Source organism: Indicator indicator, chromosome 25 (assembly GCF_027791375.1).
Source record: "Indicator indicator isolate 239-I01 chromosome 25, UM_Iind_1.1, whole genome shotgun sequence".
NCBI lineage: Eukaryota > Metazoa > Chordata > Aves > Piciformes > Indicatoridae > Indicator > Indicator indicator.
The window spans coordinates 1,043,093-1,302,541 of NC_072034.1; the positions used below are offsets into that span (position 1 = coordinate 1,043,093).

At 45.3% G+C, this 259,449-nt stretch overlaps 2 protein-coding genes across 2 annotated transcripts; one reads left to right on the forward strand and one right to left on the reverse strand.

Moving 5' to 3' along the window:
* Window positions 1–473: 473 nt before the first annotated feature.
* Window positions 474–126,606, reverse strand: ARHGAP10 (Rho GTPase activating protein 10). Its single transcript, XM_054392430.1, has 23 exons — window positions 126,453–126,606; window positions 96,036–96,131; window positions 95,888–95,949; window positions 83,531–83,602; window positions 82,065–82,166; window positions 79,366–79,476; window positions 77,516–77,620; window positions 74,583–74,712; window positions 74,301–74,407; window positions 72,255–72,349; window positions 70,521–70,602; window positions 69,415–69,457; window positions 68,060–68,125; window positions 62,015–62,089; window positions 56,528–56,615; window positions 55,631–55,689; window positions 52,921–53,026; window positions 52,141–52,300; window positions 33,339–33,489; window positions 19,625–19,787; window positions 9,940–10,059; window positions 9,197–9,288; window positions 474–709 (listed from the first exon to the last, which is right to left on the reverse strand). Exons 1-23 carry the CDS (start codon window positions 126,604–126,606, stop codon window positions 621–623), a joined length of 2,328 nt encoding a protein of 775 aa, XP_054248405.1. The 3' UTR covers window positions 474–620.
* A 44,925-nt stretch (window positions 126,607–171,531) lies between these two features.
* On the forward strand, window positions 171,532–251,070 carry WDFY3 (WD repeat and FYVE domain containing 3). The gene is made up of 65 exons (XM_054392162.1): window positions 171,532–171,726; window positions 178,139–178,262; window positions 182,147–182,256; window positions 183,225–183,386; window positions 184,000–184,192; window positions 186,410–186,596; window positions 187,193–187,359; window positions 188,043–188,510; window positions 189,795–189,893; window positions 190,741–190,934; window positions 192,305–192,762; window positions 194,976–195,059; window positions 198,774–198,951; window positions 199,401–199,615; window positions 200,133–200,245; window positions 201,158–201,389; window positions 202,854–202,954; window positions 203,677–203,895; window positions 206,126–206,307; window positions 207,465–207,700; window positions 208,413–208,569; window positions 208,943–209,054; window positions 210,088–210,278; window positions 211,291–211,443; window positions 212,091–212,164; window positions 212,268–212,429; window positions 213,726–213,820; window positions 214,541–214,661; window positions 215,369–215,586; window positions 216,389–216,624; window positions 217,931–218,065; window positions 219,715–219,894; window positions 220,337–220,570; window positions 220,959–221,058; window positions 221,885–222,045; window positions 222,528–222,757; window positions 223,793–223,902; window positions 224,741–224,923; window positions 225,390–225,547; window positions 226,510–226,587; window positions 227,088–227,315; window positions 228,837–228,890; window positions 230,491–230,659; window positions 231,189–231,352; window positions 232,365–232,513; window positions 233,351–233,471; window positions 233,843–233,928; window positions 234,549–234,629; window positions 235,175–235,229; window positions 235,563–235,682; window positions 236,273–236,390; window positions 237,228–237,334; window positions 238,453–238,606; window positions 239,575–239,666; window positions 240,562–240,774; window positions 242,896–243,043; window positions 243,760–243,914; window positions 244,340–244,498; window positions 245,190–245,369; window positions 246,532–246,714; window positions 247,530–247,626; window positions 248,293–248,622; window positions 249,535–249,646; window positions 250,221–250,418; window positions 250,950–251,070. The coding sequence occupies exons 1-65, from the start codon at window positions 171,547–171,549 to the stop codon at window positions 251,068–251,070; spliced, it is 10,584 nt and encodes a 3,527-aa protein (XP_054248137.1). The 5' UTR covers window positions 171,532–171,546.
* The last annotated feature ends 8,379 nt before the right edge of the window (window positions 251,071–259,449 follow it).

Consider the following 259,449-nt stretch of genomic DNA (forward strand, 5'->3'; position numbering starts at 1 on the left):
CTCTGGAGACATTTGAAAAATGTCATGGCTTGGTATCTATCATTTTACTTACTGCTATCCCTTCTGGCCTGTCCATTCCATGTTGAAATATAACTGAATTGTCAGCAGGATAGCTTAGGATAGCTTTTGTTAGCCAACAGCATTCTCCAGACCCCAATCAGACTCTGTTCAAAAGAGCTGGTTACTGATGCTGGTTATTGGTGCTGGTTAGTGGTACATAACCTCCACAGCACCAAGCTTATAAAAATCATCTTCAACTGATAGCTGAGTCACAGATCAGCCAAATATTTTTACCTTCAAATGCTAGTTAGCTTGCAGACAAACATAACCACTACTGTTCTTTACAACTGCAAAAAGCACCCCATTAAAAAATTAACCTATCCCTCCATTCCCCTTTCTTGTCCCATCCCCTCTGCCCCCCACCCCATCCATTCCAACCTTTAAAAACTATTTTTGATAGTTCATATTTGGCAATGCTTGAAAGTCTTTACACAGATGTGGATCTTCAAACCATAGTCGAGCTCTTCAGTGATTAAAAGCAGTCACAAAGGGAGGGAGAAGTGACTATACAGAAATCCATGGATACCATGTACACCTTTCCTGGCGATCAGTGCAGAGAGCTACAAGAACTGAACATAGTTCTGTGGAATAAGTCCTCTCTTGCCATTTAGTGTGCCTTCTAGCCAGCCTGGCTCTCTGGAAAATTGCACTGCAAGAGAAAAGGGGAACAAAAATTACTGCATCTTTTCATGCCTCAGTTAGTACTTCTAGCTTTAGCTCTGTGACATCAGGCAAAGCATCCAGGAAAACATCCAGTTCTCTGCAGGGAACAGGTGAAGAATCTGTCTGGGAATGATGGAGAGGATGAGGAACTTCAGTACCTGCATAATAAAGGTGTTTGGGCTATCTTCACAAACTATCTCACCACACACACTTCATTAAAGAAACAGCTAATGGAACTTCAGACAGACTTATAAAGCAGCAAATACAGAAAGTCCATGGAGAAAAGTTACAAGTCATATCAAACAGTGGGAAACTATCTCAGCAGGTAGGGGCAGAGCAAAACCAAAACCTGTCTTGAGCAGAGCTGAGGAGTCTGGAAGCTCAGAGCCACAGAAAAAATGGTACAGGATCTTACTCCACATGAAAAGTAAGTATGTAAAGATGCTGAGGGATACAGAACCATGCCAGAGCTCACTCCACAGAGTAGAGCTGCTATTGGAAGTGACCAGGGGACAAAACCTGAATCACTCTTCCTGGTGAACTCCTCCCTCTGAAATTCAAGTGCAAGGTGTCCCTCACGAAGCAGGAAGGCAAGGCTTCAACAATACCCTGACTGCCATCCTCAGTGTACTGCTGCTGGCCCCAGAGGTGGTGCTAGAGTAGCCCTGAGTCTAAATTCAGAAACATTTCAGCTCAGACTCAGCTGCCCCACAAGTTATTGTGAGCAACAGAACTAATGAAATGTGGCCTCCTGTATCTATTTTTATCACATTTCACAGTTTAAAAGGCAGCAGAAGCCTCACTTCTCTGGGAAGCAGACTACAGATGTCCCATTTCTTAGAAGGCTGTGCTGCAGGTACCTCCCTACCTATGTAGCTGCACAATCCCACCCCTCTAGCGACCTACCATATCCTCCACTACACTCACATATCCTCACAGAGCTCCTGACACAGACATCATTTGGGGAAGCGATCAGACAAATGCTGAAACCTGCTGCCAGTCATGGCAGGGCTTCACTTCAAGCACATCAGCAGTCTGGAACGTGGTGTTTGGAGGGGTCCTCAAACCAGGGAAATAGAGCTAAGAGACAGCAACACGTTAACTCTCACTTGCAAAAGCAACAAAAGGCTCTCAATTAGAGCACTTAAAACAATTTTACTTAAACCATACTTTTTTTTTTATCCTGTGTCCATATTGTGTCCAGAGAAGGGCAACAAAGCTGGTGAAGGGTCTAGAGAACAGGGCTGGTGAGGAGCAGTTGAGGGACCTGGGGGTGTTTGGAAAAACAGGGAGACCATCTTACCATCTACAAATCCCTGAAAGGAGGTTGGAGCCAGGTGGGTGTTGGCCTCTTGTCCCAAGTAACTAGGACAAGAGGAAATGGCCTCAAGCTGTGCCAGGAGAAGCTTAGATTGGATATTAGGAAAAGTTTCCTTACTGAAAGAATGGTCAAGTGCTGCCCAGGGAGGTGGTGGAGTCATCCCCATAGGTGTTCAAAACACATGAGACATAGTACTTTGGGTTTAGTGGCCATGCTGGTGGTAGGCTGATAGTTGGATTTGATGATCTTCAGAGGCCTTTTCCAACCTTAATGATTTTATGACTTTCTGTGATTACTGTCAGGCAGCACAAAAGCTGTGCTTAGAAACCCCCATTTAAACAACAGTTATACCTCCAGTGAATCCAGAAAACAAAACTGCCTTCCAGTGACACTGATAGCTTAGATTCAGATGAAAAGCCTGGGCTTACACTTAGAATGAATGTGTCTGACAAAGATTCCAAAGGAAAAAAAAACCACCTAGAAAATTACCTTTTAGGATCTCTGCACACAGTAACTTACATTACCATTAGTTATTAGCAGCCCCTCCTCTCCCTTTGTCATTTTTATTCCACAATTACAGAGTACACAGGCATTTGAAGATGCATCACTGACACCACCACAAACCTCCTGCCAGGAGCTCCAGCACAACAGCTCTAATTCCAACCCTTCCCAGCAAACAGACCACAGGCAGCCAACCCCCTCCTGAAGGCTCCAGCACCTATGGAGCACATCTGTATCACAGGGAAAAAGCTCCAGAACATGACAGACTGGGAAGAAAAACAACCAGAAAACCTGGAAGTGGGAAATTCCTGCTTGTCCTCTGGAGCTCAACCTCAATTCACGTTAGAGGGAAGACAAATGTGAGCATCTATCAATCAAAGGTCTGTTCCAAAGGAAGGCAGCCCTCATCTGAGGGGCTCACAGTGAAATTTAAACTTACCTAAAGCAGCCCCCATCAAAGCACCTTAGACAAGAAGGGCTGAGATACCTACACACACTGGCAACTCCTGTAAGCAAATGCTGTTAAGGGGAAAGCTGTCCAAACACAAAGCTGCTTTAAGCTCCAAGGATCCTGTTTCCTTTGCTAATCCATTTCCAAAGTTTAGTGCACAGCAGCATTCATTTCAAGCAAAGCCCACTTTACTGCCCAGAGACATTTTGCTCTTACATCTGAAAAAACACCCTGAGATGTTTCCTGGTGTCCCCTTTCTGTCATGTCTTCTTCATCAACAACCATCACAGTCCTTAGCACTTCCTCAGACCTGGCTCATTTAAAAATGCCTTGCTGCAGCAAACCACACATTTGGCCTCAAAACAGCCACACATTATCAGGCCAAGGATCCCACAGGACTAAGTCTTACACTGGCTAGGAACAGGAGGGGAGAAGACTTGTAGTGTAAGAGAGAGGGAGCAAAAAACTAAAAGTGAAGTGATTCCAGCAAGGTTGCACAAGTGTGCAGCAAGCTTACATGTGTACAACACCGATGAACCACCACCAAAAGCCATCACTGCTGAGCACAGTGGCAACAGAGCAAAGGGGAGAGCCCAGCTGGGATAGCAGTTTCCTCAGTAGCTGCTGCAAGGCCTCATTCTAGTGAAGGCAAACTGCAGAGAAAGAGAATGTCTGACCATGAGTGATGAAGGCAATCACCATGGAGCAATCACACCAACCCAAATGGACAAACAAAGCCAACGATTTTGCAGTGAGATCTCCCAGTAAAACTTTCCTGATTTCTTCCAGTCAAGAAACACAGAAGGTCAGCTTGGCACATGCAGCATTCAATGCTGCCAACATCAGAGCTCTCTCACTGCAAATCCATGGAGAACCAATGCTATCAGCAGAACTTGTTCTGCTTTGGTAGCTCAAAAGTTTCATGCCTCTTGACTACAAATGAGAGCAAGACTTATTTCCACATTGGTTCGGTGCCTTGGTGCCACTGACTTTAGCAGGACTGAATCTGACACTGATTTCCACACCTCCCTATCTGCCCTGGGAGAGAACAGAAACAAAGGAGGCAATTTACCATCCATAGTGCCTGGCAGAAGAAGGCCTCCCTTCCTGATGGCTGCTTGACCAAAGTAATGGCCTTAGTGAGGTGGATAAATCGAGGATTGCGTTTTGCGGGCAACAGAAAGCCCACAGCTAAACCCACTGCAGCACCAGAATCCATTTCCACAGAGCTCAAGCATGCTGGCCAATTTTCCACCCAAGAAATTAAATTAAAGCAAGAAATGTGCTTGCAACACATTTTCTGTGTTTAGAAATCCCTGTGGGATTCTGAACTGATCCCTAAGGGTACAGCTGACCACAGAAACACAACAAACATTTAGCATGCTTAGGGTTAGCCTGGAATTTGGAACTTAAAGAACTTGCTGTTTCTCTTCAGTGTGTTGTGAGGAGCAGAATTATCTTGTGGGCAGGACACAGGGTGAGGAGTCAAAGGGTCTTCTTCCTGACTCTGCTGAAGATTTACTGCATGACCACAAAGCAAAGTCTGCCTGAAGGGCTGAGGCTTGTGAACCAAACACACTGACACCATGACTAATTAGTGAAGGTGGAACTCAGCTTGCAGACCAGAACTTCTCCAAGAAGAATCATCTAAGCTCCTGGTACAGCTGGTAGAGGTCTGGTCACACAATGAATAGAGCACACAAGGAATAATTTGTCTCACCCTAAAACAGAAGCAAGTCCTTGGTCAGCTCAGTTGCTGCTGAGTTCCCTGCTCTATAATTTCATGCCTTGTGTGTAGACACTGAGACTTGAGGTCTTTGTGTCCTGAGTTGACTCCCACCCCACCTGACAGCTGGACATCCCTGACAGGCCCCCTTACACACACCAGCTACCAGGTCCCTTCCAACTCAAGCCATTCTATGCTGCTATGAACATGGCTTGGTGTGTTCCTCCTGTGCTGGGAAAGGATGATCAGTGTCACACATTTCCCAGGGAAAATTACTATAACAAAACAATTTCTCATTTTCTCCCTCCTCTTCTTTTCTCTCCCTTAAACCCTGACTTTAAAAATTGTAGAAAGCTTTGATGAGAGCTATCTTGACAAGTTTTCAGGAGGCCCTCATGCTAGCAATCCTGCCAAGGAACTTTGTTGTGTAAACACCATTTACTCAAACACTTCTCCCTGGTGAAATTCCCATTTGCTGACTTCTAAGCAGTCTTTTTCAAGAACCAGGAATTTAGTCACACTTGGCTTCAAGGTTGGCAAGGTTTCAATGCCAGGCAGTCTGATCCTTCTTTCCATGATTATTGGGAATATTTGCTTCAACAGCACCAACAGACACATACATCCATCATATGTCTCTCTCAATCTCATATCATACTTTGCCCCTGCCCATATGTGCCCTTGTCCAGCTGCAAACCCTCCAAGCCTTGCCTCTAACCACTTGAATTACATTGTTATGTGCTGCCAATAATACAGCCTGGAGCAACTGGGAAATAACAATACAGCCTGAGGTAAATTAAATTGGAGATTAAAAAAAACCAAACCAAACCCAACCCCACCAAACCATCCAGTGGCTGTTGCTCAGTTGACATGATTCATTTTCTTTCAAGTCAATTAGATTAAAAAACTTGCCCTTTTCTTTTTAACTTACCAGATGGCACCTCAGTGTTTGTATTCTGAGGGACTTTAATGGAAAGGCTGTGGGATTTGGGACAGCACAATGCAGATGCAATGCTGAGAACACCTGAAGGTGCAAATGTCCAGATTCTATGCTGATTCTACCTCTATCAGGTAATGCAAAGCTTACTTTGAAATATTAATAAATCTAACCTTGTCAGCCCAAGACACAAACAGGTATTTTTTTCCCCCATTTAGAAGCAAGAAATGGAGACAGGAGTAAAGGTTAAACTCTTACCTTCCTGCACCAACATTATATTTAGCAGCTATGACAGGTGCAAGACTGTACTTCACTAAATGCCATTATCCTGTCTCAGGTTAGAGCAGCCAGAAAGATTCATCCAGGATAATAACAGGTAAGAGAGAAGTGCTGCAATCAACATCTGTGGACCAAAGAGATGAAAGAGAAGGAGAACTGGGAAGGGAAACAAAAAAGAGAAGGAAACAAAGCAGAAAAGAGAGGGAAGAGAGAGGAAAAGAGGTGACAGAGACAGGATTAGGAAAGGACACAGGCAGGGTGGAGAAAGAAGAGAGGGATAAGATCTGCACTAATGGAAGCAGCACTTCTTAGCAGACATTAATTTAACAGTTCCTTTAATGGTTGATACTAGCTGTATGTCAACTTGATTGATGCCTTGTCACTTTGATAGTTAAGGTTATTGGTAGAGCTGCAGAACTGATGTATTATTACTTTAATTCTTCATTTGGGGGCTTTATTAGGGCATATGGGAATTTAAATTGAGTAAGTGGAGAAGCTGAATTGATTCACTAGAATCTGATCCCAGTACAGACACAAGGGTGTCTACTACAAAAAGAAAAGGTCTGTGGTAAGGCATTTCAGAGGGTTCTGTGCTGACAGAGCCAGACCTGTTGAGAATCATTATGGAATGAGCATTAAGTTATTACATATGGCATGTTACTTGCATGCTCCCCTCCTTTTTCCTGCCAGTCTACAGCCTACCTTAAGCTGAAAGCTCTGCAGGGCCAGGACAATCCCTATAAAATAACCAGGATATAGTGGAATAAATGAAAGACAAAAGAAAGGATTTAAGGATATGTGATCTTTGCCATTGGAAACCTGCAATGAGGTTTTCACAATGCAATCCATGCATCCTTTTCCCAAGCTTCCAACCTCATTTCTATCAGCACACACAAACAGAGCTGAAACATTTCTCCACAGCTGCCAGAGTGTCAAATTCCAGACTTGTTCTTGGACAATCCAGCTCTCTCCAACTGAAAAATTCAGCTGAGGCTGTGAAGTACCAAAGCCACAGCAGCTTCGTCACAACTTCTGGTGACCTCTTTGCACAAGAAGCAAATCTTCAGATTGCTCTCAAGGAGAACTGAATCTGCCCAAAGAGCAAAGTCAAAGCAGCAAATGCTTCTTCTGAAGGCTTTCTTACCCCTACCAACACAACTGGTGGGCAGCCCTTGCTGATCTGCCTTCGAGACTCCTCTCTTCCCCTGCATCAGATCTTTCCCCCCCATGCATTAGTTTTTTTCTAGTACACAATTTTCTGTCTGCTGAAGATCTCTATCAGCCATGTTTTAAAAATCTTGAATTAAAATAACTGGTGTTAAAGACTTGAAACAGAGCAATCATTTAGCTCATTCATCTTTAAAAGGTTTCCTATCTAACTGGATTCAGACATGATTTGCCTGCAGGGCAGCTCTAATAGGAAACATCAAGTAATGGTTTTGTAAAGTGGGTGCTAGCAGAGAAGTGGAGACCCCCAGAACACCTTACTCTGGGAAAAGGGGGGGAAAAAGCAGAACTGAAGTCTGGAGAGGCTTCCTATTTACCTGGAGGAGGCAGAGACTGGAATCACCTATGCTCTTTCTGCTTTAAAGGAAGCATCCCAAAGAAAGGGAAGGAGGTGTCTAGGCCTGTAGAATTTTGTTACTGATACACATGCTGGAAAAAAAATTAAATAACTAAGATTCTGCTGAGCTGCCCATTTGTTTCAGCTAAACAAATGAGGAATGTTCTGCTGGGGTTGGGGAGGACAGGGTGGGAAGATTCTCCTGTATGAGAGAAGCTTTGTGACATGTACATTTGAGCCAGTGCTGACAGAGTTCAGGTGCTGCATTTGGGGAAAGAGAAGACAACTTGAGGTAGATTTTTTCAGTGCCTGCAGGTTGATGTTTTCCAGCTGTTTTCTCTTTTCCTGATGTATGTAAATTGGGAATTTGGAGTACTTCTCCTTTATTGGACATCCAGCCCAAGATTCTCACACTGGGCAGTGTATCCCCTAAGTGTGCTTGCTCATGCAGAATTCATAGCAGTTCCCCTCTGGAAAGCATGTACCAGACTCCTGACCTGATAGCAGGCTAAAAACTGACAATGAGGAGGAGAAAACAGGCACCACTGCAGAACTACCAGATTCCTCAGAGGCCAGGGTGACTCTGACTACCTCCCTGTCTCTAGACAGGCTGAAAGACTGAAATATTGGTCTCAACACTCACAAGGCTCTTAGGAATGCAATTCTCAGATCACTTTGAATCCCCCAGTCTGCACAAAACTTGGATAAAGATTTGGCCAAACTTAAGAATCTTCTGGGTTTTATTGTGAACATAATTTGCTATCAAGATCTTGTAACAAGCAACAGTCCTACTGTGCTGCTGCTGCTATGAATTAATTTCTCTTTACAATTATTATTGAACTGCGTTCAAGTAAAAAGAATTGCTGAATCTGTCCAAGCCCTGCTGAGCCATTCCACACCATCTCTCTTTCTTACAGCAGGAATTTCCTTGTGAAAGGAAGAAACTATGCTCTGCTCTCATCTTCAGAGCCTGTATTACAGCAGCCACTGGCATAATGTTTAAAAGCTAAAACTACTGCTATCAGTCTGAAGTCCCTGTGCTAGCTGCTAAAGAGTAGAGCTAGGGAATCTTGCTGAGCAGCAACAGTTTTGAACACCAAATCACTCTTTCTGGACATTGACAGGCATACACTATCCACAGACATCTTTAAAGCACAGGCCTGCCTTCTGCACCTCAGTGAATATTCCTTTTCCTATATATACATGCACAAAGGCAGCCCTTGATCCAAAAATAAAGACTTCCTTTTCTCTCTAGTCATCACCTGATTTACCCAGAGCTCTGCCTGCTTGAAAATCCTTGAAAAGGTTTTTTTTCCCCCTTTAAATTAAAACCCTGTGTGATATTTTACAACAGTTTATATTTAAAAACAAACCAGTTCCATGGGCCAAGCTGCTGGATAACCATATTTCTATTGGCTAATAACTTTTTTTTTTTTTGTATTAAAACACATTTCAATGCAGCTGAAAAAATAGATCAACTGAGAATGTCTACTCACCAGAAATCTCAGACACGGCCTCACAGTGCTAGGTGTGTGCTAGGTGGCTTCTGCATGGCAGAAATCTTCCACATCACCAACTAGGTGCCATGGGCAGGGCTGGCAGACAAGCAGCTAGGCTTCTGCTCTTAGCCATAGCCATCCCAGCAGCTCTGCCAAGCTGGTTTGCTGTTGCTCTGTCCCGACTCAGGCACCACTTACCGTCCTCAAAAACGGCTCCCGTCTGGAAGGACAGCTCAGAGCTGTGCTCTGCCTCGCAGGGGTACACTGCGCGCGCCTTGCGGGGGGCAGCGCTGGAAAGCAAGCACCAAACACACTCAGTGGCAGCACCAGGAAGGCACTGCCTCAACCATCCCCATCTGGAGCTGACCCTGCCTGAAACCATTCTCCTGGCTACTCAGTCTCCTTTGAAGAGAAACATTCCAGGTCAGGTGGGACAGAGCACTGAGCAACCTGGTCTGCAGGGAGGTGTCCCTGCCCATGACACGGGTTGGGATGAGATGATCCTTACGGTCCCTTAAGCAGAAACAGGACAGAACAAAAGCAGGCCAAAAGAATGAAGTACAAGAATGAAACTACAAAGACAGGTAAAACATGGCAAAGAAGGCCACTTGGGGAACCTTGATGTGACATGGGTGGCTATGGAAGAGAAAGAATCTGTATTTTAACAGACAGTGTGAGAGAAGCACTGCATTAGAGACACTAGGAACTGACCACCCAGATCAGAGTCTGCTTGTATTATTCAAGAAGCCACTGGCTCAATGTCTCTGCCTTCTCCAGCAGAGGTGCTCAGAGGAGCAATAAGACAAAATGGCTCAGGCTGCATTTCTTCATTTGAGACAACCCCTCAAGTACTGCAGAAGCCATGGATTAGCTATTGTTAAACAGTTACAGATAAAAGCAGGCAAATAAAGCACCAGCAGAAGCTGAAGTGTGCACAGTACCTCTCCAGTGCTCTGTCACTCCCAGCAGCAGGGTTGGGGAAGAAGAAAGCAGATGGTGCAGCATCTGTGGCAGAGAGAGGATTCATCCAGGAGACCATCGATGGGCGGCTTTGACCAGGACTAAGAGGGGAAAAAATGCAAGGCAGAATTATCAAGGTGACTAAGATTTCTTCTCAGACCAAAATATTTGAGTCTTCATAACTAGGTAACTAGATAGATCCTCTCATTCAAACCAAGGGTAGTGTGGAGCTGGTTTTGCAGGCACAGCCACCACATGATTCTGCCTTTCACAGAGTCACAGCACAGTTGGAAGGGGCCTCTGCAGACCACCAAGTGCAACCCCCCTGCCAGAGCAGGGTCACCTAGGGATGGTTGCACAGGACAGTATCCAGGTGGGTTTTGAATGACTCCAGAGACAGTGACTCCACCACCTCTCTGGACAGCATGATCCAGTGCTCCACCACCCTCCAAGTAAAGAAGTTCCTCCTCGTGTTTAGATGGAACTTCCCCTGTTGAAGTTTGTGCCTGTTAGCTCCTGTCCTGTCACTAGGCACCACTGCAAAAAGACTTCCCTCCTTGGAAGCACTTCTCCTGCATGCCCTACATCCTAAGCCAAGATGAATTACCTGAGCTGTACGACATAAGCAATAAAAAGACAAAATTCCACATTCCTTATCTAATCAGAACAGCCACAATGCAACTGCATATAGCAGGCTATTATTTGAGCTGCCACTTTGCCTTTACAAGTTTTGATGAATCTATTTTAAAACCTCCCTGGTGCAGCAGGAAGGCATGTGCTACAAGGCTGCAAGAGACTGCAGCTATTCTAACACTGGGATCATGATGCTGGCTCTGGATGGAGATCTCCCTCCCATAACTGTGGAGAGATTTGGTGCCTGCCCTCACACACACACACTGTTCAAATACCTATCAAAACACTTATTAAAAGAAGGTCTTTGCTGTGAAGGTGGTGGAACACCGGGACAGGTTGCCCAGGGAGATGGTGGAGGTCCCACCCCTGGAGACAGTCAAGGTTTGATGGGGCTTTGAGCAGCCTGATCTAGTTGGGGATGACTCTGCTCTCTGGAGCAGACTTGGGCTAGGTGACCTTGGAAGGTCCCTTCCAACCGAGTGCATTCTGTGCTGCTAAATTAACACATCATTGCTACTAGAGGAGAAGAAAGAACAGCCAGAATTAAAACTTTTCTTAGTCACTTAAAACATGCAAAAGTCCTCCCCAACACAAAGAAAGGTCCTAATTATGGATCTTAAAGAACTAGAGCATTCCATCCCTGCAAGGCTTCCTTTCACTGCATGGACACAACAAACAGGCCAAACATTTAATGTCTGCATGTCTTTGGAACAAAGACCTGGACTTCAAACAGCTTCTAAGCAGAAACAAAATTAAGACCACTCTCACACAGCTTTCACCCAGGAGTCACCACATCAGGAACACAGGCTTCACAACACAGAATTTACCAGTTTGACTTATTCCACCAGCAAGCTCTCAGCACAAATCTGCAAAGTACCAAAACCTAAGAACCCAGTCAGGAAGGCTTTTGTGGGGGTGGAAATGCACACCTCATCCAGGCAGCCTGATCCAAAGCAATACAGAGATCATCACCCCAGTTATAATTGCAGATGAAGAAAAGCCAGCAGGAAAGCTACCTTCCATAGCTGATTTTGATCTCCTTGTGCACTAGATACTTAATTTGTAGAAGCAAGGATCACTACTGCTGGTCTGCAGGGCATGGCTTACAAATGAATTCAGCCTCTACAAACTGCTTTTCCCAGCCAATACAGCCATTCCAGCAATTACCTAGTTAAGCAGCCATTAATTTTGATTACTAGTTATTACATCTGGTACATTAGAAGATGGTGAACAGCACATTCCTTATTCAGCAACAGTTTTTCTTTTGGATCTGTTTCAGGCAGCATTTGGATGAGAACTGGAAGGCAGAGTGAAGGAAAACAGCATTCTACAGTTAATCTCACTAATAAAAATGAAACTTCAATGTGCTGGCATCATAACTAGGAGGGTTTATCAAAACATGCTCTGCTTTCAAGGCCACCAGATTTACCACAAAGGAATCACATGCAGTAAACTGAATTAAAAGCTGGATTACAGTGACCGGAAACGTATTCCATGCTTCACTTTGGGAAGAGGACCTGCAGTCTGCTTCACCACTTCTGAGTCTGCCACTACACTGTTATTCCATCTTCCAATGCCTTTGAGGAGTAGCACCTGTATAGTTTTGGGGTTCATTTTTCCCTAACTTCTCCTCTTCCTCCAATTTTTATCGAATCATCGAAAAAGTTTCCTTGGTTAAAACAAAAACCTGCAGCTAAAAGTGACTTTATTCAGAGAAGACAACCCAAAAAGTGAACACTGGCATTTGTGTTATTTTCTTTAAATACTGAGGATTAAAAAAAAAAAAAAAGAAATATTTCTCAACAGTACTGTAAAGTTGACAACCTTTGCTAAAAAGCAGATTATATTTCCCTCATTCTGCACATGTCTACATGCAGAATTAATTTTAACTCAGTAACACAGAAGATGAGCCTAAGACAAACGTTCAAAAGTGAATTTAAAAATCCGCAAATCTTGTTTGCATGGACTAAACTCTTGGAGTTAAAACAATTCTGAGATTTAAAGGAAATCAAAGACAAAAAAAAACCTAAAACTAAAATTTTAAAAACCCACAACATTTTCCTTGTGCCCTTATTTATCCAATTTAAATCAACCCCAACATGCTGATCGGTGCCAGGCTCATTTCTGAAACCTGGAAAAGCACAGAAATAAAAAGGTAATGTTCCAAGTATATTGCCAGGAGAATATTAAAATGTCTCTAATGCAAACTGATCACCACTGAAGTGTGTTCTACCAAGTGGTCTTCTCTAGAGCATGCCTCAGATACGTGCTGCTTGGTGTTGAAGAAGTGAATAATCAAATCTTGCATTTATTAAACATTTCATTGAAGCTTGCATCATACTCATCTATGCAACTTGCCTGATCAGCTCTAGAACACCACCCACCACCTGTGTGCAAGACACAGGACTGATGATTGCAAAACAGTACTCAGAAGAGAGAAGACACAAAAACCATCCCCTCACCCAGGAAAGAAATGGTCATTGATAAGAGCATTTGGAATAAATATCAGATGGAAAGAAACAAAACAAAAAGGAAAAGTGTGCAAGCAAAGGAGCAGAAGATGAAATACAAAGTTCAGACCATGCCAGAGCAGGTTTGTGTCTCAAGTTACCAAGACTTAACAAGAAGCTAACCAGAACTGAACAGAAGTTAAATAACTTGAACATCAACTAGTAAGACTACAAGGTGCTTTACCAAGCAGCAGCACACAGAAGCCTGTGAAAACTGGCAGGTTTTCTACCAAGTCTGAGCCACTCCAGCAGTTCTGGTGGAAAAACACTCCAGAAGAACAGGTACATAGAGTGCTGGGCTGCTCCCTCCTCTACTTTGTCTTGAATTCCCTTAATACATTCCAGCCAAAGCACTGCAGCACAGCTCCTGAATTTGCCTGTCCCCTTCAGCTCCTGGTTACCAAGCAAGAGCTCAGGCTCCAGCAGCGAGAAAGGACAAAAAAAAAAAAAAAAAAAAAAAAAGGCATTTTTGAATAGCAATGGTTTCAGATGTTAGGAAGAAAAAAAAAATAAATGAATGGCTTTAAGCACTAAGCACTTTCTAGAATTTCAGGGGGGGTTGGGTTTGGGGTTTGGGTTTTTTTTTTTTTTTAACTGCATTTACTGCCAATTACTTTTATTATTAAAATAGAAGGGGAAATCACCAGTTCCAATGTTGTGGTGTGTAAGCAAGAAACTGCTGGAGTAGTTTGGTTTTGTTTCTCTTGAAAAGATTCTTGGAACAGCAAAGTTACCTTGCTCTGAAGCTCTGCATGCCTTGTTTATCACCAGGAGGACCTATTGGCAGGCATGGTGTGCGTTATCATACAGCATCTCAACTTTGAGAAGCTATGAGAAGAAATCCTAAGGGCTAAAACAAAGGCAGTGAGTGCAGTGGGGAGGGGGGGGGAATGCAACATAACCATCTCCCTTCTAGGAAAAATGCTGGTGCCTGGCATAGTGAACACTGGGAGAGGGGAGCAGGGGCAAATGGCCTTGCTGAGAATAAGCTAGAAATTTTGTACTGGTATTCAGAAACAAACTCCTGAAAACAACATTTTATTGGATGTTTATCAGGCTGGTTCCTAAGGTAACAGCTAAAGAGCAGCCTCTTATCTTGAGAGCAAGGAAGAGACTGTGAAAAGAATCTACACTGCATCTCTTGAGGGGGGACAAAAAAAAAGGGGCTGTTTGACAGAGGAGTTTGGCAGCCCCATGGCTGTTGTATCATAGTCCCTGGCTGACAAACTCAGTGCAAGTGTTCTTAAGAGGGTTTGCTAGCAGATGACTCAGAGCATCAAAAGGTATTGGCCATTTCCCATTCCACCTGCAATCCAACACTCTCTTCCCCCAGACAACCATCTTCCTGCACATGGAAACCCCTCTGCCTTGGTGAGGCTGGGGAGCAGAAAAACACATGGACAAAGTTCCTCAGATTGGCAGAGATGCAGCAAAGCTGCAGACAAAAGAAGGCAGAATTTCCTCTCTGAAAAGAAACTCCACCCCCAAAGTGGGAAACATGCAACATGCACACAACCTTGACAGACTCAGAGAATGGTCTGGGTTGGAAGGGACCTTAAAGACCACCTAGCTCCAACCCCCCTGTCAAGGGCAGGGACACTGCCTACCACACCAGGTTGCTCAAGGCCACATCCAACCTGCCTTTGAACACCTGAAGTAGTCATGAGGACAGGGCTGGGCTCTTTTTAGGGGTGCCCAGAGATAAGACAAGGGGCAGTAAGTGCAAGCTAGAACACAGGAGGTTTCACTTGAATTTAAAGAAAAACTCCTTTGCTGTGAGGGTGCTGGAGCCCTACAGCAGGGTGCCCAGAGAGGTTGTGGAGTCTCTTTCTCTGGAGACTGTCAAGACCCACCTGAATGTGTTCCTGTGCATCCTGCCCTATTGCTTTAGCAGCAGGGTTGGATTAGATGATCACCAGAGGTCCCTCCTGACCCCTACTATTCTATGATTCTATGACTCCAGGCTTGCAGCCTCCACAGCTTCTCTGGGCAACCTATTCCAGTGCCTCACCATCCTCATGGGGAAGAATTTCCTCCTAATGTCTAATCTAAATCCAGTTTCTTCCAGTTTGAAGCCATTACACCTCATGCCTTTGTAAAAAGTCCCTCACCAGCTCTCCTGTAGCCTCCTTCAAATCCTGGAAGGCTGCTCTAAGGTCTCCCTGAAGCCTCATTCCTGAGCCCTCATTTGTACAGAGCACATCAGCCAGCAGTGCAACAGAGACTTCGTTAAACCTGGATTGTGAAGCCTGAGGGAAGCAGCTAACACTTTAGTGAAGTGATCTTTCACACCAGTCTGGTACATCTGAAGCTCACATCTGCAGCAGCTGGCCTAAGTTAAAGTGGTTTTAGATGATAATTCAGACAAACCAAAATAATGAAAATACATCTATCAGCTCAAAGCACAGTGCTGTTCCTTCAAGACAAAAAAAATAAGAGGAGGTTGTGCTCCCTGGAATTATACAATGAAATGAAAAGGGGGAAAAAAGAAAACAGAAGATAAAAATAAAAAGAAACTGTCTCTCTTTACAGTGGTTGCATCCACATCTCTCCATCTCAGAGCACACATATCACTTACCCTTTTCCTGCTGGAAGGCAAGGAGATGGCAAAGCCTATTTTGTGTGAGCCACATGACTGAGTTATATTATGCCTGTTTCAAAGGAGCTGAAAAATGAGGGCTACTGCTCTGCTTGCATAACAAAATGGTACAAAAAAGAAGTGCCTGCTCCACCAAACCTGCCCCTAAAGTGCTGAGTCACTGAAGAGGTGACAGCTGAAACAAAAACCCAAGGTGCAAAACAAGCACAAGGAGGGAAGAGCACTGTTAGGTACCTGGACTGTGCCTCCTGCAGCTGTTACAGCAGCTTCTTTTAGCAGCATAAGGTGGTGACATTAGATGGGATACACGGTTTTCAAGTCACTGAAACTGAAATCACTCATTTAGGTAAAACTGAAAATGCACATCACTGCCAGAAAGTACAAAAAGAAACTATTCCGATTTGCAGAAGACTCTGGATGCAGTCTCCTGATGAGGATAGAACAACTCATCCAGCAGCTGAGCAAAACTCATAGGCAGAGAACAGCTCAAGTTGGAAGAGACCCCAAAGACAATCTGGTTCCAACTCTCCTGTCATGGGCAGGGACACCTCCCACTAATCCAGGCTGCTCAAAGCCCCATCCAGCCTGGTCTTAAACACTTCCAGGGATCAGATTAAGTTGTGGATGCCACCTCCCTGGAAATATTCAAGGCCAGGTTGGACAGCAACTTGAGAAACCAAATCTGAGGGAAGGTGTCCTTGCCCATGGCAGGTGGGTTGGAACTAGATGATCTTTAGAGCCCCTTTCAGCCCAAACCATTCTGTGACTGTCACTGCTACCTCACCTTAGGAGAAAGCTGCCCCATTCCAGCAGAGAGCACTACTGGGAGGAATACTCTACCCAGCTCACTGCCATAATTACCAGGTTATGTCTGAGATTAGCTTGTGCAGAGCATGCTTGGGGAGAAGAGATTTTCAATCACTACATGGTTGTGTGCTTGTCAGCTAGAAAAGGTAATTTGCCCATCCTGGGCTATTTGGAGTTTGAATTGTGTCTACATAAACTGCTCTGTACCTTTGTGATTGACAGGGGGGGAAAAAAGCTCTCTATGTTCTACCTTGGAGTGTATGCAAAACCAAAATGTATTTATTTTCAGTATTTGACTCTAGATGGAAGTGTGAAGTTAAAAATACCTTCAGCAAAGAGGGTAAACAAAAAAAAACTAGGGTGCAAGATATTCTTAGAACAGCAAACTTGGGTCTGCACTGAGAGCCACCCCTGCCGTGGGCAGTAAGAGCCAGCCACCACCCAACTTTCTGTCACCCCTCCAGCAGCACATGACAACACAGGGCATATGTCTAATCCACAGAGAGCTTGCAAAGGAAAGCTAGCACCAGGCAGACACACACTTACAGACATGCAAACCAACAGCCTAGCAGGGCCTCAAAATGGCACATATGTGAAACATCACCTTCCAGTTCCACCGTATGCACGGCACATCTTGGAACCCTGACATGACAATTGAGCAGTCAGGGCTTTGGGAGACAGCTCAGAGGGGTGGCACAGCCCTTGCTCTCCCAGCATCTTGCACCACTCTGGCCATGCAGTCTCCTCCTCAGGCCATGCTGGGAGCTGCAGCTCCTTTTGTTTTTAAAGGCAGGACAAGGAAAGGGCAGGCATCACAAAAAGCTCTGCCAGAAGACATCATGGTGACAACACCTATCACTCAGGAAGAAACAAGCTTTTCCTTCCTTGAAAACAAATGACACAAAGTATTCTTGCTATCCATCACATGTTCCTGCTTAAACCAAACTACAGAGATAAACAAACCTTGGGAATATCTGACATGTCTTGACCCACAAAGCAACATCCCACCCCAGGAAACAATGAAAGCAATTCTACCACAACCAAGTCCCCATCACCTTGTTGGCTGCATAACTCCATAGTGATTGATCTCTCAGAAGTGTTACACACATCAACAGACACCTGAGAAACAGGATCCTCTTGTATTTCCATCTCCCCTAGACTCAGGATGGTATTTACAGCAGCTCAGTACCATTTCAGAGAGCACAATAAGACTTCAGGAATTGTTGTCATTCTAGTTTGGCACAAAACAAAACCATTTAGAAACCCTGCACAGACAGACAGGATTGTTCTGCACCTAATTCTGGGGTAGGCCAATGCATGAGAACAGTCTACAACCAAACTCCCAGAGCCAGTGCTGCATCTCACACAGCTACCTCAGCTACACAACAGCAGTCACCACCACCTTTTTCCTTGCCCACAGGAAACTGGGATGCAGAATGACTGCTGAAGCCCTCCCAGTACGTTCTCCATTGCTGACATTACCTCTGTGTGAGTGGTGCTGGTTTGGGTTTGTCTGAGGAGGTTTTTATTTAATTGTTAAGGCAAAGCCCTCTGAGTCACCAGAGCTAGAAGAAGAAGAGAAGCCAATCTGGGGTGAAAAAGGAGAAGAAAGCATGAATGTACCACTCACAAACTGCTCTCTGCTACTGTCCAGGCTTGTTACAGAGGTAGCTCTCGAGCAGGTCTCACCAACAGGTGAGTGAAGAAAGAAACCACTTCTGATAAATAATCTACATTCACATACCAGACACATTTTTTTCCTTCCAAACGGAACTAAATACTGCTCCCAACTAAGCACAAACCCTCAAGCCATCAAAGCTTCCAAAACAGCAGTACAGCACAAATTTTCCATCAAAACTAACAAGTGCAAAATGAGCAGTGTTCCTTTAAACACCTGAAGTTGCTGGAGCCTCTGGATAAACCCAACACTTCCTCTTTTTCATTCTCTGGAGTGACTTTATCAGTGTGTTCCTCATTAGCTATGTTTGCTTCCACAGGCAACCCAATTTCCACACCTGCTCCTCTCCTCATCAGCACAACTTGTCAGTCCTACCCACTCCAAATGGGCAATACTAGAGAAGAAGAAAAGAGTAACTTCAGTCCTCTGCTGAGGAAACATTGATAGAACTAACTCTAAACCTGCAATTCTTTCCCTATGGATGAGAGAACACTCTTCTGGCCAGTAAGTCCCCTAATCAGCAGTGAATTATTTGTGTGTGCACACACAGAAACACAAACCCATCCTAAGGCTCTCTGTACTCTCATGTGCTGCACACCCAACACATGTATTTTGCACACTTCCTTACTTCACCAACAGTCCAGCCTACTCAGAATGCCACTATGGAAAATACTTGTAACAGATCTTTTCTCCAGACCTGCTCCTTCAATCTTCTTGGCACTGAAAGCTGGAAATTTTTGTCTTGATATGTTACAGTTTGTATGAATAGCAAACCAGAGAATTCAATTCAACCTCTGATGCAAGAACCAAGTTCAGCTTTTTGTGTCCCAAACCTGAATACGCATTACAGAGGGAAGACTCACACTGTAATTGCCAGGTCTTGCTAAACAGAAGGGATGCTCAAAATCTGGGCACCTACAGAACCTCCTGAAGGATAGAAGGCACTTGAATTGGAAACCAGACATTTAGTTTGTTCAACACCAATATTTACAGACAACAGCATTTGAGCACACACTCATTACAGTGTATTTATCCTAATCCAAGATTTGGCCCTAAATCTTAAGAGCCCTGCATCTAAGTGCTGCTTGACACTGTCTTGAAATAAAACTGGGGCAATACATCATGCAGAGAATAACTTAGATATTCACTACCTAAATAAATAATTACCAAAAAAAAAAATTAAAGTTTTCTAACAGATTGCAATGAAATGCACTAAGTTTCTGTAGGAAAAGAACATTTCTTTCCTTCAAACATTCAAGTAGGCTCTAAGCTCCACCACACCATACCATCACATCCTTCTTTTGTGGGAGAAGGAAACAGACACAGTCATATGCAACTTTTAAAAACCATTCACCCACCATCAACTGAAAAGGGGAATGTGCTTCCTCTGCACAACCATACTACTGGAAAAATTGTAACTTAATACTCAGTTTACTTACAGATTTGTTGTCCAGCCTGCAAGATCTCCACAGTCCATAATAAGGTGATTTCCATCCAGGAGCCCAGGGGGGCTGCTGGAAAAGGCAGGTGTTGGAGATTGGGAAGAAAGAGAATCCGTACTCCCAGTTGGGGTGTCTTCTCTGGGAGAACTGTGACTTTCAGCTACAAAAGAAAGCACAAATCAGAAGGATATTAAAAGAATCGTATCTGCTCATGAGCCAAAGAAGTTGCTTTGGTAACAATGTACTGAAATATCTACAAGAAGAAACCTCACTGTCCCATCTTCACAGGGCATTTTGGAAGACAAGCAGTCCCCCAGCATTTCCTCAAAAGATACCAATGCTCAATTTCCCCACCACTGTCACCAGACTAGCTTGTCAACACCAGGACTGCCCAGTCCCCTTTTCAGCATCTGCTTCATGTGGATGAAATGCTAGATTTTGGGAGGTTATTTTTAGCCAAATGCATGACTGCAGATCACAAAGCAGCTCAAGCCACACACATCTGTGTGTCTCTCTACAAACACAGGCTCTAAAAATAAGTTAATACACACTTGAGGAAAGGATGGCTCTCAGGTACCACAAGCACAATCCTATCAAACAATGACATTTAGAAAGGTCAGAAGCAGATCTCCACCAAACACATAATACCCAAGATGTTGCTTTTATTACTCCTTTTCAATGGTTACTTTCGAGAGGAGTCACTGCATTCTGCTCTACTCTCTGTTTCCACAGGCTACTCTTAGAATATCACTCAGGAGGCAACATATCCAGATAGGATTGCTTAGGAAAACATTAAAGACACACTGTTCCCATCCCAGACAGAAAAAACTGAGCAGTGTGTCCCAGCCCTCCCAGCAAGCCATGCTGACACACCTAGCCAAGGAGCAGGCTCTCTGCTGAAGAGCCAACCTCCACCAGCACAAAACATTCCCTGTCAAAACATTATTTAAATATTGGCTTTGCATTTCAGAAGTTCTAAAGGAGGTGTATGAAATGAGGATGATTGCCTTGAGTATTGGGTTCACTTGTGGGGCCCTCACTACAGGAAGGACATCGAGGTGCTGCAGGGGGTCCAGAGAAGGGCAGCGAAGCTGGGGAAGGGTCTGGAGCACAGGGCTGGTGAGGAGCAGCTGAGGGAGCTGGGGGTGTTTAGTCTGGAGAAGAGAAGGCTGAGGGGAAAGCTCACCTTTCTGCAACTACACAAAAGGGGGTTGGAATGAGATGGGTGTTGGTCTCCTCTCCCCAGTAACAAATGATAGGAGTAGAGGAAATTGCCTCAAATTCCCCCAGGGGAGGTTTAGGTTGGACATGAGAAGAAACTTCTCTGAAAGGGTTCTCCAAGCCTGGCACAGGCTGCCCAGGGAGGTGGTTGAATGCGTATCCCTCCCTTTAAAGAGGCAGAGACATGGTGCTGAGGGCCATGGCTTAGCAGCAGATTTGGTAGAGTCAGGGAACAGCTGGACTTGATCTTAAAAGTCTTTTCCAACCAAAACAATTCTGTGATTCAATGACTGAGGTGTTCAGCACAGCTAAGCTCAGTCTGTGAGCTGTTTTCAGATAATTGATATTTAAGAGTAATTTCCAGCCACCCTTTACAAAACTCCCTGCATTCTTTCCTCTTCTCTCCTACTCCCACTAACCCTTGTGAACATGGCTCACAGCCTCCCCCCACCCCCCACCCCCCGCATCACAGAAGCCCCTCTAGAGTGGATTAGATCCCACAGTCTTGGTAGAAAGGGTTCTGCTCCTTCCAGACCAAAACCTTGGGGGAAAGGGGCAGGGTGTGGGAAATGAACCACCAAGTCCTACCACAGCATCACAATAATGTGATCAAAAGCTGTTACAATATGGTGCTTGCTAGACAAGTTGTGCCTCCTACATGCAGCACAAGATGAAGTCCTGTACTTTAGAATTCTAAGTCAATTAGCATCTGCACAGTGAACACAACTGAGCTTAATTCTTCTCCACCAAGCTAAGCAGTACTATTGCAATAATTTATTATTTTTTCTTAATTAATGAGAAATGCAACAATAGTGAAGCATGGACAATGAAAATCACACCTACAAATATGAAAAGAAAAATCCTTCTCACAATTTTTTATTACTGCTTCAACCAGTTCAGCTCCTTCTGCTTCAAAAGCACACAGCCTGCTTCCGCAGCCACCTCATCCTCACCCCCTCCCAGCAGCATTCAGGGAATGACTTCCCTAGAGAGTGAAAAGACATACAACTGAAAACACTGAAATGATAAAAGTCGTCATCTGGAAATTTCTCCCTAAAGCAGCTGCTAATTTAAAGATCTAAGTTAGCTTGTAGTAACAAAGTGTGATTAGCTGTGAGAGGTCAGGTGAGTCACCCAGGCTCCAGGTCCTGCTCACCTCACACCTCCTCACTGCTACTCACCTTTACGTGACACAACACTAGGAGAGCCGTGAGAGTGCCAGGTGAAAACTAATTAATTGCATCTCATTTGCAGACATATATGTCACAGTGATAAAGATCTCAGAGCTTAGACAGTAATACAGCAATTTGACTTGACAAAGAAACCCAATTCCTTCAAACTGAGCAGACTTGAGTCCTCTTAATTCATCACAACTTCTTTTCCAACTAGGAGTATGAATACAACCCGGAGGATCAAACCGCATACAGTATATCAAATGGCCCCCCTTTACCTCAGCCAGTCACTGCAGGAAACCAGCAGTATCAGGGTATATTAATTCCCTAAACCAGCAGTATTAGGGAATACTAATCTGTTCTTTAACATAGAATCATAGAATCAGTCAGGGTTGGAAGGGACCACAAGGATCATCTAGTTCCAACCCCCCTGCCATGGGCAGGGACACCTCACACTACATCAGGCTAGCCAGAGCCTCATGCAGCCTGGCCTGAGTATGACCAACTCACCACACCTCCTCCCAGCAGAAAGCAGAGGGGTTGCTGTTGAATTGTTTCTCAGAGCACACAACAAAAAGTTGAAGAGAAAACCTCCACATTTCAGTCAGCACAGCAGGGTCAGGAAAGGAGGCTGCAGCACACAGGCAATTGTATTTGACATTATCATAAATGCAACTGTGTGGAAAAGCTTTCCTCAAGTTTTACTTCTTCCTTCCCTTCCTTTCCAAGCCAGTGTTTTCTCACGGTCAGTTCCCACTGCACTCTCAAGAGCGGGACTGGGTTTGGAACACTGAAGAGGAGTCAGGTATTTGAACAGGAAAACGTCTGCTCAATCCTATGGGATTAAGAGAACAACCTCTCCAAACACATTCAAAGGCAGCTACCTGGGCTTGTAAACAAACAAACAAACAAAAAGCTCTTTGTAAACCAGACCTTCAATCAAGGAAAGGCACTGCCCTGTAACTGAAAAACCAGGTGACTAATGATTATCCAGCACATTTTCATGACTAAAAATAATATACCCTCAAAACCTAAGCCTTTGAAATATAGGTGTCATTAATTTCAAAAGTACAGAGATTTCATCCTTTCTGTTGGTGACAAAAAGCTCTGTTAAATTCAGAAATCACAGAAACTTCTGTGCATGGCAGAGGCTACAACATCGTGCCTGGTTACCTCTTTATTATGTTTCCTCTCCCTAGTAACAAGTGATAGGAGGAGAGGAAATGCCCACAAATTGCACCAGGGGAGGTTTCGGTTGGACATTAGGAGAAACTTCTTCACAGAAAGGGTCCTCGAAGACTGGCACAGGCTGCCCAGGCAGGAGGTTGAATCCCTGTCCCTGGAGGTATTTCAAGGAAGCAGAGATGTGGCGCTGAGGGACATGGCTCAGCAAAGGTAATAATGGTTGGACTTTGTGGTCTTAAAGGTCTTTTCCAACCAGAATACTTCTATGATTAATCTTAGTAACCTGCTTTGATTAATGCCCATCCTCTGTCAGGTCAAACTGTATCTTCCAACAAGTCTTTGTCTGAAGCCATCAGCAGATACACTCCCTGATTAATGCAGGTATCTTCACTTTGTTAGGCTTCCTTTCCAGGCATGACCCACGCAATATGCACTGCTATCAATTATAGCAGCTCCCATACCTGGGGTTTGTTGTGTTTTGTGAAGGCATTTGAAGGATTTCCTTTACAAATGTAACACCAAATCTCTTACTGTAAAGGATTTTGTAGTTTTGGGATTGTGGTGGTTTAGGAGGGCCAGCCCACACACAGCCACTCACTGCCCCCACATACCTGCTCCTTGGTGGGATGGGAAAGAAAATCAGGAGGAAAATCACAGAATTCTTTTGGTTGGAAAAGACCTTTGAGGTCATTGAGCCCAACCACTCTCTAACTCTGCCAAGGCTGGGGCTAAACCATGGCCCTCAGCACCACATCTCTGCCTATATGAAACACCTCCAGGGACGGGCATTCAACCACCTCCCTGGGCAGCCTATGCCAGTGTCTGACAAGCCTTTCAGTGAAGAATTTTCTTCTAATATCCAACCTAAACCTCCCCTGGTGCAACTTGAGGCAATTTCCACTCCTCCTATCGTTTGTTACTAGGGAGAAGAGACCAACACCCATCTGACTCCAACCACCTTTCAGGGAGTTGTAGACAGGTAAGTTTTGTTCTCAGTCTCCTCCAGAATAAACCACCCCAGGTGCATCAACTGCTCCTCACCAGCCCTGTTTCTCCAGACCCTTCTCTGGACCCACTCCAGCACCTCACTGTCATTCCCCTAGTGAGGGCACACACACACACAGAGATTTTCATATTTAAGTTCTTTTTAACAGTCCTTCAAAACTTTTAACATATATTGACTGCTAATCATTTCCTCTTTCCCCCCCCTCTCCAGTATGTTGTTGTGTGGAGCCAGCAGACATCCTAAGCTGCTGGAGATGAAAAAGCCTCTAAAGATTTGGCATGGGTTGTTAAAGAGTGTGTTGAGGACATCACTGGAATTAAATCAGCTTTATGGTTTTCCTCTTACCTCTGAATTTAGGGGCTTCCTAGCACTGACAGTTTCATACTTCTACCATTTCTCTCCTCTGACTCCTCTTTCCCTCCAGCACTGTCAGGTTTCCCCTTCCTCTGAAAAGGCTGACGGCCACATTGGACTGACAGGTCCTGTCCAAGAGGAGCTCCAGAAACTTCCTGTTCTTCTTTCCTACCACTTGGATTCTAATGGGCTCTTACACCAGAAAACAGGGAAGATGTGATTTCTTTGAAAGCTCATTTCTATCGTTCTTCAGCATGCAGTTTGGTGTTCTTGGTGCCTTCACTTTCTCTCCTTGAAAATGTCAATCCCTTTTCTCTCCTCCCATTACACTCTCATCTTTGGGTGCTAAAGAGTGCCACAACAGATGAAGGACATGAGGGTTCTCAGTACAAAAGCAGCAAGTCTGTAAGACATGTCATAAATTTTTTGTCAACACTACAGTCATCAACTCTTCACCTTTTCTTCTTTAGATCTGTGGGAAGCCTCTGAGTGCCTCCAGCTTGGCCATCTTTCCAGAGCTGCCACCAAGCTGCTTCTACAATTCATCTCCTCATCCCACACAAATAGGTGCAAGATCCAATTTTACTCTCAACAGTTAAAACTTGTTTCACATTCTCACCACCTTTTGCATACCATTTGAATTTTTGACTGCTTGGATCCTTTTAAACTGTCATCTAAATTACCTTCTTGTGTCACAGCTCTAACCACAGCACTCATCCAAGCCTTAGAGCTCTCACTGCGCCTCTGCGACAGACACTTGTGCTTTGCCTTCATGGCTGTTCCTAGTTCAGACCAGCCTTATCTTCCACTTGATACCAATCATTTACTGGTTGTAAAGGTTCTAACTGCTACTCCTTATCATTTGGTTACTAACCAAAACATCCTTCCTCTTTCCCCTCTCTCTCCCTGCCTCCTGTCACCTTTTGTCACAATGAAAAATCCCCCCAAGGTCAGGAAGTACCTCTATAAACTAAGACTTAGCTCATCCAGTTTGTCTCCAGCAAATACATAATTCCCAATTCCTTTTCCATTTTGTTTGGATGAGCCTCAGACAGCAAAGGCTCTCAGATTCCCCATACCAGAAATCTGAACTTAGCTGATACCTAACTGAGCATGACATGCCTCCCAGTTGCCTTTTTTTCTCCCCTTCTTTCCATCTGGCTAGTCTAAGAATATTTTTTGTTGGAATTCAAAGCTGAAAAAAAACCCTGAAATACTTTGGCAGTGTCAATAATCAGATCTTTACTCCAAGAATTCTAAAAACTAAAAAGAAAGAAACCCCATTTGTAATAAAAACTATGAACACCAGAGAGCCAACACTATGAGGTACTTGCTTGAGTGATAGTTTTCTTCCATCTTCAGCTTAAGTAAATTAAAGAATCAAACACTTCACTGCTAAAAGGAAGGTTAATCCTTAACATCAACATGACAACCAACACCTATAGTTTAATGGTAGCAAGGGGACAAAAGCAGTTTATGGAAGGGAGAATTTCTGGAGTAAATGAGGACTGTATGACAGTTTCTAGTGAGATGTAGCAAAATAAGAGGATAAAAGACATCTTACTCCACCTCACCACAGTCACACAGGTCTAGTCCTAGAAAAGGGATGATGAGGAGAACTACTGAGGAGAGCAAACTTGAGATGATGCAAAACCCCTATCACCCCCCCAAGTCTGACATTTTCTGCATCATGAAATGAGGAAGCAGCAGCTGCATTGCTGTGCAGACACCCATCCTCCCCCATCAGCATCAGAGCTGCAGCCAGCTCTGAGATAAAACACTCACTCACCAGAAATAGCCAGCTTCCACAATAATACAGAGCTTTATCCAAGCAGAAAGCAGCTTTGCTCTGATGTTAATTTGTGAGTATGTTCTGTGTTTTCATTTTAAACAGGAACCTCATATATGGTGTCATAGGTATCATCTGCCAACTGAGAACTTAGTTCCATGTGCTACAGCTTCAGCATCCACAGAAAACAGGCATGGAAAACATCACTGAAGAGAGGTTGTCTCACACAGTTAATGAAACTTCAAGTGATCCCATGATAGGGAATAACAAATAGTAGGGGCTGGAAGGGATCTCTGGAGGTCACCTAGTCCAACCCTTCTACTAAAGCAGGTTCCAACCATTCTGGAAAGGATATAGCCATTCCCAGAAAGCTGGAAGTAACTCTAATGTAGAAAGTGACAGTCACAGAGACCAGAGGACTCTGCAGTCAAGAATATATTTTTCTAGATGCAGGGCTACAGCCTCTGTCCACTATTTACAGAAGATCTCATCCCACTGTAATCACTCCAATAGCCAAGCAAACTCAGACAGGATTCTGGTTCTTCACATTTTTAGAGTTTTCTCAGTTCATGAAGTCAACTTATCTGGTTCTGAGTAAATTCAGAACATGTACTTTTATCACATCACAAAACCAGTTAACAGAATTGTTTGTTACTCACCTCCAGACTACAGAAACTCTGCTATTTGAACACAGAAGCTTCCAACCTAAGGTGAAGTCACATAGAAGCAAGCTAGTAAGGATCTATTTACGTGCTTAAAAATAATCACAGAAAACAGGAAAACTAAACAAGAAAGTTATTTCACTCTTTCCAAACAATGACATTCCTGCAGACACTTTGCAGTATCAAAAAGGATCTTTGTGCAGCAAATCCTGTGAACTGCAGTACTGCCTCAGCATGTAGTTAGTTCTTACATAAATGTAGATATGTCACACACCCTGCAACCAAGAGAGCTTCCATGAAGCAAATGGACAGCAGACAGCCCACATGCCCATCAGCCTCATGCCATCTTTCAAAACACAGACATGAAGAATTAGATCTCTGCCAGATACTTTTTTCCCTCTCAGACAAAATAATTAACACAACTATTAAGAGTTGAGTGCAGGTTTTTTTCCTGAGATAAAAGCCAGCTTTGATGTGTTTTTCAAAAGTGTGCATGTACAAGCATGTGTATCAGAGGCACAAAGCAGCCTTCCTGGAGATGGATTATTTTTCCCAACTCCACAATGATTCAGATTGCCAGAAAAAAAAAAAAAAAAGAGGAAGCTGCACCAGACAGAATTTGCCTCAAGACTGGCTGATGTAACTCAAGAATTGCAGCCAGAAAGGTGGGTGTCTGAGTCTGGGCTAGGAAAAGGAGAGAAATGTGCTCATCTGCAGGTTACTTTGGGGCAAGTGGAGTTTTGGGATCTCCTCCCTTTAAATACTTGTTCTAAAATGCAAAGTTCAGTTTTAAACAACCATCATAGACTCATAGAATTATTTAGGTTGGAAAAGACCTCCAGGATCATTGTTCCAGACATACACTTAATGGCAAGAAATTATTTCAATAAATGTCTCCCTCTCTGCAGGTCCTCTCAAAATTCCTGGGAAACGTTGCTCGGATTGCTTCTTGATACCAATAAAACCCCAAAGACACAGAGAATTGTAGGGAAGCCTTGTGCTGAGCAAGCTAAAACTAAAATGGGTACAGGATTCCGATTTATTCCTCAAGCTATGGAAAACCAGTGATGGATACAAGGTTGGGCTGTCAATCTGTGTGACATAACTACCCTTTTAAATACAGCAGAAATCAGGCAGAAGCAAGCAGAAGTGCTCCTCCTTTTGATTTCTCTACACTACAACAAGGGCAGTATCCAAACTCAAAGATCACTCATTTTCCACCAGAGCTCCCTTGGCAGGAAATCAACACACGACCTCCAGCCTTACCAGGCTGGCCAGATGCCACACATTCATTTCATGGCTAAAAAAAATATTTAAAAAAGGCAGTGATGAACTGAAGCTACTTTCTGAAAGCTCTGACAAATGAGATGATAAATTAACTGTCCCACAGCTTTCAGAGTCCTCACAAAAAGTCCCTCCCCAGCTTTCCTGTAGCCCCCTTCAGGTAGTGGAAGGCTGCTCTAAAGTCTCCCTGGAGCCTTCTCTTCTCCAGGCTGAACCACCCCAGCTCCCTCAGCCTGTTCTTGTACGAAAGGTGCTCCAGTCCCTGTGGCCCTCCTCTGGAACTTCTCCAACAGATCCATGTCTGTCTTGTGTTTGGGCTGCAGAGCTGGAGCGCTCATCCTACTCAAAGCCATCAGATGGAAAAAGCTGTGACAGATCAGAGAGCTGCAGGAACCATTCCTGCAGCAAGATGCAGCACAGACTGTCTTGCTCTCTACATGGCAAGCAGCAGCCCTGCTGACCTTCCCCTCCCAGCTCCTAGTGGTGCACCTATTTTGTAAGAGCCCAGCCCTATGTGCTGTTCAGCTGTTAACAATAGCTTTGTAAGCAAGTGCTGGGAGCCCTGATGGCTTTTTGATGTGCCTATGTAGCTGATTTTCTTTCCATTTCCCCTCCTGTGTGCCAGGTTCCAGAAGCACTTCCAAGCAGCAGATTCAGAAATAGAAAGAGTTCAAGGCCAGGTTTCACACCTGCAACCTTGCAGCTCTGGGACCAGTCACCTTATTATAACTCCAAGGCTTCCCCTAATACTCAGGGTTTTTGTTCAGTAATTTCAAATGAAGTTTATGGGTTTTACTTATTTGTTTGGGGGCAGGAAGGGATGGGAGGAGGGGAAAGAGGGAACATATGTAACCATTACACTTACCACCTCTAAAGGGCTTTTCCAACCAAACAATTCTATGATTTTACTTTGATGCAGTCACTTAACTGAATGCCACAGAAGTTGATGCCAGTTAATTTATTATCCAATTTAAGACACTGTCTCACTCCAATTCTCACCAGAAACAAATAAATCAAAAAGAGTTACTTCTGTTCAACACTAACACACCATTCCTGCTTTGCAGGGCTGCTAAAGCAACATGGCAAAACAGTTCAATAATCTCCAAGTCTCTGGCAATGAAAAAAAGGTTAAACAAAACAAAAATCTGATTTATTTTGCTACAAAGCAACATATTACAATGAAATTGCGAGGGAACAAAACTTACTGTGTATTGTCTTCTCCAAGAACTATAAACAGGGTTCTCTTCTGTTATAGACTGACCAAATGGAAAATGAAGATGCAATGGCATCTTTAGAAGAGGATAAGCAACTCCCTGTTCTAGCTAACCCCCTTTCTCCCTCTGCATGGAGAGACAGAGAGAGAATGCAACGCTGTTTGTACTTAGCTGTGAGATTGCAAACCCCAGGAGCTTCGGCACTGCTATTCAACTCTAAAATTCATTCAAATAGTAGAAAGATATAAAAAGAAGAGGGGAAAAACAAACAAACAAAACTAAAACACTATTTCCAGGATGGAAAAAAAAAAAGAGAGAGAAAAAAACCACAAATAATCTCATGTTTTCATTTTAGAAGGCAAAAAACACCCCACCCCCAAACAAACTCTGGAAATGATCCTAATGCAAATCTTAGCCAAATCTTGCTGAAACAAGAGCTTTGGGGTTAGGCCACATAGGAAAGTAGCTCAGAGTTCCCCATTACATCCAATTCTACCTGAGACACTGAAAGGTCAAAAAACTTCAGAGTGAAAATTTAGTTCCTGGCTTACCACAGAGGGAAAAAAACCAGATCAAAACAAAACAAAAAACTCCCAGGCAGTTATCATCTCTGAGTTAAGTCTGCCTTTCAGGAAATCAAGATCCTTCTGGTAGTAGCTATACTGCTTGAATGGTTTGCAAATGGCTTTAATCACCCCTGTGCCACGCACCAGGAACATCTAGGTGCTAGCAGAAAGCAGGGTGGCTAATTACTAGAAGGCAGAATAAAGATTTTTATCAAGCCTAGTGTGTGTTCTTCTATCAGTGTTTATGCCACAGCCCTTTCTGGGTGGTTGCTGCGTAGATTTTTTGTGTGCAGTCAAGAAGCCTCCCGATTGCAAACGTGCTTTTGAAAAGCAAAGCTGGCCAGGGCCCTGCGTTTCCAGCTCAAGCAGGGGAGTCTGCAGCCTGTGAACTCCCTGCAGCAGCTGATCCTTAAAGACTTGTTTCCGCTTTTCCAACAATTTCCTGGTTTGCATAACAATCCTAAAAGCAACACACACAAGGAGCTTTCCAGCACCGAGACTTTTTTTTTTTCTCCTGTCTCCAACATACTTCTAGTTCCAAGGCATGGAAAATATTTATCTATAATTGCAATAACTGCAGAGATATATTTGTCTACAAATATATTTACATATAAATATGTATCAGCTACTTGGTTTTAAAACAAGATTATGATAATTTTGCCATATCCAGGAAACACAAAACACTGGCTTACGCCTGGTGCTTAACTCATGCCATTGTGAATAAAGAGGGGGGAGGGGAGGGAAGGGGTTTAATGTTTAATTTCCTGTTAAAAACACACACAGGATAAAATCTTCCAAAGAGCAGTTATAAAACATGCATTTGCTAGCCAAGAAACTAGGTAAATATGGAACCAAGCCCAGGCTCACTTTTATTCCTTCCCCCCTTCTCCAAAGAACAAAGTAGCTGAAGGCCATGGTGCCTCTTGGAAGCACTGAGCTCTCCTAGGTGACTAGATAATTAATTAGTCTGGCTGATTAGGCACCCTGCACCCAGTGGGGCAGCTCCTCAGACAATGCACTGATGCACTTGGGCTCAAGGTACTGCATTGCCATGACACTGCACACCTGCCAGCCAGCCAGCTGCTGACCACCTCACTGACACAAATCACAGCAGGGGGAGCTGGGAGAGACCCCTGGAGGTCATCGAGTCCAACCCCACTGCCAAAGCAGGATCAGCCAGTGTGAATCACACAGGAGCACATCCAGGAAGGTTTGGAATGCCTCCAGAGAAGGACACTCCACAGCCTCTCTGGGGACCCTGCTCCAGGGCTCTGCCACCCTCAAAGGGAAGAATTTTTCCTTATGTTTAGGTGGAAGCTCCAGGAACTCGGGTTGTGTCCTCTGCCCCTTGTCCTGTCACTGGATACCACTGAGAAGAATCCAGCTCCATCCTCTTAACAGTCACCCTACTTAGAAACATTAATGAGATCCCCATTGTTAAAATAAGCATTAGCACATCCTTGGGACCTGCCACTTTGTAGTGACAACAGACAGAACACCTCTGCCACTACAGACTGGAGATACTACAGAAGGTATTGCTTTAGAAGGTACAAAGGAAAATACTGTTTCCAGACCCCCCTGAAACTCAGTGCCATCCACTGTGGAACTGTACTTCACCCGCAGCAGTTCAGCCTTCATCACAGTTCTACCATGCCTAAAGATGGATTCTGCAGTTTACCACACCAGAACTGCCAGCCAAGCACCACACTCCCGTATGCTACAGAACAGTCACAGCCTCTAGCAGTCCCAGCTCTTCTCTTGGTTGGGATGCCTGAATTCAACGAGAACAGGGACTGTATTTAGGAGAAACTGAACAAGTTTTCAATAGTAACACTGAATTCTTGGATCTATGATGAAAATAACCCAGCAAAAACTTTCTGTCTACTGTGTTAGGGTCAAAGTCACTGTGCACTGAGGACCCAAGTGAAATTCCTTGCACCATGGAATTTGAGAAGTCATGGTACTACTTGCAGCCTGCTGGTATTCACATTCAAACTTTGACCTAAACAACTTTGTGAGCGGCTTCAGTTTAGTTTTGTTTTTCAGATGAGAACCAATTTATTGTTGCAGATACAGCCCCAGAGCTTTCTTAGCTTTTGGTAGGATGTTATTCAAATTAACAGTTTAAGCTTTTTAAGTTGATGCTCCTCAAACCCCTCCAAGGGGATCAAGGCATTTAGCTTCATACTTGATGAAGGTGAAGAAAGGCACAGAGATTCTATACCTCTCCAGTGAGCTACAGCTAATGGCAGGCACAGTGAATTTCTTGCAGCCTCTTGGTAAAACTAGCTTTGAGACAACAAAGAGTCCTGAGTTTCCAAAACCTGCACTTAACAGCTGCTGTAGGTATTTGTGCTCCTGCCTTTCAAAGCCAACCGCTGCTGGTTGCTGATTTAATTGCAGTTCATCAGTGGATCTGCACTGCTGCACAAGTGCCAAACCTTCCTGTTTATTTTGACTTGCTGATAACTGGACTTTGTGCCCTGATCCCATGATTCTTCATGTGAAAAGACAATTGGCTAACAACATTAGGAAGAAGAAAGGGAATAGGGTGGAGAAAAACAGTAACACTGTTATGAGCCCTGACTTGCCTTTTGAGTAGTGTAAGTACCCCCAAGCAATGAAATCTCAGGAAAACGATTATGCTGCTGGCCCACAGTCAGAATGTGTAAGATGTTAGACACCCTTTGCCTCACTCTATGTTGCACAGTGGACTCTATGCAAAAGCAAGATGGTTTGTGGGTTGGGTTTTTTACCTTCTCAGCTGTGAGGCAAGTTTACCACTATTTACTGCTAGTTACATCAAGGTATTAAAGACTCGAGTGAAGCAGTAGCATTCTCTAGTGCAGTGGTGACCTGAACCTTTAATCCAGATGAATTTAACTGTAGAGTGCATTAGCTCTTCTCATAAAAGATCTGCTTTAATTTTAGTTCTCTCTCCATTTATCTTGTGGCTGTGTAATCTTCGGTAGAGGTCAAAGAGATTTCCCCAAAGAAACAGGAGCTGCTGCTTTTTCAGAGGGGAAGGGAAAAAAAAGAGGCACATCTAAGACAGCCTGTCCTACTTTCAAACATATGTCAGAGGACAGTGCTGTCTGTCCTACCCTTTCCCTGTACCCTCCTTGCCTCTGTGTGTTCCAAAGCAATTAAACACGCATGCATGTGCATGCAAACACATACAAATGAAACATGAAACATCTACTGCAGATAGGTGCAGTCCATCTGCCGCAAAGACTGAAATTACTGCTAACATCTTACCATCATCCAGCTCAAGACAGAGATTGTAAACAGCCAGAGGCCTCTTAATACGTTGTCCTTGTCTTCTTGACTGCCTTGGTGGGGCATTTGGAGGAGACACTGACATAGAGATTGGCTCGGGGAAAGTGGCATCAGGCAGGGTTTTGAAAATCTGCAATCAAGAACACAAAGGGTGTTAATTATTTATCACCAAGAGCAACCTGTGTAATGCAACTGTAAACCATTATCAAACAACATTTGTTTTGGATTCCATTCAAAGCCAAGCAGGAGCCAAAAAAATCCGTTCCTTCAAGTTTGGGAGTATGCCGTGGGTTTTTAATGAGTGCTTTGTAAATAAATAAATAAATGCAATATCCTATGAAAATAAAGCAAGAGCACTGTCTGCACATTAACCAAGCTGCAAAACAGTTAATCCAAAGACAAAATATTTGCATCCATACTTGCCAGTTAGGATGGAGGAGAAGGGGGAAAAGAGGGATACAAACTTTATAAGCCAGCGAACAGAAAGCTTTATAGCTTTAGCTAGAACCTACAGCTTGGCTGAAATTGTTCATCTTACTTTTCAGCACTTGTGCTGTCAGTACAAGGCTGGGCATGTTAATTAAAAAACAAAACAAAACCCCAGCAACAAATACTAAAGCACAATCTTGGAGAGACCAAAGGGGAAACGTGGAAGGCAAAGTGCCTGTAGTGAGAAATCCCACAGTAACACAGCATGTGAGAACTTTTTCAACTTGCAGTTTCGTATTGACACACATCAGAAAGATTGCATTCTTTGTCACCACTTTATCTTTTGAGCCACCACCATGGGCACAGCACCACTCCATGCAAAGCACCATGTCATTTCTCCCTGGGGTCACCAGCAATGCAGCTCTGCTCAGCCTGATAACATCTCTGCTGTAACTGGCACACGCAAGGCACAGTCTGACCATGCTGATGTACTTCTTCAGAGTGACCACTACCCTGATGCACAACTCAGCAGCAGCCTTTTACTAGTGGTCATGGCAGATTCACATGAACAAATCAGCTTAATATGTATTTCATCAACAACAAACCAGCAGAGAAAGATAAACACAAACAGCAACTGTGCAAGACAAGCCCTGTGTCTATACAGCACCTTACAGCAACACAACATGGTAATAGAAATGTAATATAGATAGAATGTTATACAACTCTCTGTAACAGAGATATGATCAAACAGTACATAGTTGCCTTTTCCTCTGCACCTTTACTTGCCATCTATCTGTATAGGAAAGATTATAAAGACAAGACTCACACTCAATCTTTGAAGGAGAAGCTGTTCCTGGAATGGAAATTCATGTAGCAAGCATAAAGAGATGCCATAGAAAACACATTTTGGGGTTATTACAGCACATGTCAGGTGTAGCATGAAGCTAAAAGCCAGCCAAGCTAGTCTTAGAGGTGAGAAAAGCTGCTCTAAGTAGGCATTAGAGACATCATGTGAAAAGTGTAAGAAACTCTACATGCCATTATAGCCTGGCCTGCTAACCCTGCATGTTAACACATGGAGGAGTAAGATGAGCCAGGATCCCCACAGACTAGTGTGCAGCACTTAAATCACTCCAGCACTGGCAGGTTGAAGACTGTACTGGTACAAAAGACTCAGAAACACCATTTTCCATGAAAACTGAAGAATGATCTTAGTGCCAAAGCTGGGCAGCAGTGGGCTGGAGGCCTAGAGAAGGTGTGCAAGGGAAAAGTGCAGTGGAAATAGTCCTTCCATCCCCAGAAGGGAATGTTGCTGTAGGGAAGGTAAAGCCATGCAATTTGTACTTCCCCATACTAGTGTTTCCTACTCCTCCACATGCCCATGAATGAGGGATTATGAGAGTGAGCCAAATAGTGCAAGGAACTCTCCAAACCCAAAATATTTACAAAGAATAAAGGAAAGAGTCCAACCTGGTTCTCCCCAGGACAGCCCCAGCAGTGCTCTCAAACAGTAACAGAGCTCTAATTGTGCTCCGAGTGCTAAGCCATTCCTTGAGCCATGATGCAACACACCACAATAAAATCCAGCATGCACCTAGATGGGCACTTGGCTAACAGTACCACACTGCCCCCTTATGTGGAAATAAAAGGGACAAATATTTGCTGCTGAAAAATTCAGGAGTGCCACAACTTTAAATGCCAACTTTTCCACGAACCAAGCGTGGCATGTGGGCTCGCTGGCAAATAACTCTGCCAAGAGGTTTCAGCATCTTGTCTCCTATGTCACATTCCACAGCTGTGTTTATTTGTACTGCCTTATCCACACCATCTCCACTGAAATTGAAGATGGTGAGAAGAACAAGTATTCTCCAGGAGTACTTCATAAGAGATGAGTTCTTGTGTGCAGTTAGAGGACTTGCAAAGGTTGCAGTAAAGTTCTTAAGTGCTTTTTCCTCATCTCCCACAAATATTTCAAGATGCTCTTCTGAAACTATTAGCATAAGAAACCAGCAGAGTCACCAAAGCAAAACACAGAGAAACCCATAAAGGTGATCCCTTCCCAATGACAGTGCCAGACAGGATGATGAACTGGAGAGAAGTAGGAGTCCAAGTAGATTTCTGATTGCAAGTAGCTATATGATGTGAAAAAAAACATAGTCAGTAGTTCGTTCTGGTTTAGAGGGAAGAAACTCCCATACAACAAAGAGGAGATAATACTGAAGCAGTGAAGCTACCACTTCAGCAGCAGCACTCCAGCATATGCTGCCTAATGTCAGAGTGACACCAGTGGCAGATGAGCTGCCCATGAGCTCTCTCCCAGTCAATCACAAGTTAGGGGTACTGTGTACTCCCTCTCACTCTCATGGCAAGTATATAATTTCTATTTTATTTTTTTTAATGGCAGAGCTGTGCACAAATGTTTCCCAACAGCACTGCCCAGTGCAACCCAGTCAGAGCACTGGGCTGATGGCAGGCAGTCTTCTGCAGTCCCCTTCTGCAGACAAGGCGCTCAGGAGAGCATCAGGCCCATCCTTAACTTACCTCACTCTGCTCTCAACAACTTGTTCTACCAGGTTGGTAGGGAAGTTTCATTTCTGGGATGAGGTCAGTAAGTAGTATATTGCTTTGTAGGGAGCAGAGGGCACCTCCCAAGAGCTCCTGGGTAGCACAAAGCCACTTCCCTCTGCACACTCTTTGAGACCAGAGCAAAGGACCACACAAACTCCATTCCCTCACTCCTGTGTTTCTCTGATTCAGTGTTACAAGCTGGAGCACTTTCTTCCTTGTGCTCACTCACTCCCTCCACAGAGCAGAAAGGGATTCCTGAAAGAAGTACTTTGATATGAACTAGAGAAAGCAACCCCCTGACTATCTGCTGAGCAAAGCTACCCATGCAGAGCAAACAGACTAATTGTCACACTCAGCAATGAACCCACCAAGCATCACAAGTTGCTCTGCAGGGTTCTGAAACACAATAACAACATCCCCCCAAAGCCTACCACCGCTAGAAAGATCATTAGGTTTTGGGGGGGGTTATATAAAGGAAACAGGAAACATCCTGCCATTATGTGTTACATGAGAAAGTGTATTTGGGATCACTTCTGCTGAAGCAACTCATATTTTGTCCATCCCTACTGGGGTATTTTCTTGTCTTTTTATTAGGAAAACAAAGCCCAGTACAGCCCATCCATAACCAGACCTGCTTTCGCTTTCTCTTGCAAGCCAAGTTGCAGCTCATACTACAGTTCCACAAAGGTAAAGCAAGCAGGAGGTCAGCCTCTGCCCTAAGAAGTGCACCCAGAGCATTCAGCTTCTTTCTTGACTTTCACTTACAGGGACAAGTCCTTTTCGTCATGCCTTAATGGATGTTCTGCTGCTGCACTGAGAAAGCACTGAAACGTTTGCCTGGGAACAGAGGCATCCTTTATCTGGGCCGTGGGGAGAAAAGTTTTTCTTGTTTTGGCTTTATTCAAATTTGCTTCTAGCCTTATTAATCATTTAAGCACCATGGAAGTATAAATGTTGCACAGCTAATGAAAGATGCCTGCTGTGAGTGAAGAGGTGTGTCAGAAGCACACTGTGCTGCATGCACAGGAGATGGAAGTCAGAAATCACACACATGACATGAGCACCTGAAATGGCAATGACATTGTTGTGCTTTGACTGACTTGCACAACAGTATGGGACCACACCTGACCAAGTTTTGTAACTTCTTCTTGCACTGCAAGCCTTTGCTGTCAGATGCATGACAAGGCAATGACACAAATCCAGTCATATCCACTCAGGTAGAAACCATCCTATGGAAGAACAGGACTGGAACTTGCTATGTAAGAGAAGATCTCCTTGCTACTCCAAACAAAGAAAAAAAGCCAAAACCCAAAAAGCCTCCTGTCAAGTAAAAGTCTCATCTCGCAGCACCATAGAAGGCAGGGGTTGGAAGGGACCTCTGGAGATCATCCACTCCAACCCCCTTGCCAGCGTGGGATCACTGACAGTGAGTCACCCAGGAACAGGTCCAGGTGGGATTTGAATGCCTCTAGGGACCCACAACCTCTCTGGGCAGCCTGTTCCAGTGCTCTGCCACCCTCAAAGGGAAGAATTTTTGCCTTATGTTTAGGTGGAACCTCCTCTGCTCCAGTTTGTGTCCATTGCCCCTTGTCCTGCCACTGGACACCACTGGGTTACTTACACTAATGCCTGTGCGAAGACAAGAATGAAGTCCACTCCTTGAATTACCTCATTCAGGAAGCAATAAAAATGTACTAAACCAGCCTCAAAGTTTACAGGTTGCACTGTCACATCCAGTGTTACACAGCTGCTAAGACTGTGGCCAAACTGCTTTAGATTTATAAATATCACTTCTCCACAACTAAGTTCTCAGAAGCACTGGCATCCTGCTGTTGACCTACCTGGGGGCAAACTCAGAAGCTGAGTGGAATAATTCCCATAGAGGAGAAGACTACCACACATGTGGCACCCAACACTTGATCAGCTAACAAATCCCACTGCTAGTCAGTCCAATCCCAGCCAGCCCAGTATTGTCAATGGTTGGTTAGGTCTGATCTTACATGAAAGCAGAGTTTCAGAGTGCACGCTAATTTAAGCAGTGGATCAGTCTTCAAGTCCACACTGTCAAAGTTACAACAACACAAGAGATGAGAATCCTGCAGAGCAATTTCAAACGCTGCTATATTTGACCTCTTCCTGTCTATGCAGCTGTACAAAACAAACACTCTACAAGGCTCTACAAACCACAAAAACCATCTTGGATATACACAGCTAATAACAGCTCTGTCCAGAGCAGTGAGCCCAAGCCCATCCCTACATACAACAATCTCAGTTCCTAAACCTGTGTCCCACAAAGCCCGTGGAAGCATTTCTGGAGAGCAATGAGCCAAATTCAACACATTATCATACTGCATTCTACAAGCAGATCCACGTGGCAGCAGCCCAAGGAATTTTGCTAGATTCCCCTTAAACTGCAACAACAGTGTTGGACTCTAGACCCCCAGCTCTTCCTAGAGCTGATTTTAGAAATTCCAAAAACCTCATGGCTGGGAGGTTTTAACTTGACCTGTTCCACGAGTTTATGGCTGGATGTACAGTTGTACATGGAAATGTAGATTAGACTCTGCTGCTACAAGAGAATACTGATCTGTTCTTTCTGGTCTGAAGCAGAACTAATTAATGAATTTCAGTATGTTTGCCAGGAATCACTTTAGAAAAAGACCCAGACATCAGGTCATCCCTGTCTGCTTTGTATCACTGGGGTAATTAAAATTTCCTCTAAAAAAAAAAAAAAAAATCAGTGGGAGGCAAACAGCAAAGGACAGAGCAGGATGAAAAAAAGAAAAAGAGGGGAGAAAAAAAAAATGGAGGCTTAGTAATAAAGCTAATGAGGATAAACTTGTAAAAAACATTAACAGCTTAATGCAGTGCCATGATTTTGTCACAAGACAAAACCCCCTTTCACTCTCACAAGCCCCACATGCTTCTATTTCCTTTGGCTACACAAACAAGAATCAGAGCACCAGAAGGTGCTGCTTAAGGCAAAGGAGGCTAGAACCTGCAAACTTTCCAAATCCTAGTGGCATAGCTTCCACTACTACATACTTCTTCTGAGATTTATTGTGGGGTTTTTGGTGTTGTATCCCCTCCCCAATATAATGATTGTGAATATTGTATAAAGACCTTTTCTGATTTGTAGTGGAATTTGAGTCTTAAAATCACTTTGAGCCTTAAAAGCACTTCCCAAGCCAAGGACATAAGTGGTATATTCCCTTCACTACATACTTCATTTGCAGTTAGTGAATAAAACAAACACACCCAGGCCCCTCAGCTAATGTTTACTGAACAACACAAACCCCCATGCACCTAGACCACATATCCCACTCTGCCCTAACACACTTTCTGGCTCTGGCAGCCCCTGCATTTCCATGACAACTGGCAATTGTATGTGCTGAGCAAAGAATGTTTTCTAAATCAGCAGCTAATAGTGAAAGAAAAACTTATCATCATCATGGGCTTGCCTTGACTTAGCTTCTTTTTAATGGAATGCAAACCCAGGTCAGGTTGGATCCAGCAAACTCTACAGAAACAAGAACAATGTATTTGTATCAGAGAAATGCTCAAAGAAAAAAAAAAAAAAAAAAGGGCTTAAACGTCTTAATGTGCTCCTGCCCTGATCAGACTTTCTAAGTTTCTTTTCCTCATAAGATAATGAAGACAGTGGTTGTGCAATCTGTATTTTTTGCCACTTTGAGCAAACATAAAGCAACAATTACCTTTGATGTCAAGCTATAATTGTCCTGTAGATACAAGCATTTCAGGAAGTGCAAGGTGAAGATAAGCACCTAATCAGCCACTAATGGTAACCAGCAGCCACTAACTGTACACTAATTGCAATCCATTTTTTAAACAGTAAAAACCACGTTCAATAAGATGAACAGTTCATGGTTTTATTTTCCTTCCCTGTTTGAAGGGACTGCAGAATCCAATTCGAGCTATTAAAATTTTAATCATAATAGAAATCCACTTCTGGAGAGCTAGGACAAAAGTTTTAGTTGAAAACTGACTTCTGCACCAATTCTAACAATTATAGAACACTTTTGGTGTACTGAAACATTTAAAAAATGATCCTTTCCTACTGTAGCTCCTCCAGGTTTTGCCTATTGTTTTACCACAGGCAATGTTAGATCAATCTGTTCAATTTCAGTCAACGTGGGCCATTTCTTCTTCTGTTTCTTAGACACTAGTCAATAAATGCACAAGACATGCACTAGAAATTCTTGACATCCCCATAGAACCTCTGTTCAGTGTCCAAAATGTGATGAACTTGATGATTTATAAAAATTATATTAAATCTTTGTTTGGAAAGGGTTACAAAATCTTCAATAAAAATTATCAACAGCTTAATTAGGATCCTTAAGCAACTTACCTCCCAAGGAGCACCAGCATGTCCTCTCCAATGCAGGTGGGCCTCTCTTGGTGTAGTTATGCTGACTTCTGTGTACCAGCATCTACACACTGCAAAACTGATTTGCTGTGCAATGGCTTCTATGAGATTGTGCAGGGTAAAGATTTTCTGAGGTTTGGGATTTTAAGGCTTGAATTCCACTACAAACCATTAAAGGTCTTTATGCAATATTCACAATCATTATATTGGGGGGGATACAACACCAAAAACCCCACAATAAAACAAGAAAAAAAACCTGAAATAGAAATCAGATCAAGAGTTAAAAGATTCTTGAAGCTAAGCCTCTAGGGGGGCACCAACCAGAAAGCATCAATAATGCTCTTGATGTTGCCTGGCACATTCTAGTTAGTCACGGTGCAAGAGAGAGGATGCAGCCTGAAAAGTAACTGGGAACAAGTCAAGACTAGAAACATCCTTGGCTAGAAGCCAACCCACAAAGCTCTGGAAATAAAATAAATAATACATTCATCCACCTAAGACAGTCTTTTCTTCATTGCAGAGGCACCATGTGCTGAGATCATCTTCCTAGCAGCCTGACTACCCATCCCCAGATGAAATGCTGCTTTCAGGACGCTGTGGAAGCTCAGGGTCTTGATCTCACACTGAAATCGGAACTTCTGCTATCTGCCCCTCTTAATGCAAAAGGCACTAAAACCAGAGCTCTGAACACACTGCAAGCTACGAGAGCAATACAAGAACTGAGGGAATTTTCAGACCAATTTGCTGTACCTGTAGACCCTAATAGCCACTCATTTGGCCTGACTACCTCGCATCATGTAGTTCACATTTCAGCTTTAATGAAGAAAGCAAACACAGCCTGTAAAGCATGACATTGCAGTCTGGAGGGCAGCTGTGACAGGATGAAAGGAGAGGAGGGAAAAAGCTTGCCAAGGTTAAAAACGTGTGTCCTCTGATGGGTTGCGAATTATGAGTTTGTTGACTCAGCCTTTCTAAAAGTAGCACTCATGATACAGAGGCTGCAGCAGCTTCTCCTGTATCACATCTCGCTCCACCTTTTAACAATTCATGAGAAGAATGCTCCTGATAGCAGCCCAGGCACTGCTATCAGCCAAGCCTTTATTCATGGATGGAAATGACAGAGTTAACCAGAGACCATGCTTGAAATCCCTACGCATTTGTCCACTGCACCAGCAGAAACAGCAGATTCACCTCCTCTTCCTATCTCCTGCAACTGGCAGCAAGGAGAGGCTTTTAAAAAGGTTGTCCTTCCTTCCCTGATACAGCTCCACATGAAGGCTTAGACAGCTGCAGGAAATACTTGGAACAACAACACAAAACCCATCAAATTAAGAGATTAAATAATCCAGCTTTGTAAACCACAACAGACTTTTGGTTACTTTTGTAATTTAGTATGGTTCCTCACAGTCCATGTTTTGTTTCTCTTGGAGCAGCCTACCAGCATACCAACCCAGGTAATTGATCCAGGCTCAGTCATCAGCTGCAGTCACAAACGTGAGTGGAGATTCGATACACCTTCTGAATATGCACAGGCTACAGGAAGGTGCAGAAAACTGTAGGCTTTTAAACAAAGATCTGCAGGCAGGTGGCCACACCACAAGCATGTGTCTCACTTGGAAAGGCTTTTGGCTATACACAGGGCAGAGAAAGGGTTTAAAGAGTTTGGAATGAAAGAGCTGCTGTGACTTCTACCAGGCACCAGGATGAATTTCTGTCCTTTCTGCTTCAGACTCAGTCAGTCATTCAGGTATCTAATTTGAATGAAGTTCAGGAATAGTTTCAATGACAATTCTGATCAGCTACATGCTTAAAGTTAAGCACATGTTGAATACCTTCCTCAACTTGCACTTCACAAACTCTGCCCTAATGGATGTATTTTAATGTGCCTTCCTCTTTCTCCAAGTCAAACACCTGTCAGCTTGAGAAACATACAGCCTGGGGAGACTTCAAATGGCCACACCACAACAAACCATCACAATGCACTGCCCATTTGTCCTCCCCTGTAGCCAAAGCACCATGAAAGCTGAAACAAGCCCTGGTTACTATTGCTAAGTGGTGACATGTGCCACACCAGACTGGGCCACCTCATACTCTCCAAGTGACTTCACTTGCTCCCATTTCTTCTGATACTTTAGAGCACTTTTATGATTGATGGTTGGTTGGTTGGTTTAAACTGAAAGGAAGACAAGAAATTAATGCTACTGAGCTCTTAATCCAACATCAACTTCATGGAGTTGTACTTTGAAAATCTGTAGCCTGAAAACAGATTACAGTACAGTATGGGATGGGATGGGGGAATCTGTCCTGCAACCCTCAGGCTGTGTGGTTTCATAACCATTAAAGCACAACCAGGGGCTGTGGGACATCTACAGTGTCCCTCCTGCTCTGGTCAGAAGCTACCCAACCCTCCTCGGGGTTTGCAAAGTCCCCAAAAGAAGGAAATTCTCCCCCAAAAAGAGAAAAATTCTCCCCCAAAAAGAGAAAAATTCTCCCCCAAAAAGAGAAAAATTGTCCCCCAAAAAGAGAAAAATTCTCCCCCAAAAAGAGAAAAATTCTCCCCCAAAAAGAGAAAAATTCTCCCCCAAAAAGAGAAAAATTCTCCCCCAAAAAGAGAAAAATTCTCCCCCAAAAAGAGAAAAATTCTCCCCCAAAAAGAGAAAAATTCTCCCCCAAAAAGAGAAAAATTCTCCCCCAAAAAGAGAAAAATTCTCCCCCAAAAAGAGAAAAATTCTCCCCCAAAAAGAGAAAAATTCTCCCCCAAAAAGAGAAAAATTCTCCCCCAAAAAGAGAAAAATTCTCCCCCAAAAAGAGAAAAATTCTCCCCCAAAAAGAGAAAAATTCTCCCCCAAAAAGAGAAAAATTCTCCCCCAAAAAGAGAAAAATTCTCCCCCAAAAAGAGAAAAATTCTCCCCCAAAAAGAGAAAAATTCTCCCCCAAAAAGAGAAAAATTCTCCCCCAAAAAGAGAAAAATTCTCCCCCAAAAAGAGAAAAATTCTCCCCCAAAAAGAGAAAAATTCTCCCCCAAAAAGAGAAAAATTCTCCCCCAAAAAGAGAAAAATTCTCCCCCAAAAAGAGAAAAATTCTCCCCCAAAAAGAGAAAAATTCTCCCCCAAAAAGAGAAAAATTCTCCCCCAAAAAGAGAAAAATTCTCCCCCAAAAAGAGAAAAATTCTCCCCCAAAAAGAGAAAAATTCTCCCCCAAAAAGAGAAAAATTCTCCCCCAAAAAGAGAAAAAATTCTCCCCCAAAAAGAGAAAAATTCTCCCCCAAAAAGAGAAAAATTCTCCCCCAAAAAGAGAAAAAATTCTCCCCCAAAAAGAGAAAAATTCTCCCCCAAAAAGAGAAAAATTCTCCCCCAAAAAGAGAAAAATTCTCCCCCAAAAAGAGAAAAATTCTCCCCCAAAAAGAGAAAAATTCTCCCCCAAAAAGAGAAAAATTCTCCCCCAAAAAGAGAAAAATTCTCCCCCAAAAAGAGAAAAATTCTCCCCCAAAAAGAGAAAAATTCTCCCCCAAAAAGAGAAAAATTCTCCCCCAAAAAGAGAAAAATTCTCCCCCAAAAAGAGAAAAATTCTCCCCCAAAAAAGAGAAAAATTCTCCCCCAAAAAGAGAAAAATTCTCCCCCAAAAAGAGAAAAATTCTCCCCCAAAAAGAGAAAAATTCTCCCCCAAAAAGAGAAAAATTCTCCCCCAAAAAGAGAAAAATTCTCCCCCAAAAAGAGAAAAATTCTCCCCCAAAAAGAGAAAAATTCTCCCCCAAAAAGAGAAAAATTCTCCCCCAAAAAGAGAAAAATTCTCCCCCAAAAAGAGAAAAATTCTCCCCCAAAAAGAGAAAAATTCTCCCCCAAAAAGAGAAAAATTCTCCCCCAAAAAGAGAAAAATTCTCCCCCAAAAAGAGAAAAATTCTCCCCCAAAAAGAGAAAAATTCTCCCCCAAAAAGAGAAAAATTCTCCCCCAAAAAGAGAAAAATTCTCCCCCAAAAAGAGAAAAATTCTCCCCCAAAAAGAGAAAAATTCTCCCCCAAAAAGAGAAAAATTCTCCCCCAAAAAGAGAAAAATTCTCCCCCAAAAAGAGAAAAATTCACCCCAAAAAGAGAAAAATTCACCCCAAAAAGAGAAAAATTCACCCCAAAAAGAGAAAAATTCACCCCAAAAGTGGTCTCCTGAGCTGCACCACCCATGACTTTGCCCCTGCCACGGGTCCTGCCCGTGTGTTGGGTCTGGCTGGGATGGAGGTGGAGCGAGCCCCAGGCACGGGCAGTGCCCTGAGCTCCGTGTCCCCGGCAGAGGGTGAGAGCGGGGCCGTGGTGGTGCAAACGGCGCCGGGGAAGGTGGTGACACACCGCGGCGGCACCATCATCCTCCCCTGCCGCTACCACTACGACGTCTCTGCCCACGACCCGGCCGAGATCCGCCTCAAGTGGACCAAAGTGACGGAGCCGATGGCCTTCGTGGACGTCTTCGTGGCGCTGGGGAAGGCTCGGAGGGCGTTCGGCAGCTACCGGGGGCGCACGGCGCTGCAGGAGGACGGCCTAGGGGACGCCTCCCTCATCATCCGCAACGTCACCCTGCAGGACTACGGCCGCTACGAGTGCGAGGTCACCAACGAGCTGGAGGATGACGCCAGCATGGTCAAGCTGGACCTGGAATCATCATCATCTGAAACCACCCCATCCCATCCCATACTGTACTGTAAACTGTTTTCAGGCTACAGATTTTCAAAGTACAACTCCATGAAGTTGATGTTGGATTAAGAGCTCAGTAGCATTAACTTCTTGTCTTCCTTTCAGTTTAAACCAACCAACCAACCATCAATCATAAAAGTTCTCTAAAGTATCAACGATTGAAACATTTATGTTCATAAAGAGAAGATTTCTCTGTAAAACTGTTTGGAATGAAACAAAGCTAAAACGAAGACATATTTTAGCTAAGGTATGCAAAATCTTTGCCCTCTACAAAAAGATGAATGCAGAAGCTCAGTGAAAACAAGCATCTGCCTCATACACAGGAACTGCTGAGGCTTAAGGACGAACAGCTTCGAGATCACTTTGTCCAGAGGCTGGCTGACTTCTGGAGAATGGTAACTTTCACCACGCCTATTCCCTTTCAGCAGACTTTGGCATCCCAGACTCCATAAGGGAGTTCTGTCTAGCCCCTCTCTTTTTCACTTCTAATTTTCTTTCACTGTAATTTTCATGTCCATTCAGTTTTGCAGTCTTGCTGTTTGTACTCACTATTCTTTCCTCCCCCGTACACTGGTTTAAATATTCCAGTCCCACTGAGATGTTTTATTCCAACCTCCTCCCTTAATCTTCTTTCATTTCTTAGATGTCTTTTTTTATCCTGTTTTGGTTTTTTTGGGGTTATTTTCCCTCTTAAAACAACGTTCAGGGAATTGAGAAACCAAAACGGCTCACATTACCACTGAGGCACCTCCAAATGGCAAATAAATAAGCACTTGGAATAGTGACAGTCATTCCCACGAGATGCCAGAACATGACAACAGCAAGATGAACATGTCCATGCTCTTCATGGAGGGACTGCCTTCCTTCCTAGCCAGTCAGAAAGGAAGACCAGAGACATCTGAGCTCTCCAATTTGTGACTCCCTTGGAAAGAAATACCCTTGAAACTCACCTGAGGGAGAAGGAGAAGAGAAATCAAAACCACTTTTCACCAGAGGATTATTGAAAGGCCAAGTAAACATTGTCCCAGAGATTGCACAAGCACAGCTGCAGTCAGCCCATGAGTTTGTTGCCTCAAGAAAACGAACAGCAAGGAAAGGTAAAGCTTCAGTGCAAAATGAACACAAGGGTGAGACACAAGGTACGAACTTCCTGATGCCTTCTTAGTGAACGGAAGGACATGGGATGTGGAAATCAAGGGAAACCAGACAGATATGGCAAGGTAAAAGGGGAGAAGACAGCCAAATACAAAATGACACCAACCTTAAAGATCTGCAAAGGGAAGGGAAACAAGAGCTGGTGCTCACAGCCCAGGCAGCACAAAACACGGGAGTCCCAGGCACAACCACACAAAGGTCATTTAATACCAAAGCTGAACATGCTATTCCTTTGCCCAGCACATTGGAGTGGCCTTCCCCTACAGCTGTGTGCCAGAATCAAGACAATCCACAGGTCTCATTTGCCTCTGCACTGGCCTCCCTTCCACAGCAGGTGGTTCTCAGGACCTTGGATAAACAGTATCTTGGCTTGGGTCTAGTTACTACTACTTATTTCAAACTAGAGATCCACTTCCACAGCTCATCTTCCCTGGACACAGAAATATTCTGCCTGGAAGAGACTTCTCCATAACTGACCAGGAGGAAAGCTAGACAAGTATTTCCTTATGCCTCAGCATTGTTCTGATCTTGCAGAACATCCACTGAATGTTGGTGAATTCTGTTGTGGTCTTATTGGGCTAAGAAGATATGGTAACTCAACTATGGATGTGCTAGCAGACACATTTGAGTTTGTTACTCCTCTTACAGCTACAGAGGTTCTTCGGTACCTTAGACATCTTGTGCTAATCTTAATTTTGTTGCTTCTTGGAATAATCATATGGTTACTGATAGCACTGTGTCAAGAAAGATATAAGGCTACTTGCTCTTCCAACTCTGCTGTGAATGTGAAAACCAATCCAGTAAATGTGGTGGCCATTGTAAGCAGAAAGCGTAAAGGAGCTGCAGGAGGAGATGCAGATGCTGCAGGAGATGGTGCAGATGGAGATGAGGGTCCTTCTACTCAGGGTCCCTCTGTTAAGAAAGATCCTTCTGGTGAGGAAGAGAGGATTAGCCTTAAAACTCTGGCAGACCTCTTGAGACCCCACATGGATGATGGAGATGTAGGTCAGGATGTAGACCCTGGTAGATTAGCAAATGCTGGCAGAGCCTCTGAACTCAAGGAAATTCAACGGAGGATTACAACAGGATTATGGGGACAGCGACCTCAGGATGATGATGATAAGGATGATGAGGATGACATACAGTCAGCTAATGCACCCAGACAGGAAATTAGACATGTGAGGAAGGATTACATCAGAGGAGATAATGAGCCAGTCCTGTCTTGGCTAGCCAGGTGTTTTGATATGGGAGCCCCAGCATTGGTGGTAGGTGACAAGTCGGCCTCTCAGTTGGGGATGCTCTCAAAGGATACAGGCATAGACAGGCATCTAGGCAAGTGCATTGGTAAAGTTTCTCTGTGGGCACGCCTCCTACTGGCAGTCTCGCTGAGGTACCCCAGCAGAGATGATTTACCATGGAACCCTAAGCCTTGGACCACAATAGCTGAGGGAATCAAGCGTCTGAGAGAGTTTGCTGTGAGAGAAATAATGTATGGAGATCATAAGACTCTGAATCCTGATGAAATTCCTGTTGGAACAGGCCTTGCCAAAAAACTCATTAAGCTTTCTCCTCCTAATTATGCTACTATTCTGGCAAGCAGGATTGTGGCAAGAAATTATGGTGGAGTGCCTCCCACTGTTGGCCATTTCACTGACCAAATGAGGCAGTTGGAGGATAGTCTCGCATGTACTTCTTTGGTTTCAACCACTGAAACTCTGTCTGGAGAAATAAAGAATTGTATGAAAGAGCTGAAGGAGGAACTTAAAACCTCCATATCCAACTTGATGAAGGGGGATGATTCTGATTCCTCTTCCACCAGATGGATACAAGTTTCAGCTGTTAGGAACAGACATGCTCCAAGGAGGCCATTCCAGAATAGGTCAAACCAAAGCAGACAGCAGAGGCAATCACGTGGCAGTATCTGGATAACTCTGCGTGATCAGTTTGGTGAGAACATGAACAGATGGGATGGTCAACCAACTTCTGATCTTTTCAAGAGGTTACGGGAGCTGCAGAGAGGCAGATCCCGAGGTAGCAATACCAGGAGGGTAGCTGTCGCTTTCCCAGAACAACTCTGATAGCTCCAACAGTGATCCTAGTTCTGGTGCTGGACATTGTGCCAGCTGTACATGTGGAGGTAATCCCCACCATTAGGGGTGCCCTGCCTTCTGCCAGGGGGAGGTAAGGGATAATGGAGAGTGATGGAAAGTTTAAATGGAAAAGCAATTGGTGAAGCTACAGAGAAACTACAAACTACAAAGCATAGTGGAAAAGAACATCCTAAAGCATACAGAACCCCTCACAGAATTCCCAAAAGCTTCCCAATCCTCCCTTCCTCCCACCTGAGTGTCTACCCAATCCCTCAGGGCTCTTCCTTCCCCCTCTCCCACTGCTAGGCAAGTCTCAGGCTGGCCAGGTCTGAGACTGCCCCCTCCCCCCTCCATTCTCCTCCTGGCATTAGGCCTAGACAGGCCTAAGAGGCCTGAGATACCCCCCCGGCATTACCCGATAAGAGAGGACATCTCCCATGGGAGCAGAGAGGGAAGAAAGAGGAAGAGAATGACTCTGCAGATGGCCTCATAGGGCGCAGGATTTATGGGTAGAAATACATCGTTTCCTGTGTCCACCCCTATTGGGAGGGCACCCAGGACACCAGAGGTGTATCTCATGTAGCAGTGGCAGGGGGCACCCAGCCTAAACTGCCACAACACAAGACAAAAGCAGAACTTTCAGGTTTCCAGCCAGCAGGAAATAAATGTACATACCAACAAAGCTTTAAAGCGAACAGCTTGATGACCTGATCTCAGGGCAAGTCCCCATACCCAGGTTTCCACACATAAACTGCACAGAAATTCTCTAATTAGGACTCAGCAGAGCGATGACAGTGGAATGACTGCACCAGGATTTCAAAGCTAGCAACCCAATTAATTACATTTCCTCCTAGAAATGAATTGTGAATCTCCCTCAGTAAAGCTGTCCTCACAAGGCATAATGAACGTGGATGGAATTTAAACACCTCTGAGGAATCAGAACCATTTTTCACCATTCTGCCTACCAAGTGACTGTATTTAAAGCAGAAGCATTGATGGCTATTGCTTGTACAGTATGGAAGTTTGTTAGTCATTCCATTTGCTGGAGTGGAAAGGCAATGCCTCTCTGCAGGCTGCCAGAGCCATAAATTACATATGCATGGACTGTGAAGTGTTGCTTCAAGTCTGCCTGTGTCAGGGTACCTCCATCTTGACTCCATCAATCTTCTGCAGTTCCAAACTTCACTTCTATTAGCAGAAGCTACTAAAGAGGCAGAGTAGTGGCTGAAGGAAACATTTGAAAGTATTTTAACCCACAGCTGGTGACTTCTGCTAGGACTTCACCAGGGCTATAAATAAATGCAAGACTCTTGGAAAGTCTGAAGTGCATAGAAATCCAAAACAACAATGTAAAATGAACACTAGACTGACAAGAACTCTGCTGGCCGTTAGGAGTAGGTCCTTGGCCTGCTCTAAATGAAGAAGACTCACTTGCAAAAGCTACAGATTTAATTCAGCTATTACATTTTTATAATGCCTTAACACACCCCTCTGCATTGCCTTTGCCCTAAATACACAGGGGTCACACTCTTGGGGCTTCTTTCCATCTTGGAAGCAGCTCTGGTGTGGGAGAAATCACTGCAGGCAGCCCACCGATGGCAAGTTCCCTGTTAGAAATGACAGGGAAACAACAGCCACTCTGAAAAGAAATTATAGCCTTCTAGTTCTAAAGAAGGCATAAAACCAAAGAATATGGAGAATTACGCAGCATCAGTTGGATGTACTGCCATTCCCTGCTTCTCTGCATTGTCAGAGGAGCAAGGAAGACCACTACAAGGAATATTTCAAACATGAAACTGATGTCCAGTTTTCAAAGACGTGACTGGGCTCACACAAGGACAAGATGCTGCCCATCTGTAGTGATCTAATGATTTGAATAAGCATGATTCAACTTCAAGGTGTTCTTATAAAACACCCTGGCTCTGCTCTCACTCTACACTTACTAGAATTTGAGTGGTCACTGAAATATCTTCAAAACCATGAGCTCACTGCACGGTTTAGCTTGAGTTACAAGGTCCAAAAGGAGTATAGCATGGCTTACCCCTCCTGGGACAGTCATGGCTTCAGAACCTGAGCCATAGCTGCAGCACGGTGGTTTACCACCAGAACAACACCATATCTGCTCACCAAGTGTATGGGAGGGCACCTTTACACCCTAAGTCACCTAAGCCAACAAACCCCACCACGTGGGTGCAGCTCTGCCAACAGAATCCATGCCTAGCTTGTATCATTCAGGCAGGCAGTTGAATTACATCGTCAAAAACTTGAGACAGATGTTAGTCAGAGTAGGTAAGACCTGACTTTGAGAGCCAATTTCAACACTGTTAACCTTGACAAGAAATAACTATTGCAATCTCAGAGTGCTGAAGACAGAAGAGAGGAAAAAGCACATCCTGGAATTTTTCCAAAGCACTTTTTTTGGACAACAAGAGCAAGGGAGATGTTGCCTGTCCTCCCTAACCAAGCAAAGTCCCTCAAACATCCACGTCCAGGAGTCAGCTTGGACACAAGGGACTCACAAAGGAATACCCAAAGAAAGAGATCAGTAAACAACTTCCCTCCCACCCCCTCATATTACTTTTTCCCTTATTTTAATTTCAGATCCCAAATTGCAGGCAGTGATATTCTGGACAGCACCTTCTACGTGTAAGGCACCTTAGTAAATGGCAGCTGCCACAGCAGCAGCAACTTCTATTTTCAGTATTACCTCAAATGCAAAGGCTTATAATAATACAAATTCATCTGAACACAAAGGAAACGTTAATACCTGGCTCCCTCAAAATTCAGAGTATAATCAAGTAGTTATTGTTTACTTTTTCCTCTGTGAACTTTGAGAAAGATGAGGATATAGAACAATTAATCCACACTGGTCAAAGTAAATCATAGAATGGTCCAGGGCAGAAGGGACCTCCAATGGTCATCCAGTCCAACCTCCCCACAGCCAGCAGGGACATCCCCAACTAGATCAGGCTACCCAGAGCCTTGTTAAGCATCACCTTGAATATCTCCAGGCAAGGGGCCTCAACCACCTCCCTGGGAAACCTGTTCCAGTGTTCCACCACCCTCATAGTAAAGAGCTTCTTCCTGATGGCCAATCTAATCTCCCTGCTCTAGTTTAAAGCCATTGCCCCTCACATCCTGTCACTGCAGTCCTTTGGGAACAGTATAGAATGGAAGAGCTAAAAGCTGAGCCTGGGATTTCTCATTTTCAGTCTTGTATCACTTTTGCTCAAGAGAAAAAAAAAAATCAAATAAATTCATAATGAAAAGGTATTTGTGAACAACAGACACAGAAGCACCACTACTGACAGGAAATACGCACTCTGGAATGTCAGCTTTCCTATGAAGAGGAATACTCACTGAGTGTAGTCAGAAGCACAGAGTATTTAGATGATGTTTAGCATGAAGCTCACTCCACCCTCCCCACAGAGCCTGGCAGAGTGGCTCAGGCAGTGCTCACCACACACAACTTACCTTCTCATGGTTTTCTATCAGGATCTCGACGACGATATTCTGAAACTTGAGGTCCATGATGGCTGCTACAGTTTCTTCCTGGGGCCTCATTAAGGTTGGTCCAAATATGACCCCCAGGTTCGCCACAGTCATGAGGTTCCTTTTGGCGTGCTTCGAGATGCTTGTTGAGAAGAATTGAAGGAAAAAACAGGAAATGGGTTATGAAAAATTTCCCTGGCGGCTGGGAAGGCAGCCTACAAATGAAAACATTACGTTTCCTTCATCTATGTTTTAGAGGTTTGTTTTGTGCATAGTTTCTTCACATACAGTCTTGCTAAGCTCTGGAAAGCAGAAAAGCCATTTTCCCACTGGCAATTCAAAAACAACAGCACTCTCTTGCTGAACTTCAATGTATAAAATGCACTTAGCCTTGGACCAGGGCAAGTGTGAAACCAACTTAAATTCACTAACAGATCTCCACTATTCACCCTGCCAGTGTTTGGGAGAAGAAAGTATAATGTTCCCTTTCTCACTTCAATCAACCCCTCAGCTGCTGGCAGAGCTGCTAAAGTAAATACTTATAGGGCTTCATTAAGGGCTTAGATTTCTGCCCTTCCCACCAAAGCACACAGAGCCTGAGCCCCAGGTTCTGTCTGCTTCTGCAGGTTTGGTGCTTGGGATTGTGCATGACAGCATCAGCAGGCCTCCAGCTCCAGTCACATGCAACCAAGGCCCTTTGTAGCTAAAGGGAGGTAAGGACCAGAGCTCTGCCAAGGAAGGGAAGCAGGTCACAACACTTACTTGGCTAAATGCTTCACCAGCATCTCCAGCATCTCCTTGTTCTTCTCTGGGAGTTTGTGGACCAAGAAGTGAATGGCATTAACTCGAGATTCAGGACTCCCACTTTCTATGGGACACAGAAATAAGCAACTATCTCAGAATGAAGTAAAAATTAAATAAATCCCACAGAAACACAAAGCTTCTCCCACCTCTGCACAGAAACATACTGCACACACTGCCTCACTTAGGCATCTCCAAACTTAGCAATGCTGAACATATGTGCTTTGTTTTTACAAGAAAGCTTGCTCTAGAATTATCAACTCATTTGCTTATTTTGTGAACTCATCTTCCACTCCACCTGCAAAAGGATGCCTTTGTTCATCTATTTTTAAAAGCTGACAGATGTAGTTATTGTTTTGCTGGGTTGGACTCATCTGCTCATGAATATACTGCAAGGTAAGGAGCTATGTTGCAGGGTGCCACAGAGTGGAACTGGACTACTTCACATTTTAGCATCATTAACTGATTGTCCGCATCATTAACATTCAGGTTTGTTGGTACCATGCAGCTAATGAGACTGCATTTATGCCATCTTGTATTGGAAACTGTGGAAGAGAAAGCCTGCAGAGGATTCATATGCTCAGAAAGAGAAAATTTAATGACCTCTGAAGACACAGAAGAATAATCATGCAAAAAACCTTCTGAGTGAGACAACTATGATGAAGGACCCTGATGAACAATGGTCTGCATCTAGTACAAAACAGACAGCATGGAGCTTTTGTTTTTGTTTGCTTGTTGCACGTTGAGATGGATAATTCTGTCCCCTTCAGGTTTCACAAGTACACAGATCAACTTAAGGATCTATACAGATTAAAATAATCCCTCTTCCTATTTCTCAAGGTTGGATTCATTACAAAATATTTCACAGCTTAGCAAAAGCTGTAATGAGAGGAGTGGAAGCATTTCTTTTGTACATAATAACACTTAGCGCAAGGCAGATAAAGAGAAAAATTCAGAACCCACTCTCAATGCATGGAGTTTTGACACCAGGACCACTCATCAGGTCCCATTTTACTCCAAAGCAACTTTGATTATTGAGTGCATTTGTTATAAAATATCACCATATTTCTTCAGTGCATGTTGTTACAGATTTTTCTTCTCTCTTTCTTTGCATATTGCTACAGATTTTAGGGTTGGGGTTTTTTTATTCCCTGCACAGATCGCAAGAAAAAAGGCTACCAAAATGTAAAGTGTTTAGCTTCTAGTCAGCTAATCAAAATTCAGACAGCTAGAAACACAAAAGCCTTCTTTAAAGCAAGACTGTTTTACATAGATGTGAAATCACAAACTCCAATTAAAGAATGGCTAAGCAACTCGATCACAAGATGCAATGGAAGTTGAGATTGTTTCAATCTATAGTGATATGTACAAAGAAAAGAAAACTGAAAGGAAAACCTTTCCCATTTTGGCTCCCCTCCTCAATAGCTTCAGAGAAAAGGATATTCCTTGCTATTCCCAGCCTTTCTGGCTTTTTATAGCCAACAGAGGAAACAACACTGACTACCTATTTTTAAGCTTACCGGAATACAGATCTGCAATGTTGATTAAATTTCCCTCCCTACTCAACAGAATCAAGTACTCAAAAAACATTTGCTACTTATGGACACTGTGCATTTTAAAACTTGTAATTTTAACTGAATTCCCTTAGTGATGGAGACTAAAAATACAAAGAAAGGAAATTAAAGTGAGAAACTGCTGGCAAAACTTCATAGGTCAAGAAATTATTTGAACACTGAATTTGCAACACAAATGGGCAAGACACCATCTAGGTAAGTACTCTGAATTTTGTCTAAGCACTTGACCTCCAAGGTATGATTTGGCAATGGATTTCATGGGCTAAATCTCATTTGGAATTAAGGACCAGAAGTGAAGGCATTCTGCAACCCTGGAAAGTCATTACAGCAATGAGAAGAAGATAAAGCAATTGTCTTGAAGTTTGTTTTAATTTTGCTTCCCACACTTTGCCAGAAGTGCTACAGACTGGAAAGAAAAAAAAAATCATCTAAATATCTGTTTGATAGTTTGCCAAAAATTCTCTTACAATTTCCCTCCATCCTCTTCCAAAAAAATTCCATGTACATTAGACATCATACAGCTGAACTACAAATGCTGTTGTGCCTTCTCCAAGTCTGTATTTGAACTGCCACTGCATCATCTGGCCTGCTCCTTCCTTCCTTCTGCTAATATATGAGGAATGCTCACACCAGCCTGCAGACAGAGCTAACAAGGGACTGAAAACAAGGGTCAGGTGGCTGTGCCTTAAGGATTCAAATGAGTTCCAATTAGTTTATTTTCTCTTACTAAGCTTCATGCTCTTCATAAATGGAATTTATGAAAAATAAACATCAAAAGCTCACAGCTTAAGTATATCATTATAGAATTAAGACAGTAAGCACAAATGCTCACAGCGTCTACCCAAAAGTATTTTCCATGAGAGAAAAACCTGCACTCAGCTGAGCCTGTCATGAGTTTGTCCATAGACAGACCACACAGGGCACATATTGGAACTCAAAACTGCTTTAAACCCATGGATTTTTAAGGCACTTATTATTGCTTATTCCCATTTTTTCCACTAGGTTGAAGAATTCTCCTGAAATTGCACTTGCAGCACTACTACAGCCACAACAGAACTCCACAGAAAGCTTTCTGCTCGAGCTGCACTCATACTTACTGGCAGGAACGATGAACTCTCCGTGCAACTCGTATGTCATCAGCGGCTCCGGAAGGCTTCTGGAAAACAAGGATGACAAAATCAATGTAGCTATCTTTGTTTCTCTCTCTATTTACTCTAAGCAGGAAACCTTTTAAACATTCAGTAGTATAATCCTTGTGCTAGAGGCAACCATTGTTACAGTGGCCCTTGAATCACAGAACCATTTCAGCTGGAAAAGCCCTTTAAGCTCATCCAGTCCAACCATTCTCTAACTCTACCAGGGCTGGTGCTAAGCCATGGTCCTCAGCACCACATCTCTGCCTCTTGGAAACACCTCCAGGGAAGGGGATTCAGATGCCTCCCTCAGGACTCTGTTCCAGTTTTGAGAATGCTTTCAGTGGACTAGTTTTTAATAATGCCCAACCTAAACCTCCCCTGGTGCAACCTGAGGCCATTTCCCCTCATCCTATCACTTTAGGGAGAAGAGACCAACATCCACCTGGCCCCAGCCTCCTTTCAGGGAACTGTAGAGAGTAATGAGGTCTCCCTCAGCCTCCTCTTCTCCAGGCTAAACACCCCCAAACTCCTTCAGCAGCTCCTCCCCAGCCCTGTTCTCCAGACCCTTCAACAGCTTCATTGCCCTTCTCTGGACCTGCTCCAGCCTCTCAGTGTCCTTCTAGCAAGGGCCCCAAAAACTGAACCCAGGACTCAAGGTGTGGTCTCAGCAGTGCTGAGTACAGAGGGAGAATCCCTGCCCTAGTCCTGCTGGTCACTCTCTTGCTGATTCAGGACAGGATGCTGCTGGCCTCCTTGGCTACCTGGGCACACTGCTGTAGGTAACACAGCCTAAGACACTGCACAGGACAGCCAGAACACAGAATGCAAACCTAAGGAATAAATCAATGAGAGGCTTACCGCAGATACTGCTTCATAGCACTTGTAATTGTCTTCACTTCCCAATCTACAGAGTTTTCCAGGTCAACTTCATTGCAGGTTTTTGCATCTAGAAAATAATCAGAAAGTGAAGAGGGACATGAACAAAGGGAATTCCAAATAAGTATGCACTACATGAACTGCAACACACTGAGTCTGGACATCATATATTTGCTCACATGAACATAGAAGACGTCCTTCTTCCTATTAGTTAAAACCAAGAAGACTTAATAGCATAGAATCACTGAGTGATTTGGGTTGGAAACAAGGACCATCTAATTCCAGGCCCCCTGCCAAGGGCAGGGACACCTCCTACCAGAGCAGGTTGTTCAAGAACCCATCCCACCTGGCTTTGAACACTTCCAGGCTTGAAGCCTCCACAACTTCTCTGGGCAACATCTTCCAGTGCCTCACCACTCTTATGGAGAAGAATTCCTTCTTAATATCTAATCTAACTTGATCTTCCTCCAGTTTGAAGCCATTACTCAAAGCTCTTTACAAATTCTATTTCCACATTTTGTTCTAAAAAGTATTTACTGTTGATTTTTTTCTTTAATGAAGGATTTTTAAAAAATCACTTTCATGTAAAAAGTTCTCCGTAGCAATTGATATTTTCACACCTTTAATTAAACAGAACAATGTACACAACAACAAAACACAGAGATATACAGAAACAGCTCAGAAAAAAGCCCTAACTAAGCATAACATCTTCTCTTCTCTTCTTTCATCAGTCAAAATGCAAAGACACTGACAAATCCCTTCACATTTTGTCCATAGTTTTGCTTGTGGAAAGTTATTTTGGACTGGTGATGGAAGTAGCCAAAGTGCACTATGAACCCTCTTACTGTGTGAAAACCTTTGAGAGGTGCTTCAAAGGTAGAAAAGGATTCTTTCCTCTATGAGATGGCCTGGAAAGGAAATGGCCAAAAGGAAAAGATACTTGTTTGGTTGACCATTTACCAGCTTCACTCCTGACAAACTCCTATCTTTTTACCAGGTTGGTAGAGTCTTACAACCAGACAGATCAAACTGCACAGCTCTAGGTCTGAATGACCCATCAGGTGAAAGACTTTTTGACAGAAGACAGAAAACAACACAGCACACTGGAATGTTCTGCAATCCAAAAAAAAAAAAAAAAACACCCAACAAAAAAACCCAACACAAAACCAAACCACCAAAGTAGTTGATAAATTCAGGTGCTTAAAGCTTCTGCTGTTGTTACTGCTCCATGTTTCCATCAGTCACCAGAGTAAGCTGCAGCTGACAGAGATTACGTGTTGACTAGTTCATACAACTCAGAAGTCATTTGTTCCTTTGCTTGTCAGACAAGTGACAGCCACATTTAAAAAATCAAATTAGAATCCCTGATTAAAGGTGCAGTCCTTTTACAGGGACTAAATAATTCTGTTCTAAAGGCTGTGCCAAGCAATTATTCCTGTAACTGAATATTCTCCCTCATTATATCAATTATTTAAATCTCATTTTAAAATACAAGTCAGATAACATTTTCTACCAAGTTGTTCCTAGCCAACCACCACCCAAAATACTCCAGATTGTCTCAGGAATACTTGATATTGTCTCTTTTTTTCCCCGTCTTTAGCATGCGAGCTGTTTCTCTCTTCAAATCCTCTTTTTTTGACAAGAAAATCTTTCTCCTCGATTAATTAAATAAAAACTGCCATCACATCAGAACCTAGTGAAATCTAGGGAGGGTTTCTTACTAAATCACTGTGTAATATATTTAGTTTTCCACTATCTGCTTCATAATCACCAGCTTCCTTTACAGTCAAAGGACACATTCAGATACGTGAGATCTGTTGATGAAGATGGGGAGGAAAGTAACAAACATCTGAATTCCAAAGCAAGTCTCTGCAAACAGAAAGTACTGCTGCAACATTTTCATTATCTCTTGGGATGGGGGAAGGGGTTGCAAAAAATTAAAACAAACAAAAAACCCCAGAAAAAAAAACCCAAATGAGCAACCAGACAAAACCAACCAACAAACAGACCAAAAAAACCACCATAAAACCAACAAAGAACAACATTTGGACCTGCTGCCAAACCCAAACAATCCCTGGCTTGGCTGTAGAAGCCATCAAGACATAAAGACAATTTTTGCACTTTGGGTTTGCCAGTTGCCCTGCACAGCTCTGTGACCTATCATTACTTATATTTGACTCTTCTTGCTCCAGTTTTTCCTCTGCTTCTTACATTTCAGGCTGTTATGAGCTGGATCTTCAACCAGGATTCCAGAAGTTATTTCTTGTTCACATAGCAGCCCCTGTGCACTGAATGGCAACTTTCTGCATACAACAATAACCATGCAGATTTCAAGAACAGCTTCTGACAGATCAGCTCTAAATGTTATGCAAATCCTCCTGACAATAAGGGAGCTAGAGTTGACACAAACAGTCCAGCTGACTCAACTAGGTTAGGTTTCCTGTGCAATATGCCCACTGCAGGAGTGTATGCATAATGCCATTCACTGTATATGAAACAATAAAGAATTCACTCTAGCTGCTTTGCAAGCTGCTAGCTGCTTTGGAAAAGGCAGAGCTAACTAAAACTCTTCTTTTACAACATATAATGTCTGGCATTTTTCACACCAGGCAGGATCAGAAATCCAAAGCAAACTCATCACTAGAAACTCCAAGTCCTTAACAGTTACTTCACCAGGAGTAAGAGTCTGTATGAAGCTGACCTATGCAGGACGTTGCATGGAGGCAGCTTGTCTGAAAGGAGCCTCTGCAGGTCTGTAATGCGGATCACAGATGGAACAGGAACTGGGTCCTGTGCCTTTCAAGAACTGAGCCTCCCAATGGCTGACTGCACTCTGACTTGCTTCTAACAGAACCGTAGAACCTTGGAAGTCCCAGCTCTTTATCCCTGGTTAGAATGAGCTCTCAGATTCATGTTTTCTCTTGTTTTCCCCACCAAATGCTTCACTTCAACTCAGACAAGATGGTTGCTCCAATAGATATCGCCATAGGACAATGCTAGTCACGAGTAACTTTGAGGACTCAGTTAACTGCAAAGTTAAAATAAGTTAACTCCCAAGCAGAATTGTGTATTTATTTGTGGAGCCTCATTCTACAGAAGACCTCATTTCACTCTTATGTTTACATTAGATACTTTCAGAGCCTTCGAAAAGCATACATTGGTCTTTCCAATTGGGTCAACCCACCACACCATAGTCACTTGGCTTACTTTCTCAAATTCTACAGAAAATATTCTGAAAGAGAGAGAGAACTGCAAGCTCTTATATCCCTGATTACCATCTAGAAAATTTTCTTTTCCCACTTTTGGCCTTTCACACTGTGAGCCTCATGGTCAATGACAGATAGCTTAAAATACTTTGAAATCTTATCAAACATTTTAAAATACAGAAAGTTAATAAGAGGGTTTGATGATTCTGAAAGGATCTTTCATATAAAAGGGTATCTAAGAGTATACCCAGAGACAAAGGATTAAAGATTAATCAGTCATTCTGAATTCTCTGTACCACCATATATCAAAAAGAAACACTCTTTATTCTCCTCTGAGGACGGACAGATAAAGAGCACAGGTAGGATCACTTTCAACAAATCATCAGAAAAAAGAGCGCCTGCTTGCACCCTAACTTTTCTCTGCTCAGTGTTTTGCCTCTTCTTGCTATCACTGTACTCTTCCTACTTCAAATAAATATATGAATCTTGGGAATGACAGAAAACGTTTGGGAAAAAAAATAAACTAACTGAAAGCAGATGCTGGAATTCCCAGTAAACTCTTCCAGCTGCTACTGAACCACTGGCAACCTGAGGCTATTTAATTTGGATACCACTAATGGCAAAAAGGAAAATTTGCCTGCCAGACCTGCACACCCAAGCTGAGCCAGCAAGCACAAAACTGAAAAACAGCTGAAGATACCAAATGCATTGAAGCAAGACTCTGAGTGGTAGCACATCATGCTTCCTATGGTCAACAGCTCAAGATGGTTATTGTTTATTGAGGCTGGCTCCAATGTAGATAAACAGCCATGGGAATCTGTTCTAGATCAGTCATTTTTATTAATCCCAGTTTGCAGTTCCAAAAGAGCCTTTTGCTGCAATATTTTCAAGACACAGGCAGGTTTATGTGCACTAATGGAGAACTCTGGGGTGCTGTTAATATTGATTAAAAGTAAGCTATCATAAATTAATATTTAGCAAGGTCACAGTGACAGATTGATATGACACACAGGTCCTCAGGCCTGATGTCTTATCATTCCTGAGGAGCCAGCCTGCTTGGAAAACTGAAGAAAGGAAAAGTCTTACAGGTGGCACTGCACTGCCAGCAGCATATAATATAAAAGCGCTTTGTCATTCACATAATGTCTGGGGTAATGAAATGAATTCACTTTCTGGCTTCCTCCAGTTTGCAGTGCCAAAGAACACTGTGTTATCAGCACAGATGGAGCATGCATGGTTCTGGAGAAGAGCCTGGTGCAAACTGCAAACAAGCTTCTTTGCATACCAATGAATCCCTGAGAATCAGACCTTTGCTGTCAAGTGACAGGTTTGGAAGCTCCATAAAAATGAACTAATCCCAATGGTCTTATCTGACTGCATGTACTGTCAGTGCTCAGGACAAGGAACTGGGAGGCATGGCACATCTTGCAGTCATGGCTACTACTTTGGTGAGAGGTATCAGGCAGATGAAGGACTTCATCCAGGTGCCAATACCTCTTTTTTTTTTTTTTTCTTCCCCCTCTGGGGAGAGCAGAGTGGCAAGAGAACTACAGTCACTGGGATTAAAGAAAGATGCATCAAAATTTCCAGAAAGAAAGGGAGGGGAAGTTTCTGAGAATAAACTTAGGAATTAAAAAAAAAAAAAAAATCTTCCAAGCTACACATGGCTAACCAGGTATAAGACAGTCTGAGATGTTTCCCACATGTAAGAGCTATACTACTAAGTTTATAAAAACAAATCCTCTCTCCATCTGTCTCCTGCCTTGGCACATAGTTATTATTAATATGTATCTCATATTCCTCCCCTGAAACCAAAGAGCTCTCTGCTATAGTAGGCTTAAACTGTCTTATTTTGCACAGTGATAACTAAAGGCAGGCACAGGCATGTTAGCAGCTGTAGATCTTAGCCAAGGGTGAAGACAGGTGGAGACTTCAAATAATGAAGCAATAAACCTCAAGCTTTCTTGAATTTGGTACTTAGAATTTTCTGATCAGGCCCCATTAACACCAACCTTGCACAAAGCCCATGGTTTGCTTCTACATCTGCCACTGTGGTACTCTTAGTTTACTCCTACCAACTGGTCTGGGTCTTGCTAAAGCAGGAGAACTTAGCAATGCTATGTGGATTATTGGCATGGACTAAAGCAAACTAGATTCAGCTGCTTTCAAAACTAAATATTGACAATTAACCAACATGAAATAAATCATTGGGAAGGAAAAACAAAAAAACAATGACAAAAAAGATTGTAAAATAGAGGCATACCCATCAACAAACTCAGAAGTCTCTGGACCTTTGAACTCACCCCCACAACTCTGTACAGTCCTTGGTCATTAATACCTGTTAGGCAAAAGGAGATAAAAAAAAAAAATAAAGGCAGGAGATCAATCACAGTCAAATTTAGCAGTCAAACTTTTCCCTGGGCAACAAATTCTGCTGCAAAGCAGGCAGGCTACATGGTATTGACATAGTCATGAGAACAACACTATGAAGTACTGCAAGAATCCTTTGGTTCCCCTGTATGTTTAAGGTAAGTTTAAGCTGTTTTGATAAAGGTTTTGTATACCTCAATTTCACTTCAGAAACTGGGAACAGAAGCAAGCAGGGGCAAACCTTTGCTTGAAAAAAAAAAAACCAAAAAACAACAAACCAGACAAAAGATATCACTTGCTGTTTATAAATGACTCTTTGGCTACTCCAGCATCCACATTCTAATAAGGCAAGAACTGAACCAACAAGTGCTAAATTAAGATTTCTTTAAAAAACATAAATTTGCCTTTTTTCCAACTATGTGGCTGACAAAAAAAAGAGTTTAGCTAAAATAAAGAAAAGCTTGAGCCTATTCCCAGCCCTCCAAACCAAAGCTTTTCATTTAACATCTGAGGCCTCATTCCAACCCACTGTGGGGTCCACATCTTAGTTCTGTCCAGAGGCAGTACCAAAGGTTACAGAGTCTGGGTCTGGTTGTGCTTGGGATGAGCAGAGCAGCCATAACCAGCATAGGGTTTTCAGTCCTCTATTCCCATTTCCTATGGACACTGGACCACTTTGCTGTCATTCCTCTGTGTCCTTCTCTAACACACATTCATCTGCCCACCCCTGCTTTTGCCTTCCTTCACCATACCAAGTTTTGTCCTCAGGGAAGTACAAATAGGAATAGGAATTGAAGGAAAATGGGAGGGAGAGAAGGGGCAGGGAAGAAAAAGGGCAAAATGAGCTATGTCTGTGTCTGCTGCTTTGCTTCAGGGTGGCAGGTAAAATACTGCAGTCCTGAAGCTGACACAGATGTTTGAGGGGCCACATAAGGAGCCATCTACAAACATCACCACACTCTACCTCTACATTCACATTGGCCTGGAAGAGTGGAAAGGCCACAAAATACCTCCTCCAAAGAAAGCTTTTTAAATAACAGATTATGTGGTATTCTTATTCAAAATATCCTTCAACAAAGGAAGACTTGTGGAGAATTCCCAGTTTCAACAGCAAACCCTTCCAACCCAGAGAAGGAAAATTAAAACCAGTCATATGAGAAAAAGTTTCTTCCTAAATAAATATTAGATGAAGGATGTAAAAATCATTAGCCTTTTAATGAATTACTGTCAGACACAACCCTAATACACAGCAATAATTCTCAATACTTTGGAGAGAACTTCAGGTTTTCTGCCTCCTCCTGCCTAGACACTTCTTTCCATTATTCTCAGACCCCCTCCTCTTCCTCACACAGTCTGCAGCCTCCTCAGCCGCCCCAGATCTTTGAGAGCCTGCTGAACTCCCTGTTAGTGCTGCTCCATCCTCTCTCCCAGCAGGGAGCTGATGGACTATGGCACCAGGGGCTACTCTCAGTTGCTCCACCTAGGCAGAACTGGCTCTCTTCCTTCCCTGGGGATGCAGGTATCACTGTAATGATGCTAGGTCTTAAGGTAGATGTTATCCTCAGAGCTGGCTCAACAGAACAAGCCACATCTCCAGTATGAGAATCAAACCCCACGGCTCTTGAGTATGCCCCCAGTTTAGCTGTGCACATAACCACAGAACTCACCTATGTGGCTACAATACTATTCTCAAAATATGAAGTTAACAACCCAGTCATGTAAGTTTCCCACTGATCCCCAGAACAACACCTTTGATACTGTGTCACACCTTGAGCACTGGGGTCAGTTTTGGGACCCTCACTCCAAGAGGGCAAGAAAGCTGAGGAAGGCTCTGGAGAACAGGGCTGGTGAGGAGCAACTGAGGGACCTGGGGGTGTTGACTCTGGAGAAAAGGAGCTGAGGCAAGACCCCATTGCTCTCTACAGCTCCCTGAAAGGAGGTTGGAGCCAGGTGGGGAAGCATCCTACCACAACCTCGAGCAGGAGGTGATAATAGAAAAACACCTTGAGCTGTACTAGGGGAGGTTCAGGTTGGACATAAAGAAAAATTTCTTCCTCAAAAGGGTTGTCAAACCCTGGAACAGGTTCCCCAGAGAGGTGGTTGAATCTCCATCCCTGGAGGTATTTAAACTATGTCTAGATGTGGTGCTGAGGGACATGGCTCAGCTGCAGACTTGGTAGAGTTAGGCTTACAGTTGGACTCAATGACCTCAGAGGCCTTTTCCAGCCTTGATGATGCTATGATTCTAACAGTGTGAGAGCATTCCATACACCACTTAAAGTCTGTCAGCAATGGAAACCAAGCAAACCAAACAGAGAGAACTAAAAAAAAAAAAAAAAAAAAAACCCTAGACCTTGATTCCCTCCAAACAAGGATGCCCTAGGAATCTCTCTTGAGGGCAGCAATTATTTTTCACTCCAAATTCTCAGAGGTGTCCAGGAAAATTCTGGTACAAAAGTAACACCAACCTTCTTAACGCTCTGCCAAAATGCTTCACACTTTTTTTTTTCATACAATGTCCTCCACTACTTTTAGTACAACAGCAGAGCCTTCTGCATCATGTGAGAGAAGCCAAAACGCTGAAGAAATCCTGTCACAGTTAGCTCAGCTTTTGCTCAGCTCAGAACTTTTGTGACTTCCTGTGCTTCTAACATCGAGGCTTAGGGGGAACCAAAGTGTGCTGACCCCAAACACACATTTATGGGCTTAAAAATAATTAAGGTCAAGCCACAGAACCTACAGCATGATATTAAACCAGATATGATGTGCAAAAAGCCTGTGAAATAACAGCAGCATTGAAACTCCTACAATCCTCCAGCAATAATCATGAGTCTGTGATAGTAATTATCAGATAATTGATCAGTTTCAACTTCATCAACCTGAAAAAAAACACAGCTAATTGCTAGCAGACATCCAGAAGTGCAAAGAGGAATATAATATTTCAATGTAGCTTTAAATGATACCTTTAAACATATTCTTAAGTGATGTTTCATTTAAAACAGACAAACCTGGTTTGAGACAGAACTGTTTCTGATTTAATATGCACATTTCAGATCTTCAGCACATCCAGGACTGATAAGGCTTAGCTTTTAGAGCACACAATTGACAAGATGACTCACTGCAAGGAATAGCTTACCACTGACTAAAGCCTAGAAGGGTTCAGAGGCTGTCTGCCACGCTGGGTCTGCTGGCTCAGCCACTCACGCAGCCCTGCAGCACAATTGCCTCCGTGTTTACATTACCTCAAGGTGTTTGGCTGCCTGATACCAGCACTTGGCACAGGCACACGGGCTGTGAAACATGCTTAGAACGACTCAGGTACTGGAAGCAAACCCACTCATTGCTGCTCCTGTAAGCAAGGTCTGGAGGCAAGCTCACTCTGTGGCTGCACTGCACATGTGGCTGAGGCAGACCAGTGACGGAGCTGCAGAAGGAACTTTGGACATCAAACTGCAGGGCACAGCAGCAGCCATACAAGCCACACTCTCAGCTCAAGGTAATGCCAGGGTTTTGTTGGTACGTGAAAAGGTTTCCCAGTTCCTCCTCACCATCTTGCTTCCTCCCGAGCAGACAGACAGCTCGATGCTGCCATCTCTCTCTGCAGCTCTGATTAGCAGCTCCACTATGCCCGAAACCAAGACAAACCCTGCCCTGGCAAACACCTACCACATCCTCACAGAAGGTACGACCAACCACTTGCACACAAAAACCTGCTCAGAGTCTTTACAGTTCTTTGATGTTTCTATCAGCTTTTGCTCTGCTCTATTATTCTTAGCCCAGAACTACAAATTAAATATTCCAAGGAGAATCCCAAAACATTCTCTCAGAAACAAAACAGGAGAGTGCAACCAGCCAGCCTGGGGCTCAGACATGAGAGACAGGCAGCAGCCCTTGATGCCTCAGTGTCTGCTGCCAGGTAAAGCACAAAGCCTTGCAAGGCAGTGCTGAATCAGACATCTACATGCATTCGACCAAGGCACTGCTGTTGATGCTGCTCTTCATTCAGAGCAAGTGAATCCCCTCCTCAGCTGCAGAGAGGGGAACATAACTGAGAAAGAAAGGATCCAGCCATTGACAAGTTTATGTTCAGTATCTCTGCCACACTCTTCTCTCTCTCAATACCAGACTTCTGCTATGACATGACAAGACTATTCTCAGTTTCCACCCACAGTAGACTGTCCTCTCTTCCCACCCACACCGACCTCACAGCCATTATGATTAACAGAGATGAAAACGTGGCACACAAGCACAGTCTCTGAAGAGGCATCTGTCCTCTTTTCTTCTGATGAGCATAGCTTGCCTTTAATGTGTTATTAAAGTAAAATAATCAAGCAAAAACTGCTTTAAGAACAAGCATAGGTATCTCCAGTCTGCAGCCTGAAAGATGGATTTTCTTCATCACATCTTTCTGAGGAGAACAACTGAATGTTCTCCTGGCCTTCCATTTGTATAGCTCAAAAGACAGCAGCAGGAGGTCCTGCAGGTTCTGCAGAGAACAGAAAGTGATCCTTTAGGAATGCTGCAGGTAGTCTCATGGATGCAGTCAGAACTCTGCTTTTTTGCTTTAAATGCAACTGATGTTAAGCTCAGGATTGGTAAACAGAAAACCATCAACGACTGCCTAAAAAGCAATGCTCAAAGCAAGTTCATTGAAACAGAGTTTAGTGGATTGCCAAGTTCCTGGCAGGTTTGGAAACCCTGGCAAGAGAAATATTTATTGAATATGGATTTTTTTTGTTTGTTTTTTAAGTATTCCCCAAAACTAAACTAACAGATAAAAATCCTTTTCCTTGGTAGCAATTAACACAAAGCACTCCACTGACTACAAGCCTTACAAGGGATGTGAGCAAGGGGTAGTGAAGCTGTAAGGTCTCCAAACACAGGAAACGTTGCAGCCAACTTTAGTAACTTCAATTCTCTCCCAGGAATGCTTCAGGGCAGATCCCACTTTGGGGACACATGCTCCTTGATCTCTGCAAGCTTATTATCGACAACATTAGATGAGGCTGGTCATATATTTTGTACCTTCTTACATACATAAATCAAGGCATAAAGAACAGAGTGGACTTGAACGAGCACTCAGTTTAATCTATCCACCCACAGCCATGAGAGGAAGTCCTGCATCTAACCCAAGCAGACTACTTGACCACACATCCAACCCAAGAAGATGACTTGCAGAAAACTATTTGAAGACACCTATAGATCATAAACCAACATTTACACTGAGCCTCACTGTAAGCATGACTTACTGTAAGGTAACCAGGCACTGTGCTGTAGACCACGAGCAGCCTTTCATTCCATGGCCACATGCTGCCCTTTTCCATAAAATCTGCCTCATTCAGTGCAAAGAGAAGATCCATTCTATACCAAAAGCAAACTTCTGCAGTGAAGGCAACTTATCTGTAGGATGCCAGCTTTATCTGCAGTGTTTCCCAGCTGAAATACCCAGATTGTAATTGCCAGCAACTGAAACGTTTAAAGTGATGAGGCAGGCAAACCTTATTTGAAAAATATTCAAAAGAACAAAATGAACAAAAATACCAGTAGATAGAATATGGTCTGGAATAACATCTTCAATGCAACCAACAGGACTGATACAAAAAAAAAAAGTCCATGAAAAAAGGGATTTCAGACACTGCTTACTCTGGAAATGCCCAATCTCAATATCACAGGGGCTGCTTGGTCTTACTAATTATCATAGAATGATAGAATTAATCAGGGCTGGAAGGGACCTCAGGAATCATCTAGTTCCAACCCCCATGCCATGGGCAGGGACATCTCCCCTCTATTAAGTCTACCACAGGGACACCTCCCCAGTGTTAGGTCTGCCATGCTGAGTCTTTCCCAGAGCCTGCAGGAGATAACAGCACACAGGGATCCATCTTAGAGCAGTGCAGCTGTTCCAACCCCTCCACACAGAGGTAGGGCTGATCATTACCTCGTGTCTCAACAGCACTGATGCACTTTCTGATGATGGTGAACCCTATCTTATCCAGCTGTGCACCTACAAGGGAGAAAAAAAACACAACAATAACAGTTTTAAAAGTTTTAAAGCACTATCAGAATGATGTCTTTCAGTGAAAGATAAAGGCTGGCCTTAATCTCATAGCTAGCACTTCTCAGGCAAAACCATAGCTACGCTGGGACAGGAACATGGCACTGCTGTTTCTAGAAGAATCTCCCTTTCCTCCTCCGTAGCTCTGCTTAGGCCAAGTAAAGGCTCGTTCTAGTGGCAGTGTCTTGACTGACTGTGTTCACAGCAGCAGCCTGTGAAGAATGGGATCTCTGATTAGGTACATATGTTGGCAGATGCCAAATGGAATTTAGCAGCACTTACTGCAACATCGACAACATCTGAGAGAGTTAACCAAATGGGACAAGGAAGTGCTTATGATGAAAAAACAATCAGCAGCAGCAGGGCTTTTACTGAGTCCTGCCCTAAGCCAAAGAAATTCCCACACTGGAGCCATGGGGCACATGCACATCCTCTCACAGCAGTTAATGGTCTGACTGCATAAAAGCAGCTGCATTAACAGGACAACAGCTGAGAACCAGCATTCCTTTGTTGTTCCTATCTCATTCTTCTTCACATCAAGACTTCACTTGAAAGCTTACACTGCAAAACTGCCCTTCCCCCAGACATCTGGCCTTCTTGCTCCTGAGGACCTGGTCTGCCACCACAGAAATAAAAACCTGTGGCCAAGCTTCCTTTAATAACACCACCAAGATCCAGTTTAAGCCATAATTTAACAACAGAGGAGAAAAAAGCAAGCCCAATTTGCCTGGTAATGCAAGAAGGATCACTGGCTTTACTCACAGAGAGTAAAGTTAACATTTCAAGCAAGCCATCTCTTCTGCTTCCAGATTATGATTTACATTTTAAAGACATGCATTCAGTTTTTTTGCTGACCTTCATGTTCAGCTGTAATTGCTTTTAAAGCCATCCTTGTGCATTCTAACAGATGTGTGCGCACAAGCTGGATTAAGAAATTGTGATGCATTTACATACAAATTAAGCCTCCTTTTTTTTTTTTTTTTTTTTTTTTTTTTTTTTTACTTTCAAGCATGAAGTAAACTGGCAAAAGCAATCAGAGTGTTTCCCTAGCTGGTGTCCAGATCTACAATTCTTACATAGGTACTAAACTGTTAATCATAAAATCCACCAAACACATTCAGATCTCAAGAGTAAAAAGTAATTCATTGTGTTGTATCAATAGAAAATTCACCTGGGCCTTTCTCAGTTGTAAAATGCTAACAAAAATCATCAGCTTTAACAGCAATTCAGATACTTACTTCCCTCTGGCTTGGCACTTGCTCTGCTCACATTGATGAACAGCTAATGCAGAAAGAGTAAAACCAACAGAAATCATTTTAAGGAACGTCATGAAAACAGACCCAAGCCACCCCCAGTCTCAACGCCCAGCAAGCACAAATACAGCTGTCTGCAGCTAGAACATGTGCCCTGCAACTGCTGCAGAGTCTCACAGTGGGGTGAGAGGTCTGTGCCCCCTCAGAAAGCAGATAATTGCACTCTAAATTTCACATTTAAGAAGTTCTCAAGAACTACAGTTCCTTGGGGAGCAGCACAGTGTCACAGCCACTGAAATTAACTGTGATTCACATGCTCCATGGTCCTCTTTCTCTGCAGGTTCATTTCCCACAGCTCAAGTTTACCCAAATGCTTTGAAGAATGCTGGGAGTTACATCCCAGCTCAGCATTCCTGGGAGCTCACTGGGGAGTCCAGTTTATTACCATGTGATGGTAATAAACACCTCTGCAGATGAAGTAATGTTTCCACAACAATGCTGTCAATAAAACCTGCTGCTAACAGAGAGACCCCTGATTGTGTCATTGCCTAGAAACCCCCATTAGTTTTGGCCCACAAGTCCAATGTAATATTTATAAGAGCAATCTGCAGTATGTTTCAGGGCTGCAGTTCAAACCCATGTCCTGATGTGAACCAGAAATTCAGTGAATTCAAGCATAACCTCATTCCACTAATGGAAATTTTTTTTATCCAGTTTAAAATATATATATAATATCATATAACTAACTCAAATCTTGCCAGTGGAATGCAGAATGTGGGCAGAAGGCTCAGTGGACATGCTAGACATTCTTTAGAACACCAACCTCATCCTTCTGATGGGAAACCATTTCTAACAATTAATGCTGTCATTACAATAACAAATCTCTCAGCATTAGCACTTCACTGAGCTTGACTCAGTTCCTCATCTCAGTTCCATTTCACTTTTATGCTTTCTTCATTAAATCCATCATTTTGCAAACTACATAATCCAACTTTGTTAAAGTACAAATGGAATCAGGAAGCAGAGAGTGAGAGAATGTCTCCATTATGCTATAAATGAATATAAAAAAAATAAAATAAAGTTAGGCTTACAGCTTCTTTTCCATCCAAGGCTTCCATCCACAGCTTTCTGTCTTCCTCAGAAAATGCCTGCATGGTCACAGGAACTCCAGGCCTGCAAATGTGCCAACCATACTGAGTGAATACATCCATCAGCAACTAAAAATGTCTTGCCAAATCCTACTTCCAAGTGCAAAAAAAAAGCCCATTGTCCTAAAAGTCAGGGTTGGGGTTTTTGATTAATTACAGAACACTGCTCATCTCTAAAATAAAAGGTATAGGACTGATACTCACAGCAGGAAAGATTTAAAAAGAAAGTGAATGTAAGCTGCAGAGTGTTGATTTGAAATAGCTCATTGATAGCTTAGGGATTCTTAAAAGTCTAAGTAGCAATTCAGAAGGACGATGCTCTTGATCAGTAGAAAGTCTTTTTTCAATCCCAAAAGACCTCTGCTCTCTCCTTAAGACTTAAATTGCTCTCCATTTACCACTAGTAACCTCCAACTAAACATGATGGAGTAGCAGAAACAGAAAATCTATCATCCCTTTCCAGTGATTCAGGCAGGTTGCTAGCACCCTCAGAGCTTATACTCAAATACAGAATTGAAAGAGAAAGAGGAATTGCCTCAGCTTTCCTTTTAAGAGAAAAATCTGAAAATATTCAGCAAGTTCCAAACAATGCTCAAGTCACATGCAAGGCTGAACATCTGCTGCTGAGAAAGCCTTCCTAAAATATTAGTCTCACCTCCTTCCACAGCAGAGCAAGAAAGAAAAACCCCTGGCCAGCTGTCAATCTCTGTATTTTTTAACCTGGACAAGCCAAGGGTAAACGTGCCCTCAGCTGATACCTAGGAGATGAGCTAATGGCCTGCAGCACAGAACTCATCTCCATGGGAACATCTCAGAACCACACACATATATTATTAAAGGGAAAATGTCTGAGGCCAAGGTCACAGTGGACCAGTTGTGTCTATTATATCTGGGAAGAAAGATGAATTAGGTTTTTCCCACTTTGACCAGAGAAGAGAATGAAAAACTGTTTTTCAGGATCAAGGAAGCACTGCTTTCCATCCATCTCTGTTCAAAGCCCAGACACCCTCTTGAGCAGAGCTGAGACAGAGGGGACAGACTGACATTTCTCATGGTAGTTTTTTAGCAGCTTCACCAGACTCAGCTTGAAATCTGTTATTCACACTGACCAACACACTAACCCAAGAGAACAGTTAAGCTACATCCTCAGATGAAAAATGCAAGTTGAAAGCACGCTGTAGATTTGTGACTAATGCCACCTGAGCTGCAAATGAGTGTTCTGTCATCTGCCACGGGAGATGCACTGCTAGCTTCACAGTCCTCCACCCACTGCTCACTGCAGAGATGGGCATGCCTCAGGCAGGAGGTGGGCACAGCCTCTGAGCTAAGGCTGCACATGCATATGGTCCTCATCACAGACATCTGCAGACCACAAGCAGCCACTGGGCAGAGGGGCCTGGCAGCAACAGCCACACTGCATTGGAAGTGAAGGGCACTATGGATCTGATGGGAAAAAACCAAAAACCTATGTTCCCAGGATTTGAAGGGGGCCACAGAAGAGAGGGACTTCTGACAAAGTCATGGAGTGACAGGAGGTGGGGTAATGGACATTAGAAGGAAATTCTTCCCCATGAGGGTGGTGAGGCACTGGGATAGGTGAAAATGCAACAGCAATATTCCAGTACTGTAAACCAGTACTTAGCAAAGACTGCTTCCTGGTGTGTTCCAGCAGCTTACCTGTCTGAAGCCTCTAAGTCAAAGCAGAATCTCCTGTCTGTGGTATCGACATTTCTCTTAGTGCAATATGTAAGGACAAAGAGCTCCTCATCCCCCTGGAAAAGAAAGGGTTTCCTGTGCTTGACTCAGGAGTGGCAAGCTTTAGTAAGCCAGCAACACAACCCCAGTGAGGGAAATTTACATTCAAACCATGGCAAAGGCTACACTGACAACTCTGCACAGCCCCTGAAAGGACTGCAAAGAGGTGGCTGTCAGTCTCCTCTATCAAGTCACAATTGATAGGAGGAGAGGAAATGGCATCAAGTTACACCAGGGAAGCCTTAGGTCTGACATTAGCAAAAGTTTCTATACTGAAAGGGTTCTCAAAGACTGGCACAGGCTGCTCAGCTAAGTGGCTGATTGCCCATCCCTGGGTGTGTTCAAAGGTGTCCAGATATGGTGTTGAAGGATGTGGTGTAGCAGTGACCCTGGCAGAGTTAGACAATGGTTGCACTTGATGATCTTAGAGTTCTTTTCCAGCCATGGTGATTCTGTGACCCTTGCCAAAGAGCTCACTGGTGGTTGCTGTCCAGATCTCTGCGCAAGAGCACTGAAGTTCCATGGTTGAGGTTGGGATATAACTGCAAAAACCTTGAGTCCATTTTAGCTGGTGCCTCACAGCATGACACAGCACCACAGGAGTTTAAACTAACACAAGTATTTGCCTTGAAGGAGTTTGCATCCTCTACAAAGTAAGCACCAAATGAGCCTAAGACTTCTCCCACTCCAGGTCAGTCACTGGTTTTGGTAGGAAAGGTTATTGCTATAGTGAATCAAGTCAGTGTTCTTTACTATCTGTTACATGTCTTACTGAACCAGGCCATGCTCCAAGGCCAACCAACACTCAGCTCCTTTTTTTTACCCTTCAGAATGCAGAAATCAAACTCATCTGTGAATGCTGCAGGAGTTGTAGCAGAAGTAATCAAGATTAACTGTGCATTATTGCTTGGCTTATGCAGCACCTCCAGACACAGGAGGTTGTCACTGAAGGAGGAACTCATCATGGGTTTCAAAATGGGAGACTTCTCTAATACAGCACAGATGGCTTAATAAGCATGGGGACTCAAAACTGCCTATGCACATACTGCAGTAACTAAGAAGGCTTATTGCAATTAGAGCAAAACAGGATAAAAAGAATGCATAGAAGTCCTGGAACAATGAAAGAAGCCAAATGGCACTAATTGTCCAAAGCTTTTCCAGAGCTTTGGAAACATTTTTCCAGACTCAATATATTTGTAAACATAGCCAGCCCTCAAAATGAAGAAAGCCATCTCCCCTCTGCTCAAGCTAATGGGATATAATGCCCTGATAGAACCCCAACAGCATCATTTTCTACCCAAATCTGAAGATAAGGCAGGGTGCTGCATTTGCAGCAATCCTGCCTCCAGCATTATTTCCTACCTTAGGATATCCTTTTTCCCTTGTAACAAAATGCATTTCATCCATATTAATGCACTCATTTAATGTGTTGTCTCTGAGTGCCCTCAATTCCCAACTATTTCAACAGGAATTAAAGCCATTTAAAGATAACAGTGTCTTGGGTCTTGAATATTTCAGATGCTATCAAAGATAGCTGAAGTTACATTCAGTTGTCAGTACAAATTACATTCCAGCTAAAATCCTTTTCTCTAGTCTTTCTATCTCTGAAAGAAAAAGCTGACTGGAGAATATAAGAAAGAAATTTCCAAGTCTGTTATATTTTCCTGAGTTAAAATATAACTTGTTCAATGTCTTTTCGATAAAGCAGATTCTAAAAGGTCAAAGACTGTATGTGATCTGTCCTTGGCTGGTCCTTCAAAAAGGAAGCAACTGAAAAGTCTGCAGGATTCTTATCTCTTAACCCATCTGTTACTTTAGGTTAATGTCCTTAAAGGGCAGAATGAATTGCATGAAGAAGGAAGGAAAAAAACCAAGGGGGCAAGGAGGTAGGAAAAGTGCTTGATAAATCTCATCTGACACATCAGCTCATCCTGACACAGGGTAAGGAGAAAATAAAAATGTACTTACAACTTTCCCTCCTGATCTGTGTTCAAATGGGATCATAGTGAACTTCTTGGTCTCTTTCATGTAGGTGCAGTAGTGCTTCACCCAGCTGGAGCCAAAGGGAGCAGGCCCTACATAAAGCAAAAGCATGAGTGGTGCGTCCTTTCTCCAGCATGGTTGCTTTCTTCTCTTGCTTTCCAAAATGACACTCAAGAGCCCTACTTAGCTCCTATTAATGCACTATTTCAGGTATAAATTAAGAACACCATACAAACTAATACAAACATATATAAAAACAGAACTCACTTTTCTCCTGCACATAGAGATAGCCTTCCATGGTGAAGTGATTGGCTCTTTTATGTTCCTGAGGATTTCTTCTGATTTTGTTCATGAGCTCCTCTACCTCTGACCTTGTGCCTTCAAAACGATTTCGTGCCTAAAATCAAATGGCAAGAGCCATTAGTAGAGCAAGTGGAAGAAAGACTCACTCCTCCTGGCAGATAGGAGTTACAAGAGGGACCATAACCACCCTTCTCCATCCCCTGTAACACTGGCAGGGAGGGGGCAGAGGATTTAGGGAAGTTAAACTTGGGAAGAAGTGAGGGCTGGAGAAAAGGTGTTTTTAAGATTTAGTTTTATTTCTCATTATCCTACTCTGACTTGGTTGCTAACAAATTAACTTAACTTCCCTACCCCCCCAAGCCACAGAGTTTTGCCCAAGCCAGTAACTGCTGAGTGATCTCTCCCTGTCCTCTTGACCCACGAGCCTTTCATTCTATTCTCTCTCCCCTGTCCAGCTGAGAGGGAGTGTGACAGGACATCTTTGGTGGCACCTGGGCATCCAGCCAGGAGCAGCTCACTACAAATAATGACTTATAAATTGAGAAAATGATTCAGGCCATTTTAGGATGGTGAGTGCCCAATTTCCATATACATTTACTCCTTGAGTTTTCTGATACTCTTGAAAACCCAGGTGTGGTTTAAACATTGGCTGCTGGAACTGTGGAAAGCACACAAAAGATTGCCAGAGTAATTTCTAAAGCAATTCTGCTGACCTGTTCAGAAAGAAGTGAAATACTGAGTGCAAAATTACTTTGGACTTGAATATTCCAGTTTCCTTACTAAAACAGTACTACAGGTAGTGGCCTAACTCATGAGACTCCTACTAGTTGTCAGGAAGTGACAGGAAGGTCACCCACTCTGTATACACATTGACACTATACACATGCCAAATGTTTTGATCACACACAAGCAGAAGCATGCAGAAAAACTCCACCAAGCCAAACAAAGTCCTGTTTGTTATTCCTGAGTGTCACTCATCCCAAAGTTTGCAAGCAGCCACAAGAGAAATATTTACCAGACCTTTAGTAAAAACAACCAGAAAGTAACCAGCTCATCCACAAATTATACAACAGGACTACAGAAAACAACAGAGCAGCACGCACCTGGCACGAGGAATGCTTCAGTTCAGGCTGAAAAGCACTGGCAGGCGGCCAATGAGTAAATACCAAACCAAAGCAGCCCTGGTGATACCTGGTTTGCCACACATGCTCATGACTCAGGTTACAAAAACTGAAAATACATATTTACATCCTGACCTGGTCTCTTCCCCAGCTGGTGGAAATGTTCTGAGGAAATCACACACTTCCAGATACAGCCTTATGTGTCTGCTTGCTTTTGACAGCACCTTTAGTCTTCTGGAAACAGATGTGCTTCTGCAAATGCTGCCTGAGACAAGCATACAGTGACAAATCCACAGCTTTCTGAAATCCAGGTTGTTCTTTCTACCTGTTCAGAAAACCTGAAACCATAATGCTCACTGTCTTGAGGCTTTCCTGGGGCACACTGCAGTCCCACTCAGTCAATTGAGAATGCAGCTGTTGAGCTTAGCTTCCTTTCTTATGGCTCATCACTCCTTCAGACCACTTCACTGCCTCTTTGTCATCTACAATCTGAACTCCAGCTCTTCAAAACTTCTTCCCTCTCATGTCTCCTTTCTTGCTCACCTTGCATTCACTCCTCTCTATCCACTGCAGCTCTGTGTTGCTCTGTTCAGCTAAGCACACAGGAGAAAGCCTGTCCTGAGATCTCCTCCAGAAGCACTGACTTGGGCCATGGAAGTCTGGTTATGAAGTCACTGCTGCTCAGTTCCCCTGCCCAACCCAAACAATAGCTCAAGAGGAAATTTGAGACTTAAACAGAAAGAAAATCCAAGGACTGCTGTCATGACACAGGAATCATGTCACAATGTATTACAGCTACTGTAATCCTCTCTTCTGCCTTGGCATCTCCCTGCCATTGCCTGCTGGTTAAGCCATTTCTAAAAACAGACTGCAACCTCTGAGAAGTAGTTTGTGTCTTAACTCCACATGCCCTTAGAGGTCAAGAAAGCAGATGCACCATCATTAACTGCTTCTCTGCAGTAAGGTACATGGTTTGTTCCCTACCAACAAGCCTCTGGCACATTCAGGTTCCTTTGCTCTTCAGCAAACCTGAAAGAAGCCATTAGACCATCTGACTTGTGACTCTCTTGTCAACCACATTGCTCCCTGCTCTAGCAGCCCTGAGTAGATCCCACTGAGCAGTTTGGTGTGAGGGTACACTCAGGAGAGCTGGGCCTGCCTAAGCCTGCCCTTGAAGGGACACATGGTTATATCAGGTACACCAGGGGTGCTAACACCAAATCTCCTCAGTTCTGCACCCTGAGCCAAAAGGGATGCTCTTGCCTGAAAGGGCTGCTTCAAACCAAAGAGAAGGTCAAGACACACTGCTGCCAGAGATAAGCTCAGCTCTTCTTTTCTTCTCTGGGTTATGGATAATGGAGCCTTATCAAATCATAACCTTCAGGCATGACCACCACATACTCGATTTCCAACCCACCTAAACCACTCAGGGCCTTGGCAGTTCATCACTCTGAGCTCTACAGGACTGTACATATTTTAAACAGACCACTAATTTTTAAGCTCTTTCATGACAATTCCTCTGTGCTGCCTCCATGAACAACTGGAGGAAGGAGTAGGAGCCTTTTACTCGGGGTTTGCTTTTTAGAGCATGAGAAACGACCCCTGACTGGAATCAGCAGCGCTTTGCTCGGTGACGTGGTCAGTTCGCCAGCAGAGGGCAATATATCCCCAAGGTTGACATGCATGGCACTCGCACACACGGAAGACGCAGGATTCAGCGTGGCAATGAATTCACTCCGGGCAGTAGAGAAGGCAGAGATAGCCACCTTAACTTACATTTTGTATATTTATCTGCAGGGCCATTTTGTAATGATTGAAGTCTTTAGCAAGCTCATATCCCTGATGATAGAAAGTGAACAAACCCTGGAAAAAAGATAACACCTGAAAGAGAAACAAAACCAGACTCAGTAGGATGAAACACTCAGCTGGCCAGGAGGGGATTGCTGCGAGAGCCTTTTCTTGGAAAGATCAGAGACGACAAAATCATTATCTTCAAACACATTTCCACTAATACCTATGATTTATTACTAACAATTTAGATCCAAACTATTACAGAACTGTTTCAGTTGAAGAGATCTCCAAGACCATCGAGCCCAACCACCTACCTAACACAACTACATACAGAGACATTTTTGGGTGGTCCTGCCTCTAGAATTCACAACTGATCTCTGCATTGCCTGTGGCCAGATGTAATTTCCTATCCCCAAACTACCCTATGTTATGTTTTCCTGCTGCTGCTCTGATACCACCAATGTCTGGCATAAGTATTAGTGCACAAGGAGGTAATGATCATGTTATCTTTTAGTCAGCCTTTCCCTGCTCACAGCCCTCGCACAGCCATGCTGAAATGGGTTTCATAACAGAGTTAAGTTGGTTTGTTTGAAAAAGGAAGCTTCCCCTCCAGTGACTTCACCCTTTGGTCTGCAGATCTGACCCTCTGCCAGATCTGTGTTGCACTTTCTGCCTTCAGTGTTTCGGTTGAAAAGAAAGAAGTAGTTGCACTGCTTATAATGTTTCAAAAACACCATCTGAAGATTTATTATTCTCCTCTGACTCTGAGGAAACTTCAGACGGTTTGAAACACAAGAACTGAATCCAAAACTATTTAGGATTTTAAAAAATAAATTAAAAAAAGAAAGAAAAAACCACCTAAAGCCCCCAACACAAGGACGAATTCCCATGCAACCATTTCCCACAACATTTAGCCCTTCTTTGAACAATGCTGACATATTTAAAGCACTTCATTCCCCCTTCAGGATTTTAGCCATTTCTTCATACAGAAATAAGCTCTATTAAAACATACAGCTCTCATTAACTCCATCCTGACCAGCTACTTCTGTAAGGGTCGTTTTGGTCTTCTTTATTATCATCACTACATTTAAATAATGGTGCCCAATTAAAAGGGGAGACTAGGCTCAAACACAGACCTCAGAGTAAGAATGGATTCAAGTCAGTTCTACAATCCATCCTCCCTTTATCTGTGTTGTACTTACAGTTCTCTCATTCTGTCATGAGGTTGTATTTGTACTACAAAGCTTAAAGCATGTTTCAGAATTTTTTTAGAATAAGCTCTTTCCAGAGACTTCAGTCAGTACATCCCTCACTTCCACTGAAATGCAGTGGAACCCCTTGACTTCTGTGCAGATTCAAGTGCAATTAAAATCAAACATTATCAGACTGCCTGGTAATGAGCTTTTTAGCCAGCAGCACCTTCTGAATTAATTTATATTGCCACTTCTTCACTAACAATCCTCTAAGTACAACCTTCCCATTGAAAATTAAATTCTTACACTAGTCAGGAATAACAATTCAGTGGTTAAAATAAACACACAGACAAAGCCAAAGCAAGAAGTCTGACCCCAACATCAAACAGAGGCTTTGGCAGTACAGTACAAGCTATCACACACCTGAGAATCAGCATCAAGGGATGCAGATCAATTGTCCCTACTGAGGTAAGCTTTGAGATGCCTGGCCAGCTGCACCTGTACTAGGGATGTAACAAGAGTGCTTTAAACTCTCTCAGGTCACACATCTGCATACATTTTCCAAGGAAATAGACCTCCTTGGCTTTTGTCCTATTGCAACTACTTCCCCAGTCCTTATGAATGACTGAATTTGGTACTTACAGGTTCCACACACTCAAACTTCTTCCTCTCCTGTATCTCCTGCAGCTTGCACACGTACTCGAGGGACAGCTCGTAGAAGTGTTTCCTATTCTGCTCCACTTGGTTATCTGCCTGCACACAGAACACAGCTACTGAAGGTTCACAGACACTTTGCAGACAGCTCCAAAAAAACACATGTACAGCATACAAGTGGCAAGCAACAAGATCTTTCCCTTCAGTGTGGGATTTGTTCCCTTACACATAGCTTGTTCATTTCCTTTCAAATGCCAGCAGCAGTTGCCTGTATTCTGCTTTGAATCATGAGGCTCAGTTTCCAGAAACATTCCAGTAACACCTCTTAGGCTTTTTTTTTATGGAATTCAAGCCAAATACTTCAAGAGCATTAAAAAGGTGCCTGCCCAAGCAGAGAGATGGGGCTAGCAGCATCTTCCATTAGAAAAGGGGGAAATATCTCTCCAAACAAACCAAGGAAGAAAATGCAATTGATGAAATATCATAAAATTTATAACTCAAACAGCTGCTGTAAATAACCAGGATGCTATTGTACCCATCCCACATCTCTGCTCACTCTGGCTGGCAAAAAAAACCAAAACAAACCAAACCACCAAACAATTAAAAGAAGTTCACTTATTAGTAAGACTCTTCAACTATTTTCCACACAGCATCAAGCATATTAAAATCCAGCCCCTACTGGCTGCAGCTGACTCTGAGCTCAGCTTTGCTGAAATGCCAACAACATATTGAAGGTGAACAGTTGTGTTTCAGCTGTCATTCACCTGCACATTCATATTTAGCTTTCTAGCACAGAAGTATTATTCCATTATTATTTTAAGTGCATGTGCCTTCATTAAACTATAAAACATCCAGAACTGGGTAAAGAAACCCTTTATTAAAACACATTAAAGATAGAGTATCTCTTTATAGCCTAACTGATTAACACTTAGTCCTTGTTCATGTGGGAACACCAAATGCTTCTACATTAAACTACAAAAGAGAATGCGGAAAGGGTTAAGAGAACGGACCAGACTTGCTATCACACACTCTCAAATACTAAGACTATATCCTTCAGGCAGAACAGTGAGTGCTGTACTTTAAGAGGATAAGTCAAATTAAGCTTTAAGACAGTTTTGCCTTAAGATGTGCTTTGCTTTGCTGCCCTGTGCTAGGAATCTGCCAGCAGTTAAAGGGACACAACAATAAATGTCATTAAAAAATAAAGCACTGATAGGCACATGAGTGAGAAAACAGATTTCAGAAGGCCAAGGCACTGCAAAGCATCCTGTTAACCATGCAGCACAAGGACTGAGGTGTCAGCAAAGCTTCTGAGGAGGAATACAAGTACTGAAGGGTAGCCATAGAAAAGAGTGAAGTGGGTCTGCCAGGCCAGCTGATAGCAAGAGTACCCTAAACACACCAAAGCCCCACTTAAGCCTGGTCCTATTTCTCTTCTTTGTTTTCTTCATTGTTTCTTGTTTGGGTTGCCTCACCCTGGCCTAAGAACACAGTTCTTAAATTCCTAGCTAACTTGCCACTTATATTAACTATTTTTAATTAAAAATGTTAGATATTATTTGAGGTGGGGTAGAGGGTAGGGGAAAGAGTTACCTCTGAGGAAAACAAAGAGTTTCAAGGTATTAACAGATTAAGCATAAATGCCACTATGTCAGAATTTTTTGTCTGAAAAAAAGAAATAATCCATCTGCCTACAGCAAGTTTCTGCAAGATTTCTCTGTTGTTGTGTCACATCCTAGTTGCTCCAGAAATAAAAGCTATTACAAATAAGAATGATGATAATAGACCCACAGGGACAGAAGGAATGTTAGGCAAAACAGATCTGGTTTTCAGTTAGAAACCATCAACAAACTTCTTTGTAGCATCAGTTGAAAAAATGGACCTTCAAGGTCCATTTTCTTCAAGGAAGTTCTCTCAGGAACTGAAAACCTTGCTGCAAATTGCAGGAAGCATTAGGTCAGGACACTTGTCAATACATACAATGCAATGCAAAATATATACACTGTAAAGCTTCATACTCAGAGAACCAGGGAGAGGTTTGGGTTGGAAAGAACCTGGGCAGGAAAGATCATGGGCAGGGACACCTCTTAGTAGCCCAGCTTGCTCAAGGCCACATCCAGCCTGGCTTTCAACACTTCCAGGCTTGGAGATTCTACAACTTCTCTGGACAACCTGTTCCAGTGTCTCACCACCCTCATGAGGAAGAATTTCTTCCTCATGTCTCATCTAAGTCCAGCTTCTTGCAGTTTGAAGCCATTACCCCTCGTCCTGTTACTCCATGCCTTTGTCAAAAGCCCCTCTCCAGCTCTCCTGTAGCCCCCTTCAAATCCTGGAAGGCTGCTCTAAGTCTCCCCAGAGCCTTCTCTTTTCTAGACTGAACATGCAAGGAAAGCATGCAACGACATGTAGGAAATGCAGAGTTTCTCACAGTCTTTGCAACTTCCTATTAATTGAACTACACTTCAAAAAATTAACATGAGGTTCAGTGCTTCATACATATGCCAAGAGAAGCCCTCAATGCCAGGGGTGCACTACCAAGTTCAGCAAATACTGATTCTTTTTTTTCCCACCAACCTTTCCAGAACACAAATGTTCCTTTCATCACTAGGAAATGTTTAGCTTCATTTGAATAAAATACGTTTATCTGTTCAAAAGCCTTTGGCTTGCATAGAGAAAGGCAATAATACCTCTTGTAATTGCAGCTCTTTCTTCTTAGCTGATAAATTCAAATGCTTTTCTAACAAACTGTAGTTCTTCTCTGTCTCTTTATCAAACTTCTTCTTTTCCTCCTAGAAACAGAAACAAAAAAAAAAAAACATTTTTATATATAACTGTTAAGAAAAGCCTCCTCCTTCCTTCTTTCAAAATGCTACTTAATCAGAAGCACAGAGAACCAAAATATCATAGCTCCAAACAACTAAAGTATGTTTCCAACCCATTTTTTAAATTAAAGGCTAACTTGAAATGCAATCCCCTTGCATCACTGGGGTGAAGCTTATCACACAAGTGCTTACATCATCTAAGTTAAAAAATAAATGAAAAAAGAAATCATTAAAAAATAAATCTCTTCTTGATGGATTTTTTTCCTTCGTCACAGTTCAAAACCAAAAGTGAATACGCTTCTATATTTCATAGGATGTCTTGATTTTAAAGCCACACAAAGACTTCTCTGCTGAATTCCTGCTCCTACCAGACTGCTGCTGTACCCATGATTTAAAAAAAAAAAAACAAAAGAAAAAAAAAAAAGACTTTTGAAAGGAAAAAAACATCTCCATAAACATCGAGAGAGTTTGTAGTTCAGATGGAATTTCAGTGGAGATGAAGTGGGGTGCACTTGGGGTTTGGTGCACGCAAAGACTAACAATGTTACGAAATGTTTCAGTAAAGGTTGGGATTTCTTGTAGCACAGAAAAGATGGCAAGAGCCTAGGAGGTGTGCAGGAGCAGGTGGGATCCTTTTGGTCTCAGTCCTAAAGCAGTCCAACAGAGAAAGATGCAGGCATATCATTTGCACATGCAAATCCATTTCTCTGACCAGCAAAAGCAATGCAATGGAGGAGAAGCAGCCTTCATTGCCTCTAGGAACTCTGAGTTCTTGGATCTGATTTAGCAGAAGACATCATAAAACAATCCTGTGCTTTCCTCAGTTATAATCACTGAATGCTTTTGTCTTTAACCTCTCCATCTCTATATTTTTTCCCACTCATACAGAGGCAATGAGTTATTTACACAAAGCAAAAAAAATGAAGTCAATTTTCTCTTTGCAGGTTGCAAAACCGTGGTTCAAGGCACATGGACAAGTGAGCTCCTTTGGGAAGTTAATATTTTTCAGCCTTTGATTGTGCAACTACAAGCAAAGACAAAGCAGAAGAGGGTTACCTGTCAGGAAAGGGAGCAGGCTGTTAGCAGGGTTGCTCCTAATCCAGACACAAGAAATAAGAGAGGGGGAGGAGAGAAGGAAAGGGAAGGACACATTCTTCTCTTCTTGAAGCATATTTTCCATTTGTTTCTGAAGCAAGTTCTCAAAGTGGGGGGGAGGAAGAGTGTGAATACATGAAATATAAACAACATCATCTCTGCCAAATACATGTCAATACTGCAAGGCAAGCCAAGGAGAGAAATTAAACTTATCAGAAAGGCAATGAGGGACAAACCTTTACAGCTCCTAGCTGCTCTTTCCTAAATCTTTCCAAAGGTTTGATCAGAGTTTCAGTAACACTGAGCGCCTAAAGAAAAAAAAAGCATGGGTTAGGTTTCTGTAGCCATTGACAAGTCACCAGCAACAAAAAGACAAAGCAAGCAAGGTGTGGGGTAAGGGAGAAGCAAGCACGTTAGGAGTCTTCAATCCTAACCCAAAAAAATACCCAATCACATCTCTGAGTCCAGTCAAGCTTCTGAAATTCTCATCCCTTATATTTCAACCCATTGTCAGGAAAATCAAATGTGAAGCAAATGCAGAAAGGTCAGAAATGTACAGGCTGAAGCCAGACTGCAGCTGTTTCACTCGTGCCAGTCTTGCAGATCAGCCTGATGGTCTCAAAGACTGAACAACAGAGTGAGACACAGGACAAATTATTTCCATCTGAGGACACCCAAATGCCTGCAACAGCAAACACTATAAACAATTCAAAATAGACTACCAGTGGCAAATAATCCTTTAACCCACAGCTAAAGCCATGAAGCATTGAATACATGTATTACCAAATACTCAAAGTACATTAAGAAACATTTTAAGTTGACCTAAATTATAAAACTAAGAGGTGTCAAAGTCAAGAAACAAGAGGTTTAGTTGACTGGGTGAGCATCTAGCAGTGCACCTCTAAGAAGCAGCCTCAGCCATACTAAAGAAGAGGGGGGAAAAAAAAAAAAAAAAAAAAAAAAGGACACAATATGCCATTATGAGACAGAAAACTTCATTTTACTAGCCCTGGCCACCAAATACAGTTTGCAGTTCAGATGGAATTTCAGTGGAGATGAAGTGGGGGGCACTTGGGATTTGGTGCACACGAAGACTTAAAATGTTAAGAAACATTTTGACATTTCAGTAAAGGTTGGGATTTCTTGAACACAGCAACAGAAGCACAGAAAAGTTGGCAAGAGCCTGGGAGGTGTGGAGGAGCAGGTGGGATCCTTTTGGTCTCAGTCCTAAGGCAGTCCAACAGAAAAACGTGCCCAGGACTGGGGCTGTGCTGCAAGGAGTGAGGCAGAGCTCCTTGGAAGTCAGCCCTAGATACAACCGAAGGCTTTCTCCTCTCTTTCTTTTGTCCTCCCTTCAAATATGAGAAGTTTCAGATAAAACACTGTGGGCTTAAACCAGCCTCCTGGAACACTTCTGAAAAGCTCCTACCAAAAATCACGAGAGGGATGTATTAGAGATGTGGGACAACACAGATCCCAACAGTGCTGTCTGCTCCCACCCACCCCAGAGCCATGCAGGGCTTACTGTGGGAGTCATCCTGCCAACTCACCCTAAACTGCAGCAGCTCAGGCTTTTCAACAGCCACAGCAGCATGCTAACCCCTGTAGCTAACCAGAACCCCAAATACCTAGCAAGTCTGGGACAAACTGCATTGTTGTCAAGTCTTCCATGCAACAGATGCTTCCTAACTTCAAAGCACTTGTTCCCATGACCCAAACTTTTTCTGCCTACATCCATTTCCTGATTTTGGAGGGGAAAAAAACAAACAAACAAACAAAAAACAACCACCACCACCCTAAAGCATCCTTCCAAGTACCCTTGGTTGAAGAAAAAGAAGACTGCAACCTGCCAATTTTGTCTTTCAAAAGAGTACAGCAGCACCAGGTTAACCATGATGCAGGACACCCTTGCATTGGGCTGGAGGGTGGGGGAAGGACAACAGAGCAGCCTCTGCCACATCTCCAGCCCAAGAAAGAGATATCCTGAAGAGTTCATCCCAGGGTTTTGGGAGTGCTCTTGGTGGCCGGAGAACCATTTGTTCCCTGAGCTGCCTCTGCTTCCACCAAAAGAGAGCCAGGGCAGTCAAATGCCCCAACCAGGAGGAGAGCTGTGGTTCTGGGAAGGATCTTGCCCTGCTGACAGCTGTGCACATACATCCTAACTACTCAGGCAGTTACCAGGGGTCTCCAGGGCAGCTTTCAGGATACTCAGGTTTTCCAAACTTTGTCAGGTTCCCTAAACTTCCTGGAAACTCTTAGCAGCTGAAAAGAAACAGTCATTTGGAATTATAATTGGATCAAGCACCAGAAACAGTTTCCTGGGACACAGCAAAAGCTCCCGAGGACAGAAGAACCTCTCCTTGCTGACCACAAGGATTCTCCCAAGTCAGAGAAGAGAACTGCTTGTGGAACTCACAGAAAAGTCCTCATACATCACAGAGATTTAGAAGTTTAAACAATTTCTGCCAGTTTTATCTATATTGACAAAGTGAGGAAGAAATCTATGAGGCTTCCTCAGGGCAAAACTCAGGAAGGATCACACTAGCTAGCAGGCAGGAGTGAGCACACCACAGTTAGTGGATCATTTATAGGTAGCAACTGAGCTGACAAGTTCAGCTGGTGAAGGGCTTTGAACACAAATCTCATGAAGAATGACTGAAGGAACTCAAGTTGTTTAGTCTTCAGAAAAAGAGGCTGAGGGGAGACCTCATTGCCCTCCACAACTACCCCAAATGAGATTGGAGCAAGGTGGGTATTGGTCTCTTCTCACCTGAAATAAGTGACAGGACAAGACGGAAAGAGCCTCAAGCTGTGCCAGGGGAGGTTCTGGTTGGATACTATGAAAAATGTCTTTACAGAAATGATTATGAAGCATTGGTTGCCCAGGGAGGTGGTGGAATCACCATCCCTGGAGATATTTAAGAGGCTTGTGGATGTGGTGCTGAGGGACACAGATTAGCAGTAGTGGCTTAGCAGCAGTGGTGGGATTGCAAGCTCTAAGTGAGAGGCTGGACTTGATGATCTCAAAGATCTTGTCCAGCCTCAACAGCTCTGTGGTTTTGTGGTTTTACACAAGAAAGAGAAGCACAAAGGTTAGCATGCAGTGAATGTATACTGAACATGAAGCCTGTGGGCTCAGAAAGAAAACCAAAGCACCTGGATGGAACAGAAAGCAAGAAAATGAAGAAAAAGAAAAAAACAGCAACCAAGCCACAAGCAGAAGAGGCTGTGGTTTGTAAACCAGCAGGGCTGGCTGCAAATCACTTGGTCTGCTCCACTCCTGTGCAGCATTAACCATGGGAACCACCAGAGGAATTTGTTTGAAGCAGAAAATAAATCAAAAAGGGATGTTCCCTCAGCAACTGCCAACAAACAGATTCCACTGCTGCCAGCGGTATGATAAGGCAGTAACTCTTCATTAGAAGAAAAATAAGCCTCTCCTCCTTCCAAAAAAGGGAATTTTTCGTTTCAAACAACTTCAACTCTTCCTTCTCCAGCAGAATTCTGCCTGCCATACAGTATTTATGTTCCCCCCTTGGCTTTCTGTGTCAGGGTTAAACAGCAGGGCTCTTGAGTATTTCTTGGTGAAGTGAGATTTTGTAGCTCTTCGGTCATTCTCCTGCAGCTTCATACCAAGTATATATATAAAAATAAAAGAAGGCTATTTCCTCCTCACTGAACTGAGCATGCAAGGGAGTTTCTATGCATATAAACAGAAAGTGTCAAAGATATGACTGGTGAATTAAACAGTGAGTTATCAAGCTGCTCTTCTGGCCAGCAGGAATAAAACCAGAAGTTTTTTATTAAAATATTATTAAACAGGGAGGAATTCACATTGCTTACCAATACTTAGAATCCAGTGCTTGGCATGGAAAGCAACAAAAATATGTGTACTTTTCTATAGAACAGAAGTATTATTTACTACCCTGCTGCTCATTGTTAATTCAGTTTACTTACAGCTTGGGAATCCAAAACACCACTTTTTTTTTCTTTTCCTTTTAAAACCATGGATAACATCAGTAGACAAAATTAAAAAAAAAAAAAAGTAACATTATCTTAGTACAAGAACAATTTTCATTTATAATTTTAATTAATAATTTTTAAGCTAAGGATTGCTCAGATCTGTCATTATCACTAGCATCTTCCTTATGAACTAGAATCATGTTAAAATGTAAAATACCCATGAAGGGCCCTATTAGGCATTCAAATTAAATATTAATCAATGTAAAATTACACGTTCTTCCCTCTTTCAACTTCTGTCTTGACTCCTAAATTAAATTCCATCCCTCTAACTCCTGGCAGATTATGATGATAGGAACGTACTATTTACAAGGCAGCTCAAAATTCCTTTCTTTTCTTTGTAGCTCTCATCTATCCAAACCTACCTGAAAGGACACCATACTCAGTTCCAAAACCTGGCAGGCAAACTCTGCCAAGTGTAAGTGCTAAGTGAATCAATATAAAGAGGCCACTTCTCAGGCAGCATGATCTCAAGCAGCGTTACCCATGGCAAAATCTCCCAAATGCTTTAAGAGAAATTTAACCCAACATGCTTTGAGTAGACAGTCTGGACCTGCTTATGCTATTCCTGTTCTATTGGCTGCACCTATGGAAAAGTCAAAGAATTAACTTGATTACAAGCCTGCCAATAAAATCATCATTGACCTCATCACCTCAGAAGATCACTGTATCCAACAGCATCTGGAAGCAGGCTTTCAGCTTTGTGTGACCTAATTCCAGATGCCTTTACAAAACTCCATCTGCTCAGACAGAAAAGTTGTCAAGAAGGGTGATAGGTTTGACTCTTCCAGCTCCTCACATTAGGTCAGTTTGCAGGCACAATGCCACTGTCCAGGATTGGAGACTCTCAAACCCCTTCTGGCTGTGTTCTTCAAAAGAAACAAGCAGCAGGCCATAGATTAAGGGGACTAGCCCACAAAGGCACAGACTAAATCCATTGGCAAGTGCCTTTACAGCTGTTTGCTTCTTCATCTCTCAAATCAACAAGATCCAACAGGTACCTTAAGTGCCAGTCCATAGGATGACTCCATTTAGTATGTCACTTCCTCCCTTCTCAGAGAGGGTAGGAGTAGAGCTGTGTAGGGAGAAACTGCTTCCCCAAACACCTCCTGCTGTGCACGGTAACCTGACAGCACCATGCACCAGCATTCGATGGCCCTCATGCTTTCCCACCCTCCTGCAGGAGGCAGGAGCAGCCTCTCCAAGTTCTGGCTTTCCTTGCCGACACATCCAGGCTTGTCTTGCAGAGAAGGAAAGCTGCTTGTGCACATTGTCAACCCACCAGAGCTGCCCCAGAAGCTCAGTCCAGCCCCTGTGGCTAAAAAGGCCAGACCAAAATAAGTTAATCAAAATGTGTTTTGCCTACTAGACAAATGCAGCAGTGGCCTCCCAGCTTTCATCCTGAAGACCCTGGTCTTTACTGAAAGAACTGGAAATGACACATTGCTCATCAACAGCTCTGGTGGTGAAGTAAAGGTGTGCTGACTGCTCCATTCTGAATTTAAACATTCTGCCACAGTCAGCAAGAAAAGAAGGACGACACAGACATACACCTTGCTACAGACTGCACGGTGCAGAGTTCCCAATTCTCATCCCTGGAACTGGAATGCAGATTAGATGCCAAACAGAACAGAGGGGCTTAAAGTTCTCAGGAAAGACTTGTTTGTAGACAGGGGCAGGATTGTTTCTCCCCTCAACAAGGCAGGGGGAATTTGCCAGTCAGTAGAGCAGAGCTCATGAAACTGAGCAAGTGTCAATGAAATTAGATCCGGGAAGGAAGTTCTGCCCTGGTGAGTGCAACAGAGAATGCAGAAAGGAAGACATACCTAGCAGGGATTCAGTAACAAAGCTGTTCACACTGTTGCTAAATAAAGCCATTTACTTTATTAGAAAGATACTTGCTACCTACAGCTGTGCTTCTGCTTACAGAGGATAGAGAGCTTCTGTTTTTCCTAAGAAATTGCAACATTCAGCCTAACAAAGCAGCAGATCCTGGTACCTCCAATGTTGGGGGAGAGAGAAATACAGAAAAATTGGGGTTTCCTCCAAAAACCTTTGCTGCTTCACAGAGTGTTCTGCTACTGAAAAGCCTGAAACCTTGCATTAGGTCATTTTGCAGACACAATGCCACTGTCGAGGACTGGAGACTTTCAAACCCCTTCTTGGCTGTGTTCCTCAGCAGCCTGCCCTAGGTGATCCTGCCTTGGCAGGGGTGTTGGACTAGGTGATCTACAGGGGTCCCTTCCAACTCCTAACCTTCTGTGACTCCGTGACACTAGCTGTGACTTGCCAAGCCTTCCTCTGTTTTCCTCCCACGAGAGCACGCCGTACTCCCAGCGAGCTGCACAGCCAGCTCTCCTGCCGGATGTCCCGCAGAGAGTGGCATACCTCTAAGCGCTTCTGTTGTGTTTAACTGGATGGCCGATGAGTGCAGGCAGTGCAATCCACACCCAAAACTGCTTTGTTTTCAAATGCAAGTTTTCTCCTTACAAAAGGCTCTGGATTTTCTCACTGCTCCAGAGCTTTCCCTGTAGCTTTCGATCTTAATCAAAGGCTCTTAGCCATACATTAGGACTACAAACAGGAGTGCCTGAGGTAGGTTTTGGGATTAAAGGGACTAGAGTCTGTAGACTAAAGGATTTTTAAGGGGGTGTCACAGCACATTAATACTTCAGTGTGCACAAGCCCTAAAGTGGTGATATCCATTCCCCTGGATTCACTTACTAGGGAAGAAGCCATCTGGTAACAAGAGTCTGGCAGATAACCTGTCTTGGAGACAATCTCTCTTGTGCATTTCTGAGATGCCAGGAGGCACCTGTAACAAAAGAGATCACCTTCCTCTTAGCTACTCTGGAAAGTTACCCCCTGTTTGGAAAGATGACAACTTTCTCAGAGTGTTCCAGGGCTAATTTCCTAAGCCCACCGATCCACTGCCCCACAAACTGCGACACAAGCAGAGCTATGCTGCTTTAAAACCAGCAGCCTGGGCTTACAGAGAGTATTACAGCAAGACTCCTTGGTCTCTCCTTCTAGTCAAAGGTTAATTCCTGGTTATTGGAAGTTCATGACTGATCTAAAGGACAGCTTAAAATGCCTCCTATGACACAGCTGCTATGCTGTGCTCTGCTCAGACTGTTTGCATTGATTCACTTGCCATGAATTTGCTGGCCACAAAAAATAAGTTGGTATCGTAAGCAAGCAGCACAAACAACAAAACAGTTCATATTTTTTAAAAAGGGAGTTAGATGAAGACAGGGGGTTTTAGTAAAGAGGACTTACTAAGAGCTACTTAATAGTCCCAGCCTTTGAGTAAGTTTAGAGTGGAATACACTTCATGAGAATAAACAGAGAAGTACTACACAAAGCCATAAACATAACGGAAAGCTTCACCAACAGCACCCAATCAGCTTTTCCTCATCTGAAGTAGAGGAAGGCAGTGGATAACTCCTCCCAAGACAGACATTCCCCCTGTGCAAATCCAGTCTGCAAGAGCTGAACAGGGTGACTCCAGAACACCTATTTGGTTCTCCTGAGAATTACTTAGAATCAAAGAAGATAATTTATTCTATCCTCACAGTGTATAATCTCTTCTGTACTTCCACTGCACGCTTTGAAATCGGTGCTCAACAAAAACCTTAACAAAGAGAAAAGGCTGCTCAGGAAAGGAAATGTCCATTGTTTAATGGACTTTTAATGGATTGTTGTCTTTGTTTAATGCCATTTTCTCCATGCATGGCAAAGCTCACTGCTGTGCAGAAAGATGCCACTGAAAGGCGAGGAATTTGAGAGCTAACAACAGCTTCAGTGTTCAGCCAAGAATGAACTGCTCAGTTATTGTCAGCACTTCCTCTGCCACAAACACTGGTGTCATTAACAACCAGCACAACCCAAACTGGGGACAGCTTCACAATGCAAATTCCAAACATTTCCCATTGATGAAATAACAGAACGAAAGCTCTCTGGTGAGTTATGTTGATGCAGGCGAGAACACAACGTCATCTGGAATGGGGGGAGAGGGAATGCTAGTGGTGAGAGAACTTCTCAGCCACGTTCACTCAAAGCTGAGGGATGCACCCACCACTGGCCTCCTACTGTTTGGGATTTTTTCTATTGTATAGGCAACAGTGATCTTTTATAGTACAAATTCTCCCCCTCTGCTCTGCTCTTTGTGACACCCCACTTGGAGTACTGCATTCAATTGTGCAGACGCCAAGGCAAAAAGGACACAGATCTGTTGGAGCAGGTAGCCACAAGGACAATCAGAGGGCTGGAGCATCTCTCCTGTGAAGACAGGCTGAAGGAATTGGGGCTGTTCAGCCTAGAGGAGAGAAGGCTCCAGGGAGACCTTAGGGCAGCCTTCCAGTAAATGAAGGGAACTACAGGAAAGCTGGAGAGGGACTTTTTATAAATAAAAAGGGGCCTATGGTGATAGGACAAGGGGCAATGGTTTTAAACTAGAGCAGGGTAGATTTAGATTGGATATTAGCAAGAAGTTCTTTATTCTTAGGGTGGTAGAACACCAGAACAGGTTGCCCAGGGAAGTGGTGGACCCCTTATCCCTGGAAGTATTTAAGACCAGGCTGGGTAAGGCTATCAGCAATACATACCAGTGGGAGGTGTCCCTGCCCATAGCAGGGGGTTGGAACTGGATGACCTTTAAAGCCTTTTCCAAGTCAAGCCATTCTATGATCCATATGCATACATACTGCACATAACATTAAAAACCAAATAAATAAATCAGACATTCCATGTCAGGAACCACTGAGACATAGAGATGTGCCTCAAGTAGTCAGAGGTCCACATTTGTGTTCCCTATTCTGATTGTCATACAACTGCCATCTCACATCACACAGAGGAAAAGGGAAGGCTGTGCTTAGAGACACAGCAGCAATTGTTCTGCTTGCTTCCAAAAATTGTCAAATGTTGTTCCTGAGAAGTTCTATTTCAATTGTGCTTCTCTCTCTGCATCTGAGAGGTTCAATATGCTATTGACAGCCTGGCTTTTAAGAAGCAGCCACCAGTTATTGTCTTCTCCACTGACTGGGCAAATATACTTAATAGTCTGCACAGTGAGTGGACTTAAAGATCTGAACACAGAGAGTACTATATAATGCACTGAACTCTTGAGCAGATCTTGAATGCATCTTATATATTTTTTTTTTTTTTTTACCCTGAATCAGTGACTAAATCAATAGATCCATCACACAGACTTCTTTGGATTACTGTGAAAACAGAAGATTTATGCACAAAGGACCAAAAAAAGCTCAAATTAGTACCACCATCTTCACAGCAAACTAAACAGTCACTGCACACAAGGTAACAGCAAGCTATTCATGAACACTGGGTTAAGAGAGCACTTAACCTGTGAAAAAAATACTCAGGCACTGAAATACCTCACTGTAAGAGGTAAGCATAAGTATAAACAAGTACATGTACATATTTGCATAGATTATTTAAATTCTACCTTTAACCTTTGGAGTGTATGCCTCTGAACCTTAGCAACTGCTTTTAACTTCAGAAACCACAACTGGGAAACATCTACCTTTCCTTTTTTTTTTTTTCCTTTTTAAAGAGGAAGAAGAGGAGGAAAGAAGAAAATAATGATTTAACTGAGATATTTCTTCCAAAAAAAAATCCACAGAGAAACAGTTTCTCATGTTCCTGACATGTGTTGGGAATAAGCCATGAGAAGTGTAGGTGATTCATAGATTGGTTTAGGTTGGAAGGGACCTTAAAGATCATCCAGTACCAACCCCCTGCCATGGGCAGGGACACCTCCCACCAGCCCAGGTTGATCAAGGTCCCATCCAGCTTGGCCTTGAAGACCTCTAGGGAGGAGGCATCCACAGCCTCCCTGGGCAACCTGTTCTAGTGTCTCACCACCCTCACTATAAAGGATTTCTTCCTATTATCCAGTCTAAATCTGCCCTCCTCAAGCTTAAATCCATTCCCTCTCATCCAATCACTACAAGCCCTCATGAAAAGTCCCTTCCCCTTTCAGGTACTGGAGTGCCACTACAAGGTGTCCCCAGAGCCTTCTGTTCCACAGGCTGAACAACCCCCAGCTCTCACAGTCTGTCCCCATAGGGGAGGAGGAGGAGTTATATTTTAGGATGTATTTTAAGTGCAAATTTAATTAATTTACAATATGGTTGTGAAAAAAAAAAATAACCCTTCTCTCAATGATCTTAAAATATACAGCAATATCTGCAATGGCCTTAGCTCTACAACTAGTCATTGATTTCTTTAATTTTACTTGATGTGACTGAAATCTATCTGGAATTCTGCACAGACACTGAAGAGACCAGTCAGAAACCTTCTGGTCATCTTCAAAAAATAGTAAGGGGAAATAAAGAACATCCTTAACAAAGACAACTGAATGCTTTTGGGGGAAAAAAAAAAAATCCTGATGACTATTTTACATCTTAATGGAAAATCTCTGGATCCCTGACATGATTCCAGACATCTGTGAGTGCAACATGCCCTAACATGCTGCATGGGAGTATCCCTAGAGCTCATGCCACAGTTATCCATGGAGAAGTCTAAAAAATAACATCATACTAGCAGCTGCTGGCAATGATCTTTACCAGTCACCACAAAAAGACTGAGAAAATGGTGAGAGACTCGCAGCCAGTGTGAGAGCAACTCACTCTCGAAGCGATATAGAACATGTGCTAGAGCAGAGATGCAAAAGGCCATGCATCTGGTCACTCAGAAAACAGATTCTCCTTCTATTTGGAAGTAAATATTTGCCCCACAACATTTTATCCTCCCCTGTTCTTCATCAAACTGTCACTGTTCTAACAAATACTGCATTTCAGCCTTCACTTTTCAAGGCACCAATTGGTTGGCTTTTAGGGTGGTGACAGCTCCTGTGCAAGCACATGATACCAAAACCACAAGTAATACTGGTTTGTGGTCTCCACGCTAAAACCAGAGGTGTTTGACTGCACAGCCAGCCAGCACTGCATTCTGCACTGCCTGCTCTGGTGGTCATCTATCACTGCTGAAGACTGGGTCATACATCGTTCTGAAATCCTGGAACTGGCATCCCTGGTATCAAAATAGCACAGAAAAGCATGGGATAGGCTAGAAGGGATTTTTCACTGTAACACTTCTCAAAGAGGTGCATGCAAATTCATGATAATAAAATACAGCTAGGGATGGCAGGGAAAAGCTGAGCAAAGCAAACAGAAATATAGAGACAACAGAAGCAGCATTCAAATATACTTGAGCAAACCCTTACAACTTGGCAAAACAACTCAACACGCTGGAAAATTGTCTCTACTATGTACAGACAGCATTCTTCAGGACCATGTAAGCAACCACACAGGTACTAATTCTGACCTAAGCATGGTTCCAGATCAGACTAAGATATCAGGGCATTTACAGTGAGGGTGGTAAGACCCTGGAATAGGTTGCCCAGGGAGGTCGTGGATGCCTCTTCCCTGAAGGTGTTCAAGCCCAGGCTGGATGAGGCCTTGAGCAACCTGGGCTGGTGGGAGGTGTCCCTGCCCATGGCAGGGGGTTGGAACTGGATGATCGTTAAGGTCCCTTCCAACCCAAATTCTATGAATCTATGACATAACACAGCACACTCAAGGAATCATGACAATTATTTGACTCAGGACAGGCAGAGTTAAAAAAAAAAAAAAGTTAACCCCCCCCCAATGTTCACAAGGGCTTCTCTCCATTATCTGAGTACTCCTGCACTGCAGGCACAGAACACAGATTACTCTGTTTCCTTTCAGCAGTGCCAGGTGGTCACTGACTTAAGGAAGATAAAGATATAACCACATGGCACATACTGAGGAACACAATTGCTATCTAGGCAGATGGAAGAGCAGTTCCTGTCTGCAGAGCCTGACCACGCTCAGAAGAAAATGGGGTACACATCAGCAGTTCTAGGAATCACTGCTGGGCATGCAATGCAGAGGAGAACCACAGTACCACCCAGAGAGAAACTCCCCAAATTATGGACAGCTCAGGCAAGTGAGCCAGCAAGGTGTATTGCAGAGCCCACAGTGCAACCAGCCTGACCCATGTTACACTGAAACCCTAAGCAGTCCCATGAAAGAGGAGCACTCCCTTCTGTACAACAGATCAGCTAAATGTTTGCAGATGCAACTCTCCATCGGAAAGGTTTTTAAGTCTGCTGTGGCATCCAGCCAACAGATTGCATCCTAAATGCAAGTGTTGGACCTGGAAGCACAGAGATCCTGGCACCCCGTGTGGCCAGCTTCCCATCCTTGGGTGCTCTGCTGTGGTAGAAGGCTTTCATCTTGCTTTTTACTGCAAATGGTAAAGAGCTTTGTGACGGTTCTCCCATTCACCTCAGCCATAATTTATCTGGACAGTTCCATTTAAAACCAACTCAGTTATCTGTGCTTACCAGAAGAGCTTTCTTCTTTCATGAGAACTAGCTGCTGTCTGACACCTTGGACTACACAGAGACCTTTCACTGTTATTGATACAAAAAGCTTGGTGGTTAACAAAGCAGCAAAGCCATTTTAACTGACTCCTCTCTTACTCTTTCCCATATACACAATGCTACAATTTTTATTGCAACTCACCAAAATTTCTCTTTGTTCTTCCAAATTTTTTAAGAAGTTTGAAAATTCATGAAGTGATGCATCTGGAAGGCAAAAGCAGAAGAAAAGCTTAATCGTGTCGCAGGATGGCAGAGTCCAACAGAGCCACTTACACTCACTTCTTACCTACCTATGCATCTTTCATCATCTGTCTCTGCATCACCAATGAATTCAAATTTGAAGTCTCTTAGAGAATGGGCAAATTTTCTCTGGGCTGCTGAGAGGTCTGCAAGGAGGAAAAAAAAGTACAGATTGAAGGCTAGGGAATCATATAAGAAGGCTGGAAGATGCCACTTACTCCTAGAACAATCAATTTGGGAAGAAATTCTTAAAACACAGGTCTGCCTAAGGACTTCAGAAGACATCCAGTATTGTCCAGCCCTCTTCTGGTAATGTGTTGTGGAGGTTTCTTTACACAAGGCTATAGAGAAGCAAGGAAGTGTGAGCGTGTGTACAATATTGACCTAATCTTATGCTTCACTACATCACAATTCGGGCCACAGGCCATACAAACAGATCTGTGACTGCAAAAGCTCAAAGCACAACCCTCAGAGTAAGCTGTGCCTCTTGTCTTACTCTGCTAACCTAGATTCACTGCTGGCTTTGTCAGCACACACCTACAGCTTCGGATTTTCTACATGCTGTACACAGGCAGCTCTGCTAGTGAAACACTTATATATACATAGCAAATTTTAAATTGTTTAAATAGTTGGAACTAGAGATTCAGTTAAGCTATGCCAAAAGTTAGCTAAGGCAACACTCAAGTCAATCTCATACAATAACCATTTTCTTCAACCCAATCTTTACCTATAAAGTGGTTGAAAGTTCGGGGTTGGAGGGCTGCACTGTGCTTCCAGAAGGATGCAAATCAGCCTCATTAGTCAGCCACAATATCAGCATTATAAACCTTTATTAAGATTTACAAAGCTATAATAAGCAGCATACACACAACTTTCTGGTGTGCTGACATGTGCAGGTTGGGAACATCACAAGCTCTGGAAGGATGAACTCACTGATAAAAAAGGATGCAGGTCCTGCTGCATCTCTGCTCAGTAGTAAAGCTTTTACTTGTATTTCTGTTGCCAGCCAAGGTTAAGGACTGCTGGAAATATTCAGTTAATCTATAATCTTTTTCTCATCACATGCAGTTCTGAAGGGATATGAACAACTCTTAACAGACCAGCTAAGCATTCTGTCCTTTAATATTAACTCAAGCTAAAGGGCTACAAACTTGGGCTTTCTTTGTTGATCTTTGGCTGGTGGCTGTTGGTTTGTTTTTTTTTTTCCTTTATTATGGTTTGGTTTTATTACTATTTATTTATCGTTTTGTTTAGGGCTGGGGTTTTGTTGTTGTTTTGTCTGGTTTGGGTGTTTCTTAAACAAAAGCAAAACAAAACCCAGCACAAAGCAACTTGATGATAGGTCCTGCATCCAACACATGATCTATTTTTTCCTGTATCATAGTCAGCCAGAACTTTGACATCATACAGCACTGCATTGAAAGTTCAGCTCAACCACTTAAAAGGATATGCCACAAACACTCCACAAACAGCAAGAGAAAAAACAAACTAACAAAACCACAAACAAACAGCAAGAAAAAAGCTCCAAGCAGTTTCTTTCCATTCCATACTCTTTTTATCCATTCTCAGTCCTTTCACACACAGGATGTTAGGGACTGGAAGGGACCTCCAGAGATCATCCTCGTTATCCTGTAACACAGCCAAACTGCCAGGTACTTGTCTTGCCTCCCTTTTGCAACTGCTTCTACAGCATGCACCCTTCAGCACATGAAGCAGCAGGATGCTGCAGGAACGACAAGGCTGAAGGGAAAAGCAACAACTGCCATGCAAAAGCAAACATGGGTATTTTAAGTCAAAGGTCTCCAGAAAGCAGACAGCGAAAGAAGCTAAGTTCTGCTGGCTGTGAGAGGTTTAAATATGGAAAATAACTTTCTTAAACATCTAATGTTACATTTCCTTGTGTGCCAGGTCACAGCACAAGGCTGAAAGGAGTTTATTTATGGAAGAATGGGTCCAACAGCACACACCCTCCCAATCATCTTTAATGTTCTTGAATCCGATAATCCCCCACCAAAGCTCTGGCACATGAGAGCTAGCCCCATGCTAGGGCTAGGAACTGTTTGTGTTGTTTTCTCCCACTTGTAAAGGTGACGTATTCAAGCAACCACGAGCAAGGTACAGGTGAAGAGAAGCTGTGCAGCACCACAGGCAGGCACCAGCCCCCTTTCCCCTGCCAGACTGACAGGGCAGCAAAACACCGAGGTGGGCTTTGGTGAGCTTCCTAGAGCACGGTGAAACCACCTCCTGCACAGCTGCACAGCCCACCCCTGGGGTCACACTCACAGCACACACAGCATGTGCCCCTGCCCCACCTCTTCTGGTGCAGAGTCCAACGTCTTCGGTCAAGGTGAGAAGAGGCTCAATCAGAGAGCTTTTCACAAGATCTGAAAGCCACATTCCTGCTTTGCTCAGTCTGCTAAGGGGTTGGAAATTACTGAGCAAGGGGCTGAGTAGGGTGCTTAGAAGCAGTCACGTTTTAGAACATCAAAGCTAGATTTGCAGAGCTCCTGAATTAAAACCATGAAGACACATTATGTGTTTGCAAATCCTTTCCACAAATCATCACTGAAACGTTGAAAAACTGGAACTCATCAGAAGGTGGGAGGAAGGTTAGGGGTTTGGGACACAGAAGAATGTCCTGATGGGCCAGGGAAAGCTGTAGATAAGCTGCAGATACAAACACCTGGAAGGCCATGGAATAGGCAGAGGTTTTCTGATGGATTTTAAGAACTTGGCATTTTCAACAAAGGTGAGAAGTCACTGGAGCAAAATAAAACCTAATCACATGTTGCAAGACAGAACTGGGAAGGAACGAACTTCCTGACTGGGAGACTAAAGGTCCTTTTGGTTCGAGAGGCTGCTTCGATGTCAGAGTGCCAACTGTTGCCAAAATAAAGAGGCTTTTAAACCTGCTTAATCAGCAGATGTTAGCTGCAAGATTCATCCTCCAATGTTTATGTATCAACCAACAGTCTTGGGTTAGTTTAGCTAAATTTACATTTCAGGTCAGATTCTGTTTTCATTCCCTATGCCAGAACAGCACCAGGCCAGGCCTTTGCTGGGCAGAACCTCTGCTGCTCAGCTACTCACAGCAATGGCGGAGTCTCTGCTCTGCCTTTTGCTAAACTAGGAGAAATAAAACTGACCATCAGGTAGAGATGGAGGAAAACTTCCTCAAAAGTTCAGAGCAAGAACACTGAAGTAGTTTTGCTGCAGCACAGAAAAAATTAGGAGGATGGTGGCTCAAAAAGATGACATAGAGCTGTCTTGGATTTTCTTGTCCCCTGACAAATGGCCAGAGGAAGGCACCAAAGATGAAAATCAAACCTTCCAATGGGGGGCAAGCAGCATGAAGCTGCTCCAAGCTTTTACCCTGCTAAATTCCACACACCTTACAGTACATGCAAAGACATTAATATAATTATAAGCAATTATAAAACTCTATGAGATCAGACTAGATGTTGATATCATCACACATACCACAGTCTCATCTGCTAGCATTCAAATGCTGGGCATGGTTGCTTAAGTCAGAAACTTCATAAATGCAACTTGGCTTTCTTCCAACCTGTGTCAGAAGACCTTTAATACAGCAAAATTATTTGGCTGGCACTGACATACATCCCAGTATTGTTCCACAGCAGCATTGGAGATTTCAGGACCAGTATGTGCTATAAAACAGATAGAGATTCCAGCTACATACATTAGAAGAAGAGAGCACACCACTAGGGTATGTACCCAGCAGCACAACCACTTACACTGATTATCCAAGTAACACTGTAGCCTACTGAAAAAACACAGTGAAAATTTAGGGGGCCAGAAGGTAATTATTCCTTTTAATCTCCACATTGTACACAGTACCATCAAATAGAAAGATACAGGAAGCAGTGACAGGGCTGCTCCTTGTGGCTATTCTCATTTACTGGAACAGGGCACTCCAGATCCAAAAGTGTTTAAATATCAACCAAACACTAGCACTTTCCTGAATAAAATGTAATCTTGGTGAACCCATGAGGCAGAGTTATTTCAAAAACTCACCCTTCTTAAAACACTAAAAGAAACCAAGCATCTGCTAAATGTTTTAGCCAGAAGAGTGATGAGAAAGACATCCCAAAAGAGAGATGGGAGGGACACGAGGGGGTTTATTTTCTCTCTCTGTTAATGTTCAGATCAGTAAACTGCACATTTTTCATGTTTTAATGTAACTAATTAAAACCACACCGGCAGAAACACTCACTTGCTCTGAAACACTTTGCTAACAAGCACTGCCTCCAGCTCGTCCTGCAGCAGACGCACTGCTGGTGCCCCACACTAAGAGCTCCACATTTTTCCAGTTGGTTTTGGAGGAAAATATTTTTGTTTCTTATCAGAGTCGAGCCCAGCCAACCCACCACTGTTAGTTGCTAGGTGGTAGCCTGGTCTCACAGCATCAGACTCTGATCACTCCTTTTGAGATCAGAACTAACTTCAGTGTTAGCCACCTAAACTAAAACTCTTGCACAAAGCAGGACAAGATTGCTTCCTAGAGCCACCCCAGATCTCTTTTGCATGGCAGAACTGTCTTCTTGGGGCAGCCTTTTGTATTAATATTTTTCTACAGCAAAACATAGACATCTACATTCAAGCTTCACCTGTACTGTATCATGATGGTTCTTTCAACAAGTACTGGAACTGCATCAGCATTCCTCATCTCTAACTACAAATCTCATTGACACTGGCAGATACGCTCCAGGAGTGACAGATTTCTGGTGGCTTTTTTTGACATGGGTTAAAAGTCACTGAATTATAGAAAGGTTTGGGTTGGAAGGAACCTTAAAGTTCATCTACTTTCCAACTCCCCTGCCAGGGGCAGAGACACCTTCCACTAGATCAGGTTGCTCCAAGTCCTGTTCAACCCAGCCTTGAACGCTTCCAGGGAGGGGGCACCCACAGCTTCTCTGGGCAACCTGTTCTAGTGCTTTACCATCCTCCTGGGGAAGAGAAATTACTCTGACTCTTATTCAACAATAACGTCATTAAATATCTAAAAGGTTAAACAAATGCTTAGATTTAACTGTCGAGCTTATCTCAAGCTACATTACTACATTATGGACTAATGTTAGACTTCATCTATTTTCCTTGCAGAAGGCCAAGATCAGGCAAGCTACACCCCATAGTAAAACAGGCAAGGATGAGCTGAGTGAGAGCTGGTCTCTCCCCTCCTCTTCCCAGGCATCAATCTCACTTGCAAGAGCTAACCAAGCAACTTCAGAGGAGCAAAGTACTTCAAATAGCCTGTCCAAGAGCTGCAATATGGCCTGGTGTGACATTTTGTACAAGAGAGGCAGCATCTCAGTGCTTACAAAAGCAACTCTCTGTTTCTCCTCTCTGCTCCCTTTAGGAAAGTGAACAATGAATCTGATACAACCCACAGCACTGACAGCATGCACAGGATTTAGTTACTACCTTACTAAAGTAGATAAACAGGATTTACTCATCCACTTAGCAGATGCAAGCCATGAGGCAGAATCTTAAGAGCAGTAACATGTTCCAACTCCCTAAAACTCATTTTTATCTGATAAGTACATCAAAGGAAGCATCCAAATAGGAGAAAATGACAATAACGCTAAACCACAAAATTATTCATTCCCCTCCAGAACGGGAATCAAGATCAAAGGCTAAAAGGTTTCTGGAGGCCCATTTTGACCACAGCAGGTTACCTACTGCAGCTCACCAGTCTCTGAAAGCTTAGAAATTCAGGTACAGGAATTAAGAATCAACTCACTACTGACTTAACAAGCAGCTCAACTTCCCTCCTCAGCATAATAAAGTGTAAGCACAGTGGGACCACCCCACACCTTTACAACAGATGAGAAAACCACAACCTATCACCATTTCAGTTTAATCCAGCTAGTGACAGCATTTAACTCTTGCTGGCCCAGAGGCATCTTTCCACCTACACCACACCTCCGATGCAGCCCAGACTGCCATTGGCCTTCTGGGCTGCAAGTGCCCATTGGTGGCTCACGTCCAGCTTCTCACCCTCCAGCACCCTAAGGCCTTCTCTGCAGGGCTGTTCTCTATCACATCATCGCCCAGCCTGGGTTGATATCAAGGACTGGCTCAGCCTAGATGCAGGACCCTACACTTTGCCTCATTGAGCCTCATGAGATTCTCCTCAGCTCCCCTCTGCAGCCTCTCCAGTTCCCTCTGTAGGGCAATCCCATCCTCCAGTCTTACCAACTCAGCTTGGTGTCACCTGCAAATTTGCTAAGGGTGCACTATCAAAGCTTTCCCTGGGAAAACTTTCTACAATACCTTCAGCTCTATGTAGCACAGACCTGGGGACTGTCTTCCAAAATAAAGCATCATTCACCATGTTTTCTCTCTTGAAAATGGCAGATCTCTCAAAACATGGTCACTTGCATGGAATTACTGTCTGAACTGTCTCCACACCCCACAAGGGGATCAAACACAAGATACTGTGATTTCCCCACAAACATGTCCCAACAGGCACTCAGCACAACTGCACAGGGATAATTAGAGTGTCATATGAAATGGCTACCAAAGACTTTGTCAGCACTAAGACCAGAAAAGAACCAGAAAAGAGTTACTCTTCCCATCAGTTTCTCTGCTCATGAGTCATACAAATTAAGCAAACCTCCTTCCAGCAGGCTGAGAAAGACCTTAGAGAGTACAGCTTTATTTTCCTGTAGTGCAACAGGATTCAAGTGGGAGAGAACTGGAAAATACAATGAGGAATAAGACCAGTGAGCAGGTGAGATTTGTACTTCAGCAAGCAGTGGCCAAGTGCCCACCCTCCAGGCTATTTATTTACTTATCAGATGTTGGGAGTGTGAGTGCATTCTGGAAAAAACTTAACAATGTAGTGCATTTCTACACAAAAATAACCCTTTCAGATCCAAATTCAAAATGCAGAGGTTAGGAATTCTGGCAAGATTTGCATTGAACTGTTTCTACTGAGCTAGAGAGTTTTTAATTCACTCTAGGCAAGTCTACAGGGGTTAATCTTCAGCATCAAAAACAGGATGACCACAACAGGCCCCCAAAGGGGGAAGAGCTCAAGAATAACTTTGCCATAGCTAAACACAGAAGTGAAATGGATCCAAGTTTTGATGGAGAAAACAGCTGGCAGCAACTGTGGTGCAGAAGACAGCCTGTACTTACATCATCTATAGCTTGCAGAGAATGCAGTGGCCAGCAGAGCAGGGAGCAGCTAAACTAGATGTCCAGTTAAGAAAAACAAAAGTTTTTTGCTCCAAGCTTGTCTAAAACTGTGAAATGGGGGTTTTACATGTACAGCAACACAACAGCTCTGTGCCAAAAGGAAACTTTTCTGACTGCTCTCACGTGAGCTTTATTCAGCTAAAACTTATCAAAATTGAGGCTTCTAATGAGGTCAGACCAAACCCATCTGCACACACCACAGAACACTTCCACCTCTGTATACTGAATACAGGACTCTTCCAAACAAATAAAACCAGCAGAAGGCACTGAAATACACAAAAATAATGAATAAGCCTCCCACTCCCCTCACTGCTGCCCTTTGGAAGTTGTTGCTAGAGGAAGCCCTGATCACAGATTCATAGAATCATTTAGACTGAAAAAGACCTCTAAGTCCATCCAGCCCAGCCATTAACCTAACACCACCAAGCTGCTAACCCATGGCCCTCAGCACCATACCCACATGTCTTACAAATCCCTCCAGGGATGGTGATTCCACCACTTCCTTGGGCAGCCTGTTCCAGGGCTTGAAAACTATTCCAGTGAGGAAATTTCTCCTAATGTCCAATCTAAACCTCTCCTGAACTGATGCTTCAGCATCTTTTCACCTGCCAGCTTCTCTGATTATTGCGATTTATTTCCCTGGGCAGAAGAATAAAGTTCTTGCTCCTGCCATCAATAACCAGTAGCAGATCCTACCAAGAAGTATTTCTTTAACTACACAGCTAGACAGTAAGGTATATGCCAAAAGAGACATTTCACTTGTATCTCCAAACTCAGGGGCCAGGCTGGGTGTCAGTGGCCAGGCTGGATCCCAAACCAGAGATCACTACATGATAAAAACCCAAAACAACTGAGCAAAAGCCATCAAGGCTGGTCAAGGGCAACCACCATATGGAAGAGACATCTTGTAATCCTACCCAGCAATACCAACAAAACTTGTAAGTGGGGGAAAAAGCTTTTTGTTTAGCCTTTTAATGCAACCTTCATATTTATTCTGGTTTTAGGAAGAGAAAAGGAAAAGATTTACAGTATGTAACAGGGTAGGAATTCACTTTATGGTTACTTGCATCCTTTATGCTTTGACACCATCCCTGGAGGTGTTCAAGAGGGGATTGGACGTGGCACTTGGTGCCATGGTTTACATAGTCATGAGGTTTAGGGTGACAGGTTGGACTCGATCTTTGAGGTCTCTTCCAGCCTTCTTGATTCTATGACACCAGAATTAGCTTAAATGCACTCTCTTGGTTTTAGAGAAAGTCAAGCTGGCTGTGCTCCTAAACCAGCAAAACATGAAAGATTTGAGAGAAAAGTCTTAGCCCACAGAACTTTTTTTGTCTTTCCATAACTGTTGCAGCTGCATTACCATGTACTCTGCATTTCTGACATGAGGTGTTCTCACCAGAGACAAGATGCTGCAGCTTCTTGCTGAAGTCAAGCAATACTGTGAGAAGCATTCACAGCCTGCCTTAGAAACTACTCTATTTCCTGCACTGCAGTGACTGTTCTCACTACTTTGATGACAGAAGGAACACTTTACATAACAGAGAAGGAGGAGTACAGAACTTCAGTACTTGGTTCAGTAAAGTTTGAGTTTCACTGACAGAAGCGGAGGATAAAAGAGTGAAGTAGCACTTCCAAGGAGAAAGTTGTGCTAGAAAGTGTTTGCATTTGTGAGGCTTCCATCATCATTTCTGGAGCTGAGGCATTACTGAGCTTTGGGGAATTTGTTTATAAAACAGGAATTACTGATTTTTGCTTTGCCTCTTTCCCCTGGACCCACCACCACCAGTTTATATTCAAGTAGTGACCCTGTTTATCATCAGCCAAAGGATCCACAATCCTGCCTTGCTGATCCAAACATCCTCAGCATACTCAGAGCTTTCATGCCATGTGCCAGAGCAAGTGAGAGCTGGACAACAGGGGAGCAGAAGACTAAAGCTGACCTACAACTGGCCACAAATGTTTTATTACAAATCTACAAATCTGAAACAAGACAAAAGAATACATTAAAAAAAACAAAACCCAAATCCAGATTCTACTAACCTGAGAGCTCAGATGAGAACTTATTTGGACAGTGACAATCTATGCTACAGAATCACAGAATCACTTAGGTTGGAAAATACCAACCATGAATCCAACACTACCAAGTCCACCACTAAACCCTTAGCACATCTCTGTGTCTTTTAAACACCTCCAGGGATAAGGATCCAACCATCTCCCTGGGGAACCTGTTCCAGTGTTTGACAACCCTTCCAGTCAAGAAGTTTCTTCCAACCTAATCTTCCCCTGGTGCAGCTGGAGGCCATTTCCTCTCTTCCTATCATTTGTTATTAGGAAGAAGAGGCCAACATTCACCTCACTCCAACCTCCTTTCAGGGAGCTGTAGAGAGTGCAAATGTCTCCCCTTAGCCTCCTTCCCTCCAGGCTGAACAACCCCTGGTCCCTCAGGTGCTCCACACCAGCCCTGTTCTCCAGACCCTTCATGAGCTTTGTCAGCCTCTTCTTGACCTGCTCCAGCACCTCAATGTCCTTCATGTAGTAAGGAGCCCAGAACAAAACCCAGTGCTCAGGGTGCTCACTGTTTCTGATACTAACCAGGATGCTGTTGGCTTCTTGGCTCCCTGGGCAGATTGTTCCATGTGCAATGCCCACAGAAGAAATCCACATTTCAAGGACGTTGCCTTCAGTTACCACAGGTGAAATAAGGGATGATAAAGCAGCCAGCCTGAAAGCAATGCTCCAGCTCTCAGCAGTGAACAGACTGTATCTGCATAACCCAGGAAAGGAGATGCACACAGCATGTACACCTACATACACAGAACTGTTTTCCAGAGGAAAAAACCACTCTGTTCTGCACTCCAGCTGGACTGGCTTCATAGATCCAGCTTTAGCACTCACTGGTACAAACTGTCCTGGCTGCTCACAAACTTTACATGTGCATGCCTTTCAGATCAGATTACTTATTCATACAGCAAGCTTGGAAGTAAGCAGACAAAAAAACCCCAAAAAACACAAAACACAAGATGATGGAAGGAAGGAAAACAATTAAATAACAATCCCCACCACCAAACACTAAAGAAAATAATTAAAAGGCATCAAATGTGAAATATTACAGCTGTGGGGTGTAAGTGCCTGAGTAGGGCTAAATTTTATCAAGCTGCAGTACTGATACAACTCAGCTATAATTGAGAGGATGGAAAATTTCACCAGGCATCAGGCTACCTGCTTCCCTCTCCATCCTGCTCACTCCCTTCACAGTGCACAAGTTAGCTGGATGTCAACTGGTAAAGCCAGAGGCATTACAGCACTTTCCAGGACATCCAGGCATCTTTAGGGGATGTGGTTATAAAGAACATTGTAGTGTTTTTACAGCACTACTTCTCTCATGCACCATTGCTTCATTTCTGTTCACACTATTTACATTGGAGCAAGAAAAAAAAAAAAAAAGACTGAAAGGGTTCTCAGGCATTGGAACAGGCTGCCTAGGGAGGTGGCTGAGTCACCATCCCTGGATGTGTTTAAAAGCTATGTAGATGTGGTGCTTGGGGACATGGATAGTGGTGGACTTGGCAAAGTAGGGTTAATGGCTGGACTCAGTCTTTGAGGTCTTTTCCAGCCTAAATGATTCAGTGACTCTAAGAAACTCCCTTTCCCTGACAAGTCTGATTTACAGCTGGGTTACAAAAAGTCTAACAACATTAGAGAAAGCCAGATGCAAAGTCCTCCACCCAGGTCAGGGCAACCCCAAGCACACAGAGTCTGGGCAGAGAACGGCTAGAGAGCAGTCCTGAGGAGAAAGCCTTGGGGGAGCTGGGCAATGAGAAGCTCACCATGAGCCAGCCATGCAATTACTTCCTGGGATGCAATTTAAGCAAGGTACTGTGACACAGCCAGCCAGGCCAAACCAGAGCAAGAAAACATTTGTCCCTGCTCATCTCCTATTTCTTTGAAACAGCACCAGGGCTGGTTACTCAATAAACCAGAATTAACACTTCTGCAGTCAAGTTTGCCTAACCTCCCACCGGCTGGAGCAAATGAACCCCAGGCTGCTCACAGCACTGCAGTAAAGCAACCTAGCAGTCGGGTTTGAATAATGAAGAAGAGGGTGTGAGAAAGCCAGGTTATCAGGTGGAGGCTGCTTCAGGCAGCTGCAAATCCAGCTTGGCTTTGGCAGCCTTTGTGCTTTCAAAGAGGTTTCAGTTACCGACATTCAAGTTCTCTCTGCTTCCAAAGCCTGAAAGAGTTTGGGAAAACTGGAAATACCAAAGGAAAAAAAAGAAACACAAGGAAACCGCACATAACACAAGTCACAAGCTCACCACATATCTTTTTTTCTTATTTGTGTTGTCTATATTTGAAGTTTTATTCAACTCCAAGTATTTCAGAATCTGTTCCATGGATCCAAGCAAAACATTAACAGGCAGAGTTGTTTTGCTCAACTTGTGGGACTCCTGCTACCTGCAGGAATCTGTAATCCAGAACACCACCAGAGACTGTTTCAGTCCCTTCTTTCCCTCAGCTGTAAATCTTTCTTGTTTGAACTAGAAGACACTGGCAACCAAATTAAAAAAGCATAGGAAAGAAGCAGGAAGACAGGCAAACAGTCACACTTGGCTGAAAGCAACAACTGCTTCTGCCTGTATCCATTTAGTCCTTTTTACCACAGTAATTCACAAAGACTTTCTCTCTGATTAAGGCTAGAAAGCAACAAAGCACACCCATGCAAAGGTCTTTTAAAGGAATGGAGAAAAGCTTCTTAGCTCCAGACTGCATCATGTACTATATTCCCGGCACCTCTCTTAGGAATTTGCTTACAATATGAATAATTTCCATCTGAATTGCCTTAAAGCTGCTCTCTTTCATTTATTAGCAAGCTAAGTATATCTCCATTTCTTAATATAAGAAAATTTTAAAGAACACAGGAAGGGAACAGAAAATAATTCTTTGTGCTTTTAACTTGAAAGCCAGCATTTGCACATTGTGTATTGCTCCTGCAGAAATGATGCCAGCAGAACTCTCAGGTTGCTAGAGGATTCTTTTATCTAATGCAACAGCTCAGTGATCTTGGGCATGGTATCTGCAGTTTCAGCTATCAGACACGGAGATATTTCTACACACATGCTGAAAAGAGGTTGTAGCGAGATAGGGGTTGGTCTCTTCTCTCTAGTATCAGGTGATAGGAGAGGAAAGGGCCTGAAATTGTGCCAAGAGAGGTTTAGATGGATGTTAGGAAAAATTTCTTCACTGAAAGAGCAGACAGGCATTGGACCAGGACTCCAGTGGTGGAGTCACCATCCCTGAAAGTATTCAAGACAAAGCACATTTAATGACTATGGTGTTCTTAGGTTGATGGTTGGACCTGATGACCTTGAAGGTCTTTTCCAACCAAAACAACTCTGACTGTATGATTTGGTTACTATCACTTTCTAAATTGCTTCCCTTGCTATTAAAGAAAGCAACAGCAGCACCTAATACACTGCATAAATGGGCTCCAACAGTATCTGCCACTACAAAACAAAAAGAAAGGAGACATTGGAGGTCAATAGTAAAGAAAATGATACATGGCTAGATGCTGCTGGGCCTGACTCCCCTCAGCACTAGGAGGGACAGACAATGTCGACATTTCAGATGCTCAGAATTAACACATCCATAGTACTTGACAGTGTCTGCACCTCTACCAATCTCTTACCAAACAAGACACTCTTACACTCCAATCCAATAGATAAATCACCACTTGGCACAGAAGAACTACAATCTCATTTCAGCACAGAATGGTCAAACTCTCTACAAAGCTTTTCTAGCTGCTGTGTGTGCAGTGCTCCCTTCCCAAGCACAGCACAGGCAGCTCAATCCAAACACATTCAGCCCTGAGGAGCCAAGCTTCGCCCACCACTGCCCTGCCTCTCTCTCAGGTATTAGCTGTGTCAGACCTCCTTACCACAGACAGCTTGACAAGGTCTTTCACATGATTCAGAAAAGGTGGCACTTGCCAAAGCCCTGGTGGAGGCCAGAGTGCACTGCGGAGGACCTGTGGGCCTGCTGACAGCTCTCCATGAGTGACTCTACAGAAATAACCACGGCCAGCAAGGCTCTCCGGTGCTGCCAGGAATGCAGTGACTCACTGTGTGTGAGAAGCACTGACCACTGTCTTTACACTCAAAAGGATGAAGTTTTCTTCCTGCTGCAGAAATGATATTGTTTCCAACTGCACCAGTTGCGCAGGTTTCTCTGTTAGTTTGACAGAGGGCTTCAGGCTATTCCATGGAGGAAGACCTTGGAGTCGTAGCAGACAGCAGTTCTGCATGGGACTGCAGTGGTATCCTGGGGTGCATCAAGCAAAGTGTGTCCAGCAGGTCTAGGGAGGCTCTTCTCCCCCTCTACTCTGCCCTGCTGAGACCACACCCAGAATACTGTGTCCAGTTTTGGGCTTCCCCACTTCAAGAGAGACAGAGACCTGCTGGAAAGAGTCCAACAGAGAGCTATGAGGATGACTAGGGGACTGGAACACCTCTCCTGTGAAGGGAGACAGAGAGCTGGGGCTGTTTAGCCTGGAGAAGGCTGATAGGGGATCTTATTAATGTCTATTTAATGTCTCCCAGGCAACCAGCACCAGAACAAGAGGGCACAGTCTCAAGCTGTGCCAGGGGAGGTTTAGGCTGGAGGTGAGGAGAAAGTTCTTCACAGAGAGAGTGGTTGGCCATTGGAATGTGCTGCCCAGGGAGGTGGTGGAGTCACCATCCCTGGAGGTGTTCAAGAGGGGATTGGACGTGGCACTTGGTGCCATGGTTTAGATAGGCATGAGGTGTAGGGTGACAGGTTGGACTCGATGATCCTTGAGGTCTCTTCCAACCTTCTTGATTCTTGATATATAAATACCTGAGGGGTGGGTGTCAAGAAGGTGCCAGGCTCTTTTCAGTAGTGCCCAGTAAGAGAATAAGGAACAACTGGTACAAGCTGGAACACAGGAGGTTCTACCTCAGCATGAGGAAAAACTTCTTTACTAGGATGGTGGCAGAGCCCTGCAGCAGGCTGCCCAGAGAGATTGTAGAGTCTCCATATCTTCAAAACCTGCCTGGATGTGTTCCTGTGTGACTTGCCCCAGGTGATCGTGCTTTGACAGGCAGGTTGGACTGGATGCTATCTAGAGGTCCCTTCCAACCCCTAACATTCTGATTCTATAATTCTGTCATTCTATGATTCTATTCTTTCCTCAGCTTTAAATCCTGCTGTTCAAAGAGAACCCTGGCTAGGAAAGGGCAGCACATCAAGGAAGGCATAGGGACTGAATTTCAAGTTTTTCTGGTTAGTAAGTTTTTCTTCCCTTTGTGTCCTGTCATGGGTGAGATCTACACAGGTATCAGGACACACCACAAGCACACATACAAATGCCAGCAGGAGCTCACAGGATTACAGTATCATCAGGAAAGACTTCTTTACTCTGAACATGACACAGCACTGGAACAGGCTGCCCAGAGAGGCTGTAGAGTCTTCTCTAGGGACTTCCAAAACCTGCCTGGATGTGTTCCTGTGTGGTCCGCCCTAGGTGATCCTGCTCTGGCAGGGGGGTTGCACTCAATCTCCAGAAGTCCCCCCCAAACCCTATGATTCTGTGGTAATAATATGAACATGACTCCTACTACCATGGTTCTCGGACAGAAACACCCCTCCAAAGTGATTAAATGTTCAGGCAATATATCAAGCATAAGCACCTAACTTAAGAGCACAAGTGAAATCGTTCATGGGAAGCATATTGGCACATCTGATTAAGGAAGAGTCAAGCAGAGGGGTTACATGCAAGACAGGAAAACACAATATCCTCTTTCCCCAGAGACTTTACAACACAGCTCTGCTACAATTTATACACCAGGTCCTGTGCTTCACTGCAGAGAAGGCAGGGATTATACAAACAATTGGTTAAGCAGAAATGACAGCTACATCTTCCAGGAGAAGAGGCAGCACAGGCCAGGTAAAGCAAACATTCTGCAGGGACACACAAGAGCAAACACTGGGAATCACAACTCTGCAATCATTGGTCACAGGCTGAGTGAGGCACCCCTACAGCAGGGGTCTAATAGCAAACCAGCCTGCACTGGTGACAGGTGGCACACCAACAGCATGGCAGCACTAAAATCCAAGGGTACACACAGCCTGAAAGCCACTCAGCCATACAAACTGCCATCACACCCAGGGCACAACGTCACAAAACCACAGACAGAAGTCTTGAAAGCCAAGGAGGGGATGGGGAGAAGGTCAAGGAAGGAGTTCCAGTGCACCAAAACCCCGAGCACAGGACAAAGCCTCCCATGAACAGGCTCTGGCCCTTGCAGGAGCTGTACTGGCTAAGGAGCTTGCAAGAGGCAATGCCTAATGCCAGGGGCAGTGCTGCAAGGCATCATTAGCTTCTCCTCTGGAAGTTCCAGCAGAGCTTTTCTACCTTCTACCACGACAGTTCTGCACCTAGTCTGTGCAAGGCTCGGAATCCAGATGTGTGTTGAGGTGATTGTAGGTCCCTGGCACATTTAAGTATTTGTTTCTTTGTCCATCCTTGCTTCTTTAGAGGCACATTTAAAGCTGGAAGCATAGCTCTACTAATATATGTTACTCAGCACAAGAATGCTCACAGAAGCACTGTGTAACTGTGGGCTGAGGCAGGAGAAAAGGGAAGCACTTGGGTGTCAACATCAGACAGAAGTCTGAAGGGAAGGAAACCTCTACAGAAAAGTAGAAAGGAGGTCAGAAAAATTCCTTTGTGACAACCTCTCCAACCCCATGATCAAAACCCCCAGCACAACAGTACAGCTTGTCTTCAGCACAGCCTACTCTTCCAAAAGAAGTCATTTGACCTCATATTTAGAGTAAGAAATAACAGAAGCCAATAAAAGCCAAACCTGAGTACCACAAGCTGATCCCTCCTATTTCTGCATCACACCAATCTATACCAAAACAACATAAAGCACACCAAGGACCAGCCTGACAACAGCAGCAACTCGAGTTTGAAACAGCATTGCCTAGACTATATAGAACTGAAGGCAGAAATGAGATGGAGATTTTCTAATTCCAGTGTGTTAAATGAATGAGTTTTCATCACAGACATTCATTTCTCTCAGTAAAAGATACATATAATCATTATCTGGTCCTTCTGCATTTGAAACAAAGTGCCACTGAGAAATTGTTCACATGCAATTAGCTACATGGACACAAAAGGAAAGGAAAAGTTTTCTTTCCTTCTCATCTAAAGTTAGCAAGGAGAGGGGTGGGGGGAGCTGGAATCTTTCTCATCTGTCTCAATTCATAGATCAAACCCCAAAGTGAGCATCTGCAAAAGGGAACCTCTGCACAAACAGTCTTGTGCTAGTGGTCTGATGTCAGCTTAGAACGCAATCACCCTCCACTCCTTATCAGTACCAGAGATTAAGAGCAAGCTTTATAAGGCAAGTGCTATGAAGAATTCCAAATTACCTTAGAAGCTGCAGCCTGTGACTTTTGGCAATTTGCAGTGAAGCTGACTGCAGCCCCTGGCAAACCCAACTTCCCTCTGAGTCTCATTTGGTCATCTCCTTTCCCACTGGCATGACCAAAAGCGGTACTGGTTTTGCACACAATGCATAAGCTTCCCTCCTGGTTCCCAAAGATTCACAATACTTGAATTTGTCCCTAATTGATGTACAACACTGGAATGAAGCCAGGGAGATTTAGATTTCAGTTCGGTGGGAGCCACCTGTTTTGTGTTAGGACAGGACTGGAGTTCAGATTGACTTGCAGAGTTTTCAGACAACTTTTGTTTGTTATTAGTTACCAGTGTCAAGACACAGCAGGAGAAGGATACAAAACTTCAGTCAATTACTTTTAGAGCTGGGTAGCAGCCAGCAGAAATTCTCACTGCTGGGTTCAGCGAGAGGTTGCCAAATGCTGAGAGATGTTAGCATCGCAGGGAAAATTTCCTTTCTTGGTTTGCATCTGCTGAAGGCTGCAGTCCCCAAATTAGGACTAAGGATGGGTCCAGAAGGAACGCTTTAGGGATAAATTTAGGACTCATCCCAGTAGTCTGTTAGGATTCAGACTAAGCTGGTAGGGCCACTGAGATAGGGAAAGGAGAAAAGTGAGGCAGAACTGGCTATGATCTTGGAAGGGTACAGCTGGCACTGCCTGCCTCTGAGGCAGACTGAAGTGAGTAAGAGCAGAGAGGTAGGACTAAGCCAGGGGATCATTGCCAGCAGCAGGGTTAACATCTGCACAGGGTGGGGCAGCCAGCTGTGCCTTTGCCTAGCCCCTGCACTGTGCTAGCACAGTCTCTGTCCACTACTGCGTGGCCAGCTGTAGTTCTGCAACTGACTGCTGGATTTGGGGTACAGTTTCAGCAGCAGAAGCCCACACATTCCCAAATCTAACAGAGTACCACGGTAAGCACAGTCCCTGGTCCTTCATATTAGGCCAGGAAGTGCAAAGAATTAAACAGATGCAGTCACCACCTTGCTGGAACATTTAAGAGCTAAACATCACCTTCCACTCTGCAAAACTCCACCAAAACCACTCTGACCCCAGCTTAGGGAACTGAATGGGGAGCCTGAAGCTGCCCTGCAAATCACAACACAATCCCAATGTCTGTAAGCTGTTTTATATGCCTGGGTAATGAGGTTAAATGTCAAGGCCTCCTAATTGCTAACTCCATCTCCAATGAAGACTTGATGTGCAACCTTAATCTAATCACTTGCTCTCTCACCTCAGCCATCTGTAAACAGAACTAGCAGCCCAACCTACCTGGCAGGATGTTGGAAAGGTAGCAATCTAAAATTCTTAACCTATATATAACAGTTAAAAAAAATCTGAAGTGGATAAAGACATTAATGTGTTTATTTTCAAGACTTATTTCATATTTATACACTTTAAAGTGCACCTACTTTACGTAACAGAAAACAATAATGCTGCAAATAGAACACTAGAAACCACTGCTGAGATTTTAAAATGGGTTGTGACTTGGCTGATGGCCACAGAATGGCTTAGGTGGGAAGAGACCTCAGAGAACATCTACACCAACCCCCCTGCCATAGGCAGTGACACCTCTCAACTAGATTTGGTTGCCCAAGGCTTCATCCAGTCTGGCCTTAAACACCTCCAGGGAGGAAGCATCCACAACCACTCAGGGCAACTGATTCTAGAGCTTCACCACCACGATAAGCAAGCAAACTCATCTTGCATCTCCCTGGAGATACTTCCTGCACACAGCTCCTTTCTAGTGGCATCCCTAAACAAAGAACTTGTTGTTATCAGGAACCCCTGCCACACCAAGCTGTTCACTACATGATTACAGAGCAAAGAGGAATTCAGATAGAAGGGAATTTCCTTAATTATATCATAGCACTAAGAGTATGCAGAAGGATTAGTCATTGCCAGATAGATACGCTTCATTTGACTCAGACACAGAGCAATAACCCTCAGTTCTCCCCATCACATTCATCACCCACTTACTATGCATCTTACTGGAACCAAAGTCATTTCCCCCCGCCCCCTCCAGATCATTAAATAAGGAAAACATCACCATAACTTAAAGAATCAAACAAAAAATCATGACACTATTTACTGACTCCAAGAATTCTCAGCTCACTATAGTGCACATATCACTGAAATATTCCTGTGGGCTTTGGTTCAGAAAGCATCAGAAGTCCAGAAAAGCATCTAAAGGCAATTTGTGAGGTGACTGCCAGAAACCAACACCAACAAGTCTGAGCAATCAAAAACCTCTGGGCAAAAACAATGCACAAAATAATGCTCAATAAATGAAAGCTAACCCAGAACTATCATAATGTTCTACTGGAGAGTATGGATTTATCTTTTTCCCAGAAAAGGTTAGAAAAATCCTTTAACTTCAACTGAAATGTCCAAACAAAACTGAACTAGAGATCATCATAAAGCAATGCAACTGGGAATAAGTAACTTCCAAAAAAGCCAGCAAGCAAGCAATGCCCCCATAGCCCTCCTCAGAAGAGAGCTGAGACACTGCCTTTCTCTGGCATTACTCATTATTGACATGAGTGGATTCCATTTGCTGCTCTTCAGAGCTACAAAAGCCCTGGGTTTCCCCCCTTAAGTGTCCTCCTGTGAGGTAAAATTCAATTGACAATGGAGGTTTATAAGGGAGGGATGCACCTAGGAGAGCAATTTACTCTGGGGAACAAGAAAGAAGAAAAGCCTTGGAGCAACATTCCTGTTGCATTTATCATTAACTGAGAATCCTCTCCTCTGTAACATCAGCTGTCTGTGGCAACACCATCATTTGACAGCATTTGTTCTGTTCCTGCTCTTTGAGTAAACTATTCCTACTCAATAAATCACTCCTGAGTAGGAAAGAGCAATGGCAGATGCATGCAAGCAAAGGAAAAACAATTTTAGAAATCTAAGCCATACCTTTTCCAAAGCCTAGCAAAGGATTAAAGCTACATACTTCTGAGACGACTTCCTTCAGCCTTTACTTTGCCCTAGCAACTCTCCCCCAAACTCCCTTATGATCCCTCAGCGTGTCTCCAGTCCAGCATGTGTAAAAAAACCCATACTATTGGACCTTTCCTGCTCTCACTTCTCAAAGTAGAACACTCACATAGTTTGCTCTCTGTATTTTCACCAGACCAGGCAGCTAAAGACATCAAATTAGGAGGAAGAGGCCACAGTCTCTGCCAGGCTATGGCAAGAATTATCTAAAGTCATGTTACAAAGACCTCTCAGAAGGGAGACTGAGAGAGAAGAGACAGAAGCATTAATCACTAAGCTAATGCCATCTATTTTCCAAGCAAAATTCCTTCCTGGCATCCCCCAGTGTCTCTGCTCTGGGAATGCTACCCCAACCCACCCATTCGGGAACTCAGAATGAATCTCGGCAGCTGCTCATATCTCTCTCAGCTACTGCCCTAATAATAGCGTCCAGGAAGCAATGTTCCAATAAGGGCATTCAATAGTGTCCTCATGAAATGTGAGATCAGCTCCCAGCCACTATTAAGATGTAGGAAATTGCCATATTTAAAAGAGAAACTGAAGAAGAGGGCCTCAAGAAAAAAAAAATTCCACAATGAACAATTCCTTACTCAATAGATAACTCACTTTGGGCTTAAAGACACATTCTCTTGACAAGGATTTACTTTCCTATCTGAGGCATCAGAAGCATAGGACTCCTGCTGTCTGCCCACCAGCCTTCAAGATGCTAAAGGCAGCAAATCAGGGCTCTTACCACGAGAACAGAAATCTCTTGTTACAAAAAGACTGAAACAAACAGGGAGGCAATTGTTTGGGTTTTGGTTGATACTCTGGGGACATCAGAGGGGTTTGTTTCAGGAGAGGCTTTGCTTCCCTTACACATTGCTTACAAACACTGTCAAGTTCCATTTAGAGAAACTTTTTGACATACTAGATGGGAGGGAGCTAATGTGGTCCAGTTGCCTTCTCCATCTCAAACAAGACTGCTACTTTTCTTGACTGACATCATAATTAATAGGTTGGAATCACCTTCAGTTTTGCTCTGTGCCCCCAGCAAAGTTCAGCTGAAGAGAGGACCAGGTTCCTACCCAGAAGATTCAAAGGAATAGCACAGACATGTCCTTAGTTCATTATATTAACTACACAAAAACTTGAGCTGAATGTCTGGAGCTCGACCCCATTCCCCCCTAAAAGATAGCAAAAGACTGCAGCAAGAGGAGAGAAACAGGTGCCAACAATAAATGTTGATGATTAGCTAGGTCCCCACCCCTAAAGGCAGACAGCCTTCCTCCTCAGGTGCAACTATCAGAAGCCCATGGGAAGAGCACAATGGTGTTGGTAGACACACAATTGGCCATGGGGCTGAAGAGAGTTTGCAGATCCTTTTTAGCATTAGTGTCTTTTACTTCTAGAAGAAATACCAAGGGATGCAATACAAGCAGGTGGTTCTACCATAAATGAGGTTAAAAAATAAAGCACAGCAATTCTGCCACACAGCAAGGGTGTTCAAGACCAGACTGGAAGAAACTCAGCCATGGTGCAGAAAAGCTTGCAGGCTGAAGAGCTGAACAGACAAAAGCTGTGGAGAAACAGTCATTCAGCTGGTAACTGAGCTCTGTCACTTGGGCCAGGCCTTTTCAATCTGATCTTTTAACAGGAAGGAGTATTGACAACATGAATTATGCTGTTTTGTTCTCAGAGCACTGAGGTGTTTCAACAGCTGAATCCATACAGTATTCCCAGTCTGTTAATCCACACAAATAACAAAGCCAGCTCCCCTCCCTCCTCTCCCCCCATGACTGATGTCTAAGAACAGGGACCCACTGCCAAAATTATATTCCAAAATGTTTTTCTCAAGTCCTTGGTGACCTCCCTCCACCTGGTTGCATGTTGGTGGGAATTGTTTGAAGAACTGTTTTCTAAGCAAACATACTTTCATTAAAACCTGCTACAAGTTTCCTTAGCAAATTTTTTTCCCCAGTTGTACCTACATTCAAATATTATTACTATTTTTTCAAAGCATGCAACTCTTCCTAATGGCTGAGAAAAATCACAAACCAAGACAAACAAGCAAAAATAAGGTGCTCTGTTTCCCTCTGCGTGGGAACAGAGTTCAGCTTTTGAGATCTAATACATTACAGCCGAATTTTTCTCAAGGCTGAAGCGCTGCAAGTGCAATATAAGCTTCAGAGTCTCTGCCATGAACTCATTCATCAGTTCTAAGCCTGAATGCATCAGCCTAATAGAGGAAATGGACACATTTCAAAGCTAAAAAAAAACACTCACCAGCAACAAAGTAGCTCCTGAACACCACACAGCTACACATCATCCTCCGAGGAGCAGGTCTGACCCACACTCCCACTCGGTTTCATCCTGGATACTTTCTTTTCCTTGCCAAATTAAACAAAGTTGTTTTTTTCTTCCCTCTTCAAGGACACACAGTCCCTACTGGTCAGGTACACACCCAAAAACTGGAGAGGACTATGGGAAGATTTACCAATCAGAGGCAAAGCCTGCCTAATGAGCTGATGACCCCCACCTGCCCAGTCCTCCCAGGTGAAAAAGCCACCAGGACATTTATTCCGAGGTGTGGGCAGTTACAAAACCACACCCTGTTTAATAACTTGATTTGCCACCTGCGTAGATTATTTTTCACTCTGACTGCTCTTTTCCCACAAAGGACACCACCACCAGGAATGATTTACAGGAACTCCTGATTTGGCATTGGCCTACAATGGCCACATTGCTTCTGAGGGCCTGAATGTTTTCTCTCTCTATTAATCCTGAAAGACAAGCAAACACACAGGAGAGAAGAGAACAATAAAGGAAGAAAAACAGAGAATAAGGAGGTAAAGGCATTCACAAAGAGCAGGGTGGCTGCAAGAAGCTCTGTCCAAAGGTGCAAGTAGGTGTGGAAAAGCGACAACATGACATTGAAGTTGTCTGCCAAAAAACTGCAAAAAATATCTGTTTAGAAAAAGTATTTGAGGAGAGCCACAGAGTTCCCTTTCCAGTTATCTTCTTTCTCAGTGAGATACCTAAGCAAGCAGGTTGGATGGCAGACATACCTCTATCACAGCTGTAAAGCATGGGACAATTTAATTGCCCTCTCTTCTGTCAGAGTGACACAGGAGCTGCTGGGCCAGAGCACAGATGCCTGCCTAAACCCACTGCAAAATGTGAAGGCTTTGTCTAAATGTGGCACAGCAGATGGGTTTGACTTAGCACCAAGACAGATCTTGGGTGCTAATTAAAACTGACAATCCCAGTGGGTGGTAGCAGCCACTAGCAGAAAGAGATGTTCAATTCCTTGAACAATAGTTTCTTGAACTATTCTGCCCATATCTGCCCAAGCTCGTTTGATCACCTATTTGACACTCACCAGCTACACCAGGGAAGCCTTCAACTGCTCAATGTCTTCATTTGCCAACTCAAAAAGCATCAAGACTTTTAAAAGATGATCAAAACACTGAGCATGTCATAACATCTCAAGAACAACTGTCATGGAACAGCAACAAGTCTAGTCTGGAAACTCAGAAAAGTGGCATGAGACCCAAAAAGGAAACCTCATGAAACATGAGCAAGCCATAAAAATTATCTTCAAAAGCCACAAGGCACCCTGTCAAAAGAATAAGCATGTTGCCAAGATTCAAGGCTGTGGACAATCTCCCTCCAACAGTCACACCTCTGGGTTTTAAGTAAACACGTGAAGTGCTGCAGTAGTGACTGCACTGCTGTTGTACAACAAAGGCACAAGATCGATGGAAACTGTCAACAGCAGTTATGCAATGTTAAGAAAGGGAGAGATAAGTACTGGGATGCAGATCTTCTGTGCCATTCCCAAACAGTTCTGCTCTGGTAAGACCTCACCTGGAGCACTGTGTCCAGCTCTGGTGCCCTCAACATAAGAAGGACTTGGAGCTGATGGAGCAGGTCCAGATGAGGCCACAAAAATGCTCATGGGGTTGGAACACCTCTGCTACAAGGACAGGCTGAGGGAGCTGGGGGTGTTCAGCCTGGAGAAAAGAGGCTCTGGGGAGACCTGATAGCAGCCTGCTACCTAAATGGGGCTACAAGAAGGCTGGAAAGGGACTGTTTGCAAAGGTCAGGAGTGATAGGATATAGGGCAAGGGTTTGAAATTAGAGAGGGTAGATTTAGGTGAGACATGAGGAGGAAGTTCTTTGCCATGAGGGTAGTGGAACACTGGAACAGGTTGCCCAGGAAGGTGGTTGAGGCCCCATCCTTGGAGATATTCATTGTGAGGCTTGACAGGGCTCTAGGGAACCTGATCTAGTTGAGGATGTCTCTGCTTACTGCAGGGGGGTTGGACTAGATGGCCTTTGGAGGTCCTTTACAACCCAAACCATTCTATGATTCTGTTTCCCTATCCAAAGGGAGGGCACGGACATGAGGAGGCACCTGACCTCTACATTACTGCCCTTGCTGTACATCAGGGAATAAAAAAACAAAATAGGACTCCAGACCAGATCCTCTCCCTTCCTGTTCCCTCAGAAAAAAATCTGTCCCAGCCAGAAAGAGATGTTCTGGCTCACTGAAAACTATGAAGTTGATTTTAGACTGATTTGAGATCTGATATGGATGTCCTGAGCTCTGCTTGTTAAGATGTGCAGCAGGTTTGCAACCCAGAGCTGGCAAGCCCAGGATCGTTTGAGGAACAGCACACACCTGCAGCCTCTGCAGAGTGTCTATTTTTCTTCATTTAATTGCAAGCAGGTGTTTGCACTTTACAGACTGCAAGGCAAATCCATCCTTTGAGTTCCAATTCCTTAAGCTGGATTCAGAATCAATAAAATTCAATACTAGCTTTCTCAAGGGCTGGTCATGGAAAAAATAAAAATATTGAGGAAAAAATACAAACAATCAAACTGCTCTAAAAATTACAAACCACTCAGTTCTGTTGGTTTTGTCCTGAAGACTGATGATGACACTAATCACTGATGTCCTCTTCAATGACTTCTTACAGAGCTTATCTAAAGCTGCAAAATTACATATTTCCCCCAAACACTGACAAGACAGAACCACTTCATTCAACAACAGCCTGCCACGTCTCTTACCCCTGAGAAAATCCCTGAAAAGCCACATTGTCTGAAATCTCACCAGCAGAATGTTCTGCTTCTAATGCAGGGGTGGGGAAAAAATGACCAGTGGAACATGCACAGGACAAAGAAGGTAATGGAGCTAGTTAGTAATCCAAGCTGAAAAGACGTGATTCAAGATGACAAACTGGCATCCTCCACAGCATGAGTTGACACTTTTTATAGCTACTGACACAGTAATGAATGCTTTACTTCGGGTGGAGCTAAGAGCAATGCTCTGCTGAGTGTTTTTTCTCAAAGAAAGCACTTCCCTGATCCTTTTACAGAAGAAACTTTATCGTTATGCAGAAGGGAAAAAAAAAAAAAAAAAAAAAAAAAGAGTACTGTCTTAGTTAATTATGCCCTAGCTGTGGCATTTATCTTGAAGGGAAGAGAAAAGCAACATTCCATTATGTCATTATAAGCAGTTCTTTCTTAAGGGAAAGCTGCATCAGACAGGCCCCAGAGTACCTGTTTGCCTTTAGTTTTCTAATGTTTCCATAATTGAGCTGAATTCCAATTCAAAGTTGGTTTGTTTAGGTTTTTTTTGCAGGAGTATACACTGCTCAGTAGTCTTCACAAGATAAGATCTAGCACTGCCCTAGCAGTGATTTTTATCTAACTGTGCCCTAACAGACTGTACTTTAAATGTAAATCTCAGAGTGTTCAGGTAGCATCTGTATTTCCTTACTGCTATCACACCTAAAGCATGCCTTAAAAGAGAACAAAAAAGCTCATTTTGGAGGTACTAACTGAAAACTAAAATGGCTTTCTAAACTGCTAGAGGTGCAAATTAATTCACAGCTCTCACTGAATTCAAGATGAATTAATCAAAGATATCACTGCGATTTGGGACATCCTGAACATGAGTTCAGCTGAGGCTCTCTTACAATATTCCCACTTCTTCCCCCCACACTGTTAAGTAAGAACAACCTTAGTTTTCACTGTCTTTGGATTCTTTCTAAACCTTTAGTGACTGTCCACTTTTATTATTATTTTTTTAAACTTCATAGAATCATATAAGCTAAGTTGGAAGAGACCTGTATTAATGAGTATTATATTAACTGTTTTACCTTACTTTGACGTTTACTGGTGTGTCAGCACAAAATTCTTAGGAGTTGGAGAGCTGGCACCCACTGCACTTTCAGCTAAGTGGTTTTCCCAGTGCAGAAGATACTAAGGAAAGCTTAAAAACCAGACAGTTAGCACTTAAAACTCCCTGACACTGTGGCTCAAGTGATGCAAGTGGCTTTTACACTGTGTTATTATGTGGATTACAACAGCCTTTACAGTTATATGACAACATCCACACCAGGTCAGACCAAAAGCCCACACAGACCAGCATCTGAGAAGGCAACCACCACCACCACACACCGAGAACTGGGCAAGAAAAGGAGTAAGGGTTTGTCCAACTCAGACACCAGACTGGGTCTTGGGTTTGAATTAGGTTCTGCAGTTGACTTTATTAAAAGACTCAGCCAACTCTGCTAGGTCAGAGACAGGATTTGGAATGGCTTTATTTCCTTTGCAGACAAGATTTCTTGTCTGCTTAACTTCTTGATGGTGAACTTGTAAATGACCAGTGACTAATAACACCTCTGAGGAAAGCAATGCAAATTCTTTTCTTCCTTTTTCTCATGAATGCAGAAATAGTTCCTGGAGCAAACCACCATTCTTCAATAACAATTATCAGCAATTCTTTATATTCAATCAAACTCTTTCTACAGATAAAACTCACAAGTACCTTTTGCAAACCCCCATGAGGTGACCAGGGTCAAAACCTACACTCACACCAATGCTTCCCACTCCACCTGCCTTGTAAAAAGTGGCAGCTCCTGCTGCACAGTTACAGAAAAGTCTTGCTTCCAAAAATATATCTTCAAAAACCCCAAACAAAACTCACCCTCATGTCAAATGACCAAGAGTTGGCCTACCACAGGGAGAAGAATTCAGAAGCAAATACATAGTATTTATGCAAGGTACTTTTCAGCTTCCAACAGCTTGCATCTCAGAGATTTTAACAGCTCAGACCTAAATCTTGCAAATTCCTTTCATGTTTCAGAGTAAGGATTCTCTGATCAGGTACCTTTGTATTCAGTTCCTCTCAGCAAAAGAACAACTAGCTATTGTCCAAAAGTTATTTTTGATCCCCACTTGTTTAACTGAACTGCAATTCCTGAGAAATATTGGATTTCTATTTTTAAAGGCCTGTGTGTAATGCTGCTTGTATTTACTGATCACTAAACAGTGGGGAAAAGCTGTCTTGCTGTACTGTTTTAACATATTTGACTGTCATAAGAAAGAGTCACTTGCTGTTTATTCATCCTTTCAATATCTGGCTTGAACTAGACAACTCCACTAGACAATTCAAACCATGACACAGGAAACGAGACAGCTTTGAGTCAGTCTTGTTTATCTCTCTACCAGATTCTTGAAACAAGTGAAACTTAAAACTGTACAGATACACTTGATTTATGCTTCACACTGGAAACTCCACATATTAAGAATGCAAAAGATCCTTCTTTTTGTTGTCATTTTTTTAAGCAGTGTAGTTTTGCACTAACAAAAAAAAAAATCAGCTCTTCTCAGTTCTAGGCGGAAAATACACTCTGAGGAAACAAATGGAAAGGAGCCAAAGAAAGTATCCACATTACTGGTTTGTTCTGGGAGACACTGAGGACTCTTATGATCAGAGGGAGTGACAGCAGTATCCCCTTCCCACCTCTTAAGACGCAGCCCAGGGCAGGCAGCAGCAAAGGCATTTGACTGCCAGTCAAGCAGGAAGTGGGATCTGTTCAGTCTACTCAGTCATTCACACCTAAAGAATCATCAGCACAGTTCTTGCTGCTTTGCAAGAGAAACAAGGAAGGTGCTGAGAGGGAAATGCAGGCAGCCTGTATTGCAGTCACTTAATTTCCCACGAACTGCAGAACATTCTGTATTGTACAGCCCCTGCAGAAAAGCTTATTGTGCTCACTGGTCAGTTACACCAGATCTGCATTTCAGGATTTACCTGGTTCTAGAAACAAACACTTTAGCTATTATTAAAATTACTTTTTTCTGTTGTTCAAAAAAACATAACAAATTTCAAAAACTCATAATCAGCTCTTGTCTAAAAGGCAGTCACCTAAGCTTTCAATGTGCCCTGCTTTACTGTCACATCCTCTAAACCACAGCAAGCCGGTCTTTGTGCAGAGCATGCAGTTCTGACAGAGGTGTGTGGCAGTTCTGACAGAGGTATGTGTCAGCTCTGTGTCTACAACACTCCTGGAGCTTGGATTTTGGACCATTATTAATCCCATTTGGTCTCCTGACAACAAACTAATCAGGTTCCTCAAAGAATTTAGATGCTGATGTGCTTTTGAAAGCACAAGATGTGCTCTTGAAAGCACAAGGAGGAGCAACACCCTAACCACTGGGGGTTTAGCAGATGTTAACACCTCTTTGTGTTTCCTCTCCTCCAGTTTGTCTTTTAGTATCTGTTAAATGGTGGCATTACTTCACCAACAGCAGAGGAAGATGAATCAGCTTCAAAATGTGTCACATAGGGTACTCTAAAGGGGAGAGACAACTGCAGAAACCTGAACTGTGTAAGGAGGAATCCAAGTTGGTTCTGCTTCTCAAAGTATGCTGAAGCATAGATGTTTGTTAGAATGAAGTACAACGCCTAAACTCAAGAAGAACATTTCTGACATCTCAAAAAGGAAGGCATTGCTGAGACCTGAACACCTGGCAGGATCTCAGATAACTTCTCTAAATATTCCTCATGGGCTAACCCTAAGTATTTCATCAGGCACTCTCAGACCAGGTGGCTCTGCTTGGCACGCTGACTTCCCTTGGCTCCCACCACACACAGCTAAGTGTGCCGAGCACTGCACACCAAGCCAAAGTTATCAGCGCAAGATTCTGCTGGGGACAGGAGGCTCATACAAGCTAGGGCTTTCCTCACTACCATCAGCTCCACACTCCCAAAATAAGTTCTGTATAGGTAAATGCAAGAGAAACCAAGGGTTTGGGGCAGCTGCCAAGATACTGTCTAGGTGCTTGAGGAATAGAACCAAAGTGGAACGATTCTCATCCATGGTTAGGGGCACTTTTTACTTCACACTCCAAGAGGAGATTTATCCTAACACTTTGATATAGTAATCACAGACTTCAAGGAACACAATATGCAATGAGTGAATATTAACTGGCATTACAAACAAGTGAAATTTGCTATGACATTTCCCACTTTTTTTTTTTTTTTTTTTTACCCAGGCACATCAGAGACAAAACCAGGAAAGAATATTTATTTGCACAAAACAAGTTATCTCAGTGTTTAAAAACCTCACCATATCCAGGCAGTTAACACTGCTCAAACCATTGGCCAAAGCCCTCTCAGTTTACTTTAAGGGAAATATCTTCACAGCCTGTTTTCCTCCTTCAAGAGTTTTACATGATACCAAAGATGTAGTACACTTTTGGGAATACAGTGCTAAGCATGCTTCATTGGTGTTTTATTTGAGTATCTGAATCATCCTGCTAAATATTTAGGGGACTACACTACTATATCTTAAGTTCAATGGAAAAAAGGTCTAGAGAACAAGTCTTATGAACAGCAGCTGAAGGAAGAGAAGGCTGAGGGGAGACCTTCTCACTCTCTATCTGAAAGAAGGTTGGAGGTGTGTGTGTATCTTTCCTCTTACAAACCTGTTGATAGGATGAGAAGAAATGGCCTCAAGTTGCACCAGGGGAAGTTTAGGTTGGATATTAGGAAAAATTTCTTTGCTGCAAGAGTGGTCAGGGATTGGAATAGGCTGCCCAGGGAGGTGGTGGAGTCCCCATCCCTGTAGGTGTTCAAGAAACCTGTGGCCATGGCACGTGGGGACACAGTTTAGTGGCCATGGTGGTGGTGGGTTGATGGTTAGACTGGACGATCTTAGATCTATGATTATAAATTACATTACCGTAACAGTGCATCAAGAATGTGCATTAATGTGGTCCTTCAAGGAAAATGACATGCTTCCAACATAACACACAGTGTAATTAAATAGACATATTCATGGAGTAAAATGCCGAATTGAAAAACACCATCACACTTCAAGAGGCCAAACACAGTGGGGCTGGAGCTACATGGTCTTTAAGGTCCCTTCCCACGCAAACAATTTGGTGATTCTGTGAACTGGTCAAGTTGTGCTTCCACCGCAGAACTCTAAGCTTGGTAATTCCTGAACAGACCTGAAATTTTGGCAGATGTGTATTTTCAGCCGCCTCCTCAGAGACTACAAACGCATTGTGCACTTGCATGGTTCTGCCATGCTATGAAACGGATAGAATCGGCTTGCAGCGCACCGGCAGAACTTGAACCGGAGTTCTCCCGGTGGACTTCACATCGCGGTTTCCTCGGGCTGGGAACCGCCAGACACCCAAACCAGGCCCTCCCAACAGATGGAACAGGGCTTACAAGTGGAGTTACCACCGCTATCCCTTATCCCCTCCCCACGGCGAAGGGCTAGAGAGAACTCAAGTCCCCAGAGCGGCTGGGGAGGGACCCAAAGGAGAGGCTGGAGAGAGCCAGTGCAAAACTCGCCGCAACAAAGGCGAATGCTGCAGCTCGGAGGCGAAACCTCCCGGCGCCGGGCCCCGAGTCGCTGGCAACCGCCCCCGCAGCCACCCGGCGTCTCCCCCTGCACCTCTTCACTCACTTTTGGTGGCGGCGATCAGGTTTTTCCCATCCTTCAGCAGCTCCTTGATAAACTTATTGGTCTTCTCCAGCTCGGCCTCATGGGCTTTGACCCGTTCCCTGAACCAGGGGCTGTCCAGGTAGCAGTCGCTGAACTCCAGGGGCTGCAGCCCCATGGCTGCCGCCGCTCCGGGACTCGCTTCTCCCTGAACCTCTCCCGGCTGCACAAACAGCAGCAGCACCAGCAGGAGCACCGGCAGCAGCGACCTTCTCGGCAGCCCAGGCGCAGCGGGCGGGGAGGCAGGAGCCGCGGCCACAAAGACGGAGCAGCGGCGGAGGCTGCCCCGGCGCAGGGCTGGGCGCGGGCAAAGGGAAGACGAGCGGAGCCGCCCTCTGCACCGAGACGGGTGGCACGGCACGGCTTGGCACAGCTCGGCACGGCCCCGCGGCCGCCCTGCTCCCGGCAGCCCCGCCGCCACCGCCGGGCCACGCCTTGCCGAGCGGGACGGCCCTCGGCGCCGGGCCTGCCTCCCGCCCGCCCGCGGTTACACAAGGCTGGGCGGCAGGGGCGCGCCGGTGCTCGCGGTGCCCGCGAGGGCCGCCCCGGTCCGCCTTGCGCGGGGGACGCGGGCAGGTATCCCTCTGCAAGCCGCCGGGTCTCCTCGCTGGAGAAGCCCCCTCATTGTTCAGGGGGAAGAGGGACTGTGAGGGGGGCCAGTGATGCCGGGACTGGCCGGGCGATCCTGCACCGCAAAAGCCGAGGATTGCGGCGGCAGAGCGCGGGTGGCATCTGCAGGTTGGAAGGCGGCTGAATGATCCACACGGGCTTTAGGAAGGGGCACACGGGCTGTTCGACCCACAACCAGCCGCAGTGTGCGTGTCTGTGGTGGTGGTAGGGGTCTGCCGGCATTGCTCACCTTGCCTTGTCTTGCTCATGTGCCTGAAAGCGTTCAAAGCCAGGTTGGATGGGGCCTTGAGCAACTTGGTCTAGTAGGAGGTGTCCCTGCCCATGGCAGGGGGTTTGGAACGCAATCATCTTTCAAGGCCCTTCCAACCCAAACCATTCTGTGATTCATATGGTCCTTTGTTCTTCAGTTGTGAAGTAAAGCAGTAGGCTACCTGGTCTATCGGTGGTTCCATGTGAGGTTTGGGGCAAATGTTATACGATAACAAAGGAAATTCAAGGAGAATTTTTTCAAATGTTTTTCTCTCAGAAACTTTTGTAGACTTCTTACCTCTTTGTAATATTTTAGACTAGTAATTAAGTGTGCTGTGGATTAGAGTTTAGCTGCCACGGTGTTTAATTTAGAGTCAGTTTCCTCCCTTCCCCCATGTGTGCTATTTCCATCTTGTTCATGACCATTTTTAAGTGGTGCTCATCTGTTTCTCAAAAGTGCAGGGATAAACAATATCCTCAGCTGCAAAAGCCTGGAAGAGCTGCAATCACTCTTTAGAAAAGGAAAATAAAGATGAACAGCTTTCAAACATTTCATAATTAGTAAATAATGCCATGGCCTGTTCTTGTCCCAGAAGTAGGACAAGACCCAATGAACTCTGCCTTTTTTTTTTTTTTAAATCTGCACTCCAGGGCCCTGCATGTGGTTGTTCCCTGGTGGAGGCAGCCTGTAGGCTCCACAGACAAAGTAGGTAGGTGGTGTCATAGGCATGGGACGGAGCAAGGTAAGGGACTGGAGATGTGGAACAAAGCTCTGAATTTTGCTCCTTGCAGTCTCTGTTGCTGCAGAGTGGGTAGTCAAAGATCTAATGCAACTAGGACTTAGGAATTGAAACTAGTGTGAGTGTTGTCCTCAACCATCATTCTTGTCACTTAGCAACAGCTAAACTGAATTTTAGGAACACCATAAGCAATGCCTGCACAGCATGCAGTTCTTACACTACCTCTGGGAAACACATAAAGTGATAGTTTTTACCTGTAGAGCAGATCTGAACACCATCAAAGGGCAAGGGACTGCCTTTTGCATTGCTGTGGACACTTCTAGCTCCTGTGTTCATATGAGCTGAATTACCAGCTTTGAAAGGCTAGATGTGGATGGAGAAAGAGCACAGGCTAAGAAGAAACATCTCTATTGCATGTGTATACAGATATGAAGAAATGGTAAATCAATTTCTAGTCAATTCACCATGTTTCACCTGGACATAACAAGCTAAGCCAGCATTGACAAAACAAACCACTTATAGAGTTTTGCTGGGTTTCCAAACATTTTGCTTACCAATGAAGTTACGAGTTTTATTTCAGTCACATAGTCCCTCCTTCTTGTCATCTTTCATAGCATTAGCTTTTCCGTAGTGGTTCACGGCATTCTATGGCTTATTCTTGCTTCTTAAACATGTAAATTTCATCTGTCTCTTTAAACAAACAATAGAAGTGAATGGCTACACATTGAACTTGTAGAAAAAAGCGGGGGAGGCTGAAGAACCTCTTGTCACAAACTGAGCAGAAATCAGGATGAAGCAAAGTTGTTTTTTAATCTTGCTCCGCTCGACGCCACGTAAGGCCCGAGAGTCTCTGCACCCACCCTCTAAGGAGACGAGCCCAGCCTAGCCCGGCCCGGCCCCAGGGCAGAAGCAAGCGGGGCCCGGACTTGCCCGGAGTGACCTGAGGGAACAGTTCCGCAGGCAAGGCAGGCCTGCCGGTTGACGGTACTGACCAGCACCGCAAAGCCGGAGGATCGGCGAGCATCCCATCCTCAGGAGCCAGCAGCGCAGGAAGTATCGCGCAGCTCCCGCACGGCCGAGTCCCCGCACGCCGCCGTGCACATGCGCCGTGACCTCTGCCCGGCACCAAGATGGCTGCGGCGTGAGCGGCGCTTTCTCGGGAGTGCCGTTCCGTGCCAAGCAGGTGATAGCTCTGGAACTGCCTGGCGCTCTGGCCTGGCCTCTCCTCGCCTCAAGCGAAGCTGCCCACCCCATCCTACCCTGCAGAGCGGCTCTGGAGCTCTACTCGCGGGTGGGGCAGTGTCTGTAGGTCGTGCGGCCGTTGAGGCCTGCACGCCTGTCCGAGCTGGTCCCCTTGTCTTCCTTGCACCAGGGCCCCCAAACGCCTAGGGCAGGCGAGTTTGCATGGGCCTCCCTGCTCTGCGTGCTTCTCTAGATTACTGGTGCTCACCTGAAACCTGGCCGATGTTTGCTTCGTGTTTGGGATTTTATTTTTTTTTAAAGAAAATAAGCCAACAGCCTAGTTGTGATGGTGCTGTGTTTCTTGTAGGCCAGCCCCATGTAACTTTCACTTTCTTCAGCTCTGGGATAAATCTAAAAATCCTGTAGGTGATATTAGGTCCTCTGAAGTAAGTAACCATTAAAAGTTAAAGTAGTAATGAAGGCAGTTATAAAGATGTGCACTTGGTTCTGACTGGTGTTTAATGTTTTCTTAATGGGGGTAAATAGTCATGTTGCCTTGTGTAAAATGAACTGTGAGCACATTAGGTCTTTTTGTGGGAGTCCTTGCTTTATGAAGATACCATTGTAGAAGTGGAAAAGTTTTAACCTGCAGAGTTTGTGGTTGATTATGGAATTTAACAAGTGCGTGATCTTCCATAGCACAAGATTATCTGATCAGAGACATGTTGAAATATGTATTAAAAAATTAGTTGTAAAAATAGCAGTAAGTGTAACCAGCTTCCAAGACCTGGTCTAACATAAATATGATGCATGCTTGACCTCTGAGTGGTGAACACTCAATTGAAAGTTGGTGGAGTTATTAGTGGCATAAAGATGAGGATATTTTTGAATGCTTGTGCTTTGAGAGGAACCGGGATGTTTTTACTAATGCTATTGAAAATGTTATTTGATCTGTCAGATTTGAGTGCAACCTTTTTGACCTACAGTATACATAATTTTTCTTTTCTTAGGAAGAGTATTTACAGCCTTCAGAATGCGCAACTCCAACTCTAAATTTCATCATAACCATCGAGGTGCTTGGGAAGCTGGCAGGCAGGAGTTAATTTCCAGGTCTTTGCAGAGTGCTCTGCATTGCCTGGAGGACCAGGAGTTTTGGAACTGCATATGCCCACTGTCTTCTGGTACTAAACCTAGCTCCTGAGTTAAAAAATAGTGCCAAAGTAAGTGTTTTCCAAATTGTATGAAAACATTTCCTTTACTGTATTCCTTTTGAGGCTTAGTGACATGTTTTGTGCTCATTGTACATGTCAGATATTACTACCTAGTCTTCAGAATAGAACCAGTAAACAGTGATGGAGACATTACTCTGGGGGGATATGAATGAGCTTAGCTCCCAGCTAGGGTTAAACCAGAGCTCCCCTTTCTCATGCTGTTAAAAGAGGGTGAAATTCCAACGGTGTGGAGAGGTCTTTGGCTGTGCTTATGCAGGTGTGGGAGGTGTTTAAGCAGTATGTGGACCTGGCACTTAGAGATGTGATTTAGTATTGATGCTTCAGTGCTGGGTGGAGGGCTGGACTGAGTAGTTTTTGAAATCTCTGCCAACAGGATGTTTTGTGTGATTCTGTGTTAACCTGACTCACTTGGGCACTTCGATGCAGAGGAGCTGAGATCTCATGGTCCTGAAGCTCCCCCTGCTAGCACTCCCTCGCATTGCAATGACAGTGCCCACGTTTCCTCCTAACGCTGTTGTCACACGGACAGAAGTTGCCATGGAAAAACGTCTTAGAGCTCTTGTCCACGTGATTTTGATCTGTTAATGTTCTAATGACATGTCTCTGTCTCTTGGTCGCTCTGTCTCTCGTTTCTTTTTAATCAGGTGCTTGAGTGTTTTAACTAGGGTAGTCTGAAAGCGAGGAAATTAACATTGCCTTTAAAAAGAGAGGCGTTGGCTTTGGCTTTCAATATCCTGCTGCCTTGGTGCTTGGCTACAGAGAAACAGCTGACAAGGAGAGGGAAACTTCCCAGAGATCCATTTGAATTGTTATAGCCCAACATTTTTAGTGAAAATCAAATGAAAGGAAGAGGGGCAGCAAGTGAAATAAACTTCAGTGAAGTGACGGAAATATTCTGACTGTGATCCTTGCATTACATTTTCAGCATTGCTAGGATAAAAGGACATGGGCTGAAGTGAGTACTGAAACCCCGTCTTTTCCTTGGTAAATGGGCACATTATGGATACAGATGGAGAGAGTTGGGGTTATTCAGTCTGGAGAAGAGAAGGCTCTGAGGACACCTTATTGTGGCCTTCCAGTGTCTGAAGAAAGCTGGGGCTGCAAGAAAACTGGGGAGGGACTTCTTAGGGTGTCAGGTAGTGGTAGGACTGGAGAGAATGGAGCAAAACTGGAAGTGGGTCGATTGAGATTGGATGTTAGGAAGAAGTTCTTCACCATGAGGGTGATGGGACACTGGAACAGGTTGCCCAGGGAGCTGGTAGAATCCTCATCCCTGGAGCTTTTAAAGCCAGGGCCAGGTTGAATGTTGCTCTGAGCAACCTGATCTAGTGTGAGGTGTCCCTGCCCATGGCAGGGGTGTTGGAACTGGATGGTCTTTGAGGTCCCTTCCAACCTAAACCATTCTATGATTCTATGCCTCAGGCTGCAGCAGGGGAGGTTTAGGTTCCACACAAGGAGCATTTTTTTTTCCCCCGAAGTGTTGTCAAGCCCTGAAACAGGCTGTCCAGGGCAGAGGTAGCGTCACTATTCCTGGAGGGGTTTCAAAGTTGTGCAGATGTTGTGGTGAGGGACATGGTTTAGTGGTGGCCTGTCAGTGCTGGGTTAATGTTTGGACTCCGTGGTCTTAAAGATCTCTTGCAACCAAAACAGTTCTGTGATTCCATGTCTCTATGAAGTCAAGGTGCAATGGCAGCAGAATTTGTTTTCTCAAGGGGTCGCTGCTCCCATGCAAAGCACCCAGGCCAGCTACCCCCATCTCAATAGGAACTCCAGTACTGATCCCATCCCACCATGAGGACAGGTTTTCACCTGTAGGCTGCTGTTAGGAGCCTACTTTTTGATCACAGGAAGTCAAACACTGGTGCTGCCTGGCAGGAGCCACACACCCCTCTAGAGAAAACAGGGAGAGCTCTGTTTGCCCAAGAGTGGCTCCTGTTACTCATGAGCTGGGGCTGGTCTCTGGGGCTGCTGTGTACTTGAAGGGCGTGTGTAGCTCCCTGTACTTTGACCTTCTGTGTGGTGTGACAAACTGCCATCCTTACCAGATGGAGGCTGTCCCCAGACAGCAAGAAGAAGGCTTTGCCAGGCTCCATGCTGTGTCCTGCCCAGCTGCACAAAACCAAATTTTTGAGGGGAGACCTCATCACCCTCTACAACTACTTCAGAGGAGGTTGAGGCCAGGTTGGGGTTGGTCTCCTTTCACATGAAACAAGTGACAGGACAAGAGGAAACAGGACAAAAGCCTCCAGTTGTGCTAGGGTGGTTCAGGTTGGGTATTAGGAAAACTCTCTTCACAGAAAGGGTTTTCAGACATGGCAACAGGCAGCCCAGGGAGGTGGTGGGATCACCATCCTTGGAGGTGTTGAAGAAATGTGTGGCCATGGCATCTGGGGACATGGTTTAGTGGCTATGGTGGTGTTGGGTCAACAGCTGGACTCAGTGATCTTGGAGGTCTTTTCCAGCTGAAACAATTCTATGATTTTTGCTGTCTTTTGATACTGCTCTTCATCATCAAACAAGACATCATGTTTGTTTCTGATTATTTTAACCTTCAAGGTCATCCCATCCTTTAGCCTTAAGGACCTTCCATTCTTGTTATCCTGGTTCCAGACCAGTTCACTATAACCTCATTCAGCCTAAAGGTTGCAGCTCTGTCCTTCTGACATCACTCCTGCCAGCAGACCTAGGGTGCCACTAGAGGTCCCCCACTGCCCACCAGGAACCCACCCAGCACCGCTGTGGAGCCTGCACGGGGAGCTGGCTTTGGGAGCAGTCTGACACTGGGAGCTGTCAGCTCCTGCTCCAGCCAGGTCAGGATGAGTGTTGCCAGCACCTGGACAGGATGCAAAAGTTGCTGGGGACAGGTCAGTGAGGAAAAGAGACACACTGCAGCAGGGTGTAGGTGGCACATAACTGCTTCTCCTTCCCTTACTCTGAGGGTGGGTGTGGCCACAGGTTTGCTGTTGGTAGGCAGTGGTGTGGTACTGGGTTTTGCTGGGGTGGAGTTAATGTTTTTCCCAGTAGCTGTTCTGGGCTGTGGTGGGATTTGTGCTGGAAACAGTGTTACAGCACAGGGATGTTCCTCCTGCTGAGCAGAGCAGAGCTGACGCAGGGTCAAGGCCTTTTCTGCTCCTCACCCCACCCTACCAGCAAGCAGGCTGGCGGTGCACAAGAAACTGGGAGGGTGTCCCCAGCTGACCAAAGGGGTATCACAGACCATAGGACACCATGCTCAGTGTACAAAGCTGGGGGAAGAAGGAGGAAAGGGGATGTTTGGAGCCTTTCAGCTGAGCCAACTTAGATGATGATCACCCTGATGGAAAAATCCAACCCAGACCCTCCTGTAACCAGCTTAAAAATAGAGAAGCTGTAAGAGTCTGGAGAGTTGTGGCAGCTGTCATCCTGGCCAGTCCCCTGTTGATGCCAAGAGGAGCAAGGACCAGCTGGCCATGCACACAGCAGTGTGGAGCTGCTGAGCATGGGAAGGAGCACTCCAGCTGGGGCTGGTGCTGCTGGTGGCAAAGCTTGCACTGAGCAACTTGTGACTTGGTTTACTCCACCTTCTCTGCTGAGTTATCACCTTGAGTAAGGTACCTTGTTTGCACTAGCTTGCCCAGAGAGGTTATGGAGTCTTCTGCTCTGGAGACTTTGAAGGCCCATCTGGACTTGTTCTTGTGTGACTTGCCCTAGGTGACTGTGCTCTGGCAGCGGGTTGGAATCAATGACCTCCAGAGGTCTCTTACGACCCCTACCATTCTATGATGCTGCAGCTACTGTTTACTGCAGTCTTGCTACTGTTTATTTTGTCTTTGGGCTTCAGAGAAAACCCAAGACAAGAAGATGGACCATTAGATCATGTGGTGTCCTGAAAACCCTACTTCTGTAGTGCAGAGTAATCCACTAAGCCCTAGTCAGCAGTTGGGAGCATTATGATCTGTCTCCATGACTGGAAGAGAGGTGACTCTGACAGTCTGGACAGCAGCAGGTGTCCTTAGCTGGACATTTCTATCACCACTGCAATCTCTATTCCTTGTGCCCTTCTGTGCCCTGTGTGCCAGCCCTAGGCCCATCACCCTGTCAGAACAATGCATGTTGACCTTGGCAACCTACTTCTTGCAGAGCTGCTTTTTGCCCCTAAGACCCAAGTGCAGGACCCAGCACTTGGCCTTGTTGAACGTCATCCTATTGGCCTTGGCCTGTTGACCCAGCCTGTCCAGATCCCTCTGTAGAGCCTTCCTTCCCTCCAGCAGATCAACACTGCCTCCCAGCTTAGTGTCTTCTGCAAGCTTTCTGGGGCTGCTGTTGATGCCCTTGTGCAGATCGCTGCCAATGATACTAACAAGCTGAAGTTTTATCATCACTGAGCTTATCCTGCTTATCTCAACTGCGATACACAACTGCAATGCCACTACCTTAGAAAAGAGACTGTAAGACAGAAAAAAATAGCTTCTTGACTTCTTCTTATGAGCTTTTTCTGTGCAGTTCTGTGTACAGCAGGACAACAGAACAACCTGTCTGCTGCAGGTGGCCTTGCCTCTAGCCACCAGATCACAAAGATAAATCTCTAGGAGAAAGCTTTAAATACTCTTTTTTGAAAGCTTATTTTCAGTCTGTAGAAACTCACCTCCTGCAGAATTTGGGAGCATTTGTCAGACTCAGACAAGGTCTCTTTGTCTGCTTGATGGTTGCTGTTTAATTTGTGCAGAGATCTGGCATGACTGTAGCACAAGGATAATTTATTCACAGTGGCTCAGTAACACTAACTTCAGACAAATTCTTCTGCTTCATGCTTGTTTAGGTTGGTTTTGTGGCTGGAGCAGCTGTATAAATCCACAATGTGTGAAAGGTCCCAAGTGCCTGATAATTTGAATGCTCCTAGGCAAAAAAAAAAAAAAACAAAACAAAACTTTGAAAACTTCCTTGTGAGAGAGATTTAATAGAGAGAAATTCTGTCCAGCCTCTTCCACTCCTGCCGCTTCCTTTTTGAAGGGCTTCTTTAAAAACAAACAAGGAAAGGTGCAGTGATTTTTGGTTGCACCCCATTGCCAGACAAAGGTGTTTGGAAGGTGAGGACTTTGAAACCCACCCTGGATCAACTTTAAGAGGTAGGAAGCCAAACATTGTAAGCAAGCAATGGTTTCTTTAATGTAGCCCCAGCCTTGGCAGAGTTAGGGAATGGTTGGACATGATCTTAAAGGTCTTTTCCAGTCAGAATAATCCTATGAGTCTGAACAGCCAACTCTGAGATCTGTTCTCCTGCTCCATGCTGCCCACATGCGTCAGTGTATCATGTCTGGCCTGGGGACAAGCACCTCTTCCAGTGACACAAATGCTACTCTTCAGACCATTTGTTGGGTTTTTGTTTGTTTGTTTTTCTGGACTTAGAAAATATTCTCCTTCCCCAGAAGCTCTCTGCCCTTTACTATACCAAGGTCTTCCAAGCAGATGTCTCTTCTTGCAATCTACCTCCACAACAACCCCTTTGCAGCTGGTAGGACTTGATTTCTCTTGCTCTGAACCACCACTCCTGTGCAGAAGCCCCACAGGGGGCAATGGAAGGATATTGCATGTGTGGTGTGTGTGATTGCAGGGCAGACTCAGCTCTGCAGATCCTGACAGGGTACCAGGAATCATAGACCTGTTGAGGTTGGAAGAGACCTTTTAGACCATCAAGTCCAAGCACTCTTCTAGACCTCACAATCCCACCACTACTGCCAAGCTGCTACCATTAAGCCATGTCCCACATCCCTAAGGAAAGGCTCAATTTGTCAAGCAGACTGGCAAAAAGCAGCAAAGCAAGGTGTGACTGCAAACCAAAACCCAAGCAGCCTTCTACAATTAAAGCAAGATGGTCTGATTTTAGCCTTCTGGCTGGCGGTGGGAAGGTGCTGAGATACTGCCTAGGCTGGACTTGGTGTTTTGGTGGCTGTGTTGGCATTGCCCTGGAAATGGTGAGAAAGCCCTACTCTGGAGGCTGCTTTGTGATGAGCTGCTAGTGGCAATAGGACATCTGGAAGCCATGTGAGAGCTGCAGATGGTGGAAATGTGGTATGTGGGAAGCATGTGAATTGCTCAGTAAGCCTCTAGGAACGGTGATGGAAACTCCTACGTGGTTGAGATCTTCCTTGGGTGTCTTGGGAAGGAGTTTGTCATCACTCATGCAAAAAAATATCAATGCTATTGCTGGGTGTGGAGATTGAGTCACCTTTCAGGTTTAGGTAAATCTGATGGACAGTTTGTGTGACAGAGAAAAGGCAAAGAAATAGCATTTGTAGGTCATCTAATGTAACCCCTACAGCAGGTACCACTGTACCATCAACTCCTCTTGACAAAATCTCCCTGTCAAATTAGAATCACAGAATGATAGGGGTTGGGAGAGACCTCCAGAGGTCATCCAACCCAATCTCTAAAGCAGGGTCACACAGGGCAGGTCACACAGGAACACATCCAGACAGGACTTGAAAGTCTCCAGAGGAGACTCCACAACCTCTCTGGGCAGCCTGCTCCAGGGTTCCAGCACCCTCACACCAAAGAATTTTCTCCTCATGTTGAGGTGGAACTTTCTGTGTTCCAGTGTGTGTCCTTTGTCCCTTGTCTTATCACAGGACACCGTTGAAAAGAGCGTGGTCCCCTATTCTACTTAGAGGTGGGGGACACATGGAATAATGCTTTTATGTTTGAAAAAATGCTCTTTCCAGACTGTGACTTGAAGGGAGACTGACGATGGCAGTTGCTGTTAACAAGACTGCCACGGGCATTGAGGTTTTTTGTTGTTTCTTACAACGGGTTTTATGTGATGTGGCTAAAAGCATTAGAAGGGCTTCACATTGCCTGGTTGCTCATGGGAAAGGGACTGTCAAAGAAACGATTCCTTCTCTACAGTAAGCTACCTACACATCTAAAAGCTCCGGACTCCCTCCATCTACCTTCAAGCTATTCTAATGATGCTGAGGAGGAAGGCTCTCCAAGTTCTTCCAGTGCAATGTTAATCATAAGAGGAAAAATGTAAGCGATCAGGGACTGGAACAGGCTGCCCAAGGAGGTGGTGGAGTCACCATCCCTGGAGGTGTTCAAGAAACATATGGACATTGCCCTTTGGGACATGATTTAACGGCCTTGGTGGTCTTAGTTGAAGGTTGGACTTGATGACCTTAAAGGTCTCTTCCAACCAAAGCAGCTCCATGATTATTTTAGGAATAAATAGGAATAAAGTGGCTGTGATGACAAGGCTAGGAATGAAAAGGAAGAAATATCCTACCATGGAAACAGTTTTTGCAGTGGCCTGCCTGAAGTGACATCAATCTTCACATAGCTCATCTAGGAACTCTTCCTTTTATCCACAGAACTGTAGTCATTTAGCCAAAGGGTTTGCCTGGCTTGTTGTTGGCAAAGGGCATGGTAAATAAGAGTAAGTAATAACATTTTTAATTAACATGCTCCTGGTTAATTATCTGTCCGCTCTTTGAAAGCTGCAATAAAAGCAGTCCCCTAGTGACTTAAGAAGTGAAGGTGTTCTAAATTCATTAGGTCTCATGATTTGCTGTACTTACTTAAGTCTGTGCCCTGACAGCTCAGGTTCTCTGCAGGTGTGTGTAACAGAAACCTGTAGTGCTGCAAGTTTTGTTTGCTTGCACCAGTTGCTGGCTGGAAGGGCAAAAGTTAGCAGCAGATTTGTGTCTTGCTAAATGAGATACTTTAGTTGCAGTGGGAAGGAGCTGCTGGGGCCACATCCAGAGTATTGGGGTCAGTTTTGGGGCCCTCACTCCAAGAAGGTCATTGAGGGGCTGGGGCAGGTCCAGAGAAGGGCAACAAAGCTGCTGAAGGGTCTGGAGAACAGGGCTGAGGAGGAGCAGCTGAAGGGCCTGGGGGTGCTCTGCCTGGAGAAGAGGAGACTGAGGGGAGACCTCATTGCTCTCTACAGCTCCCTGAAAGGAGGTTGGAATGAGGTGGGGGTTGGTCTCTTCTCCCTAGTAACAAGTGGCAGGATGAGAGGAAATGGCCTCAGGTTGCCCCAGGGGAGGTTTGGGTTGGATATAAGAAGAAACTTCTCTGAAAGGGTTCTTGAGATTGGAAGAGACTACCCAGAGAGGTAGTTGAATGCCCATCCCTGGAGGTGTTTCCAAGAGGCAGAGATGTGGTGCTGAGGAATATGGTTTAGCACCAGCCTTGGCAGAGTTAGAGAATGGTTGGACTGGATGATCTTGAAGGTTTCTTTCAAGGAAAACACTTCTGTGATTCTAGCCCAAGGCAGTTCCAAGGAAGCCCTTTTAGTAAGAGCTTTTCAAATCCTGTTGCTTGTAAGCATGTCCCTTGTCATTGCTCTGCTGAGCTGTGCAAGAAACCCTTTGGAAGACTCTCTGATCTTTTGATTTTTCCATGAGCTTGAAGCTGTTCTTGGATTAGTATCTCCCTGGGAAATAGCTGGTGGAGTGGGAGTTTGTTTATCTGCATGCCTGAGGTTTTGTGACTGCTTTGTTCCAAAACCGGCATGTTTAAAAATAAATAAGGTACACAACACTCTGCACTCAGTTTTCCAGTGGGAAGCTGACCTGTAGGTCTCAAGAGTTTTCCTTTGCCCTCCTCAAGTTCAGAGAAGCAGCAGTGATACAGACAGCTCTATCTAAAGTAGAGCAGTAGAAGGGGCTTTGATTTGATCAATCATTCCAATCTCTCCAAGCTACCATTATGGCTTTCTGTGAAAGCCTGTAAAAATAAAAATATCTTAGACAAAAATAACACTCCCTCACTCCAACACCACTGAGTGTCTCAGTACATATTTGGCACATTCTCTGAGGCTGTATCAACAACAGTCCCAAACTGGCTGCTGTAAAAGTCAAATCATAAAAATAAGTGTTGGTTAGTGTCTTCTCCTGTATCCTCTGTGGCTTCTGATACATGCTAAGTATAACCTGCAGTGCTCACAGGAGAAAATAGTGGCTATTGGAGGTTATGGAGTGGCTGCCAAGGTCAAAGGCAGTGCTGCAAAGCACATAGAATCATGGAATGGTTTGGGTTGGAAGGGATCACAGAATTGTCAGGGTTAGAAGGAACCTGAAGGATCATCTAGTTCCAACCCACCTGCCATGGGCAGGCACACCTCCCACCAGCCCAGCTTGCTCAAGGCCTCATCCAGCCTGGCCTTGAATAGCTCCAGGGAAGGGGCATCCACACCCTCCCTGGGCAAAACACTATAAAATTCATTTTCTTGGCCCTTTGGTTTTGAGATCAAACATGTCCAGAGAAGGGCAACAAGTTCTGGAGCACAAGCCCCATGGGGAGAGGCTGAGGGAGCTGGGGCTGTTCAGTCTGGAGAAGAGGAGGCTCAGGGGAGACCTTATTGCTCTCTACAACTACCTCAAAGGAGGTTGTAGCCAGGTGGGAGTTGTTCTCTCAGGCAACCAGTGACAAAAGGAGAGGACACAGTCTCAAGATGCACCTGGGGAGGTTTGGGCTGGATGTTAGGAAGAAATTCTTCCTAGAAAGAGAGATTGGGCACTGGAATGGACTGCCCAGGGAGGTGGCGGAGTCACTGTCCCTGGAAGTGTTTAAAAAGAGACTGGATGAGGCACTTGGTGTCATGGTTTAGTTGGTTGGATGATGTTGAGTGATACTTTGGACTTGATGATCTTCAAGGTCTTGGCCCACCTGGTTAATTATTCTGTGATTCCATATGCCATGCAGAAGAGTAACACCTTTGAACAACACAAAGACAACCACAGGTCCTGTATTACTGACCTGACAGCACTGCAGGTGATTCATAACACCAACATAGCCATCTTTTTAAAAAATTATGACTGTTGTTTTAGTAATTTCTCCAGAGGCACCAGATGGCAGCATTTTCCCTCACTCTGAGAGTGATCTCATCCTCTCAGATTGACTCTTGGGATCAAAAGCTTTGAGCCTTCATAAACTACAATGACCTCAAGTGAACTGCACCTTCTCTGTCACCACCTGCTCCTTTTCCCACTTCCATGGGATGTGCAGGGTCACATTGAGCCTGCCTGAATGCAATCCAGAGCCTTCAATTTGTGGTTTGTCTTTTGCCTGTACAGGTCTGAGAGCCTGCAACAATCACTAGCATGAGGGCACATAACGATGCCGACCCAGTGAACATGGCTCTGAGCTCTACATTTAATTTCCTTCTCCTCTAAATATCAAGCAGCATGCAGTTTATTTGATGTTCTTTGGCACTACCCACTCTTTCCCATGGTCATGCACAGACAGTAATTCTTGTTTACAAGCAAACTGTGTGGGCTCTTTTCTCTGCATGCTTTATTCTTTGAACGTGGAGATAATATTTCTTTGTACAGCACTGATGTCTGCCTGGTTATGTCCAACTAGGCTTCTAACCTCTGTAGCCTTGCTCCTCCTGTAGGAAGGCTCCACTTCTGGTCAAAAAAATCCAAGGCAGGGCAAGGATTTGGGAATTTAGCTTTGCAAGCCATGGCTTCTTTCACAGTTATGAATGTGGCCTAAAGCTTTGTGGGCTGGGAATTCTGTTGTCACTTCATCTTCTGTCTCGCTTCTCCCCCTCATCCTCATGTTGTTGCTTATAAATCCAGTGGTTCTGTCACGGAAGAAAAAGAACACAACACACTCTGTTCAGCTGTAACAAACTGTTCCTAAATCATCCATCTCTGAACTCTGAACCTGCAGCACTGGGATGCAAATGTTTACTTACTGGAATTGTGTGAGTGACATCAACAGGCAGCAGAAGAAAGGCTGTTTATCCAAAACGGGGCTGGCTGTCCAGGCCCCAGAGGGTAAAGGAAGAGTAGCCCTGGCTGCTGCTTGCTTCGGCTGTTACTTTGTCAGGCTGCTGGCTTTCTGCTGTGGTGACTCTGTTAATGCTTTACAAATGCTGTGAGCTCAGCAGTAGACTATTAGAGGAGTTTTTAAACTGATGAACTTCTGACAGGCAGCTTATTATTTTTCTGAAGGAGACATGTGACAAGGGATTGTTTTTTCTTTTTCATATTTCAGCCAAATTCAATATGAGTGTTACAGGAGAGGAACACGAGACCCTCCACAGCTCCACCCATCTTCTTATTTACTACCAGAAGGTATCTATAAACAGGCAGGAAGGAGGGAGGGAAGAACATAGAATCATAGAATTATTTGGGCTGGAAAAGGCCTCTAAGATTATTGAGTCCAGCCAATATCAACCCAGCACCGCCACGGCCATTAAACCATGTCCCAAAGTGCCACGTCCATGCTTTTCCTGAACATCTCTAGGGACAGCAAATGTCTCAAACGTGTCATAAAGGAAGTCATAAGAATATTGGGCTGTGTAAATTTGGGAAGCAGTGCTATTTTTCTTCTGTTAAAAATGTTCTAATGAAATAAAAAAAATAAAGAAAAATACTTTCTTTTGCCTAACCATAGCACTTTAATTACTAACCAGCACCTTCTCTGAAAAAGATAAGCAGGTATCTGTGATGAGCTTTGGGAGAGGTGATGTTGAGTAGGTAAAATGATGGTAGAGTGGTCTGGGTTGGAAGGGACCTCCAAAGGTCATTCAGTCCAACCCCCTCTGCAGGGGCATCCTCAACTAGATCAGGTTGCCCAGAGCCCTGTCAAGCATCACCTTGAATATCTCCAGGGATGAGAGTGCCTGATGTCGCTCAAGATGGATTCTTATTGCTTGCTATAATTTATTTTTGGAACTCTGACAACTGACCAAAACATGGGGACTATAAATAGGAATGCAATGAGCATTAACTGTGCAAGAAAGAAAAAAAGCACTGTAAGCTGGCAGGCAGCAAAACTTCTATCTGCTGTACAGCTGCCTGCAACTCCCACTGCCATCCTGCAGGACTCTTGTGATTTCCCACTAAGTTTTCCTCCACCCATAAAGAATTAGGAACAGCACCATCTCTGTAAGCTTTGATTCTCACCCAGTGGAGCTGGCTAAGATAGTTCTTGTTAATCCTTTGCGTATGAAAGGTGCAAGTATCCTCCTACACCTAAGTTACAGAGAGGTTTGTTTGTTTTGTGAAGGGTGACTGCTATGTGCCATTCAGACTGCACCTTGCACAGCCAGTGAAATCACTGCAGAACCACAGAATGGTTTGGGTTGGAGAAACCCTTTAAGATCCTCTAGCCCAACCATTCTCTGACTCTACCAAGACTGCTGCTAAACTATGGCCCTCAGCACCACATTTCTGCCTCTTTCAAACACCTCCAGGGATGGGGATTCAACCACCTCCCTGGGCAACCTCTTCCAGTCTTTGAGAACCCTTTCAGTCAAGAAGTTTCTTCTAATGTCCAACATCCCCTGGTGCAACTTGAGGCCATTTCCTTTCATCCTTTCACTGGTTATGAGGGAGAAGAGACCAACCCCCACTTGGCTTCAGCCTCCTTTCAGGGAGTTGCAGAGAGCAAGAGTTACAGGAACAAGCTGATGAAATCAGTGCTTCCTCTTCCTACAGTCCAGAATGAAAATATAGCAAAGAAGGGTGAGTCCTGCCTGCGTCACCTTTTTTCTTCTAGACTGATGTGGGTTTCTAACTAAGGACAATGCATTGTGAAAAGTCAGGTGTGAAAAGAAATGCCTATTTCAGCTTTGAATGGGTTGACCTTGGTGGTATTTAGCACAGAATCATACAATACTTTGGGTTGAAAGGGGCCATAAAGATCATCTAGTTCCAATCCTCCTGCCATGGAAGGATTAGACCAGGTTGCTCAAGACCCCATCCAACTTGGCTTTCAACACTTCTACGCTTGGAGCCTCCACAGCTTCTCTGGACAATCTGTACCAGTGCCTCACCACCCTCGTGGAGAATAATTTCCTCCTCATGTCTTGTCTCAATCCAGCTTCTTCCAGTTTGAAGCCATTACCCCTCATGCTGTCCCTCCATGCCTTTGTCAAAAGTCCCTCTTCTGGAGGTCCCCTTCCAATCCTGGAAGCACAAACACTCTATGAACTTTGAGCTAGGGGCAAATTATTTCAGTGTGATAGGTGACAGAATGTAACTGGACACACAAACTTTTCCTTCAGTATACGCATTACTCCATGCTGTGTACAAAACATGGCGAGTGTCTCCAAAGGCATCCCTTGAAAGCAGTTCTATAGTTTCATGCTTGGACCCTCCTCATTTTCCCTTCCTGTTCCTGAGCATTTCTAGAGGTCTCCTGCACCTAAAGAGGAATGGGATGATTTCTACTGCTAGCTGAAGAGCCAGTAAAGACACTAAATGGATCTCCATGTTTGATGCTGATGGCCAGAGAAGGAAGACTGGATAAATGTAATTTACTCCATTTGTCCTCAAGCACCAGGTTACACCCATGAAACACAGAGCTCTTGGGTGGTTTGAACCTTGTTTATTGTAGCTCTTAACCCTGCATCCAGATTCTCCAAAGTGCTATTTAATGTTTGCAGTGAAGACTCCAGAGGGGATTCTGTAAATGGCAGCAACCCCCAAACCAAACTGCTTGTGGGTGCATGGCTGTTAGCAGCTGATGTCTTGAAGGAGCCACATTTATAAATGACTGGAAAAAGAAAGAAGGGTAACTGGTCACACATGCCAGGACACACCTTTGCACCATTCCCTGGGAGTATTGGAGCAGATGAAACTTGACATCCTGTGCTGGGGTGCCAGCATATGGCTAAACTAGTGCTTTGTTCTGCTGACAATGGGAGTCCTTTGGCCATTGAGAATGTAAATGAACTGGGTTAATTAGGAAAAGAGTAACCACCAGTGTGCCCAAGTGGCCAAGGTCAACAACATCGTGGCCTGGATCAGCAACAGTGTGGCCAGCAGGACAGGGAAGAGATTGTGCCTCTGTAATCAGCATTGGTGAGGTGACACCAGGGCTCAGTTTTGGGCCCCTCATTACAAGAAGGATATTGAGGGGCTGGAGCAGGCCCAGAGAAGGGAAACAGAGCTGGGGAAGGGCATGGAGAGGAGCAGCTGAGGAAACTGGGGTTGTTTAATGTGGAGGAGACCTCATTGCTCTCCAACTTTAGAAAAGAAGGTGGAAGTGAAATGGGTTTGGTAGCTTCTCCCTAGCAAGAAGTGATACGACAGGACAGAATGGTCTCCAGTTGCCCTTGGGAAGATTGAGGTTATTAGGAGAAATTTCTTTGCTGCAAGAGTGGTCAGGGATTGGAACAGGCTGCCCAGGGAAGTTGTGGAAGCGTCCCTGGAGGTGTTCAAGAAATGTGTGGACATGGCACTTGGGGGCATGATTTAGTGACCATGGTGGGTTTGGGTTAACAGTTGGATTTGATGGTCTTAAAGGTATTTTTCAACCAAAATGATTCTATAGTTTTATTTGTGGGTTTAAACGTTCAGATCATATTGATGGGATTGGCTGCACAGATGAAGTTCTCTTTACAGTTGATATCCGGGATACCCAGTGGACTTTCCCTAGATGTACACTCGAGAAAGAGCCGAGGAAAAGCACAACCCCAACCCGAAAGTGGCTTCTTTGCTCCTGCGTTTCCTTGCCCGCACGCAGGCTCCTGGCTGGGGCGAGCTTCTCCTGCCGGCAGCCTGGGTCAGGCCTGTGGTGGGGATAGAGGTGAGAGGACACCGGCTGAATATTGGAGCCGCGGGACTGCTGCCAGAGAAGGGGAGAAACCAACCCCACCACCCTGTAAAGTGCGATCATTGTAAAAAGCCCGAGAACGCAGGAGCGTGGGCTGCCTGTCTGCCAAGCCGGTCTGGGTGAGGAGGGGAGACCCTCGGGCCGCTGCCTTCCCGCTGAGGGGAAGGGGCTGCTGACGCTGCCCGCCATTACGGACTCGCTCTCCTTATGCGGCCTCGCCGGGCCCCAGGAGCGGCGGCGACCGCAGCCAGCCGGGAGGAGGAGGAGCAGGAGAGGAGGGAGGAGGCAGGGCTGGCAGCCGGGCGGGGAGGGGGGCACTCAGCGCCGCGCAGGAGGAGGAGGACTAAGATGGCCACCAGCTGCGGTGGGGAGCGACCCCGCTCCCTCCGCCCCGCCTTGCGCGGCCCCCTCGGCCCGGCCCGGCCTTGATGGGGCCGGAACGACCCCGGCGCCCGGACGCTGCAGCGGCGGCGGCACCTCCCGCCGGAGCCCGCCCGGGCCGCAGCGGGGGAGCCGCCCTCCCGGCCCGGTCCGCACCGCCCGGCTGCGGCCACCCCTCCGCGTAACCCCCCTCCCCAGACTCCCCATCTCTGTGCCGTGTCCGCGGAAAGGAGCGAAGAGAGAAGCGGAGGGGAGGGACCGTCCGTTGCCCATTCCCCGGCCCGGGCACAGCGGCACCGACAGAGCCCCCCCCACGCCGCCTCCCGGTGAGTGCCTGGCGGCCCTGCCCGCCGCTCCCCCGGCTCCGACGCTTTGTTGCACCGCCGCCGGGCCCGGCCGCGCCGCCAAGAGACCCGCCACCGCCCCGCGGGCCCGGCTGCGGCCCCCGTCCCTGCCCGGGTACTGGCACCGTTCTGCTCGGCTTGGCCCGGCTCGTCCGCAGGCCGCGGCGGCCGCCCCGCTCCCTGGGGATGCCGGGTTGGAGGAAGGGTCGAGGGCTCAGGTGTGCGGAGTGATGGATCTTTGTCACTGCGCGGCGAGACCCTCACTCGCGTTTTTCATGTTCGATTTCAGTAGCTGCTCTCTGCCCGCGGCCCCCGGGGCAGGGCTGCGGGGGGCGGCGGGGCGGCCCCGCCAGGCTGTGCCGGGGCCCCGGCCTGGTGGGGCTGGGGAGAGCTGAAGGAAGTCCGGAGGGGATTGCGGAGCCCCGCGGGCGCTGCGGCGGTGCTGGGCCGCTCCGGCGGCCTTTGTTGTGGCCGAGAAGGGCGGATTTCCCCCGGGAGCCCCGCGGGGTGTCAGGAGGGGCTCAGCGGCCCCGGCTCTGGGGTGTGCGGGAGGGTCGGTGGGTAGCGGACCATGGGGTGCAGGGGTCCATCCATAGCCCCAGACCAGCGCGGGAAGTGAGTCTGGCTCGCAGGCGGTGAGGTGAATTTCTTCTTGCCCTTATTTTGATTTTTATTTGTCATGTAGATAGTTATTTTGGCTTCAGACCTCGTGGTGTGGAAGGGACCTTAAAGTACCCGATGGGTTTCACCCCAAGGTGTCCCCGGGGACAGCCAGGTTGTGGCTCTCGAGGGGTCTGGAGCATAGTGTAAGTGGATTTGTGGAGGTGCTGAGGTACCTGCTGCTTGTGTTTTACCCTTGCAATTCTGGGAGGTGATGTGCACCGATGAAGGGCTGGCCTAGAGGCCAGTCAGTAGTGCTGGGTGCTCAGACCCTGTGTGATGTTCACCCTGAAGGATGAGTGCCATCATTTCTAGCTGTGTTTTGTGTATGCCTGTGAAGAGAGAGACACACAGGAGAAATAGTGCAGGGGACTAAATCCATGGATTTCAACCTGTCATTTAATGAATAAACTAACTGACATTTTTTGGATAACTGGAGTAACTCCCAAGGTTTCAGTGGAGAACTATGAGTCCTGGCTTTATTTTAATGATTTGGTTTTGGTTACTTGGTGATGTGGGTTCATGACAAGGTCTATGCTTGTCCAGGTGTTAGACCATGAAACTTTACTATGGAAAAGAAATGGTTTCTGTTCAGAAGGGTAAAATTTCCACATAGCAAACGGAAATGATCAGCTAAATCATGAAAGTGTGGCCAGTAGGTAAAGGGAGGTTCTTCTCTGCTCTGTGCTGGTGAGGCCTCACCTGGAGTACTGTGTCCAGTTCTGGACTCCCCAGCTCAAGAAGGACAAAGAGCTACTAGAGAGTACAGCACAGGGCCACAGAGATGCTGAGGGCACTGGAACATCTCTCAGATGGGGAAAGGTGAGAGAGCTGTTCAGTCTGGAGAAGAGGCTGAGGGGGGATCTCATCGGTGCTGACAAATATCTAAGGGGTGGGTGTAAGGAAGATGGGGCCAGACTCTTCTTGGTGGTCCCCAGTGACAGGACAAGAGGTAACAGACTCAAGTGTGAACACTGGAAATTCCATCTAAACAGGAGGAGGAATTTCTTTACTCTGAAGGTGGCAGAGCACTTGAACAGGCTGCCCGGAGAGGTTGTGCAGTCTCCATCACTAGAGACTTTCAAGGCTCTTCTGGGTGTGTTTGTGTGTGATCTACTCTGGCAGTGGGGTTGAACTGGATGATCCAACCCCTACTGTTTTGTGATTCTGTGTTGCTCCCTGGTGTCTCTGCATACCCCTGTGCCCAGTTAGGGCTGTACAGCTGTGTGATGACCCAGAGCTTGCACACTCATGTGGATCTCAGCTGCTTCTGTAGAAAATCAGCTTGAATGCATCCATGGCATGTTTTGGTGACGAGCTGGTGGTATATTGGAGCAGGCTATGTGAACAGATTGTACAGTTGGAGTGAACTGGTGCTTCTGCAGCGTTTCACTGGTGCTGTGCAGCATTGATAAATCTGAAGCATTTGTAAATCTGAAACTTACTGCTGTGTGACTTGGTCAGCTGCTGGAAACCAACCAAATCTGTCTCTGGGGTTTTAGGTCTTAGGCAGGCAGGTTTAGGAAGCAGAGTGTGTTGGGTGCTGAAGGGTGCATACATGTTAGTCCATCATTGTGCCTTTGCTCCATCATCCTGGTCAAGGAGGGCTGGCAATCCAACTTTGGCTGCATATTTGGACTACGAGTGGATATCTCCACGCTGAGTAGCGTGGGATCTGTTGAGCTCAGCTGGAGCTGGGTGTGAAATACTTGACACCATTGATACCAATGTGTTTTGGGTAGAAGAATGACTCAAATATCAGTGGTGGTAAACTAGAGATCAGTGAGCAATGTTCTTCAGTTTGGTTTGTGTTTGCTAGGAGCTGGATGTGCTTGTTTGCTTTTCCAATTTGCTGAGCAGCCTTAGGCTGCTGGATTTGGGGTACAAATGTATGTTGTGGATTATACAACTACAGGAATACTGCAGCTCTTAGCCAGCCAATTATCTGTTGGATTCAGATGGATGCAAGTTAAGCAGAATGCTGCTGTAGTGAATATCTTCAGCACCCATTTAAAACATGTTAACGTTTCTGTGTGGTGAGGGTTAGTGAAGTTAAGTGAGGGTTAGTCTGCCCAGGCAGGTGTTTGTTTACTTCCTGTTTGGTGCATCAGGATCAGCTGCTTGATGGTATGGTGAGGTGTCAGTACTCAAAGGAACTTCCATTTCTTTCTTTCAAAACAGTAAGATGCTCAATAACAAAATTACTACAATTCTTCATATTTTCAAGGTGGAAAGAATGCAGCCTGAACAGAGACAGCTATGTTGTCTTGTTACATCTTGCTACATGAATCACCTTCTAAGCTAACAGCCACCTGGGTGGGTATGGAAACCTTGGTATTTAGCTCTGCTTTACTGGAGCTGAACTGCCAGATGAGTTCTGCAAGGCAAGCAGGCCTGCAGGATGTTCTGGGGTGCATGTGACTGTTGGAGGAACTCACTTCACATCTGTCAGGCTCACTTTAACTGTTTCACACTCTTCTGCAAGTGTTCAGCTGGATTTTCTAACACAGAAAACTTCTGGGATACTGCAACTGCCAAGCAGAGAAGGACCTGGGGGTGTTGGATGACAGCTGGCTGAGCATGAGCCACCATATGCCCAGGTGGCTAAGGCCAACAGCATCCTGACCTGGATCAGCAACAGTGTGGCCACCAGGACCAAGGCAGGGATTGTACCTCTGGACTCAGCACTGGTGAGGTCACACCTTGAGTCCTGAGCTCAGTTTTGGGGCCCTCGCTCCAAGAAGGACACAAGAAGGTCCAGAGAAAGGCAACAAAGTGGGTGAAGGGTCTGGAGGACAGGGCTGTTGATGAGCATGCTGCTGAGAGACTTGGAATTGTTTAGTCTGGAGAAGAGGAGGCTAAGGGGAGACCTCATTGTTCTCTACAACTCCCTGAAAGGAGAAGAAGGAGCCAGGTGGAGATTGGTCTCTTCCCCCTAATAACAAGTCATAGGACAAAAGGAAATGGCCTCAAGGTGCACAAGGAGAGACTTAGGCTGGACATCAGAAGAAACTCCCTGACTGGAAAGGTTCTCAGAGATGAGAAGAAGCTACCCAGGGAAGTGGTTGAATCCCCATCCTTGGAGGTGTTTGAAAGAGGCAGGGATGTGGTATGAGGGATGTGATTTAGCACCAGCCTTAGCAGAGTTAGAGAATGGTTGCACTGGGTGATCTTAAAGGGTTTTTATAACAAAAACCCCTCTATGAGCAGAGTATGGGGTAAGCATGGGCAGATGTTCTGCTTACCCACTGAAATGCTCAGGAGTGTCATAAGATTGTTTGGAAACTTCAGCTTTGGAACATGGTGTTTCACTTCCCAAATGCTGATGTTAAGTGTTCTGTAGAACTGAGTTGTGGGGACTGACTTGGGTTTCTGAAGATGCATAAAGCTGACAAACGTAAAGCAGAGCCAGTAGTTCCCTCTCTCTTGGTCAGGTTGCTGAGGGACAAATCTGCTGATGTTGAGTAGCAGTTTTGTTCTTGTTTGTAAGTGATTTTTAAGTTCCTATTGCAAAAGAGTGGAAATACTGTTTCAGCAGTGGCCTTTGGCGTGCAGGACTTCTTGCTGTAAGGAAGTCTTGTCCCCTTTGTTCAAAATAAACATTTTGGAGAGGGCGGATGCAGTGTGTTGAGAGAAACCATCCATCTTAGTCACAATTTACCCCCTGGTGCTTGCCTTGCTGATGATCGGAGTGGTGGGACTCTGTGCTTACCATATGCTGCTGGAATAAAATGTTTCCAACCATATCCTGGATCACCAATCCCCAGCAGCTTGGGCAACAGGTGGAGGGAGGGGATTCTGCCCCTCTGCTCTGCTGAGAGCCCACCTGCAATGCTGGGGCCAACTCTGGAGTCTTCAGCACAGGAGAGACAGGGACCTGTTGGAACAGGGTGAGAGAAGGACATGAAGATGATCAGAGGGCTGAAGCACCTTTGCTATGAAGACAGGTTGAAAGAGTTGGTATTGTTCAGCCTGGAGGAGAGAAGGCTCCAGGGAAACTTCAGAGCATTCTTCCAGTACCTGAAGGGGCTACAGGAGAGCTGGGGAAGGACTTCTGTTGAAGGCATGGAGTGGCAGGATGAGGAGCAATGGCTTTAGGCTAGAAGAAGCTGGATTTAGATGAGACATGAGGAGGAAATTCTTCCCCAGGAGGGTTGTAAGGCACTGTTGCAGGTTTTCCAGAGAAGTTGTGCAGTCTCTAAGCTTGGAAGTGTTGAAAGCCAGGTTGAATGAGGCCTTGAGCAACCTGGTCTAGTGGGAAGTGTTCCAGTCCATGGCAGGGGCTTGGAATTAGATGACCTTTAGGGTTCCTGCCAAACCGTTCTAGGATTCTACAATCTTGAAACAGGAAATGGAAACTTTTGCTGGTCTGTAGTACAATTTCTGGGTATGTGTACAGGGGGAAAACAGATGATTTCTTCATGGCTTTAGTACTGAAGTTTTTAACTTCACTGATTTCCCCCTTGAATGTTGTTAGGGTTTTTTTTTGTGTTGCTGCTGCTGGTGTTGCTAATTGTGATAGTATAGCATTTAAAATGCCCAAGTTATGACAAGTGCTTAGGCTGTTTTGAAGTTATTGGCAGTGCTGATTGTTTTCAAAAATACTTTTCTAGTTACTTGTGCATCCTGAGGGACCTACTTGAGCTGCAGTTGTCAGCCTTCACGTACCCCTCTGAGGCATGCTGATGTAAGATTGTCAGGTCTTCTGGAACAGCTTGCTTTCTAACTTTGTATTGGCTTTACAGTTCTCATCTTGTACAGTTTCACTCTTGTATGTGTGGCTCCTGGTGTCTTCTGCTGGAGCCTTTACATCCTGCTGCTGGACTGCTCACACCTTGGTCAGGCTGGGTAGAAGACAGGGCATAATATAAGGCCCCTGTACACATTTGCTTTAACCCACCTGTATGTAGAAAGTGTTACAAGAATCACAGAATGGTAGGGGTTGTAAGGGACCTCTGGAGACCATCCAGTCCAACCACATTGCCAGAGCAGGGTCACTTAGGACAGGACACATAACCAACCTGGAAATAAAAATGCAGGCAAAGAGATTTCCTGTGCTGCTTCACTGAAATATGACAAAATAGTGACTTGCTTGGTGAGAAATCATCTTGGATGAGGGACAGTCCCCAAAGGGGGAAGGACTGGTCAGAATGCTTTAGGGAGGGCAAAGATCATCAAGAAAGTTAATCAGATAGAAGCACACTTGCTATAATCAGCCTCAGCTTTTGTCTAAGCATTATTAGAGTGGTGTAGATTGTTGGCCCTTGAATTGTTCAGAGTAGGTGGAATGTAGCAGTGGAAGTTTTTTATTTTCCCTTTGGCTGGATGATCTGGAAGCCTCAGGGACAACACCAGGTTAAGCAGTTCCTGCACCCAAAATAAGCAGAGCAGTAGAGACATGTTGTATGGAATTACTGCAGCAAGCTCAGAAATGTTCCTGAATTGTTGAAAGGAACAAAGCAGTTTTCTGAGGGCAGCCAAAGGAGTAACAGGAGCCAGGAGCTGGGAATTCCCAGCTCCATCAGGTTTTCTCCTCATTATAAGAAAAACATTGAGGTGATGGAGCTGGTTTATAGAAGGACAAGAGAAGCTGGTGAAAAGGTCTGGAGAAACAGGGCTGGGGAGGAGCAGCTGAGGGAACTGGGGCTGTTCAGTCTGGAGAAGAGGAGGCTGAGGGGAGGCCTTATTGGTCTCTACAGCTCCCTGGAAGGAGGTTGGAGTGAGGTGGGGGTTTGTCTCTACTAACAAGTGACAGGATGAGAGGAAATGGCCTCAAGTTGCCCCAGGAGAGGACATGAGGAAAAATTCTTTACCAAAAGGGCTGTCAAGCCCTTGAACAGGCTGCCCAATGAGTTGATTGAATTGGCATCCTGGGAGGTATTTCAAAGAGGTGTAGATACGGTGCTGAGGGACATGGTTTAGCAGTGGGCTTGGCAGTGTTGGGTTAAAGGTTGGACTAGATGACCTTAAAGCTCTTTTCCAGCCTAAATGTTTCCATGAATCTCTGATGAAGCTGTCAGCCCATGTGTCTGTCAGAGTTGTCTTGTTGTAGAACCAGGGCCTTGCTGTTCTGACAGCAGAAGAACCATCCAGGACGTTGGGTTTCCCCAATGTGTGTCTGGTTTCGCAGCAGAAGCTTTTGAATCGCTGTTGAATGGGGGAGAGGCTAAGCTTGTGCCCTGACTTTGGGAGAGCAGAGTGCTTTGGCAGGGGCTGATGATAATAGGATTGCTAGCTCCTGCTGTTCTGCTGACATTCACCACCTCCACAGCATTCAGAGTGCTGCTGCTGCTGCTGCTCTCAGGGCTTGTCTCTGCAGTTGTATTCTTGCCAAGGCTTATTTACCTCTCATGGGGTTTGATGGGGGTCCTTGGGGCTTGGTGTGAGAGCTGGGGACGTGCTCAAGGCCTCACTTTGTGCTTGCCTGAGTGCACAGAGTGCAGAGCGCGTCATGGGAGAGCGACAGACAAAGAGATAACCGCTGCAGGTCTTCATGGAGAAATGCAGCCCTTTGCCAGCCTGAGAGTTGAAATGTCACAGTGCAGGTCCTCAGCTGTGAGATCAACTCAAGTTACAGCTTTTAAAGCATTAAAAGCACAAAATAAATGCATTTCCTCACTCAGTTTTGAACGTTGAGCATGCAGCTGTTAACCTTTTCCTGTGGCAGTGAGGGCTGTGTTCTTGGAGTCTTCACATGGAACAATGATTTGAGTTGGGATGCCACAAGTATGATAAGACAGAGAATAGTAGATTCATAGAATGTTTTGGCTTGGAAGGGATCTTAAAGATCATCTAGTTCCAATCTAGCCCAGCTTGCTCAAGGCCTTGTCCAGCCTGGTCTTGAACATCTCCGTGGGGCATCTGCAACCTCCCAAGCAGCCTGTTCCAGTGTCTCACCACCTTCACTGGCAAGAATTTCTTCCTAATCTCCAGTGTAAATCTTCCCTCCTCAAGCTTCAATCCATTCCCTCTCATCATGTCACTACAAACCCTTGTAAAAAGTCCTCCCAGCTCTCCTGTAGCCTCCTTCAAGTACTGGAAGGCTGCTCCAAGGTCTCCCTGGAGCCTTCTCTAGGCTGAACAGCCCCAATTCTCCCAGCCCTCTGATCATCTTCATGGCCTCCTCTGGACCTACTCCAGCAGATGTATGTCCTTCTTGTGTTGGCAGCACCAGAAGGATGTGGTCGGAGCCAGCAGCTCCCTTTTCATCACTGTTTCTCTGTCTGATAAAGAGACTGAGGAGGAGTGAAGCTTATTTTACTTGGGGGTTTCTTTCCAGTGGCAGAAGAAAGGCTGCATCTCTGAAGAGGCAGAAGCAAACATTTTTGTAAGCAGTCATGTGGAATAGGCACAGAGTATTGCATCCCAAATTAAACACTAGCACTTGAGTCAGTAGCAGTTGAGCAGTGAGCCACAATAGAAATGTAAAAACCAAAGTCTCTGTGAATATGAGCTAAGAAGATGCTAATTTGCTTGTTAATTGGGTTTGCAAAAGTTGTTTTTTTCACCATTCTGAGCAGTGAGGACAAGCTAGTGAAGAATATTTAATTTAGGTTTTGAGTGGGTCATGAAGTAACCAGGGAGTTATCTGCAAGCTTCTCATTATTAGGGAGTGTAAAGGCACATTGGCAACTCTTCCTGTTTTGAGTGTGGTGATTTCTGGAGACTGAAATGTTTGGATTTCAATTTCTTACCAGGAGCATAGCCAGCAGAGTTGGACTAGGGAGGAGGAAAAATAACAAAGAGGCCTCCTTGCTCTCTGTGCACACATCAGCGAGAGGGAATGGAGGCAGTGGTAGAGTCCCCAGCCCTGGGGGTGTTCAGGTGGCAACGTGGAGCTGGTGCTTAGAGATGTGGTTTAGTGCTGACCCTTCTGTGCTGAGTCCAGGAATGGACTGGGTGAGCTTTAAGGTCTCATCCTACCAGATGTGTTCTGTGGCTCTGGGTGGTGTCTTTGTAACTATTTCTGTGAGTGGTTGTAGTAAAATACACCAGATTCAGCTACAGTTTGACACTGTTGTGGAGTGTGTGTGTTGGAGACAGGGAGGGATATCAGCTTTTTTGCTTTCACAGCCTGCCTCTGCAAACTTATCCTTAAAAGTGTGCTTAAAGAGATATGGTAACATTCTTGCCACATCCAAAAATGCATTTAAAGATTGTTTTATGTCTTGAGCCTTATCCAAAATGTCCAGCAAACCCAGATGTTTGTAGCAGTCCTATTTTGTTGTGTATTCTAAAATTAATTTCTCTGATTCTCTGAGAAAGGTTCTCTGTGGGTATTGGGACCATGTTGAAGGGTTTATGATGATGTTAATAATTGGGCAGGACTTGGGTTTAACAGACTAACTGCTGCTGTCTTGGAATAGAATCATGGAATTGTTTTGGTTGGAAAAGACCTCTAAGATCATCCAGTCCAACCACCATGGCCACTAAACCATGTCCCCATGAGGCCATGGCCACAGGTTTCTTGAATACCCCCAGAGATGGGGACTCCACCACCTCCCTGGTCAGCCTGTTCCAATCCCTGACCACTCATGCAGCAAGGAAATTTTTCCTCATCTCCAACCTAAACCTCCCCTGGCACAATTTCAGGCCATTTCCTCTCATTCTGTCACCTAAGACTAGGGAGAAGAGACCAACTAGGTGGAGACAACACAATGCCGTTTGTGCTGTGGCAGACCTTTAGAAGACCATTTCTCTTCTGAGCTTCCTAGAGGAGCTAGCCTAGTGGATCTGCAATCCTAAGATAACAGCAGTCGACATGCAACAGTCCTTTTGTCCTTCTCCTTCAGCTTAGGAAATAGCAGCAGTTGGCTTCAGGTGGATGTAGACAGAGTTTTTTCCCCCTGCTTTTTAATTGGAGGAAAAGGTTTGGGGATTGGGGAAGGGAATACTTGTTTTCCACCTCTGACACTGTTTGCTCTTCAGTTACCCTGAGTTTGCCTGCCTGCCTGCCTCCCTGTCTACATTCTCACTGCTTAGTGCTGCAGAAGGAAGGTAACAGCTTGCTTGTTGCCAGTCCCTTTGGGGCCCCTCTCTCTGGGTGGCACAGTAACTGTGCTTCCCTTGCGTGTCAGCAAGGGTTGGCAGAGCAGGAGATGGTATCTGGAGGTGCAGTCTGCATTACCAACATCGTGTTCACCTCTTCAGCTGCTCCCAACCTGTGTGCTGACAAGTGGGCAGACAGAGGAAGGAATGTGTTGATGTGTGCCATAAGTAAGAGAGGCCAGGTTAGTGACCCATCTCTGGCTCACAGGCAGTGTTTCTCTTGCAGGGTTGCTCCTCTGGGGCTGCTGTTGTTGCTTCTGGGAGTGCCTGAAGTGGTTTGGTTTAATATTCTGCTCTTGCAAAAAGCTGGGCTCATGGAGTGTACAAAGGAGACAGCGTGTGTGCTGGTCTGCCAGAGCATCCATCTGGCCTTTCTGCTGTTCTGGGAGGTCCTTTTTAACTTTTGTGTGTCATGATCTCAGTCCTTTCAGATCTACCCTTGAAAGAAAATTCTTCTTTCAAAACTGGTTTATGGCTTTTCTATAGGTCCATTGCTGATACAGTCTGCTTGGATTCATGTTTAAAGCAAATGCTTTGGATTTATGCCAAAATATTGCTTGGGAAAAGATTGCACTAGAGAATCCCTCCAGTGGCATCCTGGAAATGCTTCAGAGCACAGAGAAACCCCAGACAGCAGTGTGGGGCTGATACTCTCAGACCCTTCTCAAAACTCAACTCCCCTCCTGCCCTTATTGAAATTGAGATCTTGTTAATTATCCTTAAAGATCAGGGGTTGGAACTAGACGATCTTTAAGGTCCCTTCCAACCCAACTCATTCTCTGGTCACAGGGAGAATACACTGAAGATTAAATACAGTTTAATTTCCCCCTTAAGTGCTTCTGATAATTTCTGTTCATTTAAATCCAGGCTATGACTGTCACTCTCTTAACAGAAATCAGTTTATGGAGCACTTCTTTCCAGGGCCATGGAGTTGCATTGAGCTGTCCTGATTCCTCCAAGTGACTGCAGCAACACTGAGGCAAGGCTTGGGCTTTCCAGCAGAGCTTGGCTGCAGTAAACGAGACTGGATTTATTGCCTTGACTTTCATTTCTTGCTTTAAAAATCCTTGAGTTGTTGGCTGTTAAACTTTGCTTGCTTTTAAATTCAGTCCAGTGCCAAATGGTTGAATTTTTTTTTTTTTTTGGTCTTCTGCCTCTGTATGTGTAGGTTGTTTCTGGAGGAGATGTGAATGCAGCTGGAGCAGTTTCTCTAGGGTGATAGCTCCTTCTCCTGGACCTGGATGTCACTTTGAATATCTATCTTCTCAGCACTCTGGGCTTTTGGAGGAGAATTTGGCTGAAATGCAGCACATTAAAGTCTAGAACTAGTTTTCAAGTAAGAAAGGGCTTCCCTGAAAGGGCTGGGAGTGCATGGTGCTTGAGATAGACCCTGTCAAGGGTTCCATAGCTTGGATGCTTTTAGCTGTTGGACTTTGTTGGGATGGAGCAACATTTAAGAGCTGTGTGTGGTAATGCTGCTTTAATGATCTGTTATTGTGACCCTTTGTGTTGAGCATGAAGGCATCAACATTTTGCTGTACCTCAAGTACACTGAGGTGCTGCACCATGTCCAAAGAAGAGCAACCAAGCTGGTGAAGGGCCGTGAGCACAAGTCTTGTGAGGAGCAGCTGAGAGAACTGGGGGTGTTTATTCTGGAGAGGAGGAGGCTGAGGGGAGACCTCATTGCTCTCTGCAACTCCCTGAAAAGGACGTTGGAGCTACGTGGGGGGCTGTGATGATTCCACGAGCTTGAGGTACATGGCTTAGCACCAGCCATGGTAGAGCTAGAGATTGGTTGGACTGGATGATCTTAAAAGGCTTTTCCAGCCTAAACCATTCTATGATTCTCTAATTTATCCATAGAGGAATACTTGCAAAATACCTGAAATGAGGGAAGTGAGCCAAGCTGGTAGTCTCTGTAGCATTTGTATTTCTTTTTCAGAGATGAGATGTACAAAAAAATATCAGATTTTATGGTCTTACTCAAGCAGTTTGTTTCTTTGCTAGAACCAAGTGGCTTGTGGTTGCTGAGATTTGTTATTCAGCACGTTGTGGGATGTCTGGTGAAGGTAGCAATCCAATCTGATTTGATTTCTTAAACTCCAGAAACGGTGCCCAGAAGTACTGAGACACTGGAAATAAATCTAGAGCCCTAAGTAAAGCTTTTGGTGGGATGCAGGAGTGGAAATGTTTGATGTTACAATGAGCAAGTTATTGAAATGCCAAGGACATGCAGTGGCACTGAGAGAAATTGTTCAGATCATCCGTGCATATGATGAGGAATTGATTTCAGCTTATCAGCATCAGTTCTGAAGAAGAGTGTTTGAATAAGCAGTGGGCAGAGTCCAGTTGTCTACATCCTTTATCTTAGCTAAAAGATTTCTCTCATGATAAAGTGCAGTTCTGATAACAGATCTGCTGACCCAAGGCACTGTGCAGCTCAAAAGAAAAGCTTTTGGTCCCCTGTTGGAAAAAGATTGTTTATGTTCTTCTGCAATTATACAAAGTATCCTGAGCTGCAGCAAAAACAGGACATGGACCTCATGGAGCAGGCCCAGAGGAGGCCATGAAGATGATTGGGATTTGGAGCACCTCTGCTACAAGGACAGGCTGAGGGAGCTGAGGGCTGTTCAGCCTGGAGAAGAGAAGGCTCTGGGGAGACCTAATAGCAGCCTGCCAGTCCCTGAAGGGGGCTGCAAGAAGGATGGAGAGAGACTGTTTGCAAAGGTCTGCAGTGATAGGATGAGGGGCAGTGGCTTCAAATGTGAGAAGATGTGTCAGTGTGAGCTGAAATTCCCCCCACACCAACAATAACCAGGCTAGCCCAGTCTGGAAGCAAATGAAAAGCTGTATTTACAAGCAGAGTCTAAAATCTACGATGAAATGCAATGGATATGTACAAATATACAAAATTCACAACATTCACAAATATATACAATCAACAGAAAAACACAACCAAGCTCCCCTTTGCTTCCCCCCAAAGATGATCTCCCAAGGGGCCTCCCCCCAAGACCCCCTGGCAGAAAGCAGTTAGTTAAAAGCAAAAAAGGCTGTTAACTTAGCTTGCCAAGGTCAGTGTGTTATCTTCAGCCAGAAGAGAAGAAACAGCAGCTAGACAGCCCAGCAAGTTGCCCTGACTGCAGACTGCCCCACTTTGTTTTGAGTAGTAGTTCTTACACATTTCTATCTATCCAATGGAAGTGTTTAGAACAATCATTATTTTGCTTTCTTACACCCAGTAGTGACTTATTTACACTCTTTCGCTTCTCTGCTTGAACTTTGCAAATTAAAATTAAAGAGACAGTTTCAAACCATCACAGAAGAGCAGACTGAGATTGGATGTGAAGAACAAGTTCTGTACCATGAGAGTGCTGGAACACTGCAGCAGGTTGCCCAGGGAGGTGGTTGGGACCCCATCCCTGGGGATATTCAAGGTGAGGCTGGATAGGGTTCTGGGCAACCTGATCTAGTTGAGGATATCCCTGCTGACTGCAGATGGGGTTGGACTGGATGAGCTTTGGAGGTCCCTTCCAACCCAGACCACTCTGTGGTTCTGTGATTCTATGAAAGTACAGAAACTTTGTGAAATGCCTGCAAATGAGGACTTGTCTGAGAAAGAAAATGTCTGTTAGGTTTGGCAGGAAGTGCTGGGAGGTGTCTGCAAAGGTGCAGACTGGCTCCAGGTGAGCTCATCTTCCTTTCTGCACCCTTGTGCATTTCTTGGTCATGCTCAAGCTGGCCAACCCAATATCATGTTTGGAGAAAATCCTTGGAAGTGATGTGTTGTAACTCTTTGAGACAAAGGAAGAGCTTCAGTGCACTGAGGAGCTTTATGTAAGCTCTGAGTGGGGGTGGGTTTGGTGACTGACCCTTGTGTTGTGAATGACAATTGATTTCTGGAAAACAGTAGATGTGGCTGCTGCCAGAGACCAGTGGGTCATGAAAATGAAGGGACTCAGAGCTGGGAGCCAGCAGTGTGGCTGCTTACTTGTACTGGTGTCTGCTGGGTCACACACTGTCTATAAGTACAGCAGGTGGTTGAATGTCCATCCCTGGAGGTGTTTCAGAGAGGCAGAGTTGTGGTGCTGAGGACCATGGTTTAGCCCCAGCCTTGGTACAGTTAGATATTGATTGGAGGGGAGATTTAGATGGAAGATTAGGAAAAAATTTCTGGTGAGGGTAGTGAGACTGCAACGGGTTGCCCAGAGAGGTTGTGGTTGCCCCCTCCCTTGAGATATTCAAGGCCAGGCTGGACAAGGCCTTGAGTGACCTGGGCTAGTGGAAGGTGTCCCTGCCCATGGCAGGGGGTTGGAACTGGATGATTTTTAAGGTCCTTTCCACCCTAAACCATTCTCTGAGTCTATGGATTTATGGAGTTGTGCTGGAGTGAGCTCTTCTTTGGTGCCCTGTGTCATGTGTGTCCAAAGAGAATTCCAAGAGAATCATTTTATAACTGAGGAAAGAGGCAGGAGATCCAGGGCTGGAGCAAGCAAGGTGTGTTCAGTAACTTTGGTTGCTCAGCTGGGTTTGGCTCAGCTCAGTTCTTATTCCTCTGCTGTAATGGTGAGAAATCAGCTGGCTCCTCAGAGGGCTGCTCCTGCTGATCACAGGCTGACAGGGCACTAATTAGTGGGCCTGCACTTTGTGGTAGCTCTGCCAGCAGTTCAGGTGCCCTCAGTGAGGGTGGGTTCATGGGGATGATGATGCTTGCTTAAGCTTAATGCTGTGCCTGTCAGTTTCTCCTTTGCTACAGCTCCTGGTCCAGGAGCTGTTTCAAAGTTTTCAGAGGTTTGTGACAAATGCAGTTGTCACAGGACTGCTCTTGCATTTCCAAACAGCAAAGCTTTGTGGGGGGTTATTGTCACTTTTGTGTTCTGACCTTTTTCCCTTTCACTTTACCTAGGAAAAGAGCAGCCTGGGTGTTGAGGAGAGCCCTTGGCAAGGAATGGGCCCTGTTCTCTCGAAGCTGTTTGCCCTGCTCCCAGGAATGCTGTAGAGGTTAGTGACAGAGAGAAACTGCCTTTTGGTTTGTAATTGGCACAGCCCAGTAAATCCTGTGGGAAGCAGCTCCTGTGTCTGTCACAGAAACGGGGGCAGGACATGGGTAGTTAATAAAAGGGAGGGCTTTGTTTATCTGAGTAAATGTAGAATTGTGCTTGGCTGCAGAAAACCAGTTCTGGTGCCCCCAGCACAAGAGGGACATGGAACTCTTGGAGAGGGCCCAGAGTGAGGACATGAAGATGATCAGAGGGCTGGAGAACCTCCCCTATGGGGTTGGGCTGAGAGAATGAGGCTGTTCAGCCTGGAGAAGAGAAAGCTGCAGAGAGACCTTAGAGCAGTCTTCCTCTACCTGAAGGGGCTACAGGAGAGCTGGGGAAGGATGTTTGACACGGGCTGGGAGTGCCAGGATGAGGGACAATGGCTTTGAGGCAGGAGAGGAGAGATGGAGAGTGGAGCTTAGGAAGAAATTGTTGACAGTGAGGGTGGGGACACACTGGCACAGGTTTCCCAGGGAGGTTGTGGATGCCTTCTCCCTGGGGGTGTTCAAGGCCAGGTTGGATGAGGCCTTGAGCAACCTGGGCTGGTGGGAGGTGTCACTGGCCATGGCAGGGTGGATGGAACTGGATGATCTTTGGGGTCTCTTCCAACCCAAACCATTCTATGAATCTATGAAAACCAGAGAAAATTGTGTGGTGTGATGTGTGCTCAGAGTCAAGCTGTCTTAAACTTGGAGGTTTTCGTTGCTAGGTTAAAAAACAAAAGGTGAGAGTGATGCTAAGGGCTGATTGTTGTAAGAAGAGATGATTGTTGTAATGCATGAGGTATAATACATGGTTAGTTTTGGAGTTATTCAAGCCTCTCATGTTTTACTTTGAGAGAAGACTGCTTCTGCTCTGGGCTAGGTCCATTCTGTACCCATACAAAGGTGACATTTTCTCTACTGTTGCCTCCAGTGACCTGTATTTTGGGTTTTTCCCAGTTTCCCATTATCTACAAGGCTGCTTGCTGTGAGTGTGGTGCTTTTTTTTTCACAGTAGCTATATAGACCTCTTATGAATATTAGGACCTACAAGAGGCTTCTTCTTGCAAGGAGAATATTCAATCTAGATTACTTTCACATTTTTTGTGAAGCTAAAGAGGATTAAGTGGATTTATCACCCAATGGATTTCTTCTTAAGTAGTGAAGTTAAAAAAAACAAAACAGAAAGCTAAAAAAGCTGCTCTTCACTATCAAATTCAGTAAGTGCTTTGCTTTGCTCATGATAAAAAATTTCAACAAATGGTAGGGGGGGAGTGCAGGGAGGAAGAGGTAGGCATGTTGCATTTCCATAGGGAATTTCCTATGATAGAAATGAATTTCCATAGGAGTAGTCTAAAATCTATTAGACCTAGAGAATTATTGTATAGGATTTCTAATCTTTGCTAGCTTGCTTTCAAAGCACAGATCTATGTGATCTGGCAACTGAAGAGTAATAGCCAAGCTTTGCTTGGGCACCCTTTAACATATAGACCCTTTGGGAGCTAAAAATAAAATAAAACCACACTGGAAAAAAATGCTGCAGCATGTCACAGACAGAGAAGGTGAAGAGGTGAGCCAGTGGAAGAAGATCTGTTAGATTTCCAGAATGGTGGGGGTTAGAAGGGCCCTCCAGAAATCATTGCATACAACCCCCCTGCCAGAGCAGGATCATGCAGGGCAGGTCACAGGGGAACACATCCAGGTGGGTCTGGAAAGTCTCCAGAGAAGGAGATTCCACAACCTCTCTGGGCAGCCTGCTCCAGGGCTCCAGCATCCTGACAGCGCAGAAGTTTCTCCTCATGTTGAGGTGGAACTTCCTGTGTTCCAGTCTGTGTCCATTGCTTCTTGTCCTATCACAGGACACCACTGAAGAGAGCCTGGCCCCTTCTCTTGACACTCACCCTCCAGGTATTTACAGACATTCATAAGATCTCCTCTCAGTCTTCTCCTCTCCATGCTAACCAGCCCAGGTCCCTCAGCCTTTCTCCATAGCAGAGATGTTCCAGTCCCTTGGTGGACTCCAGCAGTTGCACAGTGTTCAAGGGGAGCAATCATCTCTAATTTAACAAAAGCCCCCCCCCCAGAAAGACAAATCCCCAAACACATCTTTGTGAAGTCTGCGTTCCAGCACTTTCTTTCCAGCTCTGTGCTGCTGCTTTAGTCTCCATTCTTCTAGTCATTAATGCAAAAAGAGATTGGCCACAATGGGAGTCTGATGCAAACATTTCTTGTTTTGGCCTTCATGGAAAATATCTTCAGCCTGTTGTGTTTAGATGTTGTTTGTAATATACTACGTTATACTTAGTGGAGAATAACAGAAGAGGAAAGGCTCCTCTCCTCTCTCCTTAATCTCCCTCTTGTCTTAGTAAAAGCAGTTTCCAGCAGGCTGTTGAATGCAAGACTGTTTTGTCAGTCTCTGAAGCCTGTCTTTCAGTCTCATGATCTGCTGTCCCTATACTTCCATAGGAAGTGCTTCCCTGGCTCTTCATCCATCCTGTTCTTCCAGTTCTGAGGACATGCAGGAACTGGCAGAGCTCATTAGTGTGGCTTTAGCACTGCTATGGTTGTATTCCTTCAGCCCTGAGCTTGTGACTGATGTATTTCATTCACCTGGGATCTCCATGGGGCTGTGTTGAGTTTCTGTCTAGCTGTTATATGACTTACCTGCAGCCAGGATAACTGTACAAATGATGGTGCAGTTTATAAGCACATAGAAGACAAAGAGGTAAGAAAAGAGCCAACCAACAGGGCTTTGACAGGAGTGAATTGCATCACACTGATTTGTTTGCTACCTTGACAGATGGATTGGATTGCTGTATGAGGGAGGCAATGGTTAGAAGTGGTACAACTTGAAGTGTGTAAAGGTCTGAGGGAAATGGCCTCAAGTTGCACCAGGGAAGGTTTAGGTTGGGTATGAGGTGAAACTTCTTCCCTGAAAGGGTTCTCAAACACTGGCACAGGCTGCCCAGGCAGGTGGTTGAATCCCCATCCCTGGAGGTGTTTCATATAGGCAGAGATGTGGTGCTGAGGGCCATGGTTTAGTCCCAGCCTTGGTAGAGAATGGTTGGTCTGGGGGATCTTAAGGGTCTTTTCTACCCACAAGGGTTCTCTGATTCTATGTTTTTTGCAAAGGTTATACATGTAATGGTTTCCTTAAATCTTGGTACTGCAGCAGCAAAACATTTTAATAGATGGTTCTGTGGAGCAGTCATCAGTGATTTGAGATCACCTGGAACAGCATTTGAAGCAGGCTTCCTTGCTTGCTGTGCCTGGAGTTGTCTTCAATGGCATCCATGACTTAGATGATGCAGTGGAGTCTGCTTACAAAATGTGCAGGTGATGTCATTTTGGGAGTAGAGCTGTGGGCAACAGCAGATTTCTGTGAAGGTGTTTGACTGTAATTGGAGCAAGCTGAGTCCTTGGCCTGACTACCCAATGGCTGTTTGTTACACCACAGTAACTCAGCCCAGAGAACCACAGTGTAAAGAGCTGGCTGAGCTGCCTGACCTCTTCCAACACTCTCTTTTGTTTGTGATACTTCTCTGTCCTTCAGTTAAATTACAGCACTAAAACCTAGCACTTGAGTGGAAGTGGGTGTTACCTTAATAAATGGTGTTTCTGGATCTGAGCTGTTGAGTTGAGCTACATACAGCTGGGACCTACAGGAGAGCTGGAGAGGGACCTTCTACAAAGGCATGGAGTGACAGGACAAGGGGTAAAGGCTTCAAACTGGGAGAAACTGGGTTGAGATGAGACATGAGGAAGAAATTCTTTTGTATGAGGTTGGTGAGGCACTGGGACAGGCTGCCCAGAGAAGTTGTGGAGGCTCCAAGCCTGGAAGTGTTTGGGCCAGGTTGGATGGGGCCTTGAGCAAGCTGATCTAGTAGATCATGGCAGGAGGGTTGGAACTGGATGATCTTTAAGGTCCCTGCCAACCCAAACCTATGATAAATGACAGAGTGCAATGTCTGTAGCTGCCAATGACACTGCAACACATTTGGTATACAATCACTGTCTGATTTTGCTTATTGTTAGAGATGTTGGCTTTCCCTCCAGCAGAGAGGGTTAATTCCTTGGTGTGTGTATTGTGGGTACTCAAGGGGAGGATGGGCACAAATTCTGCTTCAGTAGTGGTGCTTTTGCTGTGTGAATATTCAGACATTTTTCTGGGATAAATGTAGTTAAAAAGCAGTGAACGTTGCAGTCACCTGAGCATCCCTCTCTGGCAGTGGGAGAGATTTCTTTAGGACTGAAATGCAGCTCTCTGATTTGTTTTATTTTGGCTATTCCTGGGGAAAAGGGGCTGGTGGAGTGGTGAGACCAACGTGTGAGTAACCATAGTTCTTGTGAAAGGGTTTCCTTGGGAAATCCCAGCACTTTGGACTAGTTGTTATTAAAGCAGAACAGCTGGCAGTGTGGCTCTGCACCAGGGGTTCTGCAGTGTCTGGTGCTGTGCAGGAAGGCAGCGTTGCAAGCTGCAATAGTGTGCAGTGGGTACAAAAGGGAGGAAAAACCAAAGCAGAACTTGGAAAGTTAGGCAACTCCAGACTGCATCTGATGTAGGTTTTGGTAAGAAGTATTTCTTGCACTCCTTTCATTTTTCCAGAAGAATTATTTCTATTGTGACTGAAATGTCAACAAGTTTACTTTTGTATGAGATAAGTAGAGCAGGAAGAAAGCTTCTTCCCAATGACTTTGTAGGCTGAGTAGATCCTTCTGCCTTGCAGTGCCTGTGCTGCAGACCAGGTGGCTTTGCACACCAGGTGGCTTTGCACACCAGTGTGATCCTTCATCTCCTGCTGCTGCTCCTCTGATTTTGCTTGATTTTTGTTAGGCAGCTCTGTCTGTTCCTGTGGCCTGGGTGCTGTAAGGAGGAATCCATTCCCTTCAGCTTCCTTCTTCCTCTTCCCCCCATCCCTGAGCTTGCTGGGAGGGCCCAGCTGCAGCCCACAATCAGCCTAGCCTGGTGCTGGTACAGCTGGCGCTGGGAGCTGGTGGCGCAAAGCTCGGGAGGGCCGCCTGACTGCCAGCAGGATGTTTACTGCTGAGGGGCTGGCACTGGCTTGTGGGCAGAGGAGCTTGGCATCTCCTACTAGAGATATCTTACCAGGAGAAGACTGCAAAACTAAGATGCTTGTGCTGAAGTTCAAGAATTCAAGGTAGGATGAGACCTAACTGCATACAAACCACTCTTATTTCTTTGTGTGGTAGGTTCCCCCCCTAGACTAACATTTAATGGCATGATTAGCTTCTGTCAAGCTGTGCTGCTTGCTGTCAGCCTCCTCTGGAGTTATGCCTGATCTTAGAAAGAGAAACTGAGCCAAATGAGAAGCTGAGGTTTAGTAAACATAGCCATGTCTTGGGTATTTCACTTAATGTAACTGTGTGGTCCTTTGTGCTCAGGATGTTTGCAGCACAGGAGTCAGTGAAGAATGGGCAGATGAACGTTTGCCATTCAGCCTAAGGATGAAATAACTTGCAGAATCAAGCTGAACTGATCTTAGTTGAGCAGTGTTGTCAATGTACAGCTAATGTATGCCTGTTCTCAAGTCTGGGAGTTCTGCTGTACAGCAAGTGTGCTACTGACTTTTTAGACACTGTTCTTGGAAGGGTACCAAAGCTGGGAAGAACTTATCATGCTCAAATAGGTACTTGCTGCTCTCTGAGTGCTATAGGCTTATTTGCGAGCTAGCAGGACTGTCCAGGTGGAAGTTCCAGGTTCACATTAACCTGGTGAATGTTCTGTTTATCATGTATGCAAACTGAGGACATGGCAAACCAAAGCTTCTGTTCTCTCAGGCTGAGACTTGTTAACTTAGTAGACACAATATTCCTTATAGTGAGTGTTCCACAAATAGTCAGTGGAGAAATTTATCCTATTTTGTGTTTATGTTTGTGTCTGTGCTCCAGCCAGCTTGCCCTTTCCTCTGCTTGCCAGGATGTTTGCATTGCACACATTTTTATCTCCTCAGTTACCCTGTTTCTCTGGTAAGTAGTGTCTTCTGTGCTCTGTAAGGGAGAGGAGGAATTGTACACCCAGAACTAAATTCAGGCTTTGCTGCAGTCAGGGCTGGATTGCCAGCTTGAGACCACACTGCAACAGGTCAAAGGAGTGGAAAAAATGCCACTGTGGAATGATTGCACAAGCAAGAGCAAATAGTTTCTGGGAGTCTGAATGTCTATGAGAGAACCACCTGCATGTGCTGAGACAGGTCCCTCCTTCCTGCAGAATGCCTGTGGAGAGTCACTGCTTTGATCTTTGCTGTATCCAGTGATTAGGGTGAATGAAACATGGCAGGGTTTTTTCTGGAGCAGCCGTTCCTCATCTCCTAGAGCAGAAAGGCTTCTTTTACATAGCAGAAGTTGTATTTGGTCCTCAGCCCTGCACTAGCAGTATATTTTTGTCCTGCACAAGTGATTTAAAGCCTTCTGACATAAATGTTCCTTTTTTCCCTCCAGCTTAAGGAGGAGCCACGGAGCAAACAGTCTGAGGCATGGAATTTCAGGCTTCCCTCATGGCTAGCAAATCCAAACTGGTTTTTGGAGATCAGATCTGTGTTTATGTGCAGATGAGGTGATTTAAGACTTTATATTGAAGCTCACAGGTAAAGCTGCGTAGAACCCAGCAGAGTGGATTTGGGTAGCCTTAGGGATGGACTGTATCTCTTGTGTTGTGAAGAGAGGAAGAACAGCTAACTCAAAGGTGAGTTGTTCTGCACCCCTTAGTTAGGTGTTGATGAAGTATTTCGCAGAGTGGTCTGGGATGATCTCCAAAGGTCGTCCAACCCCATCTGCAGTCAGCAGGGATATCCTCAACTAGATCAGGTTGCCCAGAGCCCTGTCCAGCCTTGCTTTGAATATCTACAGGGATGGGGCCCCAACCACCTTCCTGGGTAACCTGTTGCAGTGTTCCAGCACCCACATGGTGCAGAACTTGTACCTCACATCCAATCTCAATCTGCTCTTCTCAAGTTTGAAGCCATTGCCCCTCATCCTGTCCCTGCAGGCCTTTGCTAACAGTCCCTCTCCATCCTTCTTGTAGCCCCCTTCAGGTACTGGCAGGCTGCTATTAGGTCTCCCCGGAGCCTTCTCTTCTCCAGGCTGAACAGCCCGAGCTCCCTCAGCTTGTCTTCATAGTAGAGGTGCTCCACCCCCTGATCATCCTCATGGCCTCCTCTGGACCTGCTCCATCATTTATTACATTCTGTTTGGCTTCTGAAATGTGAAAGTGACTTGTGGAGTTTCCCTGGCCTTTTGAACAAGTGGGGGAGATGTGTGTATCCAGGTGCTTCCAAAAGCTCTGGCTTCTTGGGGTAGCATGTGCAAGCTTAAGACAAAATGAGAATCATAGAATGTTAGGGACCAGAAGGGACCTTGAAAGGTCATCCAGTCCAACCCCCTGCCAGAGCAGGATCACCTAGAGCAGGTCATACTGGAACCCAGGTGGGTTTTGAATATCTCCAGAGAGGGAGACTCAAAGAATTTGTCTTTCATTTTAGTAGGAAAAGAGCAAGAGTGAAAAATGGGAAGGCAGAAACCTTAAATGAATATGTGTGGTCAGAGAGAAAAAAGCCTCTGTCTGAGCTTCCTAGCAGTTGGCTTTGTGGGCACTTGGTTAGCAGTTTATTACTGAGATGAAAAATGGGAGTCCTTAAGTCTTGTTAAAGGCTTGCTTAAAGAAAAGCAGTACTGGGAATTGTGTTTTTGCTGGTGACAGATAATAATGTGTGCTAAATAAAGACATAGGAAGCAACCTAGAGCCCCAAGTCACAATTCTAGATGCTGTGTGGACAGTTTTGCTCCTGCTAGGAAAAGGCAGCATGTGTGCTTGCTCTTCTTTGCTCACTGTCAAACTGACTTCAGCTCCTTCCTCTCCGATAAAGCTGTCTGCTCTGAGCACCAGCCAGCACAGCTATGAAAAATGAGTTTAATCACATCCTGCACCTCCATGTGTCCTTAGTGCTTGCTAACTGTAGTTCTCTGCTGCTGCACTGAAAAGCAAGGCTGAAGCAGGCTCTACTGGCAAGGGCAGGCTGGGTCGTGGGTCTGCACTTGAGAGCTTGAAGTTTACTGGACAGAAATAGGAGGAAAATGGGTACAGCTTGAACTGTGATTTGAGGAAGCCTCACATGTCTTCAGCTGTGGCAGGATTTAACTTTTTGTTTTATAGGCTTTAGGCTTGGGAGGTGGCAGAAGAAATCTTTGTGGCTTGGCAATATTTTATTACAGAATCACAGAATGTTAGAGGTCAGAAGGAAGCAGGATCTCCTAGGGTAGTCTGCACAGGAATCCATCCAGGTGGGCTTTGAAAGTCTCTAGAGAAAGAGACTCTACAACCCCCCTGGGCAGCAGGCTCCAGGGCTCCATTGCCCTCACTGTAAAGGAGTTTCTCCTCATGTTGAGGTGAAACCTTCTATGTTCAAGTTTGCATCCATTCTTCCTTGTCTTATTACTGTGCACCACTGAAAAGAGGTTGGCACCTTCCAAAGTCCTGGAAGTGATTTTGGGAAATAAGATGTGGTTGGTAATGAAAGAATTAGAGGATGCAGTGGTGGAGCTACCTACTCTAGCAAGTCAGGAAAAACTAGCTAATGCAGGAGTGAAAAGCAGTGTTTTGATACTGAAACAGAATGAAGTTCATTTTCATTTAGGTTCAAACCTGTGCACTTAGTGAGACATCTCCCCTGCAGCACAGGGCAAAAGGCTCACTCATATTTCCTTGGTGTCCTTTTTCACTGACTAGAAACCATTCATCTTCAAGAGGGTACAAGCCACAGGAGATCTACTCTTTGTAGCACTTGCTATTATGTGTCATTATCATGAGTAACTGGTGGGAAATGAACCTAGAAAGAGGAGTGATGGGCTGTGGTTTATAGCTGGACCTTCCTCTCTAACCACTTACTTCAGGTTTTCGTGTTGAAGCAGTACAATTTTTTGTTTGCAGGGATGTCAAAGCATTGAGGTCAAGCTGAGCATGAGAACAGCACTGCTAAGGCTGCACCTCACAGAGAGATTGTCTGTAAATATTCATTTGCTTTCAGTTCAGAGAACAGGACAAACATCCTGAGCTAGGAGAGCATCTTCTCCCCTTCCTCTTTGCCCCCTTCTCCCCTTCGTCCTTTCTTGTTTGTGGAGATGTTGAAGCAAAAACAGACTGATTGAATTGTCCAGCTTGGACACTACCTGTGGACTGACAGAGCTAACTGTCAGCATCTCCTCAACTTGCAGAAACAAAGCAGTGCTTCACTGGGTTGGCTCTGCCCTTGCATTCGTCTCAAAAAGGGAAGGTGAAGCTTTCAGGTGATAACCTGAGGTTCCTGCAGGCAAGTTCTAAACTACTTCAGAGCAAAGGAAACAAAAGCCACAGTCCTGCAGTAATCCTGCACCCTTGCAAATTCTTGCCTGCCTGCCTTCATTAATAATCCTTTGCCTTCCCAAACTGCTGGTGTCTCCCTGCTGGGATGGCTTCTCAGTGGAACGGTTGGTGGTTTCACCAGATGACCAACTGTTTAAAAAGAGGCAAACTGAATCCAGCAGCAGGCACTTTTCTCACTGGCTTTGCTCCAGGCCCTGTCTCACAGCACAGGCGATGCTCCCCAGAGGAGTGTCTGCCAGTGCAGTCCAGCAGCAGCACAGCTTCCTTCTGCACGGTTTCTTTGTGTGTCAGGAGCTGGTTCATGGTTGGGGGAGGATGGGAGGAAATAGTTGTGTTCTTCATTTCCCTTCCTGCTGGTGTTTTTGCCTACAAAGAGAATTTATTATTCCTGTTGAGTTCTAAGGACAAATGGATGTGTATCCAGCCTGGAACAGATCCTTATTGTTTCCTCTGAAAGCCAGAAAATGTCCCTTTTAATAGTGCATACAGGGGGTTGGACTAGATGACCTCTAGAGATCCTTTCCAACCTAAAGCATTCTGTATTGGTGACCATCTTCAGAATTAATGACATGGGCAGGGAATCTCAACATCAGGAAAGTTACAGATGTGTGGAGGGAATACCAGGTATGGGGTTCACTGATGGTGATGGACTTGTAGCAACAAGGCCTGTCTTGAGTTTCCTTCTCACAGAATCCCAGAATGGCAGGCTGGAAGGGACCCCAAGGATCATCTGCTCCAACCATTCTAGGACACAGTAGAGTTGAAATGAACTGGCCCAGCACCCTAAACTGAGTCTTAAAACTGTCCAACGGAGGGGGCTCCCCTGCTGCCCTTGGGAGATGATTCCAATGTCCAGCTATTCTCATGGGGAAACATTTTCTTCTGGAGTGCCACGGGGATCTCCCCAGCAGTAACTTGTCCCCATCACCCCTGTTCCTGAGCTAGCTGGAGGTATGCAGTGGTGTCCCATTAGAATCTGCAAAGGCAGCAAGGGATTCCTATCTCACTGATTTGCTGCTGATGGAATAGCAGTGCAGTGCCTGGAGAAACCCTTGTGACTGTAATTACCAAGCAGCTAATTACCTGGCTGCTTATTTAAATAACTGCCTTTGGAGCTAGTGCACAACTTGGACCTATAGTAGCTGCTGTGAAAATCAGTGTGTCTCCTGCAGCTTCTGCTTCCCTCTTCACAAGTGTTTTGGTAGCTCCAGCAGTAGCTGTGTACTGCTGTACCCTAGCCTGGGATCGTGGTTACAGCTATGTGCCATGCTTCTCACCCTCTCTGCCTGGGAGCTTTCTAAGGTGTTGGTGTTTTATGGAACGCAATTTATGATTAGTGTCTGTGTCAGTGGACGAGGGAAGACCCAAAGATGTTATCTCTCTGGATTTTTATAAAGCCTTTGATACAGTTCCCCACAGTATCCTTCTCTCTAAGCTGGAGAGGTGAGAATTTGATGGATGCAGTGTCCAGGGAATAAGGACCTGGTTGGATGCTTGCACCCAAGGGGTAGTGGCCGAGTGGTTCTGCAATTCCATGATACTGAAAGGATTTTCTGGAATCATGCCTCCAAAACTGTTGTACTGAGGAAGTTTGTTTTTCCTTTCTGAACAGGATAGAGGGGAGCTCCCAGAAGCCAGCCAAGATGAACATGGTGAAGAGGATCATGGGCCGGCCGCGGCAGGAGGAGTGCAGCCCCCAGGACAACGCCCTGGGCTTGATGCATCTGCGCCGCCTCTTCACGGAGCTCTGCCATCCGCCACGGCACATGACCCAGAAGGAGCAGGAGGAGAAACTGTACATGATGCTGCCAGTCTTTAACAGGGTGAGCTCTGCCAGATGTCTTTTCTCTGTCTGGAATGACTCCTCAGGTTTGGGATTCCCAAGACCTTTAGTTCTAGTGCAACAAAAGCTCTTCCTCTGTTGGCATCTCTTTGGTTTTCCTCTTCTCCTCCCGTAGTGTTGTGTGAGTGGACAGACCTGCCACTGGGCATTTCCATCTTCTGCCACTTTGCTGCAGTGTAATCCACAGCTGCAGGTGGGCTGTCACTGAGTGAAGTTTGTGCAGAGCTTGCTGTTCCTGCAGAGCTGTGTGATCTCCAACCTAAACTTACTCTTAGATAGTTTTTACCCACTTGTTCCTGTGTCTTTGAGCCATTGCCCCTCATCCTGGCACTACAGCCCTTGTCAAAAGTCCCTCCCCAGCTCTGCTGTAGCCCCATTCAAGTAGTGGAAGGCTGCTCTAAGGTCTCCCTGCAGCCTTCTCTTCTCTAGGCTGAATAACTCCAACTCTCTCAGCCTATCCCATAGGGGAGGTTCTCCAGCCCTCTGATCATCTTAGTGGCCTCCTATGAACCCTCTCCAACAGTTCCATGTCCTTCTTTTGCTGGAGGCACCAGAATTTGATGCAGTACTCCAGGTGGGGTTTCACCAGAGCCCAAGTAGGGTAGAATCACTGCCCTCATCCTGCTGGTCACACTTCTGTTGCCCTAGGTCTTCCTCCTGCTTCTCCTGGTAACCTGTTGTGTGAGTTTGGGAGAAGTGAGCTCAGCTGATCTGCTTTCTCCTTCCTTTATGTGCCTGGATTGCATGCCCTTTAGCTATGGGCTTTCCTCATTTGTTTTTACAAATTAGCACAATGGAATCTGAATCTCGTGAAGGTTATTTCGATGCAGCTAAGCTTAGGAATCTCCCTCTGCTGGTTACAGGTGACTGATGCTGCTGAAAAAGAGAACCTACCCTCTAGAGCTGCTTCAGCACTTAGTTGTCATCTGCAGGTAGAGAAGGCATTTTTTCCTGGCCTTTGTGGTGGTTCCTAGCAGTAGGATTGTACCTGTGGAAATGGCACTCAGTGATATAACTGGGACTGAGAACAACTCCTGCAGCACTGTGTCCTATTTCTGTACAGCTGTCTGTCCTTACACTTCAGTTCGACTTCAGAGATAAAAAAGAACAGTTAAGTTCTAATTTCTCTGTTTCTCCCTTTTCTATTTCCCCTCTTTCTTTCTTGATCCGTTTTTTTGCCACCACTTGCTGGCTTTGTCCTAATTCTTGGTCCTCTGCTTGACCCTGTTGAAGCCTGGTTGTAGTGATTACCCAGCTTTGCTTTTCATAGCAGGTTTGGGTTGGAAGGGACCTTAAAGATCACCAAGTTCCAACCCTCTGCTATGGGCAGGGACACCTCCCACTAGACCAGCTTGCTCAAGGCCCCATCCAGCCTAGCCTTAAACATCTCCAGGGTTGGAGCATCCACAACCTTCCTGGGCAACCTGTTCCAGTGTCTCACCACCCTCACTCTCAATAATTTCTTCCTAATCTCCAGTCTCAATTTCCCCTTCTCAAGCTTCAATGCATCCCCTCTTGTCCTAGTTCCACAAGTCCTTGTAAAATGTTCCTCCCCAGCTTTCTTCTAGGCCCCTTTCAGGTACTGGAAGGCTGCTCTAAGATCTCCTTGGAGCCTTCTTTCCTCCATCTGAATGAATGCATCCTGGCTGCTCTCTCCTGCCAGGTCCCACTATTTCCCTTGTTTATCACAGGGTTTTCTTTCCACAGGTTTTCCATTTCCCTTTTCTATTCTGTACAGAATCCATCTAAGTTTGGGAATGGACTCTTGCCCCTTGTCTAAATTTTGGAAGCTCTTTCGTCCCGCTTCTTTACTAAGATGAACTTAATGCTGAAGAAACACATTCCTCTGTCTGCTAAATGTTGTGCTTTTAGATCCTACCTGCAGTTGTCTCTCTTCCTTTTCCCTCTTGTCTCCTTATTTAGTTTTAACATCGCTCTCCTCAGACTCTCTTTTCATTCTGACCTTCTTGGAGTTGCTCTTCTTGCCACAAATACACGCTGTTGCCAGATGATGTCACTTCAGTTTCCAAGCCCTGTAAAACGTGACTTGGAGCCTGGCACACTGAGGGAAGCTTGCATTGCTAGTGCTCTCTCTCTTCCTTTCTTGCAGTCCTTGGTAACCTTTAGCAGTCATCAACCAGCTCTTAGTGTAGCACAAACAAAAGTGAGTTCTCTTGGCCAGTCAGGCCTCGTATGTCCCTATTGCAAGGGTTTTTTTCCCTTCGTTTCACACAGATGTATTGTCTTCCTGTGTTCAAGAAGCTCATCAGTTGTGATGTCATCTGTTTTTCTCCTTCCACAGTTTACCTCTTTAAGATTCCTCATTACTGCTACCGTCTTATTTTGAGGCTTGCATACAGATTCTGCTGTAGCTTCCTTGGCTTCTCTAGTTTTGTGTCTTCTGGAGCATCAAGATGGTCATAGGGCTGGGGAACCTTCCCTATGGGGACAGGCTGGGAGAGTTGGGGCTGTTCAACTTGGAGAAGTCTTCAGGGAGACTTTAGAGCAGTCTTCTAGTACTTGAAGGGGCTATAGGAGAGCTGGGGAGGGACTTCTGACAAGGACTGGGAGTGCCAGGGTGAGGGACAATGGCTTTGAGCTGGAAGAGGGGAGACTGAGTGGAGATGAGGAAGAAATTCTTGACAGTGAGGGTGGTAAGGCCCAGGGAGGTTGTGGATGCTCCCTCCCTGGAGGCGTTCAAGGCCAGATTGGTCTATTGAAAGGTGTCCCTGCTCATGGCAGGGTGTCAGAACTGGATGATCTTTAAGGTCTCTTCCGACTCAAGTCATGATTCTGTTCTTTAGTAATTTTTTTCCTTCCTCTCTTGTGAGGTATCTGAAGTTTTGTGTGAAGTGCAGTTCCATTTTCTTCTTGATATTTTGAGGCTTGTTAACCAGCAAAGCCACAGAAGCTGAAGCAATCTTAACTTCAGTTTCCATACACAGCATGGTTCCAGCGTGCTGTAGTTTGAACCATCTCGCCAGTTCCGGTAAGGAATGGGTTTACAGAGCATTTCTGTCTCCTCCCTGCTCAGGGAGGCTTATGAAATGACGAATTGCATATTAATGAAAAGCTAAATGGGTGCATAATTAACAAAAGATTGGCCTTCTGGAAGAGGACTCAAAAGGCTCCTTAGAGTTCAGTGCAGTGCTGGCATGGGCAGCGATGCTTTTGCAATATATAAAACAGTGGGTGGAGGGCTGGAGAGGCTGCTTTGGAGCAAGTGCTGCATTGTTTACATTGAAAAGCATTGCCTTGCTTTTCCTGGTCAAAAAGATGATTTGCTGGTAAAATGTTCCATGTCCTACTGCTGGTTGTTACTACAACCTTTAGTCAGTGTGCATCAATAGCCAGTGCAGATGCAACCTTGATCGTGGAGCAGCATTCCTAGATTATACCAATGGGCACACAAGCCTCAAGTCCCTCTTCCCTTCTTACAGCCTGGTGGAGGTTACAGGCTCTGGGATGAACTGGGAGCTGACACAGCTGCAAAAGGAAGCCTTGTGAAAGGTTTTAGGGCAGTTTGGATCACAGAATCACACAATAAGGATCATCCAACCTCCTTGGCAGAGCAGGATCACTTAAAGCAGATCACACAGGAACATGTCCAGGAGGGCTTTGAAAGTTCAGAGATGGAGACTCCACAACTTCTCTGGGCAGCCTGTTCCAGTGCTCTGCCACCCTCAAGAGTAAAGAAGTTCCTCCTCCTGTTTAGATGGAACTTCCAGTGTTCAAGCTTGAGTCTGTTACCTCTTGTCCTGTCACTGGGCACCACTGAGAAGAGCCTGGCCCCATCTTCCTGACACGCACCCCTTAGATATTTGTAAGCGTTCGTAAGATCCCTCCTCAGCCTCCTCTTTGGGCCCCTCAGTTTAGGAAAGATGTTGAATTGCTGGAGCATGTCCAGAGAAGGGCAACGAGGCTGGTGAGAGGCCTTGAGCACAAGCCCTATGAGGAGAGGCTGAGGGAGCTGGGACTGTTTAGCCTGGAGAAGAGGAGGCTCAGGGGTGACCTCATTGCTGTCTACAACTACCTGAAGGGAGGTTGTAGCCAGGAGGGGGTTGGTCTCTTCTCCCAGACAACCAGCACCAGAACAAGAGGACAGAGTCTCAAGCTGCGGCAGGGGAGGTTTAGGCTGGAGGTGAGGAGAAAGTTCTTCACAGAGAGAGTGGTTGGCCATTGGAATGTGCTGCCCAGGGAGGTGGTGGAGTCACCATCCCTGGAGGTGTTCAAGAGGGGATTGGACGTGGCACTTGGTGCCATGGTTTAGATAGGCATGAGGTGTAGGGTGACAGGTTGGACTCGATGATCCTTGAGGTCTCTTCCAACCTTCTTGATTCGATTCTCTTCGATTCGATTCTCTTCGATTCGATTCTCTTCGATTCTCTTCTCTTCGATTCTCTTCTCTTCGATTCTCTTCTCTTCGATTCTCTTCTCTTCGATTCTCTTCTCTTCGATTCTCTTCTCTTCGATTCGATTCTCTTCGATTCGATTCTCTTCGATTCTCTAGCCCCAAGCTCTCTCATCTTTCCCCATCTGAGAGATGTTCCAATGCCCTCAGCATCTCTGTGGCCCTGTGCTGTACTCTCTCTAGTAGCTCTTTTTCCTTCTTGAGCTGGGGAGTCCAGAACTGGACACAGTACTCCAGGTGAGGCCTCACCAGTACAGAGCAGAGGAGTAGGCAAACCTGTATTGTCTCTACTGGGAAACTTACATGCTCTGAAATCCCAAAGAGGGGTGTTTATCTTGGTCTGCTGAAAATAGTCAACTGCCTGCAATGTCTGGGCTCCTGTTGTCTTTATTTATTGATAACACTGCTTTGAAATTTCCTGTTTGAAAACTGCTTCATTTTTTTTTTTCTGTGAAAAAAATGTTTTTATTGGGAGGAAAGAGAGTGTTCAGTTTCAGTGTTGTATTTCTGTCTCTGTTGCATCAGGACTTTGCAATGCGAGTAGGCAGGAAAAATATTTTTGGCTGTTTTGTAACATGCCAGAGAACTAAGGGGAGTAAGAAGTCAGACAAAGGCTGTTCTGTCTTCCACCTTTTGAAATTTTCTTCAGTAACTTTGGGGTTGCAAGGTAAGTCAGTACCACAAACACTCTGCATCCTTTTTGGCTGCAGTATTGGGGATTTCACTGCATGTCCCTCGACTTAAGAGTGACCTCAATCGAGTGTGTCAGCTGCCAGCTGTAGAGGTGTAACTGGGTCACCCCGGGGATGGAGCCCAGCTGTTGAGTCCCAATCAATTTACTGCTGGAGATCACATCCTCTTTCTGTGTTAGATAAATACTGGGATCTTTTGTGCTTCCTGGCTTGTGGTGGCACTCCTGCCACGAGGCAGAAAAATGTAACTGAGCAGAGGGGTATTGAGACCCTTCTGATTTTTATCATCATTGACACAAGTGATGACAGCAGAATTCAGGTGGCATGCTTTGCTGGATAACAGACAGCCTGGTTTTACTGGGACCATTTTAGTGCAAAGTTTACACCAGGAGTGTGGGTGGAGACACCTTTTTGTGTGCAGCCTTGACTGAGAAATAAACTTCCCTCACAGCCGGCCAATCCATTCTGAGATCCTGTCATATTCCATAGCTTAGTGCAGTACCAGAGGGTTAATGCATTTCTCCTTTTCAAGTGGGATTGAGGAATTGCTTAATAACCAAATTGATGATTAAGCATGAAGAGTAAGTTATTAGAATGAAATGGCAATTTATGGTCCAGAAGATAGTGAAGAAACTGCTCTTAAAACCAGAACTCCTCTTGGAACTTGCTCTGGTACCCAGTCTTTACCCCTTTCATAGATTCAGAGAATGGTTTAGGTTGGAAAGGACCTTAAAGATCATCCTGTTCCAACCCCCTGCCATGGGCAGCAACACCTCCCACCAGTTCAGGTTGATCAAGGCCTTATCCAGCCTGGCCTTGAACACCCTCCAGGGGTGGGGCATCCACAGCCTCCCTGAGCAACCTATTCCAGTGTCTTCCCACCCTCACTGTCAAGAATTTCTTGTCTCCTGTTTCAATCTCCTCTCCTCAAGCTTCAATCCATTCCCTCCCCTTTTATCAGTACAAGCCCTTGTAAAATTATGTGCAACCTCAGGCTTTTGGGGCTCCGTGGGGTTTTTGTCTTGCAAGAAAACCTGTCATTTCCTTTTCTCCCCTTCATTTATTAGATCTTGTCTCCCTGAATGATGACTGAATTCCAGCTACAAATATGTCTTGGATTATGAGCTGGGACAGCCAGTAGAGTGATGGATACTACAGGAAAACAAATCCTTGTAATCTCCACTGGAATCTCCAAAGCTTCACTTTCTTTGTAAAGGGAGATGGCAGTGCATAGTGATCCTTGTAAATGGAATGGCTACTTGATGCATCCATTTTTTCTTTTGGTTTAGGTGTTTGGGAATGCTCCTCCAAGTACAATGACAGAAAAATTTTCTGACCTCCTGCAGTTTACTACTCAAGTGTCACGATTGATGGTGACTGAAATTCGACGGAGAGCATCGAATAAGTCCACAGGTACTGACCGTGTGGGGCACAAGGTTGGGCTTTAGGAGATGTGCATCAGTCAGAATGCTCTGAGCTGCTACACACAGCAGCTGTGCAGGCTCAGAAATTAAGGCTCTGCAGCAAAGATGTGTTGTCTCCCATTTCTTTGGGCTGGGGCAGAGAGGAGGAGGCTGGAGCTTTCCTCCTTGGGTCATGGAGTTTAGGGACTTGGCTTGGAGAGCCTGGGTTATGGAGAAAGCTGAATTCCACAGACCTGACAACACGTCAAAAAGAATGAAGTTTTATCATCTCCCAATAGAAGGAGACCCAGACCATGCCTGTGGACAGCTGCTGCATCTTACTTGAGGTGTCTGTTGGTGGTGTTTTATCCTTCAGATACGTTAACATCCCCGAAACATGCAGTTTTAATTAGCTGTTGCCCTGGAAGATATGAAGATATGAAATTACAGCAAGTCCCACATTAGGACCAGCACCACTAGAAGAATGTTAGTGGACCCCTCTTTTTCCTCTGTTTATTAAATGTCTGGGTGAGATTTGGTCCTGTTGAGCCCTGAGCGTGTCAGAACCTGAGCACATGTGAGGAGCTGCGTTAGCGAGGCCGACAAGCCATGAAGACATTTCATTAGCTTTCCTCTTGGATTTCCTCTTCTGAAGAGGAATGCTTCCAAGAGGTATCAAGTTCCTGTCTAGCAGAGAATTTTAAGATCTGTGTTGGCTTCTCAGTTTGGATTTAGTGGTAAATAAGGAAATAGCAGGCTGGAAAAGGCTGTGCAAATGCTTACACATGAAGGCAGGAGTCACAAACTGTGCAATTACAATTTCTTTCCATTTTAAATAGAGTAACTAACAGTGAAACATTACAGATGACTAAACAGACACCCCAGAGAAGTAAACAGGTACAAAATGTGTTTTTCTTGGGTAAGATGAATGTCCAACAGCCGTGCTGGCAGGATGGGGGTGTTCATTTGACCTGCTTTGCTGGGGACCTGCATCTGTCAGGCCTGCTGGTCTGAAGGGTTCTGCTAAAAGAGCCCTTTTTTGGTGTGCTTATTACTTAAGTGTGCTGGTTTGAGGCCAGCCAGAACATCTCTTGCCCCGAAAGGGACAAAAGAATGACACACGCAAACGGATTGGAGAGTGATGGAAAGTTTAAATGGAAAAGCAATTGGTGAAGCTACAGAAAACTACAAAGCATAGTGGAAAAGAACATCCTAAAGCATACAGAACCCCCTCACAGAATTCCCAAAAGCTTCCCAATCCTCCCTTCCTCCCACCTGAGGGTCTACCCAATTCCTCAGGGCTCTTCCTTCCCCCCTCCCACTGCTAGGCAAGTCTCAGGCTGGCCAGGTCTGAGACTGCCCCCCCCCCCTCCATTCTCCTCCTGGCATTAGGCCTAGACAGGCCTAAGAGGCCTTGAGGATACTCCCCCGGCATTACCCGATAAGAGAGGACATCTCCCATGGGAGCAGAGAGGGAAGAAAGAGGAAGAGAATGACTTTGCAGATGGCCTTATAGGGTGCAGGATTTATGGGTAGAAATACGTCGTTTCCTGTGTCCACCCCTGTGGGTGGGCACCCAGGACACCAGAGGTGTATCTCATGTAGCAGTGGCAGGTGGCACCCAGCCTAAACTGCCACGCTTAAGTCATGTTTCTAATTGTTGCTCCAGATAATCTAGTTGTCATCCTTGAAACTTCACAAGTCACAGGTAGATTTTGTTGTTGCTGAGTTTTGGGGGTTTTCTTGTTTTCTACCCCAATTGGAAACTCAAACACAATGATTTAAAAGACAGTTTGATACTCTTCTGAGCTTTAATTTAATGAATACCAGTGGAAAGCAGCTATAGAATCATGGAATGGCTTGAGTTGGAAGGGACCTTAAAGATCATTTAGTTCAACCTCCCCCTGCCATGGGGGAGTTCAACCTCCCACTAAACCACGCTGGTTGAAGCTTCATCCAGCCTGGTCTTAAACACTTCCAGGGATGAGACATCCACAACTTCTCTCAACAACCTGTTCCAGTGTCTCACCCACCCCCACAGTAAGGAACTTCTTCCTATTGTACAACATAAATCTACCCTGTTTTAGTGTAAGACCACCCCTTGTCCTATCACCACAGGCCCATGTGAGCTGCATCTCAAGCACTTCAAATGACAGACTGACAGCTGCCATGATAGGATCTAGAAACCCTTGACAGCACAGGGAGGTTCTGAAAGGTCCCCTTAATGATGGGCAGTCCTGCAACTTGGAAGAGCCTTCTCCAGTCCGAATGTGAATAAGCGTTTGTGGGGACAATCTGTGGAACCTGTGCAGAAGAGCAGAAAGTTGAGAGCTGGAACACTTTTAACCTCTTCAAGGTCAATTTCCAAAGTTTGGGTTTGTTTTTCTGGTTTCCGGAGTGCTGGGCTGTGTACATCCCTGCTTAGAGCACCTTTGACATTCAGTTCACTTGTGTCTGGCTTCATCAATATCAGCCAACATTTCACTCCACATTAGCAACCTTCTGTGTATGTATTGCTCTGTTTATTTAATGCTGAATTTGTTTTTACCACACCCCTAGGCTGCTCAGCTAATCCCTCCTACCTCCAGAAACAACATTTACAGTTACACTTTGTACCCTCTCTATGCTTGGGGTGGTTTAGGATTTGACTTTGGGTTTTGGTTTGTTACCGTTTTTTGCTTTGTTGATTTCACTTCTTCACTCAAACTGCTTTTCACTCAAAATGCTTCTTCAGGCACTTTGCTGATAGCCTTGCTTCAAGGCTATCATTGTGTCATCTTAAAACCACTTTGGGAGATCAAACTGATAAAGATCCTTCATCAGAACATTTACCCATTGCAGAAAACCACATCAGTGCTTTGGGTTTGGCCTCCCACAATGCTACCTTTTATTCTTTGCAAAATTCCCCTAGTCTGCAAACTCTGCTTTTAGTGCTAATTTTCATTGCAGTTTATCAGCAGAACCAATTTTTTGTCTGGATGATAGAAATTAATCTGAGGTGATGGTGCTATCAAATTTGCTTAGAGCAGATGACAAGAGAACTTCTTCCTGCACTTAGCATGCTGTCTGTGTTTTAGGTACTGCTTAAGACTGACAGCTTTGAAGCTGCTATTTATAGTCTGCCACTGCTCTGCCTTTAGGGATTGCCAGCAGCATGACAACTTTTTCAGAAGCCTCTATTTAACCCCTGAGTCACACCTTCAAAGATGACTAGAAGAGGAAATGGCCTGAGATTGTGCCAGGAGAGGTTTAGGTTGGTGATTAGGAAAACTGTGTTTTCTGTAGGAGTGGTCAGGCATTGGAACAGGCTGCTCAGGGAGGTGGTGGACTCACCATGCCTGGAGATGTTCAAGAAAGGCATGGCCATGGCACTTGGGGTCATGGTTTAGTGGCTGCGCTGGTGTTGGGTTGATGGTTGGACTCAATGATCTTAGAGGTCTTTTCCAACCTAAACAGTTTTATGATTCTGTAAGAGCTTTTGTTCCATGGGTGGCTTTTGGAGGCTGTGTCCAAAGGAGTCTCTGCACACAGTTTGTTTGGTACCAGATGTACCTGCTCATAGTCAGGAACCGCTTGCCCAGCTCTGTCTGGGCTGCTGTTGATCATTGCCTTCCCTGTTTTGCATGGAAACCGTTGTTACTGAAACGTGTCTGCTTGTTTAAAGGATGATGCATGACCTAAAATGGACTTTCTGCAGCCTTGCTAATATCAGAGCCAAGTGTATGGGAGACTAGAATGTGTCTGGAGAGTGTAGGCCTAAACCTTGTCCTCTCCTTGAGCGGTGCTGCAGAGGTGGATCCTGGCTCAGCGCACAGGACTGCTGAGAGGATGCTTCGCCTTCTGTGGACTATCAAACTGAATTCTTACTGTATTTTTAACCTGTGCCCCCTACAGAGGCTGCAAGTCGTGCCATAGTCCAGTTTCTGGAAGTCAATCAAAGTGAAGAAGCAAGTAGAGGCTGGATGCTGCTCACCACAATCAATTTACTAGCTTCATCAGGACAGGTTAGTCTTAAACAGCAAGGCTCAAAATAAACTGTGGTGTGGGAGAGACAAAAGCAAGGGCATGGACATGCTTTAAAATATGTGTCACTACATTGTTTTCTATATTAAGGGACTTTTTCTGTTATACTGGCACAGAACTGTGCTTGAGCTCCTGGTGGTTTCAGTTGCCTTAAAAAATCATAATTTTGGGACTTTAATTTATTATGTTCTCTTGAATAACGCACACGATTTGTATTGTTCCTCAAAAGCTTCTCTTGCACACTGCTGCTTAGTGCCCTATGAGATGCATGCCACACAGCACCTAAATCACTCCAGCTTTGAACTTGGGCTGAACTTTCAAGGAGGGTAGTGACAGCTGAGAGAAGGAGCAGTGAGGTAGCACTGTGAGTCCTTGCTGCCCTCCCTTGGAGAGCCCAGCTCTGCCAGTATTCCAGACAGCCTGTTGTTTTCCAGCTCTGCTCTGCCGCTGTGCTCCAGCACATCATCTCACCAGCCTCCACCTCAACTTGTCTTTCTTCCTACTGGGGCTTTCATGGTGGAGCATGCCACTTTGCTCCTTATGCCTGCTTATACCTTCTTGCCAAATGAAAGGATAAACAGAGTAATCCTCCTCCCACTCCTCTTTCTACTGCTGGCAAAACCCAGACATCTAATGAGGGCTTGGCTGGAGGTCTTATAAGCAACTTGTGAGCTTCTGCTGGCAGAGCTTGTTAGGTTTTGTTTGTCCTGTGCAGTGATTGCTCTAAACTGTGACTGTTAAATGCTGTTGTCATGCAAGTAAGTTATGATCCTATTTTTAGGTAGGCATTCAAGAATAGAAGGTGAATCCACACTGCCCTGTGGACACCTCACCAGCAGTATGAGGAAGAAAAATCAGCATTTGAGTCAACTGCATTCTAGGAGCCCGACTGAAGACATTCATGTGCTGAACTGTTGTTTCCCTTTTCTGTTTCCTTTTTTCCACCCAGAAAACTGTGGACTGCATGACTACTATGTCAGTGCCTTCCACACTTGTGAAATGTCTCTATCTGTTTTTTGACCTTCCACATGTGCCTGAGGTAGTTGGAGGAGCACAGAATGAGCTACCTCTTGCAGAGCGCCGAGCGCTGCTACAGAAAGTCTTCGTACAGGTAAGAAAGGTGAAACAGGTCATGGAGTTTGTAAGAAATGCTTCATCTGAGAACAGTCCAGAAACTTTTCACTTCAACCAGGTTTTGCTCTTCCTTGGTTCTTCACAAGCTGATGGCTGAGAGTAAGATGGATTTTCCTGCAGGTTGTATTTCAAGTCTCCCTGTGGGTTTTGTCCTTGGCAAATATCTCCTTCACAAAGACAGCTGCTTAAACGGAGCAATGTGTGGACTGTTACTCTGTTTTGATCTAACTGGTCCTACCAGTCTTTGGTATCTTTGGCCATTATTGATTGAAGTGGACACAGGGGACCTCACTAGGGCAGAGTAGAGGGGGAGGAGAATCTTCCTTGACCTTGGCCACACTTCTCTTAATGCTGTCCAGGATACTCTCAGCCTTCTTGGCTACAAGAAGCCAAAGAGATTTAAACTCTGCTGCTAACTTTTTGCTAGTCATTTAAAACTGAACCTTGGCTTCAGTTCAAATGACAGAAGCAAGGTGCAGAGGGAAAGCAGCACAGGTAACTGTGGATAAAAAGGAGAACTTTTCAATCTAGGTGGCAATAGCAGCGATCAGGGTACTGATGATGTGATGTTTAATGACTCCTCATTACAGATCCTAGTGAAGTTGTGCAGTTTTGTGTCCCCAGCGGAGGAACTGGCCCAAAAGGATGATCTCCAGCTTCTCTTCAGTGCAATAACCTCATGGTGCCCTCCCTACAACCTGCCTTGGAGGAAGAGTGCAGGGGAAGTGCTAATGACCATATCGCGCCATGGCCTTAGCGTCAATGTGGTGAAGTACATTCATGGTATGTGTCTTCTTCCAGGGCTATTGATTCTCTTGTCTTCTTCTCCAATAGACTTCTTGGTTACCAAGTGGGCATAAAAAGAATAGGTTGAGGAAAGCTTCCAGGCTTTTTGTTTGGGTCTGTAGTTATTTATGTATAGTGACATTTCAGAGCACTTGTGTAGTGAGGGAGGTGTTTGTATCTGCGTCTTCCTCACCCACATTTCATTTTCTCACTGAAGGACTATAGAGTTACCCTTCCTGTTTCGGTGTAGAGTTCATGATGACCAAAAGGAAAGGCTTTCTGTAACTTCACTAACTGCCTGTCCTGAAAAACATTCCCTGGGAAGATGGACAGCTTTGTAATTCTTGCTGGGAGTTAGTTGGATTTGGTCCTGTGTTTGAACTGGTAGCAGCAGCCCCTTGTGGAGATGCAGGATGAGCTGGAAGTGCCCTGTTGGCAGCTTGTCTGAGAACCACTGTAGCTGCCAATAAATTGTGGAGATGTCTGAGCAAGCCTCAAGAGGAGGAATCAGCTCCATGTGTTCTGCTGATGCAGACTGAGCTATTAGCAGCCTAGGAAAGCTGCTCCCTGTAGTAAATACTGGGGAGAGCTAACTGGGGTGTGCTGGGGGAAGATTATTTCACCCAGACATCGTGCCTTGGCAGAAAGAGTTGGCAAGCCTTGGACCAGGCTGCCCAGGGAAGTGGTGGAGTCACTGTCCCTGCAGGTGTTTCCAAGCCATGTGGATGTGGTGCTGAGGCATGTGGTTCAGTGGCAGTGGCTTAGCAGCAGTGGTGGGGTTGTGAGGTCTAGGTGAGCATTTGGACTCAATTTCAAAGGTCTCTTCCAACTTCAAAGGTCTATGGTTCTGTGAAGAAGCTAGGTGAGGCTGCTGTAACCACCTCTGCTGGACTCAAGGTCCCTTCCAACCACTAATGTTCTGTGATGCTGTGACAGGAGGCTCTCTAGGACATCAGGGGTGGCATACCCTGGGAACAGCAAAGTCTGTGGAATAGTGGCACTAGGAGATGCTCAAGGAAACCTGGTACATGAGCACAGGAGCACATGAGTGTGAACTCTGGTACTGATTGATGCAACAGCCAACTGGCTTCCACTGCTGTGCTGCAGCCCAGCTTCCCTGCAGGGTCTCCACCCCAAGGGTGTTGTCACCAGGAGGACTCCACTTGGCTGAGACCCAAGCCTGGATCCAAAGGAGACAGTTTCTCAGTGCTAGTAGCTTCTTAGGAACTCTCCTGGATCAGGATTTAGCAGGCAGCAGGTGTGCCAGCCAAAGAAATGCTAACCAGAGCATTACTAAGAAGACTCTCTACAGTTGCCATATTTGTTTCTTTATTCTGCTGAGTTTTCCAGGCAAACTTTGTAAGCAAAAAACCTCTTTGCCTACACAGTCTCCTCCTTAGAAGCCTAAAGGTTATGAAAGGTAGGAAGAGTTGGCAAAAGGAGGTGAGGGGTGGGTGTGTCGGTGTGAGCTGAAATTCCCCCCCCACTGACAATAACCAGGCTAGCCCAGTCTGGAAGCAAATGAAGGCTGTATTTACAAGCAGATGAAATGCAATGAATATGTACAAATATACAAAATTCACAACATTCACAAATATATACAATCAACAGAAAAGCACAACCGATCTCCCTTTGCTTCCCCCCAAGGGGACCCTCCCAAAGGGGCCTCCCTCTCCCAGGAGCTTCTCCCCAGACCCCCCTGGACAGAGAAGCAGAGTTAGTTAAGCAGAAAGTTGTTAACTTAGCTGCCAAGGTCAGTGTGTTATCTTCAGCCAGAAGAGAAGAAGAAACAGCAGCCAGACAGCCCAGCAACTGCCCCCACTGCCGAACGCAGAATGTGCAGAGTGCCTACTTTGTTTTGGGTAATAGTTCTTAAACATTTCTATCTATCCAATGGAAGTGTTTAGAACAATCGTTATTTTGCTTTCTTACACCCAATAGTGACTTATTTACACTCTTTCACTTTCTCTGTTTTGAACTTTGCAAGGAAAAATTAAAAAGACAGTTTCAAACCATCACAGGTGGGATCCAAAGCCACTTGAGAATCCTATGTGTGCTCTGATGTGAAATGCTCTGTAATATTCCATGTTATGTGATAGGACATTGTTAACTAACAGCTGCCTTAATGCCATGATTCTTAAACTAGGGAAGTTTTGTTGGGTTTTGTGGTTTTTTGTTTTTTTTTTGTGATTTGTTCCTTGTGATTCTTTTCAGAGAAGGAATGTTTGTCCACCTGTGTGCAGAACATGCAGCAGTCTGATGACCTCTCACCCCTAGAAATAGTTGAGATGTTTGCTGGACTTTCTTGTTTTCTCAAAGACTCCAGTGATGTATCCCAAACGTTGTTGGATGATTTTAGGATATGGCAAGGATACAACTTCCTCTGTGACCTCCTCCTCAGGTATGCAAATGTGCTTGAAGGAATGCAGACAGATCTCTGAACTGTCCCCAGGGATGGGGCCTCCACCATGTTCCTGGGCAATCTGTTCAGTGTCTTACCACCCTCATTATGCAGAACTTCCTCCTGATGTCCGACTTAAACCTACCCTGCTCCAGTTTCAAACCATTGCCCCTTGTCCTGTCACCATAGGGCCTTTTAAACAGTTCCTCCCCAGTCTTCCTGTAGGTCCTTTTCAGACACTGAAATGCAGTTCTGAAGTCTCCCCAAAGCCTTCTCTTCTGCAGGCTGAGCAGACCCACCTCTCTCAGCCTGTCTCCATAGTGGGGCTGCACCAGCCCCCTGATCATCTTTGTTGAGTTCAGGGACTGAGTGATGAGGTGAATTTGTCTGGCAAACAAATGTGTGCTCTCCTAAAGCCAGTCATGCCTCACTGACTGCATGGGGAGAAATATGAACAGACAGTAGCTAAAATACTGCAGGAGCAGGTCAATAGAAGTGCGGTCTTTACCTTAATGGAATAAAATGGAACTGATATCAAAGTGATTTGAGTTGGAGTCAACTAGTGCTGTTAACTTCATCTGTTGCATTTTCTTTAGATTAGAACAGGCAAAAGAGGCAGAATCTAAGGATGCTTTGAAGGACTTAGTTAATTTGATAACATCCTTAACAACATATGGTGTCAATGAATTAAAGCCAGCTGGTGTTACCACAGGAGTACCTTTCCTACTACCTGGATTTGCAGTCCCACAGCCTGCAGGCAAAGGTGAGTCTGTGCTTTCTTTGTCCCTCTTTGTTGTTTCTGATGGTTTGGGTTTTAATGTTTTTGATTTTTTTTTTAATAAAATACAGAGAATCTGCATTCTACACAAAGCATTTGCAAAAGACTCTAAGTTCTAAGATTTTGTATCAGCTACTTGGTTCTGTTGGCCTCAAAGCTTCTGTTTTGGGGCTGCCCTTCTCTGTACCTGTTCCAGCCCCTCAATGCGTTTCTTGTAGTTAGAGGCCCAAAACTGAACCGAGTATTCAAAGTGCAGCCCTACCAGTGCTGAGTCCAGAGTGTGAGCCACACTGTTACTGATCCAGGCCAGGATGCTGGTGGCCTTTTTGGCCACCTGGGCACACCCTGGCTCATCTTCAGCTGGTTGTCAACCAGCACCCCCAGGTCCTTTTCAACCACCAGCTCTTCAGCCTTTGGACCCCAAAGACAAAAACAGCCTGCAGTTTCTTTTTGGGGCACTCTGGAAGGTGAAGATGCCATCTGCATGAACACAAGCTGTAGGCTGTTGCAGTGGTTGTGCAGAGGCTCCTTCAGTTGTAGTCAAACTCCTGCCATGTTCTTACTTCAATGACACTTACTGAAGTTGATGACCACCATTAATCAGTTATGACAATTCAGAACTCTCTCTTCCCTTTTTCCTCCCACTCTCCTTTGTTTCCTGATCCTAGGTCATAGCGTGAGGAATATTCAAGCATTCTCAGTCCTGCAGAATGCATTTTTGAGAGCAAAAACCAACTACCTAGCACAAATCATCCTTGATGCCATCACCAATATTTACATGGCAGACAACGCCAACTACTTCATCCTGGAATCCCAGCACACCCTGTCTCAGTTCGCCGAGAAAATTCCCAGGCTTCCAGAAGTGCAGACCAAATACTTTGAGATGCTGGAATTTGTTGTCTTCAGCCTGAACTACATCCCCTGTAAAGAGCTGATCAGTGTGAGCATCCTGCTGAAATCCAGCACTTCTTTTCAGTGCAGCATCATTGCCACCAAGACGCTCCTCAAGTTCACCCGCCACGACTACATCTTTAAGGATGTCTTCAGGGAAGTGGGACTGCTGGAAGTGATGGTAAACCTGCTTCATAAGTATGCAGCCCTGCTGAAAGATCCCACTCAGGCTCTGAATGATCAAGGTAGTGTGTGCTCTTCCATTTTATTGATGCATGGCTCTGGTTTTGACTGGCTGTAGTGGAGGTCAGCACTTCAGAGGAGCAGTGAGAGAGTCTGAGCCTCTATCTCAGGGGCTGAATTCCGCTTGGGGTTCTGCACCATCTTAGAAGCTCATTGGAATTGCTTAACACCCTGCAAGATGCTCGGGGCAAGATTTAATGAATGCAAAAAGCAGTTCCTATTTTGCTTTGTAAATGGGTGTATTGGGTTAATATTTGTTAGGTGAACAGAGCAAACAAAAGAGCAACACCAGAGCACCCCTTCCTTCCACTAAGGAGGCTTGACAATGACATTTGAAGCAATCCTCTACAGCATATATCTGAGCTCTTAACAGAGGTGTGTAGGCAAGGCTGCCAAGTTAGAAGTTGGGTCTACATTTTTTCTAAGAGCACTTGAGAAAATACTAAAAAACAAAACAAGAGTTCTCTCATTTCCAGAGTTGAAATAATCTCCATAACTGCTTAGCCTGTGAACCTGGCACTGCCAAGGGCCATATGTGCACACATACACAGGGAGCATTTCCTTTTACATGCTTTATGCTGCAATCATGTCAGTGTGCATCAGTGACCCTTCTGCTTTAATCCTAATTACTGGCTCTTTTCACCTGGTTTCCTTGGCTGAAACCTCCTTAGTGAGTGGTAGCAGCTGATTAGAGCTAGAAAGCTTTGTTGGCAACAACTCCATTGAAAGACAGAAATTGTCTTGCAGCTAAATGGAGCAGGGTGTCCTCTGCTTAGGGTGTTGCCTGGGTGCACATGCCCTTGTGCTGTGGCTTGCTTCTTCTTACACTTCTTTTAAACAAATGTCTTTTTCTGGAGTGTTTCTCTGTGTTTAAGATGCCACTTGCAGAGCCAGTTTGTCTTTTACTGTAGTTATCTGCCTGCGGGATTGACTGGACAAGAAGAGATCCTGTTATGTCTTCAGCTGTGGTCTGGGCTTGTGACTTCAAGGAGCAACAACTGAGGATATTAAACTACACCTGCAGCTGCAGAGTCAGCCACTGAGCTCACACAGTGCTCCAAAGCTTCTGTTTAAATTCTTGTCTGCATAAATCAGTATTTCAAGCCATTCAGAGTTAAGCTATCCCAGGAATGCATGTGCAGACTAAATCTCAAATTGCTTTGCAGTATGGTTAGGGTGCGTGTTCTCTGGGCCAGCACAGAAAAGTGTTGGTGGAAGCTATGACGAAGCATCTTACAAAACAGTCATTTTTGCTATGACTCTGACTCTGAAATTATTTCTTTCAGGGGATTCAAAAAACACTTCATTTGAGGACCAAAAGCAGCTGGCTTTATTGGTTATGGAGACCTTGACAGTACTGCTCCAAGGATCAAACACAAATGCAGGTAAGTAGAGAGACCACTGTCAGGATAGGTACCAAAAGAATTCAGAAAATCATGCCTGGAAGCAAAGCAGTCTTGACTTTGTACCCTGGGGCAAGTTAATCAAACACACTGAAATACCTGCTTTTTCCTCTGTGATGTGTCCTAAGTGACCCTGATCTGTCAGGGGGGTTGGACTGGATCATCTCTCAAGGTCCCTCCCAACCCTGCATTCAGTCTGTAGGAGTGAAAATGCACAGCTTTATAGAATCACAGAATGGTGGAAATTAGAAAGGACCTCCAAAGGCCATGCAGTCCAACCCCCCTGCCAAAGCAGGGTTGCCTAGGGCAGGTCACACAGGAACACATCCAGGAGGATCTTGAAAGTCTCTAGAGAAGGAGACTCCACAACTTCTCTGGGCAGCCTGCCCCAGGGCTCTGTCACACTTACAGTACAGAAGTTTTTCCTCATGTTGAGGTGGGATTTCCTGTATGTGTTCATTGCCCCTTCTTGTCCCCCACCCTTCAGATATTTATAGGTGTTAATAAGGTGTTCATTGCACTGGATGGTCTCCAGAGGTCCCTTCCAATCCCATACCATTCAGTAATTCTATGAAGATCTCCTCTCAGTCTGGTCTTCTCCAAGCTAACCAGCTCCAGGTTCCTCAGCCTTTCCTCATCAGACAGATGTTCCTGGCCCTTCATCATCCTTGTAGCCTCCCTTGGACTCTTTCCTGTCCCTTTTGACCTGAGGAGGACAGAACTAGACACAATACTCCAGATGTGGTCTCACCAGGGCAGAGTGGAGGGCGAGTTGTTGTCATTATTTGTTTCTGATTGTATTTTTCACACTCCCCCCCTTTCTGAGCAGGTATCTTCAGGGAGTTTGGTGGTGCCAGATGCGTGCACAACATCGTGAAGTACCCCCAATGCCGGCAGCACGCCCTGATGATCATCCAGCAGTTGGTGTTGTCACCCAGTGGAGAGGATGATATGGGCACTTTGCTGGGGCTGATGCACTCAGCTCCACCTATGGAACTGCAGCTGAAAACAGACATCTTAAGGGTAAGTTAAATGCTGCTCAGGGCTTCTGCTCCTAAGCACTGAAAGAGCAAACCTCAACTGGGTGGCTGGTGTTTAGCTGCTGGATGTAGCTCCTCTCTGGAGCTGAAGTGAGTATGTTTGATGCACAGCTTTTATTGTCTTCCATCTGTCCTGAGCAGGTTTCAGAATGAGAGATGAAGGCTAATGAGTGAGTTTGTGTCTTTGGCTTCGTCACTGGTAATCAGCTTCAGGGGATAGGAAATGAGGTTTGACAGTCCTGAGGATCTTCCCAAGGTGAAATGTTCTTTAGTCAAATGTTATGAGAGTAGATGAGAAGGAAAAGGCAAACAGGCAATGGTTTATTTTCAGGGCTGATTTGCTTTCTCTTGTGGCAGGCTTCCTTTATTTTGCCAGTTGGTTAGCTATAAATGCTGAAGGAGTTTGTGTCTTTGTAGATCCTAGGGACCAGAGCAAAAGACAAAGGGGAAGAACTTGCTTAAGCTAAATGGTGAAAAGATAGGAAAGGAAGGCTGAGTGGAGGGGGAAGAGAGAATATTCTCATCCATTTTTGTCACATTAGGGCTTTTTTGGCTGCTAATCAAGCCCCACAATTTCTTCTCAGAGTAGCTGATGTTATTTTTCTGAATGGGCATAATACATAGGCCAAACCTTTCCTGACAGCTGTTTGTTTGGTTTGGTTTTGGCTGGATTGGCTTCCCCCTTCATTTCCAGGCCTTAGATTCATCTTACTTCTGCTCTCCATACTGTGGCTCTGTATTTGTTCAGCAAGTAAGCTTTGACCTAGTTTTGTTTTACTCAGGCTTATCTTTGAACAGCAACTCTTAAAAGCAACTTCTACTCAATTTGGAGATTTGTGGGTTTCATTACAGAGGAAGGCTAAAACAAAGTGGGGCTTTGGGGCTAATTCTTTGTTATCTGAGTGCTGTTGTGGCTTCTAGCTGCCAGGGGATGATGCCTTGTAGATTTCTGGGATATCTGCAGTAGGATGCTCCAAGCTTTAGGTTTCTCATAGCCACAGACAGTTGTCTGCCCACTCCTGTTAGAAGTCTCTTGTGAAGTATGGTGGCAGAGTATACTCCTTTTCAATAGCTGTATTCCCTGCCTTGGCACTAAGGGAATTACCTGGGGATCTGAGCTTCTCTAGTCTTGGTCAAAGCTTTTTGGCTGGCAGGTTTATCTATCTTCCCCCTGCTCTCTTTATTTTATAGGCTTTTGGGGGTGGCGACTTTTGCAGTACAAAGCTGCTCTTTGAAGACTTCAAGCATGACTAAATTCTGACAGATGGCAGGAGGATTTTGCTAGCATATCAACCAAAATCGTTCCCTACTTTTCCCAGACTGCTTTGTTCTGATGCTTTGTTTTGTCCACAGGCCCTGCTCTCGGTGCTGAGAGAAAGTCACCGCACAAGAACTGTGTTCAGGAAAGTTGGTGGATTTGTCTATGTCACATCCTTGCTTGTTGCTATGGAAAGATCTTTGTGCTCTCCACCTAAGAATGGCTGGGAGAAAGTCAACCAGAACCAAGTGTTTGAGCTGCTCCACACGGTATTCTGCACGCTGACTGCAGCCATGCGCTACGAGCCAGCCAACTCTCACTTCTTCAGAACAGAGATCCAGTATGAGAAGCTGGCAGATGCGGTTCGATTACTTGGCTGCTTCTCAGACTTGAGAAAAATAAGTCCCTTGAACGTCTTCCCATCAAACACACAAGTCTTTCAAAGACTGTTGGAGGATGACCTAATATCCCTGGATTCGGTGTCACCTACGCTGAGACACTGCAGCAAACTTTTTATTTACCTCTACAAGGTTGCAACAGATTCTTTTGACAGGTATGAAGTGTTGGTTTTCTTCATCTCTCTTCTACCTGCCTCTCTTCCCCAAAATAGTTCTCTTCAAATATGTGAATATTTCAATGCAGATTTCTGTATTTCCACTTAAATCTATTTCTTTGTTCCTTTACTCCCATGAGAGGAATATAAGGTGGCAACATCTGACCAAGTATTGAGTTGGCTTGCTGGCTTCTCCGGGCTATGCAGCTTTCTCTCTGATGTTGGATGCTTTTGTCATGGCAGCATGTAAGAGCAAGATGTCGGTTTCTGGCTGTAACTGATGTGTTGAAGCAACCTGTTGGTTGACAGGCAGAGAGTCTGGGTGCTTTAGCATCCATAACTAACCAATTTTATGCTAGTGCTGAGCCAGATGAAAAATTGGTTTTTGAACATCACACCTTAACTTCTTGTTCCCTTTGATCCCAGACTTTAATTAAATAGCATCATTAAGGATTTAGAATCATAGAATCATTTAGGTTGGAAAAGAGTCTGAAGATCATTGAGCCCAACTGCAAACCTAACACTGTGAGGTCCATCACTAGCCACGTCCCGAGGTGGCACATCTGTAGGTCTTTGAAATACCTCCAGGAATGATGATTCAACCACTTCCCTGGGGAGCCTCTTCCAGTGTGTTTGAGAACTCATGAAGAAATGTTTCTTAGTACGCAACCTAAACCACCCCTGGTGCAACCTGAGGCCATTTTCTCTCATCTTATTGCTTGTTACAAGGAGAGGAGACCAACACAACTGCCAGCTGCATCCAACCTTCTTTCAGTGAGTTGTAGAGTGAGGTCTCCCCTCAGCCTCCTTTTCTCCTTACCAAACATATTTAGGGTAGACATTTTGTTGTAGATGGACTGGCACGCTCTATAAAGTCCTAGCTGCTCTGTAAAGTATTGTTGCTCTAAATGAGACACTCCCACAGTTAAACAACTAGAACTTATCCTGTCCTTGAGACTGGAAATGTCTTAAAGTGGACTCAAAATGACAGTGAAACTGACTTGAGTATGCACTGAAGGTTGACTTGTTTTAAAACCTTGTCCAAACATAGACCTAAGCTTCGTATCTGAGACCTTAATGCTGTTTAAGGCGTGTGGACCTTGTTTTAGTAGGATGAGTCACTGAGCTGGTCAAGCACAAGAGCTGATCTCCAAGTGCTGTAGAAGGGGCTCTGTATGTTGAGTTAATAGTAGAGCTGCCAGTTGGTCAGGCTTTCTTAAACTAGCTGACTAGAAAGTACTAGAAAGTAGTTCTTGTTAATGAAGGGTTTGCCTCCAAAGCAGCCAATTTTAATGCTTTGCTCTTGTTTTTTTTCAAACAAACCAACAAAAAAACCCCAACAACCCCAACCCCAGGAGCCAGGAACAGAAAACAATTTACTTCATCTCATTTTAACTATCATTAAAGCATTCAGACAGGGGGAGGAAAATGTCTGTTAAGAATGTGTTGTAGGGAGTGTAGAAGTTAGAACCCTTGCTAACAGCAGAGCATCAGGAATCAATGGGGTCAGGAAATCTCCTGGTGCTGTTGCATGAGGAAGCAATTCTTTCCCATGAGGGTGGTGAGGCACTGGCACAGGTTACCCAGAGAAGTTGTGGATGCTCCAAGCCTGGAAGTGTTGGAAGCCAGGTTGGATGGAGCCTGGAGCATGCTAAGCTAGTGGGAGGTGTCCCTGCTAATGCCAGGGGTGTTGGAACTAGATGATTTTTAAGGTCCCTTCCAACTCAACACATTCCATGATTCTATGGTTCTAAGCTACCTCGTTAAGTTCCTTCTTCCTTTTTTTTTTTCCTTATGATCTTCAGTGATCTCTTCAGTGACCGTCATCTTTCTTCCTTCTCTCTTACGTTTTCTGCTCCTCATTCTGTGTAAAGTTTCAGTTGATTTTATTTCTTACCCATGTTGTTTTTTTCTTAATTCACGGGGGCTTTACTTTCTCCTCTCAGTTTCCACTGTTTAACATTGAAAGGTGTCCTGGTGTGGTCACCTCACCAAAGCTCTGTGGAGCAACAAGAGTGCATGGTGAGGCACACTTTGCAAGCCCCACGTTTCCCTGCTGCCTGTTGCTCGGTCACTCCCTGTGTTGTCTGTGGTGTTTCTGAAGAATGGGTCTTGGTAACAATTTTATTGGTGCTTTCATAGAACTAACAAGCTTATGGCCTCTGGCTTCTTCTCTAACCTCTCTGTCTTACCCCTGTCTGTTTTGTCTGTAGTCGTGCAGAACAGATTCCTCCTTGCCTGACAAATGAGACTTCTCTCCCCTCTCCCTGGGGTACGCCAGCTTTGTCCAGGAAAAGGTACCGACCCTTCAAAGAGAAGTTGATCTTGCCTCTGATTTCTCTCTCATTGTTGTCTGTCTTAGTTTTGAGTGGTCTTTTTTTCTCTCAAGGTGCAATTTTTTTTCCTGAGGTGTGCATTTTCACTTGTGTGTTCTTTTGATAAAACACTTCTGAAGGTATGTTTCATGTTTTCATCCTGGGCAGTGATGCTAATTCTAGAGAGCAGAGACATCTCCAGACTCCTAGGGCACTTCAAGTTAATTTCACAATTCAGAACCAAATAAGGTCTAGTATAAGAGGTGATCTAAGGGAGCTGTTAATGACAATCTCAGGAGCAGTTCAAGGAAGATCAGACTATGAAAGTGGTGAAATACTGGAACAGGTTGCCCAGAGAGGTCCCATCCCTGGAGACATTCAAGGTCAGACTTGATCGGGACCCTGAGCAACCTGATCTAGTTGGAGGTGTCCCTGCTTACTGCAGGGGGGTTGGACAAGATGACCTTTGAGGATCCCTTCCAACCTGATACATTCTGTGATTCTGTGACTGTATGTTAATTATTACAGCAGGGTTTCTTTTGTCTTGACTATTTATTGAAGAAAAGGTACTTTCAGAAGGATGGAGGAGTGGCTTCTTAAGGTGCTCCTTTGGTAGCAACTGCACAGAATGAAAAGTAAATCCTGAACCTGTCAGTACTTGAGTAGGAGATGATGTAGAGGCAGACTAAACTAAAAGGTTTGGAAACACAGAGATGCAGGGCAGTGTGGCAGAAGCAGAATCTCACTGATATGAGGGACTTTTGACAAGGGCCTGTAGTGACTGGATGAGGGGCAATGGCTTTGAGCTGGGAGAAGGGAGATTGAGGCTGGAGATGAGAAAGAAATTCTTTAGAGTGAGAGTGGGGAGACACTGAAACAGGTTGTCCAGGGAGGTTGTGGATGTTCCCTCCCTGGAGGTGTTCGAGGCCAGGCTGGATGAGGCCTTGAGCAACCTGATCTAGTGGAAGGTGTCTCTGCCCATGACGGGGATTGGTCCCTTCCAACCCAAACCATTCTATGTTTTTTGCCCCAGAGACCCCAGGGAGGGGGCAGCCATTTGCTGTCTGAAGATGCAGGTTTGGCTTTTGAAAGCTTCAAAGTCATCTGAAAGTCTCTGGGTTATCCAAAGTGCGGGTGCCATGTGTGGACAATATGCTCCTTCTTGCTTGTGTATGGTTTAGGGTTTGCTATCAGGTTGGCAAAGCTGCTTTTGGAAACTGCTTTGAAAGGCAATGTTTGGACTTGAGCAGATCAGAGAAGCCTTTTTCTCTCTAGCTGAGTGACGTTTCCCAGGTCATACCTGGCTGTTCTGCAAGGACTGGCTTGGACAAGCTTGTTTTACCAGCAATCCAGAAAGCCTGGGTTTCCTCTTTTCCAAGACTGAATCATTTAGGAGCCATCATAGCTGTTGCAAAACCTTAGCTGCCAAATTCCTGTCCCTGCCATTTACTTCAAAGAAAGTTGAAGGAAAGCAGCATTTCCTGTGGAGCCTTTTTACAGCAGTGGCCCCAGTATTGCCCTCCAGTATTAAGCACTGCCCTTTGCTCTACTTTGCTCTTCTCCCAGGTGTAAGTGTCCTGGCTGCTCAGGCCAAATTCCAATTTGCTCAGGCTCAAATTCAGTGCATTTGAGTAGTCCCCTGAATTCCTCAAATACACAGGTGTGTGGGGGCTTGCAGCAGAGCAGAACACATACAGTGCCTGCCAAACAAGCACCGATCCCAGGGTGCAGTGACTCAGAGTGCCAGATGGGTAGCTGAGGCAGCCTGGGAGGTAAAATATAATTCTGTGTATCTGTGAATAGATAGCTTAGAATTCCTTTGCTTTGCTCTTTTGTAGTGCTGAAATGAAAATGAAAGCAGTTCTTTGCAAGCCATGGTGTATAAGGTGAGGTAAAGTCAGTATTCCCAAGAGGTGCTTTGGGCAATTCAGCTAAGCACAGTATAGGAATATGGGTTGTTGATGAGTGCTTCACAAACAAAGGTAGGGCTCAAAGCAAAAGTGGACAGAAAGAGTGATCCAGCTGGCCTGATGACTTTTCAGGTACTTTCTGTAAAACCATGATTTCAAGTTAAAAAAAAAAAATAGGCAGGGCTAAGCTTTTCCAAAAGTCTGTTTGAGCAGCTGTCTGCTTTCTCGTGCTTGTTCAGTACTGTTTGTCATTCCTGGTGAGCTGAATACCAGTAGCTGGGATCTTCCTGTTTTCAAGAATGAGCAGCCTGGCTTTTGCAGCCCATTAGTATTTGATTTTCTTGTTTTCTCTCTTTACATGTCAGATACAGTCAGTTTCTGTTGAGGCTGACTCTTCTGAAAGAAGTGTTTGCTCTTCTCTTTCTGTTTTCTGTCTGCTTTGCTTCCTCTGGCTCTCTCTCATTGCTGTGGCCTGGGTTTGTGCCTTTTACCTGGGAAGGCAGGTGCCTGAGGGACAGCCCTGTTGTGTTGTTGGGCTAAAAGAGCCAGCACTCTGCACACACAGAGACCTCACAAACACAAACAGCTCAGCTCTGCTTTTGATGTTTGCTGCTGGGGTGAGTGTGTGTGAGATGCAGCCTTCAAAGTCTGCAGGACAGAGTTACACTTGCAGCCTTTCTCATTTCCCATCTGTGTCCTCTTTTTCCCGGGGGAAAAGATTTTCTAATCAGAAGTGCCCCATAAGTGAGGAACAGTGAAGCCTCCAAGTGTTATTTCCGTTAGAGTTGGGTGGTGAAGTGAATCTGTCAGTGAGAGAGGAAATTCCTCTTTCAACTGGTTTCATAGGAGAAGACCTGGGTTTAGCTGGGTTCACTTGGAAACCAGCAGACAGTATTTGATCTTCAAGAAAAATGGTTACATTGAGTTGTGCTTTCTTCTTGTAAATAAGGATATATGCTAAATACTGTGGGAATGTAGGGTGGCTTCATTTGTTTGTTGATTTGGGGTGGGTTTTTTTGTGGTGAACCTGAGCCTTTCGAGCTATCCTTTTGCTTCAAAAGTACCATCTTGAAAGCATCTGTTCAGTAAGCTGCTCATGCTGTTCCTGTGATGAATCTTGTGCTGAAAAAACAGCATCAAGCTGGTAGCTCCAAGGGTTTCAATGAGAAATGCACCTACAGCTCTCAGCACAAGTGGTTGCCTTCCAAGCCAGTGTGTCAAAGCCTCGTCTCCCTGGTGCAGGCTAAAGCACTTGAATGTAAAACTAAATTGCCACAGCAGTCATGGGAAGACTGAGAGCATCAGGACTGCTGGCAAGAGGTAGACCAAGATCAGCTTTCTGTTCCTGATTAGAGATTGCTGAGAGGTTATTGATAGCACCTTAAATAATCACTTGTTAATGAAAAGTAAATGGGGGGAAACACATTCAAAGCTGAATTCATCCCCCAGACCAGGAGCAGCTCGTGTGCTGCAGTCTGTGTGCAGCCACCACGACTAGGATGAAGAGGGGAAGGCAAAAAAAGGCAACATTTAAGTTCTTCTAAATTCTTAGCACCCGGAGAGTGGACTTCAGAGTTGATGCACAGTTGAGAAGTTGAAATACTTCTGGGTTGTGTCTGGGAAAACGTGTCCTACAGAATTGAGAAGAGGAAAGCACTTGGTTTGTCTGAGGGAGGAGAAAGGAGAGAGAGGAGTAAAGGAGGCCAGTTCAACTTCAGAGCTGCTTGAAACTGCCAGGTGGCTAGCAGATGGGTGTTGTAACCATGGGGTGTTCTCTGTCCTGCAGGCACACATACCATTCTGTTTCAACTCCTCCTGTTTGCCCTCAGAAAAACATAGCTGATGTGAAAGTCCAAACAGGGCCCCCAGCCGCACAGAGTTCCGACGCTGTCATCATCCACCCCGGGGCTGTGCTCGCCATGCTGGACCTCCTGGCCTCTGTTGGGTCTGCCACACACCCTGAGGTAGGGGAAAACTTCTGCTCTCAAGCCTTGAGAGTGGCTGGGACAAAGAATGGCTGTGGCAAATGGAAAAAAAGAGATAATGCTCTCGTGTTCTGTCCTGAGAAATGAAGGCGTTCCACACACAATTGAATTCAGTAACTGGTGACACTGGGGGCTGACAGTATTATTTCATGGGCTTGGTTTTGTTTGGCTCTTGTGAGACCCCCACCTCCAATACTGCCTTCAGTTCTGGTGTCCCCAGCACAAGAAGGACACAGTTGTTGGGGTGCACCCAGAGGGGGCCACAAAGATCGTCTGAGGGCTGGATTGTCTCACACCCCCCCAGCACATCTCTGAGTATTGGATCTTCTGTGTATTTATTGCTGCTGGCAGTTTCTTTTTAATTATCTTCCTTTTATTTGCCTTCTCAGTTTGCCTCTTCTCAAGTTGTGTGCTCTTCTTTTTCCAAGCACGCTCTGGATCTCCAGCTGGCAGTGGCCAACATCCTGCAGTCTCTGGTGCACACAGAGAGGAACCAGCAAGTCATGTGTGAGGCTGGGCTCCATGCACGACTCCTCCAAAGATGCAGTGCTGCTCTGGCTGATGAGGACCACTCACTGCATCCACCACTCCAGAGGATGTTTGAGAGGCTGGCTTCCCAGGCACTGCAGCCCATGGTGCTGAGGTCAGAAAGATGCCATGGAAATTCTTGTGAAGGAAGTGCAGGACTGTGCTGACACAAGAGGTGGCTGGAAAAATTGGGGGGTGCACAGGTTGAAGCTGCTCATTCTGCATAGCACTGGCAGTAGGTCGTTGCCATCTCTGCTGGTACTGGACAAGGGAGCTTGAGGAGTTGATGATTTTGAACCATTTGTTAATCCCCGTACAGCTGTTGGATGATCTGGATTGCTTGCTAGGTTCTGGGGAGACCTTCTTGTAGCCTTGCAATATAAAAAAGGGTCTTTATAAGATGAACAGAAACAGACTTTTTACCAGGGTCTGCAATGACAGGACCTGCTGACTGCAGGGGGGTTGGACTGGATGACCTTTGGAGGCGATTCTATGATTCTGTGAAGTGTGTTTTTTGTAATGATGCATCAGTTTTCCTTAGCAAGAAATCAAGTTTATTATAATTAAAGTGATCCATTTCTAGGACAATAAATATCCCAACTGATTTGTAAATGTTTCTTTCTGTTTCCTAGGGAATTTTTACGCTTGGGAAATCCTTTGAACTGTGGAGCTTGGGACAAAAGGCTGTTGAAGCAGTATCGAGTGCACAAACCTAGCTCGCTGAGCTTCGAGCCTGAAATGAGAAGTACGTGCTGAAGGGCAAGAACTTCATGTACAGAATTGCTTCCTCGTCACCCCCAACTGCACACTCATCTCAGATTTATAGATAAACATCCATAAAACCCTACCATCTCCCAAGGTCTGGATGAATGGGAACTCATCAGAGCAGTCTGGTTGGCAAAAGCTCTAAAAGCAGAAGGGATGCAGGACTAGCATTGAACAGCCAGTGGGGACTTGGTCCTTTTGTAGTTTAGAAACATGAACTGTTAAATGTGATACCAGTTTGCTTTGGAGTACATTCTGAGTTTGTACTTACTTAACAGTAAAAAGAAAACTATTTTTTTTCCAGATATTTTTGTGTGCACACCACATGTCATTAAATCTGTACTGTGTCTTGTGAGTTCAGGAAGTTGTCAAATAAAATAACTGAAATTCCTACACTTTAGCTGAAAGAAATGGAATTATGCTTGGCTCAGGAACCTGTCTCATCATTAGCATCACTAATAAGGAGAAAGAAAGCGTATTAAAAAGAAAGAAGGAAGCAATAAAAGCACAGTTTACCTAATCTGGACAAATCTTAGTCTAATTGTTTCTCTTACAAAGAGGGAGAATTTGGAGCTGAAACACCTACTCTCAATTATTCAAAGTTAAGCAGTTTCTTTTTATCCACTGGCTTAAGTCTTATGAGGAGCAGCTGAGGGACCTGGGGGTGTTTAGGCTGGAGAAGAGGAGGCTGAGGGGGAGACCTCATTGCTCTCTGCAACTCCCTGAAAGGAGCTTGGAGCCAGGTGGGGGTTGGTCTCTTCTCCCTAGTATGGGGTGATAGAATAAGAGGAAGTGGTCTGAAATTGTGCCAGGGGAAGTTTAGGTTGCCAGTGACCAGCCTGCAGATGCCTCCCTTTGTCAGTGCTGTGTTGTCTCTTGGCTTCCCCTGTAGATAGCATGGTTACCTCCATGGAAGGTCTGGGCTCTGACAGCGTCTTCAGCCTGCATGAAGATAGCCACTACCGGATCAGCAAGAGCCTGCTGAAGCCAGCAGAAGGCAGCACAGTACCCCTGACCAGGGTGAAGTGCTTGGTCTCCATGACAACCCCCCATGACATCAGGCTTCACGGGTCAGCCGTCACCCCGGCATTCATCGAGTTCGACACCTCCCTGGAGGGCTTCGGGTAAGGTCCCAGCATTCTCACATGACAGTTTTGGGTGCTTCCTTCAGAGGAAGGCTGGTGCCTTTGAATGGAGTGTTTGCACACCACTCCAGTCATTTAGGGGAAGGAATACTTCAAGCCATGTAAATTTCCACATGCTTCAAAACCAAATTCTTGTTTGCCATGTGTGCAGGCAGAAGCAGGGAGGTGTGCTTCCGAACGTTGGCTTCATCTGCCTTTTGGAACAAAACATCAGCACACCCTTGCAGAAACTCATTGGTTGCTGGAATTCCTATGACATTTGGGTGGCCCAAATGCTCTGAAACCCACTTAACAGTTGCTGAGGAGCTTGGAAATGTGGAAGTGGGCAAATTAGAAATGCAAGTAAAGCAGAGAAGACAGCTACATTGAGTCCAAACAACTGGAAACTAAATGTTGCTAACTGGAGGTGTAGCCTGAATGTTATGCTTAAATCATTCTGCTCTTAAGTATCACCTTCTGCTGTGCCCTGCTGAGTCCACACCTGGAGTATTGGATCCAGTTCTGGACTTCCCGGTTTAAGAAGGACAGGCATCTACTCTTGAGGGTCCAATGGAGGCTATGAGGAGGATTAAGGGACTGGAACATCTTTCCTATGAAGAAAGACTGAGACCTGGAGCTGATTAGTTTTGAGAAGAGCAGTTTGAGAGGGGATCTGATCAATGTATATAAATATCTGGAGGGTGGGTGTCAAGATGAAGCGGCCAGGCTCTTTTCAGTGGTGTCGTGTGATAGGACAAGGAACAATGGGTACAAAGTCCCACCTCAACATGAGGAGAAACGTCTTTGGTGTGAGGGTGCTGGAGCCCTGGAACAGGCTGCCCAGAGAGGCTGTGGAATGTTCCTGTGTGACCTGCCCCAGGTGCTCCTGCTTTGGCAGGGGGGTCAGACTCGGTGATCTGGATGTGAGGAAGAAGTTCTTCACCATGAGAGTGGTGAGAGCCTGGAATGGGTTGTCCAGGGAGGTGGTTGAGGTCCCATCCCTGGAGGTGTTTAAGGCCAGGCTGGATGAGGCTCTGGCCAGCCTTATCTAGTGTGTGGTGTCCCTGCCCATGGCAAGGAGGTTGGAACTAGGTGATCCTTGTGGTCCCTTCCAACCCTGACTGATTCTATGATTCTATGATCTCCAGAGGTCCCTACCAGCCCTTCCCATTCTGTGACTCTGATTCTCTTACTGTTTTTTCTATCTCTTATTAAACATCTGCTGAGTGAGGCACTTGGTGAGGATCATGTAATAGGATTGAACTTGGCTGTTCAGAAGATGAAAGCATCACACAGTCCTCAGCACCTCTTTAAGGGAAACGTTTTGTCATTTTTGATTGTAAAAATGGAATAGAAAAGTCCCCAAACAGACTTTTTGCTCTCAAAAATGCTTATGGTATTTTCCTAGGCTAGGTTTTGTTAGTGTCCATGAACTCTGATGGTTACTGGTTTTGTGTCTAACAGCTGCCTGTTCTTACCAAGCTTGGCTCCCCACAATGCACCTACAAACAATGCTGTTACAACTGGACTTATTGATGGGGCAGTTGTCAGTGGAACTGGAACTGGTAAGTGCTTGGGTTTGACTCTTAGCAGTGCTTTGTATCTGATGTTAGCCATGAGTGACAGTATGGGACAAGCCCCTGCACACTCTCAATTGAGACCTTTTTGTGTCTTTTTTGGTGTGTTTCTGTTGCATTTTGCTCCCAGGTCAGCAAAAAGCAATGTAAAATACAAATGTGTGGTTGCTTTAAAATCCAAGACTTTCATCAGAAGGTTAAATTGGAATCAGGAGAAGTGTATGAAGGACAAAACTGGATACATTAAGAACAAGTTGAGGTAGCAGTGTGCAGAGCAGAGGAAGCCTGGAGTGAATTGTAATGCTGCAGTAGTGACTTTGTTCTGCTGAACTCTTTACTGAGTTTATTACAAAGTGTAGTTCCCTCGCCACGGAAAACCCGTTTCAGTTTTTTGCTGTCCCTTGCACTTGTTGTTAACTGTAGGTTCTTCACCCTCCATGCTTTGAGCAGGTGATCTCTGAGTTCCCTTCCAATCCGAGGCACTCCGTGATCCGTTCCATGATTCATTTTAGACAGCATCTTTTGGGATGCCTTCCAACCTAAGCCATTCTATGAAGTAACATTGAAGTCTGTGAAGGAGAAATCTGAGAAAGCAGAGCTGGTACCACCTGAGCTGAGAGGGGGGGGGGGGGGAAAAGGAAGAAGAAACAAGAGGTCTCCTCAGCATTAGCTACTGCAGCTATAAAATGAGCTCTCATTTTTGTTTTTAGGTGAAAGAATTTTTCCACCCCCATCTGGTTTAAGCTACTCAACCTGGTTTTGTATTGAACACTTTAGTACACCTCCCAATAACCACCCTGTGAGACTTCTGACCGTAGTGCGGCGTGCAAACTCCTCGGAGCAGCACTATGTCTGCCTTGCCATTGTCCTCTCAGCCAAAGACCGCTCCCTGATTGTTTCAACTAAAGAAGAACTGCTCCAAAACTATGGTAAGGGTTGGCTTCTGAGCATGGCAACACTGTAGGTATACAGAGTAATGGTTATTTGTAACCTAGTATCTAGAAGAGTTCCATCTGTGTGATGGAACTTCAGCTGCAGCTTCAGCAGCTTCTGATGGTTTTTAACAATGGAAAAATGCAAAGTGGAAACATTCCTCTAGAAATTAAGGAGCTTTTATAATTTCCAAAGTTTTGGTACCTGCATAGAAAGAAATGTTTTTGCCACACCCCGAGATACTGCAGATTTGAAGGAGGTATGATGTAATTGCTTTGGGAAGGGATGCTCCCTCCTTGGAGGTGTTCGAGGCCAGGTTGGATGAGGCCTTGGGCAACCAAGTCTAGTTGAGAGGCATCTCTGCCTGTGGCAGAGGGGTTGCAGTAGATGATCTCTAAGGTCACTTCCAACCCAAGGCATTCCATGATTCTGTGATCTTGTATCATTCATTTTAGACAGCATCTCTTGGGGTGCCAGTGTTAACTGCCTTTGCTCTGAAGAAATGGTGACCTAACAGGTAGTGAAGGCTTCTTGAGCCTGGACTGCCCCAGTCCCGGAGGGCTACTCGAAGGCCATCAGTTATTCCAATCGTGTTTTAGTGCTTTGATCAGTTTTCAGAAGGAGTTTGTAGCTTCTTTCAGTATCTGTGATCAAAGGTGAACTTCCGTGGGGTACAGAGGAAATCTAAGTGAAGCTGGTGAGGCCAGTGAGTTTGTGCTGCTGGGGGGCTTCAGGCTTAACCATCTCCTGTCTCGTGCCTTGTCCTCCATCAGAGCCTCCAGTTCAGTCAGTTTAGACAGGGCATTGTAGAGGGGCTGAGAGGAGCCAGGCAGCCTTCTGCTTATGGTGCAGGTTTAGCTTGCTACCTGACCAACACAGGGGTTTACAAGTGGCTGTCAAAAATCTGTTCCTGCTCTGTCCTTCCCTTTTGAGTAGCAGGCAGTAAGAAAGCATTGATACAACTGGGAGTAAATAACAAGTCCCAAAGAGTGGTGCAGGCTGTCGTAGAACATTCCTTGTTTTCATGGGATGTTGGCATCACCAACTGCAGGAGTTTCTCTTAGTAGAAGTCAGATTCAAAACCTAAAGCTTGAGAGCTGAAGACCGATAATGACAAAGACATTGGCAGTGTTTGCTCTCTCAGAAGACTGAATTTAATCAGTTTAGCTTTGTATTAGCTGCATTAGCCTGTGCTGGAGCTACCAGTTGCCTGGGTTTAGAATGTAAGCCTGTATTATCTAACTCTTCAAAAGAAATTGGATTGGAAGAGGCTTTGTCAGAAAAGATCTGAAGGTCTCTGAGTACAAAGGCAGTTTTTTTAATTGGATGAGACACTTTGTCACCCTGTCATGTCTAAGTCGTAGCCGGTGGTGTACCGTCAAGTGCTAAGCAGGGAAGTACCTGAAGAAGTGAGAGGACAGAGCCTTCAGCATAGGGTCTGGAAGTGCTGACAAGTCTATTATGAGAATAAATTGGGGTAGTTTAAGGATCCTTCTTGTGAGTAAGAATTGTGCTCAGAGGTGTTTGGCTGAGAAAAAGAACTGGAGATTATTTTTGTACCTGAAAGCTAGTTCCAGGTGCTCTGCTTTTCTCATTTTCCATAGGTGTTTGTAAAGAAATGAGTGGTGTCCCTGTGCAGGCAGCTCATGAGGCAAGAGGGTTCCTGGCCTCTTTTCCTTCAATATGAAAGAATGAAAAGAGATCTGAAAAGCTCCTGGTTTCTGTTGGAGCATACCTACCCTGGTGGAGAATTTGAGCTTTGTCTTTTTGTGTGTGTGCTTTTTTCTTGTGGGGGGAAGAATGTGTCTGTGCTTTCTAGTAGGGTGGGGGTTCTACTGCTCTCTGGAGAAGCTGATGCTCCTGGCAGACTGATCATGTCCTCTGGGGTGAGAAACTCAGAACTTGCGTACTGAAAACTCAAGTGTACTTCAGCAGTCAGTTTGTTAATGGAATGAATTTGGGGATGTTCAGCCTGTCAAACTATGACAATCTGGGCTGAATACTTTCTCCAGTATTTCGTTCTTTGGATTTCATTCTTTCAATTCTTGTATTTGAAAGTCTAAAGCCATTCCTGTTAATGCCATTCCTTTATCCAGGCATTCCTGGTGTCTTTCTCAAGTTCCTGCTTTCCAAAACCTTGCCTGCCATGCATTGCTGTAGATTGGGTTGTGTCTAATGACTTAGAACATTTCTACTTGTGCCCACTAACTGGGACTTCTCTTCTAGTGGATGACTTCAGTGAGGAGTCCTCATTTTATGAGATTCTGCCCTGCTGTGCCCGTTTCCGCTGTGGTGACCTCATTGTGGAAGGGCAGTGGCATCACCTGGTGCTGGTGATGAGCAAAGGCATGCTGAAGAACAGCACAGCTGCGCTCTACCTTGACGGGCAGCTCGTCAACACTGTTAAGGTAAAGCCCATTTCAAATCCTCCATTTGCCTGGCTGGAGGCATTCCCCTCTGTGCAGCAACCCACACAAGCCAAGAGCAAAGGAAACCAGCACACCCCTCCCCAGCTAAAACAGGAATCCAAAACCCCACAAAATTAGGAGCCTTGCAAAAGTGCCTTTGCTGACTACACAGCCCAGAGCCAGCCCTAGTGCTGTTAAGATAATGAGTGCTTCCTGAGGCATGAGCTGTAATCATGCTGAAGTGAACATGTGGCACTGAAACACAAATCCAGGTTGGGTGAGGACTGACTTGAGAGCAGACTGGAGGAGGAGGACTTGGGTGTCAGTTGGTGACAAGCTCCCCAGGATCCAGCAATGGTCACTGGCAGCCCAGCAGGCAGCTGTGTACTGAGCTGCATCCAGAGCAGGGAGAGCAGCAGCACAGGGAGGGGATTCTGCCCCTCTGCTCTGCTGAGACCTCACCTGCAGCACTGCCTCCGGTTCTGGTGCTCCAGCACAAGAAGGACCTGGAAGTGGATACAGAGGAGGCCATAAAGATGATCAGAGGGCTAGAGAACCTCCCCTATGGGGACAGGCTGGGAGAGTTGGGGCTGTTCAGCCTGGAGAAGAGAAGGCTGCAGGGAGACCTTAGAGCAGCCTTCTAGTACCTGAAGGGGCTCCAGGAGAGCTGGGGAGGGACTTCTGACAAGGGCTGGGAGTGCCAGGATGATGGCTGTGAGCTGGAAGAGGGGAGATTGAGACTTGAGATGAGGAAGAAATTCTTTCCAGTGAGGGTGGTGAGACACTGGAACAAGTTGCCCAGGGAGTCTATGGATGTCCTCTCCCTGGAGGTGTTCAGTGCCAGGCTGGATGAGGCCTTGATCAACCTGGGCTGGTGGGAGGTGTCCCTGCCCATGGCAGTGGGTTGGAATCGGATGATCTTTAGGGTCCCTTGCAACCCAAAGTGTTCTGTGGATCTGAGGCAGGTGTGGCACAGTGTTGCTGCTGACCAGGTTCATCAGGGGATCAGAAAAAGCTGAAGACTACCACATGTCACACTGCAGTCATCTGGGGCCTCCTCTGGTTTGCAAAACACTTTCCCAGGTTTCTGCTCTGCCTCCTTTGTGCTGATGGCACCAGTCCTCTCACTGACTCCAACCTGTTTCTCCCCCTTACAGCTGCACTACATTCACAGCAGTCCCAGTGGCTCTGGCTCTGCCAACCCCCCCGTGGTCAGCACTGTCTATGCCTACGTCGGCACCCCCCCGGCCCAGCGCCAGCTCTCCTCCTTGGTGTGGCGCCTGGGCCCTACACACTTCCTGGAGGAAGTTCTGCCTGCCCCAGGGGTCAGCACCATTTATGACCTGGGACCAAACTATGTTGGGAGCTTTCAAGCAGTGTATGTACCATGTAAGTACAGCTGCAAAGGCAGCTCCTCTGGTGGCCTGGGTGTGGTGGCATCTTTGGTGTGCGTATTGGCAGAAGAGGTAGGAGAGGAGAGGATGCAGGAGCAGAGCAAAATCCCAGCTGTGGTAGGCAGAAGATTAGTAGCTGCTGTTGGCAAGCATGATGGAAATTGTCCTGGGTGGGTCCAGAAGAGGATAATCAGAGGTCTGGAGCACCTCTGCTATGGGGGCAGGCTGAGAGAGTTGGGGCTGTATCAGTCTGGAGAAGGGAAGGCTCCAGGGAAACCTTTGAGCAGCCTTCCAGTACTTGAAGGGGGCTACAAGAAGATTGCAGAGGGACTGTTTACAAAGGCCTGCAGTGATAGGACAAGGGGCAATGGTTTGAAATGAGAGGAGATTTAGGTTGGATGTTAGGAACAAGTTCTTTATAGTGAGAGTGGTTGAGCACTGGAACAGGTTGCCCAGAGAGGTGGTTAAGGCCTCATCCCTCAAGAGATGTTCAAGGTGAGGTTTAACAGGGCTGTGGGCAACCTGATCTAGTTGAGGATGCCCCTGCTGATTGGGGCATTGGGGATGTGGACTGGATGACCTTTAGAAGTCCCTTCCAACCTGTATGATTCTATGGCAATATCACATCTCAGCTGTTGGTGAAACCTTTCTTCCATATGTAGTCTGCAGTATAATTTGCTGAAATGAGCTTTTATTTTGTCTTTAAGGCAGAGACTCAAAGTCTGAAGGAATCAACCCATCTCCAGTATCATTGGTACCAGAAGAGAAGGTCTCTTTTGGCCTCTATGCACTGTCAGTTTCTTTGTTTACAGTGGCAAGGATAAGGAAAGTTTACAACAAGTTGGACAGTAAAGCTATTGCCAAACAGGTATGTTGGGAAATGAATTAGTTTCTGCCTCCCACTTGTTTGGCCTTCCTCTGAACTTCTTTCAAGGCAGTTTGCTCAGTGCAACCAGGAGCAATACTGTACTGGTCAGAAGAGTTGTCCACAAGCACTTGAGTGTTTAAAACACAGCAATGGAGGGAGGCTGTGCTCCAGCTTTAATTCAGGTTCTTGTCACCACTGGTAGAGACTGGAGATGTCTCCTTTCTTTTGAGAAGGTCTCAATGCCTTCAGCCTGTACTGTTTTGCTGTCTGTTACTTGATCATTAGCATGGGGGCAAAATATACAAGTTCTGTCCAGGCTTGCATACAAAACCCTCTTCTCTTTAGCCCCTGCTCTCTTTCTTGTTTTGTTCAGCTGTCCATTTCTTCCCATGAGAATGCCACACCTGTGAAGCTGCTCCATAATTCAGCAGGGCATCTGAATGGGCCAGCACGCTCCATTGGGGCAGCCTTGATAGGATATTTGGGTGAGTTGAGTGCTTGAGAATCATTAGGTTGAAAAATTATTAATTACTTGTCAGTAAGAACCTAGGTCTGGAAGACAAATCATGGAATTAAAGTGAATAGTACATTTTAAAATTCATTGAACATTTAAATATTTCATGATTGCACTATTTATTACCTTTTATTTCTCTTCTACTAGCATAGGGTGCTTCAGTTTCTGAGTTATGATGAAAATGAACTTAGTTACCTTAGGTCATAAACTATTTTCTGGTCACAAGTGGTGTTCCCCAGGGCTCAGTACTGGGGCCAGTTCTATTTATTACCTTCATCAGTGGTTTGGACAAGGGCATTAAAGGTACCCTTAGTAAATTTTGCAGATGACACCAAATAGGATGGGAATGCTGATCTGCTGGAGGGTGAGAAGGCTCTGCAGAGGGACCTGTGGACTGAGGTCAAGTGTATGAAACTGAACAAGGCCAAGTGCTGGCTCCTGCCCTTGGGTCACAGCAACACCATGAATGCTGCAGGCTTGGGGCAGAGTGGCTGAAAACTGTCCATCAGAGAAAGCCCTGGGGGTGCTGGTTGACAGCAGCTGAAGATGAGCCAGGGTGTGCCCAGGTGGCCAAGAAGGCCACCAACAGCCTGGCCTGGATCAGCAACAGGCGTGGCCAGAAGTGGTAGGGAAGTGCTTGGCACTGGTGAGGCCACAGCTTGAGTCCTGGGTTCAGTTTTGGACATTGAGGGCTGGAGCAGGTCCAGAGAAGGGCTACAAAGCTGGTGAAGGGCCTGGAGAGCAGGGCTGATGGTTTAGCACCAGAATTGGTAGAATTATAGAATGGTTGGACTCAATGATGTTAAAGGTTGTCTGCAACCAAAACAAACCTTTGATTCTATGGTTTGCTTTACCTCCTTCTGAAGTGTCACAGTTCCTTCAGTGGCGTTCTTGTCATGATTGGAGCAATGCTAGAATTCAGATCTCTTGCATGTGCTCACAGTGATTTCCTACAAGAATTAGATTTGATTTGCTATTAACTTACTTTCTCTGCTTATGCTCAGGAGTAAGAACATTTGTCCCCAAGCCTGTGGCCACTACACTGCAGTACATTGGTGGAGCTGCTGCTATTCTGGGACTTGTAGCCATGGCATCAGATGTAGAAGGGCTGTATGCAGCTGTGAAGGCCTTGGTCTGTGTGGTGAAGAGCAATCCGCTAGCCAGCAAAGAAATGGAAAGAATCAGAGGTTATCAGGTATGTAGGAAATGTCCTACCCTTGCCCATGCTGACCCAGCATCACTGTCTGGCCTGGCAGTTTCCATGGCAGCTCCTTGTGTTGTGGTGACCTGCCTTTCTGGTAGGGAGTTCACTGAGCTCTGTGTTTCTGATCCTCAGGGCCTAGACACTGTCTGCAGTGCAGAACAGATGGTTTGGGAGCTGAAAGATGTGCCCCTTTCCTAGTCTAATGCCACTTCCAGGCTTTTCCATTAAGAATATGAACTATCAGACATACTTTCAAGACCTTTTCAGAAGGGACACAACCATTCCGTCCATACTTCTGTGAGCTTAGACAACATTGGGGGCGTTGATAGATGAGAAGCTCAACACAAGCTGATAGTGTACTCCTGCAGCCCAGAAGGCCAACCCTATCCTGGGATGCATCAGGAGGAGTGTGGCCAGCAAGGGCAAGAGAAGAGGTTCTGCCCTTTTCCTCTGCTCTGCTGAGACCCCACCTTGAATGCTGCAACCAGTTCTGGTGTCCCCATTATAAGAGCAACATAGATCTCTTGGAACAGGTCCAGAGGAGGGCCACAAAGAGGATCCAGGGGCTAGAACACCTCTGCTATGAGGGTAGGCTGAGGGAATTGGGATTGTTCAGCCTGGAGAAGAGAAGACTGTGAGGGGACCTTAGAGCTGCCTTCCAATACCTGAGGGCAACCTACAGAAAGGCTGCAGAGGGACATTTTGCAAGAGTGTCCACCCATAGGACAAGGGGAAATGGATTGAAATTGAAGGAGAATAGCTTTAGGTTAGATCTTAGGAAGATATTCTTCACTACAAGGGGAGCAAGAGTCTGGAATGGATTGTCCAGAGAGGTTTTGGATGCCTCCTCCCTGGAGATATTCAAGGCCAGGTTGGATGAGGACTTGAGCAACCTGGCAGGAAGGTTGGATTAGGTGATCTCTAAGGTCTCTTCCAGCCTAGGCCATTCTATGATTGTTGTGTGTTGCAGGCTACTAATCCTTTTTCTGTTTCCTTGTTGAAGTTGCTGGCAATGCTGTTAAAGAAGAAACGGTCCCTCCTGAACAGCCATATACTCCACCTGACCTTCTCCTTGGTGGGAACTGTGGATAGTGGGCATGAGACATCCATTATTCCAAATTCTGCTGCCTTCCAGGACCTGCTCTGTGATTTTGAAGTATGTAAAGCTGCAGAGGAAAGTGTGATGATGATTCTGGGTAGTGATGAAGTCAGATGCTGACAGCATAGCTTAAATATTGAACAACAGCCAACCAGGTTGTTACCCTGAGAACTTCCTGTCTTATCTGTGGTGCAGTGAAGCAGCTGAGCAGCAAGATTATTGGCAGCTTTTCCTACTGAAGTGACTTGAATTGCAGCACTCCTGCTGGGAGGGAGTCAAGCAGAGGCCGCAAAGGTGATCTCAATGATCATAAATGTTCTCTGCTGTGAGGAGAGGCTGAGTTTGCCCGGCCTGGAGAAGGCTCCAGGGAGATTTTATTGAAGCCTTTCAGTACTTAAGAGTACTTTTGAAAGATGAGGACCATCAAACTCCTAAAGTTTTCAGCATCCTATGCTTCCAGAGAACGTTTGGTACCAACATGAGTCTCTTTAGTCTTTGCTAGTACAGATGTAACACTGGTTTGAAGCTGAAGGATAAATGGTTGAGAACCTTGCAGTGAGCCTTTGAGTGCAGTGACCAGGTAAATAGTTTTATAGATGAACAGGTTTAGTCTCTTCAAGCCTTTCATAACCTTTGGTACATCAGTGTCAGGTTTTAAAGTGGATTTGTCTGCAAAACCTCTCATTGTTTGCTCTCTGTTTCAGGTGTGGCTTCATGCACCCTACGAGCTTCATCTGTCACTCTTTGAGCACTTCATTGAACTTCTCACTGAGTCAAGGTATGAGCTGACATCAGCCTAGCAATGAGACTTCCAGGTCTGGGTAGTGTTTAGAGGCCACTCCTATTTTAAATTGCCCATCTCCTTCCTTTTTTTCTTCCAGTGAAGCAGCAAAGAACGCCAAGTTGATGAGGGAATTCCAACTCATCCCAAAACTGCTCCTGACTCTTCGAGATATGTCTCTGTCCCAGCCTACTATTGCTGCCATTAGCAATGTGCTGAGCTTCTTGCTTCAAGGCTTCCCTAGCAGCTATGACTTGCTCAGGTAGTCCACAGCTGTCACAATTTTGCTTTTCTTGGTTTTGTTACATTGGTGATCTTGGTCAAAAATACTTCATGGTCATACTGTTGTGGAGTAAGTAACACTAAATGTTCCTGGACTGAACTGTTTAAGAACTGGACTGAACTAGACCAACAATCTGAATGAAACTCAGTTTGTATCTAACCAGGTATGAGTGAATGATTAAACTGCTTCCTGTTCTGCAGGCAACAAGCAAAGATGCTGTGTGGTAGCTCTCTTATTCATGTGAAGTACTGAGCACTTTTAAACACCATGGAGTATTCCTTGAGACAGAACAAGATGGTTACTTCTGCTTATAATGCAGCTTTGGTTATTTTCTTTCATGAAAGATTTAGTTCAAGATTTTGTCTTAATCCTCACTGTTTAAAAAAACAACATATTGAAAGCTGTCAGGTACAGTACTGGTTATTATGACAGCTGAAAGTGACACAAAGAATTTCAGTTTGTACACATCCAGGAGTATTTGAAGTGCATTTCAATGAGTTCAGCTCCACAATAGCAGAATTTTTCTCATCTTCCATCATTCCACTGGGAATTGATAAAACATTGCAGGGCTTGGAGTAGTTTCTTGCATATGAGTGGTCATGTTTTCAGCTTCTCACTCTAAGTACAATTAAAGGAATTAGAAGCACCAACCTGAACATCTTACCTGTCTTTGTTTTAATTACGGAGTACCCAAAAAGATGATTCAAGAACAAGCTGGTTGATTTTTATGCTTAAATGGTTACAGAACAGATTGTAGAATGCCTGAGTGTTCCTTGTTCTCCTTACTGGAAATAAAAATGAAAACTATTGTATAACTTGGGAACAATTAAACTATCTAGGGACTCTTTCAGGTTAGTAAAAAGGAATATATTGCATCTCCTTCCTTGAGTAGCACATCATCCTCTTGTCTTGGAGAGCCATGACCTAGTGTTGCATCACCAGAGTTGAGTACTCACCAGGTTTGATGTAATACTTGTCCAGCTGGTAGAGAGTTCTCCCTTCTTTAACTTGTGGTGTTCCTTTTACTAGGACTTGGTGGTGTCTCCTGAATTCTAGCATTTTCAGGGGCCTTACCTGCAGACTTCAAAAATTCCATGAATTAGTACCTGTTAGTTTGGGTTTTGGCTAGTCACTTGAGTTGGAGACTCTCTTCCTCAGTCTTCAAATGTGAGAAGTTGAGGATTTGGGGTATATCCCTCTCACCAGTGTTACAGTTTTCTGTTGGAGAGTGCATCTGTCACATCAATGAATGATGTTTTTTCTCTATGCATCAAGGTTTGGACAGTTCATCTCTTCCACTTTACCTACATTTGCAGTCTGTGAGAAATTTGTGGTCATGGAAATAAACAACGAAGAAAAGCTTGACAGTGGTAAGCACTGGCATGGCTCTGAAAGCTCTTCTGTGCTTTAAATCTGTGAAACCTAGCAGGAGTGTCACTGGCAGTGTTGGCATTGGATTCTGACCTGGCTGCCAGTTGGCTCTGGTGCTGCAGTGTCCAATAACTGCTAGTTTTCAATACTGTGTACAAGGCAATGGAAAAAGCAGGTGTTTCCCTTCATCTAACCCTGCATGGGCATGCTCTGGTTCCTCCACTTGCTACTTCAAACCATCTGGTGCATCTCTGCTTCTTTGTGGGGAGAGAAAAAAGCCTGCTGGGTGTGGAGAAGGTGGAAGAATGAGCTAAAGAGTGCTTGGTTTAGAATCATAGAATTGTTGCAGTTGGAGGAGACCTGGAGGTGGTCAAGAAACATGTGGCCATGGCACCTGGGGCCATGGTTTAATGGCTACCGTGGTGTTGGGTTGATGGTTAGACTGGATGATCTTAGAGGGCTTTTCCAACCCGAACAGTTCTATGCTTCTAGGATTCTCTCTTGAGAAGCTGCAGTCCCCTTTTGCCCATTCTTCCAGCTGACCAAACTCTGTGAGGATGAGAATGGGGTACCAAGCAATTCTCAGCAGCATATAGCAGGCTGCCTGCACTGCAGCACTGCTTCCTCACAACCTGAGTGGGATCAGATTGTGTTTGCAACCTGAATTTATGAATAGCCCTTTAAATGCCTAATTTTGCCTTTTTCTTCTTTATGCTTAGGAACAGAGGATGATTTTGGAGGACTTGTTTCAGCTAATCTTATTCTGCTGCGGAACAGGCTGTTAGATATCCTTCTGAAACTTCTCTACACATCTAAAGAAAAAACAACTGTTAATTTGCAGTGAGTACAAAAAAAACAACCATGAGGTGGAGAAAGGTTGCAGTTTTTTATTCCAGTGGGGAGAATTATACAGCCAGCCCCTCTTTGATTCACTAGTTGAATTGCAGTCAAACTGGAGGAAGCTGGATTTAAATGAGGCATTAGGAAGCAATTCTGCCCCATGAGGATGGTGAGACTCTGGAACAGGTTGGCCAGAGAAGTTTTGGAGGCTGCAATCCTGGAAGTGTTGAATGCAGGTTGGCTGGGGCTTTGAGCAAGCTGTTCTAGTGGAAGGTGTCTCTGTCCATGGCAGGGGTTCCCTTCCAACCCAGACCATTCTGTGATTACCAGTGGAAGAGATGGGATAAAGAAGATAGAATTTGCTTTTCGTCTCCATGCAGCAAAAGAGTGAAGAAGTGAACAGCAGCCACATGGCTGAGACAGCCCACCCTAGATCCCCTGGGGCCACTCACAGAGGTGTAGCAAAACTCTACAGTTACACAAACATGAGCTCCAAGATGAGCAATGTTTCTTCTGGTGTAGCAAACTCAGCTAAGAATTCAGTTAACTCTTCCAAAGACCTGAGCTCTCTCTGATCTGGAAGCTTGCCCTGGGGTGGAAGCCACTGATTTTTGCTCTCAAGTAGGAAGAGAAATACTGTAAAATGAAGCTGACTTATGGCTTCTCTTTTTTTTTTTTTTTTTTTTTTCCCTTTTCTCCTTGATTAGGGCTTGTGAAGAACTGGTCAAGACACTGGGTTTTGATTGGATTATGATGTTTATGGAAGAACACCTGCATTCCACCACGGTCACAGCAGCCATGAGAATCCTGGTGGTCCTATTGAGTAATCAGCCCATCCTTATCAAATTTAAGGAAGGTCTCAGTGGTGGAGGCTGGCTGGATCAAACGGATTCTGTCCTGACCAATAAGATTGGTACAGTGCTAGGTATGGCATCTCAGCTGCCGTGACTGAGGGCTCGTGTGGGAGGAGGTGTGCATGTAGAATCATGGAATCAGGGAACTGCTTGGGTTGGTGGAGGCCTTGAAGATCATCCAGTCTGACTGTTCTCTAACTCTGCCAAGGCTGGGGCTAAACCATGGCCCTCGGCACCACATCTCTGCCTCTTTCAAACACACCTCCAGGGGTGGGGATTCAACCACCTCCCTGGGCAGGCTCTGCAAGTGTTTGAGAACCTTTTCAGGGAAGAAGCTTCTTCTAATATCCAACCTAAACCTCCCCTGGTGCAACTTGAGGCCATTGCCTCTCTTCCTATCACTTACTACTAGAGAGAATACCACCTGGCTCCAACCTCCTTTCAGGGAGCTGTGGAGAGCAATGAGCTCTTCCCTCACCCTCCTTTTCTCCAGGACTTTCAGCTGCTCCTCACCAGGCCTGTTCTCCAGACCCTTCCCCAGCTTTGTTGCCCTTCTCTGGACCCCCTCCAGCACCTCAATGTCGTTGGAGTGGGGGCCCCAAAACTGACCTCAGTACTCAAGATGTGGCCTCACAGGTGTACAGTCACTTCCCTGGTCCTGCTGGCCATACTTTGTAGCAAAAATCTGGATGTGTGACCTGCCCTGGGTGATCCTGCTCTGGCAGGTGCCTTAGACTCAGTGATCTCTGGAGGTCCCTTCCAACCCCCACTATTCAATGATTCATCTTTTGTAGTCTTGATTTCTGAGGTCTCCTGCCTCTCAGGCACTTCCTTATTTATACCTTTTGCTTTTTCTGTGCCTTTTCACCTCAGGGTTCAACGTGGGCAGGAGCGCTGGCGGCAGATCGACGGTGCGGGAGATTAACCGGGATGCTTGTCACTTCCCAGGTTTTCCCATCCTGCAGTCCCTTCTCCCCAAGCACACCAACGTGCCTGCCCTCTATTTCCTGCTCATGGCCCTGTTCCTGCAGCAGCCAGTCACTGAACTGCCCGAGAACCTGCAGGTCAGTGCACCTGGCAGTGGCAGGCAGTGTAAGCAGGGCTGCCAGGTAGGGATCGGTCAGTAAGATGTGAATGTCATTCTGTCTGTCTTGAAAGGAAATCAGGAGCTAACCAGGCCCCTCCTTCTCTGCAGCTGACTCTCAGTCACAGTGCCCTCTTGAGTGCTGAGCTGTTTGGGATGGGAGGATAAGGTACTGTGGGAGGGAGTATGTGGAAGCCAACCTGGTACGGCATAGCTGTCACTGGTGTCTTTCTGGGCTGTTTTGGGGTCACAAAAGAAGATCCCAGATGTGAGCTGGCATTGAAGGATGCATAATTTTTTGCCTGTTTTCCTTGATGTTTGGGTTTGGTTTTTTTCTTTTTTTTTTTTTTGTTGCTTTATTTTATGGTTTGGGTTGGGTTGGGTTTTGGGTTGTTTGTTTTTTTTTTTTTTTTTTTTTTTTAAAGGAGTGAGGAGTTGCTGTGTAAAAGAGAGTCCAGGAGGTTGCAGGCAAAACAAGGTAGCTTTTTCTTCAGACAGTCTCTCTGGTTTTGTAGGGAGACATCTCACTTGGTGCTGGAAAACATTTATTGTTCTTACTCTGCAGAGGTTGATGTTGGACTTGAGTGGTGTGTAACTGAGTAGATACTATATGGTCTGCCACAGAGTCCTAAGAAGCCTTAGTGGGAAAAGGCCAGATTGCAGGTAGAGAAGGTGCCTATTTGGGATGGATGCAGGGCTGATATTTATTTAATATCAGTGAGAACTGGAATGCAGAAATTCCAGACCAGGAGGCAACATGCCTGCTCATTTTCTCAAGAGGATTGCTTGACAGCACATTTTGAGCATTGTGCTGCAGTAAAATAGAGGCAGGAAGCTCATCTCCTGTGTACGGCACTGAATGTGGCACTGCTACATCCAAACTAAATTAAACTACTTAAAATATTTCTCAGTAGCACTCTCAATGCTAAAGGTGGGCATTTTGTTCTTTCTTATTTTTAATTGTTTCAATTGTTCGGACTTGCTGGAAAATAGAACTTGCTTTGTTTGGTTTTGTTCTCATTTTCCCCTCCTGTGAGGTACCAGCTGGATTTTACTGCTAGATGTGAGTGCTGAGTGTGCAGCACTTGTGCTAAGAGGTCTCTTTCAAAACACTTAAAGGTGTCTGAGAAGGGGAGAGTTGCAGTCATGTTAGCTCATGGTTAGAAGCAATTTACTTCAATGACATGAGGGTTTGGGGCATCAAATTTGGAAGATGTGAAACAATTAATTTGTTAGATGCTGCGAATGAGCATATTCTAGGTCTAATAAAAGAAACTGCACAGGAGAAAGGGAGGTTATTTGACAGCTGCTTTCTTTTTCACCTCTCACAGTTTGATTTAGACTCTATTTGGACATTCATCTTTGGAGTTCCTGCCTCCTGTGGCACTGTTACCTCTTCAATCCACAACGTTTGCACAGAAGCTGCCTTCTTGTTACTGGGAATGCTGAGGAGCATGCTGAACTCTGTAAGCATTGAACAACTTTTGCTCCTGTTTGACTCTTCAGAACTGTTCACGAGTTTGCTATGAGGCCAAAAGCCAAATCAGCCAGTTTGAGGCTTTGTTAATGTTGTGACAAAGCCAGCTGTGACATAGGCCCCTAACACCTGGAGAGGGGGCGGGGGGGAGAACTACCACTGTCATACTCTGTCTCTATTTTTTAGTAGCTGTAGCAAAGGCAGTGGCCACAAAATGCTGCTTTTTGCACAAAAAGGCTGGAGTTTGTGTTTGGCTGCAATGAAAACAACCAAGAAAGCAGAAGGATAAAATGCCCTTGGCAGGGATCATTGAATTTCTACCCTGCTGAACATGGTGGGGGAATGTTTGAGACTCTCTATCCCATCTGCTTCGAGCTATGAGAACTGCAGATTTTGTGCATGAACCTTCCACACGCAGAGAAGTCCCCAGACTATGAATAGCCACAGGCTGGAGGAAGTGAATTCACTGCCAGAAAAATGTGTAGTCTGCTCATCTTTGAGTCTGATGGTAGCAGCAGTGAAAGTTGGTTTCTCAGCAGGGAAATTTTGCATTTCCTTGGAACCAGAGTGTGGGATTTGCTGCAAATTACCTCATGAAATGTCTGAAAAGCAGCACCTGTTCAGTTGTTGCCTGCTTGCTCATCATGCCATTGTGATAGGCTCCAAAAAGCCTTTCTTGCATGTCTGTTCAGGAACATCTGAATTTGTATACATGACCTGCAAGACATGTTCCTGTTGGCATGGGTTCTGTCTTTTGCTGGTGACCTGCTCTGTCATGTGTCTCTCTGGTCCTCAGCTGTTTGGACACATTTGTGACATGCTCAGAGGCTTGTGCTGCCTCTGGTCTTGCTGCCTTGTGCTGTGTCATGAGGTGTATAGAGTCACAGAATGGTTTTGGTTGGAAAAGACCTTCAGGATCATGGAGTCCAACCATTCTCTCATTCTGCCAAGGCTGGTTCTAAGCCATGTCCCTCAGTACCACATCTCTGCCTCTTTCAAACACCTCCAGGGGTCGGGATTCAGCTGCCTCCCTGGGTATCCTGTGCCAGTGCTCAAAACCCTTGCAGGGAAGAAGTTTCTTCTAATGTCCAACCTAAACCTCCCTGGGGCAACTTGAGGCCATTTCCTCTCATTCCATCGCTTGTTACTAGGGAGAAGAGACCAACTCCCACCTCGCTCCAACCTCCTTTCAGGGAGTTGTAGAGACTGGGGGAAGGTCTCCCTTCAGAGAGGAGATGGTCAGATGTGCCATCACATTGAGCTGACATGAGCCAAGTCATACTACCAACATGTCCCAGCATATTTTGACCCTGTGCTGTGAGCATGGTCAGTCTGCTCTTTGGGCCATGGACACACGTTCCTTGATGTGTTCTCCGTGCGTTTCCCCTTGTGCCCTGACACGTGCTCCAATGGACACATCCTGGATGTGATTTTCACACATGGTCATGTACCTGGTCATGTTCAGTCACTTCTGCTTGGAGCAGTGCTTGTCCATGTGGTTGATGACAACTGGCCTGATCTTTGATCCTGTCACAGTGTGTGTGACCCTGCAGCTCCTCTTCCTGCAGCTCCTCTCTGAAAGGAGCAGCCTTCGGTTGGTGCCGTTTGTGCTAATGTGCTGTTTGTTTTCCACCCCAGCCTTGGCAGTCAGAGGAAGAAGGCTCTTGGCTTCGAGAGTATCCAGTCACCTTGATGCAGTTCTTCAGATACTTGTATCACAATGTCCCAGACCTCATTTCCTTGTGGATGAGCCCAGAGTTCCTGTGTGCCCTGGCAGCTACAGTGTTTCCTTTCAACATCCGACCCTACTCAGAGATGGTAGGAAACCCAGCCTGGGGGATGCTCTGCTTCCTCCCTCAATGTTCCTTTTCAGGAGTTATCTGTTACAATTATTAGAACTAAAGCTCTACTTACCCTGCAGAAAGAAGTGGTTGTAAAGGCTGGGCTGGACGTTTTGTCCTTGGGTTTTGGGTCTGAGAGAATCAGAGAATGGTTTGGGTTGGCAAGTATCTCTGAGATCCTCCATTCCAACCATTCTCTACCAAGGCTGCTGCTAAACCATGTCCCTCAGCACCACATCTCTGCCCCTTTGAAATACCTTGGTTTTGGTTTAGAGAACTGATTCTAAACACAATAATCTTGTAAAAAGGCTTCTGAAGAAGCAAAGGGTAAAGTGAAGAAGCCTTAGAAAGCCAAGAACAGTTAAAAGTCTGCTGCTCATGTGCTGATCTCTGGACTTTCAACCTGCTCTTTTTCACAGGTCACTGATCTTGATGATGAAGTCGGCTCCCCAGCTGAAGAATTTAAAGCCTTTGCAGCTGATTCTGGCATGAACAGGAGCCAGTCAGAATACTGCAACGTGGGCACCAAGACCTACCTGACCAACCATCCTGCCAAGAAGTTTGTGTTTGACTTCATGCGTGTGATGATAATTGATAACTTGTGTCTCACACCAGCCAGCAAACAGACTCCACTGGTAGACCTTCTGCTGGAGGTACAGCTTCTGGGGGCTTTGGTTTTGTGATTTGAACTTACTGTGACACATTCTCTGAAAGGTTATCTTCTACTTACCTTTCAAAGTTGGAGGAGTGATGGCCCGGGATTCAGTAGAACCCTGGAAGTTGTCAGGAAGTAAGAGGAATAAAGGCCAAAGGAACACTAGTGTCTCATGAACAGTAGTTGCTCAGCATTCTTGAACAGCCTGGAAGACCTAAGAAAGCAAATGCAGAGGGCTTATCTCAGCCAAGACTTTTTATTTCACACAGAATGTTGAAAGAAAAGAGCTGAGCTGAGAAGAGAGAAAGTCATCCAGAGCAGTCTCCCCCTGCCTCTTGTTGCTCACTCAGAGAGTCATTTTCTGAACATTGTATTTCTCTTCTCAGGCTTCCCCTGAAAGGTCAACACGGACACAGCAGAAAGAGTTCCAGACCTATGTTTTGGATGGAGTGATGGACCACTTGCTTGCAGCTGATGTTTTACTTGGTAATGTAACAAAGTTTAATTATCCATCTGTTTATTTGAGCAAAAGCTTTTGATTATTTATCTGCTACTTGCTTAATGTCCTGTTTTGTTACAACTTGATTGTCTTTTGAGTTGTTTTTCTCCCTGTCCCTTTGGGACCCTCTAGGATTAGCATGCCAAGGACCCAGTTAATAAATGGATAGCAAGAGAATTAGAAGCTTACAACTTGGATGGCAGTGAGTAGGCTGTCCCACCAGGGCATGTCTTTACATGGTCATGAAGCAGCCTATAGGAGTAATGCTGCTCAGGTGCCCAGCTGTGTTTTACAGTGGCCTGCTGGACTTCCCAGAAGCTCTTGGTCTGCTCTGTATCCTAGATATGACATGGTAGCCTGAGTTCTGGTCAAGAGGGCTTGTAAAGTTCCCCTTTTCTTGACACAGCAGTGTCCCATGGAAAAGACAAGGGGTGATGGGGACAAGTTACTGCTGGGGAGATTCCCATTGCACTCCAGAAGAAAATGTTTCCATGAGTACAGTCAGAGGTTGGAATCATCTCCTAAGGGAAGCAGTGGAGTCCCCTCCATTGGACAGTTTGAAGTCTCAGCTTGGCAGGGTGCTGGGCCAGCTCATTTCATCTCTACTGTGCCCTAGAAAGGTTGGAACAGATGATCCTTGGGGTCCCTTCCAGCCTGGCATTCTATATGATTCCATGATCGTTAGAGGGAAGCCAGGAGGTTTTAGCTTTTCCTCTCTCAGAGCAGTCTAGAAAGCACAAAGTAACACAAATGTATTCCCACAGCTGTGGGGGTTGTGACAAATGAAGAAAACTTTGGGTTTTTGTTACCCAGGTGAAGATGCCTCTCTGCCTATAACCAGTGGAGGAAGCTACCAAGTGCTGGTGAACAATGTGTTTTATTTCACACAGCGTGTGGTGGATAAGCTTTGGCAGGGCATGTTCAACAAGGAGTCCAAGCTTCTTGTGGACTTCATCATCCAGCTCATTGCACAGGTAACTGTTCTTCTCTTAGTCTGCTGGTGAAAACGTTGCCACAGGTTACACTGAGATCCATGGAGTCATGTCACTATGCAGCTAGCTAGTGGCAACTGCTGGAAATCAACTCCTGGGAGAAGGACCTTGGAGTCCTGATAGACAGTGTGTTATTCATGGGACAGCAATGTGCCCTTGTGGCCAAGAAGGCCAGTGACATCCTAAATATACCTTGGCATTTTGGGGAAGCTTCCTCGTGCCCTTCCATTGGAGATTGTCAGAAGATGTTTTCTGTTAGAAATCCAAAGTGTCTTTATGGGGGTTTCAACCCTAAGAGTATCATCATGCATCAAAGTCATTTCAGTCCTTGAAATCCATGGCACTGATGCTTTTCATAAGAGACCCATCGCAAAGAAACGAGCATGGGCCAGTTCAAGGAAGATTGTGTGCCCGTAAACTGATTTTCTGCTGCTGTCTGATCATGGCTTTTTCCTTCCCATCAGTCAAAAAGAAGATCTCAGGGACTCTCACTGGATGCTATTTACCACTGCCTGAACAGGACCATCTTGTATCAGTTCTCAAGGGCACATAAAACTGTTCCTCAGCAAGTGGCTCTCCTCGATTCCCTAAGAGTCCTTACTGTCAACAGGAACTTAATTTTGGGGCCTGGAAATCATGATCAAGAGTTCATCAGCTGCCTAGCTCACTGCTTGATTAATCTCCATGTGGGAAGGTAAATATCTCAGGCAGAAGTTCATGGCAGAGCCAGGGCTGTGAAGCATTGAACTGACCTGTTCTGTCTCAGCAGTGACACTCACTGTGTATGTCAGCGCATTCGGGATGCCTGTTGTGTAACTTAGCAGCCAGGGAAATGCAAGCAAGCTGAAGGGATTCATTTTGAAGCAAAATAAGGTTTGAAGAGGCCACCTATAGAGAGCACTTCTAATGTCCTGTTACAGCGGTGTTTAAAACAGTGGTGCAAGTGCTTACCTAACCTTTTTGTTGTGTTTTGATAAGCTTTGTGACAGGGGAGGTTTAGGTTGGAGATTAGGAAAAATGTCTTTGCTGCAAGAATGGTCAGGCACTGGTACAGGCTGCCCAGGGAGGTGGTGGAGTCCCCATCCCTGCAGGTGTCCCACATGTGGGCATGGTTTAATAGTCATGGTGGTGTTGGGCTGATGGTTGCACTCAGTGACCTTAGAGGTCTCTTCCAACCATAACAATTCTATGATTCTACGATGTGATACTGGTACTAAGTAATTAATATCCAAAGGGGTTGGTCTCTAGATTTATTGTCGGCTGAATCATTTCATCCAAGTTCTGTATCTCAGTGCTATATAGCACTGAATGAATGCAGTTGGGTGTTGGATCAGATACCCGTGACAAACCAAGGCTGTGCTGCAAATTCCTGCCTGTCATTTTCATTTTTCCTTTCCAAAGAATGTGCATTTTGTGTCTCATCCAAAGACACTTGGGAAGCAGCAGCAGGAACCCTGGTGTTCTCCATTTGTGGCCTTGTCTGGTTTGTGTTTTTTCACATGTTACCATCTTCCTCTATTGTCATCAGTCTCCACAGCCTGTCACTTTTCATAACTCCCAGGTTAGCTTCTGACCACAGATTATCAGCACTCTAGTGGACAGAAGGCAAGATACAGTGCTGTAGTAGCAGGGATTAATCTTTGTGATACTGTCACAGGGAATCAAATGCTTTAGCTTGAGGGTTTGGGGTTTTTTCTCTGGTTGTTGTTGATTTGTTGTGTATTTGTAGCAACGTTGATGGGTTTGGATTGGAAGCAGAAGCCAGGATGACAACTTGGCACATTATGATCCCCTCTGATATTGAACCAGATGGAGTCTACAATCAAGATGTCAGCGAAGGTAATCTGAGAGTGACAAAGCCACAGATGTCTGCTAATGCCACTGCTGTATTGTCAGCACTAAGCTTTTACCCCAGTTGCTCTTAGGGCTGGGAGTGTGTGTATGAAATACATATAAAAAACAGATTAAAACCCACTTACAAATAGCAAGACTGACATATGCAGGGTCAGTTACTGTCCTGTTAAAGAAGCAAGAGCTCCTCTTTGTTTTCTGGACACACAGCAGAATGGGAAATGCTGGTTTGTATGCACTGTAAGTGGAGTGCAATAGAAATGGATTATTTTCAGTGTCCCCCATGGTTTGGTATCAGCTGGATCTGAGATGAGTGCAGGCAAGAAATAATTGATATAAGCTGTAAAATTACTATCCAGTGGCATCTCCAGGATCTTTCACTCAAAGGGAATTTATGAACTGGCTGTAGAAGAAAGGATTCAGTGATGCATTTCCTTACATATAGATATTTAATATTTTGGCAGGTGTGTACTTAGGCACACAGTCAGGTGCAAATATTAAAGCATAGTGTATGGAATTCTGTATGTATTTATGGACAGATACATCTGTAAGAGTCTTCTGAGTCTTATTTTGTTCAAAGATAGATATGGGAGAAGAATCACAAGGGATTGAAGCCAGTATTTCAGATTCGCAGGGGAAAAAAATGCCAAAATGAACTGTTAGATATTTTCTGACAGCATATAAATGGCAAAAAAACCCTCAACAGTCTGGCCAAAGGCATTGCACAGGTAGTACAAGAGGGGAAGAAGCTGCAGGATGATTACTATAAACATAGCAATTGTATAAGCACCATAGAGAGCTTCTCTGTAATCTTGTACCTCTGCAGGTCGCCAGCTTCTTTTAAAAGCCATAAACAGGGTGTGGACAGAGCTGATCCACAGTAAAAAACAGGTTTTAGAAGAAGCTTTCAAAGTGACGCTGCCTGTCAACGATCGTGGCCAAGTGGATATAAGTGTGGCCAGGCCTTTCATTGAAGAAGCAAGCTTGAAGTGTTGGCAAAATCATTTGGGTAAGTGGCACTGAGGATTCACCTGTCCTGAATGGTAGATTTCCCTCAAGTGAACCATGTGCACTTGGGTGTTGAAGAGTGGTGGTAGAGTTTGTGTAGCAGTAAGTGCTCTGAATTGTCACTGTTTGGTGCCTAGTAACAAGGGATAGGACAAAAAGAAACAGCCTCAAGGTGTCCTTGCAGTCTTCTCTTCTCCAGGCTGAATGACTCCAACTCTCTCAGCCTGCCTCTGTAGCAGAGGTGCTCCAGCCCTTGGATCATCTTCCTCATCGAAGTTTCACATGAATCTGAGTGCTGAGCACTCTTAAACAAGCAAAAAGCCCAAAACAGCACAAAACCACACTCACAACGCACCCGTGTTTTGAAAGAGCAGAAAAGGCTCTGCTCTCTGAATAACAACTCTAATGGGAGAAGGAAAACCAAAACACCTGAAAAGTGTTCCCAACAGCTTCTCTTTGTTTTTCAGCTCATGAGAAGAAATGCATCAGCAGAGGGGAGGCTTTGGTTCCAACCACACAGTCCAAACTTTCCCGAGTTAGCAGTGGGTTTGGCCTTTCCAAGCTAACCGGATCCAGGAGAAGCCGCAAGGAGAGTGGGCTCAGCAAACACAACCTCTCCACGCAGGTACCTGCTGTAACACTGCCTCAAACCCAGCACGGGCTGCAGGGCTTGCAGTAGATATCCCAATGGAAGGAATCCTGCAGGCTGTGATGTGATGCCTGCTGCTTCATTGCTTGTTTGGAATGTCCAGACTGGGCCATCTGTGTGTCCCAACCTAGTAGGTGCACCTGCAGATCTGCAACGTGAAGCCAAGAGTTAAACTCTTCCTTGCTGATGAGGCTGTTTGGCTGCTACTGGTCATGTCCAAGCATAACACACATATGCTTTATTGTTTTATTAGTCTGGGGTTTAAATCCAGTTCACAATACTGCTCTGACATGGAAGCTGGGAGACAGATGCTTGTCCTTTTCTCAGTCCTGTCCCCAAGATTATGTGGATGAGGATGGCTGTCTCATGACTGAATAAAAAATACTGCTTAGCACTGTTTGTATGGTACTGCACAGAAGCAGAATATGTGATGGTAGAACTGGAGAGTTGCTTTGCAAACCTGCTTGTTTAAAAAACTAAACTATTTGAAAAGAAAAGCAGAGTAGCAGAGCATAGCCACTCCTCAGTAGGACAGCACCTGCTGAGGCAGTGCAAGAAGGTAGTAGGAAATATTTAAGGCACTGAAAACAAGGGCAAGAGAGAAGTTTGAAAGTTTTGGAGGATTGAATTCTTCTTGAACTTGGCACTTTAGACACTGGGGACATGTTGTGTCAAGGTGGTTGCCCGTTTCTTTTAAAGGTTATTCCTGCACATCGGTTTAGTGCCTTTTTAACACAAGAAAAGAAAACACCGAACAAACCCAAACCTTAAATCCTCTTGCATGCAGGAGTTTGGAATTCATCATCTTAGCCATTCATTTTTGTTAAGGAAATTGTCCTTTGTGTGCCAGTTTAGCAAAGTGCTATGTTCTTGGGCTTTTCAGACAGAATCTTCTTTCACAAAGCATCATTCTCTCTGTCCTCTTACCTTTGTCACAGGAAATTTCCCAGTGGATGTTTACTCACATTGCAGTGGTTCGGGACCTGGTGGACATGCAGTATAAGGAATACCAGGAGGTATGGTAGAGGTTTCATTACCTGCCATTGCTATTGTGACCTGTTAGGGTATTCCCTAACAGGAATCCCCTGTCCCTGGAGGTGTTATAGAAATGTGTGGCCATGGCACTTGGGGACATGGTTTGATGGCCATGGTGGTGTTGGGTTGACAGAGTTGATCATCTTAGAGGTCTTTTCAAACTCAATCAGTTGCATGATTCTGTAATTCAGAATCAGTGGATTAGTGCTTTCATATTTGCCATGTAGAAATCTGTTCCATTAAGGATACCAACCAAAAGCAGAGCTTTTACCTGCTTGGTTTTCCTTTGAGATGACAACATGACCCTTGCTTTGCTGGTAACCACCACTGGAAAGCTCATTAAAGCCCACCAGGAAATGCTGTTAAAAATGATGAATTACTCCCAAGTTTTTCTGTGATACAATCAAAATGTCTCTGCCCAGCTCCAAGGCAGGCTGAGAAGCAGCACTCCTGACCTCTCCCCCAATGCCTTCTCGTTCAGCGCCAGCAGAACGCACTGAAATATGTGACGGAGGAGTGGTCCCAGATCGAGTACGAGCTGCTGCGGGAGCGAGGCCTCTGGGGCCCCCCTATTGGCTCCCACCTGGACAAGTGGATGCTGGAGATGACAGAGGGGCCCTGCAGAATGAGGAAGAAGATGGTGCGGAACGACATGTTTTACACTCAGTATCCCTACATGCCTGAAGCTGAGCAAGAAACAAACTTGCTGGTAAGTCCTCAGGGGTTTGTGCTCAGCAGTTTCCTGTCCTGTTTTAAAATGCAGAGTTTTCATTAGCCCTGTTTTACTCTGTTGGTGTTACCTGAGCTTGTGTCTGTGTGCCCTGCACTGTTGGTACAATCCAGCTGTTCCTCACAGGGTATTTAAAGAAGGTATTGAATCCCTCAGCTCAGAAGTGACTTTGAAGGTGTAACTGTAGATGATCAGAGGGCTGGAGCACCTCCCCTATGGGGATAGGCTGGAAGAGTTGGGGTTGTTCAGCCTGGAGAAGAGAAGGCTCCAGAGAAACCTTGTAGCTGCATTTCAGTATCTGAAGAGGAAGGCTGGGGAGGGACTGTTTAGAAGGGCCTGTGGTGATAGGATGAGGGGCAGTAGTTTGAAACTGGAGCAGGGCAGATTGAGGTTGGACATCGGGAGGAAGTTCTGCACAGTGAGGGACAGAAGCACACATGGCCTTTGAAAGCTTGGCAGTTAGTTCTTCTTAGTTTTGGAACAGCATTTTGAAGAAATGGAGCAACCTTTGTTGTGTGCTTTTAGGCATGAGTGAATGTGGGCAGGGTTTTGTTCCCCAACTAAAGCCTGAGTGTGACAGTACTGCAAGCAAGCAAAACAAGAACAGTGTCCAGCCAGTTGGACAGGTGTGTTCTGCTGGCACTCTGGCACACACCAGCTGTAGGGACAGGTTAATTACCACCGAGTGGAGAATGTGCCATCATACCTGCACTTGTGCAAGGCATTTAACACTGTTCCACATGACATCTTTGTCTCTAAGATGGAGAGACATGGACTTGATGGGTGGACCACTCAGAGGATAAGGAACTGGCTCCCCAGGAGCCAGCAGTGCCCTCATGCAGCCCAGCAGGCAGCTGTGTGCTGGGCTGCAGCCAGAGGAGTGTGGGCAGCAGGGCGAGAGAGGGGATTCTGCCCCTTGACTCTGCTCTGCTGAGACCTCACCTCCAATCCTGCCTCCAGTTCTGGTGTCCCAGCAGAAGGACACAGAGCTGCTGGAGTGAGTCCAGAGGAGGCCACAAAGATGATCCAAGGGCTGGAGCACCTGGAGCTGGAGCTATGAGGACAGGCTGAGGGAGCTGGGGGTGTTCAGTCTGGAGAAGAGAAGACTCCAGGGGGACTGTAGCCTTCCAATAGCTGAAGGGATCCTACAGGAAGGCTGCAGAGTGATTTCTCATGAGGTTGTCTAGAGACAGGTCAAGGGGGAATGGTTTGAAGTTGAGGGAGTGCAGGGTTAGACTGGATCTTAGGAAGAAGTTCTTCAGTACAAGGGTGGTGAGACTCTGGAATGGGTTGCCCAGGAAGGCTGTGGATACTCCCTTTCTGGAGGTGTTCAAGGCCAGAGTGGATGGAGCCTTGAGCAAGCTGGTCTAGTGGAAGGTGTCTCTGCCCATGGTAGAGAGTTTTGAGTAGATCTCTGAGGTCCCTGCCAAACTTAACCATTCTATGATTCTCAAAAGTGTTCTTTCTGTGATGCTGATGTAATTGATGCCCTGTTTTCAGTCTGACTTCTCATGTAGACTTCCTGAGACACCTGATGGTACCATTCCTCAAAAGGTAAAGAAAAAACATACACTGACTGAAAGAACATAAAATAAATACAACTTTTTTCCCCTCCTGCATGTTAGACAGTCTTAACAAGGCTTCCAAGTTTGGCTTTCAACTTGCTCTTTCAGTAAATATTTCCAGGCCTAATGGTTTTCCCAGTAATCACCTTAGAAAACGCTCCTGTGCTCTCCTCAACCTTCACCTAATCCAGCCTCTGTAGATCTCACCTTCTTTGCTGCACACTAACAGGCTTTGTTGGGCTGTACTCTCACTGTTCTCACTGTGGGAAGTGTTGTGGCTTTGGGATCTCAACTAATGGAGGGTGGGACATGGTTAGTCATGGGCAATACAAGCACTGGGAAGCACTTGCAAGAGTGCTGTGAAGAGAGGATCTGGTGAGCAGTTTTCTTTTGGGCCCTAATGGCCTGTAACAAACCTGCTTTTGTCAGAGCTCAGATGATTTTGTTTCAGCTGACTCATGTCCTCCAGTGATATCCTACAATTCCATATATTCAGTAACTGACCTGCATTTCCAGTCATGTTTTGTAATTATCCCAACCTCATCTTGAAATTCCTGGGAAATAGTGCTGCACACTAAACCAAATCCTTTATGATGAAGAGCTAAACACATTTACAAAGCTTTCTGGAGTTTGAGGGTGGAATTCAACACTGTTCAGACAGAAGACGTTCAACTGCAGGATAAAATTTATGGGGTTTCATCCATCCATCCATGTGTTTTAAATTTCGAAAGGCTCTTTTTAATCCCTTTTGTCTTCCTCTGGACCTCCTGTGATCATTCTGACGTATTTATTATCCTCACTTAGCTCTCTGTTGAATGTTACCTCCATGATCAAGTGTAGGCATTTCTACAATCCCAGAATTAGTTGAGTGGCTGAACAGCTTCCATGCAACTTAGTTGAGATTAGGTCATGCAGCCCAACCATGTCCTGGGCTGCCTGAAAAGCAGTGAGAGCAGCAGGACCAGGGAGGGGATTCTGCCCTTATGCTTTGCTCTTCTGAGACCCCACCTGCAGTACTGAGGCCAGTTTTGGGGCCCACAACACAAGGACATGGAGAGGGTGCAGAGGTGGCCACGAAGATGATCAGAAGGCTGGAGCACCTCCCCTGTGGGCACAGGCTGGGAGAGTTGGAGCTGTTCAGCCTGGAGAAGAGAAGGCTGCAGGGAGACCTTAGAGCAGCCTTCCAGTACCTGAAGGGGCTCCAGGAGAGCTGGGAAGGGACTTGGCTTGGAGTGACAGAATGAGGGACAATGGCTTTGAGCTGGAAGAGGGGAGATTGAGAGTGGAGATGAGGAAGAAATTCTTTGCAGTGAGGGTGGTGAGATACTGGCACAGATTGCCTTGAGCAACCTGGTCTAGTGAGAGGTGTCCCTGCCCATGGCAGGGGGGTTTGGAACTGGATCATCTTTAAGGTCCCTTCCAACCCAAACCATCTATGATCTCCTGAGTCTCTGTTTCTCTGCATTGGTGTGTGACTGAGCATGCACAAAACACTTGCTTAGTATGCACTGTGCTGCACAAACTATTCCTGACCCCCATTCAGTGGGTGAGGAGATGTCTGACCCAACAATCTCTTCATGATTCTTAAGAAACCTGCTCGTTACCGAAGAGCCATCAGCTACGACAGCAAGGAGTACTACATGCGCTTGGCCTCTGGCAACCCTGCCGTCTTTCAGGACACCATTGAGGAGAACACAGTGGGGGAAACAGCTCAGCAGGAGCCAGAACACGGGGAGGACACTATTGCAAGGGTCAAAGGTGAGATCATTTGGGGAACAGACTGAGTGCACCATCAGGAAGTTTGCTGATGACTGTGTGTAGAAGTTGATGCACTGGGAGGAAGGGAGGGCATCCAGAGGGACCTGAACAGGCTGCAGAGCTGGGCCCAAGCCAACCTCATCAAGTTCAACAGAGCCAAATGCAAAGTCCTGCAGCTGGGTTGGGGTAATCCCCCCAGCATATCCAGGCTGGAGAGAGAGTGGATAGGGAACAGTGGTCTAGTAGGAGGTGTCCCTGCCCAAGGCACGGGGTTGGAGCTTGATGATCTTGGGGATCCTTTCCAACCCAAACCATTCTGTGGTTCTGTGATCATTTGTCCTGTCCCAAACTGTTTGGCTTTTTTATTTTAGGTTATCTGCCTTTACACCTCCTCATGCATTTGCAGTAGGATCCTGCAGGGCTCTTGTTTTTCTGTCTCAACGTTGGATCAGTAACTTCAAAGTTCAGCAGTGTTTGTGATGTGAATTCTTGGTGTCACCTTTTTATTTACCTCTCTGCTCTTTTGCAGGTTTGGTGAAGCCTCCCCTGAAACGATCTCGCTCTGCTCCTGATGGAGGAGATGACGAGAACCAGGACCAGTCCCAGGATCAAATTGTTGAGGGGAGTTCAATTGATGAAGAGGAGAAGACTGACAACACAACTCTGCTTCGCCTTCTGGAAGAAGGAGAGAAGGTACAGCCTGCTCCCAGCTCACTGAGCTCCTGCTGCGGCAGAATTGCTGCACGGCATAGTGCAGGCAGGAATAAATGCATTAAGTACCTCTCTTGATCTACAGCTTAATGTGGCATCAGCTTCTTTCTCAAAACCAAATATGTCCTTCAGCTCAAAGAGATCCTGAGCTGAAAACCTTGTACTGCACTCTTTTTCTTTCCTGCTGCTTGCTAGGGGTAAAACCAGCTGTCCTGAAATGAGTGCTGTGGGTTGTCCCAGGCTTGGGTTAGCAGACAACACTAAATAGGGTGGAAGTCTGATCTGTTTGAGGGTAGGAAGGCTCTGCAGAAGGATCTGGACAGTTTGAAGCATTGGGCAGTTGTCAGTGGTATGAGGTTTAACAAGGTCAAGTGTCAGGTACTGCACCTGGGGGTGTTGGTAGCAGTTGGCTGGAGATGAGCCATGATGTGCCTAGGTGGCCAAGAAGGTCAACAGCCTCGTGGCTTGGATCAGCAATGGTATGGCCAGGAGGAGTAGGAAAGTGATTGACCTCCTGGACTCAGCACTGGTGAGGCCACATCTTCATCTTGGTTTCAGATGTCCAAGAAGGACACTGAAGGGCTGGAGGGGGTCCAGAGAAGGGCAGCCAGCCTGGTGCAGTGTCTGGAGAACAGGGCTGGTGAGGAGCAGCTGAGGGAGCTGGGGTTGTTTAGTGTGGAGAAGAGGAGGCTGAAGGGAGACCTTATTGCTCTCTGCAACTCCCTCAAAGGAGGTTGCAGTGTGGTGGGGGTTGGTCTCTTCTCCCTAGTCTCAGGTGATAGAAGGAGAGGAAATGGCCTGGGGAGGTTTAGGTTGGAGATGAGGAAACATTTCTTTGGTGCAGGAGTGGTCAGGTATTGGAACAGGCTACCCAGGAAGTGGTGGAGTCCCCATCCCTGGAGGTATGCAAGAAACCTGTGGCCGTGGCATCTGGGGACATGGTTCAGTGGCCATGGTGGTGTTGGGCTGACAGTTGGACTCCTTCTCATTCCAGATCCAGCACATGTACCGCTGTGCTCGGGTGCAGGGCCTGGACACCAGTGAAGGGCTGCTGCTCTTTGGGAAAGAGCACTTCTATGTCATTGATGGCTTCACCATGACAGCCACCAGAGAAATACGGGATATTGAGACCCTGCCTCCAAAGTGAGTAGATGAGCAAAGAGTTCCCTACATCTCTAACAGCTGAACAGGAAGTATTTAAGGAGGTTTCTGAGACACGGACTCCAAAATAATGTCAGATTCAGAAAGACCTCAGCAGTAATTTCCCTTGTGCTCACACATTTCTCAGTGGAGTCCAGAGCTTTGTGAAAAGCAGCTGTTCCCAGAACTGGGCTCTCATGTGTGCACCTGCAGCCCAGACACCAATCCTGTCCTGGGCTGATCCCCAGCAGTGTGGGCAGCAGGGGGAGGGAGGATATTCTGCTTCTCTGCTGCGCTCTGCAGTCCTGGGGCCAGTTTTGAAGACCCTGACACAGGAAGGACATGGAACTGTTAGAATAGGTCTGGAGGAAGCCATAAAGATGATCAGATGGCTGGAGGACCTCTGATGTTAGGACAGGCTGAGAGAGTTGGGTCTATTCAACTTGGAGAAGAGAAGGCTCTGGGGAGACCTCAGAGCAATCTTCCAGGATTTGAAGGGGTCTACAGGAGAGCTGGGGAGGGACAAGGGCTGGGAGTGATAGGATGAGGAGCAATGGCTACGAACTGGAAGAAGCTGGGCTTAAATGAGGCATGGGGAAGAAATTCTTTTACAGTGAGGGTGGTGAAGCATTGGAACAGGTTATCCAGAGAAATTGTGGAGGCACCAAAGCTGGAAGTGTTGAAAGCCAGGCTGGATGGGGGGACTGCAACTAGATGATCTTTGGGGCCCCTTCCAACCCAAACCATTCTGTGGTTCTATGATATGAATTAAGAGAATAATTCTTTTAATTTCTCTTTTTTTTAATCACTTCTCTCCTGCCTGTTCATGCTCATTTGTAGGATGCATGAGCCAATCATCCCCAGGGGAGCAAGGCAAGGCCCAAGTCAACTGAAAAGAACATGCAGCATCTTTGCATATGAAGATATCAAGGAAGTACATAAAAGGAGATACCTTTTGCAGGTAATTTGGGCACCAAATTTGGACTGAGGAGCCAACTTTGGAATTCTTTATTGATATTGTAGTTTTTAAAAACAAAATAAATAATTGACCAGTGTTTGGAAAGTGAAGTTGTTCTTCACTGTGTTGAAACTGAAGTGCTTAAGTTGGGCATCCTTGTTTGAACGTTTGGTTTGAGTGGTTGAGTTTATTTTGCCTGTCAGTGAACTTCAATGTTGTGAAAATACAACATCTGGCCTCCCTAGGCCAAGTCTGCTGCACCATAATTTGGTGTCAGATGTAGTACAGCCTGACCCAGCTGGCCTGCACCTGCCCTTCAGAGGTGATCAGCATGTGTGTCAGTGTTGACATGAGTTTGTCCTCTTTCTTTTCAGCCAATTGCAATTGAAGTGTTCTCAGGAGATGGGCGGAACTACCTCCTAGCTTTCCAAAAAGGGGTTAGGAACAAAGTCTATCAAAGGTACTGTAAAATAACTTAAAACGTTTTATCTGAATGCTTGGAGAGCCCAAGCACGAACTCCTGGGCAAGGAGTGGCTGGAGAGCAGTCTGGAGGAGAAAGACTTGGGGTTGTCAGTTGATGACAAAATCAACATGAGCCAGCAATGGTTGCTGGCAGCCCAGAAGGCAATCATACCCCAGGGAGGTTGTGGATGCCCCCTCCCTGGAGCTGTTCAAGGTCAGGTTGGATCAGACCTTGAGCAACCTGGGCTGGTGGGAGGTGTCCCTGCCCATGGCAGAGGGGTTGGAATTAGATGATCTTCAAGGTCCCTTCCAGCCCAAACCGTTCTGTGATTCTATGACATTTTTGTGATGGGCCATATTTGAGCTGTCAGTGACCAGAAGCAGCTTGCAAGAGTGATGGGTGTTAGGCAGTGGATGATCTGCATGACCAGGAAAGAACCACTACAAAGTGCATGTGAAGCTGGTAGAGTGTGTTCAGTAAAGAAAGGGTCTTCCTGTGTTGAGGGAGATGTTCTGTAGCTGCTCAAAACAAAGTACTAAATGTTCTCTGCTTCTAAGGAGAAGACATGGCAAGGAAAAGAACACTAATCTTCATCTCTTTTGGACTGCTGATGCAGGTTTTTGGCTGTGGTGCCATCTCTAACTGACAGTTCTGAGTCAGTGTCTGGGCAGAGACCAAACACCAGTGTAGAGCAAGGGTAAGTGATTCTGTTCCTCACAAGCTCATGATGCTTCATTATGGGCAGGATTTGCTGGAGGGTACTGCAGCCTCAATTCGAAACTGGGCTTTACCCAGAGAAATTATACCTAGTGATGCTGTGCCCCAGTTATTTTAGATGTACTGATGCCATTGGCAGTATCAAGATATCTTCTTGCTGTTTAATATATGCTAGCAGGGTTAATATCAGTATGCAGATAGAAAGGAATTGTGAAAGGAATTGGATGAAGGGAACTGAATGAAAGGAATTGGAATGCCAAAGCCATGAGATTTGTCCAAGTTGTTTTCCTCAGCAGCAGCCTGTTAGATGAATTTGTACTTGCACTGAATTGCTTCATTAAGGTGATCATTTTAACAGTATGTGTTTAGAAATGCAAAGAGGCACTGCTAAAGCAAAGGAACAAAGCTCTGTTTTACTCATTGTTACCATTTGTAAGGTTTAATCTTAAAGTTTTGGATTGTCTTGTGAAGATGTACACAGATCTTAGTGCTAAGTCAGCAAATCCACTTCCTTCTTCCCATTAGGTCTGGCTTGCTTAGCACTTTAGTGGGAGAAAAATCTGTTACTCAAAGATGGGAAGTAAGTATGAAAATGGGGGGGTTTCTTGTATTCAGTTCCACGTTTTGCAGTACTGCCTTACTGATCAGGGCACAGAAGTTGCATCCTTTTCCTAGGACGGGTGGAACATGCTGCTGGAGAAAGGGTGTCTCAGCAGTTGGGTTTGTAATGGTTTATGATATCCTCACCCACCAGCAAATGGTTCTGCTGTAGGAAATGCAAGGGGAGGGGCTATAGTAAAAGTAGAGTGAGCATTGTAGCAGTGCAGTAAGTTCTGTCTGTCTGAGGAAAGCTGAGCATATTTGTTTGTTGCAAAGTCAACGCTTTACAGTGGTGTTCTCTGTCTTACTTAAGAGAGGAGAGATCAGTAACTTCCAGTACCTGATGCACTTAAACACTCTGGCAGGCAGATCCTACAACGACCTCATGCAGTACCCTGTCTTTCCCTGGATCCTTGCAGACTATGATTCAGAGGTAAACCAAACATCTTGTCAGCCTTTTAATCCTTTGTGTGCTGGAGGTCTTGCAAATGCTGCCTTGGTAAAACTGAGGCTTATCTTCATCATTATTTGTTTGCTTCCAGCTCTTCCGTAGTGTTCCTCCTACTTACCAGCGTATTAGGGGCAGAACATTAGAGCTTCTTGGCTGTCCCATGCAGGCAGGTGCTTGTCTGCACTGGTTTTATGGATGTTACTGGACTGTGCACAGGAGAGGGAGGCACAGAGCCAGCCCAGTGTGAGCAAGCACAGAGCCCGGTGTAAGACAGTCCCCACTGTGCTGCAGCAGTTCATGTCCTGAAGGACACCATGCCCACAGAGAAGCATGATGCCCAGAAGACTGTGGCAGGGGCTGGTAGGAAATCTGCCCCCACAGGGAAGAACTGGCTCTTGAAAAAGATGAAACATCTTATTGATGCTTCCATAGGCTGCCATTGCTACCAGCTAGACCATACCATGAAATAAATATAAAGTAAAAGAAATTGCTGAGGATTTAAGGACAGGATGAGGGTTTATTCTTTGTATTTCTTTATCAAATTGGTGTTTGGTTATTTGGTGTTTTTAAAGGAACTGGATCTTACAAATCCCAAGACATTCAGAAACCTGGCCAAGCCCATGGGAGCTCAAACAGAAGACAGGTTATCCCAGTACAAGAAGAGATTCAAAGACTGGGAGGATCCCAATGGTGAGTAATGATACATCCTGCAGGAAGAGCAGAGGGACATGTACCTGTCACATGGTGGGAGCCATGGATTTTTATATGATGGGTCAGGAGATCTGGATGGCACAGCAGGCTACCCAGGTGGCCAGGAAGGCCAGCAGCATCTTGACCTGTATCAGAAATGCTGTGGCCAGCAGGGGTAAGGAAGTGATTGTCCCCCTGCCCTCAGCACTGATGAAACCAAGCCTTGAGTCCTGGGTTCAGTTTTAGCCAATGCAGAATGAGAGAGAGACTGAGGTGCTGGAGGAGGTCCTGAGAAGGGCAACAAGGCTGGTGAAGGGTATGGAGAACAGGGCTGCTGAGGAGCAGCTGAGGTGACTGGACTTGTTTTGTCTGGAAAAGAGGAAGCTGAGGGGAGACCTCATTGCTCACTAAAGCTCCTTGAAAGGAAGTTGGAACCAGGTGGGGGTTGGTCTCTTCTCCCAGGTAACTAACAACAGGACAAGAGAAAATGGCCTGAAATTGCCCCAGGGGAGGTTTAGGTTGGACATTAGGAAAAATTTCTTTGCTGCAAGAGTGGTCAAGCACTGGACCAGGCTGCCCAGGGAGGCAGTGGAGTCACCATCCCTGGAGGTGTTCAAGAAATGTATGGACTTTAGCCCAAACTCAAGTGACAAAAAGAAAACTTTAAGTTTCTTGAGGGCAAAAATTACAAATCCCAATTTTTGGTGTGTCCAACAAATTCCAATTCCATCATGCCCAAAGGTCACAGGGTAATTAATTCCTTTTCTTTTTTTCGCCAGTTAGCACTGACACTGTCACCTAACTGCTTTATTGATGTTGGTTTTTAATCTCCTGCAGGAGAGACCCCAGCCTATCACTATGGGACCCACTACTCATCTGCCATGATAGTGGCTTCTTACCTTGTCCGGATGGAGCCTTTCACTCAGATTTTCTTACGGTTGCAGGTAACAATTCCATCACCTCCCTTGCTGTTTCCTTCCTACTGGACAGTTGAGATCTGAGCAAAAAATACAATCAGTTGCCTTTGGTTTCATCGGATATGGGAGAAGAATTCTATTTAGCAGAGTTGTTACTGCCTCAGAGGTTTCTTTGTAAAAGGTGGAATGGAATTCACTTCTTTTTATGTTCCTTCTCTTGTAATTTCACCGTTTTTCTAAGCGTAGGCAGAGGAAAATATCAGCAGACAAAAGCAAGTTTTATCGTGAAAAATACTTTGCTGCTCAAGCTTTGTTTGTCTGTTGTTGAAAGAATCTTATGGCAGCTGTTTAGCTCTGTGCTGGGAAGTGCTGAAAGATTGTTATTTTAAGCCAATATGTCTCTCCAAACAGACATTTTAGAAGAAAGTTGATAGCTGAGTTTGTTCAGCCTTGAGAAGAGAAGGCTTAGTGAAGATCTTGTCACCATGGACCAGTACATAAACAGTGGCTCCCAGGAGGATGGAGACTCCTTTTGACAAGGAGTCCCATGGAAAAGACAAGGGATGATGGGGACAAGTTACTGCTGGGGAGATTCCCATTGCACTCCAGAAGAAAATGTTTCCCCATGAGAACAGTCAGAGATTGGAATCATCTCCCAAATGAAGCAGTGGAGTCCTCTTCCCTGGACAGTTTGAAGTCTCAGCTTGGTAGGGTACTGGGCCAGCTCATTTCAGCTCTACTGTGCCCTAGAAAGGTTGGAGCAGATGATCCTTGGGGTCCCTTCCAACCTGGGATTTTATGAACTAGGTGTTAGAATGAACTAGCATTTATCAAAGCCTGTAATTCTTTGGCAGTTTGGTTAATGGGGTTTGTCAAATATTTTCTTAGACAGAAGCCATCAGGCAAAAAGTTTTGTGTTACTGTGGGAGACTGAACTTTGAAATGGGACTTAAAACCCTGAGCGCTTTGTTTACTGTGCCCCAAAACACAGTGCAGCTGTTCACAGCTGTTGTGTTAGAGGAGGCAACGTGCTGCATTCTGTAGTGTCTTTATTAGGCAGAGGATGTTCTGATCTGCCTTCTTGGCAAAACCTGCTGTGCTGAGAGATACTCTGCTGCTGACACACTTCTGTCTGTGTCCCACAGGGTGGTCACTTTGACCTGGCTGACCGAATGTTTCACAGCGTGCGGGAAGCTTGGTACTCGGCATCGAAGCACAACATGGCAGATGTGAAGGAGCTCATCCCAGAGTTCTTCTACCTCCCCGAGTTCCTGCTCAATTCCAACAACTTTGACCTAGGTAGGCAGACAGAACTTGATAGCATTGCTAAGGGTGTGAGAGCAGTGCCAGGTAGCCCGACATGTGAACAGTGTCTTGTGATGAAGGCGGGGAAAGGTCTGGTTAACTGCAGGAGGAATGGCTTGTGTGCTGTGACATTAAAGCACAAGCAGGATAGCTGCTGATACTTCCTTTGTGTTTAGTCACTATTATGTTTGACATTCAGAGTGATTCAGAACTCATTGTTTCATCAGGAAGAGTATATATCAGGACTTCTTATTTCCTCTCTCAGTTGTTTTTCAAGACTTACCAAACTTTAGGTATTTTCCCAAGCACTGACTGTCCAGTTTCAGCAGTTCATGAAAAGTTTGTTCTAAGACTTGTTGAACAAGGCACTGAAATATCCAAAAAGGCTTTTTCTTTGGAGTGGCATGTTTTATTTGTTGTTTTAGTTTGGGTTTTTTACCAGTTCAGACTGCAGATGATCATGTTTTAGTTGTCATTTCTCTGCTTTACATTTTTCTCCCTGTGACTTGCTACTCCATGATGGCCTGAAATTGTGCCAGGGGAGGTTTATGTTCGAGATGAGGAAAAATTTCGTTGCTGCAAGAGTGGTCAGGGGTTGGAACAGGCTGCCCAGGGAGGTGATGGAGTCACCATCCGTGGAGGTGCTGAAGAAATGTGTGGGCCACGGCACTTGGGGATAAGGCTTGATAAGGCTTGGTGGCTATTGGGTGGTGGGTGGTGGTTGGACTGGATGATCTTAGAGAGCTTTTCCAGCCTAAACAATTCTATGATCCTATGATTGCATGAAGAATGTTTTCCATGTTATTGCCTGGCATTTAAAACTGACACAATATTGTGAAGACAAGACTCAACTGGCTTGTTTTATAAAGAAAACGGGTTAGAATTTCATTTTTTGTATAATTTCTTTTCGCTGTTGCAGTGCAGTTTTACTACTTCTCATTTTAATCCTTTTTTTTTAATAGGTTGCAAACAGAATGGCACTAAACTTGGTGACGTCATCCTCCCCCCGTGGGCAAAAGGAGATCCTCGTGAGTTTATCAGAGTTCATCGGGAGGTAATTGAATTTGCATTTGAATAATGACAACAGGAGAAAAAAAGGTCAGCTGGCACTTGCCACTGTTCCTTAGTTCAAGCTGGATGATGCAGTCACAGCTGCTAGCCAGTCCAGGAGTTCTTGGTTGATAGCTACAATTGGTGTTTCATTCCCTTCCTTTTTGGCTGGTGTCCTGGTTTGACATGGGTGCCTTTAAGATCCACAAAGTTACACACCTCTGGGAGGTCCAGAGTGTCCAGGAGGTGGACTGGGAAGTGTATGTCGTTCCCATAAGTCCTGCAGAGTCTGGCTGCAGACTCAGTTTTCTTCCCTTTTTTCCCCTCCCTCTCTCCTCCCAGGAGGATGCACAGGCTCTTATCTCTTGCAGAGGAGTGAGGCCTGGTTTTGGACTTGGCAATGCTGCCAGTTAGGCTTGGAGCTGCCAAGCTGAATTTTAGCTGCATCACAATGGTTTGGTATGGGGGGGGCAGAGAGGCTTGGGCAGTGGGGGCAGGGGGCATGAAGGCTTGGGTTTCTTAGCCTGGTTTAAAGGGAGGTTTGTGTGAAGCTTTGGCTTAATGGGGTTCTGTGTTAGGCCCAGACCATGTATTCTGTGTATTTGATATGCTTTGTACTGTTGTACGTAGTTGTCAGTAGCATTTCCATTTAAACTTTTCATCCTGTCCAATCCTTTGTGTGAGTGATTTTCTTTTACCCCCTTTGGAAGAGGTAAATCTGCCTCGCTCTAAACCAAGACAGCTGGGAAGGTTGTCGGGGCAAGACTTGCTTCAATTAAAAGCATCATCAAAAGCTAACCAGAATATGCCAAAATACCTTGTGCATCATTCTCGGGGTAGGTGTGGGCTCAACCAGCGACCTACACAGCTGGGTTTAATGCATGTCCCTTCAATTTCAGGCTCTGGAATGTGACTTTGTGAGTGCACATCTGCATGAGTGGATTGATTTGATCTTTGGCTATAAACAGCAAGGTCCTGCTGCAGTAGAAGCTGTCAATGTCTTCCACCATCTCTTCTATGAGGGCCAAGTGGACATATATAACATCAATGATCCATTAAAGGAGACAGCTACCATAGGATTCATCAATAACTTTGGACAGATTCCAAAGCAGGTATAGCTTTCATGTCATTCTTGTTAGCCAGATGAAACTCAAACTGAAACACATTTGTGGAAAACAGGAAAGTGTTTCAGGAGTGAAACTTCCTGAGACTGTTTTTTTCCATAAATATTCTTCCAGTGATGGGAAATATTTCATATTTCCATCATAAATGCAACAAAGATCAACTTGGGGCTTTGCTCATGAGATTGCAAATGTCTTTTGCTTTTGTGCCTGTAAAATAAAGGCAAGATGAGTAATAGTTCATCACTAAAAATGATCTTGAAGAATAACGAAGTTCCTCCTGCAAAGTTAAAGGCGAGCAGTGAGATTGCAGCTTCAAAGTAATGCCTGGGGTTTAGATATTTGAAGTTATCCTGTAATAAGAGAATTTCTAGAATAATTTATGCTTCCTCTTTTTTTTTGGTGTTCTGGTGTTCTTGGGGTTCTGCAGGGCTTGGACACGTCTTTTATTTGAAGACTCTGTCAAAAAAACCTCAAAATTTAAATTAAGGAGATTGACTTTTGTAGGACAGCTGTAGTTAAGGAGCTATAGAGACACATTTTGGTGCAACTTTGAAATTTGTGTTCTCTTCAAGAGGTTACATTAAATTATCAAATGTAATCTTAAATCTAGAGTTTCACTGTGTGTGGTTTTCTTGGGAGGTTGGGGTTTCTGTCTTTCCCTCTCCTCCCCCCCCCCTTTTTTTTTTTTTTTCACTCTCTCCTCTTCCCCTCTCCCCCATCTCCCCCTCTTTTTAACCCCCTGTCTCCCCCAGGATGAAGGAGGGTTGGTTTTTCATTTGTTGGCACTGCTGCTCTGTGAGACGAGTTGTCCATGTGAACACTGTGTGATGTCCCTTCTCTTTCCATCTTCTCCTAGCTAAGCCAGCCTGGAGGCACGCTGTAGTTCAGGGAGAGCTGTGGCATGTAGCAAGTTGTTCCCCTTCATACCCAGAGTGTAGGTGCAAGCAGTAGAATGGTGTGTGCATGCTGAGAGCTCAGCTCCCTAAGGCTTGTGCACGATCCCTCTGCTTTGGATAGGCAAACAGGTAACAACACATCTCCAGGGGAGTGAGGAAAATAACTTCCAGCCTGGAATTTCAGTTCTCCTTCCAATTCTGTAATGGCCTCTGTCTGAAAGAGTAACAGGAAGCTTGGAAAGTATCACTCACTGTTTGGTTTTGGCATTACACCTTAGAGTACCTAACTTCTGCCAGCCAAGATGTTAATGATGAATTGATCCCATGGTAAACCTTAGTGTGTGTGTTGATGATCACAGCTAGAAGTGATGATGAGCTTGCTGGGCACTCTCTGAGACACCAGGAATGGTCACTGAAGCAGTAACATGGGAGTTACATCAGTCCTAATGACAAGCCAGGCAGAAGATAATCATAGAATCATAGAATGGTAGAGGTTGGAAGGGACCTCTGGAGATGATCGAGTCCAAGCCCCCTGCCAAGGTAGCTTCACCTAGAGAAGGTAACTGGGCACTACTGAACAAAGCCTGCTCCCATCATCCTGGCACCCACCCTTTTAGGTATTGATCAGGATTGATGAGATCTCCCTCAGTCTTCTCCTTTCCAGACTGAACAGCCCCAGTTGTCTCAGCCTTTCCTCACAAGAGCTGTTCCAGTCCCCTCAGCATCTTTGTAGCCCTTTGCAAGGGCTACAAGGGCCTTTGTACTCTCTTCAGCAAGTCCCTGTCCTTCTTGAGCTGGGGAGTCCAGAACTGGACACATTACTTCAGGTGAGGTCTCACTAGGGCAGAATAAAGAGGAAGGAGAACCTCCCTTGACCTACTGGCCGTGCTCTTCTTGATGCAGGTTGCCCAGGGAGGCTGTGGATGCCCCCTCCCTGCAGGTGTTCAAGACCCGGTTGGATGAGGCCTGGGTTAGTGGGAGGTCCATGGCAGAGGGGCTGGAACTGGGTGGTCTTTAAGGTCCATTCCAACCCAAAGCATTCTCTGGTTCTATGATTCTAAGTTATTAGTGAATACTGGGAACAAGTTCAGAAACATTTGCTGACCTGCAGAATTTTTAGAAGGAAAACTGGACGTTCTGATGATCTCCTTAAGCTTTGTGCTCTTGGAAACCTGTCCTTTTTAATGCTAATGAATTCCTTGATGAATTTCAGCTCTTTAAAAAACCACACCCACCCAAGCGGGTTAGAAGCCGGCTGAATGGAGAGGCTGTGGGGACATCTATTCCCCCTGGTTCTACATGTGACAAGATTTTTTTCCATCATTTGGACAACTTGAGGCCATCTCTTGCCCCAGTGAAAGGTAAAGTGTAAAACCACTCTTGTTTCTTTGCCAGAGCATTCAGAGTTTTGGGCCTTTTCCAGGTTTTGCTTCGTTCTAATGTTCTTAATACCTTGTGAGAAAGATTTAAAGCAGCCTAATGCTGTCAGATTATGTTCCTAGCTACCTTAAAATGCACTTGGGAAGCACCAGATCTGTGCCAGGAGGCTGAGGAGAGACCTCATTGCTCTCTACAGCTGCCTGAAAGGAGGTTGCAGTGTGAGGTGGGAGTTGGTCTCTTCTCCCTAGTTTCAGGTGATAGAAGGAGAGAAAATGGCCTGAAATTGTGCCAGGGGAGGGTTTAGGTTGGAGAATAGGACAAGGGGCAGTGGGTACAAACTGGAAGCTAGGAAGTTCCACCTCAACATGAGGAGAAACTTCCTTGCTGTGAGGGTGCAGGAGCCCTGGAGCAGGCTGCCCAGAGAGGTTGTGGAGTCTTTCTCTGGTGACTTTCAAAACCCATCTGGATGTGTTCTGGTGTGACCTGCCCAGGGTGATCCTGCTTTGGCAGAGGGCTTGAGCTCTATGATCTCCAAAGGTCCCTTCCAACCCCTACCAATCAGTGCCTGTATGAAACAAAGATTTTTGTACCATAGCCGTTACAGAGATGCTGCATTTGCAGAGCATCAGGTATTTAATGGGATCAGGTAGCATTTGTCTGTGCTAGCAATAAAACATTGCCCCATCTTCTGTTCTAGAGCTCAAGGAGCCTGTGGGACAGATTGTGTGCACTGACAAAGGCATTCTGGCTGTGGAACAGAACAAGGTTCTCATCCCACCTACCTGGAATAAAACCTTTGCGTGGGGCTTTGCAGACCTCAGCTGCAGGTTGGGTACCTACGAGTCAGACAAGGTTTGTAACTGCAATTTGTTCCAGTGCCAAATGTACCAAAACCAATTAGTCCTCCACAGTGGAAAAAAAAACCAAAAAACTAACAAGGGAAATAAATGTATTTCATGTGTTCATCAAAGGATCTTGCACTGTATCTGTTTTATTGCTCCCTGTCTGCTGGTCTTCATCAGAACACCAGCAGAGTGGCATAAACCAATTAATGCTGCGTTTTTTTTAACCACGTCTGCCAAAGATGAATGAGTTAAATCTGTGCAGCTAAAGCTCATCCATCAGAGGCTGGAATTGCTTCTGCTCAAGGAGAAACTGCCAGAGGGATAGCCCTGACTGCAATTTTTTGAGTTAGTGATCCGACCTGCAGGATGCCACCCAGGTTTATTTTTATCCTACCAAACACTAATCCTGCAATAATTCTTCTTTGTTTTCAGGCAGTAATTGTTTATGAATGCTTGTCAGAGTGGGGGCAGATTCTGTGTGCCATTTGCCCCAACCCCAAACTCGTTATCACCGGCGGAACGAGCACAGCAGTGTGTGTGTGGGAAATGGGCGTCTCCAAAGAAAAAGCCAAAGCCCTCACACTCAAACAGGTAAAACACAGCAGAGCTGACTTTTGCCTCCATTGTGCTACAGAGGAATTGCAAAAGGAGAGCTGCTCACACAGTAAGCTTGGAAACTGAGAGTCCAGCAGCTCTTGTTAGCATCTTAATAGCAGGACTTTTCCTGGAGGAAAGCTTCCACTCAAATGTCAGGAAAAAAATTTAGAGCCTTAGTTATTAATTTGCCTTGCAGAGTCTCCAGCAACTGTCTAAACTGTGGTTCCAAAGTGTTTTATTTAAGGACAGTGTGAGATAAAACTCTGTGACTTGAATTTCAGGGCAGCATAGCAAAGGCCATTCATACTCTAGACTCCTGTTCCAAAGGTTAGGTTAAGCCTAACATGTAAAAGCAAGGTCTAAAACAGGTAGATACTTGTAATTGTATTCTGGAATTCTCTACTTGAGTAGTCAGGCACTGGAACAGGCTGCCCGGGGAAGTGGTGGAGTCACCATCCCTGGAAGTGTTCAAAAAAGGTGTGGCCATGGCACCTGGGGACAGGGTTTGGTGGCTATGGTGGTGTTGGGTTGATGATCGGATTGGGTGATCTTAGAAGTCTTTTCCAACTCAAACAGTTCTATGATTCTGTAATTACCTGAACCTTTTCAGCTAAGTGGGTTTAATGCAGCAATGTTTGTCCTCTCTGCTGATTGCAACTCGTTCCTCCTACCCTCTGTTGTGCAGGCACTGCTGGGTCACACCGACACTGTCACCTGCTTAACAGCCTCGCTGGCTTATCACATCATCGTGAGCGGCTCGTGGGACCGCACCTGCATCATCTGGGACTTGAACAAACTCTCTTTCCTGACACAGCTGCGAGGCCACAAGGCTCCAATTTCAGCACTCTGCATAAATGAACTGACGGTGAGCACTGAACACCATTCACCAGCCTGCAGTGGGGCAGCAGCATGAGTCAGAAAGGGTAAACCAAAGACAACCAAACCAGGCTCCTCTGGTACTGTGGCAGAACTGCTGGAACTCGCCTGGAAAGTCATTAGCTGGGTTAGGGAGGGATTGATTTGTGTCCTCTGCCCAGAGAGAGACACTTGGGTTTATTCCATACAGAGCAGTTAGAGCTCAGAAAGGTTTCTTGAGAGTGGCTAGTGTGATGTTCAAGTGGATTGTCAAACCTGCCACAGGGGATAAGAAAAGGTTTTGGTATGTGATCTGGGTTGACTTCTGTTCTTTGACACTTAGTTTAAAGGACATGAAAGATACCTTGGGTGAAGCTGCAGTGACCATTGTAGCAGTCAGAGCTGCCTGGCAGAGAAGGACCTGGGGGTGCTGGTTGTACAACCATCTGAAGATGAGCCAGGGTGTGCCCAGGTGGCCAAGAAGGCCACCAGCAGCCTGGCCTGGATTGGCATGAGTAGAGCAGAGATTGTCCCCCTGTACTCAGCACTGATGAGGCTGCACTGGAGTACTAGATTCAGTTTTGGGCCCCTCACTCCAAGAAGGAGGGGCTGGAGCAGGTCCAGAGCAGGGCAGCAAAGCTGGGGAAGGGTCTGTAATGCAAGGAGGATGTTGCAGGGGGCACACTTATAAGCTGTTAGGAGTCTGGTGGTTGCAGTTCTGCCAGAGTTTGACTGCAGCTCCTGTTTTCCCTCTGCACTGGTTTGGATCATCTCTTGCTCTTTCACCAGTAAAAAGACAAATGAAATGTAAGGAGGCACATGTTTCATGTTTGCCCACAAGAAATGGAGACAGCATGAGCAGAGTGTGAAAACTGAGGAGGGACAGTACTGGAGATAAGTTGTTGGATTGCCATACTGTGCAAAGTGGAGGGATTGTTCAACTCAGATGCTGGAAGTACAGCGACTGGGTTGCTGCTGAGCCTCCTTTTCTATGTACAATTACAAAGCTGCATCCTGTTCTAAAGATTTGCTCAAACTCTGCTTGAGCAGAACTTCTGGAGAAGGTCAGCCTTGACGGCTGAACTCAGCTTGTAGAGGAACCCACCTCAGATTTTTGCTGAAGAAAACTTGGGGCTTGCATTGAAGTGTGGAGGTGTCATTTGTCTTTGCAGGGGGACATTGTCTCCTGTGCTGGCACTTACATCCACGTGTGGAGCATTAATGGCAGCCCCACTGCCAGTGTGAACACCTTCACTGGCCACAGCCAGCAGATCATCTGCTGCTTCGTGTCAGAGATGAACGAGTGGGACACGCAGAACGTCATTGTGACAGGGCACTCGGATGGCGTTGTCCGGGTGAGTACCAGCAGCCACTCCTTGCAGTTGGCTCACTGCACCTCAGGAGTCTGTCCATCAGTGGCCTGCCTGGCACCAAAAGCAGTCCTGCTCTGGGGGGGTGCTCCAGCTGAACAAGTCCTGCAGGAGACCCAGGCTGGGTAGACCCTGCAGGCTGCTTTAGGTGCTGGAAGCAGCTGTGCTATTTCTGCACAGGGTGTACAGTGTATCCTGTCCACCAGTTAGATGGACACTGACCATTCATGCCAAGCCCCTTCAGTGAGCTGCCATTCCCACGCAACCTTTCAGTTTGCTTTCTCCTTTCGGATGCACCCCTTGTGATGTGGCAACTAGCTAGCAATAGTTGTCCTTTCTGCTCTGTTTTGGTCATGTTTTGGTCACCAGCTTTCATGCCTGGAAACAGTAGTTTTCATTCACTGTTTTTCTTCCACGCACCTTGAGGCAACTGATTTTGCTGCCTAGAGAGAAAAAAAGGCACTTGGTGATATCTCTGATCACTATGAGCCTTTGCTGTCTGCAGTCCTGGCTCTGCCTGAGCAGGATCTGCTGCTCAGATTGCTCTGTGGAGTGTATCTTTTTTATTTGAGCAGCAAAGATGTTAAATAACAGCACAAGATTTGCTCACTCCTGATCCAGGCATGAACATAGATGTCATCTAGTCCCTGAAAACAAGGCTTAGCATGGAGATGTGAGCCACCTCTTGTGGCTGCCAGTGCAAACTCCACATTCTAAAAAGCCATCTCAACTCCAGAAGCAGCTCAGCAGAAAGCTAAGAGCTCACTGTGTGTCGCTTTGCTTATCTCCTGTCCCTCCAGTTCTGGCGGATGGAGTTTTTGCAAGTACCAGAAACCCCAGCTCCAGAGCCTGTGGAGATGCTGGAAATGCAAGAGGACTGTCAGGAAGCTCAGCTAGGTATGTCTCCTGACAAGTGCTTTTGTGTTTGCCTTTGGCCTGATCTTCACTAGAAGCAGATAAAGTGTGGTCTCAGCAGAGTGGAACAGAGGGGCAGAATCCCCTCCCTCCACCTGCTGCTTATGCTGCTGGGGCTGTGCAGATCCAGTCTGGATTTGGATTTGGATCACAGGATACTCATCAGTGATTATGATACCAATCTAGCTTGGGTTCTTTCCTTTGTCCCTAGGAATGGAAATACCTTGGGCAGTTGCTTTTTTCTGTTAACAAACCTTTTATGCTAAATCTGCATCATGTTCCTCAGCCAACTGGAATTTCCCTGTAGCTCTACTTCCTTGTGTGTGTTTGGCTGGAAAGCAGCAGGATTTGGTTTTGTTAACTTGAACGTTTCTCAAAGTTTTACTTATCTGCCATATCCTTACTCAGGCTGTGGTAGGAAATAGCTTCAGTTCAAGCCTACTTTAACTTTAAAACCTACCTGAACTGTGATTCCTGGCAGGAGCAAAACCTCTGCAAAGGCTTTCAAGATGCCTGCATGCAGCTCCCCTCTAGTCAAGCTGTGGTGGTAATTGTTGGCTGTAGGTAGTGCAGCAAGAGAAAAGGAAAGAAGCTCAGGGCACAAGCAGTCCTTCTAACAACATTTTCTCTCCTGTTTGGTGAATCCAGGGCAGGAAGCCCATGAAGAGGACAGCAGTGACTCTGAGGCAGATGATCCCTGCATAGGCCAGGACACAAAAGTGCAGGAGAGCCAGAGTCAGCCCAGCAGCACCAGCCACAGGCCTAGGTCATCATCAAACAGAGCAGCAGCAGTGTGGTCAGCAGACAGTGGCTCTGACGACTCCCGGCGTTGGTCAGACCAGCTCAGCCTGGATGAGAAGGATGGCTTCATCTTTGTGAATTATTCTGAGGGACAAACAAAAGTGCATCCCCACGTTCAGGTTAACCACCCACACCCCAGCTACGCTGAAGCACGGCACTACAGCAAGCTTAAACCAGGTAAAGGGACTGGGGGCACTTCTTGTGTCAGCACAGACCCAGAAAGCAGTTTCTCTCTGTCTGTGCAGCTCTGAGCAGGGTTGGCTGATCAGTTCCAAAACAGTGAAGAGGAAAATGTGTGTTGGCTGTACATTATTCATGCCTTTCCTGAGAAGCTGTGCTCAGTTCATCTTAGCCAACAGCTAAGCCACTTACTGGCCACCACCACAAGCCCCTGCAGTGGATGGTGGAGAAAATAGAAACAACAAAAGCAAGGGAACTCAGGAGGTAGGGTGAGGATGGCCTAAAAACCCAAAGAAAGAGGAAGGCAAAACAAGTGATGCAAAGCCAATCACTCACCACCTCCCCCAAAACCCCTCCTCTCCTAGTCCAACCCCCTGCTGAAGCACAGGCACCCACAGCATGTTGCCCAGGATCACAATGGCCAGGAGACTTCACAACCTCTCTGGGCAGCCTGCTCCAGGGCTCCAGCACCCTTACAGCAAGGAAGTTTCTCCTGTTCAGATGGAACCCCCTGGGTTCCAGTTTGTCCCCATTGCTCCTTGTCCTGTCCCAGGGCACCACTGACAAGAGTCTGGCCCCATCCTTTTGCCCTCTGGGGCTGTTCTTCTCCAGGTTAAACAACCCCAGGTCTCTCAGGATCTCCTCCTCAGAGATGCTCCTCTGCAGCTCCCAACTGGACTTCAGGACAGTGGAGTTTCCATGCCTTGTTTGTGTCCTCTCCTTTCTCTCACATGCAGTTGAAAATTGTGTTTTCCATGACTGAAACTCAACTCTTCGGGAGTTATCTCGGGGAGTGGAGAGGTAGATTTTTGTCTGTCTACAGAGCCACTGGTATGTCGGGGGGAGAAAGGAACAGAACTGAGAAGAAATAGCTTTGCTTGTAACCCTCTTCTTTGCCACTCCTTTCAGGATACAGGTGGGAGCGTCAGCTGGTGTTCAGGAGCAAACTAACTATGCACACAGCTTTCGATCGCAAGGACAACGCACACCCGGCGGAGATCACCGCACTCGGCATCTCCAAGTGAGCAGCTCACCTCCCCAGCTGGCCTCTAGGTCACCTTCACACACTGCATGGCTGCTCCAGTGCTGATTGCTTCCAAGAGGATTTATTTTTTCCCAGTGGGACACAGTTCCTTGCTTAATGTTGTTTTATAGTGCTTCTGTTCAGGGCAGCTGTGCTCAAGGGCTACATTAGACAGTTACAAGGCCCAGCCTGACAGGGTGCTGGGCCCCATCTCTAAATTTAAACTCTATTCTTACCCTGCAAGGTTGGACAGGATGATCCTTGAGATCCCTTCCAACCTGGTACTCTATCAATCTATTCTATTCCATGAATACTAAAATAAATGGAGGCATTCAGCCTCATTGTGTTACACAGGGAGTTGTTACAGCTCTGATTCCCCACTCAGACCAGTGCTGAGTACAAGGGGACAATCACTTCCCTGGTCCTGCTGGCCACACTCTTGCTGGTCCAGGGCAGGAGCTGGGCACAGCCTAGCTCATGTTCACCCAGCAGACAGAGGTAAAGTCATCACTGATACCTGCGTGTCACTGTGCCAGAGTTCTGCAGCAATGCTTTTGCTCTTCTCTTGCAGGGATCACAGCAGAATTCTCATTGGGGATGGTCGAGGCAGAGTGTTCAGCTGGTCTGTGAGCGACCAGCCCGGGCGATCCGCGGCAGATCACTGGGTAAAGGATGAGGGAGGGGACAGCTGCTCCGGCTGCACCGTGCGCTTTTCACTCACCGAGCGGCGCCACCACTGCAGGAACTGCGGACAGCTCTTCTGCCAGAAGTAAGCCAGCCAGCAGTAAGCCAGCCAGCAGGCTCCCTTGGGGCTCTTTTCCATACAGAATTCTAGGCTGGGTAAAGTTGCTGCACACCAGGGAGCTCTGCTGGAAGATTGAGGTTTTATTTGCCAAAACAGAACTGATGAAGAAACAGCATCAAAACTTTCAGCACTTCTAGGGAGGAATTAAAAAAGGCAGAGCAGCCCTTTCATAAATCCGATCAGGAAAAAAACTCAGGAGAGCAATCTGTTCCAGTGTCTCACCACCCTCAATTCTAAAGAATTTCTTTCTAATCTCCAGTCTCAATCTCCCCTCTCCCTGCTCAAAGCCATTGCCCCTTGTCCTGTCATTACAGGCCCTTGTCAGAAGGTCCTCATACAAGTGAAATTCTACTTCTGCCACACCAATTTGCATCTCTGTGTTGAAATGAGTTTGGAGTTTCCTGATATTCCTTCATGCTAGTTTGCACACCTGGATAGAAAGTGGCCTGGTTGGGAAAGGACCTGTGTTCTTAGCAGTGTTTTTCTCCTCTCCAGGTGCAGCAGGTTTCAGTCCGAAATCAAGCGTCTGAAGATCTCCTCCCCAGTCAGAGTCTGCCAAAACTGCTTCTACAACCTGCAGCATGAGCGGGGTCCAGAGGAGGGGCCTAGAAATTGATGGGGTCTCAGCAAAAGGAGACCTCCTCCCACCCCACCCCTGACTCCAAGGACTAGTGGGAATCTGGTGCAGTGGTCAGAAGGGATTAGAACACTGTCTGTTTACATCAAGTTTTAAGCACTAAAAGTCAAAAGGGATCATTGAATGGAGTGGTGTTGAGAGAAGGTCAATGAGTGAAGAGCAAGCTCCGGGAAGACATGAGATTAATAACCACAAACCCAGCAGAACTGTCAGCTAACCTAAAGCTGTGTTGATATGGCTGTGGGGAAACCCTCATGTACCCTACTGAGCTGTTCTTGTCTTGGTTTTGCAGAGCTAGTCCTGTGGGGCAGGGGAGGGGATGTCCAGGGAAGGCTTTTTAGAGAGAGCTGTAAATCTGCCTTCCCCGACAGCTCCTGTGTATATTGTAAATAGCTAGAATGGCCTTTTTATCTACATCTGAACCTAACTGCCTGCTCCATGGGACTCCAGGTTAACCACTAGACTTTGTGTGGCATCTTTATCTCATCTACCAGTTGAAACAGGAATGTTTAAACCCGACAACACCCCAGGAAACTCGAAGGCATTGTGCGGATTTCTGTTTAACAGCCCCAGCCTGTGCATGTTTGTTCTTTCAGTTGCCCACATTTTCCTGTCAGGCTACATGGAATTTTTTTTTTTTTTTTTTTTTTCCAAAATAGAACATTTTTGAGACTAGGACTTGGGAGTATTTTATTCTAGCTTGTAAAATAACCAGGAACTAAAACTGTACACTTGTGTTGCATTTTATACCAAACTCTTTACCACCTCAGTGTTGTTCATATTTACTAAGGCCTCTTTTATACATAATTCAGAGCTGCAGTTTTGTTAATTCCTTACCCTTCATTAGCAGCTGATTCATGCAGGGCAAGAACCAGCTTTTACCTTCTTTTAGTCAATAGCAGTTGGTTTGCCTAGGGGTACAGAAGGAAATTCCTTCTGCAGCAAATCTTCCCTCTGCTGTCCTGCAGCTTGTTTGCAAAACACTGAACGTCTTGAACACAAGTTCACTGTCAAGCAGTGACCGCTCCCAGCAGCACATGCCAGCAGCTGGAGGACAGCAGTAGATTTTCCTTAGGGGTTTTTAAGTTTCAGTAGGAATTTTCATGGCAGTATTTTTTTACTACTCTTGTTTCTTTTGCACTACATGTGGGATGAAGTAGAGACACTGATATCCACCGGGATCGGAAGGTGTGCATTGGATAGGCCCCGTGGACTCCACCTTGGAATGAGGTCTTGCCGGTGGGTTTGTGGTTGGGTGAGGGAGGGCGTGGGGAGGGGGCAGGCTGGGTTTTGGTCTGGTTTTGTTTTTTAACATATGTGTATATATTTTGTAAATGGTGACAAACTGTTCTAGAACTGGGATATTCACAATGGATTCTTTAAAGTAGAGGTAAGGATGTGCCCCAAACCAACAGCAGACTGGTGGCCCTGCGTTTGCTCTGCTGGTGCTTCAGTGAGTGTCCTCACTCCAGATGATGAGTGATCATTCCATCCTTCACTTGGAATGATGGGGGAGGGCTCTGGCCCTGGGAATGGTACTGTCCTCAGAACTGCACCATTGAAAGTGCCAGAGCCTCTGTGGGGTATGAGCTCCTTCCAGAAGGTCCTTGGCCCTGCTGGGGCACAAGAGTCTTCTCTTGCTTTGAGCTTCTAGTAGTGAATAATTTGTTAATCCTAGCCACTTACTGTATCACCTCTGTCACCCAGTATCACCTGTTCCTGCACTGAAGGTTAAATATGTATTTTGATACCTGTTTGTTTATTCTATGTGCTGGTCTGTCAAATGAGATCTCTTCCTCTTTTGGTAGGTGTTCTGGGTCCCCAGATGAACAGAAAGTCTTCTCTAGAGCCCTTGCACACTGCTGAGTAAATGCAGGTTTGTTGAGATGAGCTGACCCAGACATCCCTTTGTATCCAAAGAGTGATGGTCACACCAGTAGCCATGCTGCAGGGCCACCCTGGCAGACCTGTCCCTAAACCTGAGCAAAGTTCCTCAGTAATCATGTGGAGCACTGGAATTGCTGTGTTTAGCTCTTCTAAGGTCTTCTCTCTTCTGCCTTTCCAAAATGATGTGAAACCAGCAGAGGTCAGATGGCAGACTGGTGGCCTTAACATTGCCAGTCTGGAGGCAACACTCCTTGAACAACTCTGTAATGCCTCTGAGTCCACAGAGTTTTCTTCTTCCCTTTGCCTCCAGCTTTCAAATCAACCCCAAACTGAAGGAAGTTAAATTCTATGGACTGGAACTTGTCCAGCCCCATGATTAAACCCTAACAAAGCTCAGGTTTCTGGCAGTAACCCTGCCGGAACTGAAACACTAAGGCAAACAGCTGGCACACAGGACTGTGGGTGGGCTGTCAGTGAAGTGGGAGCTGGTTGTACTCAGCCTTAGCAGCACCTCCTGCCTGTGCTGCTCTGAGCACAGCCAGGTCCTAACTCTTTACAACTTGTGTAGTGCAGAGGTTAGTCCCAGTTTACATTTAGGCTTAATCCTTTGGTTGCGCTGTTCCAAACCCCAGGTTCTCACTCTTAGGAGGCAGAGGGGGCAAACCAAACCTGCTGGTATTTCCTCTGCAGCTGGTGCTGTGGGCAGCTGTGTTTACTTGGGAGCAAGGGTTCTTTGCCTTTCCTTTCGAGTGTCTAATGCAAGTCCTTGCTTTTGTTTTCCATGTAAGAATCCATTGAGCAAACCTATACTCATGTAGGCTGACAATAGTAGACTGTATTCTCTGCAAGTACCTCACATGTCTTCCTCTGGCTTGTTCTCTGTAGTAAACTTACTCATGTGCTCCTAACATTTGTAGGTAGTGTGCAACTGTAACATCATGCTTCTGGGGAGGGAGGGGTTGGAGGGTTGGCTGACTCCAGCCAACAGGCCTCAGTTCAACAGCAAAACACTTTTAGAGAAGTTCTTTTTTTTTGCACTTTCTTATTGTATAAAATTGGTAGAAACTATTTGCATTGTATCATTTCAGGACTTCTTTTCCTTTCAGCCAATGACCTGTGTATAAAATACTGATGCAGTTAAAACTGTTTTTTAGGGAGTATTTTTAATTTCAGCAAGTTTGGTTACTTGTTGCATGACTATTAACACAGCTGACTTTTTGTGTCAGTGCAATGTATATTTTATTTTATTGGTTGGTTTGGGGGTTGGTTGGTTGTTTTGTTTGGGGTTTTTTGGTTGTTTTCTTCTCTTTTTCTTTTTTTTTTTTTTGTCCTGTTATTAACTTGTAAGCCCTAGTTGAATGGCCATTTATTTGTACAGCATCAGGGGTCGATTGAAGATAACTGGCTAAGACTGGAGTGTGGAATTTTGTACTATATTGCAGAAATCCAGTATCTGTTTTTTGGTGGTTACGTCAAAGGCCTGACGATTTCCTATCTAGTGTGCAATCTGTGATATCTGAATGTTCATTGTATATTTGTCTCCAATGCAAAAAGGTAGAGTTAACACAACTACAACAAGACATTGATTAAATGCAATAGTTCAGGTACTGAAGTATTTTTTTCATTTCAAATAAATACCTGCTATTTACCACCAAAAAGCTGGCTTGCATTTGTTGGAGAGGTGCAACATTTGCAGCTGAATAAAGGTTTTTAACATGGGAATGGTAACTCATGATTAACTGTTTCTGTAGTGTCAGCAGGAGTTAAACTTCTACCACTTGTTGCAGCTCTGCTTTCTGAGTACCAGCCCTGTCATGATGATGTGAAACCACAGAAGGCATCAGGCTGGAAGGCACCCTCTAAGACCATCTTGTCCAACACCCCAGCAGTGAGCAGAGACACCTCCAACTAGATCAGGTTGTTCAGAACCTCATCTGCTTTGACCTTGAGCGGCTCCACCACTTCTTCCTAGGCACAGAGGTGAGGCTTGACAGGTCAGTAGTTCCCAGAGTCCTCCTTTCTGCCCTTCTTAAGAATGGGTGGGATGTTTCCCTTCTTCTAGACTCCAGAGACTTTACCTGACTGCCAGGACTTTTCAAATACCAGGGAGCGTGGCTTGGCAACTCCATCAGCCACTTCTTTCAGGACTCTGGGATGCATCTCATCCTGTCACATAGGCTTGTGTATGTTCATGTTCCTCAGGTGGTCACAAACCTTGCAGTGGGAGGGAGTTTGTGCCCTTGGTCCCTGTCTTCTGGCCTCAGGTCCCTTCTTCCCTGAAAGGATTTTCCACTACTGCAACAGGCTGCCCAGGGACATGGTTGAATCCCCAACCCTGGATGTGTTTCGGAGATGTGATACTGAGAGACATGGGCCAGCCCAGCAAGGGAACAGTTGGACTCGATGCTCTCAAAGGTCCTTTCCACCTGAAACGATTCGTTGATTATATGCATATCGCTCCGAGGCTTCCTAGTGCCCTGCAGGGCAGCGGGGTCTGGGGGATGCCGAGCGGCTGCCCTTGGGCTGGCCGGGACCTCGGGGCATAGCAGGAGGGAAGCGCTCTGCACCTGCGTCTCCTGTGGGGGCTGGACCCCTCCATCTTTCCCGCACCGCGCCGCTTGGGTGAGCCGAGCCGAGTTGAATGGAGCAGAGGGGAAGAGCGAAACCGACCCCAGCGTAGCCGAGCACAGCCTTGTGCTGCAGTGGGCAGCCAAGCGCAGCCGCTCCCGGCAGAAGCAATGAGGGAAAAATCCAGGTGTTTCCATCAGTCCCCTGTGATTCCTTTCTAGACTGAGGTGTCTGCAGCGGGGCTGTTTTACCTGGGGAGTCTGGTGGAGCTGCTGTGCTACCTGCAACCTGAGAGGGAATCTTCTCACTGCTCAGCAAGAGCTAAAGGGTGGAGGTCATGAGGATGGGGCTGGGCTCTTTTCAGTGGTGCCCACTGACAGGACAAGGGGCACTGGGCACCAGGAGGCTTCAGTGGAACTTAAGGAAAAAAAAAAACAAAACTCTTTGCTGTGAGGGTACTAGAGCCCTGGAGCAGCCTGCCCAGAGAGCTTGGGGAGCCTCCTTCGCTGCTGGACACTTTCAAAACCTATCTGGACACCATACTGGCCAACCTGCTCTGGGTGACCCTAGATCATCACCAGCAGTCCAGACATGATTGGCACTGGGCAAACGGTAGTTGTAGGCAAAGCCTTGGTTGGATTTTATAGCAGGGCTGAGGCCAGAGGCTAGCAGGACATACAGGACACAGCTTGAGAAGCAGAAACTCTGCTGGCAGGTCACAATGTGGTGGAAGAAAAACTAGCTTGCAGGGAGCAAATTCTTTATTACTAGATGTTTTAAGCATTCCAGTACAGATGAATCTGCTCCACTGGAGCTTGGAGTTGATGAAACAATGTTTAAAAAACAAAAGGCCAACTGGACACACACCGCTCTCAAACGGAGCAGATGAATTCTGGGCATCGATCCCACCAAACATGAACAGCAAACCAAATGCTTCAGACAGAGCCCTAAGGCAAACTGTGGAACCAAGGTGTGCATTTGCCCTTCAGGCTGTACAAAGCTACAACACACACTGCCACCCAAGCACTTCATGTCCTGGGTGAAGAGAACCCCCCTCCTGGAGCTCTGCATTGAGAGCAGCAGCTACAGAACCAAGAAATACTGAGAGTGTTGCTGTACCAGCCACTGGGCCTGTTAGTGACCAATAGACTTCGCAGTGCCCCACAAAAATTATCAAAGACAAATCCCTAAGAATTCAGCTTCACTTTCGTCTGTGGTTTTGTGCTTCAACCTTGGCAAGAAATCCCAATGCCTCTCACCACAGCACCTGCACCTGTTGAGACAGAATAGGTGATCTGACACCTTCGTCCTGTGGATTTAGTGAAAACCATGGGGTGGTCCCAGGCTCTTCACACTTTTCATTTCCCTAAGCATGGAAAAAGCAGCAACACTGCTCATTTCTCTTCACAAAACTGTGCTCCAACCCTAAGCTTTCCAACCCAAAGGGACTAGCTATGTTTAGGTAGGACAGCAGAAGAAACTTCTTCACTGAATAGGTTCTCAAAGCCTGGAATAGGCTTCCCAGGGCAGGATGGTTGAATGCCCATGCCTGGAGGTGTTTCAGCAAAGCAGAGATGTGGTGCTGAGGACATGGTTAGAGAAGGGTTGGACTCAATGATCTCAAAGGGCTTTTTCAACCAAACCCATTGTGTTTACACTGAGGAACCTGTACTAAATGACCTGTTGGATCTCAGCCCCGTTTCAATCTCCTGCGCTGTATTCACCTCCCACAGATCATCTCTCCTTTATCAAGGCTGCAAGTGACAGTTTAGTGTGAAAGTTCCCTTTTCAAGTGTCAGAGAGACTGAGCTGGAACTCCAGTTGCAGTATCAACACCTCTCTTAGTTAATTCCTCCACCTGAAAGCAGGAAAGATGGCTAGGCTGGCCAAACAGAAATGGGAACTGGCTGGAGCTTGTGATGGAGCCGTTCCAAATCCCTGCAACACTGCTCAGGTCTCTCTGACGCATGATACCAAATCCACCCCAAAAGCAACTCCCTGTACAGAGCTGGAGTTCTAACCCTTCACTGTCCCAGACAGACTCATATCTGCTGTGGGTAATTAACCCTTTGCTAGGAGCTCTGCAGTGGCTGTTACAGCAGGTCACTGCTTTGGCAGGAGAGCACTCTCAGCTGTTGGTGCTGCAGCACAAACTAGAGGCAAGCAGTTCCCAGAGCAGCTCTCTGAGCCCCTGCCAGCTGTGACCTCTCCCCAGGTGCTCAGCTGACACAGCATTTTGCCACTATTGCCACGAAAGGGTTGTGGGACCCTTCAAACTTGCTGCAAACTGAAAACCTGCTCTTGGTGGTACCAACTACACCTACCCCTTTGCTTCAGGTAAAGGAGGCTGAGCCCAAGACCATGGCCAGCAAACATTCTCACCTCAGGTGAAGAGTGAACCCCAGTCTGCAGAGAGAAGGGATGAATGGTGACCCAATGATATGCTCATGGTGGAGGACTGGGCAGCACCATCCAGTACCAGACACAGACACACACTGCCTTACAAGCAGAACTGAAGGTACACATTATACACACCATGGTGGGACAAACTCAGCCTGCTCTCTGAACACCAACCACTAAAAGCTGTCACAACTCCACCCTGCTCTGCTGGGTGCTGCCCCAGAGGCAAGGAAACCCGTGTGGAATGACTGCCCAAGGTCTAACCCTGGGCTGAAAGGAAAGGGCTCACAGCAATGAGAATTGGGCATCTCAGAACTAATTCTCCTTCTTGCAAGGTGTTTTAGGATCAGGCAGCTTTGCTTTGTTTTGCTGTGGGAAACACCCACAGAATCAAAAACGCTGTGGCAAGCCTGAGAAGAGCCTAGGTCTTCTCTGCCCAAGTTTCACTGCAGCAAGGACATTCAGAGGCCCCAGGAGCTGCACCCCTGGTGTGAAGCAGAGGAAGATGGTCTGAAGGAGGACGCTGGAACAACTCTTCACTTGCTGCCAACGTCTCACCTGCAGTCCATGTCACAGCAGCAATATGAGCTGGCTCAGAACTCTGCTCCTCTCATACCTCATGGGATGCAGAATCCCTCTGGAAAGGGAAGTGGAAACACTTGAAATATAGAACTCCCTCCTGGTATCTAAATCTCTGACACCTGCTAGAGACAATATCATAACTTAAAGAAGTTATCTCACATTATTATAATCCTCTCCCTTTTCCCTAGCTGGCTTGCTTTGGGCACTTCACAGCTCCCTGTGTACCATGAAGAGACACAGGGATCATGAACAACTGAAAGAAACCTTCAGTGGAGGAAACTCCTCATAGATTTATGAAGAAATAAACTCTCCTGTCTGTTCCACACATCCAAAGAATCTCAACTAGTAAACTCTAGGAAACAAGCTGGTTTTTTCTGTCTCAAAAACAACAACAAAAAAGTAAAAATTCAAGTTGATGAGTCTCTGGGTATCAAAAATTTTGCAGCTATTTCCCCTTCTCCAGGTTCCTGTCAAGCATTGATTCACCAAAGAGAAGACAGTGCAAGGGGCTTCTGTGTGGTCCACAGAGACTATACAGGCTTTGGAGTGAATGGAGGAATGTTCCCATCTGTTCGAAGGCACATGGCTCCAGCCTGCTCTGGCTCCTTGGAGCTAGACCATTACAGATGATGGCAGGGAGGGCACAAAGCCCTGCAAAAGCAGCACTGGCTCAGGAAGTTGTTTAGCTACACGAAAGGCCACTGGCATCACAACATAATCATCTCTGAAACACTTCGCTCATTTTTCACCCTCTTCTCCTGAAGCACAGGAGAGCTTTGGGTGCTAGCACAGCAGAGGAAGACAACAAATCCTCTTTCTGTCTCCTCAAGAACTCTGTGCGTTTGTTTCCCCATCTGTTGCCACACAAGGAAGCCAGCGCGTGGCTCAGACTCAGACTTACACAGCTGCCAGGTAACTAAG

Bases quoted from the DNA above. Each gene is read 5' to 3' on its own strand.
- ARHGAP10 (XM_054392430.1), bottom strand. From the start codon at position 126,606: ATGGGGCTGCAGCCCCTGGAGTTCAGCGACTGCTACCTGGACAGCCCC. The intron at 96,132-126,452 runs GTGAGTGAAGAG...TCCTCCTTGCAG, and splicing joins CCTGATCGCCGCCACCAAAA to ACCTCTCAGCAGCCCAGAGA. The intron at 53,027-55,630 runs GTAAGTATGAGT...TGTGTCCCATAG, and splicing joins AGAGTTCATCGTTCCTGCCA to AAAGTGGGAGTCCTGAATCT.
- WDFY3 (XM_054392162.1), top strand. From the start codon at position 171,547: ATGAACATGGTGAAGAGGATCATGGGCCGGCCGCGGCAGGAGGAGTGC. The intron at 182,257-183,224 runs GTTAGTCTTAAA...TTTTCCACCCAG, and splicing joins TACTAGCTTCATCAGGACAG to AAAACTGTGGACTGCATGAC. The intron at 235,230-235,562 runs GTAAGTATGAAA...GTCTTACTTAAG, and splicing joins CTGTTACTCAAAGATGGGAA to AGAGGAGAGATCAGTAACTT.